The sequence below is a fragment of the Somniosus microcephalus genome, chromosome 4 (genome assembly GCF_052327205.1).
Source record: "Somniosus microcephalus isolate GS21.2 chromosome 4, FLI_Smic_1.0, whole genome shotgun sequence".
Taxonomy (NCBI): domain Eukaryota; kingdom Metazoa; phylum Chordata; class Chondrichthyes; order Squaliformes; family Somniosidae; genus Somniosus; species Somniosus microcephalus.
Genome location: NC_140990.1, coordinates 169,064,238 through 169,352,595, shown reverse-complemented (window position 1 = coordinate 169,352,595; position 288,358 = coordinate 169,064,238). Strand labels below are relative to the sequence as shown.

Genomic DNA, 288,358 nt, shown 5'->3' with positions numbered 1-288,358 from the left:
ATGCAGTGGGTTGGCGGGGGCTCAGGGTGAGATGCAGTGGGTGCGAGGAGGCTCAGGGTGAGATGCAGTAGGTAGGCGGAGGCTCAGGGTGAGATGAAGTGGGTGGGCGGGGGCTCAGGGTGAGATGCAGTGGGTGGGAGGAGGCTCAGGTTGAGCTGAAGTGGGTGGGAGGGGGCTCAGGGTGAGATGCAGTGGGTGGGAGGAGGCTCGGGGTGAGATGCAGTGGGTGGGCGGAGGCTCAGGGTGAGATGCAGTGGGTGCGAGGAGGCTCAGGGTGAGATGCAGTGGGTGGGCGGAGGCTCAGGGTGAGATGCAGTGGATGGGCGGAGGCTCAGGGTGAGATTCAGTGGGTGGGTGGAGGCTCAGGGTGAGATGCAGTGGGTGGGCAGAGGCTCAGGGTGAGAGGCAGTGGGTGGGCGGAGGCTCAGGGTGAGATGCAGTGGGTGGGAGGAGGCTCGGGGTGAGATGCAGTGGGTGGGAGGAGGCTCAGGGTGAGATGCAGTGGGTGGGCAGAGGTTCGGGGTGAGAGGCAGTGGGTGGGCGGAGGCTCAGGGTGAGATGCAGTGGGTGGGTGGAGGCTCAGGGTGAGATGCAGTGGGTGGGCGGGGGCTCAGGGTGAGATGCAGTGGGTGCGAGGAGGCTCAGGGTGAGATGCAGTGGGTGGGAGGAGGCTCAGGGTAAGATGAAGAGGGTGGGTGGGGGCTCAGGGTGAGATGCAGTGGGTGGGAGGAGGCTCGGGGTAAGATGAAGAGGGTGGGTGGGGGCTCAGGGTGAGATGCAGTGGGTGGACGGAGGCTCAGGGTGCGATGCAGTGGGTGGGCGGAGGCTCAGGGTGAGATGCAGTGAATGGGCGGAGGCTCAGGGTGAGATGCAGTGGGTGCGAGGAGGCTCAGGGTGAGATGCAGTGAGTGGGCGGAGGCTCAGGGTGAGATGCAGTGGGTTGGCGGGGGCTCAGGGTGAGATGCAGTGGGTGCGAGGAGGCTCAGGGTGAGATGCAGTAGGTAGGCGGAGGCTCAGGGTGAGATGCAGTGGGTGGGAGGAGGCTCAGGGTGAGATGAAGTGGGTGGGCGGGGGCTCAGGGTGAGATGCAGTGGGTGGGAGGAGGCTCAGGGTGAGATGCAGTGGGTGGGCGGAGGCTCAGGGTGAGATGCAGTGGGTGCGAGGAGGCTCAGGGTGAGATGCAGTGGGTGGGCGGAGGCTCAGGGTGAGATGCAGTGGGTGGGTGGAGGCTCAGGGTGAGATTCAGTGGGTGGGAGGAGGCTCAGGGTGAGATGCAGTGGGTGGGCAGAGGCTCAGGGTGAGAGGCAGTGGGTGGGCGGAGGCTCAGGGTGAGATGCAGTGGGTGGGAGGAGGCTCAGGGTGAGATGCAGTGAGTGGGCAGAGGTTCGGGGTGAGAGGCAGTGGGTGGGCGGAGGCTCAGGGTGAGATGCAGTGGGTGGGTGGAGGCTCAGGGTGAGATGCAGTGGGTGGGCGGGGGCTCAGGGTGAGATGCAGTGGGTGCGAGGAGGCTCAGGGTGAGATGCAGTAGGTAGGCGGAGGCTCAGGGTGAGATGCAGCGGGTGGGAGGAGGCTCAGGGTAAGATGAAGAGGGTGGGTGGGGGCTCAGGGTGAGATGCAGTGGGTGGGAGGAGGCTCGGGGTGAGATGCAGTGGGTGGACGGAGGCTCAGGGTGCGATGCAGTGGGTGGGCGGAGGCTCAGGGTGAGATGCAGTGGATGGGCGGAGGCTCAGGGTGAGATGCAGTGGCTGGGCGGAGGCTCAGGGTGAGATGCAGTGGGTGCGAGGAGGCTCAGGGTGAGATGCAGTAGGGGGGCGGAGGCTCAGGGTGAGATGCAGTGGCTGGGCGGAGGCTCAGGGTGAGATGCAGTGGGTGCGAGGAGGCTCAGGGTGAGATGCAGTGAGTGGGCGGAGGCTCAGGGTGAGATGCAGTGGGCGGGCGGAGGCTCAGGGTGAGATGCAGTGGGTTGGCGGGGGCTCAGGGTGAGATGCAGTTGGTGCGAGGAGGCTCAGGGTGAGATGCAGTAGGTAGGCGGAGGCTCAGGGTGAGATGCAGTGGGTGGGAGGAGGCTCAGGGTGAGATGAAGTGGGTGGGCGGGGGCTCAGGGTGAGATGCAGTGGGTGCGAGGAGGCTCAGGGTGAGATGCAGTAGGTGGGCGGAGGCTCAGGGTGAGATGCAGTGGCTGGGCGGAGGCTCAGGGTGAGATGCAGTGGGTGCGAGGAGGCTCAGGGTGAGATGCAGTAGGTGGGCGGAGGCTCAGGGTGAGATGCAGTGGCTGGGCGGAGGCTCAGGGTGAGATGCAGTGGGTGCGAGGAGGCTCAGGGTGAGATGCAGTGAGTGGGCGGAGGCTCAGGGTGAGATGCAGTGGGTGGGCGGAGGCTCAGGGTGAGATGCAGTGGGTTGGCGGGGGCTCAGGGTGAGATGCAGTGGGTGCGAGGAGGCTCAGGGTGAGATGCAGTAGGTAGGCGGAGGCTCAGGGTGAGATGCAGTGGGTGGGAGGAGGCTCAGGGTGAGATGAAGTGGGTGGGCGGGGGCTCAGGGTGAGATGCAGTGGGTGGGAGGAGGCTTGGGGTGAGATGCAGTGGGTGGGCGGAGGCTCAGGGTGAGATGCAGTGGGTGCGAGGAGGCTCAGGGTGAGATGCAGTGGGTGGGCGGAGGCTCAGGGTGAGATGCAGTGGGTGGGTGGAGGCTCAGGGTGAGATTCAGTGGGTGGGAGGAGGCTCAGGGTGAGATGCAGTGGGTGGGAGGAGGCTCAGGGTGAGATGCAGTGGGTGGGCAGAGGTTCGGGGTGAGAGGCAGTGGGTGGGCGGACGCTCAGGGTGAGATGCAGTGGGTGGGTGGAGGCTCAGGTTGAGATGCAGTGGGTGGGCGGGGGCTCAGGGTGAGATGCAGTGGGTGCGAGGAGGCTCAGGGTGAGATGCAGTAGGTAGGCGGAGGCTCAGGGTGAGATGCAGCGGGTGGGAGGAGGCTCAGGGTAAGATGAAGAGGGTGTGTGGGGGCTCAGGGTGAGATGCAGTGGGTGGGAGGAGGCTCGGGGTGAGATGCAGTGGGTGGACGGAGGCTCAGGGTGCGATGCAGTGGGTGGGCGGAGGCTCAGGGTGAGATGCAGTGGATGGGCGGAGGCTCAGGGTGAGATGCAGTGGCTGGGCGGAGGCTCAGGGTGAGATGCAGTGGGTGCGAGGAGGCTCAGGGTGAGATGCAGTAGGTGGGCGGAGGCTCAGGGTGAGATGCAGTGGCTGGGCGGAGGCTCAGGGTGAGATGCAGTGGGTGCGAGGAGGCTCAGGGTGAGATGCAGTGAGTGGGCGGAGGCTCAGGGTGAGATGCAGTGGGTGGGCGGAGGCTCAGGGTGAGATGCAGTGGGTTGGCGGGGGCTCAGGGTGAGATGCAGTGGGTGCGAGGAGGCTCAGGGTGAGATGCAGTAGGTAGGCGGAGGCTCAGGGTGAGATGCAGTGGGTGGGAGGAGGCTCAGGGTGAGATGAAGTGGGTGGGCGGGGGCTCAGGGTGAGATGCAGTGGGTGGGAGGAGGCTTGGGGTGAGATGCAGTGGGTGGGCGGAGGCTCAGGGTGAGATGCAGAGGGTGGGCGGGGGCTCAGGGTGAGATGCAGTGGGTGGGAGGAGGCTTGGGGTGAGATGCAGTGGGTGGGCGGAGGCTCAGGGTGAGATGCAGTGGGTGGGCGGGGGCTCAGGGTGAGATGCAGTGGGTGGGAGGAGGCTTGGGGTGAGATGCAGTGGGTGGGCGGAGGCTCAGGGTGAGATGCAGTGGGTGCGAGGAGGCTCAGGGTGAGATGCAGTGGGTGGGCGGAGGCTCAGGGTGAGATGCAGTGGGTGGGCGGAGGCTCAGGGTGAGATGCAGTGGCTGGGCGGAGGCTCAGGGTGAGATGCAGTGGGTGGGCGGGGGCTCAGGGTGAGATGCAGTGGGTGGGCGGAGGCTCAGGGTGAGATGCAGTGGCTGGGCGGAGGCTCAGTGTGAGATGCAGTGGGTGCGAGGAGGCTCAGGGTGAGATGCAGTGGGTGGGCGGAGGCTCAGGGTGAGATGTAGTGGCTGGGCGGAGGCTCAGGGTGAGATGCAGTGGGTGGGAGGAGGCTCAGGGTGAGATGCAGTGGGTGCGAGGAGACTCGGTGAGATGCAGTAGGTAGGCGGAGGCTCAGGGTGAGTTGCAGAGGGTGGGAGGTGGCTCAGGGTGAGATGAAGTGGGTGGGCGGGTGCTCCGGGTGAAGTGCAGTGGGTGGGAGGAGGCTCGTGGTGAGATGCTGTGGGTGGGCGGAGGCTCAGGGTGAGATGCAGTGGGTGGGCGGAGGCTCAGGGTGAGATGCAGTGGGTGCGAGGAGGCTCAGGGTGAGATGCAGTGGGTGGGCGGAGGCTCAGGGTGAGACGCAGTGGGTGGGTGGAGGCTCAGGGTGAGATGCAGTGGGTGGGCGGGGGCTCAGGGTGAGATGCAGTGGGTGCGAGGAGGCTCAGGGTGAGATGCAGTAGGTAGGCGGAGGCTCAGGGTGAGATGCAGCGGGTGGGAGGAGGCTCAGGGTGAGATGAAGTGGGTGGGCGGGGGCTCAGGGTCAAATGCAGTGGGTGGGAGGAGGCTCAGGGTGAGATGCAGTGGGTGAGCGGAGGCTCAGGGTGAGATGCAGTGGGTGGAAGGAGGCTCAGGGTGAGATGCAGTGGGTGGAAGGAGGCTCAGGGTGAGATGCAGTGGGTGGGTGGAGGCTCAGGGTGAGATGCAGTGGGTGGGCGGAGGCTCAGGGTGAGATGAAGTGGGTGGGAGGAGGCTCGGGGTGAGATGAAGTTGGTGGGAGGAGGCTCAAGGTGAGATGCAGTGGGTTTGCGGATGCTCAGGGTGAGATGAAGTGTGTGGGCGGAGGCTGAGGGTGAGATGCAGTGGGTGGCCGGGGGCTCAGGGTGAGAGGAGGTGGGTGGGCAGAGGCTCGGGGTGAGAGGCAGTGGGTGGGAGGAGGCTCGGGGTGAGATGCAGTGGGTGGGCGGAGGCTCAGGGTGAGATGCAGTGGGTGTGCGGGGGCTCAGGGTGAGATGCAGTGGGTGCGAGGAGGCTCAGGGTGAGATGCAGTGGGTGGGCGGGGGCTCAGGGTGAGATGCAGTGGGTGGGCGGAGGCTCGGGGTGAGATGCAGTGGGTGGGCGGAGGCTCAGGGTGAGATGCAGTGGGTGGGCGGAGGCTCAGGGTGAGATGCAGTGGGTGGGAGGTGGCTCAGGGTGACATGCAGTGGGTGGTTGGGGGCTCAGGGTGAGATGAAGATGGTGGGCGGAGGCTCAGGGTGAGATGCAGTGGGTGGGAGGAGGCTCAGGGTGAGATGAAGTGGGTTGGCGGAGGCTCAGGGTGAGATGCAGTGGGTGGGAGGAGGATCAGGGTGAGATGCAGAGGGTGGGAGGAGGCTCAGGGTGAGATGCAGTGGGTGGGAGGGGGCTCAGGGTGAGATGCAATGGGTGGGTGGAGGCTCAGGGTGAGATGCAGTGGGTGGGCGGAGGCTCAGGGTGTGATGCAGTGGGTGGGAGGGGGCTCAGGGTGAGATGCAGTGGGTGGGCGGAGGCTCAGGGTGAGATGCAGTAGGTGGGAGGAGGCTCAGGGTGAGATGCAGTAGGTGGGAGGAGGCTCAGGGTGAGATGCAGTGGGTGGGTGGAGGCTCAGGGTGAGATGCAGTGGGTGGGCGGAGGCTCAGTGTGAGATGCAGTGGGTGGGCGGAGGTTCCGGGTGAGGTGCAGTAGGTGGGAGGACGCTCGGGGTGAGATGCAGTGGGTGGGCGGGGGCTCAGGGTGAGATGAAGAGGGTGGGAGGAGGCTCAGGGTGAGATGCAGTGGGTGGGTGGAGGCTCCGGGTGAGATGCAGTGGGTGGGAGGAGGCTCGGGGTGAGATGCAGTGGGTGGGCGGGGGCTCCGGGTGAGATGAAGAGGGTGGGAGGAGGCTCGGGGTGAGATGCAGTGGGTGAGCGGAGGCTCAGGGTGAGATGCAGTGGGTGGGCGGAGGCTCAGGAAGGGATCAAGAGAGTGGGAGGAGGCTCAGGGTGAGATGCAGTGGGTGGGCGGAGGCTCAGGGTGAGATGCAGTTGGTGGGCGGTGGCTCAGGGTGAAATGCAGTGGGTGGGCGGGGGCTCAGGGTGAGATGCAGTGGTTGGGCGGAGGCTCAGGGTGAGATGCAGTGGGTGGGAGGAGGCTCAGGGTGAGATGCACTGGGTGGGAGGAGGCTCAGGGTGAGATGCAGTGGGTGGGTGGAGGCTCAGGGTGAGATGCCGTGCGTGGGCGGAGGCTCAGGGTGAGATGAAGTGGATGGGCGGAGGCTCAGGGTGAGATGCAGTGGGCGGAGGCTCAGGGTGAGATGCAGTAGGTGGGAGGAGGCTCAGGGTGAGATGCAGTAGGTGGGCGGAGGCTCAGGGTGTGATGCAGTGGCTGGGCGGAGGCTCAGGGTGAGATGCCGTGCGTGGGCGGAGGCTCAGGGTGAGATGCAGTGGGCGGAGGCTCAGGGTGAGATGCAGTAGGTGGGAGGAGGCTCAGGGTGAGATGCAGTGGGTGGGTGGAGGCTCAGGGTGTGATGCAGTGGCTGGGCGGAGGCTCAGGGTGAGATGCCGTGCGTGGGCGGAGGCTCAGGGTGAGATGAAGTGGATGGGCGGAGGCTCAGGGTGAGATGCAGTGGGCGGAGGCTCAGGGTGAGATGCAGTAGGTGGGAGGAGGCTCAGGGTGAGATGCAGTAGGTGGGCAGAGGCTCAGGGTGAGATGCAGTTGGTGGGCGGAGGCTCAGGGTGAGATGCAGTGGGTGGGCGGAGGCTCAGGGTGAGATGCAGTGGGTGGGCGGAGGCTCAGGGTGAGATGAAGCGGATGGGCGGAGGCTCAGGGTGAGATGCAGTGGGCGGAGGCTCAGGGTGAGATGCAATAGGTGGGAGGAGGCTCAGGGTGAGATGCAGTGTGTGGCCGGAGGCTCAGGCTGAGATGCAGTGGGTGGGAGTCGGCTCAGCGTGGGATGCAGTGGGTGGTCAGAGGCTCAGCGTGGGATGCAGTGGGTGGGCGGAGGCTCAGGGTGAGATGCAGTAGGTGGGCGGAGGCTCAGGGTGAGATGCAGTAGATGGGCGCAGGCTAAGGTGAGATGCAGTAGGTGGGAGGAGGCTCATTTGGAGCACGGACCTGTTGGGCCGAATGGCCTGAATCTGTGCTGTAAATTTGATCTGACGTAATATTGAACTCTAGGGTTGATTTTGGGTGCCTGAATGTTCTGTTTAGTCATTAAATTGCTCACATAAGGGATTATCCAGCTGGAGAGGTTTGAGCATATGAACATATGAATTAAGAGCAGGAATAGGCCATATGGCCCCTCAAGCCTGCTCCGCCATTCAATAAGATCATGGCTGATCATCGACCACAACTCCACTTTCCTGCCCAATCTCCATATCCCTTGGTTCCCCGAGCGCCCAAAAACCTATTTATCTCAGCCTTGAATTTACTCAACGTCTCAGCATCCACAGACCTTTGGGGTACAGAATTCCAAAGATTCACAACCCTCTGAGTGAAGAAATCCCTCCTCACCTCAGTCTTAAATCACCAACCCCTTATGCTGAACCTATGCCCCCTAGTTCTAGACTCTCCAGCCAGGGGAAACAACCTCCCACCATCTACCCTGTCAATCCCCCTCAGAATCTTATGGGGGAGAAATTCGGCTGGTTGCGCCACCGATTAACGCCTAAAGAGGCCGAGAAGTGGGGCGCTAGCCAATTTCCGGGCGAGCGCAGGGCACCTAGCGCCTTGCCCCATATTGAGCATGCATTTTAGCGCCGGCTTAGCGCCCGCTCACGGGCGCAGGCTGATTATGACGTCATTTGAGTGTGCATCGCGTTTTGGGCGCCCCGGACCGGAAATTCAGTGGCACCCCCCTCCGTAGCGCCTGGCGCTAATAGTGACAGCTTACCTGGAACCTTACCAAGTCGCTCTCGGGCTGGAGGAGCGTTATTTAAAGGGGACTGGTGTGGCTTAAAAGCGGCAGCCATTTTTGGAGCACAACTTCCTCGAGAGCTACAAAGAGTTGCTGAGCTGCACACTGAGAGCCATTTGACCACTGAGCCAGCGCAGGCAGACGATCTTCAGCCTTCTGACCATCACCTTGCTGTTGGTGAGCCTTGACAATGGGGAACATTCCTGTGGGCACTTATTATGGGGGCTGCATTGGAGGGGAACGTCCTGCTGCTGAATCATCTGGAAAGGGCACTGAGATGCTGGGAGAGGGGGGCGATAATGGCCAGACGGAGGAGGGCCAACAGACGTCGTCACAGCAGATCTTACGCTGGCAGGGTTTTCCGACAGCAGTTTTCCTACATGAACATGCCGGAGGAGCAGTGTGTCAGAAGGCTGCGATTTAGAAAGGAGGTGGTGACTGAGCTGTGCCAGCTGCTTCAGCCAGATCTGCAGCCTCAGAAAAGGTGCAGGACATCTCTGTCGGTGGCTGAGAAGATGCCTGCTGGCCTGAACTTCTACGCGAGCGGCTCTTCTCAGGCTGCGCGTCAGAGGCTGATCAGAAGTAGCTTCTAGGCCCCTCTCACGGAATGCTTGCTGCCATTCCAAGAACAGGAATGGAGCCGGTCTGATACCCCCAAGCCTGTGAAGGGAAAGATGCATGTAAATAGCAGGCATGGCCATTGTAAATGAAGAAAGTGTTTCATTACACAAAATATGGTTCCTTCAAACATGAGAAAGCTATAGCAACAGAAAGCAAAACTAATACACTGACATATAACTGCCTCTCACACCCGGGAGACTGTCCAAAACATAAATCACATTCCGACCATCTTCCTTGGCCTTGATTCCACTGCGCCAACCAAAGCATCCAATGCCCCATCAGTGAGGTGATCCACCCTCTGCCTCACCCTTTCCATGTCTTGCTAGGCTGGTGCGCCACATGTAGGCTCCCACCGCTTTGAAGGCCTACAAGGCAGTGAGTGTGTCTGGTGATGCCAATTTGTTATGTTCATTAATAACTAGTCGTTTTCATTATGAATAGCTAGCTTCTAGCTAGTCACTTTATTCATGCCATGTGGACTTCTGTACAGCATCCATCTTGACTACTGCCTTCTGGCAGCCGAGTGCATCATGGATAGCCCCACTCTTATATATACAGCTAAACATACAACAACATACAGCTCCACCTAGTGTACCATTCTAGAATGACAGGTTACTGATCATTACATCCCCCTTTCTTTGAGGTTAAACAAAATCAATATCAATCGACTTTCAAGAAATATGATAAAGATGATATCAGTAACACTTTTGTTAGTGCTCTATAAACATAAACATTTTCACAACAGTCAACACATTTTCAAAGCTTTACTTTATACTCAAAGATTAAGTCTATCAGGCTTCTTTACTTCATGTGTGGATCTTCTCAGCATAGGTAAGTCTGATGTGTTTTCATGAGAGCCTGTATGTGTGTTTGTGTTAGATTGTTCTGGTGGTGAGTGACAAGATTCAGTTGCGGCATTGTCATCAATTTGCTCTTGGATAGTTTTGTGTGTCTTCAGGAGGGAACGACGGTTCCTCCTGAGAATCTGTCCTTCCTCAGTTTTAACATTGTATGACCTTGGTCGTACTTCCTCAAGAACTGTAGCTTTCCTGTTCCATGCATCTGGATCCTCAATCCTGACAACATCATCCCTTGTCAATGGTTTTAGAGTTTTGGATGACTTGTCATAGTATGATTTCTGTTTCAGCTTTAACAGTTGAAGTCTCTGTCTCAGTTCCTTACTCTGCTGTTCTTTTGCACAGCAGGGTAGCGTGGTGCGCAACTTGTGACCCATTAGGAGTTCAGCAGGTGAAGAACCAGAGTCTAAAGGTGAGGCTCGGTAGCTCAGCAGGGCGAGATAAGGATCAGACTTGCTTTCTGTTGCTTTCTTCAGTAGCTGTTTGAGAACTTGAACACCTTTCTCTGCCTTACCATTCGACTGAGCATACAAAGGACGGGATGTGATGTGCTGAAAGTCATACTGTGCTGCAAACTGTTGCCACTCCTTACAGTTGAAGCACGGACCATTGTTGCTAACGGCAATCCTGGGAATACCATGTCTGGCGAAGATGGATTTAGCATGCATTATGACACTGCTTGCTGTGGTGCTTGAGAGCAGCGCCATCTCAGGATAGTTAGAATAGTAGTCAATCACTATTGGATAGTCTTTACCATTCAAATGAAAAAGGTCCATACCAACCTTTTGCCATGGTGCTGTTGGTATGTCAGCTACTATCATTGGTTCCTTTGCTTGTTTGTTTTGGTGTTTCTGACATGTCTCACATTTGCCTATCATGTTCTCAATGTCCTTATTTATGCCAGGCCAATAAACAGTGTCTCTTGCTCTCCTTTTGCATTTTTCAATTCCGAGGTGTCCCTCATGAATCCTTTTGAGCATGTCTTGACGTAGAGCCTGTGGAATGACTATTCTGTTCTGTTTTAGTAATAGTCCACTTGCGACACTCAACTCTGCCCTGATGTGAAAATACTTTGGACAGGAACCTTTTGGCCAACCATTGTGAATGTTCTCTATTACTGTTTGTAATACTGTATCTTTTACTGTTTCTTCTGCTATTTGCTTTGATTTTGTGTCTGACACGGGCAGCGCAGCAGTGACCATACTCACATGAACAGCCACAGCTTCTTCAGTAGAGCTCATATGACTCATTGTGAGTGCTCGGGATAGTGCATCTGCTAACACTATGTGTTTGCCTGGTGTGTAGATCAGTTCAAAGTCATATCTTTGCAGCTTCATCATGAGTCATTGTATCCTTGGAGACATCTCATTCAGGTTTTTTTTATGATGGCAACCAGTGGGCAGTGGTCTGTCTCAACTGTGAAGGTGGGAAGTCCATATATGTAGCCATGGAACTTTCTAGTCTGACTACCAAGCCTAGACATTCCTTTTCAATCTGGGCGTATTGACACTCAGAATCAGTCATAGACCTGGAGGCATAGGCAACAGGCTTCCAATCTTCACCCTCTGCTTGTAGCAAGACCGCGCCTAGGCCATCTTTTGATGCATCCGTTGACACTTTGATTCTCTTTGTTGTGTCAAAGGAGGTGAGTACAGGTGTGGTTGTCAGCACTGTTTTGAGGTTCATCCACTCTTGTTCATGTCTTTCTGTCCATGCGAACTCATTTGTTTTATGTAGCAGGTCTCGCAGACAGGCTGTCTTGGCTGACAAGTTAGGAATGAATTTTCCAATGAAGTTTATCATCCCCATGATGCGTAGCACCCCTTTTTTGTCAGTGGGTCGGGGCATGTTGAGTATGGCGTTTACTTTTTCCATATCTGGCTCTATTCCTTTACCAGATAGATTATCTCCTAGGAAAGTGACTTCCTGGATGCCAAACTGACACTTGGCTTTGTTGAGCTTCAGTCCATTCTGGCGTATGCTCTGTAGCACTTTAGTCAGTCTCTCATTGTGTTCTTTCAGTGTGGAGCCCCAGATGATGATGTCATCAACATTGACCCGAACTCCTTCCAGACCTTCAATTATGTGTTCCATCGCTCTATGAAAGATTTCAGATGCAGATATTATCCCGAAAGGCATTCTGAGGAAACAATACCTGCCAAATGGTGTGTTGAAGGTACAGTATTTGGTGCTCTCTTCATCCAGTTTTAGTTGCCAAAATCCTTGTGAGGCATCGAGCTTTGTGAACCACCTGGCACCTGACATTTCACTGGTGATTTCTTCTCGCTTGGGAATCTGGTAGTGTTCACGTTTTATGTTTGCATTTAAGTCCTTTGGATCCATGCATATTCTTAGATCATTGTTCTTTTTTTTTACACATACCATGGAGTTAACCCAGTCTGTTGGCTCTTCGACTTTCCTGATGACTCCTAGTGTGGTCATTCTGTCCAGTTCTTTCTTGAGCCGGTCATGCAGGGGTGCTGGAACTCTCCGTGGAGCATGTACCACTGGCTTAGCATCCTCCTTTAGCTGGATCTTGTAAGTGAATGGTAGAACTCCAAATCCTTTGAATACATCCTGGAAATTACTCACTACAGAATCCACCGAGTCATCTGGTCTGCTTATGGCACAGTTTATACAGTAGACTCTCTTGACCTGTTCTAAGTCCTCACAAGCTTTGTCACCTAGTAGTGAATCAAGTCCTTCAGCCACAACAGAAAACATGAGATGATGCACTTTGTCTTTGACTGTCACGTTAAGTCTGCATACACCTAAGCTATCTATTTTCTGTCCATTATAGTCCTTCAGTAGTACTGACTTTTTCTGTATTTTGGGCTTTTCTTTCATGTTTTTAATGTCACTCATACTGATTAAGTTTGCTTTTGCCCCAGTGTCTAGTTTCAATGTAAATAATGCTCCATTTACCTGCAGTGGGATCATCCATTTGTCCTCTTTTACTGCATTAACTTTATGTTCAGCATTGTCCATTCCTGAGGGCTGCACATTTTCTGTATCCTTTTTGATATTGTCACATGACACCATTCCTACAAAAAATGACTCACTTAAATCAGTGTCCTCAATCACATTAACTCGTTGCCCTTTCTTAGTTTTTACTTTTGAAAAGCATTGTTTGGTAAAGTGATTCTTTCCATAACATTTTGTGCACATTTTCCCAAACGCAGGGCTTTGTCGTGACTGGTGTTTGTAACCATAGCGTTTACAATTAAAAATTCCTTCCTCCGATTGCTTTTCATTTCTGTTCTGCCCATGTTTCTTCCCCTTGTAGGACACAGCACCGACAGCAGCACTATCACTTACTACAATCGCATTATTATTATTTTCACTGAAAGTCTTCGCGTGCTTTTGAGCTAGCTCACTGGCTTGGCATATTTTTACAGCTTTTTCCAATGTTAGTTCGGTTTCTCTCAACAGACATTCCCTGACCCTTTTATCAGGAATACCAAACACAATCTGGTCACGATTCATGGATAATTTCAGATCAGAAAAATTACATGTCTGTGCTTTAAGTTTTAGATCGGTGATAAAGCTATCAAAAGTCTCATTTTGCTGCTGTGTCCGTGAACGGAACATGTTCCTCTCATAGGTTTCGTTCTTTTTGGGAGAACAATGTGTATCAAATTTCTTTAGCACATCGTCCAATTTTTTTCTGTCCTGCTCTGGATCAAATACAAACATATTAAATACCTCTATCGCCTGCGGGCCTGCAACCATGAGCAGCAACGCTATTTTCCTTGCGTCCGGCATTGTACCGAACCCGATGGCAGCAATGTAGAGTTCAAATTGTTGTTTGAAAGTCCGCCAATTGCAGTCGACATTCCCCGTGAGTTTCAAACCCTCCGGTGGCTTCAAAGACTCCCTGTCACATTTCACAATATTCAGCAGATTTTACCAATCCTGGTACCATGTTATGTTCATTGATAACTAGTCGTTTTCATTATGAACAGCTAGCTTCTAGCTCGTCACTTTATTCATGCCATGTGGACTTCTGTACAGCATCCATCTTGACTACTGCCTTCTGGTAGCTTAGTGCATCATGGGTAGCCCCACTTTTATATATACAGCTAAACATACAGCAACATACAGCTCCACCTAGTGTACCATTCTAGAATGACAGGTTACTGATTATTACACAATTGACCTGCCCCTTTAAGAGCTGGCCAGCACCAGTGTGTCTCAGGGAAAGTGATTATTGACAGCACCTTCGCTGCGCCCCGCCACCGCGAAATTGGGTTGCGCCGCTGGGTTAGCGCCTTCAGAGTAGCGTGCAGCGCCTGATATAGCGCCGCAATCACCTTTAGGGGCGCTGCAACCCAATATCGCGCTAGGTGGTGCTAAATTGCGCCTGGCGCTAAACTTTGCGCATCGCCAGGACTAGCACCCCAAACGCGGCTATACCAAATTTCTAGGCCCATATGTTTCAATGAGATCACCTTTCATTCTTCTAAACTCCAGAGAGTATTGACCCAATCTACTCAATCTTTCCTCATAGGCAACCCTTTCATCCCAGGGATCAATCTAGTGAACCTTCGTTGCACCACCTCTAAGGCAAGTATGTCCTTTCTCAGATAAGGAGACTGAAACTGTGCACAGTACTCCAGATGTGGTCTCACCAGAGCCCTGTACAATTGTAGCAAGACTTCCTTACTCTTGCACTCCAAGCCCCTTGTAATAAAGGCTAACATGCCATTTGCCTTCCTGTACCTGCATGCTAACACTCTTGTCTTTCCCATATGAGGACACCTAAATCTCTCTGAACACCAACATTTAACAGTTTCTTACCATTTAAAAAATATTGGGGGAAAAATTCAGTTGGTTAGCGCCTCCAGTTAGCACCTGGTGGGGGCGCTAATGGGGCACTGATTCAGTAATGCCGGGGCGAGGCGAATCCAGCGACGCATGCCAAATCCACCCCCGTAGTGCCACCACTACAAGTTACCACCAGGGACCTCAGCACCAGGCAGATCGTGACATCAGTGACTCACTGGGCGCCCGATCTACAAAATTGATTGTTGCTCCCTGCTTTAGCGCCTCGCCCTGACAGCAACAGGGAGAGGCGGCGTCAAGCAGGTGGATGCTGGCTCCAGGGGCGCTACTTAAAGGGATCATGAGTAATGAGTCGCAGCTATACTGGTGCCCACCACCTGGTGCCCAATAATCTGCAGCACTCGAGTCTTTAGCTCAGACCGTGGTTGGGTGTCGGCTTGTACTCTGCCTGTGCGCTCCTGCTCCCTTCTGTTGTGAGCCACCTTGGCATGCAAGAGAAAGGAAAGTGTGTGACTGAGTGTGGAGCAATGTGTTTGGGTGATGTGCCTGCTATAGTTGAATAACTGTCATTGTGTGCAAGGTGTGCAATGTGGGTAAGAGTGTTGGTAGGTAGAGATTGTTGGTGGGTGAGCGCTGGGGGTGTGGTGCTTTGGGCAGTGTGTGAAGACTGTGGTTCAGATGGTGGTATGTAGTATTTGTTGAAGCATTCACTCACTCTGATCACCCGAGTGAGGTCATTAAATTTCTTCCTGCACTGTGTGTGGGTCCTGGGGACCACAGTGCTGCCCAAGACCTGCTGGGCTATCTCCCTCCACATGGTGCAGAAGGCTTGCGGCAAGGGGCTCCTGCCACTTGTCAGGCAGAGCACCACCTCCGTCTTCCCACTGCGAACACCAACGCCTCCAATGCATGGTTGCAGAATCTGCGGGCTCTCTCCCTGGGGCATGGATCTGCCATTATTACGGCTGCTCGAGTCGTCCGGCTCCTTCTCCTTGGCCTGCTGCTGCTGGCCGAGACGACTGCACAGATGATGAGAATGAGGTTCTGCAGCATCAATGAACCTCCCCTTTAAGAACCGGAAAGAGCCTATGGCAATGATGACTTCTGATAAGACTGCACCTGATACTGGCCATCACTTTGAGAGTAACACCACTGAGCTAAGTCATTAGCACTTGATTTAGTGCTCCAATCCTTTCTTTGTGCAATGAGACTGAATTTTGCATACAGTCTGAAGCATTAGTACCTGGCACTAAATCTCAAACTTTTCAAAAGTTACCACCCATTCCTGGGCTATAATGAATTTCTCCCCCATTCTGTTTTTCTATTCTTCCAACCAAAATGAATAACCTCACATTTCCCCACATTATGCTCCATCTGCCACCTTATTGCCCACTCACTTAACCTGTCTATATCCCTTTGCAGGCTTTTTGTGTCCTCTTCACAATTTACTGTCCCACCTAGCTTTGCCTCGTCAGCAAACTTGGATACATTGCACTCGGTCCCTTCATCCAAGTCATTAATATAGATTGTAAATAGCTGGGGCCCAAGCACTGATCCTTGCGGAACCCCACTAGTTACAGCCTGCCAACTGGAAAATGACCCGTTTATCTCTACTCTCTGTTTCCTGTACTTTAACCAATCCTCTATACTTGTATTATCCCCAACCCCATGAGCTCTTATCTTGTGAAGCAACCTTTTATGTGGCACTTTATCGAATGCCTTTTGGAAATCCAAACATACTACATCCACTGATTCCCCTTTATCTACCCTGCTAGCTACATCCTCAAAAAACTCGAATAAATTTGTCAAACACGATTTCCCTTTCATAAAACCATGTTGACTCTGCCTAATCATATTATGATTTTCTAAGTACCCTATTACCACTTCCTTAATAATGGATTCCAGCATTTTCCCGACGACTGATGTCAGGGTAACTGGCCTGTAGTTCCCTGTTTTCTCTCTCCCTCCTTTCTTAAATAGAGGGATTAGATTTGCTACCTTCCAGTCCACTGGGACCATTCCTGAATCTAGGGAATTTTGGCAGATCAGAACCAATGCATCCACTATCTCTGCAGCCACCTCTTTTAGAACCCTAGGATGTTGGCCCTCAGGTCCAGGAGATTTGTCGGCTTTCAGTCCGATTAGGTTCTCAAGTACTTTTTCTCTACTGATATTAATTACTTTATTTTTGCAAAATATCGCAGCTCTTGCAATCTAAGAACTAGAAATGAGACCAAGATGTCAGTGTAAGATGCTTTTGATTTGCAAACGATTTTCAGTAAATACTGTACAAGAAAGCAACAGATAAAATGACCTATAATCAAAAGATTGGTGATGACTTGACTTTTATCTTTCTGTTGATAGTCTGTTGCAGTTCACGACCAGCTGCTTCCCATATGTGTTCTGGTGGGAATTTACTGAAACTTGTCTCGATCCCAGGCCCATTTCACAATACTCAGAAGCAGCTGGCGTACAGATCACCCTCCCACCAGTAAAGGGAACACTTCAGAGTGCGCACAAATGCTCGCGCCTCACCCTTCCCCTTCCTCACTCGGGTCACTTCCATCTAGCTCTTCACAGTGCCACTATTTCTGGAGCTAGCAGTAAAGCTAATTTAAACACAAGGGATGAGAATTCCGGTCCGCCTCTCTCTGGCTGGATGTCGAAGATCCCATTGGGAAGAAGAGCGGAGAGTTCTCCTGGGTCCTGGTCAGCATTCCACCCTCAAACGATGTCATCAAAGACAGATAATAAGCTCATTCATTTAGTGGGATCTTTCTGTGTGCAAATGACTGCCGCATTTCCCTGCATTGCTTCGAATGTTGTCCATGTGCATGCAATGTACTTTGAGATATTTCAGCACAACAAAGCATCACAGAAATATTAATTATTAGTCAGGAAACAGAAACTGAGTGACACCAGACATCTGAAAAACAGCAAAGAAACCAAAGGATGACTTCGCTCAATTCTTCTTCTTCTTCTTAGGCAGTCCCTCGGAACCGAGGATGACTTGCTTCCACATTAAAAATGAGTTCGCAGGTGACTGATGAGTCCAATGCTGGAACTACAGTCTCTGTCACAGGTGGGGCAGACGGTGGTTGAAGGGGCGGGTGGGTGGGGTGCTTGGGTTGACATGCGCTCCTTGCACTGCCTGCGCTTGGCTTCCGCTTGCTCCCGGCGAAGAGACTCGAGGTGTTCGGCGCCTTACCGGATGCTTCTCCTCCACTTTGTGTGGTCTTGGGCCAGGGATTCCCAGATGTCGGTGGGGATGTTGCACTTTTTCAAGAAGGCTTTGAGGGTGTCCTTGAAGCGTTTCCTCTGCCCACCTGGTGCTCTCTTGTCGTGTCAGAGCTCCAATGCCAGTAAGATTGCTCACGGTCAACCAATAGTCAATACAAAAAGGTCAAAAAAGGAGGGCCTCCATCCTGAAATAATTCCCATAAGTAAAGCCTGCAAGATATCACAGAGCTGGAAACCATATGACAATAATTCAACAATCTACTCAGCCAATGTAACCACTTACTTTAGAAAGGAAGTGACTATCAAGCACAGCCCTCAGAGGAATTTTCCAGTGGCTTAATGAGACTCAAAGTAACAAAAGATCTGAGACTCGCAACACATCTTGCTTTCAACAAACTTGGTGAATGGCCGCAAGTAAAAATCGTCCTCAAACAAATGGGAAAAATATGAAAGCAAAACGCAAAACTAGTCTGTGAGAATCTGTTATTTGCAAACACTACTAAGTGTGCTGCTTGGCTCACGTTAAGCCAAAGCCTCGTCTGCTCTCTCAGGTGGATACAAAAGATCCCATGGCACTATTCGAAGAAGAGTAGGAGAGTTCGCCCTGGTGTCCTGGCCATTGTCTATCCCTCAATCAACATCACTAAAAACAGATTATCTGCTCATTATCACATTGCTGTTTGTGGGCGCTTGCTGTACGCAAATTGGCTGCTGCGTTTCCTACATTACAACAGTGACTACCCATCAAAAGTATTTTTAATCATAGAATCATAGAAATTTACGGCACAGAGGGAGGCCATTTGGCCCATCGTGTCTGTGCCGGCTGAAAAAGAGCTATCCAGCCTAATCCCACTTTTCAGCTCTTGGTCCGTAGCCCTGTAGTTTATGGCACTTCAAGTGCATATCCAAGTACTTTTTAAATGCGATGAGGGTCTCTGCCTCTACCACCCTTTCAGGCAGTGAGTTCCAGACCTCCACCACCCCCTGGGTGAAAAAAGTTCTCAACTCCCCTCTAGTCCTCCTACCAATTACTTTAGTATCTATGCCGCCCAGTTATTGACCTCTCTGCTAGGAGAAATAGATCCTTCCTATCCACTCTATCTAAGTCCCTCAAAATCTTATACATCTCAATTAAGTCTCCCCTCAGCCTCCTCTGTTCCAAACCAAACAAACCCCAGCCTATCCAATCTTTCCTCATCGCCACATTCGCCAGTCCTGGCAACATCCACGTAAATCCCCTCTGTACCCTCTCTAGTGCAATCACATCCTTCCTGTAATGTGGTGACCAGAGCTGCACGCAGTACTCCAGCTGCGGCCTAATTAGTGTTTTACACATTTCTAGCATAACCTCCCTGTTCTTATACTCAATGCCTCAGCTAATAAAGGCAAGAATCCCGTATGCCTTCTTAACCACCTTATTTACCCATCCTGCTGCCTTCATGCACTCCAAGGTCCCTCTGATCTTCTGCACTTCTCAGTATCCTACCATTTGTTGTGTATGTACCTTTAAGAGAATAACTGGTCTCAGACTGCAATACCGGCAGTGACCACCCCTGTATAAAAGGCGCTAGAGAGCCTCTGTTGGTTAGATTCGTTTATGCCTTCCACCAGTAAAGACTTGTTTGTTTCTCTCCTGCTAGTCCGTGTCTCAATCATTCACGGACTTAACACTGGCGACGAGGTAGAAAGAACTTACCTGCAACTCAGCAGCAGCTCCGACGACGTTGAAGGTAGGAAGAAGAAAAAAAAAATAGAGTCCATTGAAACTCGAGGAACGGGCGTCGACCGTCAATCATCAGGTTCAAGGCTTTGCAGGACTGACTTTCCAGAGCCAGGCTGGGTTCCTCGGTCCGTGGTTTCCCAACTAATCGGGCTGGTGGCAGGTAGTGCTCTGATCCTTCCTGGGCTGCAACGGGGCCGGGCAGCGAGTCGGGAAGCAAGGAGAGAGAGAGAGGGTGGAGCATACAGGGCGCGGCCGGTGTTTCGAAGCTGGGCAGCGTTCGGACCTCAGAAGAGGGAGGGAAGTGTCCCAGAGGGTCCGCTCCACGACGGGAAGATAATAAAAGAAAACGAATTAATATTTAACGCGCAGGAAACCGTGGAAAGCAGCGCTAACAACAGCGGGGAAGAAGGAAAAGCGCGGGAGGTGCCATTTTGTTAAATCAGAGAAGAAGGCAAAGCACGGGAGGTGCCATTTTAGATTTGCAAGATGCCGAAGACTGGCTGCATCACTGCTTTTGATAATACATTAGAGGACTGGACCACGTATGTGGAAAGAGTCGAGGTATATTTCGAGGCAAATGAAATAGCGGAGGGGAAAAAGGCATCAATATTGCTAAACTTAATGGGCGCTAGAACGTACGGCCTATTGCGGGATCTGATTACTCCAGCCAAACCGAAGGCGAAGAGTTTTAACGAAATTGTTGCTGTTCTACAGGAGCACTTAAACCCTGCACCACTGTTGATAGCAGAAAGATTTAAATTCCACAGGAGAACTCAGCACAAAAATGAGAGCAATGCTGAGTATCTTACGGAACTACGCAAGCTATCAAAGCACTGCCAGTTCGGAGCAGGACTGGCAGATACCCTACGGGACAAATTTGTCTGTGGACTCATGAGTAAAGGAACACAGAAGAAGTTACTCGCAGAAAAAGAGCTGACGCTCGATAAGGCTTTCAGCGTGGCAGTATCGTATGAAGCAGCAGCCAGGGAAGCTGCAGAAATGCAACAAAAACCACAGGAATACGGCACCCACGAAATGACACGGGGATTTGCAAAATGTTATCGCTGCGGCAGAACTAACCATGACCAGAAGCACTGCTGGTCCAAAGACAAAATATGCAGACAATGCGGGAAGATTGGACACATTGCACGAGTTTGTAGGTCTGGGAAGGCGACCAGCGACAACAAAAAGGCTGCTAAGGAACCGTACAAGAAAGTACAAAAGATGACGGACAGTAGTTCCGAAGACCAGATCAGCGATAGTGAATCCGAGAACAGGAGATTAAGCTGTCTCAAACTTCACAATGTAATCGCAAAAGAGGATCACCGAACCATTTGGGTCACCCTCACGATAGCAGGGTCCCAAGTTAAAATGGAATTGGATACAGGATCAGCGCTAACCATCATGAATCGACGAGGCTATGAGCGGCTATTTTCACACATACCCTTGAGAGAGACATCCATCATCTTGACGACGTATACGGAGCAAAAAGTATACCCCAGAGGAAAAATAAGGGTGCCTGTCGAATACAATGGCAAGAAAATACGGAAATTGTATCTCTACATACTGCCAAATGGTGGACCACCGTTACTGGGACGGAAATGGATCAGGAAGATAAACTTAGATTGGCATTCCATTCATGCAATGACAGTGGACGGTAAAAAAGATGAAGACGTCACTCCTGGACGATTGTCAACAATCTTAGCCAACGCCAAAGAGGTATTTCAACAAGAACTGGGCACGCTTAAAGGCGTAACCGCCTCGTTAAAAATAGAAGAGAATGCAGTTCCCAAGTTTTTCAAAGCGAGGCCGGTACCATATGCAATTCGTCCAGCCGTCAAGGCAGAGCTGGAGAATCTGGAGAAGGCGGGCGTGTTGTCTAAGGTCGACTGGAGCGAGTGGGTGACACCCATCGTTCCTGTCATGAAGAAAACGTTAAGCAATAAGTCCGGAGAGCCAAGGAAGATTCGCATCTGTGGGGATTTCAAGGTGACGGTGAACCCTGTCCTTCACACAGTACAATATCCTCTTCCAAGGATAGAAGACATCTTCGCCTCACTGTCTGGAGGGAAGCGTTTTACAAAAATTGACCTAGCACAAGCCTATTTGCAGATGGAGGTTGAAGAGTCCTCTAGGAAGTATCTCATGATAAACACTCACAAAGGTCTTTACCAATATCATCGATTGGTATTCGGAGTAGCATCGGCTCCGGCGATATGGCAAAGAGCGATGGAACAAGTCCTGCAAGGGATTCCGGGGACTCAGTGTTACTTGGACGACATCCTTGTAACAGGTGAAGATGACAGTGAACACCTTAACAACCTAGAACAGGTGCTCACTAGACTACGGGAACATGGGCTGCGAGCCAACCGTCCCAAGTGCGAATTTTTTAAGAAACAGATATCGTATTGTGGCCACGTGATTGATGAAGAGGGGTTACATAAGTCCCCTGACAAAATTGAAGCGGTTGTTAAGGCCCCAGCGCCTGAAAATGTGTCGCAACTGAGGTCATTCCTCGGGTTGGTGAATTACTACCATAAGTTTTTGCCGAATTTGTCGACAATTCTGCATCCACTGAACGCCCTGCTACGAACGGGGGTAGCATGGAAATGGAGCGATGATTGTAAACGTGCTTTTCAGAAGAGTAAGGACTTAATCACTTCGAAGGAAGTATTGGCTCACTACAACCCAGCGCTGCCAATCAGGCTGGCGTGTGATGCGTCTCCCTACGGCATTGGGGCGGTACTGTCACATAAATTCCTTAATGGTTTGGAGAGGCCGATAGCTTTTGCGTCACGCTCGTTAACTTCTGCCGAGCGTAACTACGCCCAGATTGACAGAGAGGCCCTCAGCCTAGTGTGGGGGGTGAAGAAGTTCAATCACTATCTGCACGGTCAAAATTTTACTCTACTAACCGATCATCAACCTCTTGTCTCCATTTTCAACCCTCAGAAGGGCATACCGATAATGACAGCACAACGGCTGCAGAGATGGTCCCTTTTCCTAGGGGCACACCAATATGACATCGAGTACAGGGGAACTAAACAGCATGGAAATGCTGATGGATTGTCATGTCTACCATTGCCGACGGTGGAAGAAGAAGACCTTGCAGTGGATCCAATGGAGTTATTCCACTCGACCATAGTCGAATGTCTCCCTGTGACGAATGCAAACATAGAAAAGGAAACACAGAATGACCCGACACTATCACGGGTCTATGATTTAACGGTGAAGGGATGGCCCGCACATGGCGAACCACTGCTGCCAGCATTTTCGTCAAGAAGAGAACAGCTGTCAGTGTGCAGAGGAACCTTGATGTGTGGATCCAGAGTAGTAATTCCACCTAAGTTGACGGATAGAGTGCTCAATGAGCTTCATGAGAGTCATCTGGGTGGGGTAAAAATGAAGAGCTTAGCCAGAGCATTTGTGTGGTGGCTGGGAATCGATAGAGAAATCGAAGAGATGACCAAGAGCTGTGCAGGATGCCAGAAGGTCCAAAACGCCCCACCACAAGCTCCTCTGCATCCATGGGAGTGGCCCTCATCTCCATGGCAAAGGGTGCACATTGATTTTGCTGGTCCCTTCATGGACTCGATGTTTTTAATTGCGGTGGATGCACATTCAAAGTGGCCAGAGGTAATAAAAATGTCCTCAAACACCACGAAAAAAACTATCGCAGTTTTACGAACCATATTCGCCAGGAATGGGCTGCCTGAACAGATTTGCTCTGACAATGGACCACAGTTTGTGTCTGAAGAGTTCCGGAGGTTCTTAAAGAACAATGGTGTTAAGCATTACACATCTGCGCCATATCATCCAGCCACTAATGGATTGGCCGAGAGGTTTGTCCAAACATTCAAGAAGGCTATCAAGGCAATGTGTTATGAAGATATACCCCTACAACACAAGGTGGACAACTTCTTGTTTGCCTACCGGAATGCGACACATGCGGTTACCAACCAAACTCCAGCCATGATGTTCTTCAATCGAAGACTACGATGCTGCTTGGATTTGGTTAAACCAAACGTCCGAAGAGATGTGGAGAACAGGCAGTTTCAGAATATGAATGAAAGGCCGACCAGGAGTTTTAAGATAGGTCAACCAGTTTTGGCCCGGGACTACCGCACTGAGAAATGGCAGCCAGGAACGATTTGTACACGACAAGGACCTCTCATGTATACCGTGGACGTTGGGGAGAGCATTGTAAGATGCCATGCTGACCAGATTCTAGAGTCACTGGAAAACGTCAACTCCACACCACGATCTGATACACCTGGTAATGAAATCGACGTTCCAATTGCAGCTACCGCAGAACCGGTAATGTTGGAAGCAGATGAACCAAACAACGACATTGATTCCGACTCAACATTGCCAGAAGAACCTGATACTCCAAAGAGGCGTTATCCAGACAGAATCAGGACGCCTCCTCAAAGACTTAACTTATAATTGCTTAAACTTAACCAATGTATCTAGCAACAGTAATTGTGATTGTAATTCGTTATCATTAGTGTTAAATGAATGTTATGTACTGTTTATCTAAAAGGGGAGGAATTGTTGTGTATGTACCTTTAAGAGAATAACTGGTCTCTGACTGCAATACCGGCAGTGACCACCCCTGTATAAAAGGCGCTAGAGAGCCTCTGTTGGTTAGATTCGTTTATGCCTTCCACCAGTAAAGACTTGTTTGTTTCTCTGCTGCTAGTCCGTGTCTCAATCATTCACGGACTTAACACCATTTATGGTTTATTCCCTTGCCTTGTTTGCCCTCCCCAAGTGCATTATCTCACACTTCTGCAGATTGAATTCCATTTGACACTTTTCTGTCCATTGACATCTTCCTGCAATCTGCAGCTTTCTTCCTCACTAACCACACAGCCAATTTTTGTATCATCTGCAAACTTCTTAATCATACTTCCTACATTGAAGTCTAAATTATTGATATATACCACAAAAGGAAAGGGACCTAGTACTGAGCCCTGCAGAACACCACTGGAAACAGCTTTCCAGTCAGAGAAACACCAGTTGACCATTACCCTTTGCTTCCTGCCACTGAGCCAATGTTGGATCCAACTTGCCACTTTCCCTTGCATCCTATGGGTTTCTACCTTTTTGACCAGTCTGCCATGTGGGACCTTATCAAAAGCCTTGCTAATATCCATGTAGGCTACATCAAACGGGCTACCCTCGTCTATAAAGGAAATAGCCATATTCCAAGAGATACACCATCCTATGAACGGAATTTTGACTTTATTAAAACATGAAAACTGGGTTTAAAAATCTAAAAGCCTTAAAGATACAGGCTGTAAACAGAATACAGGATTCTGAGATAAGATGAAGGGTTGTTGACACAAAGCTGTAAACACCGTACAAGCTTTTGAAATGGGGATTGGTTGTTAATACTAAAACAATAGCCCTGTTGAAACAGCAGGTTGGAGGTTCCTCTATGTCTGAACATTGGATGAAACACAATAGCAATGCCCAAGTTAAGTGTTATAAACCAACACTTCAGAAAGCATCACATAAATTTAAAAAAACATGTGCCTTTGAAAAAATGACATCAAGTAAAAGAATTACCTGCCGTAAAATAGTTTTATGTTAAACATAGAACAAGCAGACACGACATCTGTGATATAACCATTGAAGTAGCTAAGAAATGCATAGAACACCCGAGTTGAAGTGCTTTTGATTTACATATTGTAAAAGGTACAAACAGAAGACTTTGTAAATATGACTCCAATAGATGCACCAAGCAATCACATTGGGCTCGAATTTCCCAGGGCCGTGGAGGTGGGAATGGAGGCATGTGGGTTGTTAAAATTGCAAAAAGTGGTAGGCGGGCCCAACCCCGCCTCCATCCCACCTCCAAGCAATTTTCAAGAAATCATGTTTACTGCTCCTGTATCCATCCTGCCTCCAAGAGGCGGGATAGGCACTTAAGGCCCTTAACAAGCACTAAATTGCCTCTATTATCCCATTTTGAAAGGCCTTTGTGATTTTAACCCTTTTCCCACGTGAAGCACGCCTGCTCTGAAACACGACGATGAAACCTGGCGGGAGCACAATTGGATTGCTGACTATTAGCTGCAGCTCCACCATTAAATAGGATATTTGATCAGCCATCATTTGCAGGTGGCAGGACTTTGTTGTCTCAGGTCTTGGGGAACTTTTAGAAGGCATAACCACAGCTGTGGAAGTTTGGAGCCTGACACCCATCTCCAGTGTGACCTCCTGGGAAACCCCTCTCGCCACCTTGACTGAGCGCTTCCTCAACTGAGGCATATACCAGAAGCATTGGAGGCATTTATTTCCTTTCCTTCTGGACATCAGATGAGGATGAAGACCAGCCGCGGCACCAGCAGAACCAGGAACAACAGCAGCACATGCCTGAGCAGCAGTGCCAAAGGTGGCTCCTGTTGTGTATGTACCTTTAAGAGAATAACTGGTCTCAGACTGCAGTACCGGCAGTGACCACCCCTGTATAAAAGGCGCTAGTAAGCCTCTGTAGTTTCAGTTTCCCGACTGACTCCTTTCAGTAAAGACTTGTTTTGTTCAACTCCTGCTGTCCGTGTCTCAATCATAAACGGACATAATACTGGCGACGAGCAGATACGAAATTACCTACAGTCTGCACCACCTCCTGGGATCCATTCCTGCAGCGAAGTGAGCAGAGGTCGAGGCCAGAAGGAAGGAAGAAGCAGTAGAGACGGGCGTCGACCGTGGGCATCCACCCTTGTGTTAGCGGAGTTGAAGATTGCTGGAGAAGCTGTCAAAAGCGGGGCCTGGTTCCTGTCGACGGTGCTTCAGCTAATCGGGCTGGTGGCAGGTAGTACACTGATCCTTCCTGGGCTGCGGCGGTCGCGAACTCGAGCGGGTGGCTTGCAACGGGGCTGAGCAGCGTTGTCGGGAAGAGGAGCGAGAGAGGGTGGAGCACACAGGGCGCGGCCGGTGCTACGAAGCCGGGCTGCGTATAGACCCGAGAAGAGGGAGGCAAGAGTCCCAAAGGATTGTTCCATGACGGGAAAATTATTTAAAAAAAAAAAGAAATATTAAACGCGCAGAAAACCGCGAGGAGCTGCAGGTTGCAACGGAAACCGCAGAAAGCAGCGCTAGCAACAGCGGGGAAGAAGGCAAAAGCGCGGGAGGCGCCATCTTAATTAGCGGGGAAGAAGGCAAAGCGCGGGAGGTGCCATTTTGTTAAATTGGGGAAGAAGGCAAAGCGCAGCAGGCGCCATTTTAGATTTGCAAGATGCCGAAGTCTGGCTGTATCACTGTCATTGATAATACAATAGAGGACTGGACCAGGTATGTGGAAAGAGTCGAGGTATATTGCGAGGCAAACGAAATAGCCGATGAGAAAAAGGCATCGTTATTGCTAAACTTAATGGGCGCTAGAACGTACGGCCTATTGCAGGACCTGATTACTCCAGCCAAACCGAAGGCAAAGAGTTTTAACGAAATTGTTGCTGTCCTACAGGAACACCTAAACCCTGCACCGCTGTTGATAGCCGAAAGATTTAAATTCCACAGGAGAACTCAGCATAAAGATGAGAGCAATGCTGAGTGCCTTACGGAACTATGCAAGCTATCAAAGCACTGCCAGTTCGGAGCAGGACTGGCAGATACACTACGGGACAAATTTGTCTGTGGACTCCTGAGTGAAGGAACACAGAAGAAGTTACTCTCAGAGAAAGAGCTGACGCTAGATAAGGCTTTCAGCGTGGCAGTATCATACGAAGCAGCAGCCAGGGGAGCTGCAGAAATTCAACAAAAGCCACAGGAATACGGCACCCACGAAATGACACGGGGATTTGCAAAATGTTATCGCTGCGGCAGAACTAACCATGGCCAGAAGGACTGCTGGTCCAAGGACAAAATATGCAGGCAATGCGGAAAGATGGGACACATTGCACGAGTTTGCAGGTCTGGGAAGAAGACCAGCGACAACAAAAAGGCTACTAAGGAACCGTACAAGAAAGTACAAAAGATGACGGTCAGTAGTTCCGAAGACCAGATGAGCGATAGTGAATCCGGGAACAGGAGACTAAGCTGTCACAAACTTCACAATGTAATCGCAAAAGAGGATCACCGAACCATTTGGGTCACCCTCACGATAGCAGGGTCCCAAGTTAAAATGGAATTGGATACAGGATCAGCGCTAACCGTCATGAATCGACGAGACTACGAGCGGCTATTCTCACACATACCCTTGAGAGAGACATCCATCGTCTTGACGACGTATACAGGGCAAAAAGTACACCCCAGAGGAAAAATAAGGGTGCCTGTCGAATACAACGGCAAGAAAATACGGAAATTGTATCTCTACATACTGCAAAATAGTGGACCACCGTTATTGGGACGTAAATTGATCAGGAAGATAAGCTTAGATTGGCACTCCATTCAAGCAATGACGGTGGACGGTAAAAAAGATGAAGACGTCACTCCTGGACGATTGTCAACAATCTTAGCTAACGCCAAAGATGTATTTCAACAAGAACTGGGCACTCTTAAAGGCGTAACCACCTCGATAAAAATAGAAGAGAATGCAATTCCCAAGTTTTTCAAAGCAAGACTGGTACCATATGCAATTCGCCCAGCCGTCGAGGCAGAGCTGGAGAATCTGGAGAAGGCAGGCATGTTGTCTAAGGTCGACTGGAGCGAGTGGGCGACACCCATCGTTCCTGTCATGAAGAAAACGTTAAGCAATAAATCTGAGGAGCCAAGGAAGGTTCGCATCTGTGGGGATTTCAAGTTGACGGTGAACCCAATCCTTCACACAGTACAATATCCTCTTCCAAGGATAGAAGACATCTTCACCTCACTGTCTGGAGGGAAGCGTTTTACAACCATTGACCTAGCACAAGCATATTTGCAGATGGACATTGAAGAATCCTCTAGGAAGTATCTCACGATAAACACTCACAAAGTTCTTTACCAGTATCATCGATTGGTACTCGGAGTAGCATCGGCTCCGGCGATATGGCAAAGAGCGATGGAACAAGTCCTGCAAGGGATTCCGTGGACTCAGTGTTACTTGGACGACATCCTTGTGACAGGTGAAGATGACAGTGAACACCTTAACAACCTAGAACAGGTGCTCACTAGACTACGGGAACATGGGCTGCGAGCCAACCGCCCCAAGTGCGAGTTTTTTAAGAAACAGATATCGTATTGTGGCCACGTGATTGATGAAGAGGGGTTACATAAGTCCCCTGACAAAATTGAAGCGGTTGTTAAGGCCCCAGCGCCTGAAAATGTGTCGCAACTGAGGTCATTCCTCGGGTTGGTGAATTACTACCATAAGTTTTTGCCGAATTTGTCGACAATCCTGCACCCACTGAACGCCCTGCTACGAACGGGAGTAGCATGGAAATGGAGCAATGACTGTAAGCGGGCCTTTCAGGAGACTAAGGACTTAATCACTTCAAGAGAAGTATTGGCTCACTACAACCCAGCACTGCCGATCAGACTGGCGTGTGATGCGTCTCCCTACGGCATTGGAGCGGTACTGTCCATAAATTCCTTGATGGTTTAGAGAGGCCGATAGCTTTTGCGTCACGCTCGTTAACTTCTGCCGAGCGTAACTACGCCCAGATTGACAGAGAGGCCCTCCGCCTAGTGTGGGGGGTGAAGAAGTTCAATCACTACCTGCACGGTCAAAAATTTACTCTACTAACCGATCATCAACCTCTTGTCTCCATTTTCAACCCTCAGAAGGGCGTACCGATAATGACAGCGCAACAGCTGCAGAGGTGGTCCCTTTTCCTAGGGGCACACCAATTTGACATCGAGTACAAAGGAACTAAACAGCATGGGAATGCTGATGGATTGTCACGCCTACCGTTGCCAACGGTGGAAGAAGTAGACCTTGCAGTGGATCCAATGGAGTTATTCCACTCGACCATAGTCGAATGTCTCCCTGTGACGAATGCAAACATAGAAAAGGAAACACGGAATGACCCGACACTATCACGGGTCTATGATTTAACGATAAGGATGGCCAGCACATGGTGAACCACTGCTGCCAGCATTCTCGCCGAGAAAAGAACAACTGTCAGTGTGCAGAGGAACCTTGATGTGTGGATCCAGAGTAGTAATTCCACCTAAGTTGATGGATAGAGTGCTAAATGAACTTCATGAGGGTCATCTGGGTGGGGTAAAAATGAAGAGCTTAGCCAGAGCTTTTGTGTGGTGGCCGGGAATCGATAGAGAAATCGAAGAGATGACCAAGAGCTGTGCAGGATGCCAGAAGGTCCAAAACGCCCCACCACAAGCTCCTCTGCATCCATGGGAGTGGCCCTCATCTCCATGGCAAAGGGTGCACATTGATTTTGCTGATCCCTTCATGGACTCGATGTTTTTATTTGCGGTGGATGCACATTCAAAGTGGCCAGAGGTAATAAAAATGTCCTCAACCACCACAGAAAAAACTATCACAGTCTTACGAACCATATTCGCCAGGAATGGGCTGCCTGAACAGATTTGCTCTGACAATGGACCACAGTTAGTGTCTGAAGAGTTCCGGAGGTTTTTAAAGAACAATGGTGTTAAGCATTACACATCTGCCCCATATCATCCAGCCACTAATGGATTGGCCGAGAGGTTTGTCCAAACATTCAAGAAGGCTATCAAGGCAATGTGCAATGAAGATATACCCCTACAACACAAGGTGGCCAACTTCTTGTTTGCCTACCGGAATGCGACACATGCGGTTACCAACCAAACTCCAGCCATGATGTTCTTCAATCGAAGACTACGATGCCGCTTGGATTTGGTTAAGCCAAACGTCCGAAGAGATGTGGAGAACAGGCAGTTTCAGAATATGAATGAAAGGCCGACCAGGAGTTTTAAGATAGGTCAACCAGTTTTGGCCCGGGACTACCGCACTGAGAAATGGCAGCCAGGAACGATTTGTTCACGGCAAGGACCTCTCATGTATACCGTGGACGTTGGGGAGAGCATTGTAAGACGCCATGCTGACCAGATTCTAGAGTCACTGGAAAACGTCAACTCCACACCACGATCTGATACACCTGGTAATGAAATCGACGTTCCAATTGCAGCTACCGCAGAACCGGTAATATTGGAAGCAGATGAACCAAACAACGACATTGATCCCGACTCAACATTGCCAGAAGAACCTGATACCCCAAAGAGGCGTTATCCAGACAGAATCAGGAAGCCTCCTCAAAGACTGAACTTATAATTGCTTAAACTTAACCAATGTATCTAGCAACCATAATTGTGATTGTAATTAGTTATCATTTAGTTGTTAAATGAATGTTATGTACTGTTTATCTAAAAGGGGAGGAATTGTTGTGTATGTACCTTTAAGAGAATAACTGGTCTCCGATTGCAGTACCGGCAGTGACCACCCCTGTATAAAAGGCGCTAGTAAGCCTCTGTAGTTTCAGTTTCCCGACTGACTCCTTTCAGTAAAGACTTGTTTTGTTCAACTCCTGCTGTCCGTGTCTCAATCATAAACGGACATAATAGCTCCGACTTTCACGAGAGGTAGTGGGTGACATCTGCGCAATGCTGCAACAAGATCTGCAGGCCAGAGGATCAGGTGGACAACCCTTACCAGTGGCGGTCAAAGTCACCACCGCACTCAACTTTTTGCCTCCGGCTCATTTCAGCGATCAGCAGCAGACATCAGTGGCATCTCCTAGGTGGCTGCACACACTTGCATCACGCAGGTAACTGATGCCCTCTTTGCCATCGTGCACAATCACATCCATTTCACCAAGGATCAAACAAGTGTCACGGCGCATGCGGTTGGATTAGCTAATCTGGCAGGCTTTCCAAGGGTGCAGGGCATCGTTGACTGCACACATGTGGCCCTTAAGGCACCCCATTGCAATCCAGGTATTTTTGTCAACCGCAAGGGCTGCTACTCCCTCAACGTTCAGCTGGTGTGTGACTACAAGAAGGAAATTTTGCATGTTTGTGCCAAATACCCTGGCAGTTGCCATGACTCCTTCATACTGCGCCAGTCTAGTGTGCCTCCGCTATTCAGTCCACCAGACCAATTTAATGGATGGCTACTTGGAGACAAGGGCTATCCCCTGAAGATGTGGCTTAATGACACCGTTGAGGAGCCCATCCAATGAAGCTGAGGAGAGCAACAACTCCAGCCACATTTCCACCAGATTCATAATCGAGCAAACCATCGGTTTGCTGAAGATGCGCTTCAGATGCCTGGATAGATCAGGTGGAGCCCTGCAATACTCAGCAGCCAGGGTCTCCAGAATCATTGTGGTTTGCTGTGCCCTTCACAACATGGCACAGCGTCATGGCTTGCAGATTCCTGAAGACCAAGTGGCTCCTCACATATCCTTCTCAGATGAGGAGGAGGAGGAGGAGGAGGAGGAGGTGGAGGAGGAGCTGGAGGAGGAGGTGGAAGAGGAGGAGGAGGAGAGCGAAAATGAACATCTTGCAGAGGTCCATCAACCAGCGGCAGCAGTACGCGAGAACATTACTGCCCAGGATGCAAGGAACGCACTCATCTTGGCCAGATTTGCTTAGCCTAGCCAACCAAGCATTTTTGCCTCGCAGCTTCTTACCAGAGCTTCGACAATGGCCAAGAACCACTGGATTCCTAACAATTTGATCACCATACTGACAATTGCATGTAATCCTAAGCCCTCAATGTAGAAGTCCCATTAGCGAAATGACACAGGCCACAACTGCAGCAGTAGCCAGCAGATTTTTTATTTACAATAACCATCTGATGGCTTTTTAACATTAAACATCAAATTTCACCCAAGTGACTAACCTTGTCACTATTTGTGCAGTATCTTTCTCTTACGTGTGCTCCTACGTGGTGCTTCCCCTGTGGCTTCAGCAGATGTGGAGGCCCCTTGCTCAGTTTCTTGCTTCTCCTGTCTTGACACCTTTGGCGGACGTCCTCTGGGGTTGCGAACCTGTGAGGGCTTGCCAACAGTCTGCTGCTCCTGCAGCTGTGCAGGGGTTGAGATGCTGATCTCAGTTGGGTGGGGACTCTGGTGGGGCTCTGACCGAGGGCTCTGCAGTGGCATGGAGAGGAGCCCCCACTTCCTTGATGTCTGCCACCAGCTTCCCTCTCATGGGTCAGGTCCCCCTCAGTGCTTGCAAGTGGCTTGAGAGCACCTTGCTGCACCTCAGCGGGGCCATGGGGACCCGTATCTGCACTGGCAGTCCTACTCAGAAGGACTTCCATGAAGGTCTGGTTTCTCTGTTCAATAGATGACCATCGCTCCTCCAGAGATGTCATTCTATTCAGAACACTCACCATGTTTTCTGCACTCTGGCGACTTATCACCTCCATGGAGGTTGCCATCCTTTCCATGGTGATGCGTTCATGCGCCAATGACTCCACAAAGGCTCTGCTCATGTTCAAAATGGACTCCTCCATTTGCTCCACACTCGCAGCGACCCTGGAGACAAAACCTGCCAGAGACTCCTGCATCTGTTCCTGGATTTCCAGCACTGCTGATCTTGTGGATGGACCCAGAGGCAGAGGGTCGACATGCAGCAGAGCCGAGCTGGGAGAGTCCTACACCCTCCAACTAGGACTCTCCACTGCTGTCCCTGTCTGCACAATCTGCTGATGCTCACTTGTGAGCTGCGATACACCAGGTGACAACACTGCACTATCTCGTGAAGGTGCCACCGAGGTGTGAGTGTCTGCGCTGGTGCTGGGTGCGCTGAATTCTGCTGATGCTGCGTCCTCAGAGGTTGCAGCTTCCTCTGAGGAGTCTGGATGCTCAGGCTCTTCCTCCTGGCTAGTGGGGACGGGTGCTTGCGATGGTCCTGTGGGGGAGTAAAGGAAAGAGTCAAAGATGTGATGCCAAGGTTACATGCACATTGCATATTGCAGATAATCATAAGTCCATCTGTTAGAGCTTCAGAATCATTATCAACAACTCATGCAATGTCAATGAGAGAGATGGAAAACGATTCTGTCACCAGCTTGCTGTGATGCACCCGTCTGTCCGTCCCCCACTTGCGCATCATCCTCCACTCCTGCGATCTCCAGGACCGCATCCTCCCAGGGGGTGAGCTGGGCGACTGAGGGTGGCCCTCCTCCTGTCCTCGCTCTTTCCCTCTTATTGTGAGCTCTCTTTTCCGGCAATGAGGGAGACAAGTGGAGTTTGAGTGAAATGAAGGAGTGAATGTAGAGAATCCATAGCATTGATGCTTAGAAGGAGACAAAGATGGAGTGAGGTGGCAAGACCAAGGGCCCTCCCTGTGTGTTGTAAGTTGTTTTCATAGCATCACAGTGATAGGGAGTGTGAGGGCTGCATACTGGAATAGTTAGGTGAATGTGACCATAGAGAGAGAGGGAATGGGTAAGGTTGCATGGATGTCAGTGTCAAGTGGGATGTGGAGGAAGAGATTGCTAAAGCTGAGTGCTGGTGAGGAGAGGCAATGGGGATCAGATTGAGGGTGACGGGAAAGTCATACTCACTTTTCCAGTGCGCAGAAGGTCATGAAACCTCTTCCTGCACTGAAGCCAGGTTCTGCGGGTTATCGACAAAGAGTTGACCTCCTGGGCCACCTGGATCCACACAGCCTTGGTCTGCTGGGGAGGCTTGTTCCTCCCTGATGAAGGGAAGAGCACTTCTTTATTGGCTCTTGCTCCCTCAACTAAAGCTTGCAGGGCAACATCATCAAACCTGGGAGCAGACCTAGGTCTCTCACTGGCCATTCTGCCTCCAGGTCCCTCTAACATGAAAGGCCAAAAGGTTGGCAGTCTGCAGAAGAAGCAAGGCTTGTTGCAGACCTTAAATGCAGCAGCAATGATGACATCATCGGAGGTGAGTTTCAGACTGAAAAAACTAATTGGACCATGGGTTCCCACACGCTGGAACTCAATTGCCCACTTAAGTTAAAATTGCATCATTCTCTCACATCAATTTAGAATCAGGTGGCTAACCCAAAAAGCGGATTACACGACCCCAGCCCGCCCCAGTGACAAAATCCAGCCCATTGTGTTTGTGTTGAAATAGAACAGTTAGGAGACACGACGTCTGCTTATAAACAGTTAAGGTGATTTAAAAATTGAATGGGAGGCCTTCGTAAGAATGGCATCAAATAGATACATCAGTCATAACCATCATTTATGATAAAATTTGAACACCTAAAGATAGAGACAGGATTCTGCAAGTTAACAGCTGAACTGACAGTAAGATTAGAAAAAATCAACAGAAAGAATGTCTAGAGATAATTAGCTTACATCAGCAGAAAACTTCAAAGGATATACCACTGAGAAAGTGTGTAAAATATGGAACTTTCAGATAGAAAGTCAGAAGTCGCTGGAAGGGGCAAGCGATTCTCAACTTCAGAGGCAGGCTCTGTAAGTTTTTAACTCTTTGAGTCTCGGGGATCAAAAGGTGCTTTTATTTGATTTTGGTGGATATCCTGGATTAAGAAAGAAGTAGAAATGTAAAAATATAATGAAGTTAAGATTTGAGAATAAGGATCTCTTAAAATAAGAAATGTAAGCTATTTGTATTTTGAACTGTTAATGTTGCGACTGAAATCACCAACTGTTAACTACATGTCGGTTCTTTAATAAATCTATATATTTTTAGAATTGTCTCATAGAGTAATTCTGTATCAAACTCGCGAACTCAATCTCTGTACACTCTTTGGTGAAGAGTTGCAGAGTTCTGGGGGGGGGGGGGTGGTTTCCAGACCCTCATAATATCCAGAAGGTTACAGTCTAGTTAAACTTATTAAAAGTGCTATCTGGAGGATGGTAACATCTTCAAGTCATTCCGTTCCTTTAGGAAGAAATAGCCTGGACCTTTAGACCCTATTAAGCGTCTTATAGAATTTGGCTATCTCTAACTTTAGTTGAAGGTGAACGCCTGGGGAATATGCCTGATCCGGGGTAGCCCGAAAAGGGCTAGGACCAGTAATTATCCCTTCACGTTGATCCACCTTGTTAGCTCCTCAAAAATTCCAATCAATTTGGTCAGACACGACCTTCCCTTAACAAATCCATGCTGACTGTCTTTGATTAATTCGTGCCTTTGTAAGTGACGATTAATACTGTCCCTCAGAATTTTTTCCAATAATATGCCCACCACTGAGGTTAGGCTGACTGTTCTGTAATTATTCGGTCTGTTCCTTTCTCCCTTTTTAAACAACGATACAACATTAGCAGTTCTCCAGTCTGCCAGCACCACACCTGTAGCCAGGGAAGATTGTAAAATGATGGTCAGAGCCTTCACTATTTCCTCCCTTGCTTCTCTTAACAGTCTGGGATACATTTCATCTGGGCCTGGCGATTTATCTACTTTATTGGCTATAAAGCTCTTTATGACATCCTGAAGTCGTGAAAGATGCTGTATAAACAAATTCTATCATGGGGTTAACAAATGGTGTCACAAATCTGCTTAATACCCGCATAATTGCTATCAAAAGGGTGATCAAACCCTACTTCTGGCCTTGTGCACCACAAAATAAGCTCTCCACCCATATACAATGGGCACTGTGAATGGGTGTTGGGAGCTGAGGAATCATTGGCAGCAGAGGGTTATCCCAGAGTCTTCGCTTCCTGGTATCATAGGATTTATTCATCAAGCATTGACTAATGAAGTGTTGGCCGGTTAGATACAGAGCAACGCTCCCTCTACCTGACTTGTCAATGACTCCCAGATCAAGTATTTCATGTAGATATTGATGTTGCGTGAATCACAAACCAACGCAACTGGCCAGATCAAAAAGGACTCATGCTAGTTTGGACATGCTGTTCTCACGCCTGTTTGTACAATTCCCAAACCTGTCTTCTGCAGTGAACTGCAGTCCGAATATCGTAACAGAGGTGGGCAAATGACACTAAAACGACATGCTCAAGGTCATCTTCATATCTTGCAACATTAACTCCAACACCTGGGAAAGTAACCACCAGCACCGATGGTGTCACATCTGCCAGGTCGGTTTGAATGAATTTGTGGCTGAGAGGTTGTGAGACTGGTCACCAATCCACTGGTTCTCAAAGCAACTTGTCCATCAACCTCATCTGGCTTCCAATATGATATGTGCGGCAGTATAAGAGCGTCCAGAACTAGACTCTTCTCCCTTCAGCGCATCCACTACAACTGAGACTTGATGGGAAGCTTAACAATTCAATTCAATTCAATTCAAATCGCTTTATTGGCATGATGACAAGGTACATCTTATGTTGCCAAAGCATCGAAAAACATTTATGGTTGAACACATAAACACAGATCTATCCATACAGTGTATAAACAGATATATCCCTGAGTGTATAAATATACATTCATATAATTTGTATATACTCTTTTCTTAGATTTAATGGTTGTCCCTCTGTTTATGGCAAGCTGTAACATAGTGTGCCGCTAAGGTTACACAATTTCTCTGTTCCCCTAGTAGGTATGGGAGTTTTTGGTCGTCATTCAAATTTCTGAATTCAGGGCATATTTTTGTGAGTTTGGGTAGAAATTCTCCCTTATGCCCTGATATTTTCCACAAGCTGTGAGGGAGTGCATCTCTGTCTCCACCACTCCCTGACTGCAGTGAGAGCATATCCTGTTCTCTCTTGTCAGCCAGGTCTGTCTGTGTCTGCCTTTTTCGATAGCCAGGCTATGCTCACTAAGTCTGTACATAGTCAAGGTTTTTCTCAATTTGCTATCTTTTACTGTGGTCAGGTATTCAGCCATGTTGTATTGTCTGTTTAGGGCCAAGTAGCAATTGAGTTTGTTTTGGGTTTTTGTTGTTTCTGCCCAATATGACAGATATTTTTCCTTTTGCTTAGTGACAATTGTGTTGGGTCGAATTCTCTGTGCTACGATGTCACTGTCCTGGGGCTGGTTATTGTTACGATAGCAAAATACTGCAGATGTTGGAAATCCGAAATAACAACAGAAAATGCTGGAAAAACTCAGCAAGTCAGGCAACATCCGTGGAGAGAAATTTGAGTTGACGTTTCGGGTTGGACCCTTCTTCAAAACGGGAGAGAAAAGGAACTAGATCGAAGGCAGGGCTGCGATCGGACAAAAGAATAAAAGAACCAAAAGAAGTAAAAGAGATTAGAAGCTAGACGAGATGGTAATAGGCTGTGATTAGGTGTAAAGTGTACTGGCAGGGCAAAAGATAGCTGCCAGGTGTGAGAGAGAAACAAAAGGAAAGGGGGGGGGGAAAAGGAAAGGAGTGGAAAAATATAAGTGAAAATGAAATAGGGGCCGAGGTTATGATCTGAAATTGTTGAACTCGATATTGAGACCGGAAGGCTGCAGACTGCCTAATCGGAAGATGAGGTGCTGTTCCTCGAGTTTACGTTGAGCTTCCGTGGAACAGTACAAGAGGCCAAGGACGGTTATTGTTAGTAGTGTTAGTAGTTACTTCACTGAGCCCCAGGACTAGTTGACTGAGGGTATTCTTCTTTATGATCCTCTCTTGGCATTTCAGGGCTTTGTAATGATAGCACTGGGGGTTGCTCATTTTTAGGTGTTTCCAAAATTTGGTGGCTCTTTTTTGGATAGTAATTATTAATGGATATTGGCCTAGTTCTGCCCTGCATGCATTGTTTACGGTTTTCCTCTGAGTCCGGAGGATGCTTTTACAGAATTCTGCATGTAGGATCTCAATTGGGTGTTTGTCCCATTTTGCAAATTCTTGTTGTGTTAGTGGTCCCCACACCTCACTGCCATAGAGTGCAATTGGTTCAATTACTGATTTGAAAATTTTGAGCCAAATGCTAATTGGGATTTCTATTTGGATTAATTTTTTAATGGCATAGAAAGCCCTTCTTGCTTTCTCTTTCAGTTCATTCACAGCCAGATGAAAATTTCCCGTAGAACTGATTTTTAAGCCCAAGTATGTGTAGTTAGTGGTTTGTTCAATTTTAGTTGTTCCTAGTGTGAAATTTATTCTGGGTCCCTGATGTCTGGATCTTTGCTGGAACACAAGGACTTTGGTTTTTTGGGTGTTTATTGTCAGGGCCCAGGTCTGACAGTATGACTCTAGCAGATCCAGGTTCTGCTGTAGACCCTCCTTAGTTGGTGACAGCAGAACCAGGTCATCTGCATAGAGGAGGAATTTAACCTTGGATTCATATAGGGTGAGGCCGGGTGCTGTAGATTGTTCAAGTAGTTTTGTCAATTCATTTATGTAAATATTAAAGAGTGTCGGTGAGATGGGCGAGCCCTGCATCACACCACACCCCTGTGGGAAGTATTTTGTTTGTTTGTCTCCAATTTTAACTGCACATTTATTGTTTGTATACATTGATTTAATTACATCATATGTTTTTCCCCCTACACCACTTTCAATAAGTTTCAAGAATAGACCGTCGTGCCAGATGGAATCGAAAGCCTTCTGGAAATCTATAAAGCAGGCAAAAAAATTTGTTTTTGTTTTGATGAACATGTTTGTCAATTAGGGTCTGTAGGGTGAAGATATGATCTGATGTTCTATAGTTTGGTAGGAATCCAATTTGGCTTTTATTCAAGACATTGTGCTCCTCAAGGAAGTTTATAAGTCTTTTGTTTATAATATTACAGAATACCTTCCCCAGGTTACTGTTTACACAGATGCCTCGATAGTTATTTGGGTCAACTTTGTCTCCACTTTTGTATATGGGCGTTATGAGTCCTTTGTTCCAGATATCAGGGAAGTGACCGACACTCAGAACCAAGTTGAAGAGTTTTAGGATAGCCAATTTCATTTTATCGTCCGTGTGTTTAATCATCTCGCTTAGGATGCCATCTGCACCGCAAGCTTTTCCTGGTCGCAGGTCCTTGAGTTTTTCAAATAGTTCTTTTTCAGTTATTATGGGTGTAAATTCTGTGGGTTGTTTAGTTAATGAATGCACAGACTCCAAGAGTAACTTAAAACAGGACTTTACTATTCGAAGGTCAGGGCGAATCTGCCCAATAAATCCTGACACAACACTTATATACTGGTGTGGTCACCGTCGGTATTACAGTATACAGAAGCCAAACAAAGTAGTGCCACTCCTAAAATAGTTCTCTTAAAGGTGAACGGTTACATACAATAGTTCTCTTAAAGGTAGACGGGTACATACACTGCAATCCTCCCTTTTTAGCTTACAACATACTTATTCCCCATTAAACATAACATATAATCAACTTCATGTAAAACAATTCACAGATATGGCCTAGAAATTCGGTGGGGTTAGCGCCCAATTAGCGGCGTTAGAGGGCCTTGCGCCGGAATTATAGCCGCGATCAAAATTGCGTTGTGCCCTACCATCGGCGTTAGCCGGTAGCGCTGCGCCGGCGCCGATGACGTCATCGGTGTGCGCAGCGTCCCGGTTGCCATGGTAACACGGCCGGACGCCCAAATTCAGTTGCGGCCGCCTCGCCCGTGGCAGCCGCAACCAACGATTGTTCAACGGGATGTTGCAGCACGTAGCGCCGGCGCATTAAGGTGGAGCGGCGGCCGGCCGCTTTCCCGGCGGCCACCTGCCCGCACCTCCCTCCCCGGACTCCTCCACCACCCCCCCGCGGCACTGATGTGTGTGGCCCGCGAGCCCGGCACTTCTCCGAGGTGCCGGGCTCATTTGTCGGGCGAATCGACCGGTCAGCGGTCGGCTGCAGGCAGCTCCTCCTTAACAGAAGGAGGAGGCCTGCAGTACCCCAGCCTGCCGCACCGCATCGGGTGCCGCAGCGGGGGATTAGCGCCGCAAACCTGCATTCAGCGCCCATAGCGAGGCGCTGAAACCCTCCATTAGCGCTCGCAGCCGTCTGGGCGCGGGGCAGCTGAATTTTTGGCGGGCGCAGCGGCAATTATCGCGGGCGCAAAATTTCGGGCGCAAAAGCCCTGGCGGAGGCAAACCTAATTTCTAGGTCATAGTCTCTGCGGGAAACAGTTCACAGATTCAGGCCTAGAAATTCGGTGGGGTTAGCGCCCAATTAGAGGCGTTAGAGGGCCTTGCGCCGGAATTATAGCCGCAATCGAAATTGCGTTGGGCCCTACCATCGGCGTTAGCCGGTAGCACTGCGCCGGCACCGATGACGTCATCGGTGTGCGCAGCGTCCCGGTTGCCGTGGTAACGTGGCCGGACGCCCAAATTCAGTTGCGGCCGCCTCGCCCGTGGCAGCCGCAACCAACGATTGTTCAACAGGATGTTGCAGCACGTAGCGCCGGCGCATTAAGGTGGAGCGGCGGCCGGCCGCTTTCCCGGCGGCCGCCTGCCCGCACCTCCCTCCCCGGACTCCTCCACCACCCCCCCGTGGCACTGATGTGTGTGGCCCGCGAGCCCGGCACTTCTCCGAGGTGCCGGGCTCATTTGTCGGGCGAATCGACCGGTCAGCGGTCGGCTGCAGGCAGCTCCTCCTTAACAGAAGGAGGAGGCCTGCAGTACCCCAGCCTGCCGCACCGCATCGGGTGCCGCAGCGGGGGATTAGCGCCGCAAACCTGCATTCAGCGCCCATAGCGAGGCGCTGAAACCCTCCATTAGCACCCGCAGCCGTCTGGGCGCGGGGCAGCTGAATTTTTGGCGGGCGCAGCGGCAATTATCGCGGGCGCAAAATTTCGGGCGCAAAAGCCCTGGCGGAGGCAAACCTAATTTCTAGGCCTCAGTCTCTGCGGGAACAGTTCACAGATTCAGTCTCTGGTCTTGACTCGGTCCGAACAACATCTCTGTGGTGTAGCCGGTTCACATTTCTAGCGTGACTCATCCAATAGTCTTTTCCTTGGCTTAACAGCTTGAACTTCCGTCCTGCGGAACCAGCAGTGCTGACTTTTACAAACAGCTGGACTGCCTTGGTAATTTTTCCTACTTTCCAACTGATTTGGCCCCCTTCGTAGGGCCCACGTGCATGATCTGATAGAAGTGATAATGATTTAGATGGTTATCGTCTTCTGCTTTGTCTTTTTCTTTTCTGCTTCTTGGAGACTCTCGGGGCTCCCTTATCCGCTGCCAGCTGTAGCGCCACCATCTCCCTATGTTCCTTAGACTTTAAGTGCTTCATCCTGATTTCTGCACTTTGGGAGTTTTCATCACAAGCTGGGCAGACCAAGTCATCGTAATATTCCGTGTCACTCAACAGGTCATGGTAATATTCGGTGTCGTCCTGAGCTAGTCTAGCGAGAGGGCCTGCTACTTCTTCCTTACCCAACTGGACGTTAGCCGACTGTTGTTCCCTCCCTAGACATCTTTCCTGAAGAGACTTCTTCATGCGTTCATATTCATCCCGCTCTTCCTGGGTTTCTTGCCAATCCTTCACTAATGACCTCATTTGTGATTCCAATACTTCCCCTTCCATCGGGGATTGATTGATCGGGCTATTCAATCCTTCTACCGGAGCAGCTGTTTCAACATTCTGTAGTTCACATTGACGTGATTCAGCGTACTTTCGGCAGCCCCATAAAATCTGTGTTGCAACCTCAAATATTCCCCAAACTTTTGAGAGCTCCGAACCCCTTCCCTTTGAAGATTGAAGCTCGTGTTCAAATGGTTCCCCTTGCAGAGTCTTGTCTCTCAGCATATGAAGGAGTCGGCTGACCGTTAACTCTTCCACGGGGACCCTGTGGATCAGAGTCTTCTCCATTTCATCCACCTTTTCCTCCAATGCTTTCACCTTTTTTTCCTCTTGTACTTTGGCTTTAAGCGCTCGGAGAAGTTGCGCCTTGATGCTCTCTAGCTCATGTTCAGGGGCCATTCTTACAGTCTCTGTGTTTCTTACAGTCGCCTTTTCTTTCACTGAAAGAATTCCCAGTTGAATCTGTTCTTCAAGTTGTTGAACCTCGGTCATTGCCGTCTCATATTTGTCTTGGGTTTCCTTCAATATTTTTATGAGTTCTTGGACATCTTGACTTTCATGTTCTGCCATGTCTTTCACCTCTAATTTCTCATCTATGGATGTAACTTCTACCGACGAGTCTGTCTTGGCCTTGAGCTCATTAAGAATTTCCTGCAGCCTTTGGACTTCTTGTTCATGTTCAACCTTTAGTTGCTCATATGCTTCCACTGAAACTAGCTTTTCGGAGGTTGCCGAGTTAACCCCCTCCAGGATTGTAGCCTGGGCCTGTTCATACTGTTCCTTCAACTTCCCAAACTCTGCTTGTAAGGAGTCGTAGAGAAGAACTGGAATAAAATCCTGGCTTCCTGAAGATTCCTCTTCATTTGCTTCTTTCTGCAAATATTCCAACTCCTGAACATCATAAGGGAGATGTGATCGGTGATTGGTCACGATGGCTCTATGGTCGCTCTCTGCTTGAGCTAGCTGCTTCTGTTGTCTTTCCAGATTCTCCCATTCGGTGTCATAGAACTTTTTCATTGTTTTCATCTCTTGTACGAGACGGTAACTCAATTGTTCTAATTGTTGTCGTGATTTGAAATAAGTTTGAGTCCGAGCTCGGTGTTCTTCCGTCATGGATATGTCCTTAAACCGAACAGACTCAGAATTCTCTGTCAAACTATGTTGTCGTTGTTCGGTGGAGATCGGTTCTGAAACCTTGTTCTTCTCTGAAGCATAAGCCTTTCTGCATGCCTTCGTTTTTCCAACCTTAGTCGGCAAGTCCATTTTAGCCTTGTCTTTCACATTTGGGTTGGTCTTATCGTCATCCGATTCAGAATCTGAGCTGATTGTCTGCACCGAGTCCTCACTCGTTATGGCTTTTAGATAGTGCCATTCCATGTCTATTTTCTTGATCCACTCCTGTCCTAGAAGTGGTGGTCCTCCCTCAGGTAGTACGTATAAGTTCATTCTTGGGTGTTCTTTACCCCTATCTCTCACCTTGACTCTTATCTTTCCCATGGGGTATACTTTATGCCCCGTGTATGTCTGCAATACGAACTTGGTATCCCTTAAGGGTATATGTGAGAATAGCTGGTGGTAATCCCTTCGATTTATGACTGATAGAGCTGATCCAGTGTCCAACTCCATTTTCACTTGGACTCCAGCTATTTTTAGCATGACCCAGATAGTTTGTAGGTCAGCTTCCTTACTCACATTGTGAATTCTCAGACTACCCAGCTCCTGGCCATTTGGGTCTGAGTCCGAATTCTGTTCGTCTGAACTCTTCTCAGCCACCTTGTGTACCTTGTTGTACTTTTCCTGTGATGGCTTCCTTTGGTTGTTGGTCCTTTGGTTGTTGGTCTTCTTCCCTGACCGGCATACCTTAGCTATGTGGCCCAGTTTGCCACATTTCCTACATTCCTGGTTCTTAAACCAGCATTGGTTCTGGTCGTGTGTTGTCTTCCCACAACGATAGCATTTTGTTGTTGTCGAGGTAATTTGATCCATACTGAGTGCCGCTGTCTTTAGCTGCATTTCCGCAGTTCCCTTCGCTGCGGCTTCGCTGCGGCTTCGTGCGATGCTGCAATAAGGACAGCCCTGTTAAGTGTAAGGTCGTTCTCTTCGAGTAGTCGCTTTTGCGTTCCTTCCTTTGCCAATCCGCACACGAACTTGTCTCGCAATGCCTCTGTCAGGTTCCCTCCAAACTGGCAGTATTTCGCTAGTCTACGCAGTTTGACCAAGTATTCTGCGTTGCTTTCGTCTTTCCGTTGCGTTCTCGCATAGAATTTGAATCGTTCCGCCAACATCAATGGTGTGGGGTTCAAGTGATCCTTCAGAACAGTCACAATATCATCGAAAGTCTGATCCGCCGGTTTAGCTGATGCTAGTAGATGCTTCAAGAGCCCGTATGTCTTCGCGCCCATCGAGTTTAGCAAGGTTATAGCTTTGTCATCTTCTTCTATTTTATTGGCCTCACAATAGATCTCAATGCGTTCCACATACGTGGCCCAGTCTTCTACCTCAGAAATAAAATCGTTGATATTACCACGCTTAGGCATCTTCCTCTCTTCCTGATAACACCACGAATTATTTCTTTAAATTTTCTTTTATTTATTTATTTTTTTTTCCAAGATGGCGGTTCCCGCGAAAATGGCGGTTTCCCGCGCTTATCTTCTCTCCCCGCCCACTTCAATGGTGGTTTCCCGCTTCTGTCTTCTTCCCCGCCTAATGGCGGCTTCCCGCGTTTCTTCCCTAGCGGGAGGGGTACACTTTCCCCATGGGCGACGGCCGCTGGCTTTCAGGTTCACAGCCTGCGCGTCGGCTTCAGTGCTTTCCCTTTTCTCGGCAGGGCAACCGGCGCTGGGTACACCCCGTTGACGGCGAACAGTTTCAGCCGCTGGGCTGGCTCTCGCTCAGTTCCCCTTGCTCGGGCTCTGTCTCTCTCCCGCTCGCTCGGCTCTACCGGCGCTGGGTACACCCCGTTGACGGAGAACAGTTTCAGCCGCTGGACTGGCTCTCGCTCAGTCTCCCTTGGTCGGCTCTGCCTCTCCCGCTCGCTCGGCTCCCAAACGCCTCTCCCAGCTGTCTCGCAGTCCGGTGCTTCCCTCCCCGGCTGCGGCTGAGTTTATCTCTTCCCGCGCCTACGCTCCCGGTCGCAGCGCTTCGTGGCTTCGGTCGCTGCCCGGCTTTTCCCGCCGGTCGCGGTCTAGCTGTCTCACGACGCCGTTGCGTCCCCCAGCCTATTAGTACCGCGGCTTCCTTGCTCCACGCTGCCCCAGTCTCAGCGCCTCTGGGCCCGACTTCTGTCCGGCTCCTTTCCCCCTCGACCGTGGTCGAGTGCACCGCCCTTATCCTCCGGTTATTCTTTTTACTTTTCCCTTACTCACAGTCACCGTGGCCGCCTTGCTTCTCGTGCTGATCGGCTCACTCCTCACCGTGGCAGAAGGGACAGTCAGTGCCTGTTGCTGATGGAAGTCTTTGTCTCCAAATTCTTCCTCCTTTCTAGTTCTGCAGCCTCGAGTTTTTTCCCAGCAGAACGACGAGGGCGGTTGCCTCTTCTCGATGCTCGTTAACTGCTTCGGACGTATTGTTGCCGCAGGGTACGATCGGACTCGTCGCCACTGTAAAGTCTGTGGGTTGTTTAGTTAATGAATGCACAGACTCCAAGAGTAACTTAAAACAGGACTTCACTATTCGAAGGTCAGGGCGAATCTGCCCAATAAATCCTGACACAACACTTATATACTGGTGTGGTCACCGTCGGTATTACAGTATACAGAAGCCAAACAAAGTAGTGCCACACCTAAAATAGTTCTCTTAAAGGTGAACGGTTACATACAATAGTTTTCTTAAAGGTAGACGGGTACATACACTACAATGGGGTCTAGCGGGTTTTGGTTATCTTTTATGACCAATTCGAGCTTTTCCAGTTTTTTGCATATTTGGTATTGCTCTGGGCTTAGTGTGTTTTTCTGGTATAATTTTTCAAAATGGTTTTCCCATGTGTCTCCGTTTTGAATGGCCAATTCGTCGTGTTGTTTTTTGTGTAATGTATTCCAGTTGTCCCAGAAACAATTGGAATCAATGGATTCCTCAATGGAGCTGAGTGTATTCTTAATATACTGCTCTTTTTTGGTTCTGAGTGTGTTTTTGTATTGTGTTAGTGCCTGACAATAAGTAAGGTGTAATTCCTCGTTTTCTGGCTGTCTGTGTTTTTGGTTTGATATTTTTCTGAGTTTTTTCCTCATGTTATGGCAATCTGGGTCAAACCATTTTTCATAGTTTTTTGTTTTGGGTTTATTCTTGCAAACTTTCAAGTTTGACATTGTTGCCAAATTATCAAAAATATTATTTAGGTTATTCACTGCCCGGTTTACGCCTTCTTTATTGTGAGTGTATATGTTTTCCAGAAAGGTGTCCAAGAGAGCTTGAGTTGATTGATTGCTAATTGCTTTCTGGTATTTTTCCGTGCTGTTTTTGGCCCATCTGTAGGATTTTTTGATGTTGTACATCTTACTGGGTTGTGTTTCTGTGTTGGTTGTTTCTCTCCTTTTAAGATACACAGTAATTTGACTGTGGTCTGACAGTGTTGTTTGTGGTTTGACTGTGAATGCTCTGAAAGGGGATGGGTCCAAATCCGTAATCATATAGTCTACGGTGCTGCAGCCAAGAGGTGAGCAATAGGTTGATCTTCCTAGGGAGTCTCCCATGAACCTACCACTGACAATGTACAGACCCAGGCTTTGACAGAGCTGCAGGAGCTGTTTTCCGTTAGCATTTGTCTGTTTGTCGCAGTTATGCCTATATCGATGGGAAGGGATATCAAAGTGGTTATTCCCGAATATGTAGTTGTTCCCCTGATTATTGGTGAAGTCTGGTTCTTCGCCAGTTCTTGAATTGAGGTCACCACAGATCAACACGTTCCCCTGGGCCTGGAATTGGATAATCTCCCTCTCAATGTTGGAGAAGGTGTCCTCTTTAAAGTATGGGGAATTCCATTGGGGGGATATAGAGTGCGCAAATGAAAACATCTTGCGTGTTAGAGATGATGCCCCTCTTAATTTTGAGCCATATGTGGTTTTCGCCCTTTTTTATAAATTTGATGCAATTCCTAAGCTCTGTTTTAAACCAAATCAGTATGCCTCCAGAGTCTCTGCCCTGGGTTACTCCTGGCAATTTATTGGAGGGGACCACCAGCTCTGTGTACCCATGGGGACGGCCAGTACGTCCTTCTCCTTTACACCAAGTTTCCTGTAAAAAGATAATATCCAGATCTTTAATTTCATCTAGGAACTCTGGGGTCCTACTCTTCATGCCACGCACAGAAGAGCGTAGACCTTGGATATTCCAGGTTGAGATATATAAGGACTTCATGTTAAGTTTGATCTTTTACTATGATAGGTTAAAATATGATGTATGTTTGTCGTGTCTAAATGGGGAAAAAAAGAACATTTTAATTGTCTATAAATGCTGATACTAATAGATTACAACTCTTTCTAGCAACTAGTCCTTATTTTTTTTCTGATCCATAAGGCGGAAGTAGATGCTGCTGCGCATCTGCATTATGTCTCTTAAATTCTACCCTATCCACCATAAGTCTCTGGAGGGGAACTCGAACACACAGCCTTCTGACTCAGAAGCGAGAGTGCCGCGGATGACACCTAGTATGATATTGGATCTTTAACACCCACCTGAACAGGCAGACAGGGCTTTGGTTTAACATTTCATCTGCAAGGATGGCACCTCCAATAATACAGCACTGCCACAGTACCACACCGGAATAGCAACCTAGGTTGTGAGCTCAAGTTGGGTTTGAACCCACAATTTTCTGACTCACAGGCAAGAACACTGCCGACTGAGCCAAATCAACATCTGGTCTATTTATAGGAGTTTGGAAGCATAGAGTTCTCGATCCAGTTGAGAGTGTATTCACTCGCACTGGAACAGGCCGAATGAATGCAAACTCGTGGTGTCCAGAATTCTTTCTTACTAGACAAAAAAAACCCAGAATTTAATATTTTTCCAGGCCATTTGCCAGTGTTTCCTGGACAGACTCCAGCCCACGTCGTTTTACAGTGATGTAATCTGGTCAGAACCAGCAGCAGCTGTATTCATGCTAATAGTGGGTTAGCAAACGGTAGGCCGAGAGGACATGCCAGACTCCTACAGCAAGGCTTCATTCACATGAGGAGGTGGCACATCCCTCAGATCAGCATGCCAGTCTCACCAACGGCCCTCTTCTCATTGAGCAGTGAGTTCTTGTGGTTTCAAATAAAGACAATTACTGGTGTTCCTTTTATTTTATTTCCTTTTCTATTTTGTACGACCCTAGCACTGCATTCAAAAGCATCATTTTTTTCTTCTCTTTGCTGTTTTTCCTCACCCTCCACTCCTTACTGTTGCAGATTTATGGCACTTATATCAGGGAATGAGGACTGGGTCTGTACCAATTATAAAGAAAGAGCTTGCATTTATATAGCGCCTTTCATGACCTCGGGAGGTCCCAAAGCGCTTTACAGCCAATTAAGTACTTTTGAAGTTTTTTAAGGAAATGCAGCAGCCAATTTGCAAACAGCAAGATCCCACTAACAGCAATGAGATAATGACCAGATAATCTGTTTTACTAATACTAGTTAAAGGATAAATGTTGGCCAGGACATCAGAAGAATTCCCCTGCTCATCTTCAAAGAGTGAAATTGGATCTTGTCAGAGGTGCAGTCCTTTGCAAAAGGACTTGCATTTATATGATGGTGGTAACGTGGGTACATAATTGGCTAAGGGATAGGAGGCGGAGGATAGTGGTGAATGGATGTTTTTCTGGCTGGAGAGAAGTATGCAGTGGGGTCCCCCAGGGGTCAGTATTAGGACCATTGCTTTTCTTGTCATATATAAATGACCTGGACTTGGGTATAGAAAGTACAATTTTGAAGTTTGCAGATGATACAAAACTTGGCAATGTAGTAAATAGTGAACAGGATAGTAACAGGCTTCAGGAGGACATAGACAGACTGGTGAAATGGGCAGACACATGGCAGATGCAATTTAATGCAGATAAGTGTTGAGTGATGCACTTTGGCAGAAACAACATGGAGAGGCAGTATAATCTAAATGGTACTGCTTTGAGGGGGGTGCAAAAGCAGAGGGTCCTGGGGGTACATATTCACAAATCCTTGAAGGTGGCAGGCAAGTTGATAAGGCAGTTAAGAAAATGTATGGGATACTTGGCTTAGAAAATAGGGGCTTTGAATACAGAAACAAGGAAGTCATGCTAAATTTTACAAATCACTGGTTAGGCCCCATTCTGGGAACCACACTTTAGGAAGGATGTCAAGGCCCGAGAGAGCGTACAGTGGAGGTTTACCAGGATGATACCGGGGATGAGAGACTTCAGTTATGTCGAGAGACTGGATAAGCTGGAATTGTTCTCCTCAGAGCAGAGAAGGTTAGGGGGAGATTTAATAGAGTATTCAAAATTATGAGGAATTTTATTAGAGCAAGTAGGGAGAAACTTTTTCCTCTGGCAAGTCGTCGATAACCAGAGGGCATAGATTTAAAACTATAGAGGGAAAATGCGGAGAAATGTTTTCATACAGAGAGTCGCTATGATCTGGAACGCACTACCTGAAAGGGCGATGGAATCAGATTCCATGGGAACTTTCAAAAGGCAATTGGACATGTATTTGAAGAAAACTAATTTGCAGGGTTATGGGGAGAAAGCTGGGGTGTGGGACAAAATTGGACAGCTCTTTCAAAGAGCCAGCAGATCAGAGCGAGCTGAATGGCCTCCTTCTGTGCTGTAAGATTCTATGGTTCCATACTGCGCCTTTCATGAACTCAGGACATGCAAAAGCACTTTGCAACGCTTAAAGTATTTTGAAGTGTGGGTTCAAGTCCCACTCTAGAGATTGAGCTCAAAATCTAGGCTGACACTTCCTGAGGGAGTGCTGCACTGTTGGAGGTGCTGTCTTTCAGATGAGACGTTAAGCCGAGGCCCCGCCTGCTCTCTCAGGTGGGCATAAAAGAGCCCACGGCACTATTTTGAATAACAGCAGGAGAGTTCTCCCTGGTATCCTGGCCAATATTTGTCTCTCAACCAGAATCACTAAAACAGTTTATCTGATCATTATCATATTGCTATTTGTGGGATCTTGCTGTGTGCAAATTGACTGCTTTGTTTCCTTCATAACAACTGTAATGTATGTACCTTTAAGGGGGAGAACTACTTTTTACAGCTCCTGTACCTGTAGTACCGGCAGTGACCACACCTGTATATAAACCCTGAGTAGTGATCTGTACAGTCAGTTGCAGTTTGAACCCTCATTCAGTAAACACCTGCTGATCGTTCCCTGCAGTCTGTTGTCTGATTATTGAAGGACACAACATTGAGATACACGGATATAACATTGGCGACGACGCAGATTTGAACCTACCTGCAACTCTGCATCACCTCCCAGGGATTCGCTCCTGGAGAACAGTGGAAGGAGGTCGAGTCCAGAAGCACGGGCGTCGACCACGGGCAACCGCCCAGTCATCCAGCGGAGATTTGAGCATTGCAGGGGAGGCTGTCGAGTGCCAGGTTTGGCTTTCCAGTCATGGTGGTCCAGCGAAACGGGCTAGCAACAGGTACTGCGCAGACCCTTCCCGGACAGCGGCGGCTAGAGCCGACCGAGTGGCACAGAAAAAGGCCGAGCAGCGTCGACGGGGGAGAGAGAGAGGGCAGAGCGCACAGGGTGCAGCCGGTGTTCAGGACCGAGCGGCGTCAACGGGGAGAGAGACGAGAGAGAGCAGAGCGCAGCCAGTGTTCAAGGGCCGAGCAGCGTCAACGGGGGAGGGAGGCGCGCAGGAAAACGCGAGTAGCTGCCATTGCCACGAGGACCGCAGAGAGCGGCATTGGCAGCAGCGCAGGAGCAGCACACGAAACCCACAGGGCGTCGCCATTTGCCACGAGGACCGCCGAGAGCGGCGTTGGCAGCAGCGCGGGAGACGCCATTTTAAGCCGCAGCGGGGAAGAAAGGAAAGCGCCGGAGACGCCATTTTAAGCCGCAGCGGGAAGAAAGGAAAGCGCGGGAGATGCCATTTTAAGCCAGTCTAACCACACCCAAAAATGCCGAAGAGTGGCAGTATCACAGTGTTCGACAATGAAGTCGAAGATTGGACGACATATGTCGAATGCATAGAAGTATACTGCAAGGCGAAAGAAGTGCCAGATGACAAGAAAGCGATGGTATTGTTGAATTCAATGGGTGCCAAAACGTATGGCTTACTACGAAACCTAGTAACCCCAGAGAAGCCAGTAGAAAAGGATTTTGAAAACATAGTGTCAAACCTACAGGACCACTTAAACCCCACACCGCTGCTGATAGCAGAAAGATTTAAGTTTCACAAAAGGAACCAGCATAAAGATGAAAGTAGTGCTGAGAATTTAACGGAACTGCGCAAGCTATCGAAACACTGCCAGTTTGGAATGGGACTAGCAGATACTTTAAGGGACAAGTTTGTGTGTGGGCTTCAAAGTGAAGGAACCCAGAAACGGCTTCTATCAGAAAAGGATCTTACGCTGGACAAGGCTTTCAGCATTGCAGTATCACATGAAGCAGCAGCACGGGGCACTGCAGAGATACAACGGAGACCACAAGAAATGGCACAAAAGAAATGTCATACGGAACAGTGAAGTGCTATCGCTGCGGCAGAACAACACATGACCATAATGATTGCTGGTTCAAGGACAAAGTGTGCAGACAGTGTGGAAAAGTAGGACACATAGCAAGAGTCTGCAGGTTGGGAAAGAAAACCAGCAGCAAGAAATCTCCACAGGAGAAGTACAAAAAGGTACATAAGGTGACGGAGAGTAGTTCAGACGAACAGAAGAGTGATACAGACTCCGGAAGCAAGGAGCTGGGTTGTCTGAAACTACATAATGTGATCAAAACGGAGGATCACCAAACTATCTGGGTCACGCTCAAGATAGCAGGAGTCCAAGTGAAAATGGAATTGGACACAGGATCAGCCCTAACAGTCATAAACCGAAGGGACTACAAGCGGCTATTCTCACATATACCCTTGAGAGATACAAAGATTGTCTTGAAGATGTACACGGGGCAAAAAGTCTACCCCAAAGGAAAATAAGGGTGAACGTTATATATAACGGCAAGGAAATACCAAAAATGGACCTATATGTATTGCCAGATAGAGGACCACCACTACTAGGACGTGAATGGATCTGGAAGATACAGCTAGATTGGCATTCCATACAAGCACTGACTGTAGATGCCAAAAAGGATGACGACGTCACACCTGGACAACTGTCAAAAATGCTAACTGACGCACAAGAAGTGTTCCAGCAGGGACTTGGAACACTAAAAGGCATAACAGCAACGATCAAAATAGAGGAAAATGCAAGCCCAAAGTTTTTTAAGGCCAGACCTTATGCGATCCGCCCAGCCGTCAAAGCAGAGCTGGAAGGTTTGGAACGTTCAGGAGTACTGTCCAAAGTGGACTGGAGCGAGTGGGCTACACCCATCGTTCATGTAATGAAGAGGTCGTTGAGTAATACGCCTGGGGAACCAAAGAAGGTTCGCATCTGTGGGGCCTTTAAGGTGACAGTGAACCCAATCCTTCGCACTGTACAATATCCGCTTCCGCGGATTGAAGATATTTTCGCCTCGCTATCTGGAGGGAAATGCTTCACTAAGATTGATCTGGCCCAGGCGTACCTGCAAATGGAGGTAGAAGAAGCCTCGAAACAGTACCTCACAATCAACACTCATAAAGGTCTCTACCCAATACAACCGGCTGGTGTTCGGGGTAGCATCAGCTCCGGCTATTTGGCAAAGGGCAATGGAACAAGTCCTGCAAGGGATTCCAGGGACCCAGTGTTATTTGGACGACATCCTGGTCACGGGCGAAAATGACAGTGATCACCTCGCCAACCTGGAGCAGGTGCTCACTAGATTGAAGGAATATGGGCTCCGAGCTAATCGCCACAAATGCGAGTTTTTCCAGAAGCAGATCTCGTATTGTGGCCACGTTATTGATAAAGAGGGGTTACATAAGTCCACTGAAAAGATTGAGGCAGTAGTCAAGGCTCCAGCACCGGAAAATGTGTCACAACTGAGGTCGTTCCTCGGGCTGGTGAACTACTACCATAAGTTCTTGCCGAATTTGTCTACCGTACTACACCCACTGAACACCCTACTGCAAACGGGGGTACCATGGAAGTGGAGTGACGAATGTAAACGAGCTTTCCAGAAGAGCAAAGCATTGATCACATCAAAAGAGGTGTTGGCTCATTTCAACCCAGCACTGCCAATTCGGTTGGCATGTGATGCATCACCCTATGGCATTGGAGCGGTGCTGTCGCACAAATTCCCGGACGGCTCGGAGAGGCCAGTAGCCTTTGCATCTCGGTCACTAACCTCAGCCGAGCGTAACTACGCCCAGATTGACAGGGAGGCCCTCAGCCTAGTGTGGGGAGTGAAAAAGTTCAATCACTATCTGCACGGGCAGAAGTTCACCTTGCTGACTGACCACCAACCACTTGTCTCCATCTTTAATCCAAAGAAGGGCGTTCCGATGATGACTGCACAACGGCTACAAAGATGGTCCCTTTTTCTAGGGGTGCACCAATATGAAATCGAGTATAAGGGCACGAAACAGCATGGAAATGCTGATGGGCTATCACGCCTACCATTGCCTACTGCGGAGGAAGCACCAGCAGTGGATCCTGTCGAAATATTTCATTCGACTATAATTGTATGCTTGCCAGTAACTAACGCTGGTATAGAGAAGGAGACCCGAAATGACCCGACACTGTCTCGGGTATATGATTTGACGGTGAAGGGATGGCCAGCACATGGCGACTCACTGTTGCCAGCATTCTCATCCAGAAGAGAACAGCTGTCAGTATGCCAGGGGACCTTGATGTGTGGATCCCGAGTGGTAATTCCACCCAAGTTAAGGGAGAGAGTGCTCAATGAGCTTCACGAAGGTCATCTGGGAGGGGTGAAAATGAAAAGCCTTGCTAGGGCTTATGTGTGGTGGTCGGGGATCGATCAGAAAATCGAGGACCTGGCAAAGAGCTGCTCTGGATGCCAGAAGGTCCAAAATGCACCACCACATGCCCCTCTACACCCATGGGAGTGGCCCTCATCTCCATGGCAACGGGTGCATATTGATTTTGCTGGTCCATTCATAGACTCAATGTTTTTAATAGCTGTGGATGTGCACTCGAAATGGCCTGAAGTGATCAAAATGTCCTCCACCACCGCGGAGAAAACTATTGCAGTCCTACGGACCATTTTTGCCAGGAACGGCTTGCCAGAGCAGATTTGCTCTGATAACGGACCACAGTTTGTGTCCGAAGAATTTCGAAGATTTATGAAAAGGAATGGGGTAAGGCATTACACATCCGCCCCGTATCATCCAGCCACAAATGGATTGGCTGAGAGGTTCGTACAAACCTTTAAAAAAGCAGTAAAGGCCATGTGCGATGACGACATTCCACTGCAGCATAAGGTGGACAATTTCCTGTTAGCCTACAGAAATGCGACACATGCAGTCACCAACCAGGCCCCGGCCATGATGTTCTTTAACCGAAGGTTGAGATCTCGTCTGGATTTGCTCAGACCAAATGTACGAAGAGATGTTGAGAGTAAGCAATTCCAGCACATCAATGAGAAGCCGACAAGGAGCTTCAATGTAGGGCATCCAGTCTTGGCCCGCGACTACCAAACAGAGAAATGGCAACCAGGAACGATATGCACACGGCAGGGGCCACTAATGTACACAGTGGATGTTGGGGAGAACATTGTGAGGCGCCATGCTGACCAGATCCTAGAGTCACAGGAACGAGTCAACCCCATGTCTCGGCCATACGTACCTGGTGAGGAACCCGACGTACAGGTCGCATCTACCTCAGAAACAATAGCATTGGAAGCTGATGAATCAACTGACGACAGGGTGTTAGAATCGCCGCCGCACCAAGAGCGAGACACTCGGGAAAGGCGTTATCCAGAAAGAATCAGGAGGCCTCCCCAAAGACTGAATTTATAAATGGACTATTTTCAGTTAATGTTGCATGTTAAAAGTGTTAATTGTAATTAGTTTGATATTTAATTGTTAAATGAGTGTTATGGTACTGTTAATCTAAAAGGGGAGGAATTGTAATGTATGTACCTTTAAGGGGGAGAACTACTTTTTACAGCTCCTGTATCCTGTAGTACCGTCAGTGACCACACCTGTATATAAACCCTGAGTAGTGATCTGTACAGTCAGTTGCAGTTTGAACCCTCATTTAGTAAACACCTGTTGATCGTTCCCTGCAGTCTGTTGTCTGATTATTGAAGGACACAACATTAAGATACACGGATATAACAACAACAGCGACTACACTTCAAAAAGTCTGTAATTGGTTAAAAAGTGCTTTGGGATGTCCTGCGGTCTTGAAAGGCGCTATCTAAATGGAAGTCTTCCTTTCTTTTCATTTCTTTCTATGGCGAACACATGAGGTGGAGCATGCTGCCGATCCCCTCCTGACTTGTCTAGGCAGTGAACGTGCTGTTTGAGATTCTGACGGTCCTCTCAATGACCACCCTAGTAGACAAGTGCCCTGCTGTGGCACTCCTCAATGCTAAACATGTCCAGCCAACGCCAAGCAGCAATCGACAGAGACCAATAGGATGTTGAAGCGCAATAGCCCAAACAGTAGAATAAAGGTCAGAGAAGATAATGATCAAATGGTGCAGTGGTCTGCCAAGATATAAGAGAGACATTCAAGTGCTGGAGGCAGTGACCATAAGGCTGATCCGCAGTGTCAGGGGCCTGAGTTATGAGGAAAGACTGGACCCCAATTTAACTTAGGGTTGTCTATGCTGGTTGGACGTGTTCCTGGAGGTTTTGTCACATGTCCCGCTGCCTCCAACTGCCCTTCCCCCACCTGAGAGGGCCTCAGTTTAACACCTCATTTGAAAAATGGCACCACCGACAGTGCAGCACTCCCTCAGCACTGCACTGGAGTGTCAGCCTAGATTTTGTGCTCAAGGCTCTGGAGTGGGACTTGGACCCAGAAGCAAGAGTGCTACCCACTGAGCCATGGATAACATGTGCATAGCTATAACCTGTCGTGCCCTGCACAGCTTAGCCATGCAAAAATGGCCTGGATTTAGACATTCCTGGGGAGATGGCTCTAGCTGTTTTGAAGCCAGAAATGTGAGGAAATCATCAGAATGAACGTCACTGGAGGACTCCTCAGTGACTGCTCCAGAGGGCATTAGAGCACAACTGATCACTTCTGTTTAACAGACTCAACCTTTTGACCACCAGAGCCTTTATCACCTTCAAATAGAGGGCTAATCCTTCAATCCATTACCCATCCTAGAACATGGCGACACATCATCTCTCTTTGGCCCCTACATGGCCATGCCATAGTCATTAGGAAATAAACACTGGGCCTACACTAGCAAGTTATTAGGGAATGAACACTGGGCCTGCACCAACAGGCTGTTAGGGAATGAACACTGGGCCTGCACCAACAGGTTGTTAGGGAATGAACACTGGGCCTACACTAGCAGGCTATTAGGGAATGAGCACGGGGCAATGCCAATGTAATATTACTATTAGTATTGAATACAATGAGAATTGGGCCTATAGATATGGGCCTAGAAATTCAGTTAGGGGCGCCCAGCTCGTCTGGGCGCCGGAATTACCGCTGCGCGCGGAGCCACTTGCACCAGCGGGAAATTCACTTTCAGCGCCCCAAGTGGAAGCCGGCCGCTAAACAAGGGTTTCGGCGCCCCGCTTGGGGCGCTGAAACTGAATATCGGCGTGCAAAGTGCCGCAGCGCCACCCGCTGCGGCACGGCAGCCTGCGGTACTGCAGGCCTTCCTCTCAGTCTTAAGGGGGAGGTGCCTGCAACAGCGCAATCCCCGCTCGCGAGTGCCGGCAAATGAGCCCGGCACCAAGGAGAAGTGCCAGGCTCTCTGGAAACAGCCGGCAATGCCGCGGGGGGGTGGTGAAGGAGGCCGGGGACGGAGGTGCGGGCAGGCGGCCGCCGAAAAAGCGGCCGGCCGCACCTCCACCTTAACTCGCCCCACTACCGGCACAGGTAGGCCCCGTGTACCGGTCGCTGTTTGCGGCCGGCGCGGGGGAGGCGGCAGCAACCAAATATGGCCAGCGGGGCAATAGCGGGGCGCTGCGCACACCAATGACGTCATCGGTGGCGGCGCAGCGCTACTGGCTAACGCCGCCATTAGCGCCCCGCTAAATATCGCGGTAGGTTTGCACAGTGGCGCAAAAGCCCTCTTTGGGCGCAAACTGGTGGCGCAGGCCACTGAATTTCTAGGCCATGATGTTTTAATGGGTTCATTTGGGAGTATTCTAGCCAGTGGCAGACTAATTAGACAGAATTGTTTTTAACAACTTTGAACTTCTACTACAACAGCGCGATCTTCATCTGACTTTCCTGCACTTTCAAGGTGTTCAACTCAAATTTTCCTCATTGCCCTTTCCAAAAGTGACTAATATGTGTAGATTGACAGATTGTTTAGGTTGGCCAGCTCACATCGTGCTTTATAAATCAGTCCATTTCACTGACTCTTGTGTGTAATTGGCCCACATCTGTGGCTATTGCCTAGTTGGGCGGAGGGGAATTCCAACGGTTGATTGTTTATTCACGTCTAGCTTTTCTCCCTGCTTTCCTTCCCCTTTGCTCCTGAGAGCATTGACACTTACTGAGGTACTGCGCCGGGGGAATGCTTAGTACGGACCAAGTGGCCAACCTTCGTATATGAACCTAGGCCGTGAGGACCTCACAGCTGAACCTGTTTAATGTGATACAGAACCAGTTTATGCCCCTTGGCAAAAAAAAAGCTATGGGTGACTAATGAGATAAGGGACAACATAAAACTAATAGAAAAAGCATACAAAAATGCAAAAATTAGCACAGATCCTGGCAACTGGGAGAGATACAAAGAGTAACAAAAGGTGGCAAAACAGTAAACCTAGAAATTGGCCTCCTTAGTGCCTCCCGTTATCACCTCCTGGGGGCAATATCAGGGCGCTCATCACTTACCGACCGGGCACGGCGAGCAGATCAACTCCCGCTATATTCGGCGGGAGGTTTGCGGCGGCGATATGGCGTTGCACCCCGATCTCCTTCGTCCGGAGATCGTGACGTCATCACCGTGCGCATTGCGACTTGAAGACCCGAACTTCGGTTCCGCCCCCTGCAGCATCGCCGGGCGACAACAACGGCAGCTGCAGGAGGCGTTCATCAGGAGGCCGGGCGCTTCGGGGGCGATACTTATTGCGAGGTGACCGAGCTAAGTGGAAAAAATTCTGCAATGCTCTTTCTGTTTTTTTTTCATTCTTCTTCGCCAGTGATCGATCAGCCCGGCACTCTGCTGCAGTGCATCAGGCTGATTGGCCGGATGGCAGCTGCCGTCGGGGACCAGGTAAGTTTTGCCCTTACAGAGCCTGCAGTGATGGCCCTTCTCTTTAAGGGAGGGAAGGAGCCTTCCAAAGCGGCAGCGATGTACAGCCCATTGTACAACGCTGCTCACCTACCGCCCCGCCTGCTGCCTGTTGTGCTCCAGGAATGAAGTGGAGAGCTTGATTTAGCTTCCTTACTGGAGTGCAAAACCCGAATTTTTTAAATGTTGAAAAACATTAGTGCCTGCGAGCACTAAGAATCAACCAAGTGGTGTCAGCCGTGACTCAGTGGGTAACACTCTCGCCTCTGCATCAAAAGGTCAAGTCCCACTCCAGAGACTTGAGCACAAAATCTAGGCTGACACTCCAGTGCAGTACTGAGGGAGTGCTGCACTATCTGAAGTGCTGTCTTTCAGATGAGACGTTAAACCCAGGCCACATCGGCCCTCTCAGGTGGACATAAACAATCCTATGGCACTATTTTGAAAAAGAGCAGGGGAGATCTCCCCGGTATCCTGGCCAACATTTAACCCTCAACCACATCACTAAAACAGATTATCTGGTTATTATCGCATTGCTGTTTGTGGGAGCTTTCTGTGCGTCAATTCGCTGCTGTGTTTCATACATTATAACAGTGACTACACTTCAAAACGGCTGTAAAGCGCTTTGGGACATCCTGAGGATGTGAAAGGTGCTATATAAATGCAAGTTCTTCCTCTGTTTTCTATTTGAACACATGACCTCTGGATTACCATAATCACTAGATTACTGTAATCACAAATATGTCTGTTTAGAATGACAGTGCATAAAGGCACAATGCAATTCTGGACTCTGTGTGCAGATTGTGGTGGACCTGAGGCTGTGGTGGCGATGGAGGAGAGAAAGAGAGCTGGTGGTGAGGGGCGGTAAATGGAAAGATAGACGTACACGGGAGGAAGTGGGATTGGCCATGTGACACGCTTGAATTGTGTTTCTCACTGGCAGTGGCGATGGTCTGTAATAACACACGTGTTGGGCGCTGTAAAAGAGGTAACCTTTGCCTACTCTCCCTCATCTAGATTACAGGCCTTTCTGGAGGGCCAATGAACATTGTATTCCTAACACAGGAATAGCCTCCAGAAATGGACCAAACCTGAGCCTTTTATTGTAATCACCTCCCCCACCCCATCTTCCTCTCGGCCCCCCCTCCCCCACCCCGCCACCCGTGAGTGTGACCACGATGTGGACTGTGCACAAAAATGAGATTGAGTCAGAAAGAGAGAGATCGGCTTAGCATCTGGTGTCCATTAGCCTTCCCTCTGGCATGCAGCCCTGCCGTATTGTCATGTGTACAAAGCCCGCTTGAAATGAATGCTCAGTTTGCTGCTGCTGCCTGACAACTTAGCATGTGTGGTCTCCTCAAGATTGTCAGGTAATATTAGCCTACTAAATGGGCGTCACTTGTTACACGACGGGACTGGAGCGGGCTCTCACTGATTGTACTCTGGATTAGAGAATTCCAGTTCTTAGATGGAGGATTTTCCTGATAGAGTAGTGGAAAATCAGAGGGCAATTCTAAAAAAGAAGAAAGATTTGCATTTCTATAGCACCTTCCACAACCTCAGGGCATCCCAAAGCACTTTACAGCCAATGAAGTACTTTTTGAAGTGTAGTCACTGTTGTAATGTAGGAAACACGGCAACCAATGTGCGCACAGCAAGATCCCACAAACAGCCACGTGATAATGACCAGATGATCTGTTTTTATTTAGTGATGTTGGTTGAGGGATAAATATTAGGCAGGACGCCAGGGAGAACTCCCTTGCTCTTCTTCGAATAGTGCCATGGGATCTATTACATCTTTTACATCCAGATGGGGCCTTGGTTTAACGTCTCATCTGAAAGATGGCACCTCTGACAGTGCAGCACTCCCTCAGTACTGCACTGGGGTGTCATCCTGGATTATGTCCTCCAGTCTTCTGGAGTGGGACTATTAACCCATGACCTTTTGACTCTGTGCTATCAACTGAGCCACGGCTGTCACCTGTAATTCTTGACTGAGTTCCCTACCAGCAGTGACCACAATTTTTCATCCATTCAAATTAAGTTGGCTCAAAGCTTTTTCTCCCCCAATGTGTGAAACCTTTACCTTTAAGTGGCCACAGCCCTTTAAATTTTCTGCGGCAGACTCGCACCCATACGATAAAGTGCTTTACAGCCGATGAAGTAATTTTGAAGTGTAGTCACTGTTGTAATGAAGGAAACATGGCAGCCAATTTGTGCACAGCAAGGTCCCATAAACTGTAAAGTGATAATGACCAGATAATCTGTTTTTAGTGACGTTGGATGAAGGATAAATATTGGCCAGGACACCGGGGAGAAATCCCCTGCTCTTCTTTGGGGCCTCGGTTTACTATCTCATACAAAAGATGGCACCTCCAAAAGTGCAGCACTCCCTCAGTACTGCACTGGAGTGTCAGTCTCTGGAGTAGGACTTAAACCCACGACCCTTTGAATCTGAGATGAGAGTGCTATCCACTGAGTCACGGTGAAGGGCCTGGTGGTCTAGACTGTGGTCACCTTGAAAGCCACTGACAGAGCTGCACCTGTGCTCAAAGTGGTGCCAAAGTCTGCCACAGTAGATGGCACAATTCTCTAATGTAAACCATAATCTCCGCACATGCAGATCCACTCAGGTATGTGGAGGTGTGGATCCCTTGGCAGGAGCACATGGCTAGTGGCATATGGCTGGTTCCCTCTTGACTGCGTAAAATGCAAAGACCTTCCATGGCTCCAGTGATCCTCCCCTCTCTTCTCCAGAGCCTGCAGATAGAGAGGGATGCCCACTGGGCTACACATTCCCGCTGTATAGGCTCAGTAGCGTGGTATGGAAGTGTAGTGGTCATGTTATTGGGCCAGTAATCCACAGAAATTGAGCTCAAATCCCACCATGGCAGGTTAAGAATTTGAATTCAGTTTTAAAAAAACAATCAAAATAAAGCTTAAAAGAAAGCTAAATCAGTAAAATTGATCATGAGGATGTCAGATTGTGATTAAAAACCCATCTGGTTCACTAATGTCCTTTAGGGAAGGAAATCTGTCGTCCTTACCCGGTCTGGCCTATATGTAACTCCAGTCCCACACCCATGTGGTTGACTCTTAACTGCCCTCTGAAATGGCCTGGCAAGCCACTCAGTTGCCACCACCACCTTCTCAGGGCAACTAGGGAATGGGCAATAAATGCCGGCCTTGCCAGCAATGTCCATATCCCAAGAATGAATTTAAAAAATAATTGTGCTTCCCTAATAAATGCAGATGGGAGAGAGGATGCGGCTTTAAAAAGGTTCCGCAGGGAAAAGGAAAAAGAACAACTGCAAAGAAGCAGACAAGTCGCTGCATCGAAACACAGCTATTTGCCGCAATTAACAAACAGGCTTCCCTTTAAGTAAGAGGAGCCAACGTGTCTGACCTTTGGGACCTTTTGCAGTTCTGTTCATTCACCAAGGCCACTTTATGGGGCCTGCATCTCATCAACATTTTTTCCGCTCCTTAATGAGTCCCGGGCCTTCAGCGCCACGGGCTCTTCCCAACCACCTCACTCTGGCCACGTCCGCCCTCCCGCCAGTCTGCGCTCCAGTTGAGTTGGGCAGGGCTCATTTCACGGCCTCGTGCTCAGCCCGCGGAAGCCTTGCCTGCCGAGAGAGCAGGTGTCAGAAATCCCAGCGTGGCAGGACGGATTCCTGGAGGTTTCCTCACGCAACCTCTGACCTTCCACCTCCAACCACCCCGCCCCCACTCTCTCGCCATTGGTGGCCTGACACGTCTATCCTCGCGACGCCCCGCCTTCCCGTCCCGATTGGAAAGCAAACAGGCTCTTAATTATCCGATTGGATGATGCTTGACCGTCAGTCAAACAGCCCTTTTTATCCCGTCTCCAATATTTTTACAACTAACAAATGTTCAAAGAAAATCACACACAATTTTGTTTAATGTCCCTGTTATTTTTCTACCAGGTTGCTCGCATTGTTGCTTAATTGCTTAATGTTTAATTCCTGGAGACACCCAGTCAATCCTGGAGGGTTGGCAATCCTATCTGGCCAGATGTTGTAAAATTCTGCAGTCCTTGAAACCAGCACATCTGGATGCTTGTCCTATATGATCTACAGAACCTCTGTTATGTCACATCACATTAAAGCTTTCAATTCATTTTAAATTAACCATCTGATGAACCGTTCCATTAACCTGTACAAGTGGTGGCTGTGCCATTTACTGTTACATGTTTAAGCATCTTATAAAATTGCCCGCTCTTGCACTTACGTGATGGAAGCCTCCACTCTGCCCGTATCTCTCTCACACACTGTGTAGGGAGACAGCTGTTTCCCGCCTGCATGTTAATCCGTCCAGTGCCTGTCAAAACTTCCGTGTCTTTCATCTGCAAGTATATGGTTGTCATCTAACCAGCTCTGAAGAACATGTTCACTTAAAGAACCCAGCACAGATCTGGTCTCCATATTACAAAATTATATAGAGGCACTGGAGTAGGTGCAAAAAAGATTGACTAAAATCACACCAGAACTGGGAGGGTGTAACTGTCGGGAAAGACTGAACAGGCCGGGGCTCTTTTCTCTAGAAAGAAGGCTGAGACGTGGCCTAATACAGGTCTTTAAAATTTTGAAAGGTCTGATAGGGTAGTCATAGAAAAGATGTTTCTACTTTTGGGGGAGTCTAAAACTAGGGCTCATAAATATAAGATAGTCACTAACAAATTCAATAGGGAATTCAGGAGAATATTCTTTCCCCAGAGAGTGGCTGGAATGTAGAACTCATTACCACAGGGAGTGGTTGAGGCGAATAGCATAGAGGCATTTAACGGGAAGCCAGATAATTACATGAGGGAGAAAGGAATAGAAGGGGATGTAGATGGGTTAAATGAAGTAGTGTGGGAGGAGGCTTGTGTGGAGCATAAACACCAGCACAGGCCTGTTGGGCTGTCTGGCCTTTTCTGTGCTGTACATTCAGTGCTTATGCTACTGGACTAGTCGCCCCTGAGATTGTGAATTCAACTCCTGCTAAGGCAAGTTGTAAAAGTGAATTTAATAAATCTAGTAACTTGAGACCATGAAATCTGCTGCATGTCATAATAAACCAAACTGGTTCACTAAAGTACCTCAGGGAAGGGAACCTGCCAGCCCTACCCAGTGTGGCCTACACGTGACTCCAGTCCCTCACTTGTTTTTTTTTATTAGTCCCTGGGATGTGGGCATCGCTGGCAAAGCCAGCATTTATTGCCCAGCCCTAATTGCCCTTGAGAAGGTGGGGGTGAGCCGCCTTCTTGAACTGCTGCAGTACGTGTGGTGAAGGTACTCCCACAGTGCTGTTAGGGAGGGAGTTCTAGGATATTGACCCAGCGACGATGAAGAATCGGCGATATACTTCCAAGTCAGGATGGTGTGTGACTTGGAGGGGAACTTGGAGGTGGTGGTGTTCCCATGTGCCTGCCGCCCTTGTTCTTCTAGGTGTTAGAGGCCGTGGGTTTGGGAGGTGCTGCCGAAGAAGCCTTGGTGAGTTGCTACAGTGCATCTTATAGATGGTACACACTGCAGCCACGGTACGATGGTGGTGGAGGGAGTGAATGTATAAGGTGGTGGATGGGGTGCCAATCAAGCGGGCTGCTTTGTCCTGGATGGAGTCGAGCTCCTTGAGTGTTGTTGGAGCTGCACTCATCCAGGCAAGTGGTGAGTCTTCCATCACACTCCTGACTTATGCCTTTTAGATGGTGGAAAGGCTTTGGGGAGTCAGGAGGTGAGACACTCGCCGCAGAATACCCAGCCTTCTACTGTAGTCACAGTATTTATGTGGCTGGTTCAGTTGAGTTTCTGGTCAATGGTGACCCCAGGATGTTGATGGTGGGGGATTTCGCGATGGCAATGTCGTTGAATGTCGAGGGGCGGTGGTTAGACTCTCGCTTGTTGGAGATAGTCAATGCCTGGCACTTGTTACTTGCCATTGACTCTTAATATCCTCAGGGGAAAATGTGATGGATAATAAATACTACCTTGCCTACATCCCAGGAACATATAAAACATTTCTAAGGTGTTCTGCACTGTTAACAAGTGGCATTTCAGCAATGTGTCTATAAAGCTGATTCTTGCCCTGAGGCAAGTGTTTTCACAAGTGTAGCCAAGCTCACATTGTTTACAATGGCCCAGAAATTCAGGTCCCAACGCGTGAGTACGGACGGAGTACTCACGCGTGGACCCGATGGAAGTGCCGGAATCTTGCATGCACTACGCATGCGCGGGAAACCGGCATTTCCCATCCTCTGAACCAAGGGGTTCAGAGGTCGAACGCGTGCGCGTTGAACTTCCTTTTTTTTTCCAGGTTTGCCCGTGTGTGAAGGCCTCCACTTTTTACACTTGAAAAAAGCAGACATAAGGACTTAATTTTAAAAGGTAAGTGGTCTAATAATTAGAATTAGAATTTTTTTTCCACAGGTTTATTATTTTTAAAGACTTTACAGTAAGGTAAGTGTATTTTTAGCCCCGATTTAAAAAAAATTATTTTGTTCAAAAATTTAATTTATTGTTTAAAACAGTTATTTAAAGTTATTTATAGTTCATTTACATAGTGTGATTTTTTTTAAATTTTATTTCAAGTTTAAGTACGGTTTTGGGCGCCCGGAGTTTTCATGAGTTTGACAGTTCTTACTGTCAAACTCATGAATGAACTTTTGCATCCTCCGATTGGTTGCCCAGTGCTCACGTGATCCCAGCTGACGCATCGCACTAAGTACGCCGCTGGGTCACGGAAGCACAGCGCGCCGGGAGCTGAACCGGGCCACAGACAGGAAATCCACGCAGGCCCAGGCTTCAACTGTCGGCGCGCTTGGTAAGTGTAGGTCGGGGGCTTGCACCCGCGGGAAGCCCCCGACACAAATTTCTGGGCCAATGTCAAGAATAACAGAACAATGTAATTACTTTTTACCAAACCAAAAAGTCACACACCGTGAAAGTCTAATCTTTAAAATTCTCAACTAATTTGATTGACGACATGAATGTAATGGATGTCCTGAAAAAACACAGTTCACCACAGTTCTTCATCCCTCATAGTGTCAGCCTTGGCTCAGTGGGTAGCACTCTCACCCTCTGAGTCAGAAGGTTCTGGGTTCAAGCTCCCCTACATGAGACTTAAACCTGTAATCTAGGCTGAAACTCCAGGAAAATATTGAGGGAACACTGCACTGTTTCAGATGAGGCATTAAACTGAGGCCCTGTCTGCCCTCTCATGAGAATGCAAAAGACCCTGTGGTACTATTTCAAAGAGCAGGGGAGTTCGTCCTGGCCAATACTTATGCCTCAACCAACATCACTAAAACAGATTATCTGGCCATTATCTCACTGATGTTCCTGGGATCTTGCTGTGTACAAATGGACTTAACTACATTACAACAGTGTCTAGATTATGTGTTCAAGTTCCTATCAGCACGTAAGAAATTATTCTTTCCTTGGAATTCTCGTTATTCTCTATTATGGGCAGATTCACTGCAAGGCCCCCTCCCTTCCTTCTCTCTTATATGCACAGAGCCTTATGGTTAAGTCAAGGTGTTTCAATAAATGAAGTTGAGCAGGATTTGCAGTGGTTAATCTTAATTATCTTGATGCATCTAGCTTGGCTCGGTTGGTAGCACTCTCAGCTCTGACTCAGAAGGTTGTGGGATCAAGTCCCATTACAGAGACACAATTCAGACTGATGTTTGAGTCTTTGGGATGAGATGTTAACCCGAGTCCCCATCTACCAGTTCAGGTGGACGTTAAAGATCCCACCTGTTAAATGCCAGCTCGCGAGTGCCATTGTTATGTTGCCTTGTAAAGAGATTCGTGAGGTAGTGTGATAAATCCATGTAGAGAGACAAGGAACTCGAAGAAGCAAGGTATGAGGATTAAGATGAGTACTTTATTGAACGACTGCGAGACAACCAGGCAGGCCTGCTTCCAGGCATTGCACCTTTGCTGGCCTTGGCAGGAAGCTAACCCCTGACCTTAACAGGAAGCAACCCCTGACCTTAGCAGCAGCATTGGCTACAGCACCACCTGGTGGATAACCTTAATCATAACATCCCAGATTACTATATCCCTCCCTCCTTAAGATTTCAGTATGAATTTCTTAACAAACAACCATTCCTAAGGGTCACATAAGAAGCCTCCATTCACCATGTTCCATACTTGACGAATCTAACAGGTCAGTATCAATCTCTCTGGTGGCTTGCGAGTACTTTGTGAACGTCTGACAGTAAAGTCCCTGCTTGTTTGTGGTGAAGCCACCAGCTGCTCCTGAGCAGTGCTCGGAGTATCTGACTCTGCAACGATGGTTTCCTCTTGATGAATGGGTTCCTGTGGAATTGTCTCTGTCCCTGGTGGTGGCACCACAGATGCACATGGATAACTGGGGGCAACCATCTCATCAGCCATTGCATCTGGAACCTTCATTTCAATTTCCCCTTGTCTGGTAAGTATCTGATCTACATGTCTGCGTACTACCCTACTGATGCGCCATCAATTACTCAAAAGACTGAGGTTAAGCGAGTAACAACCAGGCTTTTATTAACTAAAGAATGAAGGTCTTGTCTCGAGTGGTCGACCCGTCCAGAATACTAAGGGACTGGGAGGTAGTCACTTATATACCTGGAATAGTGGGAGGAGTCAGCCGAGGCATGTCCAGACCTGTACCTAGTGGAATACACATACACATACGGACAGGTATAACAGTGGTTTACCACACCTGCCATCACCCAACATGACCTTGTATGATACGGGACCGGTCATTGAGTCTATGAAGCCAGGAATCCACTTGGGTCCATAACTGAAATTCCTGGTAAGGACCACATCTCCTTCTCCAAAACTTCGGCTCTTTGTTCTTCTGTCATGGTTCTCTTTTTGTTTGTTTTGTCTGTTTTCCATTTTCCTTTTTAGGTCTGGGTGGACAAGGTCAAGAGTGGAGCGTAGTCTACGACCTAATAACATCTCAGCAGGAGAGAGTCCTGTGGTGGATTGAGGTGTTATTCTGTAGCTGAACAGAACCCGTGACACTTTGGCTGCTAAACTCCCTTCTGCACTTTTTTTCATCATCTCTTTAAATGTTTGTACGGCTCTCTCCGCAAGTCCATTTGAGGACGGATGATATGGGGCCGAGGTCACCCGCACTATGCCATTTTTTCTCAAGAACTCTTTTGTCTCTGTACTCACAAAACAAGTGGCATTGTCACTTACCACGATCTCCGGTAGCCCTTGATTACTGAAGCTCCGACGCAGGCAGTCTATCATAGTAGTGGCGGAAGCAGAATTTACAGGATAAACATCCATCCATTTGGAATGTGCATCAATGATTATGAGGAACATCTTCCCCATGAATGGACCCACATAATCTAAGTGCAATCTTCTCCATGGTTTATCCGGCCACTCCCAGGGGTGGAGAGGAGCCGCTGCTGGTGCCTTCCAGTGTTCCTGACAAGTGCTGCATGTCTTGACTAGATTTTCTATCTCCTCATCTAGCTTTGGCCACCACAAGTAACTCCTAGCCAAGGCTTTCATACGCAAGACCCCAGGATAACACTGATGTAGTTGCTCTAGGATAGACTGTCGTGCTGGCTGTGGAATAATCACTCGTGCTCCCCACAACATGCAACCATCCTGCACACTCAGCTCTGTTTTCCTGACACTGTAGGGTGTGAAGTCAGCCCCTTCCAGATGCTGTGGCCATCCCCTCACCACATATTCTCGAACTCTAGACAGTACTGGATCTTTACCTGTCCATGTTCTTACTTGCTCTGCAGTCACAAGTGCTGTGTCAGTGTCCTCCAACATCAACACTCTGTCCTCTGGAGCTGCACGGATAGGTGTGCCTGGCAGTGGAAGACGGCTCAAGGCATCTGCGTTCCCATGGTACTTGTCCGCCTTGTAAACAGTGACATACTCATATGCCCTCAATGTCACGGCCCACCTTTGGATCCGGGGTGACACCATCTGTGGAACTGCTTTCATTTAATTGAAAAGAGAGATAAGAGGTTTATGATCGGTGCATATGGTGAACTTCCTGCCATATATGTACTTGTGGAACATCTGTAACCCAAACATTACTGCTAACCCCTCTTTGTCTAACTGGGAATAGTTTTTTTCCGCTGGTGTTAGAGTTCGGGACATAAAACCTATTGGTCTTTTAGTTCCATCTTCCATGCAGTGTGAAAGAACTGCCCCCACCCCATAAGGTGAAGCGTCACAAGAGAGAATGATTGCTTTCTCTGAATTGTAGTGAACCAGCACATCCGACGACAGCATCAGTTTCTTGGACTGTTCAAATGAAACCCCCTGCTCCTCTCCCCACTGCCACTGTGTCTCCTTGTGCAGTAGTTTGTGAAGAGGTGCTAACACAGTTGACAAGCTTGGTAAAAACCTGTTATAATAGTTCAGCAGTCCCAGGTAAGCTTTTAACTCAGCCACATTTGTAGGAGCAGGGGCGTCCTGCAGTGCTTGTACCTTCTCCTTGAGTGGATGGAGCCCGGTGGCATCCACTCTGTGTCCCAGGAACACTGCCTCATTCCCCAGGAAAGTGCACTTACTCCTCTTGAGCCGGAACCCTGCCCTCTCCAATCTCTGTAGTACCTCTCTCAGAGTGCTCAGATGCTCCTGGTCGGTTCTTCCCGTCACCAGAATGTCATCCAGATAGATGGAAACATGTGGAATCCCTTGCAGTACACCTTCGATTGTCCTCTGGAAGATAGCTGGACTAGATGAGGCACCAAACGGTAAGCGGTTATATGTAAACATGCCCTTGTGTGTATTTATGGTGACATACTTCTTTGATTCGTCATCCAGTGTAATCTGCAAGTAGGCATGACTCATATCCAACTTTGTGAATTTCTTTCCTCCAGCCAGGTTTGCAAAGAGATCCTCTGTTTTGGGAATAGGATACTGCTCTAGTTTGGACACCCGATTGACTGTCAATTTATAGTCTCCACAGAGTCTTAGCGAATTGTCCGGTTTTAAAACAGGTACTATGGGAGCTGCCCATTCCGAACATTTCACTGGCTCCAGTATGCTCTCTCTCAATAGATGGTGAAGCTCAGCCTCTACCTTTGGCTTCATGGCATAAGGCACAGGTCGTTGTTTAAAAAACCTTGGCGGTGCCTCCTTGTCTACATAAATCTTAGCTGGGGGGCCATTAAATGTGCCAAGTTCCTCCTTGAACACATTCATAAGAACATAAGAACATAAGAAATAGGAGCAGGAGTAGGCCAATCGGCCCCTCGAGCCTGCTCCACCATTCAATAAGATCATGGCTGATCTGATCCTAACCTCAAATCTTCTATCACTCTGCATCCACCCGAACCCATGTGATCTCCCGGGAGAGGCGAAAAACCAGATAAAGACCCAATGGCCAATTTGGGAGAAAAAAATCTGGGAAATTCCTCTCCGACCCATCTAGGCGATCGAAATTCTTCCAGGAGATCACTCTGTCCCTATATTTTCTACAGTACTTACCTTCTGTAAAGGCGATCTCCACCCCAGCCAGGAACAGGAATAAAACCATCTCCTGAAATCTAACACAGAATTAGAACACAGTAGGAGCAGAACAAGGCTACACGGCCCCTGGGCCCACTCCACTACCCACAGGGCCATGACCATTCCGAACCTAGACTCATGTCCAATTTCCTGCCCGCTCCCGGTAACCCTTAATTCCCTTTACTTCTAGGAAACTATCTATTTCTGTTTTAAATTTATTTAATGATGTAGCTTCCACAGCTTTCTGGGGCAGCAAATTCCACAAACCTACCACCCTCTGAGTGAAGAAGTTTCTCCTCATCTCAGTTTTGAATGAGCAGCCCCTTATTTTAAGATTATGCCCCCTAGTTCTAGTTTCACCCATCATTGGGAACATCCTCACCGCATCCACCCGATCAAGCCCCTTCACAATCTTATATGTTTCCATAAGATCGCCTCTCATTCTTCTGAACTCCAATGAGTAGAGTCCCAATCTACTCAACCTCTCCTCATATGACCACCACCTCATCCCCGGGATTAACTGAGTGAACCTTCTTTGTACTGACTCATGTTCACTCAACACTTCTTGCAAAGCCAACTGTTTGTCCGCATCTATTTGATGTACTGCTCCCCAGTCTAATTTAAGTTCTTTTATCCAACCCCGACCTAACAGGTTTGGTCCGGCACCCGATACTATAACTACAGGTAGCTGTTCCATTGTGTCCCTGTGTTGCACAGTTACCTTAGCTGTACCTAATGTCGCTACTCATTCACCTGTATATGTTTTAAGATGCAGGGAGCAAGGCTTTAACTCTGGAACTTTTGCACGGTTCCACAATTTTGAGCAATCTGCCTTGTTTATTATGGTCACGCCGCACCCTGTATCCACTTCAAAGTTCACCTTAGAGTCATTTACTGTCAGTTGCAATGTGATAGGAGCCACTTCTGGAATGTTCTCTAACATGCCATACATTATGAACATGTCCTCTTCTTCCTCAGCTTCCCCGCTGATGTGGTGTGCTCCATGTTTTTTCACTTCTCTCCCTTGGTTTTGCTGTCCTCCCCCTTTTGGTTTAGATTCCTCCACAGGTGATTTCGCCCTGCAAGCTCATTTTATGTGTCCTTGTTTCCCACACTTGTAGCACTTTTCCTCCAGAAACTGGCATTCACTCGCCAGGTGATCGCCCTTGCATCTATAACATGCCTTCACATGCTCACGTTGTGGTTTCTGACACATGTTCAACTTGTGCACAACAACCTGCCCTGCAACTTGTGTAGCATTAGCCCTGTCTGAAACCTGTATTTCTTTTACATCTTCGTTCGCTGTCTCTATGGTTTGAGCAAGTTTCAATGCTTTTTCATAAGTAAGCCCAGTCTCGGATAATAATCTGCGCTGCATTCTGTTATGTATTGTGTGTTCTATTGTGTGTTCTCCTCTCACCTGTGGTGGCGCTGTCACAGGAGATAAATGGTTGGGTGTTCTCTGTTAAGTTTAGCTCTCTTTGTTCGGAACTTGCAATAACTTCCTTTCCTTCCAATAAAGCACTTCATGTTTGAATCTCTGAGTTCTGAGTCCTAAATTGTGCCTAGGTAGAAAGGTACCGACACAACAAGTGGCAACGAGGAGCGGACGAATCTGCGTACATTACGGGTGCAGCGAGTAAAGTGTTATAGAGTGGCAGAACTGTACCTACCAGTGCTGTACCCCAGTTTTATACAGGGACAGACCTGTACCCACCAGTACTGTACCCCAGTGTTATACAGTGACATACCTGTACCCAGCATTACTGTACCCCAGTGTTATACAGTGACAGTTCTGCACCCACCGGTACTGTAACCCAGTGTTAGTGACAGACCTGTACCTACCAGTACTGAATCCCAGTGTTATACAGTGACAGACCTGTACCCACCAGTACTTCTCCCCAGTGTTATACAGTGACAGACCTGTATCCAGCAGTACTGTACCCCAGTGTTATACAGTGACAGACCAGTACCCACCAGTACTGTAACCCAGTGTTAGTGACAGACCTGTACCTACCAGTACTGAATCCCAGTGTTATACAGTGACAAACCTGTACCCACCAGTACTTTTCCCCAGAGTTATACAGTGACAGACCTGTACCCACCAGTACTGTACCCCAGTGTTATACAGTGACAGACCTGTACCCACCAGTACTGTACCCCAGTGTTATACAGTGACAGACCTGTACTCACCAGTACTGTACCTCTGTTATACAGTGACAGAACTGTACTTACCAGTACTGTACCCCAGTGTTATACAGGATCAGACCTGTACCCACCAGTACTGTACCCCAGTGCTATAGAGTGACAGACCTGTACCCACCAGTACTGCATCCAGTGTTTTACACTGACAGATCTGTACCCTATAGTACTGTACCCCAGTGTTATACGTGAGAGACCTGTACCCAGCAGTACTGTACCTCAGTATTATACAGTGACAGACCTGTACCCCCCAGTACTGTACCCCAGTGCTTTACAGTGACAGACCTGCACCCACCAGTACTGTAACCCAGTGTTAGTGACAGACCTGTACCTACCAGTACTGAATCCCAGTGTTATACAGGACCAGACCAGTATCCACCAGTACTTTACCCCAGTGTTATACAGTGACAGACCTGTACCCAGCAGTACTGTGCCCCAGAATTATACAGTGACAGACCTGTACCCACCAGTACTGTACCCCAGTGCTATTCAGTGACAGACCTGTACCCACCAGTACTGTAACCCTGTGTTATACAGGGACAGACCTGTACCCACCAGTACTGAATCCCAGTGTTATACAGGGACAGACCTGTACCCACCAGTACAGTAGACCAGTATTAATCAATGACAGACCTGTACCCAACAGTACTGTATCCCAGCATTATACAGTGACAGACCTGTACCCACCAGTAATGTGCCCGTGTTATACAGTGACAGACCTGTAGCCACCAGTACTCTACCCAGTGTTATAAAGTGACAGACCAGTACCCACCTTCACTGCCACCCAATGTTATACAGTGACAGACCTGTAGCCACCAGTACTGTACCCCAGTGCTATACAGTGACAGACCTGTACCCACCAGTAATATAACCCAGTGTTAGTGACTGACCTGAACCTACCAGTACTGTACCCCAGTGTTATACCGGTTCAGGCCTGTACCCTCCAGTACTGTACCCCAGTGTTATACAGTGACAGACCTGTACCTGTTATGTATTGTGTGTTCTATTGTGTGTTGTCCTCCCACCTGTGGTGGCGCTGTCACAGGAGATAAATGGTTGGGTGTTTTCTGTTAAGTTTTAGCTCTCTTTGTTCGGAACTTTCCAGAACTTCCTTTCCTTCCAATAAAGCACTTCATGTTTGAATCTCTGAGTTCTGAGTCCTAAATTGTGTCTAGGCAGAAAGGTACCGACACAACAAGTGGCAACGAGGAGCGGATGAATCTGCGTACGTTACGGGTGCAGTGAGTAAACAGAAAATTTAATTTGAAACGTAAGATGGCTACTATATTAGGAAACATCGGTGATTTTGATGAAAATGTGGAGCAATGGAGCGCATATACGGAACGTTTTGACTATTTTGTATTGGCGAATGCGGTGGCAAATGAAAAATCGTGCCTACCTTTTTGAGTGTAATCGGGCCGAAGACTTTCAATTTACTTCGCAGCCTCGTGCAGCCAGATAAGCCAGGAACTAAAACATATAAGCAACTAGTGGAAATTCTTGGAGCACATTTTTCACCAAAACCTCTGGTTATTGCTGAGAGATTTAGATTTCATAAACGGAATCAAGAGGAGGGGGAATCAGTGATGATGTTTATTGCTGCTTTAAAAAGGTTGTCAGAACACTGCCAGTTCAAGGAGGTGCTGAATGACACCATTAGAGACAGACTTGTGTGTGGTCTGCAAAATGCAGCCACACAGAAGCGCCTTCTTACTAAGGACAACCTTACTCTTGAAAAGGCCATTGAAGTTAGTGTCTCCATGGAGATGGCGGAAAAGGAGGCTCACCAGTTGAGTTCAACAGGGAGAGTTCACAAGGTGTCGTCTGAGCCTAAAGGTGCGCGGAACGGCACATGTTACCATTGTGGGAAAACGGGCCATCACGCTAATGACTGCTGGTGTATGGAGCTGGAATGCCAAAATTGTGGCAAAAAGGGTCACATTGAACGCGCCTGTAGAGGTAAAAAATGAACAGACAGAGCTGGGAAGCATGGAAGCAAAATGTCTGTATTTGGACAAGAGAGGAAAAAGAGTGTTCATTCAGTGCAGTATGATGGAACAAGCAAAACAGAGGGGAGCGACACCTCTGAGGAGGAAGAGGTGCACATACTGACGGTTGCAGGTGATTTAACTGGCTACTGGGTGTCACCACTGTTGATGGGACAATCAGTGCGGATGGAGGTGGACACAGGCGCGGCTGTGTCCCTTGTTTCAGACACTGTCTACAACAAAATGCTAAAGCATCTTACCCTTCAGCCAACAAACATTGTGCTAAAGACGTATACCGGCGAACCTGTGGCCATGAGAGGCGTCATTGAGGTGACAGTTAAATTGAACGGACAGACTGCAAAACTGCCACTATATGTGGTAAAGGGAAATTACCCATCGCTACTGGGACGTGCATGGCTAGAGAAAATCACGCTGGGCTGGCCTGCAGTCCGCATGATGTCAAAAGGGGAGTCAGGTCTGACTGCAGTGTTAAACAAACATGCAGAACTCTTCAATGGGGAACTTGGGAGCATGAAAAAGATCAGCGTGAGACTGGACATTAAACCTGACAGCAAGCCGAAGTTTCACAAAGCCCGACCTGTACCCTATGCAATTAGGCCAAAAGTTGAGGCTAACTTGGAGGCCTTAGTCGAGAATGGAGTCCTGGAGCCTGTGAGCGTGAGCAAATGGGACACACCCATTGTTCCTGTCCTGAAAAAGGATGGATCTGTTCGAATCTGCGGGGATTTTAAAGTGACTATTAACCCGGTGCTGTCTGCGGAATCGTACCCTCTTCCCCTCATTGATGATCTTTTTATGGGCCTGGCCGGAGGGCAAAGTTCAGCAAAATAGACTTATGCCAGGCTTATCTACAAATGTATGTCGATGACAAATCAAAGGAGCTGCTGACAATTGTGACACACAAGGGGCTATACAGGTACTGCCGCCTTCCGTTTGGAATTACGTCGGCCCCTGCTCTATTCCAAAGGGCAATGGATCAGATTTTGAGTGGACTGCCAGGAGTCCAGTGCTACCTGGACGACATCCTTGTCACTGGGACAAATGAGGAGGCTCATCTTCTGAACTTGGATGCGACACTACAACGACTGAAAGAGTACGGACTCAGAGTTCATAAAGACAAATGTGAATTCTTTCAGTCTTCAGTTGAGTACCTGGGGCATGTGATTGACGCTACTGGCCTGCATAAGGCACCGGCAAAGGTCAAGGCGATCGTGGAGGCCCCAGCACCCCAGAATGTGAGCCAGTTATGTTCATTTCTGGGGCTACTTAACTACTATGGGAAGTTTATTCCAGACTTAGCAACATTGCTGAAGCCATTACATCAGTTGCTATGTCAAGGCAAAATATGGAAATGGACTGAACTGTGCAACGAAGCTTTCGCCCAAGCAAAGAAAGCATTGCTGAAATCAGAGGTCCTGACACACTTCGACCCAAAGCTACCCATGCAGCTAGCATGTGATGCATCACCATATGGTATGGGAGCAGTCATATCCCACAGCATGCCTTCGGGTGAAGAGAAACCTATCGCCTTCGCATCACGCACCTTGAACAAGGCCGAGAGTAACTATGCGCAGATCGAGCGCGAGGCCTTGGGAATCGTTTTTGGAATTCGAAAATTTCATCAGTACCTGTTTGGGAGAAGGTTCACACTCCTGACGGACCACCGTCCATTGACTTCAATCTTCGGGCCCCACACCGGAATTCCATCTCTCGCTGCAAGCAGGATGCAAAGGTGGGCTTTACTGTTGTCAGGACACACATACGACATCAAATATCGCAAATCAGACTTGCACGGCAACGCAGACGGTCTCTCGAGGCTACCCTTGCCTGTTACTCCCCCAGAGCCTCATCAGATAGACATCTTCTACTTTAGACAAGTGGAGGGAACACCTGTCACTGCAGTTCAGGTGCGAAGGTACACCCGCAACGATCCAATCCTGTCTGAGGTAATGGACGATGTCATTCGAGGGAGAGCTATAGAAGATTCTCCTAGTTTGAAACCTTACGTTTCAAAAAGAAATGAGCTCTCCGTCCAGGCAGGTTGTCTTCTTTGGGGACGCCGTGTCATCATTCCGCCACCTCTGAGGGAACCTATACTGCAACAACTTCATACAGGCCACAGTGGGATGGTTCGGATGAAGGAAATGGCAAGAAGCTACTTCTGGTGGCCAGGTCTCGATGGGAATATTGAGGAGAAAGCCAAAACATGTTCCCCATGCCACAGCTGGCAACCCTACACCCCTGGGATTGGCCTGCAGAAGTGTGGCAGCGAGTACATGTGGACTTCGCCGGTCCTTTCGAAGAGAAGATATTTATGGTGGTTGTGGACGCTCGTAGCAAGTGGCCGGAGGTCGCTGTGATGAGGTCTACCACGGCAGAGAAAACAATTGAGAAACTTGGTGAGATGTTCAGCCGTTATGGCTCACCGGAACAACTCGTAAGTGACAACGGTCCACAATTTGTATCACAGGAGTTTGCAACCTTCCTGCATGTGAATGGTGTCCAACACATCAGGCCTGCGCCCTATCATCCCTCTACTAACGGCCAGGCAGAAAGGTTTGTGCAAACTTTGAAGCACGCCTTGAAGGCATCGCAAGGTCAGGGCTCAATCCACCAACGTCTGAACAGCTTCCTGTTGTCCTACAGGAACGAGCCGCATGCCACAACCAAAACTTGCCCCGCTTCGCTCATGATGAAGAGGCAGTTGCGGACAAGTTTTGACTTACTCAAACCTCCAAGGGCAGAACAGGTTGTCCATTGTCAACAACAAGCTCAAGTTGAAAAGAGAGAGAAAAGAGCCAAGGAGAGACGGTTTCACCCTGGAGAGCACGTCCTAGCTCGAAACTACAACACTGGACCGAAATGGGTTCCTGCTATGGTGATCGCGCAGACGGGCCCTGTGTCTTACACGGTTGAGACTGCTGAGGATGTCGTCTGGAGAAGACACACAGGTCAACTGTTGCTAGGAGCAGAGACAGCCACAGAGGCTCCAACGGCTGGTTGGCCTGAACTGTTTCCGGATGATACCGCAAACCAGCATCCTTTGCCACAGTGCTCTTCTCCAACACAGGAAGTCAAAGAGACTGTTCCACCTGTGCAAACTCCTGACTTTCGACTGACAGAGGCACCTTCTCCATCCAGGCCTGTGTCAATGCCTACTGCTGTGGAAGCCAGCGATGACCGCCGGTATCCTGTCAGAGAGCAGCGGCCTCCAAGACGCTTGGATCTGTAGGCTTAGTGACTTATCCACAAGGCTGGGGCAGAATAAACCCCAGGGTAAAGTCAGGGGTTGAGGCAGTCTACCTCTACCCTAGGTTCGTTGAGGGCATTGAAAGTAACTTACCTGTTGAGGAATAATGTGGACCTTCCATTTAAGAGGGGAGGAAATGTTATGTATTGTGTGTTCTATTGTGTGTTCTCCTCCCACCTGTGGTGGCGCTGTCACAGGAGATAAATGGTTGGGTGTTCTCTGTTAAGTTTAGCTCTCTTTGTTCGGAACTTGCAAGAACTTCCTTTCCTTCCAATAAAGCACTTCATGTTTGAATCTCTGAGTTCTGAGCCCTAAATTGTGTCTAGGTAGAAAGGTACTGACACAACACATTCGGTCGTCCATTATTCCGCAAACTAGCCTATCTCTCAGCATTTCCTTCAGGTTGTTCCCATAATTGCAATCTTGTGCCAATTTACGCAACACCGCTACATAGTCCATTACACTCTCTTCCTCTTTCCTGTTCCTTGAATTAAACTTGAACCGCTGTACAATCTCACTAGGCTTAGGGTTGAAATGTTCTTTTAGCACAGCCACTAATTCAACAAATGATTTGTCTCCAGGCTTTTCAGGACTGAGCAGGTTCTTCATCAAACTGTAGGTTTGGCTTCCCACTGAACTAAGCAGAATGGCTTTCCTTTTTCCGGCATCATTTATTTCATTTGCTTCGAAAAAATAACCCCACACTTCACAGTATTCCTCCCAAGTTTGTGCTTGAATATCAACAGCGGAGACCGTTCCTACCGTGGCAGCCATGCTCTCTTCCAACTGGTAGCTAACTGCAGCTCATGATTTTGTTGTTTAAACATCCTGGTAGACTTCTCTTATTCAGGGTCCTGTTTTACCTCATCGCCAAATGTGATAAATCCATGTAGAGAGACAAGGAACTCGAAGAGGCGAGGTATGAGGATTAAGACGAGTACTTTATTGAACGACTGTGAGACAACCAGGCAGGCCTGCTTCCAGGCATTGCACCTTTGCTGGCCTTGGCAGGAAGCTAATCCCTGACCTTAACAGGAAGCAACCCCTGACCTTAGCAGCAGCATTGGCTACAGCACCACCTGGTGGATAACCTTAATTATAACATCCCAGATTACTATAGGTAGGAAGATGAAAGAGAAAGGAGGAAAGGACTTGGGTTTACAAAGTGCCTCTCCAGAGACTTGACCACGTAACCTAGGCTGACACTCCCAGTGGAGTACTGAGGGAGTGCTGCATTGTCAGAGGTGACATCCTTTGGTTGAGATGTAAAATCGAGGCCCCGTCTGCCCTCTCAGATGGATGTTGAAGATCTCATTTGAAGAGTAGTAGAGGAGTTCCTAGACAACATTCCTTTCTCAACCAGCAACATCCAGAAAAGAGATCATTCTTCTCATCCTGGCTGAAATTGGTTGTCGCGTTTGCCTACATTTACCATCACTCTTCAAAAATTGTGGGAAGCATTTTGAGACATTTCAATATGAAAGATGTTATGTAAATATAGGGAGTATTATGTTTTAGTCAGAGAGTGATTAGAATGTGCAACTCGCTACCACATGGAGTGGTTGAGGTGAATAGCATAGAGGCATTTAAGGGGAAGCTCAATATGTACACGAGGGAGAAAGGAATAGAAGGTTACATTGATAGGGTGACATGAAGAGGGGTGGGAGGAGGCTCGTGTGGTGCATAAACACTGGCAGAGAGCAGTTGGGCCAAATGGCCTATTTTTGTGGTGTGCATTTTACATAATTCTATGTATGTTACATTAAGAATTATACACGTGTGTTCTTGCTCCACATTTTTAGAAAGCACTGCAAAAGAGGTTTTGGCAAAATATTGTATCTCCATGGTCCTCATGGTAGTTAGATACCCTTATAGATCACTTGTTTCATTTGTTCATGAGCTAAACTCGGGTTGGCTGTACTTTCATAGAATCCAACCTCCTTCCAGATGTTTTGAGAACTGAATGAGGGAGCTGGAAGAATGTGCAAGGGTTTGTTTGGAGAGTGTGCGTGTGTGTATTTTCCCTGACACTTCTGCAATGAGGTGTTGTTGAGAAGGCAGGTGTCCCAGCAGGCCTGGGCAAAGCTTAGCAGCAAGAAACAAATCGTTCTCTATCCTTGGCGCCCAACCCTGACCGTACAGGGAGAGGGGGGCGTAGGGCCTGAATAATAAGAAAGAAAGACTTGCATTTATATCGCGCCTTTCATGACCCCGGGACGTCCCAAAGTGTTTTACAGCCAATGAAGTACTTTTTTGAAGTGTAGTCACTGTTGTAATGTAGGAAATGCGGCAGCCAATTTGCACACAGCAAGCTCCCACAAACAGCAAGGTGATAATGACCAGATCATCTGTTTTTAGTGATGTTGATTGAGGGATAAATATTGGCCAGGACACTGAGGAGAACTCTTCTGCTCTTTTTCAAAATAGTGCCATGGGATCATTTATGTCCACCTGAGAGAGCAGACAGGGACTCAGTTTAATGTCTCACCTGAAAGATGGCACCTCCGACATTGCAGCGCTCCCTCAGCACTGCACTGGGAGTGTCAGCCTAGATCATGTGCTCGAGTCCCTGAAGTGGGACTTGAACCCATGACCTTATGACATGGCACAGCAGCCAATGGGTCAAGCTCTCACAGATCTGCCGTTTGATTCCTTTTTGAAAGTAGGCCGCGAGCTTCAGTAAATCGCTGACATAAGTCACATGCCCAGCTTTCAATTGCGTGCCCCCCCCTCCCCACGTGTTGTAATCGCATTGAAGGGCCCTCATAATGGATTTCCGTACCATTCACGTGACTGTAGTACCACAGACTAATGTTGGATCACTGCCCTGGTTTGAAAATTTCCAAGCTTGCAGGCCATACTGATAGCAAACAGATGAGAGTGTTACATAAGAAGATCACAGGAAATAAAAGGCTCAAAATACTCCAGATTTTCTTTTGGAAGTACCAGCAAAAGTTGACTGATATCTGGCATGGCAATCAGTTCTGAAAGGGAAGGAGGGAACAGCACAAGGTTAGTTCATACCAAGTTGCTTTTATACACCTTCTAAAAGTCAGCTCAAGAGTACCATTGGCTGTGTTATGGGATCAGGTTGCTTCATGCTATCCCCATCTTTACTCTCAGGTGGATGTAAAACTATTTCAAAGAAGAGAAGGGGGGCTCTCCCTGGTGTCCAGGCCAATGTTTATCCCTCAACTAACATCACTAAAACAGATTATCTGGTCATTATCACATTTCTGTTTGTGGGATCTTGCTGTGAGCAGATTAGCTGCCGTGTTTGCCTACAGCCACTTGAATTTATATAGCGCCTTTAATATGGAAAATGTCCCAAGGAGCATACTCAGACAATAATCGATACCGAGCCAAAGAAGAGAATATTAGGAGGGGTGATAGGTAGGTTTTAAGGAGTGTCTTAAAGGAGGCAAGATAGATGGAGAGATGGAGAGGCTTAGGGAAAGAATTCCAGAGCTCAGGGCCTAGGCATCTGAAGACACAGCCGCCAATGGTAGAGCAAAGGAAGTCGGGATGCACAAGAGGCCAGAGTTGGAGGAGCTGAGAAATCTCAGAGGGTTGCAGGGCTGGAGGAGATTACAGAGATAGGGAGGGGTGAGGCCATGGAGGGAGGATTGCAATCCTTGAACACAAGGATTAGAATTTTCAATTTGAGGCATTGGGGGACTGTAATGTATTATCACATGGTCTAGTATGAGCATGCTCAGTTCGCTCTGGCCTAGTAAAGCAAGCACATGGACTAGCAACTCATCGTGTCTCTGTCCTTCATTTGTTCTACCCACATACATTACATTTTGGCAATGAGGATGGGATCCTAAAGCCATTTTTAGGGATCATGGAAGGACACAGTGTTCAACCTTGGAGTGGACAAGTTTAAGGTGAATTTGTGACCTTTTGCACAATGTTATGTTTTGCTATGTTTTACTGTTAATGCTTATGCAAAATTGTCTGTGCTTCGCCTTCGCGTGTATGTATTCACAGCAACAGCGGCATTGATTCTCACAGGTATACAGGTAGCGTGCTGAGTTACTGTTCAACAGGATCAGGACAATCATGGCCGCACCTACGGGATTCATCAGAAGCCTCGGCATGTATGACCGAGCTCGCGAACCATTCGATTCTTACATTGAGCGGATGGGGATGTTTTTTAAGGCCAATAACATTATTGAGACCGAAGGTGCAGATGAGAATGTTCAAACTCCAAATAAAGTAATTTTTGAATGTAAACAAGCATTTTTTCTAACGGAGATCAGGCCAGATGTCTACGGAACTTTGACAAACCTACAATCACCAGGGAAAGTGAAGGACGCGTCGTTTGAAGACATTGTCAAGAAACTCGAGGACCATTTCGACCTAAAACCTTTCGAAATAGCAGAGAGCTATAAGTTTGGTACCAGAAATGAAAAACAAAATGAAACCATCAGTGAGTACATTGTAGCTCTTAAAAACCTCTCTTTGTATTGTAACTTCGGCACATTTTTGGATCGTGCATTGCGAGATAAGTTTGTGTGTGGACTGGTGGATGAGCACACAGTCCAAGTTACTGAACACTCCGAACCCAACGTTTGACACAGCATGCAAAATTGCCCTATCTATGGAGGTGGTGTCTAAGAATGCTAGAGAGCTCCGTCCAACTCAAGTGACTAGTGCAGCTGAGGTCTACAGTCACAAAGCCACCGTCAAACCTAAAGCTGTGAGACCGAGTCAAAAGCATGTCAGTGAGAGCAGTTCAGTGAACTATTATCGCTGCAATGGAAATCACTCACCACAGTCCTGCCAATACAGAAATGTGAAGTGTTTTCACTGCCAGAAGCAAAGCCATATTTCAACAGCTTGCAGAGCTAGATCAAAAGCAGGAAGTAAGAACCATTCTAGTGGCAAAGCAAAGCAGCAACAACAAAAGGAAGGAGTTCACAATATTGAAGTGAACACACCTGATGTTGAAGAACTAGGCATCTACCACTAGCCACTATGCCACTAGCAGCAATGCTAACAGTCATGAGAAAGACTTCCATACAAAACTTTTGATCAACAAGCAATATATTAATATGTGTATCAACATGGCGGCGGACTGCTCTATCATGAGTAAGGACACATATGAGAGTAAGCTTAATCAAATACCACTTACAAAGAATATCATAGAGTTAAAAACCTACTCCAGAGAAATCCTAGAGACATGTGGACAAATGGAATGTACAGTTCAACACAATGGCCAGTCAGTAAAGCTGCCTATTATTAGCGAGCTACAACAACAGGCCAAACCTCATGGGCAAAGACTGTTTGAGAAAATTAAATCTAGACTGGAAAAACATCTTCAGTGTAGATGGTTCAAAGAAGCGACTCGACACAATGCTGAACAAGTACAAAAGCATGTTCACAGACAGTAATGAGGGCATCACTGGGTATGATGTGCATATCCGCATCAAGTCCAATGTGAAACAGAGTGGTGGTACCTACTTCTTTGAGAGATAGAATTCTGACTGAACTTCATACTGAACATCCAGGGGACATCAGTGTGAAATCAATTGCAAGAAGCTTTGTTTACTGGCCTGGATTGGACAGTGATCTTGAATCACTTGTCAGCAAATGCAGTGTTTAACAAAATTGCAGAAACAAACCACTCAAAATACCACTACAATCCTGGTCATGGCCAAGTAGACCTTTTCAAAAATTACATGTAGACCTCTGTGAGAAAGCAAATGATTATTTCCTGATACTTGTAGATAGTCACTCAAAGTGGATTGAAGTGAAACACATAGGTTCAAATGCTACAACTGAATGCACCATGGATGAGTTGAGCTCTATCTTTGCACGTCATGGCTTATCTGAAGAGCTTGATTCTGACAATGGCCCTCAGTTCCGTTCTGTTCTATTCCAACAATTCATGAAACGGAACGGTATCAAACACACTCTCGTTCTACCATATCATCCAGCTTCCAATGGAGCAGCTGAAAGGTCAGTCAGAATAGTAAAAGAAGCTCTCAAAAAGCAAGTATTGCAGGGTTGTTCAAGACTCAGCATGAAGCAACGTTTGACAAATTACTTGCTGAAGTACAGAACTACTCCGCACACTACAACTGGACATACCCCAGCAGAACTCTTGATGAAGAGGAAATTGAGAACACGATTGAGTCTTGTTCAACCAAATTTGGCTTCAAGAGTTGAACAAGAACAGTTGAGTCAGAAATGTTATTATGACAGCAATCAGGAAGAACGCAGTTTCAAATAAAACGAGTGTGTTTTTGTGTTCTCAGTCCCCCTGGCAAGTCGAGTTCACACAAGTGGGATGTAGGAACCATAGTAGAGGTTGGTGGAACCAAGAGATATTTGGTTGAAATTGGTGACAACATCCAAAGTGTTCATGTAGATCAAATGATCTCTGCTAGAGATGAGCCAAGACATGATCGTGAACCATTTGATCATGAACACATACATGAGTTTGAATCAGTTCTGGCTTCAGTAACTGAAGTACCAGGTTCAAACAAGTCTGAGATAGAAACAGAGGGGGGGGGAGAAATTGGGTACCTTTGCGCCTCCCATTATCGCCTCCGGGGGGGGGGGCGATAATGGGGCGCCAACCACTTACTGACCGGGCGTGGTGAGAATATCGCCTCCCGCTAAATTCGGCGGGAGGTTTGCGGTGGCAATATGGTGTTGCACCCCAATCTCCTTCGCCCGGAGATCGTGATGTCATCGCTGTGCGCATCGCCCCGGTAGCGCCCCGAACCTGAACTTCGGTTCCGACCCCTGCAGCATCGCTGGGCGACAATACCAGCAGCTGCAGGAGGCGTTCATCGGGAGGCCGGGCGCTTCAGGGGTGATTCTTAAAATCAGAGGTGGCTGAGGTAGGGAAAAAAATAATCAAATGCTCATTTTCTGTTTTTTTTGCCTTTTTTCCCTAGCGCTCGATCAGCCCGGCACTCTGCTGCAGTACATTGGGCTGATTGGGCCGGATGGCAGCTGTCGTCGGGGACCAGGTAAGTCTTCCCCTTGCAGAGCCTGCAGCGATGGCCCTTTCTGTGGTGTATGTAACCTGTTCCACCTTAAGAGAACTACCTTAAGAGATGTACTACTTTCTCTTGGCTGCTGTATACCGTAATACCGGTGGTGACCACACCGGTATATAAACGTTGTGTAGGGATTTGCTGGGCAGTTCAGCCCTGACCTGTTAAAGTTATTCTTGTGGTCTGTGTCCAGTGATTTATAATAAGCATAACTGGGACACACAGACTTAACAGTGGCGACGAGTCCGATCTTACCCTGCGGCAGTTTTACATCCAAGGCAGCTTCGTCCTCAGAACGGGCGTCGAGAAGAGGCATCCGCCCTCATCATCCTGCTGAGCACCATCGCACGGGAGGCATCGAGAACCCGGGTTAAAAAGAAAAAATTCTGACCACGAAGCCCTCCATCAGCGACAGGCAGTGATCATCCCTTTTACCACGGTGGTGGGTAAGCCGATCAGCGACACGAGCAGAAAGTCGGCCGCGTTGACTCTGGAGTGGGGGAGGGAAAACGGAGGAAAAAGGGCGGAGAACTCGACCACGGCCGGTGAAAAGGGCCGGGCTGCAATCGAGGCCGAGAGGCGCAGCGACTGGGGCAGCTTAAGGCACGAGAGCCGCGGAGAACTCAAACGCAGCCGGTGTAAAGGACCGGGCTGCATGCGGAGCTGAGAGGCGCAACAGCAGGGGAAGCGTGAATGCCCACGGGAACCGCGGGGGAGTAAAAGCAGCGTCGGGGAATTGAGAACCGCTGGGGAGGCGAGAACGGCAGCAGCACGGCAATCGCCATTGCAGCCAGCCGGGGAAGAAGGCAAACGCGGGAATCCGCCATTGTAGCCGGCGGGGGAAGAAGACGAGCGCGGGAAAGACCGCCAAGCGCGGGAAGCCGCCATTTTAGTAGGCGGGGGAAGAAGACAAGCGCGGGAAGCCGCCATTTTGAGAAAAAGAAAAATTTAAAAACTTGCAAGGATGCCTAAACATGGGAACATTAATACCTTTGATAGCGATATCGAAGATTGGACCACGTATGTAGAACGCATGGAAGTTTATTGTAAAGCAAATAAGGTACCAGATGATGAGAAAGCACTAACCTTATTAAGCTCAATGGGTGCGAAGACATACGGGCTATTGAAGCACCTTCTATCACCAGATAAACCGGCGGATCAGACTTTCGCGAATATTGTTACTGTCCTGAAAAATCATTTAAACCCCACGCCGCTGATGATAGCGGAACGATTTAAATTTTACAGAAGAACGCAGCTGAAAGATGAAAGCAACGCTGAATTTTTAATTGAACTGCATAAGCTATCAAAGTACTGTCAGTATGGAACAAGGGTGATTATTCCTCCTAAGTTAAGAGAGAGAGTTCTAAAGGAACTACATGAAGGTCATCTGGGGGGAGTCAAGATGAAAAGCCTTGCTAGGGCTTATGTGTGGTGGCCGGGTATCGACCAACAGATAGAGGATCTGACGAAAAGCTGCTCAGGGTGCCAAAAAGTGCAAAATGCACCTCCGATTGCACCGCTGCATCCATGGGAATGGCCTTCAACCCCATGGCAACATGTACATATTGACTTTGCTGGTCCATTCATGGACTCCATGTTTTTAATTGCGGTGGACGCACATTCTAAATGGCCAGAAGTGATTAAGATGACTACCACTACCTCAGAAAAGACGATCGCGGTGCTAAGAACGATATTTGCAAGAAATGGATTGCCAGAACAAATATGTTCAGACAACGGACCACAGTTCGTGTCAGAAGAATTCCAGAAATTCATGAAGAAGAATGGGGTGAAACATTATACCTCTGCCCCATATCATCCGGCTACAAACGGGTTGGCCGAGAGATTTGTACAAACGTTCAAAAAAGCAATAAAGGCCATGAGCGAAGATCAGATTCCACTACAACACAAGGTGGACAAATTCCTACTGGCAATTTGGAACAATTCGGGCCAGACAAGGACCCCTGATGTACACGGTAGATATTGGTGAAAATGTAATACGGCGTCATGCTGACCAACTGGTAGAATCGAGAACAAGGGTCGAACCCAGGGTTACGGCAGAGACAACCGTGGAAGAAGTTAGTGAACCTGAAGCATCTACCTCAGAAGTGAATGTACCTGAGGATGATGTCCAATCCATAAGAGATCAACTAGATGAGTCACCCCAGCAACGAGAATCAGAGACCCCGGAAAGGCGTTATCCAACTCGAATCAGGAGGCCTCCTCAGAGACTGAATCTTTGAACTGTTTTGCATGAAGTTGTATATATATATATCTATATGTTATTATGTTATGTTAAATGGGGATATAACTGTTAAGCTAAAAAGGGAGGATTATGGTGTATGTAACCTGTTCCACCTTAAGAGAACTACCTTAAGAGATGTACTACTTTCTCTTGGCTGCTGTATACTGTAATACCGGTGGTGACCACACCGGTATATAAACGTTGTGTAGGGATTTGCTGGGCAGTTCAGCCCTGACCTCCGAATAGTAAAGACCTGTTAAAGTTATTCTTGTGGTCTGTGTCCAGTGATTTATAATAAGCATAACTGGGACACACAGACTTAACACTTTCCGTTAAGAGAGGGAAGGAGCCTTCCAATGCGGCAGCACTGCACGGCCCATTGAGCACCTACCGCTCCGCCTGCTGCCTGTTGCGCTCCAGGAAGGAAGTGCACACTTGATTTAGCTTCCTTCCTGGACTGCAAAGCCCGAATTTTGTAAAAGTTGAGAAACATTAGTGCCTGGTGCTAATTTTTTCAACTTTTAAAAGTTAGCGCCCCAAACGGGGCTATAATGAATTTTTCCCCCTAAACTGGATTTGTAGTTCATTTGTAGGATTTGTAGTACATTTAAAAGATAAAAAAACAGAAGAAATTTGGTTGATAGCGGCACCGATTAACGCCTAAAGAGGCCGAGAAGTGGGGTGCTATCCAATTTCCGGGCGGGCGCAAGGCTCGCCCTACATTGAGCATGCATTTAGCGCCGGCGCTAAATCTTAGCGCCCGCTCATGGGCGCAGGCTGATTATGACGTCATTTGAGTGTGCAATGCATTTTGGGTGCCCCGGACCGGAAATTCAGTGGCGCCCCCCTCAGTAGCGCCTGGCGCTAATAGTGACAGCTTACCTGGGCCTTACCAAGTCGCTCTCGGGCTGGAGGAGCGTTATTTAAAGGGGACTGGTGTGGTTTAAAAGCGGCAGCCATTTTTGGATCACAACTTCCTCGAGAGCTACAAAGAGTTGCTGAGCTGCACACTGAGAGCCATTTGACCACTGAGCCAGCGCAGGCAGACGATCTTCAGCCTTCTGACCATCACCTTGCTGTTGGTGAGCCTTGACAACGGGGAACCTTCCTGTGGTCACTTATTATGGGGGCTGCATTGGAGGGGAACGTCCTGCTGCTGAACCATCTGGAAAGGGCACTGAGACGCAGGGAGAGGGGAGCGGGCATGGCCAGACGGAGGAGGGCCAACAGACGTCGCCACAGCAGACCTTACGCTGGCAGGGTTATCCGACAGCAGTTTTCCTACATGAACATGCTGGAGGAGCAGTGTGTCAGAAGGCTGCGATTTAGTAAGGAGGTGGTGACTGAGCTGTGCCAGCTGCTTCAGCCAGATCTGCAGCCTCAGATAAGGTGCAGGACATCTCTCGGCGGCTGAGAAGATGGCTGCTGGCCTGAACTTCAACGCGAGCGGCTCTTCTCAGGCTGCGCATCAGAGGCTGATCAGAAGTAGCTTCTAGGCCCCTCTCACGGAATGCTTGCTGCCATTCCAAGAACAGGAATGGAACCGGTCTGATACCCCCAAGCCTGTGAAGGGCAAGATGCATGTAAATAGCAGGCATGGCCATTGTAAATGAAGAAAGTGCTTCATTACACAAAATGTGGTTCCTTCAAACATGAGAAAGCTATGGCAACAGAAAGCAAAACTAATACACTGACATATAACTGCCTCTCACACCCGGGAGACTGTCCAAAACATAAATCACATTCCGACCATCTTCCTTGGCCATGATTCCACTGTGCCAACCAAAGCATCCAATGCCCCATCAGTGAGGCGTTCCGCCCTCTGCCTCACCATTTCCATGTCTTGCTAGGCTGGTGCGCCACAGGTAGGCTCCTACCGTTTTGAAGGCCTACAAGGCAGTGAGTGTGTCTGGTGATGCCAATTGACCTGCCCCTTTAAGAGCTGGCCGGCGCCACTGTGTCTCAGGGAAAGTGATTATTGACAGCACCCTCACTGCACCCCGCCGCCACGAAATTGGGTTGCGCCGCCGGGTTAGCGCCTTAAGAGTAGCGTGCAGCGCCTGATTTAGCGCCGCAATCACCTTTAGGGGCGCTGCAACCCAATATCGCGCTAGGTGGCGCTAAATTGCGCCTGGCGCTAAACTTTACACATCGCCAGGACTAGCGCCCCAAACGCGACTATACCGAATTTCTAGGCCCAGGAGTTTTTGTTATGTGGTACATGTAATGCTGGGAAAGGCGGGACCATAGTTTTGTCTGTGCACCTGATGTTGCTGGCCCAGGGTGCATCCTCTGGACCAGGATTTACCAATGGAGCCTTCTGGTTGCTCCCTCCAAACCCAACAATGCTTTCTCAGTGGGTAGCACTCTCGCCTGAGTCAGAAGGTCGTGGGTTCAAGTCCCACTCCAGAGAGTTGAGCCCATAATCCAGGCTGACACTCCAGCGCAATACTGAGGGAGTGCTGCACTGTCGAGGTTTCCTTTTTCGGATGAGACATTAAACCGAGGCCTTGTCTGCCTTCTCAGGTGGGCATAAAAGATCCCATGGCACTATTTCGAAGAAGAGCAGGGGAGTTCTCCCCGGTGTCCTGGCCAATGGAGACATGGCTGACACCTTACTCTATGCTGGTCATATCAAACAATGTAATGATTAAAATGGTGACTCATGATATCACTCTATCGTTGGGCCCTCACCTAAATGTCGAAGGCAGGACACTGGGAGGATATTTCTTCTGCTGCACGTCAATTGGGTGAGACAATTATACGCTGTCAAAATTGGGCAGGGCACTTCCTCGAGCCAGTTTCCAACTCAGCCTGGCCAGGGCACTGCTCAATTTTTGTTGTTATCTAGGCCGAGATCATCACCAAAAGGATCTCAGTAGAAACTTTTTTATGCCAAGGATTATTAGGACATGGAATGCCCTACCAGAAACGGTGCTGGAAGCAGAATATTTCTTAAAAGGGAAGTGGGTCAATATTTTGAAAAAGACAAATTTGAAAGTGTTTGGGAAAGGGCAAGGGGAATGGCACTAACAACATTTCCAGAGCGTCTCACAGGCTCGATGGGCTAAATCATCTCCTCCTGTGCTGTGAAATTCTATGATCTTGTTATCCCCCTTTTTCAATAGCTGTCAGTATCTAACACATTTTGATGTCTCTCTTTTGTATAATAATCCCGGTTGAGCAACCTTTAAGAGTTGAAGGAGATCCTTGATCACTGTATGATTCTCCAAAAGAGTGCCATCAATGTTGTGTATGTAATATGTGTGCTACTTTGAACCTATGGACAGGACTGCACTACTTGTTGGGCGTAGTGATACGCAGTACCACTCCTGGCCATAGGGGTATAAATAGTACTGTGGGTACTGATCCCCCTCAGTTCCCGCCTGTGGGCATGAAGTAAAGACCTACGTGTAGTCCCTACCTCCAACCAGTAAAGACCTGTTTGAGTTATATGTTTAAGTCTTTGTGTTAATTGTTCAATACAATACACATACTTAACAATCAACAGTATCACTCACCTTTTTTCTATTTATATCCTTGCTCTCTCTCCTCATCCCTTCACCGTCGCCCCTTTGAGAACAACTGGTTAACATTGACTCACTCACGTTGTGTTGCTGTAGTTTTTGCTGGAACCTCCTGAGAGATGCACTGCTTTGGTTGCTATGGGGGTAACACCAAGGGGCGCGATTTTACACACTCACACACACTTTGTGTGACAGGAGCACTCGTCAGGAATTCTGCGGGAGGAACACAACGCGTTTTTTATTCATTCATTCTCGGGACGTGGGCGTACCTAGCAAAGCCAATATTTACTGGCCATCGCACAACACAGAGACTGGCTAGGCCACTTCAGAGAGCAGTAAAGAGGCAACCATGTTAGTATGAGACCGGTAAGGACAGTAGATCTCTTTCTCTAAATGTTAGTGAATCAGTTGGATTTTTAATGACAGTCCAACAGCTTCATGATCACTTTTACTGATACAAGCTTATATCAAACTGAATTCAGATTCTCAAACTTCCATGGGGGAACTCATGTTCCCTCCACATTATTAGCCCAGGCCTCTGGATTACTAGTCTAGTAACACAACCGCTACGCTAAAGTACCCATTTAGTAGCCCGCAAAGGCAGGATAACAGGTTTGTGGTCGACAGCACCATTAGTTGGCTTTGTGGGGATGAGGAGACTGAATGGAGCCCTAATTAGTTGTCCAACACTTAGCAAGCGAAAACATCTGCTAAACCTCAGACGGAAATTACTTCAGGCTTGACGGTAACAAAATTAGTATGTGTGGATCCAATCTGTGTGAGGTTTTAGTGATTGCTATTCAATTCTAAGTGCTTTGATTGAACCTAAGTGGGTTGGAAAGAAAACATGGAGTAATATTGGCCCAGAACTTGCTGGGTAAATAACGGCGAGTTAAACGCGTGCACCGTTATTCGAATGTAAATAACTCAGCAATTTGTGGCGAGGAAGAGATACCCCAAAATGGACCAATTGAAACTGTGGCATCTCATTCCTACAGGTAGTAAATTGCTCCTAGAGGTTTCTAAAATTTAATTTTTTTAAATTTTTTAATTCTTTTCTTACTTTTCCTTTCTGTCTCGTTTTTCTCTCTCTCTCTTAAACCAATCATTCTTTCCCTCTCTTTATCTCTCTTTCTGCCCCTGGTTTGACTCTAATTCACTCTATTTCCTTCTCAGTCACACCTCTGTTTATTTCTCCACCCTTGAATCTCATTGGTTAAGGAGATAGACTATTGGTCCTGTCATTCACTGTGGTCCCAGATGCCTCATTGCTCTTGCACTTCCTGCAAGTTACAGTGCATAAAGATTTTGCAGCTGAGGGGTGAGGAAAAAACTCCAACTCACGGGGCAGACCGTGAGATGCCCTGCTCCAACACGTGCTGGGCCATTTCACTCTGTAAAAAACGGTACTCCTTTTCTATAACCGGCCCCAAATCAAAAAGTATTATAATCTGAAGCTGTAGCTTATATTGGAAGGGTGGTGTGAGGTTTTTCTTATACGGCAGTACAGACATGGCAATCTGCCAGCAAATACCGAGCCAGCAAACTCTTAGACAGAGGCCTATGTCTGGAAGGATGTCAACTCCCTCCTAAACAGGTCAAATTGTAATGCAGCATTAAAGAGGTTTTCATTTGTTTTAACTCCTTCTGTTATTCCACCCTCAAAACTCACCAGAAATGAGATCTCTGCGCTTCTAGTTCCTCACCGATTCCCTATTGTGCCGTCGCAGTGGGCATGGCGATCAATTGGAACAGGTCCCCAAATGACCCTTATGATTGAATGATCTCTGAATTAGGACAGCTCAACCAAGGGTCTAACTGCCAACTCAAACCTGGCACCATGAGTAGCGCACTAGCTCAACCGTTTGAGGTGCCGGCGATCAGTGTGGTTGAATGTCAATGATGAGTGTTAAAACGGACAATGGTCAAAGCACCCCACCGGCCCTCCCCATTGTACTGCTCAATCTCCCCTTTCCCTTTGGTATCCCTTCAGCATTTGACAACTTTAGCAGAAGCACGATGAAGACAAACGAATTTCACACTGTCGCACCACTGTAGTACCAGGCCAGACTGAGACCAACATCAGAATGTTCCATTACCACAGTCTCACCATTGCCATACTGCTCCAATTTCCTTCCCAGTGGTACACCATTTATTTATAGATATATATGAGTTCAAAATACCTTGAGTTGTAGCCAAGCATAATTGAATGCCTCTTGTGCTTCTTGGTTCACACTGCAGTATATCAGTAATCCCATTGAACATTAGACCAAGGCTTTTGACAAAGTCCCACATGGGAGACTGGTCAAGAAAGTAAGAGCCCATGGGATCCAGGGCAATTTGGCACATTGGATCCAAAATTGGCTTAGTGGCAGGAGGCAGAGGGGGATGGTCAAAGGTTGTTTTTGTGACTGGAAGCCTCTGTCTAGTGGTGTACCGCAGGGATCGGTGCTGGGTCCTTTGCTGTTTGTAGTGTACATTAATGATTTAGATATGAATGTAGGAGGTATGATCAGTAAGTTTGCAGAAGACATGAAAATTGGCGGAGTGGTAAATAGCGAGGAGGGAAGCCTCAGGCTACAGGACGATATAGACGGGTTGGTCAGATGGGCAGAACAGTGGCAAATGGAATTTAATCCTGAAAAGTGTGAGGTGATGCATTTTGGGAGGACTAACAAGGCAAGAGAATACACAATGAATGGTAGGGCCCTAGGAAGGACAGAGGATCAGAGGGACCTTGGTGTGCATGTACATAGGTCCCTGAAGGCAGCAGGACAGGTAGATAAGGTGGTTAAAAAGGCATATGGGATACTTGCCTTCATTAGCCGAGGCATAGAATATAAGCAGGGAGGTTATGATGGAGCTGTACAAAATGCTAGTTAGGCCACAGCTGGAATACTGTGAGCAGTTCTGGTCACCACACTATAGGAAGGATGTGATTGCATTAGAGAGGGTGCAGAGGAGATTCATCAGGATGTTACCTGGGCTAGAGCATTTCAGCTATGAAGATAGACTGGACAGGCTGGGGTTGTTTTCCGTAGAGCAGAGAAGGCTGAGGGGGAACCTGATTGAGGTGTACTAAATTATGTGGGGCATAGATAGGGTAGATAGAAATGAATTTTTCCCCTTAGTAGAGGGGTCAATAACCAGGGGGCATAGTTTCAAGGTAAGGGGCAGGAGGTTTAGAGGGGATTTAAGGAAAAACTTTTTCACCCAGAGGGTGGTTGGAATCTGGAATTCACTGCCTGAAATGGTGGTAGAGGCAGGAACCCTCACAACATTCAAGAAGTATTTAGATGAGCACTTGAAACGCCATAGCATACAAGACTACGGACCAAGTGCTGGAAAATGGGATTAGAATAGACAGGGCTTGATGGCCGCCGCAGACACGATGGGCCGAAGGGCCTCTTTCTGTGCTGTTTAACTCTATGACTCTATTTAATTTTTTTTCTTTATTCCCACCAGTTTTCTCATTAAGAGCTTCTGTTTCCAAGCAACCATGTCCAGTTGGGAGGATGGGTACACAGACCTGCAGATGATATGGCTAGAACTTGCTGATGAAGTTATACTTTCCTACATTTAAGTGATTTTCCTCGGATATGTTGTCAAATGTCCTATCAAGAAGTCTACAAATGACTCAAAATGATTATCCATTGCTCTTACTTTCCCTTTGACAACCCTTAGCTCTCTAAAAAAACTCAGGGCTGTACGAGGCTTGAATACTGGGAGGTCCATCTAACATCTCTCTCACACTCTGGGACAGATTCAAGAAAAAGCTGATAACCAAATGCTCTCTCCCTTCTAGCTTCAACCCTCTCTCTACTTTCCTTGTTGTCTTTCCCTGATTCATTGAAGCTACAATGGTCATTGTACCTCTGAACTTTCTATTCATTCTCCTGCGATCACAAGATAAGTTGGGACAAGCATATATCTCAGCTCATCTCTAGAGAGACCCTAACTGCGTCTTATCTGATTCTGGGGTTTTTGCTTCTACTGCCTTAACAGGAAATCCATTCCATGTATTGACCACTCTTTTGTGAAGAACTTCCTGACATCAGTCCTAAATTTTCCCAAACCTGCGCCCCTTTGCCCTACTGCCCCAGTTTAATTTGAAGTAGTCTTCCAGATTGATCTACTCCATTCCATTTACCATTTTTTAAATTGAATTCATTCGCTGGCAAGGACAGCATTTATTGCCCTGAGAAGGTGGCGATACAACTGAGTGACTTGCTAGGCCACTTCAGAGGACAGTTAGGCATCAACCACTTTGCTACTGGACTAGTCACATATAGGCCAGACCGGGTAAGGATAGCAGGTTTCCATCCGAATCGACAGTTGGGTTTTTCCGACAATAGGACAGCTTCTTGGTCACTTTTAATCTGAATTCAAATCCTCAAACTGCCATGTGGGGATTTGAATTTATATTCCCTGGATTATTAGTCCAGGCCTCTGGATTGACTAGTCCAGTAACTTATGCTAAAGAACCTGTTTAATGTCCCTTAAAGGCAGGGCAACAGGCTAGTGATCAACAGTGCCATTAGTTGGCTTTGTAGGAGATGAATGGAGCCCTAATTGGTTCTCCACCGCTTAACGGGCAAAAGCATCTCCAAAACCTCAGATTGAAACTATCTCAGACTTGACTCTGACAAAATATAATCACGACACCACCGTACTCTATATGACACTCGCCTAGATTTTGCTGGAGCGGGGCATCTCATGGTGTACCCCGTTAGTTAGACTCATTCAAGCACGTCTAAGTTTTTAAAAAAATTGCCCACAAAGTTGCTGGAAGTGCGAGCTGTTAATGGCACAGCGAGGGCAACGGGGCATCTGGGACCTTGGTGAAGGGCAGGATCAACAATCTATCTCCTTAACCAATGAGATTTAAGGATTCAGAAATAAACAGAGGAAAGAGGGTGACTTCGAGTGGATGAATTCGATGTCAAATCAGGTACAGAAAGAGAAATAAAGAGAGGGAAAGAAAGGTTGGATTAAGAGAGAGAGAACAAAGAGACAGAAAGGAAAAGTAAGAAAAAAAATGTAAACATTTTAAAACCTCCTAAAACAATTCACTACCTGAAGGAATGAGTCTCCCCACTTTTAATTGTTCACTTTCTGGGCCAGAAAGGTTCATTGGCAGTCATTAGCAATTAACACAGTTAAAAGGGTAATTATGCTGTTAATTACTAGATTTAAATTTCTGTGGTGAGGTTAACAGGAAATGAATGTGCAAATGCAGCAACTTCAAAAAAAATTACGGGGAGGTTAAGGCCGAGATGCCATTTTTGCAAAGCAAATGGCAGAGCGGCGCAAATCGGTTAGCAACTTGCAGCAATTCGCAATTCACAAGGTTCCCCTTCCTCGCTACAAGTTGCTGGCCAATTTACACATCAATAACGGCGTGCCTCATTCAGAAGTTAATAGTATAACGATTGTCTATGTCGATGGAAGAATCATGGAAAAAAAAATACATTTGATGATTTAATTCTATGACAAATCTGGAAAAAATAATTAAGGTTGTTGGGCCTTGTTGTAATTCTGTCTTAATCCCTTTCAGAACTGCGCAAACCAATGCATCAGTTTGAAGTCAGTTCTTCCACTGCACTTCGTCAGACTGATGTATCCCATCTGTGTGGCTTGGAGACTGTTTTCCAAAATAAATAATAAATAAAAGAACAAACTCCAAAGGAAAAAAAAGGGAAAATCCTACCAGATGCCGGATCTGATTTAAGCTGATGGCACGTGCTAGGGCTACTCATTCCTCGGCTTCTCGAGGGGCCTGCTCACCTTGTTGCTGCATCCACCTGTTAGATGTGAACACTGCAATTCTTAACATCACTGAGCCACCTGTACTTAGTGGGGAGTGTGATACTCTGCCTGAATATTGCTCCCGGCTTGTATTTCACTCCCAATCTTTGGATTGTAACATCCCCCCACACAGAGAAGCTTTAAACAATGTTATCTCCCAGTAAAAAGAAAAAAGAAAGACTTGCATTTCTATAGCGCCTTTCACGGCCATAGGGACATCTCAAAGTGCTTTACAGCCAATGAAGTACTTTTGAAGTGTAGTCACTGTTGTACTGTAGGAAATGCGGCAGCCAATATGCACACAGCAAGGTCCCACAAACAGCAATGAGACAATGACCAAATAATCTGCTTTAATGATGTTGATTGATGGATAAATACTGGCCAGGACACCAGGGAGAACTCCCCTGCTCTTCTTCAAAATAGTGCCATAGGATCTTTTACATCCACCTGAGAGGGCAGACGGGGCCTCGGTTTAACGTCTCATCCTGAACGATCGGACATCCAACAGTGCGGCACTCCCTCAGTACTGCACTGGGAGTGTCTGTCTTGATTTTGTGCTCAAAGTCTCTGGAGTGGGAACTTGAACCCACATCCTTCCGACCCAAATGTAAGGGTGGTACCAACTGAGCCACACAGCTGACAATCAGGCGAACAGAAATTCTACCTAGATATTCATACTCTGGACATCTTGTGTTGGAAGTGAATCCTCTATTACTTTACGCAAAGCTACACGACTGACTTAAGAATGAACATTATTAGATGCAACATGACAGACAGTCTATGACTTGGGGTTATTCAATAGCTAGAATTCCCATCAGACAATGTAGAGCATCTATCTGAATATTGTACTAACTAAAACCATTCGCAACCTGTCTATCAAAGAGAACGGGCTGCCAGACTGCCTCATGTTTCTAATCAAAGTGGCACTTCCCCCCCAGATTAAAGGGGAAGCCTAGCCATATAGGCCTGTGGTTTGGATGGTACTGACAATAAAATCCTCCTTACATTAACCCTTTGCGGCTTGCGCTATCATTCCCGGTGCACGTTCAAATATATTAAAGTGAGAATGGACCATCGCTGTTTTTTCCAGATTGCACTCTGAACTGATTACATTTGCGCACCCCCCTCCCCCCACCCCGTGGGATACTTGGGGGGGAAGCTGTAAATTGTACAGTCTGTTTTATTTTCCTAGCACTGTGTTGAGATTGTTCACTGGTGTTTGACTTGAACGACCATTAAAGAGATGGAAAGTTCCTCCTCTCCCGTCTGGCCTGGATTTCAGCCCACGCTGCAAAAATTACAAGGGCAGTCTTCCCTGGCAGAGCCTACCACCCAGTCTCTCTCTTATGAAGAGAGCTAGCCTTAATCCGCTCTGGATGGGTTGGATTTCAGTCAAAGTCCCACGAACGAAAGAAGTATTCTAATAGGCAGCACCACCCAGCCCACCCACCACAGAAAACAGATCTTCATCCCCTTTGATTGAGTTGGACTTGAACCTGGGACCCACAAATAAAAGGCCGCCTGCATCGCCCAACCTTGCTATCAACTTGTAACAAAGCTTTTTCCTCAGAAAACTAAAACTAGTTTACCAGAATCATCATAGACTCTCACAGCACAGAAGGAGGCCATTCGGCCCATCGTGCCTGTGCCGGCTCTTTTAAAGAGCTTTCCAATTAGTCCCACTCTCTGCTCTTTTCCCTGTAGCCCAGCAATTTTTTCCTTTTCAAGTATTTATCCAATTCCCTTTTGAAAGTTATTATTGAATCTGCCTCCACCACCCTTTCAGGCATTGGATTCCAGATCACAACAACTCGCTGCGTAAAAAAAATTCTCCTCATCTCCCCTCTGGTTCTGTGTTCTCTGGTTACTGACCCTCCTGCAATGGAAACCGTTTCTATCTATCTACTCTATCAAAACCCTTGATAATTTTGAACACCTCTATTAAATCTTCCCTTAACCTTCTCTGTTCTAAGGAGAACAGTCCCAGCTTTTCTAGTCTCTCCACATAACTGAAGTCCCTCATCCCTGGTACCAATCTGGTATATCTAAAGTGATAAAGTTCCACTAGTTACCTGCTGTAATATTTTAAACTGATGCTTATTTCTGGTCTTTCTGCCCCATGCACCGTGACAGTTTATTTAAGCTGGGAGAGTGGTAGAGTTGCAGATAGACCTGTCTGTGCCCCTAGCACCTTTTAGCCCCACATTGTACCAACTTCATAAGTCACTGGTTAGGCCTCAGCTTGTATTCAATTCTGGGCACCACAATTTAGGAAGGATGTCAAGGCCTTGGGGAGAGTGTAGAGTGAGAGTAACAGAATGGTACCAGGGGTGCGTGGAAAGGAAATATTTGCAGGGCTATGGGGAAGTAACGGGTGAATGGGACTAATTGGAGAGCTCTTTCAAAGAGCTGGCACAGACACGATGGGCCAAATGGCCTCCTTCTGTGCTGTGAGATTCTATGATTCTAACTTCCCAACCTCCCACCCATGGGAGATGAACGGTATCGGCCACCTGAAGTGAGCACTAGCTGGAAACTGTCTCATATTAACCCGGGGTGGAATTACTTTGCAACTTTTGCACTGGATTTTTTCTCAAGGCTCTGAAATGATCCAAAGTTAATGAAAAATTGGACTGCAGCTTATTACCATTCATGGAATATTAAGCAGGCTTCCCACGTGTTTGCTGTGTAAATTAAAGAGTGCTGCAGTTGCCTGGACTCTATTAACAGCAACAGTTAAAGTTTATATTGAAACACATGTGCCAGCAAGTGATTACCCATTCAGTAGATACTCAGGATTGGTTGCCGGTTTTGTCATGTCGCCAATCTATGTTTCAACATAATCTGCAGGCCGATTCTCTATATCCTTCAAGAACAAGCATTTGGGGAACCAGAGAATTTGTATTTAACTTCAAAGAAATTATATTTTCAACAACAACAAATCATATTTATATAGCCTCTTTAAAGCAGTAAAACATCACAAGGCAGTTCGCTGAGATATAATCAGAAATAAAAAGAGGTTGAGTCAAAGAAGGAGATATTGGCAAGGATGACCAAAAGCTTGGGTAAAGAGGTGGGTTTTCAGGAGGGTCTTGAAGGAAGAGAGAGAGGCGGAGAGGTTTAGGCAAGGAATTCCAGAGCATTGGGCCTGGACAACTGAAGGCACGGCCGGCCATTGTGGGGCAAAGAGGGGATGCACAAATGTTGAAGTTGGAGGAATGCAGAGTTCTGGGAGAGGGGGTTATAGGGCTGGAGGAGGTTACAGAGATAGGGAGCGGTGAGGCCATGCATGAGCTGAAGATTGTAAATGGCGGTGGAAGGGAGGCCAACCAGGAGAGGATTGGAATAGTTGAGTCAGGAGGTGATGAAGTCATGAATGAGGGTTTCAGCAGCAGATGGGCTGAGTCAGGGGCAGATGTCAGCCATGTTGGAAAAGTTGGTCTTTATAATGGAGATTTTATGATGTTGAATAGGAGGCCAAGGTTGTGAACAGTGTGGTTTATGGGAGACGGTGGCTGGGGCGAGGGTACGGACTCTGTGGCAAGGGCCAAAGATGATGGCTTCAGTTTTCTCAATGTTTAACTGGAGGAAATTGCAGCTCATCCAAGACTGCATGTTGGACAAGCAGCATGACAACACAGAGTCAGTGGGGGGGTTGAGAAAGCTGGTGGCGAGGTAGAGATGGGGGTTGTCAGCATACATGTGGAAGCTGACCCTATGACTATACTCTGCTTGATGGCACATTATTGTCCTATCTAATAACCTGTCCCTTTGACCATGCTTTCAATCACCTTTTCGCTAGCTCTTTCAGCCAAGAACAACCCAGGGTCCGGATTGTTTCTGTCAAGCTCCTTGGGAGTTTCCTAGTTCTGTGCACTATATAAATGTAGGTTGTCGTTGATTGATGTGACGCCATAGAGATATGAGGCCTCTGTTTGCAGGTACACTGCCACTTTTGCCTCAGTGTGCAGTGGTTTCCCTCCAGAAGACCATTTCACTTGTGTCCAGCGCTGGGCGGAGAGTATTTTTTAATCGTTTATGGGATGTGGGCATCGCTGGCAAGGCCAGCATTTATTGCCCATCCCTAATTGCCCTTGAGAAGGTGGTGGCGAGCCACCTTCTTGAACCGCTGCAGTCCGTGTGGTGAAGGTACTCCCACAGTGCTGTTAGGGAGGGAGTTCCAGGATTTTGACCCAGCGACGATGAAGGATCGACAATATACTTCTAAGTCAGGATGGGGTGCGACTTGGAGGGCAACTTGGAGGTGGTGGTGTTCCCATGCGCCTGCTGCCCTTGTCCTTCTAGGTGGAAGAGATCAGGGGTTTGGGAGCTGCTGCCGAAGAAGCCTTGGCGAGTTACTGCAGTGCATCTTGTAGACGGTATACACTGCAGCCACAGTACACCGGTGGTGGAAGGGGTGAATGTTTAAGGTGCTGGATGGGGTGCCAATCAAGCGGGCTGCTTTGTCCTGGATGGTTTTGAGCTTCTTGAGTGTTGTTGGAGCTGCACTCATCCAGGCATGGAGGTGAGACACTCGCCGCAGAATACCCAGCCTCTGACCTGCTCTTGTTGCCACAATATTTATGTGGCTGGCCCAGTTAAGTTTCTGGTCAATGGTGACCCCCAGGATGTTGTTGGTGGGGGATTCAGTGATGGTTGGAGATAGTCATTGCCTGGCACTTCTGTGGCGCGAATGTTACCTGCCACTTATCAGCCCAAGTCTGAATGTCATCCAGGTCTTGTTGCATGAGGGCAAGGATTGTTATCTGTGGAGTTGTGAATGGTGCTGAACACTGTGCAGTCATCAGCGAACATCCCCATTTCTGATCTTATGTTGGAGGGAAGTGTAATGATCAATAACATGTCATTCTATAGTGGACACTAGGTGGAGCCGTAGAGCTGTGTAGAGCTGTATATAGCTGTATGTATATAAGACTACACTACCCAGCTGTATAGATATTAAGACTACATTACCCATAAGGCACTAGGCTACCCACAAGGCAACAGTCAAGATGGCAGCCTGTACACAGGAGCACACATGCTGCATCTCTACAGATACTGTACCAAGAGAACGTGTACTGAATAAATGACTAGCTAGAAGCTAGCTGTGTTCATAATAAGAATGTCTAGTTATTAATGAACATAAGATGGTACCAGGATGGTGAAGATCTGCTGAAAATTGTGAAAAGCGACATGGAGAATTTGAAGCCACCAGAGCGTTTGAAACTCACAGGAAATATCGACTACAATTGGCAGACTCTTAAACAACAATTCGAACTCTACATTGCAGCCATCGGATTCGGTACGAAGCCAGACGCAAGGAAGATAGCGTTGCTGCTTACGGTTGCAGGCCCACAGGCGATAGAGGTATTTAATACATTTGTATTGAATCCGGAGGAGAACAGAGAAAAATTAGAAGATGTGCTAAAAAAATGTGATGCACATTGCTCTCCCAAAAAGAATGAGACCTATGAAAGATACATGTTCCGTTCAAGGACACAGCAGCAAAATGAGACTTTTGATAGCTTTATAACTGATCTGAAACTGAAAGCACAGACATGTAATTTCTCTGAGCTGAAATCATCCATGATTCGTGACCAGATTGTGTTTGGTATTCATGATAAAAAAGTCAGGGAACGTCTGTTGAGAGAAACCAAACTAAATTTGGAAAATGCAGTGAAAATATGCCAAGCCAGCGAGCTAGCTCGAAAGCACGCGAAGACTTTCAGTGAAATCAATAATGATGCGATTGTAATGAGTGATAATGCTGCTGTCGGTGCTGTGTCCTACAAGGGGAAGAAACGTGGGCAGAACAGAAATGAAAAGCAATCGGAGGATGAAATTTTTAATTGTAAACGCTGTGGTTACAAACACCAGTTAAGACAATGCCCAGCGTTTGGAAAAATGTGCACAAAGTGTAATGGAAAGAATCACTTTGCCAAACAATGCTTTTCAAAAGTACAAACTAAGAAAGGGCAACGAGTTAATGTAATTGAGGACACTGATTTAAGTGAGACATTTTTTGTAGGAATGGTGTCATGTGACAATATCAAAAAGGTTATAGAAAATGTGCAGCCCTCAGAAATGGACAATGCTGAACATAAAGTTAATGCAGTAAAAGAGGACAAATGGATGATCCCACTGCAGGTAAATGGAGCATTAGTCACCTTGAAACTAGACACTGGGGCAAAAGCAAACTTAATCAGTATGAGTGACATTAACAATATGAAAGAAAAGCCCAAAATACAGAAAAAGTCAGTACTACTGAAGGACTATAATGGACAGAAAATAGATAGCTTAGGTGTATGCAGACTTAAAGTGACAGTCAAAGACAAAGTGCATCATCTCATGTTTTCTGTTGTGGCTGAAAGACTTGATTCACTGCTGGGTGACAAAGCTTGTGAGTACTTAGAACTGGTCAAGAGAGTCTACCGTATAAACTGTGCCATAAGCAGACCAGATGACTCGGTGGATTCTGTAGTGAATAATTTCCAGGATGTGTTCAAAGGATTTGGAGTTCTACAATTCACTTACAAGATCCAGCTAAAGGAGCATGCTCAGCCAGTGGTACATGCTCCACGGAGAGTTCCAGCACCCCTGCGTGACCGGCTCAAGAATGAACTGGACAGAATGACCACACTAGGAGTCATCAGGAAAGTCGAAGAGCCAACAGACTGGGTTAACTCCATGGTATGTGTAAAGAAAAAGAACAATGATCTAAGAATATGCATGGATCCAAAGGACTTAAATGCAAATATAAAACGTGAACACTACCAGATTCCCAAGCGAGAAGAAATCACCAGTGAAATGTCAGGTGCCAGATACTTTACAAAGCTCGATGCCTCACAAGGATTTTGGCAACTAAAACTGGATGAAGAGAGCACCAAATACTGTACCTTCAACACACCATTTGGCAGGTATTGTTTCCTCAGAATGCCTCTCGGGATAATATCTGCATCTGAAATCTTTCATAGAGCGATGGAACACATAATTGAAGGTCTGGAAGGAGTTCGGGTCTATGTTGATGACATCACCACACTGAAAGAACACAATGAGAGACTGACTAAAGTGCTACAGAGCATACGCCGGAATGGACTGAAGCTCAACAAAGCCAAGTGTCAGTTTGGCATCCAGGAAGTCACTTTCCTAGGAGATAATCTATCTGGTAAAGGAATAGAGCCAGATATGGAAAAAGTAAACGTCATACTCAAAATGCCCCGACCCACTGACAAAAAAGGAGTGCTACGCATCATGGGGATGATAAACTTCATTGGAAAGTTCATTCCTAACTTGTCAGCCAAGACAGCCTGTCTGCGTGACCTGCTACATAAAACAAATGAGTTCGCATGGACAGAAAGACATGAACAAGAGTGGATAAACCTCAAAACAGTGCTGACAACCACACCTGTACTCATCTTCTTTGACCCAACAAAAAGAATCAAAGTGTCAATGGATGCATCAAAAGATGGCCTAGGTGCGGTATTGCTACAAGCAGAGGGTGAAGATTGGAAGCCTGTTGCCTATGCCTCCAGGTCTATGACTGATACTGAGTGTCGATACGCCCAGATTGAAAAGGAATGTCTAGGCTTGATAGTTGGACTAGAAAAGTTTCATGGCTACATATATGGACTTCCCACCTTCACAGTTGAGACAGACCACAGCCCTCTGGTTGCCATCAGAAAAAAGAACCTGAATGAGATGTCTCCAAGGATTCAACGACTCATGATGAAGCTGCAAAGATATGACTTTGAACTGATCTACACACCAGGCAAATACATAGTGTTAGCAGATGCACTATCCCGAGCACCCACAATGAGTCATGTGAGCTCTACTGAAGAAGACGTGGATGGTCACTGCTGCGCTGCCCGTGTCAGACACAAAATCAAAGCAAATAGCAGAAGAAACAGTAAAAGATACAGTGTTACAAACAGTAATAGAGAACATTCATCATGGTTGGCCAAAAGGTTCCTGTCCAAAATATTTTCACATAAGGTCAGAATTGAGTGTCGCAAGTGGACTATTACTAAAACAGAACAGAATAGTCATTCCACAGGCTCTACGTCAAGACATGCTCAAAAGGATTCATGAGGGACACCTCGGAATTGAAAAATGCAAAAGGAGGGGAAGAGACACTGTTTATTGGCCTGGCATAAATAAGGACATTGAGAACATGATAGGCAAATGTGAGACATGTCAGAAACACCAAAACAAACAAGCAAAGGAACCAATGATAGTAGCTGACATACCAACAGCACCATGGCAAAAGGTTGGCATGGACCTTTTTCATTTAAATGGTAAAGACTATCTAATAGTGATTGACTACTATTCTAACTATCCTGAGATGGCGCTGCTCTCAAGCACCACAGCAAGCAGTGTCATAATGCATGTGAAATCCATCTTCGCCAGACATGGAATTCCCAGGATTGCCATTAGCGACAATGGTCCGTGCTTCAACTGTAAGGAGTGGCAACAGTTTGCAGCACATTATGACTTTCAGCACATCACATCCAGTCCTTTGTATGCTCAGTCAAATGGTAAGACAGAGAAAGGTGTTCAAGTTCTCAAGCAGCTACTGAAGAAAGCGACAGAAAGCAAGTCTGATCCTTATCTCGCCTTGCTGAGCTACCGAGCCTCACCTTTAGACTATGGTTCTTCACCTGCTGAACTACTAATGGGTCTCAAGTTGCGCACCATGCTACCCTGCTGTGCAAAAGAACAGCAAAGTGAGGAACTGAGACAGAGACTTCAACTGTTAAAGCTGAAACAGAAATCATACTATGACAAGTCATCCAAAACTCTAAAACCATTGACAAGGGATGATGTTGTCAGGATTGAGGGTCCAGATGCATGGAACAGGAAAGCTACAGTTCTTGAGGAAGTAGGACCAAGGTCATACACTGCTAGAACTGAGGAAGGACAGATTCTCAGGAGGAACCGCCGTTCCCTCCTAAAAACACAAGAGACTATTCAAGACCAGATTGATGACAATGCCGCAACTGCATCTTGTCATTCACCGCCAGAACAATCTCATGAAGACACATCAGACTTACCCACGTTGAGAAGATCCACACGTGAAGTTATAAAGCCTGATAGACTTAATCTTTGAGTACAATGTAAAGCTTCGAAAATGTGTTGACTGTTTTGAAAATGTTTATGTTTATAGAGCACTAACAAAAGTGTTACTGATATTATTTTTATTGTTTTCTTGAAAGTTGATTGATATTGATTTTGTTAAACCTCAAAGAAAGGGGGATGTAATGATCAATAACATGTCATTCTATAGTGGACACTAGGTGGAGCCATAGAGCTGTGTAGAGCTGTATATAGCTGTATGTATATAAGACTACACTACCCAGCTGTATAGATATTAAGACTACATTACCCATGAGGCACTAGGCTACCCACAAGGCAACAGTCAAGATGGCAGCCTGCACACAGGAGCACACATGCTGCATCTCTACAGATACTGTACCTAGAGAACGTGTACTGAACAAATGACTAGCTAGAAGCTAGCTGTGTTCATAATAAGAATGTCTAGTTATTAATGAACATAAGAGGAAGGTCATTGATGAAGCAGCTGAAGATGGTTGGGCCTAGGACACTGCCCTGAGGAACTCGTGCAGCGATGTCCTGGGGCTGTGATGATTAACCTTCAACCACCACAACCATCTTCCTTTGTGATAGGTATGACTCCAGCCAGTGGAGCGTTTTCCCCCTGATTCCCATTAACTTCAGTTTTACTCGGGCTCCTTGATGCCACACTCGGTCAAATGCTGTCTTGATGTCAAGGGCAGTCACTCTCACCTCACCTCTGGAATTCAGCTCCTTTGTCCATGTTTGGACCAAAGCTGGAATGAGGCCAGGAGTAACTCCACTCTGGTGTAAAGTCAGGATTAAAAGTGCTCAAATAACTCATTTGATTTATAAACTTAGTATTGGGGCTTTTAAATATTTTTGGAAAGGGCACACTGCTGACTGTTCTCTAACATTCCAAACAGTCGCAAGCGAGCAGCACTCAGCATGCACAGAGTTCCTTCTTGGCTGGCAGACTGCAAGTCACAACCTCCGGTATAACTCTGGTCTTGCTGACCATGCTTCATACTCTACTGCAGCAAGTAGCACAGCTTAACGGCCACCACTGTGTCACTGTATTTGATGGGCCTCCTGCCCTCTTCCTCGCCACTTTACCAGGGTCATGGTTCAGAATGTTTAACCATTTGTCTGCAGAAAAGAAGCTACTTTTAATGCTAAGTTTTTGAAAGCAGTCGTGACCTCATATATCAGGATGAACATTGGTTGATATGCTAAACGTAAGTTGTTTTTCCCAGAGTCTGAATGATAACTGATTCACGAGCTTGTCTGTGTGATGAGAAAACACCTCTCACCCGTTGTGTCGGAAAGCCTTTGACCTCCACCTGTCTGCGAAGCAGGGGAGAATAAGAGAGATATAGGCACTAAAAAAGTTGCCTAGCTTCTGCAATAGAGTAGCTGCTGAGGCAGAAAGGCCCCAGTAAAGTCAAGCAGGGTGGCCCACAGAAGTGGGGTGCCATAGCGTGTTCATTGTTTTTATGTCATGACATGGGGATAAGTTGTATTGATTGAACGAAGTGAATCTGATCAGAATTATTGCTCTGGCCATTCACCTTACTGTGGAATAAAACAGCTTCATGATTCGATCTGAGCCTTGCCTCAGATAATGTCCACCGTCAGAGAGATTGAAGAAATACATATGAAAAAGACGGAGGGTTTTCCAGTTCGGGTCAGAAGGGGGCTCCACTGTTACAGCCCTGGTTCCCACAAGGGACGTAAGGGAGTATCTGAAGCGCCGAACCTGGGAAAGAATCGACAGCAGACCCAATTCACGACAACCAACAATTTCCAAAAACAATCACGGACCACAGGATTGTTCTACTAAAAGGCCCTACTTGGCAACAGTTTCAGAATTTTTTTCAACTCAACCTCATTTAAATGGAAAAAAAAACTCATAAGCCAGCTCTGAACTGGAACAGAAACTATTGGTGGTAGTTACTCACTGAATGAAATTATTTATCTGCACCCAGATGGTTTCTATTTGTGTATATCATCTCATGAATGTAGCTTATAAACAGATGAGGTTTAACTTTTTATTGTGAAACAAATTTTCCCATGAAATGAGATTTATCAAAGACATCCCCATACCTGGCGGAGTAGGCTCGAGGGGCAGTAAGGAATACTCCTGCTCCTACTTCTTATATAGGAAAGAGGTTTCATTTGGGTCAGATGAATTAATTCTCCTCCTCCCTTCTGCTCTTTCCCATGAATTTCTCTTTTGTTGTCTTCTCTAACATTGACTCCCGGTCCGCCAACGCCTCAATTTAAAAATTCTCATCCTTGTTTTCAAATCCCTCCATAGCCTCGCCTCTCCCTATCTCTGTAACCTCCTCCAGTCCTACAACCCTCTGAGATCTCCGCACTCCTCCAATTCTATCCTCTTCTGTATCCCTGATTTTCATCATCCCACCATTGACGGCCATGAATTCAGCTGCCTGGGCCCTAAGCTCTGGAATTCCCTCTTGAAATCTCTCCACTTCTCTATCTCTCTCTCCTGCTTTAAGACACACCTTAAAACCTAGCTTTCGGTCATCTGTCCTACTATCTCCTTATGTGGTTCAGTGTCAAATTTTGTTTGATTACGCTCCTGTGAAACGCCTTGGGATGTTTTACTACATTAAAGGCACTATATAAATGCAAGTTGTTGTTGTAATTTAATCACTCCACTCCTCTGTTTCCTCCCATTCCATGGCAACCCTATACCACATTCCAACTGAGCCTCAACAGGCCTAGGCCCGCACCCAGGTCTCTGAGTGTGTCATGCAGAGTCGGCTACTGCAAAGTACACAAAAGTGTCCTGGGGATGTCTCTCTTCCAGGCCTTTTTACCTCTTCTTTCCTCTAACAGGAAGTAGCTGGAAGTTGGTGCTGGCCAACTCCCCAGTGTGACACATCAGGATTTGAGAGACTGTTAGTGTGAACCGCAAATGCTTATTCTTGTTCAACCCTTATTTATTTTCTCCACTCCCACTCCCGACTTCCCCCACCCACACCCTCGCAGCCAATGTAACCTACTGGCAGACACAAAAGGACAGAAAATCCAGGGCCAATAAGGGGAAAAAATACATTGCAAAATTCCTCTCTGACCCCCTCAAGTGATCAAAACTAGCACAGGAGATCACATAGATGAAGCGTTATCTATAAAGGGACTTACTTTATATATGATGCAATCTCTGCCACAGTCATGCACCGGTCCAGCTCCCTCTTGAGCCCAATGTAGAGAGTCAACACCCACCACACCAGCTGACAACACATTTCAGAGACTCACTACTCTCTTCCGATACCTTTTCTCAGCTCCTGAAACATCTTCTACATCAGACCACAAGACCAAGCTTCCTTCAAATTTAATCAATGAGTCTATCTCCCACCTTTTCATTTTATAATGGATCAAACAGTTTGGAGAAAGATGATGCGACATGTTGATAATTTCCTTCCAAGTTGCTCGTTGCCATGCCAACGTCAGTAGGATGCCTATTCCCGTGAGGTTCTCCATGCACCCTTTTTCCATTGTATTCCATCATGGTGTGAGCAGATACTGCTGGCCTCTGATATAAATCCTTGTAGTGTGGTGACATTCTTCTCATATGTCCACAAGTTGTCTGCAATTTTCTAGGGTCAATCTAAGACAAAGGCACGTGTTTTACCATTACTTGCAGAGTCACGTTACCCCAGGGATATGGGGATCTAGCATTACCTGTCGAGTCATATTACTCCAAGGATATGGGGATCTACCATTACCTGTCAAGTCATGTTACCCCAAGGATATGGGGATCTACCTTTACCTGTAGAGTCATGTTACTCCAAGGATATGGGGATCTACCATTACCTACAGAGTCATATTAACCCAAGGATATGGGAATCTACCATTACCTGTCGAGTCATGTTACTCCAAGTATATGGGGATCTACGATTACCTGCACAGTCTACTGCCCCAAGGATATGGGGATCGACCATTACCTACAGAGTCATATTACCCCAAGGATATCGGGATCTACCAATACCTGCAGAGTCATATTACCCCAAGGATATGGGGATCTACCATTACCTGTAGAGTCATGTTACCCCAAGGATATGGGGATCTACCATTACCTGCAGAGTCATATTACCCCAAGGACATGGGGATCTACCATTACCTGCAGAGTCATATTACCACAAGGATATGGGGATCTACCATTACCTGTAGAGTCATATTACCCCAAGGATATGGGGATCTACCATTACCTGTAGAGTCATATTACCCCAAGGGTATGGGGATCTACCATTACCTGCAGAATCACATTACCCCAAGGATATGGGGATCTACCATTACCTGCACAGTCATATTACCCCAAGGATATGGGGATCTACCATTACCTGCAGAGTCATATTACCACAAGGATATGGGGATCTACCTTTACCTGTAGAGTCATGTTACCCCAAGGATATGGGGATCTACCATTACCTGCAGAGTCATATTACCCCAAGTATATGGGGATATACCATTACCTGTAGAGTCATATTACCCCAAGGATATGGGGATCTACCATTACCTGTCAAGTCATTTTACCCCAAGGATATGGGGATCTACCATTACCTGTAGAGTCATGTTACCCCAAGGATATGGGGATCTACCATTACCTGTAGAGTCATATTAGCCCAAGGATATGGGGATCTACCATTACCTGCAGAGTCATATTACCCCAAGGATATGGGGATCTACCATTACCTGCAGAGTCATATTACCCCAAGGATATGGGGATCTACCATTACCTGCAGAGTCATATTAACCCAAGGATATGGGGATCTACCATTACCTGTTGAGTCATGTTACCCCAAGGATATGGGGATCTACCATTACCTGCAGAGTCATGTTACCCCAAGTATATGGGGATCTACCATTACCTGTCAAGTCATGTTACCCCAGGAATATGGGGATCTACCATTACCTGCAGAGTCATATTACCCCAAGGATATGGGGATCTACCATTACCTGTCGAGTCATATTACCCCAAGGATATGGGGATCTACCAATACCTGTAGAGTCATGTTACCCCAAGGATAAGGGGAGCTACCATTACCTGCACAGTCTATTACCCCAAGGATAAGGGGATATACCATTATCTGCAGAGTCATATTACTCCAAGGATATGGGGAACTACCATTACTTGCAGAGTCATGTTACCCAAGGATATGGGGATCTACCATTACCTGCACAGTCTATTACCCCAAGGATATGGGGATCTACCATTACCTGTAGAGTCATGTTACCACAAGGGTATGGGGATCTACCATTACCTGCAGAGTCCTATTTACACAAGGATATGGGGATCTACCATTATCTGTCGAGTCATGTTACCTCAAGGATATGGGGATCTACCATTACCTGCAGAGTCATATTACCCCAAGGACATGGGGATCTACCATTACCTGCAGAGTCATATTACCACAAGGGTATGGGGATCTAGCATTACCTGTAGAGTCATATTACCCCAAGGATATGGGGATCTACCATTACCTGTAGAGTCATATTACCCCAAGGGTATGGGGATCTATCATTACCTGCAGAGTCACATTACCCCAAGGATATGGGGATCTACCATTACCTGCACAGTCATATCACCCCAAGGATATGGGGATCTACCATTACCTGCACAGTCTATTACCCCAAGGATATGGGGATCTACCATTACCTGTAGAGTCATGTTACCACAAGGATATGGGGATCTACCATTACCTGTAGAGTTATATTACCCCAAGGGTATGGGGATCTACCATTACCTGCAGAGTCCTATTTACGCAAGGATATGGGGATCTACCATTATCTGTCGAGTCATGTTACCCCAAGGATATGGGGATCTACCATTACCTGCAGAGTCATATTACCCCAAGGACATGGGGATCTACCATTACCTGCAGAGTCATATTACCACAAGGGTATGGGGATCTACCATTACCTGTAGAGTCATATTACCCCAAGGATATGGGGATCTACCATTACCTGTAGAGTCATATTACCCCAAGGGTATGGGGATCTATCATTACCTGCAGAGTCACATTACCCCAAGGATATGGGGATCTACCATTACCTGCACAGTCATATTACCTCAAGGATATGGGGATCTACCATTACCTGCAGAGTCATATTACCACAAGGATATGGGGATCTACCTTTACCTGTAGAGTCATGTTACCCCAAGGATATGGGGATCTACCATTACCTGCAGAGTCATATTACCCCCAGAATATGGGGATATACCATTACCTGTAGAGTCATATTACCCCAAAGATATGGGGATCTACCATTACCTGTCGAGTCATATTACCCCAAGGATATGGGGATCTACCATTACCTGTAGAGTCATGTTACCCCCAGGATATGGGGATCTACCATTACCTGTAGAGTCATATTAACCCAAGGATATGGGGATCTACCATTACCTGTAGAGTCATATTACCCCAAGGTTATGGGGATCTACCATTACCTGTCGAGTCATATTACCCCAAGGATATGGGGATCTACCATTACCTGTAGAGTCATGTTACCCCAAGGATATGGGGATCTACCATTACCTGTAGAGTCATATTAGCCCAAGGATATGGGGATCTACCATTACCTGCAGAGTCATATTACCCCAAGGATATGGGGATCTACCATTACCTGCAGAGTCATATTACCCCAAGGATATGGGGATCTACCATTACCTGCAGAGTCATATTAACCCAAGGATATGGGGATCTACCATTACCTGTCGAGTCATGTTACCCCAAGGTTATGGGGATCTACCATTACCTGCAGAGTCATGTTACCCCAAGTATATGGGGATCTACCATTACCTGTCGAGTCAAGTTACACCAAGAATATGGGGATCTACCATTACCTGCAGAGTCATATTACCCCAAGGATATGGGGATCTACCATTACCTGTCGAGTCATATTACCCCAAGGATATGGGGATCTACCATTACCTGTAGAGTCATGTTACCCCAAGGATATGGGGATCTACCATTACCTGTAGAGTCATATTACCCCAAGGATATGGGGATCTACCATTACCTGTAGAGTCATATTACCCCAAGGCTATGGGGATCTATCATTACCTGCAGAGTCACATTACCCCAAGGATATGGGGATCTACCATTAGCTGCACAGTCATATTACCTCAAGGATATGGGGATCTACCATTACCTGCAGAGTCATATTAACCCAAGGATATGGGGATCTACCTTTACCTGTAGAGTCATGTTACCCTAAGGATATGGGGATCTACCATTACCTGCAGAGTCATATTACCCCCAGAATATGGGGATATACCATTACCTGTAGAGTCATATTACCCCAAAGATATGGGGATCTACCATTACCTGTCGAGTCATATTACCCCAAGGATATGGGGATCTACCATTACCTGTAGAGTCATGTTACCCCCAGGATATGGGGATCTACCATTACCTGTAGAGTCATATTAACCCAAGGATATGGGGATCTACCATTACCTGTAGAGTCATATTACCCCAAGGTTATGGGGATCTACCATTACCTGTCGAGTCACATTACCCCAACGATAAGGGGATCTACCATTACCTGTAGAGTCATGTTACCCCAAGGATATGGGGATCTACCATTACCTGTAGAGTCATATTAGCCCATGGATATGGGGATCTACCATGACCTGCAGAGTCATATTACCCCAAGGATATGGGGATCTACCATTACCTGCAGAGTCATATTACCCCAAGGATATGGGGGTCTACCATTACCTGCAGAGTCATATTAACCCAAGGATATGGGGATCTACCATGACCTGTCGAGTCATGTTACCCCAAGGATATGGGGATCTACCATTACCTGCAGAGTCATGTTACCCCAAGTATATGGGGATCTACCATTACCTGTCGAGTCAAGTTACACCAAGAATATGGGGATCTACCATTACCTGCAGAGTCAAATTACCCCAAGGATATGGGGATCTACCATTACCTGTCGAGTCATATTACCCCAAGGATATGGGGATCTACCAATACCTGTAGAGTCATGTTACCCCAAGGATATGGGGAGCTACCATTACCTGCACAGTCTATTACCCCAAGGATATGGGGATATACCATTATCTGCAGAGTCATATTACTCCAAGGATATGGGGATCTACCATTACCTGCAGAGTCATGTTACCTGAAAGATATGGGGAACTACCATTACTTGCAGAATCATGTTACCATAAGGATACGGGGATCTACCATTACCTGCACAGTCTATTACCCCAAGGATATGGGGATCGACCATTACCTGTAGAGTCATGTTACCACAAGGATATGGGGATCTACCATTACCTGTAGAGTCATGTTACCCCAAGGGTATGGGGATCTACCATTACCTGCAGAGTCCTATTTACGCAAGGATATGGGGATCTACCATTATCTGTCGAGTCATGTTACCCCAAGGATATGGGGATCTACCATTACCTGTAGAGTCATGTTACCCCAAGGATATGGGGATCTACCATTACCTGCAGAGTCATATTACCCCAAGGACATGGGGATCTACCATTACCTGCAGAGTAATATTACCACAAGGATATGGGGATCTACCATTACCTGTAGATTCATATTACCCCAAGGATATGGGGATCTACCATTAACTGTAGAGTCATATTACCCCAAGGGTATGGGGATCTACCATTACCTGCAGAGTCACATTACCCCAAGGATATGGGGATCTACCATTACCTGTGGAGTCATGTTACCACAAGGATATGGGGATCTACCATTACCTGCAGAGTCATATTACCCCAAGGACATGGGGATCTACCATTACCTGCAGAGTCATATTACCACAAGGGTATGGGGATCTACCATTACCTGTAGAGTCATATTACCCCAAGGATATGGGGATCTACCATTACCTGTAGAGTCATATTACCCCAAGGGTATGGGGATCTATCATTACCTGCAGAGTCACATTACCCCAAGGATATGGGGATCTACCATTACCTGCACAGTCATATTACCCCAAGGATATGGGGATCTACCATTACCTGCAGAGTCATGTTACCACAAGGATATGGGGATCTACCTTTACCTGTAGAGTCATGTTACCCCAAGGATATGGGGATCTACCATTACCTGCAGAGTCATATTACCCCCAGAATATGGGGATATACCATTACCTGTAGAGTCATATTACCCCAAAGATATGGGGATCTACCATTACCTGTCGAGTCATATTACCCCAAGGATATGGGGATCTACCATTACCTGTAGAGTCATGTTACCCCCAGGATATGGGGATCTACCATTACCTGTAGAGTCATATTAACCCAAGGATATGGGGATCTACCATTACCTGTAGAGTCATATTACCCCAAGGTTATGGGGATCTACCATTACCTGTCGAGTCATATAACCCCAAGGATATGGGGATCTACCATTACCTGTAGAGTCATGTTACCCCAAGGATATGGGGATCTACCATTACCTGTAGAGTCATATTAGCCCAAGAATATGGGGATCTGCCATTACCTGCAGAGTCATATTACCCCAAGGATACGGGGATCTACCATTACCTGCAGAGTCATATTACCCCAAGGATATGGGGATCTACCATTACCTGCAGAGTCCTATATATGCAAGGATATGGGGATCTACCATTATCTGTCGAGTCATGTTACCCCAAGGATATGGGGATCTACCATTACCTGTAGAGTCATGTTACCCCAAGGATATGGGGATCGACCATTACCTGCAGAGTCATATTACCCCAAGAACATGGGGATCTGCCATTACCTGCAGAGTCATATTACCACAAGGATATGGGGATCTACCATTACCTGTAGAGTCATATTACCCCAAGGATATGGGGATCTACCATTACCTGTAGAGTCATATTACCCCAAGGGTATGGGGATCTACCATTACCTACAGAGTCACATTACCCCAAGGATATGGGGATCTACCATTACCTGCACAGTCATATTACCCCAAGGATATGGGGATCTACCATTACCTGCAGAGTCATATTACCACAAGGATATGGGGATCTACCTTTACCTGTAGAGTCATGTTACCCCAGGGATATGGGGATCTACCATTACCTGTAGAGTCATATTAACCCAAGGATATGGGGATCTACCATTACCTGCAGAGTCATATTACCCCAAGGATATGGGGATCTACCATTACCTGTAGATTCATGTTACCCCAAGGATATGGGGATCTACCATTACCTGTAGAGTCATATTAACCCAAGGATATGGGGATCTACCATTACCTGCAGAGTCATATTACCCCAAGGATATGGGGATCTACCATTACCTGCAGAGTCATATTACCCCAAGGATATGGGGATCTAGGATTACCTGCAGAATCATATTAACCCAAGGATATGGGGATCTACCATTACCTGTCGAGTCATGTTACCCCAAGGATATGGGGATCTACCAATACCTGTAGAGTCATGTTACCCCAAGGATATGGGGAGCTACCATTACCTGCACAGTCTATTACCCCAAGGATATGGGGATCTACCATTATCTGCAGAGTCATATTACTCCAAGGATATGGGGATTTACCATTACCTGCAGTCATGTTACCTCAAGGATATGGGGAACTACCATTACTTGCAGAGTCATGTTACCCCAAGGATATGTGGATCTACCATTCCCTGCACAGTCTATTACCCCAAGGATATGGGAATCTACCATTACCTGTGGAGTCATGTTACCACAAGGATATGGGGATCTACCATTTCCTGCAGAGTCCTATTAACCCAAGGATATGGGGATCTACCATTACCTGCAGAGTCATATTACCCCAAGGACATGGGGATCTACCATTACCTGCAGAGTCATATTACCACAAGGGTATGGGGATCTACCATTACCTGTAGAGTCATATTACCCCAAGGATATGGGGATCTACCATTACCTGTAGAGTCATATTACCCCAAGGCTATGGGGATCTATCATTACCTGCAGAGTCACATTACCCCAAGGATATGGGGATCTACCATTAGCTGCACAGTCATATTACCTCAAGGATATGGGGATCTACCATTACCTGCAGAGTCATATTAACCCAAGGATATGGGGATCTACCTTTACCTGTAGAGTCATGTTACCCTAAGGATATGGGGATCTACCATTACCTGCAGAGTCATATTACCCCCAGAATATGGGGATATACCATTACCTGTAGAGTCATATTACCCCAAAGATATGGGGATCTACCATTACCTGTCGAGTCATATTACCCCAAGGATATGGGGATCTACCATTACCTGTAGAGTCATGTTACCCCCAGGATATGGGGATCTACCATTACCTGTAGAGTCATATTAACCCAAGGATATGGGGATCTACCATTACCTGTAGAGTCATATTACCCCAAGGTTATGGGGATCTACCATTACCTGTCGAGTCACATTACCCCAACGATATGGGGATCTACCATTACCTGTAGAGTCATGTTACCCCAAGGATATGGGGATCTACCATTACCTGTAGAGTCATATTAGCCCATGGATATGGGGATCTACCATGACCTGCAGAGTCATATTACCCCAAGGATATGGGGATCTACCATTACCTGCAGAGTCATATTACCCCAAGGATATGGGGGTCTACCATTACCTGCAGAGTCATATTAACCCAAGGATATGGGGATCTACCATGACCTGTCGAGTCATGTTACCCCAAGGATATGGGGACCTACCATTACCTGCAGAGTCATGTTACCCCAAGTATATGGGGATCTACCATTACCTGTCGAGTCAAGTTACACCAAGAATATGGGGATCTACCATTACCTGCAGAGTCAAATTACCCCAAGGATATGGGGATCTACCATTACCTGTCGAGTCATATTACCCCAAGGATATGGGGATCTACCAATACCTGTAGAGTCATGCTACCCCAAGGATATGGGGAGCTACCATTACCTGCACAGTCTATTACCCCAAGGATATGGGGATATACCATTATCTGCAGAGTCATATTACTCCAAGGATATGGGGATCTACCATTACCTGCAGAGTCATGTTACCTGAAAGATATGGGGAACTACCATTACTTGCAGAATCATGTTACCATAAGGATACGGGGATCTACCATTACCTGCACAGTCTATTACCCCAAGGATATGGGGATCGACCATTACCTGTAGAGTCATGTTACCACAAGGATATGGGGATCTACCATTACCTGTAGAGTCATGATACCCCAAGGGTATGGGGATCTACCATTACCTGCAGAGTCCTATTTACGCAAGGATATGGGGATCTACCATTATCTGTCGAGTCATGTTACCCCAAGGATATGGGGATCTACCATTACCTGTAGAGTCATGTTACCCCAAGGATATGGGGATCTACCATTACCTGCAGAGTCATATTACCCCAAGGACATGGGATCTACCATTACCTGCAGAGTAATATTACCACAAGGATATGGGGATCTACCATTACCTGTAGATTCATATTACCCCAAGGATATGGGGATCTACCATTAACTGTAGAGTCATATTACCCCAAGGGTATGGGGATCTACCATTACCTGCAGAGTCACATTACCCCAAGGATATGGGGATCTACCATTACCTGTGGAGTCATGTTACCACAAGGATATGGGGATCTACCATTACCTGCAGAGTCATAATACCCCAAGGACATGGGGATCTACCATTACCTGCAGAGTCATATTACCACAAGGGTATGGGGATCTACCATTACCTGTAGAGTCATATTACCCCAAGGATATGGGGATCTACCATTACCTGTAGAGTCATATTACCCCAAGGGTATGGGGATCTATCATTACCTGCAGAGTCACATTACCCCAAGGATATGGGGATCTACCATTACCTGCACAGTCATATTACCCCAAGGATATGGGGATCTACCATTACCTGCAGAGTCATGTTACCACAAGGATATGGGGATCTACCTTTACCTGTAGAGTCATGTTACCCCAAGGATATGGGGATCTACCATTACCTGCAGAGTCATATTACCCCCAGAATATGGGGATATACCATTACCTGTAGAGTCATATTACCCCAAAGATATGGGGATCTACCATTACCTGTCGAGTCATATTACCCCAAGGATATGGGGATCTACCATTACCTGTAGAGTCATGTTACCCCCAGGATATGGGGATCTACCATTACCTGTAGAGTCATATTAACCCAAGGATATGGGGATCTACCATTACTTGTAGAGTCATATTACCCCAAGGTTATGGGGATCTACCATTACCTGTCGAGTCATATAACCCCAAGGATATGGGGATCTACCATTACCTGTAGAGTCATGTTACCCCAAGGATATGGGGATCTACCATTACCTGTAGAGTCATATTAGCCCAAGGATATGGGGATCTGCCATTACCTGCAGAGTCATATTACCCCAAGGATACGGGGATCTACCATTACCTGCAGAGTCATATTACCCCAAGGATATGGGGATCTACCATTACCTGCAGAGTCATATTAACCCAAGGATATGGGGATCTACCATTACCTGTCGAGTCATGTTACCCCAAGGATATGGGGATCTACCATTACCTGCAGAGTCATGTTACCCCAAGTATATGGGGATCTACCATTACCTGTCGAGTCAAGTTACACCAAGAATATGGGGATCTGCCATTACCTGCAGAGTCATATTACCCCAAGGATATGGGGATCTACCATTACCTGCAGAGTCATGTTACCTGAAGGATATGGGGAACTACCATTACTTGCAGAGTCATGTTACCCCAAGGATATGGGGATCTACCATTACCTGCACAGTCTGTTACCCCAAGGATATGGGGATCTACCATTAGCTGTAGAGTCATGTTACCACAAGGATATGGGGATCTACCATTACCTGTAGAGTCATATTACCCCAAGGGTATGGGGATCTACCATTACCTGCAGAGTCCTATTTACGCAAGGATATGGGGATCTACCATTATCTGTTGAGTCATGTTACCCCAAGGATATGGGGATCTACCATTACCTGTAGAGTCATGTCACCCCAAGGAAATGGGGATCTACCATTACCTGTAGAGTCATATTACCCCAAGGATATGGGGATCTACCATTACCTGCAGAGTCATATTACCCCAAGGACATGGGGATCTACCATTACCTGCAGAGTCATGTTACCACAAGGATATGGGGATCTACCATTACCTGTAGAGTCATATTACCCCAAGGATATGGGGATCTACCATTACCTGTAGAGTCATATTACCCCAAGGGTATGGGGATCTACCATTACCTGCAGAGTCACATTACCCCAAGGATATGGGGATCTACCATTACCTGCACAGTCATATTACCCCAAGGATATGGGGATCTACCATTACCTGCAGAGTCATTTTACCACAAGGATATGGGGATCTACCTTTACCTGTAGAGTCATGTTACCCCAAGGATATGGGGATCTACCATTACCTGCAGAGTCATATTACCCCCAGAATATGGGGATATACCATTACCTGTAGAGTCATATTTCCCCAAGGATATGGGGATCTACCATTACCTGTCGAGTCATATTACCCCAAGGATATGGGGATCTACCATTACCTGTAGAGTCATGTTACCCCAAGGATATGGGGATCTACCATTACCTGTAGAGTCATATTAACCCAAGGATATGGGGATCTACCATTACCTGCAGAGTCATATTACCCCAAGGATATGGGGATCTACCATTACCTGCAGAGTCATATTACCCCAAGGATATGGGGATCTGCGATTACCTGCAGAATCATGTTAACCCAAGGATATGGGGATCTACCATTACCTGTCGAGTCATGTTACCCCAAGGATAAGGGGATCTACCAATACCTGTAGAGTCATGTTACCCCAAGGATTAGGGGAGCTACCATTACCTGCACAGTCTATTACCCCAAGGATATGGGGATCTACCATTATCTGCAGAGTCATATTACTCCAAGGATATGGGGATCTACCATTACCTGCAGTCATGTTACCTCAAGGATATGGGGAACTACCATTACTTGCAGAGTCATGTTACCCCAAGGATATGTGGATCTACCATTCCCTGCACAGTCTTTTACCCCAAGGATATGGGGATCTACCATTACCTGTGGAGTCATGTTACCACAAGGATATGGGGATCTACCATTACCTGCAGAGTCCTATTAACCCAAGGATATGGGGATCTACCATTATCTGTCGAGTCATGTTACCCCAAGGATATGGGGATCTACCATTACCTGTAGAGTCATGTTACCCCAAGGATATGGGGATCTACCAATACCTGTAGAGTCATGTTACCCCAAGGATATGGGGATCTACCATTACATGTACAATCATGTTACCCCAAGGATATGGGCATCTAACCTCACCTGTAGAGTCATGCTACCTCAAGGATATGGGGATCTACCATTACCTGCAGAGTCATATTACCCCAAGGATATGGGGATCTACCATTAACTGTAGTGTCATTTTACCCCAAGGATATGGGGATCTACCATTACCTGTAGAGTCATGTTACACCAAGGATATGGGGATCTACAATTACCTGTAGAGTCATGTTACCCCAAGGATATGGGGATCCACCATTACCTGTAGAGTCATGTTACCCCAAGGATATGGGGATCTACCATTACCTGCAGAGTCATGTTACCCCAAGGATATGAGGATCTACCATTACCTGTAGAGTCATGTTACCCCAAGGATATGGGGATCTACCATTACCTGTAGAGTCATATTACCCCAAGGATATGGGGATCTACCATTACCTGTAGTGTCATATTACCCCAAGGGTATGGGGATCTACCATTACCTGCAGAGTCACATTACCCAAGGATATGGGGATCTACCATTACCTGCACAGTCATATTACCCCAAGGATATGGGGATCTACCATTACCTGCTGTGACGGGTGTGGGAGCCACGGGGCCGTGAAGATACGGGGCCGTGCTCTCCAGGCAAGGTAGGTTCTGGACCCAAGTGCAGAAACCAGGCTAGAGGCAGGTATACAATCTTTAAGGTACTTTACTAAATTCACACATAACTAGATTCATACAAGGAACACAACAATATACATAGAACTCGAGAAAAGTTACAAAACGGCTAGTCAAGATAGGAACTCAGGACAGCTTCCATGAGGCAACCTACTTGTCCATACTGAGCTGGGATAAGCTTACAACAAGCGCAACCAGCTTGCCGAGACGAGACTCGAGACAAGCTATCACGAGGGGCTGCCACAGGGGTAACAGGCTTATCAATACAGAGCTCAAGACAAGCGCCAACATGGCAACACGCTAGTCCAGCCCAGCACCTTATCAAGACTAAGAACAACAAGAACACAGACTTAAATACATCTTAAATACAGAGCTCGAGAACCATGGCAGCCAGCTAGTCAAAGCCAGCAGCCACAGAGCGAAGGCTAGTCCCCGGTTACCCGGTTAGGACTGAGCAGGCTAGTCCCCGGTTACCCGGTTAGGACTGAGCACAGAGGAAACAAACCACAGAACGTATATACCAAGAAAACCAGGTGAAACCTATGAACAGCTAACAGGCCGTTAAGAATTAACACAGGAGGCTAGGAACAATTAACAAAGGGCTAGAAACAAACAAGTGAAGGTGCCATCTAGAGGTTACAGAAGGAACTGACTGGCACCCTCACAGGACCCCCTCCCCTAGGAACGGCTCCCGACGTTCCCTCTGGACAATCAGGATGGCGATAGCGAAAATCCCTGAGGAGTTTAGGGGCTCGAATACACAGGGCTCGAATACACAGGGCTCGAATACACAGGGCTAGAATCTTCTTAGCTTTTCAAGCAATGATATTCCCCATTCCAACTGTTCACAAACTGCAGATGTTCAGAAATCTCAAGACAGAATCATCCTCCTCATCCACTAGCGGCAAGGACATGTCGTAGCAATCATATGACCAAAATCTTTGTAAGCAACGAAGCCATCGTTTTCCAAAGTTAGCACGCTCAATGGATTATATTTGTCCAGGAGAACTCGAAGGTATCCAATCCAGGAGAGCTCAAAAGTTGTCTTGTCCAGGACAGCTCGAAAATTCAACTTGTCCAGGAGAACTCGAGAGTCTATACGATCCAGAAGAACTCGAAAGTTTAACCTGTCCAGGAGAGCTTGAGAGTTTAATTTGTCCAGGAGAGCTTGAAAACTTAATTTGCCCAGAAGAACTTGAAAGTCTCTCTTTTGTAGGAGAATTTGAAAGCTTAACACAATAAAGGTCCAAAAGACTTGAAAGTTCACTTGAATTTAACATAGGAGACTTGAAAATTTACTCAAAAAATCTAACACAGTAGAGGCCCAGGAAGCTTGAGAATTTACTTGGGGTTTAACACAGTAGAGGCCCAGGAAGCTTGAGAATTTACTTGGGGTTTAACACAGTAGAGGCCCAGGAAGCTTGAGAATTTACTTGGGGTTTAACACAGTAGAGGCCCAGGAAGCTTGAGAATTTACTTGGGGTTTAACACAGTAGAGGCCCAGGAAGCTTGAGAATTTACTTGGGGTTTAACACAGTAGAGGCCCAGGAAGCTTGAGAATTTACTTGGGGTTTAACACAGTAGAGGCCCAGGAAGCTTGAGAATTTACTTGGGGTTTAACACAGTAGAGGCCCAGGAAGCTTGAGAATTTACTTGGGGTTTAACACAGTAGAGGCTCCAGGAAGCTTGAGAGTTTACTTGGGGTCTAACACAGTAAAGGCCCAGGAAGCTTGAAAGTTCACTTGAAAATTTAACACAGAAGACTTGAAAATTCACTTGAAAATTTAACACAGAAGACTTGAAAATTTACTCAAAAAATCTAACACAGTAGAGGCCCAGGAAGCTTGAGAATTTACTTGGGGTTCAACACAGCAGAGGCCCAGGAAGCTTGAGAATTTACTTGGGGTTTAACACAGTAGAGGCCCAGGAAGCTTGAGAGTTCACTTGGGGTCTAACACAGTAAAGGCCCAGGAAGCTTGAAAGTTAACTAGAAAGTAAACACAATGAAGGCCCAGGAAACTTGAAAGTTCACTTGAAAACTTAACACAGAAGACTAGAAAGTTCACTAGAAAATTTAACACGGAAGACTAGAAAATTCACTTGAAAACTTAACACAAGACTTGAAAGTTCACTTGAAAATTTAAACACAGAAGACTTGAAAATTTAACACAACGAAGGCCCAGGAAACTTGAAGATTGACTCAAAAGTTTAACACCATGAAGGCCAAACAGGAGGCCTGAAAGTTCACTTGAACATTTAACACAGTGGGGGTCCTCTTCCTAGGAGACTCAAAAATTAAACACAAAGACACAGCGGGGAGTCTTCGTCCTAGGAGACCAAATATTTGCCCAAAAGAGCTCAAAAAATTAACTCGAGAGCTTCAAACCTTAGCTGGTTGGTTTCTACTGGGTCCATGTATGGCTCAGTCCTACTGTGACGGGTGTGGGAGCCACGGGGCCGTGAAGATACGGGGCCGTGCTCTCCAGGCAAGGTAGGTTCTGGACCCAAGTGCAGAAACCAGGCTAGAGGCAGGTATACAATCTTTAAGGTACTTTACTAGATTCACACATAACTAGATTCATACAAGGAACACAACAATATACATAGAACTCGAGACAAGTTACAAAATGGCAAGTCAAGATAGGAACTCAGGACAGCTTCCATGAGGCAACCTACTTGTCCATACTGAGCTGGGATAAGCTTACCACAAGCGCAACCAGCTTGCCGAGACGAGACTCGAGACAAGCTATCACGAGGGGCTGCCACAGGGGTAACAGGCTTATCAATACAGAGCTCAAGACAAGCGCCAACATGGCAACACGCTAGTCCAGCCCAGCACCTTATCAAGACTAAGAACAACAAGAACACAGACTTAAATTCATCTTAAATACAGAGCTCGAGAACCATGGCAGCCAGCTAGTCAAAGCCAGCAGCCACAGAGCGAAGGCTAGTCCCCGGTTACCCGGTTAGGACTGAGCAGGCTAGTCCCCGGTTACCCGGTTAGGACTGAGCACAGAAGAAACAAACCACAGAACTTATATACCAAGAAAACCAGGTGAAACCTATGAACAGCTAACAGGCCGTTAAGAATTAACACAGGAGGCTAGGAACAATTAACAAAGGGCTAGAAACAAACAAGTGAAGGTGCCATCAAGAGGTTACAGAAGGAACTGACTGGCACCCTCACACCTGCAGAGTCATATTACCACAAGGATATGGGGATCTACCTTTACCTGTAGAGTCATGTTACCCCAAGGATATGGGGATCTACCATTACCTGCAGAGTCATATTACCCCAAGAATATGGGGATCTACCATTACCTGTAGAGTCATATTACCCCAAGGATATGGGGATCTACCATTACCTGTCGAGTCATATTACCCCAAGGATATGGGGATCTACCATTACCTGCAGAGTCATGTTACCCCAAGGATATGGGGATCTACCATAACCTGTAGAGTCATGTTACCCCAAGGATATGGGGATCTACCATTATCTGCAGAGTCATATTACCCCAAGGATATGGGGATCTACCATTACCTGTAGAGTCATGTTACCCCAAGGATATGGGGATCTACCATTACCTGTAGAGTCATATTAACCCAAGGATATGGGGATCTACCATTACCTGCAGAGTCATATTACCCCAAGGATATGGGGATCTACCATTACCTGCAGAGTCATATTACCCCAAGGATATGGGGATCTACCATTACCTGCAGAGTCCTATTAACCCAAGGATATGGGGAACTACCATTATCTGTCGAGCCATGTTAACCCAAGGATATGGGGATCTACCATTACCTGTAGAGTCATGTTACCCCAAGGATATGGGGATCTACCAATACCTGTAGAGTCATGTTACCCCAAGGATATGCGGATCTACCATTACCTGTACAATCATGTTACCCCAATGATATGGGGATCCATCATTACCTGTAGAGTCATGTGAGCTCAAGGATATGGGGATCTACCATTACCTGCAGAGTCATATTACCCCAAGGATATGGGGGTGTACCATTAACTGTAGAGTCATATTACCCCAAGGATATGGGGATCTACCATTACCTGTAGAGTCAAGTTACCCCAAGGATATGGGGATCTACCATTACCTGTAGAGTCATGTTACCCCAAGGATATGGCGATCCACCATTACCTGTAGAGTCATGTTACCCCAAGGATATGGGGATCTACCATTACCTGCACAGTCTATTACCCCAAGGATATAGGGATCTACCATTACCTCTAGAGTCATGTTACCCCAAGGATATGGGGATCTACCATTACCTGCAGAGTCATATTACCCCAAGGATATGGGGATCTACCATTACCTGCAGAGTCTTATTACCCCAAGGATATGGGGATCTACCATTACCTGTCGAGTCATGTTCCCCCAAGGATATGGGGATCTACCATTACCTGCAGAGTCATATTACCCAAGGATATGGGGATCTACCATTACCTGCAGAGTCAGGTTCCCCCAAGGATATGGGGATCTACCATTACCTGCAGGGTCATATTAACCCAAGGATATGGGGATCTACCATTACCTGCAGAGTCATATTAACACAAGGATGTGGGGATCTACCATTACCTGTCGAGTCATATTACCCCAAGGATATGGGGAACTACCATTACCTGCAGTCACATTACCCCAAGGATATGGGGATCTACCATTACCTGTCGAGTCATGTTACCCCAAGGATATGGTGATCTACCATTACCTGCAGAGTCATGTTACCCCAAGGATATGGGGATCTACCATTACTTGTCGAGTCATATTACCCCAAGGATATGGGGATCTACCATTACCTGCACAGTCATGTTACCCCAAGGATATGGGGATCTACCATTACCTGCAGAGTCATGTTACCTCAAGCATATGGGGAACTACCATTACTTGCAGAGTCATGTTACCCCAAGGATATGGGGATCTACCATTACCTGCACAGTCTATTACCCCAAGGATATAGGGATCTACCATTACCTGTAGAGTCCTGTTACCACAAGGATATGGGGATCTACCATTACCTGTAGAGTCATATTACCCCAAGGATATGGGGATGTACCATTAACTGTAGAGTCATATTACCCCAAGGATATGGGGATCTACCATTACCTGCACAGTCTATTACCCCAAGGATATAGGGATCTACCATTACCTCTAGAGTCATGTTACCCCAAGGATATGGGGATCTACCATTACCTGCAGAGTCATATTACCCCAAGGATATGGGGATCTACCATTACCTGCAGAGTCTTATTACCCCAAGGATAAGGGGATCTACCATTACCTGTCGAGTCATGTTCCCCCAAGGATATGGGGATCTACCATTACCTGCAGAGTCATATTACCCAAGGATATGGGGATCTACCATTACCTGCAGAGTCAGGTTCCCCCAAGGATATGGGGATCTACCATTACCTGCAGGGTCATATTAACCCAAGGATATGGGGATCTACCATTACCTGCAGAGTCATATTAACCCAAGGATGTGGGGATCTACCATTACCTGTCGAGTCATATTACCCCAAGGATATGGGGAACTACCATTACCTGCAGTCACATTACCCCAAGGATATGGGGATCTACCAGTACCTGTCGAGTCATGTTACCCCAAGGATATGGTGATCTACCATTACCTGCAGAGTCATGTTACCCCAAGGATATGGGGATCTACCATTACTTGTCGAGTCATATTACCCCAAGGATATGGGGATCTACCATTACCTGCACACTCATGTTACCCCAAGGATATGGGGATCTACCATTACCTGCAGAGTCATGTTACCTCAAGCATATGGGGATCTACCATTACTTGCAGAGTCATGTTACCCCAAGGATATGGGGATCTACCATTACCTGCACAGTCTATTACCCCAAGGATATAGGGATCAACCATTACCTGTAGAGTCATGTTACCACAAGGATATGGGGATCTACCATTACCTGTAGAGTCATATTAACCCAAGGATATGGGGATCTACCATTACCTGCAGAGTCATATTACCCCAAGGTTATGGTGATCTACCATTACCTGCAGAGTCCTATTAACCCAAGGATATGGGGATCTACCATTATCTGTCGAGTCATGTTACCACAAGGATATGGGGATCTACCATTACCTGTAGAGTCATGTTACCCCAAGGATATGGGGATCTACCAATACCTGTAGAGTCATGTTACCCCAAGGATATGCGGATCTACCATTACCTGTACAATCATGTTACCCCAATGATATGGGGATCTACCATTACCTGTAGAGTCATGTTAGCTCAAGGATATGGGGATCTACCATTACCTGCAGAGTCATATTACCCCAAGGATATGGGGATCTACCATTAACTGTCGAGTCATGTTACCCCAAGGATATGGGGATCTACCATTACCTGTAGAGTCATGTTACCCCAAGGATATGGGGATCTACCATTACCTGTAGAGTCATGTTACCCCAAGGATATGGGGATCCACCATTACCTGTAGAGTCATGTTACCCCAAGGATATGGGGATCTACCAATACTTGCACAGTCTATTACCCCAAGGATATAGGGATATACCATTACCTCTTGAGTCATGTTACCTCAAGGATATGGGGATCTACCATTACCTGCAGAGTCATATTACCCAAGGATATGGGGATCTACCATTACCTGCAGAGTCATATTACCCCAAGGATATGGGGATCTACCATTACCTGTCGAGTCATGTTCCCCCAAGGATATGGGGATCTACCATTACCTGCAGAGTCATATTACCCAATGATATGGGGATCTACCATTACCTGCAGAGTCAGGTTACCCCAAGGATATGGGGATCTACCATTACCTACAGGGTCATATTAACCCAAGAATATGGGGATCTACCATTACCTGCAGAGCCATATTAACCCAAGGATGTGGGGATCTACCATTACCTGTAGAGTCATATTAACCCAAGGATATGGGGATCTACCATTATCTACAGAGTCATATTACCCCAAGGATATGGGGATCTACCATTACCTGCAGAGTCATATTACCCCAAGGATATGGGGATCTACCATTACCTGCAGAGTCATATTACCCCAAGGATATGGGGATCTACCATTACCTGCAGAGTCCTATTAACCCAAGGATATGGGGATCTACCATTATCTGTCGAGCAATGTTACCCCAAGGATATGGGGATCTACCATTACCTGTAGAGTCATGTTACCCCAAGGATATGGGGATCTACCAATACCTGTAGAGTCATGTTACCCCAAGGATATGCGGATCTACCATTACCTGTACAATCATATTACCCCAATGATATGGGGATCCACCATTACCTGTAGAGTCATGTTAGCTCAAGGATATGGGGATCTACCATTACCTGCAGAGTCATATTACCCCAAGGATATGGGGATGTACCATTAACTGTAGATTCATATTACCCCAAGGATATGGGGATCTACCATTACCTGTAGAGTCAAGTTACCCCAAGGATATGGGGATCTACCATTACCTGTAGAGTCATGTTACCCCAAGGATATGGGGATCCACCATTACCTGTAGAGTCATGTTACCCCAAGGATATGGGGATCTACCATTACCTGCACAGTCTATTACCCCAAGGATATAGGGATCTACCATTACCTCTAGAGTCATGTTACCCCAAAGATATGGGGATCTACCATTACCTGCAGAGTCATATTACCACAAGGATATGGGGATCTACCATTACCTGCAGAGTCTTATTACCCCAAGGATATGGGGATCTACCATTACCTGTCGAGTCATGTTCCCCCAAGGATATGGGGATCTACCATTACCTGCAGAGTCATATTACCCAAGGATATGGGGATCTACCATTACCTGCAGAGTCAGGTTCCCCCAAGGATATGGGGATCTACCATTACCTGCAGGGTCATATTAACCCAAGGATATGGGGATCTACCATTACCTGCAGAGTCATATTAACCCAAGGATGTGGGGATCTACCATTACCTGTTGAGTCATATTACCCCAAGGATATGGGGAACTACCATTACCTGAAGTCACATTACCCCAAGGATATGGGGATCGACCATTACCTGTCGAGTCATGTTACCCCAAGGATATGGTGATCTACCATTACCTGCAGAGTCATGTTACCCCAAGGATATGGGGATCTACCATTACTTGTCGAGTCATATTACCCCAAGGATATGGGGATCTACCATTACCTGCACAGTCATGTTACCCCAAGGATATGGGGATCTACCATTACCTGCAGAGTCATGTTACCTCAAGCATATGGGGATCTACCATTAATTGCAGAGTCATGTTACCCCAAGGATATGGGGATCTACCATTACCTGCACAGTCTATTACCCCAAGGATATAGGGATCTACCATTACCTGTAGAGTCATGTTACTACAAGGATATGGGGATCTACCATTACCTGTAGAGTCATATTAACCCAAGGATATGGGGATCTACCATTACCTGCAGAGTCATATTACCCCAAGGGTATGGGGATCTACCATTACCTGCAGAGTCCTATTAACCCAAGGATATGGGGATCTACCATTATCTGTCGAGTCATGTTACCCCAAGGATATGGGGATCTACCAATACCTGTAGAGTCATGTTACCCCAAGGATATGGGGATCTACCAATACCTGTAGAGTCATGTTACCCCAAGGATATGCGGATCTACCATTACCTGTACAATCATGTTACCCCAATGATATGGGGATCTACCATTACCTGTTGAGTCATGTTAGCTCAAGGATATGGGGATCTACCATTACCTGCAGGGTCATATTAACCCAAGGATATGGGGATCTACCATTACCTGCAGAGTCATATTAACCCAAGGATGTGGGGATCTACCATTACCTGTCGAGTCATATTACCCCAAGGATATGGGGAACTACCATTACCTGCAGTCACATTACCCCAAGGATATGGGGATCTACCATTACCTGTCGAGTCATGTTACCCCAAGGATATGGGGATCTACCATTACCTGTAGAGTAATGTTACCCCAAGGATATGGGGATCCACCATTACCTGTAGAGTCATGTTAGCTCAAGGATATGGGGATCTACCATTACCTGCAGAGTCATATTACCCCAAGGATATGGGGATGTACCATTAACTGTAGATTCATATTACCCCAAGGATATGGGGATCTACCATTACCTGTAGAGTCAAGTTACCCCAAGGATATGGGGATCTACCATTACCTGTAGAGTCATGTTACCCCAAGGATATGGGGATCCACCATTACCTGTAGAGTCATGTTACCCCAAGGATATGGGGATCTACCATTACCTGCACAGTCTATTACCCCAAGGATATAGGGATCTACCATTACCTCTAGAGTCATGTTACCCCAAAGATATGGGGATCTACCATTACCTGCAGAGTCATATTACCACAAGGATATGGGGATCTACCATTACCTGCAGAGTCTTATTACCCCAAGGATATGGGGATCTACCATTACCTGTCGAGTCATGTTCCCCCAAGGATATGGGGATCTACCATTACCTGCAGAGTCATATTACCCAAGGATATGGGGATCTACCATTACCTGCAGAGTCAGGTTCCCCCAAGGATATGGGGATCTACCATTACCTGCAGGGTCATATTAACCCAAGGATATGGGGATCTACCATTACCTGCAGAGTCATATTAACCCAAGGATGTGGGGATCTACCATTACCTGTCGAGTCATATTACCCCAAGGATATGGGGAACTACCATTACCTGCAGTCACATCACCCCAAGGATATGGGGATCGACCATTACCTGTCGAGTCATGTTAACCCAAGGATATGGTGATCTACCATTACCTGCAGAGTCATGTTACCCCAAGGATATGGGGATCTACCATTACTTGTCGAGTCATATTACCCCAAGGATATGGGGATCTACCATTACCTGCACAGTCATGTTACCCCAAGGATATGGGGATCTACCATTACCTGCAGAGTCATGTTACCTCAAGCATATGGGGATCTACCATTACTTGCAGAGTCATGTTACCCCAAGGATATGGGGATCTACCATTACCTGCACAGTCTATTACCCCAAGGATATAGGGATCTACCATTACCTGTAGAGTCATGTTACCACAAGGATATGGGGATCTACCATTACCTGTAGAGTCATATTAACCCAAGGATATGGGGATCTACCATTACCTGCAGAGTCATATTACCCCAAGGGTATGGGGATCTACCATTACCTGCAGAGTCCTATTAACCCAAGGATATGGGGATCTACCATTATCTGTCGAGTCATGTTACCCCAAGGATATGGGGATCTACCATTACCTGTAGAGTCATGTTACCCCAAGGATATGGGGATCTACCAATACCTGTAGAGTCATGTTACCCCAAGGATATGCGGATCTACCATTACCTGTACAATCATGTTACCCCAATGATATGGGGATCTACCATTACCTGTAGAGTCATGTTAGCTCAAGGATATGGTGATCTACCATTACCTGCAGAGTCATATTACCCCAAGGATATGGGGATCTACCATTAACTGTCGAGTCATGTTACCCCAAGGATATGGGGATCTACCATTACCTGTAGAGTCATGTTACCCCAAGGATATGGGGATCTACCATTACCTGTAGAGTCATGTTACCCCAAGGATATGGGGATCCACCATTACCTGTAGAGTCATGTTACCCCAAGGATATGGGGATCTAGCAATACTTGCACAGTCTATCACCCCAAGGATATAGGGATCTACCATTACCTCTAGAGTCATGTTACCCCAAGGATATGGGGATCTACCATTACCTGCAGAGTCATATTACCCCAAGGATATGGTGATCTACCATTACCTGCAGAGTCTTATTACCCCAAGGATATGGGGATCTACCATTAGCTGTCGAGCCATGTTCCCCCAAGAATATGGGGATCTACCATTACCTGCAGAGTCATATTACCCAAGGATATGGGGATCTACCATTACCTGCAGAGTCAGGTTCCCCCAAGGATATGGGGATCTACCATTACCTGCAGGGTCATATTAACCCAAGGATATGGGGATCTACCATTACCTGCAGAGTCAAATTAACCCAAGGATGTGGGGATCTACCATTACCTGTCGTGTCATATTACCCCAAGGATATGGGGAACTACCATTACCTGCAGTCACATTACCCCAAGGATATGGGGATCTACCATTACCTGTCGAGTCATGTTACCACAAGGATATGGGGATCTACCATTACCTGTAGAGTCATGTTACCCCAAGGATATGGGGATCCACCATTACCTGTAGAGTCATGTTACCCCAAGGATATGGGGATCTACCAATACTTGCACAGTCTATTACCCCAAGGATATAGGGATCTACCATTACCTCTAGAGTCATGTTACCCCAAGGATATGGGGATCTACCATTACCTGCAGAGTCATATTACCCCAAGGATATGGTGATCTACCATTACCTGCAGAGTCTTATTACCCCAAGGATATGGGGATCTACCATTAGCTGTCGAGCCATGTTCCCCCAAGGATATGGGGATCTACCATTACCTGCAGAGTCATATTACCCAAGGATATGGGGATCTACCATTACCTGCAGAGTCAGGTTCCCCCAAGGATATGGGGATCTACCATTACCTGCAGGGTCATATTAACCCAAGGATATGGGGATCTACCATTACCTGCAGAGTCAAATTAACCCAAGGATGTGGGGATCTACCATTACCTGTCGTGTCATATTACCCCAAGGATATGGGGAACTACCATTACCTGCAGTCACATTACCCCAAGGATATGGGGATCTACCATTACCTGTCGAGTCATGTTACCCCAAGGATATGGGGATCTACCATTACCTGTAGAGTCATGTTACCCCAAGGATATGGGGATCCACCATTACCTGTAGAGTCATGTTACCCCAAGGATATGGGGATCTACCAATACTTGCACAGTCTATTACCCCAAGGATATAGGGATCTACCATTACCTCTTGAGTCATGTTACCCCAAGGATATGGGGATCTACCATTACCTGCAGAGTCATAGTAGCCCAAGGATATGGGGATCTACCATTACCTGCAGAGTCATATTACCCCAAGGATATGGGGATCTACCATTACCTGTCGAGTCATGTTCCCCCAAGGATATGGGGATCTACCATTACCTGCAGAGTCATATTACCCAAGGATATGGGGATCTACCATTACCTGCAGAGTCAGGTTCCCCCAAGGATATGGGGATCTACCATTACCTGTCGAGTCATGTTACCCCAAGGATATGGGGATCTACCATTACCTGTAGAGTCATGTTACCCCAAGGATATGGGGATCCACCATTACCTGTAGAGTCATGTTAGCTCAAGGATATGGGGATCTACCATTACCTGCAGAGTCATATTACCCCAAGGATATGGGGATGTACCATTAACTGTAGATTCAAGTTACCCCAAGGATATGGGGATCTACCATTACCTGTAGAGTCATGTTACCCCAAGGATATGGGGATCTACCATTACCTGTAGAGTCAAGTTACCCCAAGGACATGGGGATCTACCATTACCTGTAGAGTCATGTTACCCCAAGGATATGGGGATTTACCATTACCTGTAGAGTCATGTTACCCCAAGGATATGGGGATCCAACATTACCTGTAGAGTCATGTTACCCCAAGGATATGGGGATCTACCATTACCTGCACAGTCTATTACCCCAAGGATATAGGGACCTACCATTACCTCTAGAGTCATGTTACCCCAAAGATATGGGGATCTACCATTACCTGCAGAGTCATATTACCACAAGGATATGGGGATCTACCATTACCTGCAGAGTCTTATTACCCCAAGGATATGGGGATCTACCATTACCTGTCGAGTCATGTTCCCCCAAGGATATGGGGATCTACCATTACCTGCAGAGTCATATTACCCAAGGATATGGGGATCTACCATTACCTGCAGAGTCAGGTTCCCCCAAGGATATGGGGATCTACCATTACCTGCAGGGTCATATTAACCCAAGGATATGGGGATCTACCATTACCTGCAGAGTCATATTAACTCAAGGATATGGGGATCTACCATTACCTGTCGAGTCATATTACCCCAAGGATATGGGGAACTACCATTACCTGCAGTCACATTACCCCAAGGATATGGGGATCGACCATTACCTGTCGAGTCATGTTACCCCAAGGATATGGTGATCTACCATTACCTGCAGAGTCATGTTACCCCAAGGATATGGGGATCTTTCATTAGTTGTCGTGTCATATTACCCCAAGGATATGGGGGTCTACCATTACCTGCACAGTCATGTTACCCCAAGGATATGGGGATCTACCATTACCTGCAGAGTCATGTTACCTCAAGCATATGGGGATCTACCATTACTTGCAGAGTCATGTTACCCCAAGGATATGGGGATCTACCATTACCTGCACAGTCTATTACCCCAAGGATATAGGGATCTACCATTACCTGTAGAGTCATGTTACCACAAGGATATGGGGATCTACCATTACCTGTAGAGTCATATTAACCCAAGGATATGGGGATCTACCATTACCTGCAGAGTCATATTACCCCAAGGGTATGGGGATCTACCATTACCTGTACAATCATGTTACCCCAATGATATGGGGATCTACCATTACCTGCAGAGTCATGTTACCCCAAGGATATGGGGATCTTTCATTAGTTGTCGTGTCATATTACCCCAAGGGTATGGGGATCTACCATTACCTGTACAATCATGTTACCCCAATGATATGGGGGTCTACCATTACCTGCACAGTCATGTTACCCCAAGGATATGGGGATCTACCATTACCTGCAGAGTCATGTTACCTCAAGCATATGGGGATCTACCATTACCTGCACAGTCTATTACCCCAAGGATATAGGGATCTACCATTACCTGTAGAGTCATGTTACCACAAGGATATGGGGATCTACCATTACCTGTAGAGTCATATTAACCCAAGGATATGGGGATCTACCATTACCTGCAGAGTCATATTACCCCAAGGGTATGGGGATCTACCATTACCTGTACAATCATGTTACCCCAATGATATGGGGATCTACCATTACCTGTAGAGTCATGTTAGCTCAAGGATATGGGGATCTACCATTACCTGCAGAGTCATATTACCCCAAGGATATGGGGATCTACCATTAACTGTCGAGTCATGTTACCCCAAGGATATGGGGATCTACCATTACCTGTAGAGTCATGTTACCCCAAGGATATGGGGATCTAGCATTACCTGTAGAGTCATGTTACCCCAAGGATATGGGGATCCACCATTACCTGTAGAGTCATGTTACCCCAAGGATATGGGGATCTACCAATACTTGCACAGTCTATTACCCCAAGGATATAGGGATCTACCATTACCTCTTGAGTCATGTTACCCCAAGGATATGGGGATCTACCATTACCTGCAGAGTCATAGTACCCCAAGGATATGGGGATCTACCATTACCTGCAGAGTCATATTACCCCAAGGATATGGGGATCTCACCATTACCTGTCGAGTCATGTTCCCCCAAGGATATGGGGATCTACCATTACCTGCAGAGTCATATTAACCAAGGATATGGGGATCTACCATTACCCGCAGAGTCAGGTTCCCCCAAGGATATGGGGATCTACCATTACCTGCAGGGTCATATTAACCCAAGGATATGGGGATCTACCATTACCTGTAGAGTCATGTTACCCCAAGGATATGGGGATCCACCATTACCTGTAGAGTCATGTTAGCTCAAGGATATGGGGATCTACCATTACCTGCAGAGTCATATTACCCCAAGGATATGGGGATGTACCATTAACTGTAGATTCATATTACCCCAAGGATATGGGGATCTACCATTACCTGTAGAGTCAAGTTACCCCAAGGATATGGGGATCTACCATTACCTGTAGAGTCATGTTACCCCAAGGATATGGGGATCCACCATTACCTGCACAGTCTATTACCCCAAGGATATAGGGATCTACCATTACCTGTAGAGTCATGTTACCCCAAGGATATGGGGATCTACCATTACCTGCACATTCTATTACCCCAAGGATATAGGGATCTACCATTACCTCTAGAGTCATGTTACCCCAAAGATATGGGGATCTACCATTACCTGCAGAGTCATATTACCACAAGGATATGGGGATCTACCATTACCTGCAGAGTCTTATTACCCCAAGGATATGGGGATCTACCATTACCTGTCGAGTCATGTTCCCCCAAGGATATGGGGATCTACCATTACCTGCAGAGTCATATTACCCAAGGATATGGGGATCTACCATTACCTGCAGAGTCAGGTTCCCCCAAGGATATGGGGATCTACCATTACCTGCAGGGTCATATTAACCCAAGGATATGGGGATCTACCATTACCTGCAGAGTCATATTAACCCAAGGATGTGGGGATCTACCATTACCTGTCGAGTCATATTACCCCAAGGATATGGGGAACTACCATTACCTGCAGTCACATTACCCAAGGATATGGGGATCGACCATTACCTGTCGAGTCATGTTACCCCAAGGATATGGTGATCTACCATTACCTGCAGAGTCATGTTACCCCAAGGATATGGGGATCTACCATTACTTGTCGAGTCATATTACCCCAAGGATATGGGGATCTACCATTACCTGCACAGTCATGTTACCCCAAGGATATGGGGATCTACCATTACCTGCAGAGTCATGTTACCTCAAGCATATGGGGATCTACCATTACTTGCAGAGTCATGTTACCCCAAGGATATGGGGATCTACCATTACCTGCACAGTCTATTACCCCAAGGATATAGGGATCTACCATTACCTGTAGAGTCATGTTACCACAAGGATATGGGGATCTACCATTACCTGTAGAGTCATATGAACCCAAGGATATGGGGATCTACCATTACCTGCAGAGTCATATTACCCCAAGGGTATGGGGATCTACCATTACCTGCAGAGTCCTATTAACCCAAGGATATGGGGATCTACCATTATCTGTCGAGTCATGTTACCCCAAGGATATGGGGATCTACCATTACCTGTAGAGTCATGTTACCCCAAGGATATGGGGATCTACCAATACCTGTAGAGTCATGTTACCCCAAGGATATGCGGATCTACCATTACCTGTACAATCATGTTACCCCAATGATATGGGGATCTACCATTACCTGTAGAGTCATGTTAGCTCAAGGATATGGGGATCTACCATTACCTGCAGAGTCATATTACCCCAAGGATATGGGGATCTACCATTATCTGTCGAGTCATGTTACCCCAAGGATATGGGGATCCACCATTACCTGTAGAGTCATGTTACCCCAAGGATATGGGGATCTACCAATACTTGCACAGTCTATTACCCCAAGGATATAGGGATCTACCATTACCTCTAGAGTCATGTTACCCCAAGGATATGGGGATCTACCATTACCTGCAGAGTCATATTACCCCAAGGATATGGGGATCTACCATTACCTGCAGAGTCTTATTACCCCAAGGATATGGGGATCTACCATTACATGTCGAGCCATGTTCCCCCAAGGATATGGGGATCTACCATTACCTGCAGAGTCATATTACCCAAGGATATGGGGATCTACCATTACCTGCAGAGTCAGGTTCCCCCAAGGATATGGGGATCTACCATTACCTGCAGGGTCATATTAACCCAAGGATATGGGGATCTACCATTACCTGCAGAGTCATATTAACCCAAGGATGTGGGGATCTACCATTACCTGTCGAGTCATATTACCCCAAGGATATGGGGAACTACCATTACCTGCAGTCACATTACCCCAAGGATATGGGGATCTACCATTACCTGTCGAGTCATGTTACCCCAAGGATATGGGGATCTACCATTACCTGTAGAGTCATGTTACCCCAAGGATATGGGGATCCACCATTACCTGTAGAGTCATGTTACCCCAAGGATATGGGGATCTACCAATACTTGCACAGTCTATTACCCCAAGGATATAGGGATCTACCATTACCTCTTGAGTCATGTTACCCCAAGGATATGGGGATCTCCCATTACCTGCAGAGTCATCGTACCCCAAGGATATGGGGATCTACCATTACCTGCAGAGTCATATTACCCCAAGGATATGGGGATCTACCATTACCTGTCGAGTCATGTTCCCCCAAGGATATGGGGATCTACTATTACCTGCAGAGTCATATTACCCAATGATATGGGGATCTACCATTACCTGCAGAGTCAGGTTACCCCAAGGATATGGGGATCTACCATTACCTACAGGGTCATATTAACCCAAGGATATGGGGATCTACCATTACCTGCAGAGCCATATTAACCCAAGGATGTGGGGATCTACCATTACCTGTCGAGTCATATTACCCCAAGGATATGGGGAACTACCATTACCTGCAGTCACATTACCCCAAGGATATGGCGATCTACCATTGCCTGTAGAGTCATGTTACCCCAAGGATATGGGGATCTACCATTACCTGCAGAGTCATGTTACCCCAAGGATATGGGGATCTACCAATACTTGCACAGTCTATTACCCCAAGGATATAGGGATCTACCATTACCTGCAGAGTCATGTTACCCCAAGGATATGGGGATCTACCATTACTTGTCGAGTCATATTACCCCAAGGATATGGGGATCTGCCATTACCTGCACAGTCAGGTTACCCCAAGGACATGGGGATCTACCATTACCTGCAGAGTCAGGTTACCCCAAGGATATGGGGAAGGCAGGACATCTTAAAGTTATTCAAGCACTGTTGCTCACTCCCAACTTCAATACTCTATAAGGAGCTATTTCTACTAACTTGCACATGCCACTTAAGTCATTTATGGTGATCAATGGAGGCCATTGATCCAACAACCTTAACACCCAATAAACTTCTATTTAAGATATTTATTTAAAAACAGACCATAATCTGGCAAGCAGTGCTGTCTATAGATGATGCATGGTAGGGAGTGGTTTACGGAAATAGTATACTGATCCATTTATTGCCCTTTGTGAAGTCTGTTTCTTTAGTTCCTTGTGTAACACTTAAAGATTCATTTGAGAAAATGTTCTGGCTTCACGTCGGGAGAATTTGTTTTTACAGGTTACTCAACTGCAGTGCGTTGACCAATCGTCAAGTGTGAGTTCATGTTTTTGGCCCATAGGGAGTGTTCATTACTGATAATAAATCACTGCCTGCCTCTTCAACAGATGTAGGGAGAAGCAGAGGATTCACAGCTGGCCAGTGTACTTCGTGACCTCTATAGTACTCACAAGGTAAACTGCGGAACCAACCGAGCTCCCCATTGCCACAGTCAATAATGACAAAGCTGATCACAAGGTTGCATTGATGGATTCCTTCACTGAGTGAAGCCGCAGAGGTGAAAATAGAAATTTCATACACAAGGGTTTTTAAAGAGAGATCTTATATTTCTATAACATCTTTCATGACCTCAGGATGTCCCAAAGCACTTAACAGCCAATGAAATACTTTTGAAGTGTAGTCAGTGTTGTCATGTAGGAAACGCAGCAACCAATTTGCGCACAGCAAACTCACACAAATAGCAATGTGGTCAAGACCAGATAATCTGTTTTAGTGATGTTGGTTGAGGGATAAATATTGGCAAAGACAGCGGGGAGAACTCCCCTACTCTTCTTCAAAATATTATCTTTTACTTCCACCTGAGAAGGCAGATGGAGCTTTGGTTCAACATTTCATCCGAAAGACGACACCGCCGACAGTGCAGCATTCCCTCAGTACTGCACTGGTATGCCAACCTAGCTTTGTGAGCTCAAGTCTCTGGAGTGGGACTTGAACCCACAACTATTCTGACTCAGAGGCAAAGAGTGCTTCCCACTTAGCCACAGCTATCATGGCTGACACCAGCTTCAGACATATAATACATGACACCCTGCTGAGTCACACAGCAGATGTAGTTCTATTGAACAATGAACAGAAATACAAGTTAGTTATCGGTGGGCAATCTGTTGGAGATGACTGGTCAGATTCAGCCCTGTGCCTCCACTCATCAGTTCTTGGTCCAAGTGACCAATGGAACATATCACTTTGAAGAGGAAAGCCTGATACAGAGTTGGCAGTGCAGTCACCTTTGGCCAGAGGCTACTGCTGCCACTCTCCGAGTGCGGGGCACCGGCTAGCTACATGCAGCCACTGGCAGTTCTTGACCAACTGCAGCTCAGCTACTTGCCCAGATTCGGCTCCTGGAGACAATTGAGGTGCAAGCTTTTTAGGAGATTAGGGAAAAACATACTGAGAGAAAGGAAAGATAGTTGTGTCCCTTTGGGAATATTCCACCCACACCAAGCTATAATGACAATTTCAACCATATGAAGGTAGTCTTATGATGGTAGTGACTGCTCAACTTAAGTGAATACTCTATGTGCCAGCTGCTCCACTTAAGAACATGTCTACTAACAGCTACCTTTGGCTAAGATTGCTCTGTGTGGTGAATTCTTACCATGCTTTGCAACTAAGAAAAAGAGAACATGGGGGAAAAGTTCAGTTGCTTTGTGCCACCCGTTAGCGCCCCAGAGGCGACGCCGTCATCACCGTATGCAGCACCCCGCTCATGCCCCAGCCGCAAACTTGGCTCGCACCCACTGACCTACCGCCGGACGCTATGTCCGACAGGGTCAGGGTGGCGTTTTTGCGGCTGGGGCGGGCGGCCATTTTTTTGGGGGGCCACCTGCTGGCACCTGCCCCGTCTGGCCTCCTCAGGCAGGGTGCCGGCCGTGTTCGGTCAGCCCGACACTGCCCTTGACTGCCTTGCTCTTTTGCCGACAACCTGCTCCCTGGTGGTCCAGTAGGGCCCCAGTGCGCGCTGTGCTAGGCCCCGCCCCTTTAATCAGGGGAGGGAGGCCTGCCGTACTGCGGCACTACGTGCTTCACGTAGCACTGCAATATTCCATGGGAGCACCCCAAGTGGGAGGGGGAGCACTTCCAGTAGCGCCCCCTCTCCTGCTTAGGGCGCTAGCATTGTATTTCGGGCGTGGGGGCGTTAACTTTTTCAGGACGCTAAAAGTAGCTCCCTGGTGAAGTTATCGCCCCAAAGGGGGCGCGACCCAATTTTCCCACCCTTGAATTTCTATCACACCATTCATGACCTCAGGACGTCCCAAAGCAACTTACAGCCAATGAAGTACTTTTGAAGTGTAGTCACTGTTGTAATGTAGGAAAAACGGCAGCCAAGTTGTGCACAAACAGCAATCTGATAATGACCAGATAATCCGTTTTTAATGGTATTGATTGAGGGATAAATGTTGGTCAGGACACCAGTGAGAACTCCTCTGCTCTTCTTCAAATAGACCCATGGGATCCCAAACGTTCACCTGAGAAAGCAGATAGGACCTCGGTTTAACGCCTCATCAGCAAGACAGCACCTCCGACAGTGTAGCACTCCCTCAATACAGCACATCCGACAGTGCAGCACTCCCTCAATATAGCACATCCGACAGTGCAGCACTCCCTCAATATAGCACCTCCGACAGTGCAGCACTCCCTCAATACACCACCTCAGACAGTGCAGCACTCCCTCAATACACCACCTCCGACAGTGCAGCACTCCCTCAATACAGTACCTCCGACAATGCAGCACTCCCTCAATACAGCACCTCCGACAGTGCAGCACTCCCTCATTACAGCACCTCCGACAGTGCAGCACTCCCTCAATACAGCACCTCCAACAGTGCAGCACTCCCTCAATACAGCACCTCCGACAGTGCAGCACTCCCTCAATACAGCACCTCCAACAGTGCAGCAGTCCCTCAATACAGTACCTCCGACAGTGCAGCACTCCCTCAATACACCACCTCCGACAGTGCAGCACTCCCTCAATACAGTACCTCCGACAGTGCAGCACTCCCTCAATACAGCACCTCCGACAGTGCAGCACTCCCTTATTACAGCACCTCCGACAGTGCAGCACTCCCTCAATACAGCACCTCCGACAGTGCAGCACTCCCTCATTACAGCACCTCCGACAGTGCAGCACTCCCTCAATACAGCACCTCCAACAGTGCAGCACTCCCTCAATACAGCACCTCCGACGGTGCAGCACACCCTCAATACAGCACCTCCGACGGTGCAGCACTCCCTCAATACAGCACCTCCGACAGTGCAGCACTCCCTCAATAAAGCACCTCCGACAGTGCAGCACTCCCTCAATACAGCACCTCCTACAGTGCAGCAATCCCTCAATACAGCACCTCTGACAGTGCAGCACTCCCTCATTACAGCAGCTCCGACAGTGCAGCACTCCCTCAATACAGCACCTCCAACAGTGCAGCACTCCCTCAATACAGCACCTCCGACGGTGCAGCACTCCCTCAATACAGCACCTCCGACAGTGCAGCACTCCCTCAATAAAGCACCTCCGACAGTGCAGCACTCCCTCAATACAGCACCTCCGACAGTGCAGCACTCCCTCAATACAGCAACTCCGACAGTGCAGCACACCCTCAATACAGCACCTATGACAGTGCAGCACTCCCTCAATACAGCACCTCCGACAATGCAGCACTCCCTCAATGCAGCACCTCCGACAGTGCAGCACTCCCTCAATACAGCACCTCCTGCAGTGCAGCACTCCCTCAATACAGCACCTCCGACAGTGCAGCACTCCTTCAATACAGCACCTCCGACAATGCAGCACTCCCAAAATACAGCACCTCCGACAGTGCAACACACCCTCAATACAGCACCTCCGACAATGCAGCACTCCCTCAATATAGCACCTCCGACAGTGCAGCACTCCCTCAATACAGCACCTCCGACAATGCAGCACTCCCTCAATACAGCACCTCCGACAGTGCAGCACTCCCTCAATACAGCACCTCCGACAATGAAGCACTCCCTCAGTACAGCACCTCCAACAGTGCAGCACTCCCTCAATACAGCACCTCCGACAGTGCAGCACTCTCTCAATACAGCAACTCCAACAGTGCAGCACTCCCTCAATACAGCACCTCCGACAGTGCAGCACTCCCTCAATACAGCACCTCCGACAGTGCAGCACTCCCTCAATACAGCACCTCCGACAGTGCAGCACTCCCTCAATACAGCACCTCCGACAGTGCAGCACATCCTCAATACAGCACCTCCGACAGTGCAGCACTCCCTCAATACAGCACCGCCGACAGTGCAGCACTCCCTCAATACAGCACCTCCGACAATGCAGCACTCCCTCAATACAGCACCTCCGACAGTGCAGCACTCCCTCAATACAGCACCCCCGACAGTGCAGCACTCCCTCAATACAGCACCTCCGACAGTGCAGCACTCCCTCAATACAGCACCTCCGACAGAGCAGCACTCCCTCAATACAGCACCTCCGACAGTGCAGCACTCCCTCAATACAGCACCTGCGACAGTGCAGCACTCCCTCAATACAGCACCTCCGACAGTGCAGCACTCCCTCAATACAACACCTCTGACAGTGCAGCACTCCCTCAATACAGCACTTCCGACAATGCAGCACTCCCTCAATACAGCACCTCCAACAGTGCAGCACTCCCTCAATAAAGCACCTCCGACAATGCAGCACTCCCTCAATACAGCACCTCCGACAGTGCAGCACTCCCTCAATACAGCACCTCCGACAGTGCAGCACTCCCTCAATACAGCACCTCCGACAGTGCAGCACTCCCTCAATACAGCACCTCCGACAGTGCAGCACTCCCTCAATACAGCACCAAAGTGTCAGCCTAGATGATGTACTCAGTCCTGGAGTGGCGCTTGAACACACGGTCATTCTGATTCAGAGGTGAGAGTGCTGCCAGCTGAGCCAAGGCTGACTGCAAGCATGGTCCTGGAGGCTCACATTGATGGTCTGACAGGAATCGGAATAGGGGCACGGATTCTAGTTGAACCGATGCATCAGGCATCCTTCCCATTTTATAATATCATTCTGGTTCTGTATTTATATCTGGAACATCTGCCTTAAACTTGCTGCCAAACTGATGTTCAGGTGTCAGTGAAATCTCATGATCAGGTTTGATCTACAGCATAGATTACCAGGAAACCTGAGGGAAATTTTGACTTGGTGTCAGGAGGTTCTTCATACACAGGGAGTGATCAGCACAGTGAATGGAGATTTAGTCAGCGTCATGGACTCAGAAACCCTGGATTAATTTAAGAGATATTTGGCTGCCAAGGTGGCAGTGTGGCGGTACCACCGGTTGTCCCTTACACTGAGATACATAATTCCCTTTAACTTACCTTACTGTATGTGTCTGTTACTATACTCAGGCTTCTCTCCTGTACTCTGATTCATGACATCAGAGCTCGGAACCTTCCAACAGTTGAGCTCGGAACCTGCTGGCAGTTGAGCTCGGAACCTGCTGGCAGTTGAGCTCGGAACCTGCTGGCAGTTGAGCTGGGAAACTTCTAGTTAGTCCTCGTGGAGTCCCCGCTGGGACAAGACCTATACCACGGTGCTCCTACAGTCAGCCATCTTACCTGCTATCTTACCTGATGTAATTAGTCTGTTCCTGTAAATAAACAACTTGTTAATAGTTCGTCGAAGTCAAACTCTCTTATTTAGTGGCGATCTACACGAACCGCTACAGAAGCTTTTTAAATAGATATCTACGTTGTGAGTGACTGAGTTGGGTCGCCAACTCTGGTTGGATGTATTCTGGGAGGTTTCATTACATGACCTCCCGCCTCCGGTTGCCCCGCCTCTAGTCCCACCATTGGTCGCCCGACATGTCCATCCTTACAGCTCACCACTTTCCCACACCGATTGGGAAAGCGCACAGACTCTTCGTTACCCGATTAGATGATTCTTGACTGTCAGTCAAACAGCCTTCCCCCCCCCCCACCACCCCCCATCGCCAATATTTTTATAACTAATACACAAAAATGAAAAACAACACACGATGTTTTAACACCCCGATCACCCTGGATCACTCGCAGTAGTGTGCAGGAGATTCATCTTGAATTCCTAGAGACTCCAGGACAATCCTAGAGGGTCATCAACTTTACTGATAGGTCTAATGTCTTGATCAGGCCTTGCTACTGTTTTAAGAGCATGACTTATTGGTGTATCCACTCATTAAAGCTCAGGGGCAGTGCCTGGGACCTCAGTGAGATGCTGGGAAGGTGAATTCCTCAAATCAGTACATTTTGTTTTCGGCAAATATTCTGCCAATTCTACTGATCCATAGTTTGCACCCACAAAGGAAGGAATCATGGTGTTCACAAGACACCAAGAAATATCTCAGAATCCAACGTAATAAAAATGGACTTTCTGACGAAGGATCATCGACCTGAAACATTAACTCTGTTTCTCTCTCCACAGATGCTGCCTGACCTGCTGAGCACTCCCAGCATTTTCTGTTTTTATTTCTGATTTCCAGCATCTGCAGTATTTTGCTTTTGTAATAAAAATGGAATTTGACTTGGGGCTATCAGAAGGAAGGAATCAGCTGTACTTTACAGAATGCTAATCTGCTGATAGAGGTGCTTAAAATGATGAGGGGTTTTGATAGAGTAAATGGGGAGAAACTGTTTCCACTGGCAGGAGGGTCAGTATCCAGAGGTCACGGATTGAAGGTAATTAGCAAAAGAACTAGTGGGAGATGAAGAGAGAATTTATTTACTCAGCGGGTTGTTGTGATCTGGAATGTGCTGCCTGAAAGGGCGGTGGAAGCTGATTCAATAATAACTTTCCAAAGGGAATTGGATAAACACTCGAAAAGGAAACATGTTCAGGAAACATGGGGAAAGAACAGGAGAGTGGGATTAATTGGATAGCTCTTTCAAAGAGCCGGCACAGACACGATGGGCCAAATGGCCTCCTTCTGTGCTTTAGGATTCTCTATGATAGTAGGCCAGGATATTCCAGGACCATTTACAGGTGACACTTTAGTTAGTACTTAATTTTAAAAAAAATCAGAAATTTCAATAAAAGTGACTGTCTAATCAAGCTGGCCAAACAGATTTGGGTCTTTTGCTGTTTTGCATACCCCACTGTAAGGAACTGAACACTGACACTACACGAGTCGGAGAAATTGCAGAAGGCATTCGCTAACAACATATCTCATCGTATCCATTTGAAAAAAAACCCTGAAAGACAATGTTCAGGAGGTTGTTGAAGCCCATTATAGAGTGGGGTGGGGGAGTCGGAGTTGACAGTGGGCGAATGCCTGGAGAAACAGCACCGCCTGGTGAGCGGAAACGGGAGCGCCAAGAAGAGATTGGGACCCTAAAGAGGGGGGTTCGAGAGGAGGATCAGTGATGGAACTTGGAAGGCAGTTTGGGAACGTAGAGAGTTCCTCTTTGCAAGTGAGTTGGGCTGAGTTTTATTTTCTAAGGTCCTCCCAGTCTAGAGACGCCCAACTCTAAGCTGGATGCATTCCTCCTCGCTTGCAAAAAATCCCCCCAAAAATTGTCCTCTTCCCATTTCTCTTTCTAGCTGTTGGTGGACTATGTAAAAAAAGCCAAGGACGAACTTCTAAACGAACATTTGCTTTTTGAAGGTCTCATCGCCTTTTGAGAGAGGGAGGTACAGGCCGTTGGCAGGTAATAAAACTTGTTCTGTGTGTGTGAAGTTCCGAAACTTAAAAGTTACAAAAAGTTTTTTTTAAGTAAGTTTTCAAAACCTGTAACCGTTTGTGGGTATTTTTACAGAAGTAGTGAGGAAGATTTATAAGGTGGCGAAATGAGGTTGGAGCTGTTAAATACATCAGGATAATTCTTTCTCTCCAATTGATCACTTCGACCATCATTTGAACTCATTTCTCCATACCAATCGCTGGGGCCAACGCTGGTTTTCCCCAATTTTTTAAACTCGAAATGTTGACAGTTTGCCGGATTTTTGTCCTGTTAAATACTGTAATTTTATTTTTTTGGATTTGCATTTTTTTTGCCGATTACTTATTTGCCTTTATCAGTCCCGTTAACCCTTTAAGGGCCATCGGAAGATGCCAGTTACAATGCCCCTCCCTCAAAGCGGCACCGTAACTCTGTCCTTTAATAATTGGCATGATTATTAATTGCACAAAACGCTCCAATTCCTTTGGGTTGAATGTAAACTGCATATGCCCTGTTGAGGTAAGTCACACAAAAGTGCCAATTTTATACCCCTAAAGCGCACTTAGGGTTTTGCCAATGCCTTTAATTTGTTCTTTCAATTCTTAAATACAATACTAGAAAAGTAAATAAACAATCTTTCACAATGTGAAGCCTCTCTGGAATTAATATGACAAACGGTTATTGCCTTAGCTTCGGGACCATTTACATTTTGCTTGTTAAAGTGCTTTTTAAAAAAACAACTGTGTCTGAATGGGGTTAATTAATACCACAGTGAAGGGGCAGACTCGTGATGCGTGATTCCAACGAACCACTCTTTTTAGTTTTAGGTTTATATTAAAATAAGTTGTGCTGCTGAAGGGACATTTCCTGGCGATCTCCGCCCCCTGGTGTTTCCACTGTGCACTGCCGCTCTAAGTGTACTTTATTAACTCACTATAAACTGTGAGGACCAAAGTACAAGTGCTGTTAGTTTAATATTCTATTGATTATTGACATTTTCTATTGATTATTATAAATCTCTGTGATACAATTTTTGCAGCATTGTGTTATTACGAATGTCACTGAAGCTCTCTTGATAAATGTCAGTTTCCCATTTTAACTCAGTCGGTTGGTGGTTGCCAGATGGGAGAGTTGTGGGTACCAGGGCTCCTTCCCTGTCAGTTTTGGGCCTAGGTTGCTAGGAGACACTGTGCCAGTGTGACTGAGTCTCTTGCCTCTGACCTTGGCCCAGCACGCCTACGCCTCCCCCCCCCCCCGCCCCCCCACCAAGCTGCTGCTGTTGTCCAGTGGTCCACCCACAAAAGCAGACTGGGGCACATTTAGAAGACAAGGTGGAGTCAGTGACTCCCTGGGAAGCAGTGCGTTCTGCGTTCAGTTGACTCAGAACCGTAGCACCCAGTCTTCCTTGTGGGTAAGAACACAGGAAATAGGAGCAGGAGTAGGCCATATGGCCCCTCGAGCCTGCTCCACCATTCAATAAGATCATGGCTGATCCTCTACCTCATCTCCATTTTCCCACACTATCCCCATATCCCTTGATTCCCTTAATATCCAAAAATCTATCGACCTCTGTCTTGAATATACTCAACGACTGAGTCTCCACAGCCCTCTGGGGCAGAGAATTCCAAAGATTCACCACCCTCTGAGTGAATACATTTCTCCTCATCACAGCCTTAAATGGCCAACCCCTTCTCCTGAGACTATAACCCCTAATTCTAGACTCCCCAGCCAGGAGAAACAACTTCTCAGCATCTACCCTGTCAAGCCCTGTAAGAATTTTGTATGTTTCAATGAGATTACCTCCCATTCTTCTAAACTCGAGAGAATATAGACCCATTGCACTCAATCTCTCCTCATAGGACAGCCCTCTCATCCCTTCGTTGCACTCCCTCTAAGGCAAGTATATCCTTCCTTAGGTAAGGAGACCAAAACTGTACACAGTGCTCCAGGTGTGGTCTCACCAAATCCCTATATAATTGCAGCAAGTCCTCCTTACTCTTATACTGCAAGCTCCTTGCAATTAAGGCTAGCATACCATTTGCCTTCCACTTGCTGTAAGAACAGTGGGCAATGCCTGGGGGTTGCAACAAACTCAAACAAGTGCCAATGGGCAACATGGTCATTAGTAGTTAATTGGCCTTTTTTGTACCTGTAGTGTATGTAACCGTCTACCTTTAAGAGAACTATTGTATGTAACCGTCCACCTTTAAGAGAACTATTTTAGGATTGCACTACTTTATTTGGCTTCTGTATACTGTAATACCGGTGGTGACCACACCGGTATATAAGTGCTGTGTAAGGATTTATTGGGCAGATTCGCCCTGACCTTCGAATAGTAAAGTCCTGTTAAAGTACTCTTGTAGTCTGTGTATTATTTCGCTATACAACCCGCAGACTTTACAGTGGCGATGAGTTCGATCTTACCCTGCGTGCAGCAATACTTCCGAAGCAGTTAACGAAGCGTCAAGAAGAGGCAACCGCCCTCGTCGTTCTGCTGAGAGAAAACTCGAGTCTGCACAGCAAGAAAGAAGGAAGACTTCAGACACGAAGCCTTCCATCAGCAACAGGCACGGATTGTCCCTTCTGCCACGGTGGTGCTTGAGCCGAGCAGCACGAGAAGCAAGTCGGCCACGGTGACTGTGAGTAAAGGGAAAATAAATAAAATCAACGAAGGAGAAGGGCGGTGAACTCGACCACGGTCGGGGGGGAAAGGAGCCGGACAGAAGTCGGGCCCAGAGGCGCTGAGACGGGGGCAGTGTGGAGCACAGAAGCCGCGGTACAAGCGGGCTGGGAGACGCAACGACGTCGTGAGACAGCTAGACCGCGACCGGTGAAAAAGGCTGGGCAGCAACCGAGGCCACGAAGCGCTGCGACCGGGACCGTAAGGCGCGGGAAGATATAAAAACAAATAATCCGCGGAGAACTCAGCTGCAGCCGGGGAGGAAAGCACCGGACTGCGAGAGGCTGGGAGGCGAGTACAAATAAAAAAAAAGGGCTGGGCAACGACCGAGGCCACGAAGCGCTGCGACCGGGATCGTAAGGCGCGGGAAGATATAAAAATAAATAAATCAGGGAGAACTTAGCCGCAGCCGGGGAGGGAAGCACCGGGCTGCGAGAGGGCTGGGAGGCGTGATTGGGAGCCCGAGAGAGCGGGAGAGAGAGCCCGAGCGAGGAAGACTGAGCGAGATCCAGCCCAGCGGCTGAAACTGTTCACCATCAACGGGGTGTACCCAGGCGCGATTGGGAGCCCGAGAGAGCGGGAGAGACAGAGCCCGAGCGAGGAAGACTGAGCGAGATCCAGCCCAGTGGCTGAAACTGTTCGCCGTCAACGGGGTGTACCCAGCGCCGGTTGCCCTGCCGAGAGAAGGGAACAAGGAACGCGCTGAAGCCGACGCGCAGGCTGCGAACCCCGAAAGCCAGCGGCCGTCGCCCGAGGGAAAAGCTTACCCCTCCCGCCAGGGGAAGAAACGCGGGAAGCCGCCAGTAAGCGGAGAAGAAGACAGAAGCGGGAACCGCCATTTTGAAAGTGGGCGGGGAAAGAAGATAAGCGCGGGAAACCGCGGGAAGCCACCAGTAGGCGGAGAAGAAGACAGAAGCGGGAACCGCCATTTTGAAAAGGGGCGGGGAAAGAAGATAAGCGCGGGAAACCGCCATCTTGAAAAAAATAGTTAAAGAAATATTTCGTTGTTGTTTATCAGGGAGTGTGAAGATGCCTAAACGTGGCAACATCAACGATTTCGATTCCGAGGTAGAAGATTGGGCCACGTATGTAGAACGCATTGAGACATATTGTGAGGCCAATAAAATAGAAGATGATGATAAAGCTATAACCTTGCTAAACTCGATGGGGGCGAAGACATACGGGCTATTGAAGCATCTTCTAGCACCAGCTAAACCGGCGGATCAAACTTTCGATAATATTGTTGCTGTTCTGAAGGATCACTTGAACCCCACACCGCTGATGTTGGCGGAACGATTCAAATTTTATGCGAGAACGCAACGGAAAGAGGAAAGCAACGCGGAATACTTGGTCGAAATGCGTAGACTAGCAAAATACTGCCAGTTTGGAGGAAATCTGACAGAGGCATTGCGAGACAAGTTCGTGTGCGGGTTGTCGAAGGAAGGAACGCAAAAGCGACTGCTCGAAGAGAACGACCTCACACTTGATAGGGCTGTCCTTATTGCAGCATCGCACGAAGCCGCCGCGAAAGGAACTGCGGAAATGCAGCTAAAGGCAGCGGTACTCAGTGTGGATCAAATTACTTCGGGTACAACGAAATGTTATCGTTGTGGGAAGACAACACACGACCAGAACCAATGCTGATTTAAAAACCAGGAATGTAGAAAATGTGGCAAACTGGGTCACATCGCTAAAGTATGCCGGTCAGGGAAGAAGACCAACAACCAAAAAAAACCATCACAGGAAAAGTACAACAAAGTACACAAGGGGGCTGAGAAGAGTTCAGATGAACATAATTCAGATTCAGACCCAAACGGCCAGGAACTGGGTAGTCTGAGAATTCACAATGTGAGTAAGGAAGCTGACCTACAAACCATCTGGGTCATGCTAAAAATAGCCGGAGTCCAAGTGAAAATGGAATTGGACACTGGATCAGCCCTATCAGTCATAAATCGAAGGGATTACAACCGGCTATTCTCACATATACCCTTGAGAGATACCAAGTTCGTATTGCAGACATACACGGGGCATAAAGTATACCCCATGGGAAAGATAAGAGTCAAGGTGAGAGACAGGGGCAAAGAACACCCAGGAATGGACTTATATGTACTACCTGAGGGAGGACCACCACTTCTAGGACGGGAGTGGATCAAGAAAATAGACATGGAATGGCACTACCTAAAGGCAATAACGAGTGAGGACTCGGGGCAGACAATCAGCTCAGAATCTGAAACGGATGACGATAAGACCAGCCCAAGTATGAAAGACAAGTCTAAAATGGACTTGCTGACTAAGGTTGGAAAAACGAAGGCGTGCATAAAGGCTTATGCTCCAGAGGAGAACAAAAGTTCAGAACAGAATTCCACTGAACAACAACAACATAGTTTGACAGAGAATTCTGGGTCTGTTCAGTTTACAGACATATACATTACTGAGGAACACCGAGCTCGAACTCAACTTTATGTCAGATTACGACAGCAATTAGAACAATTGAGTTGCCATCTCGAGCAAGAGATGAAAGCCATGAAAAAGTTCTATGACACCGAATGGGAGAATCTGGAAAGACAACAGAAGCAGCTGAGGGAGAAAAGGGAGCAGGAACACACAAACCGTCTGCGCGAGGGGGCCAAACGAATCAAAGCTGATTCGGCTTCTGAAGGTGCGTGCTCTAATCTGGTGGAACAAGATGTGCAGCAACTGAAGACGATTGTTAGCAGGTTGCAGGCAGAAAAGGCTGATTTGGTCGACATGACTTCCGAGCTCCTACTGAAGTTGGGTGCAGCATCACCGGACGATTCATTTGTGGAAATTCGAATGGTGGGGGCTGCGGATGATGGCGAAGTAGAAACAGCAAAGGAGCCCCAGGACAAGGTTATAAACAGCCCTGCAGCTAATGGGAAAGGGATGATGGCAGAAGAGTCAACAGTCAGCCAACTCCTTCATATGCTGAGGGATAAGACTCTACAATGGAAAAAACATAAACACGAGCCTCAATCGTCAAAGGGAAGGAGTTCGGAGCTCTCAAAAGTTATTGGAAGAGCTGAGGTGGCAACACAGACTGAGAAGACTGCAGCAGAACAGCCTTTGGATGCCGAAAGTACGCTGACGCACGTCAAGGTAGAACAACAGAATGCTGAAACAGCTACTTCAGTAGAGGGATTGAATAGGCCGATCAATCAATCTCCGAATGAAGTTGAAGTATTGAAATCACAAATGAGGTCATTAGTAAAAGACTTGCAGGAAGCCCAGAAAAAGCGGGATGAATCTGAACGCATGATGAAGTCTCTTCAGGACAGATGTCGGGATGTGGAACAAAAGCCGGCTAACGTCCAGCTGGGTAAGGAGGAAATAGAAGACCCTCTCGCTGGCCTACCTCAGGACGACACCGAATATTACCAGGACCTGTTGAGTGACACTGAATATTACGAGGACCTGGTCTGCCCAGCTTGTGCTGAAAACTCCCAAAGTGCAGAAATCAGGATGAATCACTTAAAGTCTAAGGAACATAGGGAGATGGTGGCGCTACAGCTGGCAGCTGACAAGGGAGCCCAGAGAGTCTCCAAGAAGCAGAAAAGGAAAAGACGAAGCAGAAGATGATAACCATCTGAACCAGTATCACCTCTAACAGTTCACGCACGTGGTCCCTCCGAACGGAGCCAAATCAGTTGGGAAGGAGGAAAAATTCCCAAGGCAATCCAGCTGTTTTTAAAAGTCAGCGATGCTGGTTCGGAAGTGACGGAAGTTAAAGCTGTTAAGTCTAGGGAAGGACGATTGGATGAGTCACTCTAGCAATGTGAACCGACTACATCACGGAGGCGTGTCCGGACTGAGTCAAGACCAGAGACTGAATCTGTGAACTGTTTTCCGCAGAGACTATATCTGTGAACTGTTTTACATGAAGTTGAATATATGTTATGTTAATGGGGAATAAGTATGTTGTAAGCTAAAAAAGGAGGATTGTAGTGTATGTAACCGTCTACCTTTAAGAGAACTATTGTATGTAACCGTCCACCTTTAAGAGAACTATTTTAGGATTGCACTACTTTATTTGGCTTCTGTATACTGTAATACCGGTGGTGACCACACCGGTATATAAGTGCTGTGTAAGGATTTATTGGGCAGATTCGCCCTGACCTTCGAATAGTATCCTGTTAAAGTACTCTTGTAGTCTGTGTATTATTTCGCTATACAACCCACAGACTTTACAGTACCCACAGTCCTCTGGGCGCTGAGTGAGTGAGTGGGGCCTGGTTCTGTCGGAACTCCACTGGAATCTGCGGTCAGGTTGACCCCTTCTAACCTCACCTGGTTAGCCCTGCTGGCATGAAAGAAAGACCTTGCATTTATGTAGCACCTTTCATGATCTCAGAATGTCCCAAAGTGCTTTACAGCCAATGAAGTACTTTTTGAAGTGTAGTCACTGTTGTAATGTAGGAAATGCAGCAGCCAATTTGTGCACAGCAAGCTCCCACAAACAGCAATGTGTTGATGACCAGATAATCTGTTTGGTGATGATGATGGTTGAGGGGTAAATATTGGCCCTGGACACCAGGGAGAACTCCCCTGCTCATTTTCGAAATAGTGCCATGGGATCTTTTACGTTCACATGAGAGGGCAGCCTTGGCTTGATGTCTCACCCGAAAGACGGCACCTCTGACAGTGCAGCACTCCCTCAGCACTGCATTGGAGTGTCGGCCTAAATTTTAGGCTCAAGTCTCTGGAGTGGGGACTTGAACCACAACCTTCTGACTCAGGGCGAGAGTGTTACCAGTGAGCCACAGCTGACGTGCCCATGATGGGTACCCGTTTATCAGACACCCTTCCAATTTCTAGCTTGCACCTTTGCTCCCAATTTCTTCCCGCACCACCCCCCCCCAATTGGGTGTGAAGGGAACATCTGCCCTTCTGTCTCCAGGTAGAAGTGGAACCAAACACAGTTTGGCTAGCAGGGAGCCTTTTTGGACATTGGTGCAATCTATGTTACTCAGATACATGGCCCCTTGTACACATTCATGAGAATCCAGGAGGATTCCCAGGAGTAATGCTCCCTGTATTGCCATTGACTCAATAAAGCCTAGGCAGTCAGACTCTTCTGAATCGGGGCTTAAAGGGTTACATTTTGAGGACAGGTTGTATAGACTAGGCTTGTCTTCCCTCAGGTATAGAAGATTCAGGGGTGACCTAATCGAGGTGTTTAAGATGATTAAAAGATTTGATGGGGTAGATAGAGAGGTGGGGACAAACATCTGTCAGAACCATCTGATTCTGCAGGGCTGTCCAGCAATACAAAGGGGTGGAAGTTAAGCTCCAGCTGTCCAGAGCTCTGGTTAGACCCCACCTGGAGTAGTGTTCTGTTCTGGGCACTGGACCTCAGGAAGGATATATTGGCCTTGGAGGGGCTGCAGCACAGATTCACCAGAATGGTACTGGAGCTAAATGAGTTAAATAATGAGGACAGGTTACATAGACTAGGCTTGTATTCCCTTGAATATAGAAGTTTAAGGGGTGATCTAATCGAGGTGTTTAAGATGATTAAAGGAGTTGATCGGGTAAATAGAGAGAAACTATTTCCTGTGGTGGGAGAGCCCAGAACAAGGGGGCAGAACCTTAAAATTGGAGCTAGGCTGTTCAGGGGTGATGTCAGGAAGCACTTCTTCACACAAAGGGTCGTGGAAATCTGGAACTCTCTCCCCCAAAAAGCTGTTGAGGCTGGGGGTCAATTGGAAATTTCACAACTGAGATTGAAAGATTTTTGTTAAGTAAGAGTATTAAGGGATATGGAACCAAGGCGGGTAAATGGAGTTAGGATACAGATCAGCCGTGGTCTAATTAAATTGCGGAACAGACTCGAGGGGCTGAATGGCCTCCTCCTGTTCATATGTGATCTCTGTCCTTGCAGAGATGGTCAGTATTCCCCTATTATTGGCCCTCATGTAACCAACTTGACCCACTGCCATACCTTATCAGGCTCATCAGTGAACAATATTGAGAGCTTGCCCCAGGTGTCTCGCACTCAATCTCCTGGGTGGTGCTTATGAGGTGCATTCTTGCTGTTTAAAAAAGCAGATGCCTTCATTGCTGGGCTTCATCCTTCCTAAGAATAACCTTGAGCCACCTGGTGTCCATTTCTCACAATCGGCATCAACCAGCTGGAGGAGATCTTCAGTCTCCCAGTCAGACTGTGGCTTGATGTAGGTTTATGACAGGGACCTAGCGTAAAGGATGTGCTCAAGATATGTCGCACATTCAAACTGTTATCCTGAGGGGACTCCAATAAATCCATTCTCTGCTGCACTCTGGCCCTCTCCTAGGTTGTTAATAAGTTGTTATCTAACTGGCGACGGGTTGGCAGTTTGAGTCTGTTGTTGTGGGGTGGGATCTCATCTGGCCTCTTCCAGTACCTGCACCTGCTCCCAAGTAATGCTCTTCTTGGTCTACCTTTCAGGCCTTGGCCAATTCTGGTGAATAGTGGGATCAGTTTTTGGAACCAGGTGGGAGATTCATTGCCTCTTCTTCCATGACCCCTGGGGGGTGGGGGGAATGCAAGGGGTCTGTTTCTCAGGAAGGCCGCCTTTGGTTCTTCGCAAAGCATCCCACTGTCGACTGTTGTAAGGGTGGGATGGAATTGTACGCTGTCTTGTTCTAACACCATGGCTGGGTATAGATGCTTTTTGCCCGCGTTGGGGCCTGGTGGTGTGGTTGGTCTCCCAATTCCTTGGTGATGGGTAGGATTTCTCCTCTTTTCTCTGCTAACCTTGATTGGTGTGGGGGCTGGAGGAGAGAGGAAGGACTTGTGTTCGATGGGGCTTCCTTCAGTTCTTGGTCACGCCCAACCAGTGAGAGCTGGTGGCCTTAAGATTAATTCCAGCCTGTGCTTGCACTGTACTGGCGCACAGTGCACCCAGGCCTCCGGCAGCGGCTGCACCCAGGCCTCCGGCAGCGGCTGCACCCAGGCCTCCGGCAGCGGCTGCACCCAGGCCTCCGGCAGCGGCTGCACCCAGGCCTCCGGCAGCGGCTGCACCCAGGCCTCCGGCAGCGGCTGCACCCAGGCCTCCGGCAGCGGCTGCAGACAGGCGTGTTTGTGTCAAGAAATCCATAGCAGAACATTTCCAGTTCTGCTCCGTGGTGGTCTGTCTTTGTCCCAGTCTGTCCGAATCCATGGCTCCTCCCAGATGGTAGCCTTACGTGCTGAACCTCAATTCCTCAATGCAGTCCTCAAGGCTTACACGGATCCTGTTTTCCAAAGGAGCCCATCGTCTCTCTCAGCTCCTGGTGAATGTGCCAGAGTTCCATTTCCTGGAGAGTTCGTGTCACAAATTTATATCGGGATACTTTTTGGTAGGGAGCCTTATCATTCCTGCCAGCTGGCTGCTTGCTGCTGCACCCTTATTGATCTCCACATTACAAAAAGGATATAAAGGCACTGGAGAAGCTAAAAAAAAGATTTACAAGGATGATACCAGAACTGAGCAATTATAACTGAGGAAAGACTGAACAGGCGGGGGCTTGTTTCTCTAGAAAAGAGAAGGCCGAGGGGTGACCTGATACAGGTCATTAAAATTAAGAAGGGGTTCGATAGGGTAGACATAGAGAAAGTGTTTCCACTTGTAGAGGAATCCAAAACTAGGGGCCATAAATATAAGATCGTCACCTAATAAATCCAGTAAGGAATTCAGGAGAAACTTCTTTACTCGAGAGTGGTTAGAACGTGGAACTCGCTACCACAGGGAGTGGTTGAGGCGAACAGCACAGAGGCATTTAAGGGGAAGCTAAATAAACACATGAGGGAGAAAGGAATAGAAGGTTATGCTGATAGGGTGAGTTGAAGTAAGGTGGGAGGAGGTTCATGTGAAGCATAAACACCAGTTGGGCTGAATGGCCTGTTTTTGTGCTGTAAGCCCTAATGTAACCCCAACTCATTCTGGGCCCGAGGACTGGGGACCTCACTGAGCTTTGCACTGGCTGCCCTGCTTATTTCCTTCTCTTTGGCTTATCTTCAGGTCATAACAAGTTGCCAACTTGTGAAGACCATGGAGGAGCTCTTGAGAACACTTCAGTCAGTACCGACTCTGGCACAAGCCAGGCATTTACGTGATACAACAGCTCTGCAGTCCCAAAGATTGGGGCACGCTACGAACCCCTGGGAGCCCTGTAACCAAGGGAGTCTATTCAGAGCATTGCAGTCCAAACCTTGTCGCAGTTTAAATCTTCAAACAAAAGTAGCACTTGTTCCTTTCCTCTTGAGGGAGGTGTCAGCCGTGGCTCAGTGGATAGCACTCTTGCCTCTGAGTCAGAAGGTTGTGGGTTCAAGGCCCACTCCAGAGACTTGAGCACAAATATCTAGGCTGACACTCCAGTGCAGTACTGAGGGAGTGCTGCACTGTTGGAGATGCCGTCTTTCGGATGAGACGTTAAACCGAGGCCCGTGGACTTAAAAGATCCCACGGCACTATTTCAGAGAAGAGCAGGTAAGTTCACCCCGGTGTCATGTGCCAATATTTATCCCTCAACCAACATCACTAAAACAGATTATCTGGTCATTATCACATTGCTGTTTGTGGGACCTTGCTGTGCACGAATTGGCTGACGTGTTTTCTACATTACGACAGTGACAACACTTCAAAAATACTTAATTGGCAGTAAAGCGCTTTGGGATGCCCTGAGGTGCTATAGAAATGCAAGTCTTTCATTCTTTGTATCATTTGCTTGGCCTTCAAGCTCTGCCACCACCCAATGTCTGCCTGTATTGGGCAGTGGGAACTCACCAGGGCTTTGTTATCTTCAGCCGCTCTTTATAAACCCATTTCCCTGGTTTACAGTGGACGGCACTGCCCTTGGGGGGGACCAGAAGGAGTTGGACATTTGGTCACCGACCCTGGTTAGGTCCTGATGGCCGAGCACACCCCATCCATCTCCTCTGACCTAGGCTTCCTGTTGAGGGTTGTGGCCTTTCCCGTCTTCCGTTACTCAGCAACTTCTGCTGGCTCCTAATCCTGTCAACCACACCAAAAAAGAGATAAGCCGGCATCACCAGCAAGCAACCAATGAGCAACAGTCAACAAGCAGTTGTTTGTACAGTTTGGGATCTTCATTAATGCTGTGTCACAGATTGTCTTTTGGCCACCAGGCTCAACCAGCTGTCTGGCATTAGCCTGAACGTTACTTGGGACTTTGCAAACAATATTATCACAATACATGACCGTCCGTCTGCTCCCTTTTGTATATTCGTTCATGGGATGTGGGTGTTGCCGACAAGGCCAGCATTTATTGCCCATCCCTAATTGCTCTTGAGAAGGTGGTGGTGAGCTGCCTTCTTGAACCGCTGCAGTCCGTATGGTGAAGGGGCTCCCACAGTGCGGTTAGGGAGAGAGTTCCAGGTTTTTGACCCAGCGATGATGAAGGAACTGTGATATACTTCCAAGTCACTGTGTGACTTGGAGGTGGTGCTCCCATATGCCTGCTGTCCTTCTAGGTGGTAGAGGTGGTTTGGGAGGTGCTGCTGAAGAAGCCTTGGCGAGTTGCTGCAGTGCATCTTGTGGATGGTACACACTGCAGCCACGGTGCACCGGTGATGGAGGGAGTGAATGTTTAAGGTGGTGGATGGGGTGCGAATCAAGCGAGCTGCTTTGTCCTGGATGGTATCGAGCTTCTTGTGTTGTTGGAGCTGCATTCTTCCAGGCAAGTGGAGAGTATTCCATCACACTCCTGACTTATGCCTTGTAGATGGTGGAAAGGCTTTGGGGAGTTGGGAGGTGAGACACTCGCCGCAGAATACCCAGCCTTTGACCTGCTCTTGTAGCCACAGTATTTATGTGACTGGTCCTGTTAAGTTTCTGGTCAATGGTGACCCCCAGGATGTAGATGGTAGGGGATTCGGCAATGGTAATGCCGTTGAATGTCAAGGGGCGGTGGTTAGACTCTCTCTTGTTGGAGATAGACCTTGCCTGGAACTTGTGTGGCGCGAATGTTACTTGCCACTTATCAGCCCAAGCCTGAATGTCATCCAGGCCTAGCTGCATGTGGGTATGGACTGCTTCATTATCTGAGGAGCTACGAATGGAACTGAGCTCTGTGCAAACATCAGCGAACATACCCACTTCTGACCTTTTGTGATATAGGGAATGTCATTGATGAAGCAGTTGAAGATGGTTGGACCTAGGACACTGCCCTGAGGAACTCCTGCAGTGATGTCCTGGGGCTGTGGTGATTGGTCTCTAACAACCACAGCCATCTTCCTTTGTGCTAGATATGACTCCAGCCAGTGGGGAGTTTTCCCCCTGATTCCCATTGACTTCAGTTTTATTTGGGCTCCTTGATGCCACACTCTGTTAAATGCTGCCTTGATGTCAAGGGCAGTCACTCTCATCTCACCTCTGGAATTCAGCTCTTTTGTCCATGTTTGGACCAAGGCTATAATGAGGTCTGGAGCTGAGTGGTCCTGGCGGAACCTAAACTAAGCATTGACGAGCAGGTTATTGGTGAGTAAGTGCCATTTGATAGCACTGTTGACAACACCTTCCATCACTTTGCTGATTATTGATTATTGAGAGTAGACTGATGGGGCAGTAATTGGCCAGATTGGATTTGTCCTGCTTTTTGACGACAAGACATACCTGGGCAGTTTTCCACATTGTCTGGTAGGTGCCAGTGTTGTAGCTGTACTGGAACAGCTTGGCTAGAGGTGCGGCTAGTTCTGGAGCACAAGTCTTCAGCACAATCGCCGGGATGTTGTCGGGGCCGATAGCCTTTGTATCCAGTGCGTTCAGCCGTTTCTTGATATCACGTGGAGTGAATCGAATTGGCTGAAGACTGGCTTCTGTGATGGTGGGAACCTCAGGAGGAGGCCGATATGGATCATCCACTCGGGACTTCTGGCTGAAGATGGTTGCTAATGCTTCAGTCTTGTCTTTTGCACTCGTGCTGGGCTCCGCCATCATTGAGGATGGGGATGTTCATGGAGCCTTCTCCTCCCGTTAGTTGTTTAATTGTCCAACACCATTCACGACTTGATGTGGCAGGACTGCAGAGCTTTGATCTGACCCGTTGATAGTGGGATTGCTTAGCTCTGTCTTTAGCATGCTGCTTCTGCTTTTTAGCATGCATGTAGTCCTGTGTTGCAGCTTCCCCAGGTTGGCACCTCATTTTTAGGTATGCCTGGCGTGCTCTTCTACACTCATTATTGAACCCCTGGCTTGATGGTAATGGTAGAGTGAGGGATATGCCGGGCCCTGAGGTTACAGATTGTGATGGAATCCAATTCTGCTACTGCTGCTGATGGCCCACAGTGCCTCATGGATTCCCAGTTTTGAGCTGCTAGATCTGTTCTGAATCTATCCCATTTAGCATGGTGGTAGTGCTACACAGTACGATGGAGGGTGTCCTCAGTGTGAAGACGGGATTTCGTCTCCACAAGGACTGTGTGGTGGTCACCGCTACCATTACTATCATGGACAGATGCAACTGCGACAGGTAGATTGGTGAGGATGAGGTCAAGTAGGTTTTTACCTCGTGTTGTGTTGGTTCTCTCACCAACACGCACATCCTGTTTTTGAGTAAGCTAGGCTGTCGGTGTGTTGCTCCCATGGACTGTGCACAGATCAGGAGACCTGCCCTCTCTTCTTGGCCTGAGCGGAAACTGGCTTCCCCTGGGCCATGATCGGACCCCTAATCGTGCTTAGTGAGTCTCTCTCTGTTAAAATCTAGAAATTACATCAAAGAGCTCAGATGGATCCCCTTCCTGGAGCCTCTCCAGTGGCAGCTCTTCCCATAATGGGCAGCAAGGGATCCTGGCTGCAAACTTGTAAGAAGCATGGAAGTCAGGGAGTGATGTGTCTAGCAGATAGGATACACTTGGGATCCAGGCCTAGCTAGTCAGGCCAACAAGCAGAGCAGACATGGGCTGAGCAAAGACCATGAAATGCAACAATGCTTTGCCTCCGCCTCCGTAACATCACCCGACTCCGCCCCTGCCTCAGCTCATTTGCTGCTGAAAACCTCATCCATGCCTTTGTTACCTCTAGACTCGACCATTCCCATGCTGTCCTGGCCGGCCTCCCACCTTGCACCCTCTGTAAACTTGAGCTCATCGAAAACCCTGCTGCCCGTCTCCTAACTCACAACAAGTCCCATTCGCCCATCACCCCTTGTGCGCGCCAACCTACATTGGCTCCTGGTCTGGCAACGCCTCGATTTTAAAACTCTCATCCTTGTTTTCAAATCCTTCCATGACCTCGCCCCTCCCTATCTCTGTAACTTCCTCCAGCCCTACAACCCTCCGAGATCTCTGTAACTTCCTCCAGCCCAACAACCCTCCGAGATCTCTGTAACCTCCTCCAGCCCTACAACCCTCCGAGATCTCTGTAACCTCCTCCAGCCCTACAACCCTCCGAGATCTCTGTAACCTCCTCCAGCCCTACAACCCTCCGAGATCTCTGTAACCTCCTCCAGCCCTACAACTCTCCGAGATCTCTGTAACCTCCTCCAGCCCTACTACCCTCCGAGATCTCTGTAACCTCCTCCAGCCCTACAACCCTCCGAGATCTCTGTAACTTCCTCCAGCCCAACAACCCTCCGAGATCTCTGTAACCTCCTCCAGCCCTACAACCCTCCGAGATCTCTGTAACCACCTCCAGCCCTACTACCCTCCGAGATCTCTGTAACCTCCTCCAGCCCTACAACCCTCCGAGATCTCTGTAACCTCCTCCAGCCCTACAACCCTCCGAGATCTCTGTAACCTCCTCCAGCCCTACAACTCTCCGAGATCTCTGTAACCTCCTCCAGCCCTACTACCCTCCGAGATCTCTGTAACCTCCTCCAGCCCTACTACCCTCCGAGATCTCTGTAACCTCCTCCAGCCCTACAACCCTCCGAGATCTCTGTAACCTCCTCCAGCCCTACAACCCTCCGAGATCTCTGTTACCTCCTCCAGCCCTACTACCCTCCGAGATCTCTGTAACCTCCTCCAGCCCTACTACCCTCCGTGATCTCTGTAACCTCCTCCAGCCTTACAACCCTCTGAGATCTCTGTAAACTCCTCCAGCCCTACTACCTTCCGAGATCTCTGTAACTTCCTCCAGCCCTACAACCCTCTGAGTTCTCTGTAACCTCCTCCAGCCCTACAACCCTCCGAGATCTCTGTAACCTCCTCCAGCCCTACTACCCTCCGAGATCTCTGTTACCTCCTCCAGCCCTACTACCCTCCTAGCTCTCTGTAACCTCCTCCAGCCCTACTACCCTCCGTGATCTCTGTAACCTCCTCCAGCCTTACAACCCTCTGAGATCTCTGTAAACTCCTCCAGCCCTACTACCCTCCGAGATCTCTGTAACTTCCTCCAGCCCTACAACCCTCCGAGTTCTCTGTAACCTCCTCCAGCCCTACAACCCTCCGAGATCTCTGTAACCTCCTCCAGCCCTACAACCCTCCGAGATCTCTCCACCTCTCCCTCCTCCTTTAAGACGCTACTTGAAACCCACCTCTTGGACCAAACATTTTGGTCACCTGTCCCAATATCTCCTCCTTTGGATCGGCATCTATTTATTTCTGCTCATGCCTCCCTGAAGCATTATGCCTTGGGGCAATTGCTTCTGCGTTAGAGGTGCTGAATAAATACAAACGGTTGTTGTTGCATTGTGCGGCGTTCCAGGCTCTGATGCTCCTTGGTTTATTTTGCTGTGTTCACCAGGCGTTGTTGCTGAACTGCCGATAGAAAATGCTTCCAACATTTCTCACGTTGCTCCTGATCGCTTGGGGACTGGTTGACCCGGTGAGAGGACAGTCCCAGGATTTCAGGCCGGCAGACCCTACTTCAAATCCAGAAGGTTGTACAGGTAGGAGATCTTCGAGTTTTGTCGCTCTCAGTCTATTGCGTTGAATTTGATAACTCGGGAGTTTCTCCCCCCCAGTCCTGAGCACTTCAACCGTGCGGGGTGAAGGCAATGCCCAGTGTGCTGCTAAGGCTGACTGACCAGGAGGTGCTGGGTTTGATTCCCAGCACAGCCGATCCCGACCAGAGCAGCAATCTGTTGTGGTGCTAAATTTGTCCTCTGCATCCCAATGGCTGTCCCGTGACTCCTTATGGAAAGTAAGTGTGTATGTGGATGTCAGTTAAACAGCACAGGCATGAGCTTAACTGTGATGCCCTCGGTGGGTGAATAGCTCCCTGACACTCTTGAGATGTGGGCGTCGCTGGCAAGGCTGGCATTTATTGCGGATCAAGTGTAATGTATCCAAGTTTGCTGATGATACAAAGCTAGGTGGGAAAGTAAGTTGTGAGGAGGACACAGAGTCTGCAAAGGGATGTAGCCAGGCTCAGTGAGAGCGCAGGAGGGTGGTAGATGGGACTATAATGTGGGGAAATGTGAAATTATTCACTTTGGTAGGATGTATAGAAAAACAAAATATTTTTTAATTGGAAACTATGAAATGTTAGCGTTCAAAGGGATTTGGGTGTCCTTATATAGGAAACACAGAAGGTTAACATGCAGGTAAAACAAGCAATAATGAAGGCAAATGGCATGTTGGCCTTTATTGCAAGGGGTTTGGAGAACAAGAGTAACGAAGTCTTGCTGCAATTGTACAGGGCCTTGGTGAGACCACACCTGGAGTACTGTGCACAGTTTTGGTCTCCCTACCGAAGAAAGGATATTCTTGCCTTAGATGGGGTGCAACAAAGATTCACTAGATTGATTCCTGGGATGAGAGGATTGTCCTATGATGAGAGATTGTGTAGAATGGGCCTTTACTCTCTGGAGTTTAGAAGAATGAGAGGTGATCTTATCTACAGATATAAAACGGTATGTCTCTCTGTCTGTCTTTCTGTCCGGCTATACAATCAAAAGTTATAGAGCATACCTACTACACGTGTGTTACATCAAAAGAAAGCTTACGATTCCAGAACGGTCGTAAGCGTATTTACGTTTCGGTGAGACAAGAATTGTGCCCGCGGTATCCAAAAAACGTTCAAAATTCCGCTCATTATCTGCTCATTAGCATTGAGTGACGTTGAGGTCGACCAATCGTACGGTCGAGCGACCCGACGGTCGACCAATCGCTGCGTGGCGGGGGCGGGTTCCTGGCGCGTGCGGGCGGGCCCTCCTAGAGTCGAGTGACGGGACGATTGACCAACCCTACGCTTCGGTGACCTGACGGTCGACCAATCGGTGCGTGTGTGGGCGGGCCTTATCGTTCTGAACCGAGGTGAGTTGCCGCCATCTTGATTCCAAACTTTTCATTTCTTTTTCCCGCTTTCTGCGTCTTTAAAAAAAAGTTGTTTTTAAAACACATATTGTTTTTTAAAAAAGTTAATTACTTTCTAAATCTTTTATCTAATCTCATTAATTTTCCTACCTTTCCCCGTTTTTGCAGGTAGGCCTCGAAGCCTGGGCGTCTGTTGCCAGCCATGCTGGACCCTAGGCAATTGTTTTGTGGCAAGCTCCTCCCACCCCTCACCCCAAACCCCCCACCCCCCCGCTGGGCCCGATTCCGAACCAGCGGCCAGCCATCTTGGTAAAGGCTGGCTGGGCTCACTGCAAGCTCCTCGCGCTGCACGGCGCACGCGCACCTCCACACAGAGCGCGGCCAGAGGGAAGCGAGCAGGTTAGTGGAGAGGGTTACCCCGGCAACCGGGCTCGCCAGCCGCAATCGGCCATCTCAAGCCGCTCAGGCCCAGGCCCGGTCCCGGAGATCGGGAGGCGGAGAGGGGAGGAGGGTTACCAAGGCAACCGGGCCCGGCCAGCCGCAATCGGCCGTCTCAAGCCGCCTCAGGCCTGGCCTCGGGAGGGCGGGGCTCGGGCTGACCGGGGCGCAGTGGGGCTCGGGCTGACCGGGGCGCTGCGCTCAGCATGTCAGTGCGTGGGGTGGCACGGAGCTCAGCGGAGCCATCGCTGGCAGAGGGGAGAGGGTCTGCTGGCTCCCCCCTCCCTTTCTCCCCCCCTCCTTCCCCCACCTCCCCCACCCCTTCCCTCCTCTCCCCCCTCTCCCCCTCCTCCCCCCCTCCCCCTCCCTTCCCCTCCCCCTCCCCTCCCCTCCCCCCTCCCCTCCCCCCCTCCCTCTCCCCTCCCCCCTCTCCCCTCCCCTCTCCCTCCCCTCTCCCCCATCCCCTTCCCCCCTCCCCTCTCCCCCTCCCCTTCCCCCCTCCCCTTCCCCTTCCCTTCCTCCCCCTCCCCTCCTCCCCCTCCCCTCCTCCCCCTCCTCTCCCCCTTCCCCCTCCCCTTCCCCCTCCCCTCCCCCTCCCCTCCCCTTTCCCCCCTCTCCCACTCCCCTCTCCTTTCCCCCCTTCCCCCTCCCCTTTCCCCACCCTCCCCCTCCCCTTTCCCTCCTCGCCTTTCCCCCCTCCCCTTTCCCCCTCCCCTTTCCCCCTCCCCTTTCCCTCCTCCCCTTTCCCTCCTCCCCTTTCCCCCCTCCCCTTTCCCCCTCCCCTTTCCCCCCTCCCCTTTCCCCCTCCCCTTTCCCCCCTCCCCTTTCCCCCCTCCCCTTTCCCCCCTCCCCTTTCCCCCTCCACTTTCCCTCCTCCCCTTTCCCCCCTCCCCTTTCCCCCCTCCACTTTCCACCCTCCCCTTTCCCCCCTCCCCTTTCCCCCCTCCCCTTTCCCCTCTCCCCTTTCCCCCCTCCCCTTTCCCCCTCCCCTTTCCCCCCTCCCCTTCCCCCCCTCCCCTTCCCCCCTCCCCTTCCCCCCTCCCCTCCCCCCTCCCCTCCCCCCTCCCCTTCCCCCCTCCCCTTCCCCCCCTCCCCTTCCCCCCTCCCCTTCCCCCCTCCCCTTCCCCCCCTCCCCTTCCCCCCCTTTCTCCCCCCCTCCTTCCCCCACCTCCCCCACCCCTTCCCTCCTCTCCCCCTCCTCCCCCCTCTCCCCCTCCCTTCCCCTTCCCTCCCCTCCCCCTCCCCTCTCCCTCCCCTCTCCCCGTCCCCTTCCCTCCTCCCCTCTTCCCCCTCCCCTTTCCCCCTCCCCTTCCCCCTCCCCTTCCCCTTCCCCCCTCCTCCCTCTCCCCTCCCCCCCTCTCCCTCCCCTCTCCCCCCTCCCCTTCCCCCCTCCCCTTCCCCCTCCCCTCCCCCCTCCCCTCCCCCATCCCCTCCCCCCCACCCCTTCCCCCTCCCCTCCCTCCCCTTCCCCCCTCCTGCCCTCCCCCCTCCCCTTCCCCCGTCCCCTTCCCCCCCTCCCCTTTCCCCCCTCCCCTTTCCCCCCTCCCCTTCCCCCCTCCCCTTCCCCCCTCCCCTTTCCCCCTCCCCTTCCCCCTCCCCTTTCCCCCACTCCCCTTCCCCCCCTCCCCTTCCCCCCCTTCCCCCTTCCCCCTTCCCTTCCCTCCCCTTTCCCCCACTTCCCCCTCCCCTTCCCTTTCCCCCCTTCCCCTCCCCTTCCCCCCTTTTACCCCCCACCTTCCCCCCTTCCCCCCAGTCGCGCTCTCTTTTCCCCCATCGCTTTCTCTCTTCCCCCCACTCGCTCTCTCTCTTCCCTCCAGTCGCTCTCTCTCTTCCCCCCACTCGCGCTCTCTCTTCCCCCCAGTCGCGCTCTCTCTTCCCCCCAGTTGCACTCTCTCTTCCCCCAGTCGCTCTCTCTCTTCCCCCCAGTCGCTCTCTCTCTTCCCCCCAGTCGCTCTCTCTCTTCCCCCCAGTCGCTCTCTCTCTTCCCCCCAGTCGCTCTCTCTCTTCCCCCCAGTCGCTCTCTCTCTTCCCCCCAGTCGCTCTCTCTCTTCCCCCCAGTCGCTCTCTCTCTTCCCCCCAGTCGCTCTCTCTCTTCCCCCCAGTCGCTCTCTCTCTCTCCCCAGTCGCTCTCTCTCTTCCCCCCAGCCGCTCTCTCTCTTCCCCCCAGTCGCTCTCTCTCTTCCCCCCAGTCGCTCTCTCTCTTCCCCCCAGTCGCTCTCTCTCTTCCCCCCAGTCGCTCTCTCTCTTCCCCCCAGTCGCTCTCTCCCTTCCCCCCAGTCGCTCTCTCTCTTCCCCCCAGTCGCTCTCTCTGTTCCCCCCAGTCGCTCTCTCTCTTCCCCCCAGTCGCACTCTCTCTTCCCCCCAGTCGCTCTCTCTCTTCCCCCCAGTCGCTCTCTCTCTTCCCCCCAGTCGCTCTCTCTCTTCCCCCCAGTCGCTCTCTCTCTTCCCCCCCAGTCGCTCTCTCTCTTCCCCCCAGTCGCTCTCCCTCTTCCCCCCAGTCGCTCTCTCTCTTCCCCCCAGTCGCTCTCTCTCTTCCCCCAGTCGCTCTCTCTCTTCCCCCCCAGTCGCTCTCTCTCTTCCCCCCAGTCGCTCTCTCTCTTCCCCCCAGGCGCTCTCTCTCTTCCCCCAGTCGCGCTCTCTCTTCCCCCCAGTCGCTCTCTCTCTTCCCCCCCAGTCGCGCTCTCTCTTCCCCCCAGCCGCTCTCTCTCTTCCCCCCCAGCCGCTCTCTCTCTTCCCCCCAGTCGCTCTCTCTCTTCCCCCCAGTCGCGCTCTCTCTTCCCCCCAGTCGCTCTCTCTCTCTCTCTTCCAACAACAACATACCCTCAAAAATCCCTCGGCACCGCCGGGCACTTTAGCTAGTTGAAACATATAAGATCCTGAGGGGGATTGACAGGGTAGATGCTGAGAGGTTGTTTCCCCTGGCTGGAGAGTTAAGACCTAGGGAGCATAGTCTCAGGATAAGGGGTTGGCCATTTAGGACTGCAGTGAGGAGGAATTTCTTCACTCAGAGTGTTGTGAATCTTTGGAATTCTCTACCCCAAAGGGCTGTGGATGCTGAGTCGTTGAGTATGTTCAAGTCTGAGATAGATAGATTTTTGGACTCTAAGGGATATGGGGATCAGGCGGGAAAGTGGAGTTGAGGCCGATGAGCCATGAACTTATGGCTTACTCCTGCTCCTATTTCTTATGTTCTTGTGTTCTTATGATCCCTAGTTGCCCCTGAGAAAGTGGTGGTGGGCCTTATTCTTGAACTGCTGCAGTCCATGTGGGGAAGGTGCTCCCACAGTGCTGTTAGGTGGGGTGTGCCAGGATTTTGACCCAGTGCCAATGAAGGAGCAGTGATATATATCCAAGTTGGGATGGTCTGTAACTTGATGGGGAACTTGGAGGTGATGGTCGTCCCATACGCCTGCTGCCCTGGTCTTTGTAGGTGGTGGAGGTCACAGGTTTGGGAGCTGCTGTGGAAAATCCTCAGCAAGTTGCTGCAGCGCAGCCTGTAGATTCTGGTTAGTGATGGAGCACAGGTCTTCAGCACTGCAGCCGGGATATTGCCTGGACCTGGTAGCCTTTGATGTGCGCAGTCCACTCAGCCGTTTCTTGATGATGTGAATCGAATTGGTTGAAGACTGGCACGTATGATGGTAGCAAAATAAATAACCATTTGGATAAGGGCTGCTGCGGATTGTACACTAGGGTTGTCCACTCTGATTGGACGTATTCCTGGCGGTTTCATCACATGATGTCCTGCATCGAACAGCCCCTCCCCAGGCTCCCGTCATTGGTCACCCAACATATCCAAGCTCGCAACACATCGCATTCCCAGGTCAATTGGAAAGCAAGTAGGCTCTTCATTACCCAATTGGATGATGCACAAACTTTTTATCCCTTTTCCAATATTTTTATAACTAATAAATTAAAGCATTCAAAGAAAATGGGGGAAAAAAAACACTTTTTTTATGCCCCTATGATTTTTCTCCCATGGCTTGCGCACAGCAGTGTTCTGGAGATTAATCTTTAATTCCTGGAGAGTCCAAGGCAATGGAAGGTTGCCAACCCTACTGAACCCCAGCAAGAGTCTGTGGGGACAATGTTTAAGTTGCCGGCCAGGTATGAAACTTGCGCTGTGGATCAACTGCCCCTCACGAACACCACCACCTTTCATTTCTATTAAAACCAAATCAAAATTAAAATGAAAGTTACTGTAATGACTGGGTGATCTACAGTCCCAGTTTTGCACCTGGGCAGCAAGTTGAAAATCCAACCCAGTGCCTTCAGAAAAGTGAAGAGGCGGAGGGAAGACATTTTAAATAAAGTGGTTCGGAATTGGGCAGTCACACTCAGTCATTTCCGATTGGCTCATACACAGACACCCAGGGGTAGCTACAAATTCTAGTTGTTCTGGTGATGTGTGCTGCACTCCCAACCAAAAGGACCTTGGTTTAAAAAGCAAAGCCCAGGCTGACACCAGCTAATATTGACCTTCATTGGATGGGTTGTTCCAGTTCTTCTCCAGACCCCTAGCCGGTGCACTTGGTAGCGTTGACGGCAGAAAGGGAAATCCTGTCAGGTCAATCTCGTGCAACCAAAGGAGGGCACCGTCTCATCCAAAGCCCATCCTCACAGGGTTTTCTCTAGGGAATCTCTCAAGGTGCTTTTTACCTTTAGAAACTGCAGCCGACAGTTGACAGACCTGGGCTGTAGTTAGTCGTGTGTTATAAATTTGCTGCCTTTTCTTCTTCAGGTTGGGTCGGGTTGCCAACTCTGGTTGTATGTATTCCTGGAGGCTTCATCACATGACCTTCATCACATGACCTCCAACCGCCGCAACCAATCAAACAGCTGTTTTTTTTAAAACACATCTCCAATATTTTTTTAACTGATAAACAAATGTGTTAAAAGAAAATGGCGGGGGGGGTGGTGGCGGAAACCACCATCACCGCCAAGTTCCCCTCAAAGTTACACACCATCCTGACTTGGAAGTATATCGCCGATCCTTTATCGTCACTGGGTCAAAATCCTGGAACTCCCTACCTAACAGCACTGTGGGAGTACCTTCACTACATGGACTGCAGCGGTTCAAGAAGGCGGCTCACCACCACCTTCTCAGGAGTAACTAGGGACGGGCAATGAATGCTGGCCTTGCCAGTGATGCCCAGGTCCCATGAATGGATAAAAATACTCGCGTATTAAGTGAGATTGTGATTTGTCTTGTGATTTTTCTTCTGATTGTACTCTCACTCCTAACCTCTCTCTTATGCTGACTCTTCTGCATCGCGGAGGAAAGCTGTGGGGTAGATTACGGAACCTCACCCACCCTCTGGCCACGGTTCGTGTGCGGCCCAATGGGTCTACAAACCCCACTACCTATGCCGTCCATGCTTATCACGGGCAGCCACCTATATTGGGCAAAAGGCGCTAAGCATTTGCCTGTGCCATTCGAGTCAATTACAAAGGCGGTGCGGATAACGTATTAAACGCGCCGCTACTGACAGCCGGTTCTTCGCACCTTGTGAACCCCCATCTGGTATTTACCGATGCGCGGTGCTCAGTTTTTACATCCGGGAAGTGTCGGTGCTGCCATTTGTCTCTCCCGTGGTACTCCCTTGGCTGGCAGACTGGCATTTTGTGTTGGTGGTTCTCTAGGTCGGAACAGGAACTGAGTGGGAGCTGCGTCCACGCCCAACCCGTATCTCAGCGAGCAGTACAGCCCGCAAGGGATTGCAGCATCGGCGATTGGTTTTAACGCCCACCACTTGCGTCAGGCAAATCGCATTAACGCCCACACGCCCCTTGTTAAGCGGTAGGGGAGGACTGCGCTCTTAAATATTTCTTCAGCCTACAAGACCTTTTCTGAACTTTTTATTTTATTTTTGTTTTTGGTTGTTTTCAGGGAAGCAGGAATGTCCGGTGAGCATATACTTTGTCCTCGACACTTCGGAGAGCGTTGCCCTGCAGACCCGTATCCATGGCGACCTGGTCACCAACATCAAAACCTTCACCAAGGACTTTGTAGATAAAGTGGTGAATGGAGCGTTCAAGGACCGGGTAAAAATCATCTATGAGTTCGGGGGCTTGCACTTCTCTGACCGGGTGATCGAATTCAGCCGCATAACCTCCGATAAAAATGACTTCCTCGTTGCCCTGAGAAACATTGATTACATAGGCCGTGGCACTTTCACGGACTGCGCCCTGAAAGAGATGACAGACAATATAAAGCAGCAGGCCCGGCAGGATTCCCGGATCCATTTTGCCATCGTCATCACCGATGGTCATGTGACGGGAAGCCCTTGTGGCGGCATGCAGCTCATGGCTGAAAAGGCCAGGGATGCTGGCATCCGGGTGTTTGCTGTGTCTACTGATGACCTCAGGTACGAGCAGGACCTCCGATACGAGCAGGGCCTCAAGACCATTGCCAACTTCCCGCATGAGCTCTACCGAAACAGCTACGCAGCAACATCCGCAGTCGATAACGTACTACCAACCAAGACAATTGATCGAATCATTCAAGTTATGGTAAGTGCTCCTTATTTTAAAGCATCTATTCTTGGGATCATTTTTGTTTTCGCCATACATTAAGTTTTATCTATGAAGAACTGTCTAGTTCTCAGGTGTATGTGTGTGTGTGTCAGCTGGGCCTCAAGATCAACAGACATCTTACGTTATGGGTATAGTGCAGGAAACTGAGATCAACAGACATCTTAGGATATGTGCATAGTGCAAAAAGCTGAGATCAACACGTGTCTTACGTTATAGCATAGTAGTGGGCCGTGAGATCAACAGACATTTAAAGTTATGGGTATAGTGCTGTCTTAAGCTGCAAGTATTTTTGGGACGTTTTGCTACGTTAAAGGCGTTATATAAATGCAAGATCTTGTTGTATACTGCTCGATCAGTCTGAGGGTAGTAGCTGCGGTGAGCTGGTAGCACCAGAGTTATACTGTGTGCTGCCAATCTGCATTCCCGCACATGGGCAGAGCTTTGTTCCCAGCCAATAAATGTTACAAGTTTTGAGACTGAGGGTGGGTTTCTCTCTCAAAAGCTTTTCTTTTAAAAAAAGCTCTGTTGTTCACACTTTTTTTAAGTGCCCAGGGGGTGCAACCCCTTTAGACAAGTGTCCAGCCCAAGCTGTTCGAGATAGTCACATCACTGTGCTCCGCATCAAGTGTCAGCGGTGTCTCAGTGGGTAGCACTCTCACCCCAAGTCAGAAGGTTGTGGGTTCAAGTCCCACTCCAGAGACTTGAGCACAAAATCTAGGTTGATACTGCAGTGCAGTGCTGAGGGAGTGCTGCACTGTCGGAGATGCCATCTTTCGGATGTGACGTTAAACTGAGGCTCCGTTTGCTCTCTCAGATGGACGTAAAAGATATCTATTAGAAGATTCAAAGAAGAGCAGGGGAGTTCTCCCCGGTGTCCTGGCCAATATTTATCCCTCAACCAACATCACTAAAACAGGTTATCTGGTCATTATCACATTGCTGTTTGTACTCCGCACAAATTGACTGCCACGTGCCTATATTACAACAGTGACTACACTGCAAAAGTACTTCATTGGCTGTGAAGTGCTTTGGGATGTCCTGAGGTCGTGAAAGGCGCGATATAATCCTTTCCTTTTATCAAAATGGAACCAAACTCCAGCAATATGAGTAGGTGTTCTGGGTCCATGCCTGCCGAAAAGTATCTTGCCCGCTGTGGTCGCGCAATGAAAATTGCCAGCACGGACTCCACGTATTTTTGACGGATGAGGTATCTCGCTCTGTGCGCACATGTGAGCACAGCTTTCTCCTGGTAGTGGGAATGCAGATTCACAACCAACAGTATAACTCTGGTGCTGCCTGCTGCTCTCTGTGGATACTACTTTCAGACTGAGAGCGCAGACTTAGCAAATATCCCCACACTTTTACGGAGTGGAGATGGCTCACGGTGATATAAAAATGATACTGTAACTGCACTCAAAGGCCCAAGTGATAGGTAAAAGATGAAGAGATCCACAGAGTTAAGCATTGACAGTTCTATAGCGTTAAGGATTGAAAAGTCTATAAAGTTAAGGATTAATATTTTTACAGGGTCAGTGATTGACAGTCCTACAGGGTCAGTGATTGACAGGCCTACAGGGTCAGTGATTGACAGGCCTACAGGGTCAGTGATTGACAGGCCTACAGGGTCAGTGATTGACAGGCCTACAGGGTCAGTGATTGACAGGCCTACAGGGTCAGTGATTGACAGGCCTACAGGGTCAGTGATTGACAATCATACAGGGTCAGTGATTGACAGGCCTACAGGGTCAGTGATTGACAATCATACAGGGTCAGTGATTGACAGGCCTACAGGGTCAGTGATTGACAGGCCTACAGGGTCAGTGATTGACAGTCCTACAAGGTCAGTGATTGACAGGCATACAGGGTCAGTGATTGACAGTCCTACAGGGTCAGTGATTGACAGGCCTACAGGGTCAGTGATTGACAGGCCTACAGGGTCAGTGATTGACAGGCCTACAGGGTCAGTGATTGACAGGCCTACAGGGTCAGTGATTGACAGTCCTACAGGGTCAGTGATTGACAGGCCTACAGGGTCAGTGATTGACAGGCCTACAGGGTCAGTGATTGACAGTCCTACAGGGTCAGTGATTGACAATCATACAGGGTCAGTGATTGACAGGCCTACAGGGTCAGTGATTGACAGGCCTACAGGGTCAGTGATTGACAGGCCTACAGGGTCAGTGATTGACAATCATACAGGGTCAGTGATTGACAGGCCTACAGGGTCAGTGATTGACAATCATACAGGGTCAGTGATTGACAGGCCTACAGGGTCAGTGATTGACAGTCCTACAGGGTCAGTGATTGACAATCATACAGGGTCAGTGATTGACAGGCCTACAGGGTCAGTGATTGACAGGCCTACAGGGTCAGTGATTGACAGTCCTACAAGGTCAGTGATTGACAGGCATACAGGGTCAGTGATTGACAGTCCTACAGGGTCAGTGATTGACAGGCCTACAGGGTCAGTGATTGACAGGCCTACAGGGTCAGTGATTGACAGGCCTACAGGGTCAGTGATTGACAGGCCTACAGGGTCAGTGATTGACAGTCCTACAGGGTCAGTGATTGACAGGCCTACAGGGTCAGTGATTGACAGGCCTACAGGGTCAGTGATTGACAGTCCTACAGGGTCAGTGATTGACAATCATACAGGGTCAGTGATTGACAGGCCTACAGGGTCAGTGATTGACAGGCCTACAGGGTCAGTGATTGACAGTCCTACAAGGTCAGTGATTGACAGGCATACAGGGTCAGTGATTGACAGTCCTACAGGGTCAGTGATTGACAGGCCTACAGGGTCAGTGATTGACAATCATACAGGGTCAGTGATTGACAGGCCTACAGGGTCAGTGATTGACAGGCCTACAGGGTCAGTGATTGACAGTCCTACAAGGTCAGTGATTGACAGGCCTACAGGGTCAGTGATTGACAGGCCTACAGGGTCAGTGATTGACAGTCCTACAGGGTCAGTGATTGACAATCATACAGGGTCAGTGATTGACAGGCCTACAGGGTCAGTGATTGACAGGCCTACAGGGTCAGTGATTGACAGTCCTACAAGGTCAGTGATTGACAGGCATACAGGGTCAGTGATTGACAGTCCTACAGGGTCAGTGATTGACAGGCCTACAGGGTCAGTGATTGACAGGCCTACAGGGTCAGTGATTGACAGGCCTACAGGGTCAGTGATTGACAGGCCTACAGGGTCAGTGATTGACAGTCCTACAGGGTCAGTGATTGACAGGCCTACAGGGTCAGTGATTGACAGGCCTACAGGGTCAGTGATTGACAGTCCTACAGGGTCAGTGATTGACAGGCCTACAGGGTCAGTGATTGACAGGCCTACAGGGTCAGTGATTGACAATCATACAGGGTCAGTGATTGACAGGCCTACAGGGTCAGTGATTGACAGGCCTACAGGGTCAGTGATTGACAGTCCTACAGGGTCAGTGATTGACAGGCCTACAGGGTCAGTGATTGACAATCATACAGGGTCAGTGATTGACAGGCCTACAGGGTCAGTGATTGACAGTCCTACAGGGTCAGTGATTGACAATCATACAGGGTCAGTGATTGACAGGCCTACAGGGTCAGTGATTGACAGTCCTACAGGGTCAGTGATTGACAGGCCTACAGGGTCAGTGATTGACAGGCCTACAGGGTCAGTGATTGACAGGCCTACAGGGTCAGTGATTGACAGGCCTACAGGGTCAGTGATTGACAGGCCTACAGGGTCAGTGATTGACAGGCCTACAGGGTCAGTGATTGACAGGCCTACAGGGTCAGTGATTGACAGGCCTACAGGGTCAGTGATAGACAGGCCTACAGGGTCAGTGATTGACAGTCCTACAAGGTCAGTGATTGACAGGCATACAGGGTCAGTGATTGACAGTCCTACAGGGTCAGTGATTGACAGGCCTACAGGGTCAGTGATTGACAGGCCTGCAGGGTCAGTGATTGACAGGCCTACAGGGTCAGTGATTGACAGGCCTACAGGGTCAGTGATTGACAGGCCTACAGGGTCAGTGATTGACAGGCCTACAGGGTCAGTGATTGACAGGCCTACACGGTCAGTGATTGACAGGCCAACAGGGTCAGTGATTGACAGGCCTACAGGGTCAGTGATTGACAGGCCTACAGGGTCAGTGATTGACAGGCCTACAGGGTCAGTGATTGACAGGCCTACAGGGTCAATGATTGACAGGCCTACACGGTCAGTGATTGACAGGCCTACACGGTCAGTGATTGACAGGCCAACAGGGTCAGTGATTGACAGGCCTACAGGGTCAGTGATTGACAGGCCGACAGGGTCAGTGATTGACAGGCCTACAGGGTCAATGATTGACAGGCCTACAGGGTCAATGATTGACAATTCTACAGGGTCAGTGATTGACAGGCCTACAGGGTCAATGATTGACAGTCCTACAAGGTCAGTGACTGACGGTCCTACAGGGTCAATGATTGACAGATTACAGGGTCAATGATTGACAGTCCTACAGGGTAGTCAGTGTGGCGGGCACTGTTTATAAACCAGGGCCCTTAATGATACTATTTAACAGTAGTGTGATTGGTGGGCTTGATTTGATTTAATTTTGGGATTGATTTGATTTAATTTAATTGCAATTAATTAAAGGGTAAGTCATGGCAGGAGAGCCCGGCCCCGTTGTATGCTCCTCCTGCGCTATGTGGGAACTCAAGGACACTTCCTGTGTCTCTGACAACCATGTGTGCAGGAAGTGTGTCCAGCTGCAGCTACTGGGAGACCGCATTGCAGCGCTGGAGCTGCGATTGGATTCATTTCTGGACCATTCGCGAGGCTGAGGATGTCGTGAATAGCATGTTTGATCAGTTGATCACACCGCAGGCAAAGGTTGGACAGGCAGAAAGGAAATGGGTGACCAGCAGACAGAGTACTAGGCATAGGCCGGTAGTGCAGGGGTCCCCTGTGGACATCCCCCCTCTCAAACAGATACACCACTTTGAGTACTGTTGGGGGGGATGGCTTACCAGAGGAAGGCAGCAGCAGCCAACTTCCTGGCACCAGGGGTGGCTCTGCAGCACAGGACGGGAGGAAAAAGAGGAGTAGAGCTATAGTAATAGGGGATTCTATTGTAAGGGGAATAGATAGGCATTTCTGCGGCCGCAAACGAGACTCCAGGATGGTGTGTTGCCTCCCTGGTGCAAGGGTCAAGGATGTCTCAGAGCGGCTGTAGAACATCTTGGAAGGGGAGGGTGAACAGCCAGCTGTCGTGGTACATATAGGTACCAACGATGTAGGTAAAAAACGGGATGAGGTCCTAAAAGCGGAATATAGGGAGTTAGGAGGTAAATTAAAAAATAGGACCTCAAAGGTAGTAATCTCAGGATTGCTACCAGTGCCACGTGCTAGTCAGAGTAGAAATAGAAGGATATTTCAGATGAATACGTGGCTAGAAGAATGGTGCAAGGGGGAGGGATTCAAATTCCTGGGACATTGGAACTGGTTCTGGGGGAGGCGGGACCAGTTCAAACCGGACGGTTTGCACCTGGGCAGGACCGGGAACGATGTCCTGGGGGGAGTGTTTGCTAGTGCTCTGGGGGAGGGTTTAAACTAAGATGGCAGGTGGTTGGGAACCTGAGCAAGGGGACAGAGGAAAGGGAAACAAGGATAAAAGCAAAAGATAGGAAGGAGAAAAACAAAAGTGGCAGTCAGAGAAATCAACGGTTTAAATCAAACATGGCCACAGTAAATAATAATTCTAATAGGTGTAAGAACATTAAAAAAACAAGCCTGAAGGCTTTGTGTCTTAATGCGAGGAGCATTCGTAATAAGGTGTATGAATTAGCTGCGCAAATAGAGGTAAACGAATATGATTTGATTGGGATTACGGAAACATGGCTCCAGGGTGGCCAAGGCTGGGAATTCAACATCCAGGGGTATTCAATATTCAGGAAAGATAGGCAAAAAGGAAAGGGAGGTGAGGTAGCATTGCTGGTTAAAGAAGGGATTAACACAATTGTAAGGAAGGCTATTAGCTCTGATGATGTGGAATCTGTATGGGTAGAACTGAGAAATGCCAAGGGGCAGAAAACGTTAGTGGGAGTGATATATAGACCTCCAAACAGTAATGCGGAGGCTGGGGACGGCATTAAAAGGGAAATTAGAGAAACGTGCAATAAGGGCACAGCAGTCATCATGGGTGACTTTAAGCTACATATAGATTGGGCTAACCAAATTAGTAACAATACTGTGGAGGAGGAATTCCTGGAGTGTTTACGGGATGGTTTCCTGGACCAATATGTCGAGGAACCAACCAGAGAACAGGCCATCTTAGACTGGGTATTATGTAGTGAGAAAGGATTAATTAGCAATCTTGTTGTACGAGGCCCCTTGGGTCGGAGCAATCATAATATGATCGAATTCTTCATTAAGGTGGAGAATGAAGGAGTCGACTCAGAGACCCTAAATTTAAATAAAGGAAACTACGATGGTCTGAGGCATGAGTTGGGTAGGATTGATTGGGGAATGTCACTAAAAGGGTTGACGGTGGATAGGCAATGGCAAACATTCAAAGACCGAATGGATGAACTACAGAATTTGTTCATCCCAGTTTGGCATAAAAATAAAACAAAAAAGGTGACTCAACCATGGCTAACAAGGGAAATTAGGGATAGCATAAGATCCAAGGAGAGGACATATAAATTGGCCAGAAAAAGCAGTAAACCTGAGGATTGGGAGCAGTTTAGGATTCAACAAAGGAGGACAAAGAGATTAATTAAGAAAGGGAAAATAGAATGTGAGAGTAAGTTTCCAGGGAACATAAAAACTGACTGTAAAAGCTTCTATAGATATGTGAAGAGAAAAAGATTGGTGAAGTCAAGCATAGGTCCCTTGCAATCAGAATCAGGGGAATTTATAATGGGGAACAAAGAAATGGCAGACCAATTAAATACATACTTTGGCTCTGTCTTCACAAAGGAGGACACAAATAACCTCTCAGAGATGTCGGGGGAACATAGGGTCTGATGAAAGGGAGGAACTAAAAGAAATCAGTATTTGTAGGGAAATGGTGTTAGGGAAATTGATGGGATTGAAGGCCGATAAATCCCCAGGACCTGATAATCTACATCCCAGGGTACTTAAGGAAGTGGCCCTAGAAATAGTTAATGCATTACTGATCATCTTCCAGCATTCAATGGAATCTGGAACAGTACCCATGGATTGGCGGGTAGCTAATGTTACCCCACTATTCAAAAAAGGTGGTAGAGAGAAAACGAGGAATTACAGACCAGTCAGCCTGACATCGGTAATGGGAAAAATGCTAGAGTCTATTATAAAAGATGTAATAGCAGAGCACTTGGAAAGCAGTGACAGGATCAGACAAAGTCAACATGGATTTACAAAAGGTAAATCGTGCTTGACTAATCTACTGGAATTTTTTGAGGATGTAACTGGTAAAATAGATAAGGGAGAACCAGTGGATGTGGTGTATTTGGACTTTCAGAAGGCTTTCGATAAGGTCCCGCATAAGAGATTAGCATGTAAAGTTAAGGCACATGGGATTGGGGGCAAGGTATTGACTTGGATAGAGAACAGGTTGGCAGACAGGAAGCAAAGAGTTGGAATAAACGGGTCTTTTTCCGAGTGGCAAGCAGTGACTAGTGGGGTACTGCAGGGATCAGTTCTTGGGCCCCAGCTATTCACAATATATATTAATGATCTAGACAAGGGAACTAGATGTAATATCTCCAAATTTGCAGATGACACAAAGCTGGGTGGGCGTGTGTGCTGTGAGGAGGATGCCCAAAACTCCAGGATGATTTGGACAGGTTGGGTGATTGGGCAAAAGCATGGCAGATGCAATATAACGTGGAAAAATGCGAGGTTATCCACTTTAGTGGCAAAAACAGGAAGGCAGGCTATTATCTGAATGGCAATAGATTGGGAGAAGGGGAAGTGCAACGAGACCTGGGTGTCCTTGTGCACCAGTTGCTGAAGATAAGCATGCAGGTGCAGCAGGTGGTTAAGAAGGCAAATGGTATGTTGGCCTTCATAGCGAGAGGGTTTGAGTACAGGAACAAGGATGTCTTGCTGCAGTTGTACAGGGCCGTGGTGAGACCACATCTTGAGTATTGTGTGCAGTTTTCGTCGCCTTATCTGAGGAAGGATGTTCTTGCCATGGAAGGAGTTCAGTGAAGATTCACCAGGCTGATACCTGGGATGGCAGGAATGACGTATGAGGAGAGATTGGGTCGATTGGGCTTGTACTCGCTGGAGTTTAGAAGAATGAGATGGGAGCTCATTGAAACTTATAAAATTCTGACAGGACTGGACAGACTAGATGCAGGGAGGATGTTCCTGATGGTTGGGGAGTCCAGAACCAGGGGTCACAGTCTAAGGATAAGGGGTAAGACATTTAGGACAGAAATGAGGAGGAATTTCTTCACCCAGAGAGTGGTGAACCTGTGGAATTCTCTACCACAGAAGGCAGTAGAGGCCAATACATTAAATATATTCAAGAAGGAGTTGGATATATTTCTTAAGGCTAAAGGGATCAAGGGGTATGGGGAGAAAGCAGGGACCGGGTACTGAATTTGGATGATCAGCCATGATCGCATTGAATGGCGCAGCAGGCTCGAGGGGCCGAATGGCTTACTCCTGCTCCTATCTTCTATGTTTCTATGTTTGACAGTCCTACAGGGTCAATGATTGACAGGCCTACAGGATCAATGATTGACAGTCCTACAGGGTCAGTGATTGACAGGCCTACAATGTCATTGATTGACAGGTCTGCAGGGTCAGTGATTGACAGGCCTACAGGGTCAATGATTGACAGTCCCACAGGGTCAGTGATTGACAGGCCCACAGGGTCAGTGATTGACAGGCCTACAGGGTCAGTGATTGACAGTTCTACAGGGTCAGTGATTGACAGGCCTACAGGGACAATGATTGACAGGCCCACAGGGTCAGTGATTGACAGGCCTACAGGGTCAGTGATTGACAGGTCTACAGGGTCAGTGATTGACAGGCCCACAGGGTCAGTGATTGACAGGCCTACAGGGACAATGATTGACAGGTCTACAGGGTCAGTGATTGACAGGCCTACAGGGTCAGTGATTGACAGGCCCACAGGGTCAGTGATTGACAGGCCTACAGGGTCAGTGATTGACAGGCCTACAGGGTCAGTGATTGACAGGCCTACAGGGTCAGTGATTGACAGGCCCACAGGGTCAATGATTGACAGTCCCACAGGGTCAGTGATTGACAGGCCCACAGGGTCAGTGATTGACAGTCCTACAGGGTCAGTGATTGACAGGCCTACAGGGTCAGTGATTGACAGGCCTACAGGGTCAGTGATTGACAGTTCTACAGGGTCAGTGATTGACAGGCCTACAGGGACAATGATTGACAGGTCTACAGGGTCAGTGATTGACAGGCCCACAGGGTCAGTGATTGACAGGCCTACAGGGTCAATGATTGACAGTCCCACAGGGTCAGTGATTGACAGGCCTACAGGGTCAGTGATTGACAGGCCCACAGGGTCAGCGATTGCTAAGCCTACAGGGTCAATGATTGACAGTCCCACAGGGTCAGTGATTGACAGGCCTACAGGGTCAGTGATTGACAGGCCCACAGGGTCAGTGATTGACAGGCCTTCAGGGTCAGTGATTGACAGGCCTACAGGGTCAGTGATTGACAGGCCTACAGGGTCAGTGATTGACAGGCCTACAGGGTCAGTGATCAACAGTCCTACAGGGTCAGTGATTGATAGGCCTACAGGGTCAATGATCAACAGTCCTACAGGGTCAGTGATTGATAGGCCTACAGGGTCAATGATCGACAGGCCTACAGGGTCAGTGATCAACAGTCCTACAGGGTCAGTGATTGACAGGCCTTCAGGGTCAGTGATCAACAGTCCTACAGGGTCAGTGATTGATAGGCCTACAGGGTCAATGATCGACAGGTCTACAGCGTCAGTGATTGACAGTCCTACAGGGTCAATGTTTGACAGTGCCACAATTTTAAGCATGGACAGTTCTACAGAGTTAAGGAATAACAACTGTACAGGGTCAAGGATTATTATCTACTCCCATCATGCCAATCAGAGATAAGGCCATCTCTGATCAGTTCCCTGTAATACTCTGCACCCACATCCCCCTTCTCCCCTGGCACCCCCCCCAAAAGAAAACTCTACTTCCTTCTGTGTCCGCCTCTGGAGAAACCTCTCTCCCAAGTCACTTACATCTGCATTTTCAAAATCCCAACTCTCTAGCCTGTGGCCCTCCATTCATCAATACATTTCTGCAGCTACCGATCTGCTCAAGCACACCCCTACCTCCACCTTTGATGCCTGACTCCTCATTAAAACCATTACTCTCTCTCACCCTGGTCATTCCCCCTGCTCCCTTAAGTCCAAGGGACGCAGACTTGAATGTATATAGCGGACAACTGGCTTAACCATTCATCACCAGATCTGGCTGGACCACACAAAGCACTAACGGGTCCTGCTCTCCTCTGCCAAGACTGCTCACTATTCCAGCATCATCCTGGAATGCAAAGATAACCCCCGGCTTCTTTTTTCTACTACAAAATGTTTTTCTTAAAACCCTCTACCCTGCCTCCTCCATTCTTACCTCCAACAATTGCGAGGAGCTCATGGATTTCTTTGTCATTAAGATCGGGACCATCCATTCAGCTGCCTCTCCTGCTTCCCTTCCTTCCCCTAGCCCACCAGGCCAAACTTCCTCTAAGGTTCCCCCCTGCCCTAGCCCTAAACTTGCATGTTTCTCCAGTTTCTCTCCTATCTCCCCTTAAGCTGTTTTCGAGCTCATCTTGTCCATGACCCATCTCCTGCTCCCTCAACCCTATTCCCACTGCACTGCTGACCACCCAACTTCTCTTCCTGGCTCCCATGTTAGCTGACATTGTTAATGGTTCGCTTTCTTCGGGTACTGTGCCCCTCCCCTTCAAATCTGCCATCATCACCCCTCTCCTCAAATAACCCACCCTTGACCCCACTGCCCTTGCAAACTACCGTCCCATCTCCAACCTCCCTTTCCTCGCAAGTCCTTGAACGTGTTGTCACCTCCCAAATCCATGCCCGTCTTTTCCGGACCACCATGTTTGAATCCCTTCAATCAGTTTTCCACCCCTGCCACAGTACTGAAATGGCCCTTATCAAAGTCACAAATGACATCCTTTGTGACTGTGACAAAGGTAAACTATCCCTCCTCATCCTTCTTGACTTGTCTGCAGTCTTGGACACAGTTGCCCACTCCTTCCTTCTCCAACGCCTCTCCACCGTCATCCAGCTGGGAGGGACTGCACTCGCCTGGTTCCATTCTTATCTATCTAATCGTAACCAGAGAATCACCTGCAATGGCTTCTCTTTCCGCTCCAGTATTGTTAACTCTGGAGTCCCCCAAGGATCTACTCTTGGCCCCCTCCTATTTCTCATCTACATGCTGCCCCTCATCGACATCATCCAAAAACATGTCAGGTTCCACATGTACGCTGACGACACCCAGCTCTACCTCACCATCACCTCTCTCGACCCCTCCAATGTATCTAAATTGTCAGACTGCTTGTCCGACATCCAGTACTGGATGAGCAGAAATATTGGTAAGACTGAAGCTATTGTTTTCAGTCCCCGCCACAAACTCTGTTCCCTAGCCATCGACTCCATCCCTCTCCCTAACATCTATCTGAGGCTGAACCACACTGTCCGCCACCTTGACCCTGAGATGAGCTTCCAACCGCATATTTGCGGCATAACTAAGACCGCCTACTTGCACCTCCATACTTACCTCTAGATTTGACTTAACTATTCCAACACACTCCTGGCCGGACCCCCATCTTCCACCCTCCCTGCCCGTGTCCTAACTCGCAGCAAGTCCCGTTCACCTATCAGCCCTGTGCTTGCTGACCTACATTGGCTCCCGGTTGAGCAACGCCATGATTTTAAAATTCTCATCCTTGTTTTCAAATCGCTCCGTGGCCTCACCCCTCCATACCTCTGTAACCTCCCCCAGCCCTACAACCCTCCGAGATCTCTGCGATCCTCCAATTCTGGCCTCTTGTGCATCCTCCATTTTAATCGCTCCACCATTGGCGGCCGTGCCTTAAAACCTACCTCTTTGACCAAGCTTTTGGTCATCTGCCCTAATATCTCCTTATGTGGCTCGATGTCAAATTTTGTTCGATAATGTTCCTGTGAAGCACCTCGGGATGTTTTACTACATTAAAGGCGCTATCTGAATGTAAGTGGTTGTTGTTACAGTGAGACCGATTGACAGTTCTACAGGATTAATGATCAAAAATTGCACTGGGTTAAGGATGGAATCCTGTTGTAGAGTAAGGATGAACACGTCTTCAGGGTGTTCCTGCTCCCCAGGAACAAGGATTTTCCACACTTGTTCCTTTGAAGCTAGTGTCCCTTTTAATATTATTTTAAATTGAATCTTTTCAGCACATGGGCTGAATTTATTTCTGGGGGATATTGTCAAGCCTGGGACCAAAGCTGAGTGAAATTCATGGCTTTGACCAAACATGAAGGTCAATACTCAAATGTTGAAAGCACTGTTTAGGATAACCATCTCACACCGCACTCCCTCACACTGGCCGGCCATTGCCCTCCCTCACGCTGACCGGCCATTGCCCTCCCTCACGCTGACCGGCCATTGCCCTCCCTCACGCTGACCGGCCATTGCCCTCCCTCACACTGACCGGCCATTGCCCTCCCTCACGCTGACCGGCCATTGCCCTCCCTCACGCCGACCGGCCATTGCCCTCCCTCACGCTGACCGGCCATTGCCCTCCCTCACACTGACCGGCCATTGCCCTCCCTCACACTGACTGGCCACCGTACTCCCTCACGCCGCCCTCCCTCACGGCAACCTATCTTGCAATATTGTCACCTTAGAACCAATACGGTACATAGAAATTGAAATACGGAAACAGGCCATTCCTCCCAAGCAGTCTGCCTGTGATTACTCTTTACGCGAGCAAATCATTCTAATCACGTTTACCTGGCCTGTTCCAATTTCCCTTCATCCCCTTTCCCTCCATCAACCTTTCAATCTAATCTTGAATATTGACACCGTTTCTGCCTCAACCACTAACGCTGGGAGTGAATTCCACAGCCTGACAACTCTCCCTGTGAAGAGGTTTCTGCTGCCCTCTGATCCATGACCTTTAATCCTGTATCAATGGCCCCTTGATCGCGAGCCTTCAAATATAGGATTCAGCTTCTCTATACCCTGCCCCTTCCTTTCACCATTTTAAACACTTCTATTATACCTCCCTTTTAATCTGTGTTGTTGTAATGGGGGAAAAAAAGCCCCATTAATATTGCACTGTGTATCGTTGAGGCAGAGCAGAGGGAACTTTGCTCTGCATGTGGACTATTATTACACCCAGCGTTGCCAACACTGGTTTGAGGTATTCCTGGAACTTCCATCATATGACATCCCGCCTCCAACTGCCCAATCCAGGAAAAGGACGTTTTATGAAATCTCCAATATTTTTATAATTAATAAACAAAAGTGTTCAAAACAAATGACAAAAACATACCATTTTTTAACACCCCTGTGATTTGTCTCCCGGGTTTGCTCAAGATTAATTTTTAATTCCTGGAGACTCCAGGGCAATGCCGGAGGGTTGGCAACAATGTTCTACCTGCTCTGGGACTCCTTAACGCTGAGTGAAGGCTGGTGAAGTACTAAAGCATGGCGGCATGAAGGTCCCAAGCTCGATTGCCAGCCTGAACTGAGTTAGCTGAGGTCACCCGGGCTGGTGGTATGGTGCTGCAGTAATCCTCAGTATTCCTGGGCTAGAGAGTGGAACTGTAACCCAGTGATGGTCTGCCACCTTCAGGAGATGATGGGAGAAAATGTGCTGTAAGGGAGTAATATTGTGTCATGTGACCCGCATTCACGCATCTGGATTTCTAATCTAATATGTAACCACTAAAGAGAGGGTTACTAAAAAAGTAGTACATTTTTTCAATGTAATACATGCCCCTTCATGGCCCTCACGTTCAATGTAACACCCGCCATTTCATATCCCTCACATTCAGTGCCACACATGCCTCTTTATATCTCTCACGTTCAATGTAACGCACGCCCCTTTATATCTCTCATAGAATCATTGAATCATAGAATGTTACAGCATAGAAGGAGGACATTCGGCCCATCGTGCCTGTACTGGCTCTCTGAAAGACCTTACAATTAGTCCCACTCCCCTGCTCTTTCCCCATAGCCTTACAAATTTTCCCCCTTCAAGAACTTATCCAATTTCCTTTTGAAAGATTTTATTGAATCTGCTTCCCCATCCTTTCAGGCAGTGCATTCCAGATCATTATAACTCACTGCGTAAAAAAATGTTTCCTCATGATGCACCTGGTTCTTTTTCCAATCACCTTAAGTCTGTCTTCTGGTGACCGACCCTTCTGCCACTGGAAACAGTTTCTCCTATTTACTCTATCAAACCCGTAATGATTTTGAACATCTCTATCAAATCTCCCCTTAACCTTCTCTGCTCTAAGGAGAACAACCCCAGTTGCTCTAAGTCTCTCCACGTGACTGAAGTCTTTCATCCCTGGAGGAGAACTCTCCACTGGCTGGAGTCATACCTAGCACAAAGGAAGATGGCTGTGGTTGTTGGAGGCCAATCATCTCAGCCCCAGGACATCGCTGCAGGAGTGCCTCAGGAAAGTGTCCTAAGCCCAACCATCTTCAGCTGCTTCATCAATGAACTTCCCTGCATCATAAGGTCAGAAGTGGTGATGTACGCTGATGATTGCACAGTGTTCAGTTCCATTCGCAACTCCTGAGATAATGAAGTAGTCCATGCCTGCATGCAGCAAGACCTGAGCAACATCCAGGCTTGGGCTGATAAGTAGCAAGTAACATTTGTGCCACACAAGTGCCAGGCAATGACAATCTCCAACAAGAAAGAGTCTAAGCACCTCCCCTTGACATTCAATGGAAATCCCCACCATCAACATCCTGGGGGGGTTGGGGGGGCCACCATTGACCGGAAACGTAACTGGACCAGCTACATAATTTGGAAAATCCATATATATAACTTCAACCGCACTACCCTCATCCACCCTCTCCATTACTTCCATAACAACTCAATCAAGTTAGTCAAATATGATTTGCCCTTAACAATGATGTGCTTGCTTTCATTTATTGACCCATAATATTGTTCGAAGTGTCAATTAAATTTGCCTCTGATTATTGTCTCTAAAAGTTTCCCCACTGACTGACTGGCCTGTAGTTGTCGGGTTTATCCCTCTCCCCTTTTTTGAATAGGGGTGTAACAATTGCAATCCTCAAGTCCTCTGGCACCACTTCCATATCTAAAGAGGATTGGAAGATTGTGGCCAGAGCCTCTGCAATTTCCACCCTTACTTCCCTCAGTAACCGAGGATGCATCCCATCCAGACTGGGTGACTTTGCTACTTTGAGCACTGCCAACCTTTTAAGTACCTCCTTTTTATCTATTTTTATCCTATTCAATTCCTCCCTCCTCCTTTACTGTGACATTGGAAGCATTTTATTTTTTAGTGAAAACAGATGCAAGGTACTCATTTAGTTCCTCAGCCAAGCCCTCTGCCTCCACAAGGAGATCTCATTTTTTATAGAATGGTTACAGCACAGAAGGAGGCCATTCGGCCCGTCGAGTCCGTGCCGGCTCTCTGCAAGAGCACTTCAGCTAGTCCCACTCCTCCGCACTTTGCCCGCAGCCCTGCAAATGTTTTTCCTTCAGATACTTATCCAACTCCCTTTTGAAAGCCTCGATTGAATCTGCCTCCACCACCCTTTCAGGCAGTGAATTCCAGATCATAACCACTTGCTGCGTAAAACAATTTTTCCTCATGTCGCCTTTGGTTCTTCTGCCAATCACCTTAAATCTGTGTCCTCTGGTTCTCAACCCTTCTGCCAATGGGAACAGTTTCTCAATTCAATTCAATTCAATTCAATTCAAATGCTTTATTGGCATGAAAGTTTACAGAGAACCATATTGCCAAAGCTTACATTGCAAAAAGGTACAGTTTTCTAACATTCTGTAGGTGTCAATCGATTTGACATTTGTTGGGTACATACAATATTACTTTTAAACAATATTAATTTTAAACAGTCTTTGTACTTCATTTGGTATGTTCAATATTAATTTTAAACAGTCTTAATTTTAAACAGTCCTCAGGTTGTGACATGTTGTTACATATTTGGCCCCAAGGTATGGTCTGTCTCCTTCTCCTAGGACTAATCTCAATTTTGACAGATCATCCAATTCCTTGAAATCTGGGGTTGTTTGGCTTAGCTTGTTGAATAATATGTTTCTTGATGTGTTGAATTTTTCGCATTTTAGGAGGAAATGCATTTCTGTTTCAACCTCGCCAGCCAGACATTGATCGCATATTCTATTCTCTCTAGGCTGCCAGGATTTCTTGTATCTGCCTTTTTCAATTTCCAGTTGGTGGTCGCTTAGTCTGTACCTGGTGAGGGTCTGTCTCTGTTTTGTGTCTCTGATGGTCGTGAGGTAGTCTGCCAGTTTATATTCTCTTTGTAGGGCCCGGTAACATTCTAATCTGCTTTGGCTTTCGGTTATTTTGTTCCAATGTTCCAGGTAGGTTTCTTTGCATTTTTTAATGATTTGGTTCACTCGGATTGGTGTTTGGACGGCTGTGTTGGTCTGGGGCTGGTCAGGGTCCGGCTGAGTACTTAGTTTCAGTAGCAGCTGACTCAGGGGACTCTTTTCTGGGTTTAGCTCTTGGGTCTGAAAGGCTTTGAAATGAAGGGTGTCTGGGGAGCTAGATTTGAGGTGATTTAGGAAGTTTAGTGCTCGTTTTTGGATGTTTATTATCAGTGGGTATCTGCCTAGTTCGGCTCTGCATGCATTTGTTGGCGTTTTTCTTTGGGTGCGAAGGATGCTTCGGCAGAATTCTGCATGTAGGGCTTCTATTGTGTGTTTTTCCCATTTAGTGTAGCTTTGGTGATTTAGCGGGCCCCATACTTCACTACCGTACAGTGCAATGGGCAGGATTATGCTGTCAAATATTTTGAGCCAGATTTTGATTGGGATTTGGATGTTGTAGAATTTTCTTTTTATTGCATATAGGGCTCTTCGGGCTTTTTCTTTTAGTGCATTCACTGCTATGCTGAAGCTCCCTGATGCTGTAATAGTTAGACCAAGGTAGGTGTAGCTCATAGTGTGTCCTATAGTGGTATCACTGAGGGTAAACTGGTATTTGTTTTCCTGACATCTGGGCCTTTTTTGAAAAATCATGATGTTGGTTTTCTTTAGATTTACTGTTAGAGCCCAATTTTGGCAGTATTTGTCGAGTAGGTCTAGTTGTTGCTGTAATCCCTGTTCTGTGGGAGACAGCAGAACCAGGTCGTCCGCATAGAACAGGGATTTCACTTCTCCATCCAGGAGACGGAGACCTGGTGACTCGCTTTGCTCCAGCATGTCTGCTAATTCATTTATGTATATGTTGAACAGGGTCGGGCTCAAATTGCAGCCCTGCCGGACGCCTCTTCTCTGGGTGAAGAAATCGGTGCGTTTGTCTCCAATTTTGACCCCGCATTTGTTTTTCAGATACATTGATTTAATAAGGTCATAGACTTTGCCCCCTATTCCACACTGAAGAAGTTTATAATAGAGCCCTTCGTGCCATATAGAGTCAAAGGCTTTCTTGAAGTCGATGAAACAGGCGAATATTTTCCCATTTTTTGTTTGGTGTATATGTTTTCCAATGAGGGTGTGAAGGGTATAGATATGGTCGGCTGTGCGGTGTTTTGGAAGAAAGCCTATTTGTTTTTTTCTGAGGATATTATGTTTGTTAAGAAAATCAAGTAATCTACTATTTAGAATACTGCAGAATAACTTCCCTAGACAACTGTTGACACAGATGCCGCGGTAGTTATTTGGGTCTGATTTGTTTCCACTTTTATATATGGGGGAGATTAGTCCTTGGCACCAGATATCGGGAAAACAGCCTGAGCGTAATATGATGTTGAATAGTTTGAGTATCGCACCCTGCATCTCCATATTGCTGAACTTGAGCATTTCATTTTTGATGTTGTCTGGGCCACAGGCTTTCTTTAGGTGGAGAGATTTTGTTTTTATGGCCAGTTCTTTCCATGTGATTGGGGAGTCTAGAGGGTTTTGGTTGTCTTTAATTGTTGCTTCTAATGTGTGGAGTTTTTCTGTGACCTGATGTTGACTTGGGTTTGTTTCGTTTATTGGGATGTCTTTGTAGAGGTTTTCAAAATGTGTTCTCCAGATGTCTCCATCTTGGATTGGTAATGCTTGCAATTGTGTTGTACTCAGGTTATTCCACATTTCCCAGAATTGTTTTGGATTGGTGGAGTTTTCAATTTCTTCGAGTATTTTGTGGGTATAGTTTTGTGTTTTGTTCCTAATGGTGTGTTTATATCTTTTGAGGGTTTCATTGTATCTAATACGTAGGTCTGGATTGTTTGGTTGGTGATGCTTTTGGTTTGATATTTTTCTCAGGTCTTTTCTGGCATTTTTGCATTCGTGGTCAAACCATTTCTTATTTTTATTTTGTCTTTTGTGACGCTTCCTCTTCTGTTTCACAAGGTCGGCTTTTACAGCTGCCTCATGGAAGATCATATTTATATCCTCTATGGCCATGTTTACACCATCTCTGGTGATCTCGTATGGGTTTTCTTTAAATTTTGATATTTTACTTGTGAGATCAGGTGACTTTAGTGCTGTGATGAATTTTTCTCCACTGTCTGGGGCCCATTTGTATGTCTGGTTTATTTTATGGAGCTTACTGGGTTCCTTTTTTGTGTCTGTAGTTTGGGCAGAAAGTTTAAGGTACATATTTATTTGGTTATGGTCTGAGAGGGGGGATTGCTGCCTGACAGTAAATGAGTTGATATCGCAGGGGTCCAGGTCAGTGATTGTATAGTCCACCACACTAGACCCAAGAGTTGAGGAGTATGTGAGTCTCCCTAGGGAGTCCCCTCTGAACCTACCGTTAACTATGTACAGGCCTAAGGCTCGGCAGAGTTGCACTACCTCCCTACCGCTTTTATTTATTTCACGATCAAGGTTGTTCCGATTTGCGATGGCTGGTGTGACATCTAAAGACCCCTCATGATTTTGAACACCTCTATCAAATCTCCTCTGCTCTAAGGAGAACAACCCCAGCTTCTCCAGTCTGCCCACGTAACTGAAGTCCCTCATCCCTGGAATCATTCTCGTAAATCTTTTCTGCACCCTCTCTAAGGCCTTCACATCCTTCCTAAAATGCGGTGCCCAGAATTGGACACAATACTCCAGTTGAGGCCGGACCAGTGTTTTATACAGGTTCATCATAATTTCCACACTATACCTCTATTCATGAAGCCCAGAATGCCGTAAGCTTTTTTAACTGCTTTCTCAACCTGCCCTGCCACCTTCAATGATTTGTGCACATATACCCCCAGGTTTCTCTGTGCATGCACCCCCTTTAAGATTGTACCCTTTAGTTTATATTTCCTCTCTTCATTCTACCAGAATGTATCACTTCGCACTTTTCTGCGTTAAATTTCATCTGCCACGTGTCCACCCATTCCACTAGCCTGTCTATGTCCTCTTGAAGTCTATCACTATCCTCCTCACTGTTCACTATACTTCCAAGTTTTGTGTCATCTGCGAATTTTGAAATTGTGCCCCATACACCCAAGTCTAAGTCATTAATATATATCAGGAAAAGCAGTGGTCCTAGTACTGACCCCTGGGGAACACCACTGTATACCTTCCACCAGTCCGAAGAACAACCGTTCACCACTACTCTTTGTTTCCTGTCACTTTGCCAATTTCGTATCCACGCTGACATTGTCCCTTTTATTCCATCGGCTTCAACTTTGCTGGCCGGCCTATTATGTGGCACTTTATCAAACGCCTTTTGGAAACCCATGTACACCACGTCAACCGCATTGCCCTCATTAACCCTCTCTGTTACCTCATCAAAAAACTCGATCAAGTTGATTAAACACGATTTGCCTTTAACAAATCTGTGCTGGCTTTCCTTAATTAATTCGCACTTGTCTAAGTGACTGTTAATTTTATCCCTGATTATTGTTTCTAAAAGCTTCCCCACTACCGGGTTAAACTGACTGGCCTGTAGTTGCTGGGTTTATCCTTGCACCCTTTTTTGAACAATGGTATAACATTTGCAATTCTCCAGTCCAGTACCTCAGCAATTTCTTCCTTCACTTCCCTCAGCATCCTAGGATGCATCCCATCTAGTCCTGCTGACTTATCTACTTTAAGTACAGCCAGCCTTTCTAGTACCTCCTCTTTATCAATTTTTATCCCATCCAGTATTTCCTCTACCTCCTCCTTCACTATGTCTATGGCAGCATCTTCTTCCTTGGTGAAGACAGATGCAAAGTATTCATTTAGCACCTCAGCTATACCCTCAGCCTCCATGCGTAGGTCTCCTTTTTGGTCCCTAATCAGCCCCACCCCTTCTCTTACTATTTATATGCCTATAGAAGACTTTTGGATTACCATTTATGTTAGCTGCCAATCTATTCTCATACCCTCTCTTTGCCCCTCTTATTTTCTTTTTCACTTCTCCTCTGAACTTTCTATATTTAGCTTGATTCTCAGATGTATTCGCGACCTGACATCTGTCATACGCTCTCTTTTTCTGCTTCATCTTACTCTCTATCTCTTTTGTCATCTGACTTTAGTTGCCCTACCTTTTCCCCCTAGTGGGAATGTACCTCAACTGTACCCAAACTATTTCCTCTTTAAAGGCAGTCCATTGTTCCATTACAGTTTTGCCTGCCAATCTTTGATTCCAATTTACCCGGGCCAGATCTGTTCTCATCCCACTGAAATTAGCCTTCCTCCAATTAACTATTTTTACTCTAGATTGCTCCCTGTCCTTTTCCATAGCTAATCTAAACCTTATGATACTGTGATCACTGTTTCCTAAATGTTCACGTACTGACACTTGCTCCACTTGACCTACCTCATTCCCCAGAACCAGATCCAGCAATGCCTCCTTCCTCATTGGGCCAGAAACATACTGATCAAGAACGTTTTCCTGAACACACTTCAAAAATTCTTCCCCCTCTCTGCCCGTTACACTATTACTATCCCAGTCTATATTAGGATAGTTGAAGTCTTCCCATTATCACTACATTTTTGGTCCCCAATTGGCCCCATCCTTCCTTTGACTACCCTTTTACTATTTATATGTTTATAAAATACTTTTGGGTTTCCTTTTATGTTACCCGCTCATCTATTCTCATACACTCTTTTTGCCCCTTATTCACTTTTTCAGTTCTCCTCTGTACTTTTCAATGTTCAATGTAATACACCCCTCTTCATATGATTGGAGGCTATACTTCCTAACTATTTGATTAATGCAGCACCTCTGAGGTGTAACACGCTCCCTCGGGAAATGGTGGAAGCAATTAGTATTGATTCATTCAAATCCAAATTAGATAGATTTCTTTTGGAAATTTTGGGATACATTATACGAGTAATTTGAGACATGACATGGTGACTTTGAAACTATGTTCTTTTTCTTTCTCTCCTTTCTATCTTTCTTTATCTCTCTTTCCCTCTCTCTCTCTCTTATTTCTCTCTCTCTCTCTCTCTCTCTTTCTTTCCAAAATGGCCTTCCCTTATCTCCTTTACACTTGGAGTCACTCCTGTTTCTCTTTTCTTCAACAGTTACCAACTCTGGAGGTTCCATCGCATGACCTCCTCCCTCCAGCTGCCGCTCCCTCCATTGGTTGCCAAAATGTTCCTCCTCACGCCACCCCGCCTACCCAGCCAATTGGGAAGCTAACAGAATTCTTGCTAGCCGATTGGATGATTTTTAACTGTCAGTCAAACAGCCTTTTCTTTCCCAGCTCCCACATTTTAATAACTGATGAGCATGGAATGAAAATGATTTGTTTCTTAATGCCCCTGGGTTGTCCTGGAGATTGAGCTTCTATTCCTGGAGACTTCAGGACAATCCTGGAGGGTTGGTGACCCCGCTCTCCAGCCTTTGCACATCCTTTTTTTTAGTGACGTGGCGATTTGAGACTGTACACAGCAGCCCCAAGAGTGGTCTGACTGACTGCACTCAACACAACTTTAGAACCGTCAGCCCTTCAACACTGGGGCTCAGTGAGCACCACATTGGCCATGTCCATTCTCTTAAAGGTACACTGCTAACCAATTTTAAAGCCACACTTTAGTCCAAGAAAGTCCAATGTGACCTCAAGATCACAACAGTGTGTAAGAGAGTGGGGGGGGGGGGTGGAGCAAACCCCCTTTTAATGTGGTGTGGCTGCATTCCCAGGTGCAACTAAACATTAATTAGGAGCACAGGCCTCCATGTGGCTCTCAAATGGTAATGAGGCAGTGGATTAAATCCTCCAGAATGATTGGCAAGAATTAAAGCTGATCAGAAAAATCTAGGCCTACATTTCTAGCTCTTTCAGTGCTTGGACCAAAAGCAAATAATACTCCCCTCACAGAAAAAGAGCCCGTTTCCAGAGAAACAACAGGCTCTTAAAAAATATCCCAGTTTTGGTGCATCAGGTGTCGCACTCATACCTTTTCTGTTGGGGTTCAGGGAGGAGAGATGCTGGGACTTTACACTGTCTTAGCTCCAGAACTGTAGTGTATCCTAACTATTGTGCTGACCCTTTGCTTCAATGCTGCGGTGTTTAACTCTGATCCGTGTGTCTGCGGTACTGTATTACTGTGAGCTCCTCTGACTGGGTTTTCATCTGATTTATGTTTTACAGCAAACAGAGGCCTTCAACGAGGTGAGTGTGACTACATTTCGCTTTAATGCTCTTTTACGCAAGTTAAACCATATTTTTGGTTAATCTGTAAGCACTGGTAAATTCTTGTGCATTCAGTGAGAAAAGTTGCTCTTAAAGCCATGTTACCTCACGGTTTATTGGGCGGAACTTCCAACTTTGACGGGGGTGGGGTGGGGTTGTAAAGTGGGCCGTACTGGTTTGGCCGGCCGTTTACACCCTCTTTCCCCCCCGCCCTGATTTTTCCTTGCCGTTTCAACAAAATTACGTTGATGATACAAGCATGGGATTGGTTTTGACGACCTCACTTCCTGGTTTCATTGCAAAACCAGGTGGTCATCGGGGCAGGGGCCCTGGGAGGGAGATTGTCCACCTCTTCAGGCACTTTTTCATTGGCCACTGGGGAGTCGGGAAAGCCACACTACCAACCATCCCGGCACTGTCCTCCTTAGTTTGCATTGCCACCAGGTGACAGTTCACCAGATTCTTTCCCTTTCCCAAACCACACCCCCCCCCCACCCCACAAAGAAAAGTGCAACTCCACAACCGTCGGATCAAGGTAGGTTGGGCCTTTAAGAGTTCCAAGTACAGCTGCTGCTGCCAGTTGCAGTTTTGCACTATGAATTGTTCTGCGCAAGGAAGTGGCTATTGAACTCACGTGAATCACAAAGGGGATTGGATAAACACCGATAGGAAGAAATATTGAAGGGAAGGAGCAAGAAAGAGTGGCAATGGGATTAGCGCGGATTGCTCTGATGTGGAGCTGGCACCGGACCAGGGGCAGTGGGCCAAATGGCTTCCTGCTGTAGCAAAGTGAGCTGAGGAACAGAATGGGTGAGCGCTGCCGATGGGACCTGGAGTGGAGGGAAGAAAGTGATATGGAGGGGGAGAAAGAAGGGAGTGAGAGAGAGAACAGCAAGAAGGACCTGGTCGATTTTAGTATGCCGGGATCATTGTGACGGTATGTTTTGGCGCTGTTTTAAAATGTTATTCCTCGTAATATTGGACAATACTCAACCATATTGAGGTGTTTTGCTGTTTAACCTAATTTGGGAGTTTCGGTTTAAATGCTACGTTGGGAGAGTGAGAGTTTTTGTAAATTGATATTCAAAAAATGCATACATTTTTTAAAATAAAGACTAGTGTGGGGCCAGGATGGGTAGGTGTTCTGGGGTCACGATGGCACCAAGATCCAGTCCAGTGCAGATCACCTCCATTGTTGATCTTTTAATGGAAATCAAGGGGAGAGGGGGGCGGGGCATTTTAACCTAACCCGCTCAGTGGGAGACTAGCAGGATCGGATTGGCTGCCCGTTTTGAACCCTGTCCTTCCATTGTAGAAAGTAAACTGGACGGCCAATCCCGTCACATCTATTTACACACAACCACCACCCCCCCCACCCCGCCAAATCTCAAGCAACTCTCCATGGTTATTTGCCCACAACATAAACCTACCCATAATAACCCACCAACAGCCACTAGTTTGGCAATCTCATTCACTGAGACCTCAGCAGGTAAATGCATAAGGGCAAATTTCCCTGCTTTCCACCCCCACACGCAATGCTCGACTCCAACCCAGGCCCAGATGCAGGGATTTCCTGCCCAGGCCACTAACCTTGCCTGGGACCACTCTCAGTACAGGGCTGCCCCCAAGGCAGTGCCCAGCGCCAGCAGAAGAGGCAGAAAAATGAGGGTGTGTGTGCTTGCTAGGGGTGGGGGGGGGGAGGGATTGGGAGCTTCTGACGGTCGATGGAGATCAGCAGCTGCAAGAGACTGGTAAGGCTTCAACATTCTAGGGGGAAGGGAGATGTTCCAACTTGCTAACGCCCGTCTCCTGTCGGCCCCCACGACCCCCCGTGAACTCTCCAGGTCCATGGGTGCAGGCAGCACAGCCGTGTGTTTTGGATGCCCAGCTTTGGCTTGCCAACTCAGGTTGGGCGCATTCCTGGAGGTTTCATCACATGACCCCTCCCCTTGAACCAACCCAACCGCACACTCCCGCCATTGGTCCATCCTCCGGGTACACTGCCTTCTCACAGCCAATTGGAAAGGGAACAGACTCTTTGTTACCCGATTGGATTAATCTTGACCATCAGTCAAACACCTATTTTCCCTATTTCCAATATTTTTACAACCAATAAATTAAAGTGTTCAAAAAAAATGTAACCTCCCCCCCCTAATTTTGTTTAATGCCCCTATGATTTTTCTCTCGGGTTGCTCACAGCCGTGTCCTGGAGATTAGTCTTCAATTGCTGGAGACTCCAGGGCACTCCTGGAGGGTTGACGATCCTAGTCCAGCTAGCTGTCAAAATGGAGAATGAGGTGGGGGAGCAGGGAGGCCTCTCTGTCCCATTAGCAGGCCTCTGAAGGGTGCCAGCCAAGCTCAGCCCCCTTAACCCCGTCTCCCTCGGGAAATCCCAGGGCAACACAAAAGTGGTGGAGATGCCGTCCCTGTTTCCTGAAGTTTGTGCCTGGGGATCTGAATGTTGCTGCCACGTGAGATCCTATAGTGCTTTTTAGGAGAAAATTAACTGTCAATGTTTATATTGAAAGAGAGGTGCGTTAGACTCAAGTCTTTTACCTAAGCTTTCCTTCACCTGCTATGACTATTAAATAATGACTATTAAATAAGAATTTAGACCTCGTTTGAACACTGATATGTGATGAAACATTTCCTTCATTAACCATTACATTCTTTGACTTTCAGTGCTATAAAATGAAGTGTTTGGAATATCCAGGTGGCAGTGGTTTAAAGGGATTCAAAGGACGGAAGGTGAGTAAAATCGAACACTGTTTTATGTCATTCGGGAGCAACGCAGGAACCTTAGACTCCAGACTGAGAGACTTACGCTTTCTTCGTCTCAGTGGACATTTATACGTTGACCCCCTTGGTCATCAAGGAAGGGTGGGACTCGAGCGATTCTGGGTTAACCTCTCCTCAACATTGGTGATATCTGTGGAGATGGGTGAGGTCATTTTCGAGCCGACCAGGTCCAACTGTCTTGACTGGCCTCTTAACCTTGGTTTGAAGAGTTTTTCCTGCTCCAGAAGAACAGTTATAAGGTGGCACAGTGCACTGCAGGGAATGCACTTCCTGCCCATCGACTCCCAGTTCCTGTTGAGTGAACCCTGCAGGAGCGTAGTCAGCAGGAACAACGAGGCTGGGGGAGGGATGGAGAATGTGTCCCTCTCACTTGCCCCTGCCTGTTTGTGCCTGGTATTGATAAGATTGTCTAGGGACAAGGCAGGTCAAGGAAAAACTACAAATGCTGGAAGTAGCCAGTAGGCCCTCCAGCATCTGGTAGTGAAATGATAGGCTGTTACTTTGGGTGGGAAAACTTCACCAGAACACATGATAGTTGACTGGTTAAGCATTTTAGAAAGGATCAGTTAGCTCCCCGGTGCTGGGAGCCCCCTCCTCCCCCCCCAAGTGCTGGGTCTTCCCCAGTCTGTGCTGCTGATCCATACGAGCCAGGAATGACTCGGATCCATGCTGGATTAACTGATCTCGGCCGGGCCAGCAAGAGGGCACTCGAGTTTGCCTTGAATGTAACTGTTGGGCGAGGACAAGTTTGGGCTGAGCTGTGATGCCCTTATGGATTAATAGCCTGCAGATCTCTTTCATAGCTCACACATACTAAATGGCCAGTTGGACAAGGTCCCAGAGGGTGGTACCTTGGACCATGCCACAGCGAGAGTCAGTGCTTCAGAAGAGAAGGAGAAGCACATGATTAGTGGGGGTCTAGTCGCAAGCAGTTGCCAGGTTAGTTCCATTGGGTGGCGCACTCCTCTCCTAAATCAGAAAGTCTCGGGCTCAGGCTCAACGAGTCTTGGAGTTGGACTTATGTTCTTGGATGACACTTAACTGGTTATTAATCATTGAAGATTGCAGGACATTGCTAATGCAAAATGACCATCTTTTTTGCCTATCTGACAACAATCACTGTACTTCAAAGTAATTTACTCTATGTGAAGCACTCTGGGGCATGTCTAAGAAGCATTATAAGTTGCCATAAGTCTGTCTTTCTAAAGTAGAAACACGTGAAACAATATAACATCTAATCTTTGTCTTTATAGGGAGAGAAGGGAAGAACTGGTGACTCTGGTGAACCAGGCTCAATTGGGCGGCATGTAAGTGTCATTTTATCGAAAGTTTTTTTTAAAACAATAGCTCTAACTTTTTTTTCACATTTGTGAATATAATTCCCTTTTTTCTTCCTGCGTAGGGTGATCCTGGTATCGAAGGTCCCATTGGATTCCCTGGTCCTAAGGTAAGAGGCACATCTGCTCCTTGACTCCTTTGCTGGCTGGCCGGGCCTCCCAAGGTTCCAACAACTTGCTTCCCAACCTGAAAAGTCCAGGCAGGACCCGAGGAGAGCCGAATCCTTTTATCCCCTCTGCTTCTGGGGTCATGAGCTTTTCCATCTGTTAATTTTCCTCAACTGTAAAAACACACGTCCGAACTGGAGGCGTCCTCTGCCCCAGCCCTATCCTGCTTCCTGGCTGGATTTGGACTTGTGGCGAGGTGGGAGGAGGGGAGGGGGAGGGGGAGGAAGAAATGGTGATTCCAATTAGGGCAGTCTTAAGTGGTTGAAGACCGTGTGCATTGGACATTAAATAGATGAAATATATGACTAATTTTGAGGTTGAAGTCACACTGGGAGATGTTGGTGATGGCCGTGTGAGCATTAATGAAATTTTATGGAGGTTTTGGCCTGTTTTTTTCTTTAAATGTGTTTAAATAGCGCATAAAGGAGCTCCATACATATTAATGTGTTTCACCGATATCACACACCATGGTAAGACCAGCATTTATTGCCCATCCCTAGTTGCCCTGAGTAGGCAGTGCTGAGCCAGTTTGATACTACTGGAGCAGTTAAGAGTTAACCACATTTATGTGGGCTATATACAGGCCAGACCGGGTAAGGACGGCAGGTTTCCTTCCCTAAAAGACATTAGAGAACTAGTTGGGTTTTTCCGACAATCTGACAGTTTCATGGTCGCTGTTACTGATACCAGCCTTTTATTTCCATTTTTTACATTAAACTATTTTTATTTTTAAACTGAATTCAAATTCACAAATTGCCATGGTGGGATTTGAGCTCGTGGTCTCTGGATTTCTAGTCCAGTAACATAACCACTACACCATGGAATATGTAAATAAGAATCTGTCTCCGCCCAGTGGATGTGAGCCCACAGCGCAAAAACTTCCCCCTAATCCAACCTAAACTGGCAATCTCACTCAGAGCTTGTGTGGGAGGTAGCCAAAATTCACGTGGGTAATGTAGGGAGTGCTCTTCAGAGGTGGGGCTGCTGAGGCACATTGCTAGGCAGAGTAGAGGGGAGCTGTCCTCCTTGATGCGTACTGGGGAATGCTCAGTTCCCTGAATACAGTAAAGAGGCACCGGGTGGGCTGAACGGAAAGCCAACACGAAGGGTCTGCACCCCTACTACACTGCCCCCTGCAGCTCTTTCCATAGAATTACTGTTCATTCTGCCCAACAGGTCTATGCTGGTGTTTATGTTCCATACGAGCTTCCTCCCACCCTACTTCATCTCACCCTATTAGCATATCCTTCTATTACATTCCCCCTCATGTGGTTATCTAGCTTCCCCTTCAGCTTTTAAGTTCTCTGAGCTTTCCCGGAACAATGCAACTGAGTTTGGACCTGGAGTAGGAGTATGCCCAGTGTCAGAGTGATAATACGGTTGCCCTGCTTGGCGCCCAAGTGGCAGGACTGGATGGTCCTGAGAGCAGCCTGACGATCAAAGAAGACTAAGGTATTGTAAGTTTGGACAGTATTAACCTGGGTGTTAATCTGGTGGAATGGATCACCCGCTTGTTGAAGAGCTTGCCCGATTTTCGTTCTGTTGATTTGAATGGCGTGAAAATTGGGCAGGTTCTACAATGGGTGGGAGATTCGCTCTGCCAGATTCTACAATGGGTGATTCGCTCTGCCAGGTTCTACAATGGGTGATTCGCTCTGTCAGGTTCTACAATGGGTGGGTGATTCGCTCTGCCTAGGTTCTACAATGGGTGATTCACTCTGTCAGGTTCTACAATGGGTGGGTGATTCGCTCTGCCAGGTTCTACAATGGGTGGGAGATTCGCTCTGCCAGGTTCTACAATGGGTGATTCGCTCTGCCAGATTCTATAATGGGTGGGTGATTCGCTCTGCCAGGTTCTACGGGTGGGAGATTCGCTCTGCCAGGTTCTACAATGGGTGATTCGCTCTGCCAGGTTCTACAGTGGGTGGGAGATTCGCTCTGCCAGGTTCTACAATGGGTGATTCGCTCTGCCAGGTTCTACAATGGGTGATTCGCTCTGCCAGGTTCTACAATGGGTGATTCGCTCTGCCAGATTCTACAATGGGTGGATGATTCGCTCTGCCAGGTTCTACAATGGGTGGGAGATTCGCTCTGTCAGGTTCTACAATGGGTGGGTGATTCGCTCTGCCAGGTTCTACAATGGGCGGGCGATTCGCTCTGCCAGGTTCTACAATGGGTGGGAGATTCACTCTGCCAGGTTCTACAATGGGTGGGCGATTCGCTCTGCCAGGTTCTACAAAGGGCGGGCGATTCGCTCTGCCAGGTTCTACAATGGGCGGGAGATTCGCTCTGCCAGGTTCTACAATGGGTGGGAGATTCGCTCTGTCAGGTCCTACAATGGGTTGGCGATTCACTCTGCCAGGTTCTACAATGGGTGATTCGCTCTGTCAGGTTCTACAATGGGTGGGTGATTCACTCTGCCAGGTTCTACAATGGGTGGGAGATTCGCTCTGCCAGGTTCTACAATGGGTGGGAGATTTGCTCTGCTAGGTTCTACAATGGCTGGGTGATTGGCTCTGCCAGGTTGGTGCCCAGGCGGCGAAGGTGAAATTCTACCCTGGGCATCTCAATGGAGAATGTTCCATTCCCCAACACAATGTCTGTCAACTCAATAAGCACATTATTCTTTAAATCACACTGACATCTGCGTACAAACTGCTTACAGGTTATCATACAAGGCTTAGGCAATTCATGCTCACTCGGTTGAAACATGCCAGTAACCTGTGCTTTGGTTGTGTTAATGTCATTTCTTTTTTTCTCCCTTTCCCAGGGTTTTCCAGGTTTGCAGGGTGGAAAGGTGAGGCATCTTCTAAATCTCCATCTCTATGTTTAAATACAAGGGTTGACGTGATGAAGGCCGCATTAGAAGCTGGGTTGACATTGTTGATGTGTTTTGAAGGGGTTTTGCTCAGTTCGGTGACCGAAACCTGGGCGGGGAAATTGGACCTGTGCCCGAGTCAGAGACACTCGCTGTGCCGTGCTGTGCTGGCACGAGGCCTGTGCCAAATTTTGCACTGTGTCGCATCTGCATTTCACGGGTGAACCAACGGGCGCCACCTGGACATCCGGAAGCAGCTCGCCGGCCCCAATGGCAGTGGGTTGGACCTGTTATGGGCGCCAAGCGCCAGCAGCGGCTCTCGGGTGGGTGCTGTGTTGGGGGGGTGGGGGAAGAGATAATGGTGAGAGGGGGTGAGACCGGGGCCGCCAGTGGCCCTCAGGACCAGCTGGTTAAGCCAATCTAGAACCAGTGCAACTGTCCAATGCCCAGTGTAGGACCCTGATTTGCATAACCAAATCAGCCTGGTTCAGCTGGGCGCCCATGGTGACTAAAAGGTGTCCGATTCAGTTTTGCGTGTGGCGCACTTCCGTGGTCATGCTGGCGTGGGAGATCATGACCCTAATCTTTCTACTCCATGTCATCTATTTCACGCCTGACAAACAGGCACATCAGCACCCAATATTCCTCCTCTTCCTCCCCCCCGCCCCCCCACAACCCAGTGTTTGTAACTGGCAACGATTGGTTTAAAGTTTTGACAGCGGGTAAATATTGTGCCGGCACTTACAGAAACCTATGGCTAGATTTCGGGTGGCTGACTGCCGGAGCATGCTGGCATGCCGCCCATTCCAGTGGCAGAAAAGGCCACCGCCATTTTGAGGCCCTGCCCTCGCTTGGATCCGACCGGCAAGCTGCGGAGGCCAAACGGTCGATGGTTTTGGGCCATGGGGCATACCGGCTGGCTTGGCACCGGCAACAGATGGCAGGACCTGGGGGCGGGGGGGGGGAGGGAGCCAGAGAGGCGAGGGGAGCCTGTGGTATTTTTGTGGAACCGGGGTGGGGGGGGGAGCTCCTGCTTATTCTGGCTCCATATATCTGCAAATGTCAAAAAAATGTTTGCAGCCATTGCAGCAGCGGCCCTTTAAGAGCTACTACTTAGGCTGCTCAAGGCCAATACACACGGGCCCCGCCAACACATCCTGTAAAATTGCAATGGGGTCCTATCGCATTACTCGCACCCCGATTAGTGCAGTTAAGATCCCTACTCCCCGGTTCATGCGGGTGCAGTGGTCGCCCAGGCCAATACAAAATGGTGGCGGCCTGACGGTCGCTGTTAATGGAGTGTCAAGTTGACCGTCTCCATTTTGAGGCCCTTGCCATCCCGTTAGCACTGATTCCAGTCCCATTTCGAACTTGCGCGGAGGAATCGGAACACGGGGGGTGGGGGGTGAAACAAACCCTGTCACAAAGCTGAATTCTGACCAGTAAACAGTTTTTTGTTCCGAAGTTGCGGAAGTCACATGAATGAATTTGGGGGAACATTTCAGCTTTAAAGAGTTTCTTCTCCGTGTCGTGTTGTTCACACTTGCCTGTATTGGCCTAAGATCTTTCATTGGATAAAAAGTGCCTTAATAACACTGCAGAATGGATGCTTGCAACTGGAAATGATGGGCAGCATCATTTCAAATCTTACTATCCGTCTTACTGAAATTTTTGTGACTTAAATTTAAATATATTTAAAATATTGTCATTAACATGTTGTTTCTAATTACAGGGTGAAATCGGAGCTGAAGGAAAGAAGGTGAGATCTCTCTCTTTCTCTTTCTCTCCCTATCTCCTCTCTCCTTAGTTCAGTTTAATATATTTCCTGTTTTAATTCGTGGCACTGTCTACATATCCCTAACACTATTCCATTTTTTCTCTTGTATCCTTCAGGGTATTGCTGGATTGCCAGGCCGAGATGGGATTAGCGGACAGAAGGTAAGCTCTTCGGTCCCATGTGGGGTGAAGTGAATCGAACGGCCGTGTATTAGGAATGTGTAGCTTCTGGTACAGTATGAAACAGTACTGTTGAGGACTGGGTGTGGGAGGGTAACCTTCACCGCTGGGAGCTAGGTTCAAATGCAGCCAAGACTGATAAGTTGAAAAGCTCTCTTGATAGGGTAGATAGAGCGAAACTTTTTTCTGCTGTTGGTTGGGGGAGTCTAGGACAAGGGGACATAATATTAAAATCAGAGACAGGCCATTCAGGAGAGAAGTTAGGAAACACTTCTTCACACAAAGGGTGATAGAAGTGTGGAACTCACTCCCACAAAAAGCAGTAGATGCTAGCTCAATTCATAATTTTAAATCTGAAATCGATAAATTTTTGCTAGCCAAGAGTATAAAAGGATATGGAGACAAGGCGGGTGGATGGAGTTAGGTCACAGATCAGCCAAGGGGCTGAATGGCCTCCTCCAGTTCCTATGTTGTTGATGGTTGTACGGGTGATGTGTGAAATGAGTCTCGTCAGGTTCAGCCTAGTTCCTAACGGGCCTCCAATTCACCACGAAAGACCTCCCAGGATGGTTGGTGGGGTGTAGGAAATGGATAAGTGACATGTTTAACTGCCACATTAGTACCTGAGGGGCTCTCTTCAGAGGTCTGGCCTATTGGGGTAGAGTATTTGGAGCTATAATGTGTATCTAAGTGAGCTACACCTTCGGAGAGCTTGAGATGATGCCATAAAGGGACATGGTCCATCCCCAAGCACTAACACCTCTCACCTCGAAGGGCGCAGTAAGATTTGTTTCTGATCACCTGTAGAGAGAATTGTTTCCTGTATGCAAATGGTGTTTGTGAAGCTAGAGTTCTGATTGGTTGAAAATTGTACATCTAGGCAAGATCACCTAAATGCCCTTTTGGGAGGCCGTCCCACGCGTCAACCAATCACACCGACGTGTCAAAAACTCTCCCCACCATGTTTAACAATTTAAAAAGGAGGATAGCAATAACCCAAATAAATACAATGGACCGGAATTTGCGGTCCCGATGACCGCGAACTGGCGGCGTTCGCCGTCATCCAGCCTTTGAAACTGTCCGCAACTTCAGGATTTGGCACGTGCTAGTACGAAAACACTGAAGTTGGAGTCTGTCATTCACTGCTCAGGCACAGGCTGCACTGTGCCCCCCGCCGCCTCCTCACAGAACTGGCAATCAGTGTAATCACCCAAATCAGGAAAACTGCCGCAAACTTCGGCTCTGCCGCAGTAATTACACTGTTAAATTCCCCACTAAAAGTTTGACCCAAAGGGAATTGGTTTAACTGGGGTTCTAACAGCGTATTGACTGCTAAACAAAGGTTATGGCCCTGAAAAACTAATTTTAATTTTGTGCAGTGTCAAATTTATCCATTTTAATAAAAATTAAAATGTTTAATCTTTATTTCAGGTTTGCTTTTTCCCCACACGAGCCCCAATCTGTGTTTTGCTCTCTCAACGTTTTAAAAAAATTAGAATTTCAAGAGCTTACCCACTTGTTTGCTGTCTGTGAGAATTCTACGTTTTGATTGGCTGCTTAGACAGCTTCTTGACGTCACAGCAGCTCGCACGAGGGGATTCCCACTATACTCTGTCGATTTGAATTACATATCGGAAAACCTGAACTTCTCAATACAGAGATCGCGAGATCTTTGTGCGAAGTTTACTTTGGGGCCAGCGGCAAATGCCATTGCTTTACCGCTGACCACAAATTATGGGCCAATGTACCCATGCATTATAACTGTGCTGTACAGTATATGGCGCAGTGCATACAACATACCCATGCATTATAACTGTGCTATACAGTATATGGCGCAGTGCATACAATATACCCATGCATTATAACTGTGACACATTGCATGCTGTACACCCATACAATATACCCAGTTTTTACACCTTTACAGTGCTGTCCAAAATGTTGATTGTGTATATAATAGATGATATAAGTTTGGATCCACTAACACAGTAAATGTGGGTGCTGGTGCCAAGCTCCGATCATTTCGAGGAATGGGAATAAGCATTGTGTTTTTGTGTTGGTGAATTCAGGGAAAGTTGGGACGTATTGGACCTCCAGGATGCAAAGGAGACCCTGGTGACGTGGTAATTTATTTTTTATCATTAATTGTTCTTCGGAGAATTGTACAGTTAGATAAGCGTGTTGATGGTCATTACCCTCAGTAATTCGGAACATTACAATGGGGGATTACCTTTTGTTCCTCATTCAAGAAGATCTCTTTTGAGCCTGTCTATGAATAGCTTTGGAAAATTGAAAAGCACCATGCAATATGGACCTCCATTTTAAATATAGAATCTAAAATCACGCACTGCCTCTACTGCCCTTCCCAGCATTATAGAACAGATGACCACCTCACAGCCTCCCAAGTTTGCCCTTCCTTTCCCTTCTTTCTTTCTGTGTCTCTGACCTCATTTGCCCATTGTCTGTCCCTGCCAAGTCTTTCTGTTGATTCAAGTTTACATTCATCAACTTCTCTCAGACCATATTCCTTTAACGCACCATTCCTCAGAGTTGCGATGCCTTCATTTCCGTCCTGCTATAACTTCTCCGAGATCATATTCCCTCAGTGCAGAGAAAGCTGCATCCTTCGGATCCCTCTGATTCCAGTGGCTGCATCTTAATCTCCCTCATGCCATTCGATGGAACAATGAAAATCTTATTTCTTTCAATTCTTCAAATTACATTTCCTTCATGTCTCGCCAGTGTAACCACCAACCACCAGCTCTTCTCTTCCAGTCCTCCTTCACCTATTGATGTTCTTGGCTAAAATATCTTCTCTGACATCAAGTGGGACTCCCATGTGTCTTCTATTACTAAATCTGCCTCCTAGGAGCTTGGTTTCTGCTTCCATGCCGAATGCTTCTTGCCAACTCTTAGATTTCTCTAAAGCCCAACTCTGTCCAAGTTCAGGACACTTCATTAATATCTGGCACCTTTCTCACATTCCAGGACAGAATACAAAAGAAGCTTGTCAAATCCTCAAGCCTTTGAACTCTTTCTCTTCCATCTCAACCTTACTGATTCCCGTCTATTCTTCCAATACTACTTTGGCCAGTGCTTCTCTGTAAGTTCCCCTCATGTGTCTCTTAAATGGCAAATAAACCATTCCACAGATGCTTCCTCCTCACTGCATTCTTACTGTGTTGGAATCAAGACTCATCACACAGTGTCCCACTTCTTCCCCAAGGCCTCCTCCCTTGTGCAGTTATGTGGCTTTATAAACTAATCGTTATTCCCTGATTTACTTCCTCTTCTTTTTTACTGTTTTCAACATTGTTGGTGTCCAATGACAACAGCTTGCATTTATATAGTGCCTTTAACATAATGTCCCCAGGCGCTTAGTCCAGCACTAATAGGCCTTGGCCCTTCACCTTAATGTCTCAAAAAATATATATATCTTAAAGAACCACAACTCTATTCATTATAGGTAAGATAGATCATCTTTATATATTAAAAGTGAGCAAGTGAGCCAAAAGACAGAACTTCTTGGGGCAGGGAATGAGCGAGTATGTATTGCAGTTATAGTACACTGTGAGGGAGAGATGTGTGTATGAACTGAGGTACAGAGCAGGGATATTATTAGCTCATGCCTCTGATTTTATTTGCTATATTGTAGGAGTATTAAAGGGAAAGGACTTGCAATGCATACAATATGCCCATCTATATGCTGCCCCTTGACGACATGATCTGAACACATGATGGCAAGTTCCAAATGTACGCCGATGGCACCCAGCTCTACCTCCCCTCCACCTCTCCCAATCCCTCCACACCCTCTGTGTTGTCAGGTTGCTTGTCTGATATCCAGAGACTTGAATGCAAAAATCGAGGCTGACACTCCTCAGTGCAGTACTGAGGGAGTGGTGCACCTTAAACATCCACTCCCTCCACCACCGGCGCACCGTGGCTGCAGGGTGCACCATCTACAAGATGCACTGCAGCAATTCGCCAAGGCTTCTTTAGCAGCAACTCCCAAACCCATGGGCCTAGAAATTCGGTAGGCTTAGCGCCGCATTTGAGGCGCTAGAGGGCCTAGCGCCGGAGTTATGGCCAGTTGAGAAATTCCCTGGGGCCCTAAATCGGCGTTGCACCGGTAGCGCTGCGTCGGCACCGATGACGTCATCGGTGTGCGCAGCGTCCTGGTTGCCGTGGTAACCCGGCCCCAAGCCGAAATTCAGTTGCGCCCGCCTCGCCCGTGGCAGGCGCAACTAAGACTCTGGCAACAGAGTCTTCCCCCAGTGTGCGCCGGCGCATAAAGGTGGAGCGGCGGCCGGCCGCGTTCCCGGCGGCCGCCTGCCCGCACCTCCCTTCCCGGACTCCTGCATTCCCCCCCCGCGGCCCTGATCAGTGTCTCGTGAGCCCGGCACTTCCCCGAGGTGCCGGGCTCAGATGTCGGGTCAATCCGCCGGACAGTTGTCGGCTTCAGGCAGCTCCTCCTTAACAGGAGGAGGAGGCCTGCAGTTCCCCCGCCTGCCGCAGCGCATCGGGTGCCGCAGCGGGGGATTAGCGCCGGGAAACCCAAGTTCACGCCCGTTTTGAGGCGCTAAAGGAGGGTTTTAGCGCCCGCCGCCGTCTGGGCCCGGCGCACCCGAATTTTCGTCGCGCGCTGCCGCATTACCGCTGGCGCAAACTTTCTGGCGCTACAGCCCTGGCAAGACCAGAACCCAATTTCTAGGCCATGACCTCTACCACCTGGAAGAACAAGGGCAGCAGGTGCATGGGGACACCACCACCTGCAAGTTCCCCTCCAAGTCACACACCATCCTGACTTGGAAATATATCGCTGTTCCTTCATCGTCACTGGGTCAAAATCCTGGAACTCCCTCCCTAACAGCACTGTGGGTGTACCTTCATCACACGGACTGCAGCGGTTCAAGAAGGCGACTCACCACCATATTTTTAAGGGCAATTAGGGATGGGCAATAAATGCTGGCCTTGCCAGCGATACCCACATCTCGTGAATGAATTTTAAAAAAAACTGTTAGAGGTGTCGTCTTTCGGGTGAGACGGTAACCCGAGGCCCCATCTGCCCTCTCAGGTGGACGCAAAAGATTCCATGACACTATTTCAAACTGGGGAGTTCTACCCTGGTATCCTGGCCAATATTTATCCCTCAACCAACATCACTGAAAAACAGATTATCTGGTCATTATCTCAATGCTGTTTGTCTTTCTTTCAGCACACATCTAGCATGTGGCTCTGGGCTCAGAATCTCACGGCCTCAATACTGATCTAGTTTAGTAATCATGTTTAATAAAAGATGTGGCTGGAAGACCTCCTACCACTTCAAGATGTAGGCCAGCTGACTGGTAACTGATGATTTACCAAACAGCTGTGAATTTCTAAACACTGATGCACGGTGCTCCTCAAAGAGCGATGGGAAATTTAGCACCAAAAGGGTTGATGCTTCTAATTCATTATCCTGTGTGTTGTGTACTAATGAAGCTGTGATTCAATTGCTCATAGGGAGCCCCTGGTTATTCTGGAGAAGCTGGTGACAGAGGATTTCCTGGTGATCCTGGGCCTAAGGTTTGTGTGTGATTATGTTTAAAATCTACTTTTTTTTAATAAACTTATCTAACAACCATTCACACAAGAAGAGGTGCCTGATCCATCGACAACTGATGCTCAACCTGCAGCTAATACATTAGTTGGCCATCTAACATCAAAGTCAAAGGTCGGCTGCTGTTGGTAATAGAAAGATTCCCACTGGGGCAGTTGAGGTTAGAGGTTAGAATTAAGATACAGTGATGATGGAGTCCCACTCTATGTCTAACTATGCTACAAGTACCTCACAAAGATAATCTCAGATGAGAAAGGATGGCTCACCTAGCTCATCCTTCAATTGAAACCTACAGTCACCTCACTGCTGTATCTAGAGTTTTTGCCTCAACTACCCTGAAACCAGGGGGAAATTGATGCTGATGTTCGATGCAGAACGTGAAAACATATTGGAGTGTAAATCCATCTGGGTCTGTTTTCGGGCCTAAGACTCCGCACTTCACAAGCACCATGTATCCCAAGTGGGAGGATCGAGGCTGGCCTGAAATTGGACCTGGGGCCATTTTTCCCCGTGAGCTGCTGGCGCCTGTCACTCTTCCCACGGGGCAACTTGCACATTGAAGATGTCGAATGTCAGGCCATTCGCCTCACTGGCAGCTGCCCGAACATAAGTCCCGAAGAGGGGGTTGGAGCGGGCAATGGAGCAGGGGGAACCGATTGCAACGACTGTGGAATCTGAGGAGCAATCCTTCTTCTCAGGCCGCAATGGCCACTGAAAAGTCGTGAGCGGAGCAGGCCTCGCGTCTGCCCCGCTCAGCGCTGACCAATCTCTAAGGGGACCTAAAACGAGTGTTAGGCTCCTCATTTACATGTAAGGGACCTAATGCCTGATTTAGTTGGCCTGCAGGTACACCCGATAAATGGCTCGACCCAATTTTGGGTCGGACATTTTTCAGGTGGCCTTGGGGCGGAGGACTTTGATCTCCAAAATTGGGTCTCGTTGCACCCGTTTTTCACCCATAAGACAGACTTAATTCTTTCTCAGCAAAGCTATTCCTTTATCCTAATGAGCACCAAAAAAAGATCTAAAGATGGAATTGAGCTTTCTGGCAGTGTCTTTGGGTATCCTGCCCAACACTGCTTAAACTTTGGTGTCTTTAGGGTGTAAATACGTCTGGGTCTGTTTTTGGGCCCAGACTCCGTTCTGCACAGGCCCAACCAGGAGACCCTAGAAGGATATGCAGAAAGGGTGAGATGAAGTAGGGTGGTAGGAGGCTCGTGTGGAGCATAAACACCAACACAGGCCAGTTGGGCCAAATGGCCTGTTTCTGTGCTGTATACAACCTATGTAATTCTACCTAATTTCATGCCTCTTTTACACTGGAATCCCCATTAACTGTTTATATGCAAACTGTTGGGCCAATCCAGTCTTCTAGCCATGTAACAGTAGCTATTATATCAGGTCCAGTGGGTGACACAGTGGAAGAATTATTGAGTAATGTTGTGTTTTCTTTCAGGGAGATGTTGGTCGACCAGGAAGAAGTGGACCTCCCGGCTCACAAGGAGATGGAGGTCCTCAGGTGCGTGTGATAGAATTCATTACACATTGGATGGCTATGCTAGATGCTGAGGGCAGGATTGTACAAGTATTGGCTAAAGATACAGGAGAAGAGGCATTGGGATAGCTCTTTAGGTTCTTTAATCCACCAGGCTTTCTTCTGTAAAGTGCTTGCTTATTGCCCCTAGAGGACAGGTTTCAGGACAGTAGTTGCAACTCTTTAACTCATTAAGGATATTTTTGGGGAAATTGCAGGGGTTGGCTATGTGATGACGAAGAAAACATGCAGCAAAAAAGGCCATTCGGCACATTTAATGTCACTTGCAAGGTTGTGTGCTTTCCCTCATTTATAGCTAATCTCCTGGTCAACACCATCAGGGGAATCTCCAAGAGCAGCAGCCCCTTGAATGAGCTGGGCTGGGATCTGGGTTCAAGTATACCCCTTACTGATAGAGTACATGTTTTCTCTCAGTAGGTCCTATGGTGAGTTGAGTTTGAAGAACCTCATCCTAGCTCCTAATGGTTCTGAATTAACGGCATAAAGCTATCCTTAATAGAGTAAATTGGCACTGTACTTTGTGATGTCACTCAAGCTGTGATACATAGCCGGTGTGGGAGGTGAAGAATTGACACTCTTACTGCAGAGGGAGCTCCATTGGGTTGGGGCAGCGGAAACGGAGCTTCAGCTTGGCATCTGGCATTTCTGTACCTGACCTGGGAGTGATCGGTGGAAGTTCGGCAGAAACCTCATTTCCGTTTGTAAACGGGTCTTCTGTCGAAGTTACGATGGTGGAGCGGGAGACCCTGCAAGGAAATTCCCATCCCTGCATTCCAAAGTGTAAAAACGATCCATTCTCCGCTATTGATATCTGTCACTTTAATGATCACAAGAAGCAGAAGTAAACTGCTCGCAAAGTTCTTCCTGATGCTTAAGGTTTATTGCATAGATAAGAAGACATTCCCATAGTCCAACAGAACTGCAGACATACTATTCCACAAAGCATTTGATGGTCCACCTCCTTCATTATATAAACCTTCAGTCGCTTTCTGGTGGACTGCCCAGTTACACTTTAAAGGCTTAGAATAGGATTGGCTAACGTCACTAGGAGTCTATTCCACATATCTTCTGCTCTGTAGGGAAGTAGCATCGCCTGCGGCAATAGCTGCATACAGCAAATAATTTGTGATGGTTTAGGGTGCAATATGTAGCTCCTGTAATCCAACTGAGTTAGTTAGTCTAATGCTGGATAAAGAGGACCTGTTACCCAAGGTTCAATTGGACTACATCAAATAATCTGATTATTCCATGTCATTTCTGCATCACTCTGTACTAACCTAGTTGATCGCCCCTTTTATCAGGTACGGGTATTAAGGGATATGGATCAAAGGAGAGTAAATGGAGTTGAGCAGATCAGCCATGATCTAGTTGAATGGCAGAATGGGCTCGAGGAGCTGAATGACCTCCTCCTATTGCTATGTTCCCCTGATGTTGCCCATCATGCTTTGTACCATAGGTCCACCAACGCTTCAAGGCAACCTGCCCTCCAGCTCCCATTCAGAGCTGCTGAACTTGAGCACAAAGGAGAGTGTTATCTGGGCTCTGCTGCTGGTAGTCAGAGTGGGATATCAGAGCTGCGGTTTAGTCAAGGGCCAAAGCATTAACCGGCTGCTGTGTGTAAAGTATCTGGGTGTAACACGATTGGTCATTTTTTTTGTTGCAGAATGTGTCAACCAATCAGAAAACAACAGGATGACCCTAAAGACAGAGGGGGTCATTTTCTGCTTTGCTGCCTGAGTAGTAACCAGAGCGAGTGGATTGCCCACCGTTATATAACCTGCCAGAGTTTCACCTGTTTCAAATCGATGGAATGAAAATCGGGCAGATTCTACAATGTGTGGGCAATCTGCTTTGCCAGGGAACCACGAGTTAAAACTTACTCCCAGAATTTTTTAATATTATGTGGTTTTTGCTGCCCATTTTGTACCATGGTGGTGATAGGGTAGAGTGCCAGCTGACACTTGAAGCTCCTAGCCACAATTTGCCAAATATTATTCAGGCTCAAGGGGTAGTACTCTCGCCTGCGAGTCAGAAAGTCGTGGGTTCAAGTCCCACTCCAGGGACTTGAGCGCACAATCTAGGCTGACACTCCAGTGCAGTACTGAAGGCGTGCTGCACTGTTGGAGGTGCCGTCTTTTCAACTGAAACCCCGTATGCTCTCTCAGCTGGATGTAAAAGATCCCATGGCACAATTCGAAGAAGAGCGGGAGAGTTCTCCACGGTGTCCTGTCCAATATTTATCCCTCAATCAACGTCACTAAAGCAGATTATCTGGTCATTATCACATTGCTGTTTGTGGGACCTTCTGTGCACAAATTGGCTGCCACGTGTCCCACATTACAACAGTGACTACACTTCAAAAGTACTTCATTGGCTGTAAAGCTCTTTGGGACGTCCTGAGGACGTGAAAGGCGTTATTTAAATACAAGCCTTTCTTTCTTAAATGGAACAGCTCACTGGAGTGCTGTGTTGTCTCTGAAAAAATGTGCTCCTCTCTGACAGTAATAGTGGACTACATCCTGAGGAGGAGGCTGAGGAGCAATCTATTGAGTCAGCATATTATTGCAAACAGTTACATTGTTGTACTGTCCCTTCACTTTCCTTTTATTAACGGCTTTTCTTTTTTCTTAGGGAGCGTTGGGACCTGCTGGACGTCCAGGGCTAATGGGTCAGAAGGGTGCAAGGGTAATTTTATACATTTCATACCAAAAATAGCTCACTGGCATCTGGGGTATGCACTGTCTTCCAACACTGGTGGTTGAACCTTAGGCCCTGGGTTCAGTGTAGTCCAGATAGGTAGGAGGAAGCTATCCCTAGTCCCAATAACAACTGTTAGAGGATCTCTCCACAAACATCTTGTTGAATGTTCATGACTTTTTCTTCTCTGTTCTTTAATTTAACTCAATTCTCTTCTATTCTCAGAAACTGACCCTGGCTCTCCCTTACTGCTCTTTTATTTTCTTGTTTCTTTCTCTTCTAACTTCACTCTGTAACTGAATGTAGCTGTAGGCTTCTATCCTTTCCTCTTTCTGATTCTTTCATTGTCTTGGCTTTCTGTTTTCATTGTTTCTTCCTTTTCCTTTCTATTTCATTCCTCTTTCCCCCTCTCTCGCTACATCTCTATCTTCCTCTCTCCCCCTATCTTTCTGTCTCTCTTATATATCTCTCTATCTCCACTCTCCTCTTTCTGTACCACCTTCAATCTTTCTCTATCTCCACTCTTTTTCCCCCTCTATTTTTTGTACCTCGTTTTCTCTTCCCCCCCATTTGCCTCTCTATTTTCTTTTTCTCCAATATCTCGTGTCTTTTATTTTCTCTGCTGTTACTGTTTATTTTTAAATGTTACCGCAAGTTGAATTTCAGAATCTATTGATTAAGGAAAAAGCCATGAATAAAAATGAACATTTATTTTTTGCACTCCTTGTTTCCATGCCACCTCATAAGACTTGAAAATGAGTACATTTAACAATAGCATATTTCAAAGGAAACATCAGTGGTTTGATCACAACGTGTTACCTTTAACCTTTACAGCCTCTGGGCCTAACTTTGGCAGGGACCAAAAACTAGGAGTGTCGGATCGGCCGCCCGTTATACATTCCAGCCCAGTCTCCCATTCTTTTGAACCCATGTGGCCATTCTTCATGTATTGAGCCTAAGCAGGGAGAGCCCTTGGGGAATATTTACCCAAATGGTCACAAAATTCCAGATTGGGCCAGAACTCAACTGGAGCAGATCTCTGGCCAATGAGCCAGAAGCCAAGGAGGAACCAGGAAATACGCCAATTTTTTTTTTTAGTTCCATCCATTTTGCCTTGTGGTGGGTCATGGGCGGGCCTTCTGCCTGCGTCCACTGCAACAACAAAGGTATGGCGGGGATTTCCCAAACTACTCCAGGAATTCCTCCCTTTACGTCCTTTAAAGGACCTTAGCAGAGCTCACGCCAGCTAGGAGCTGGTGCAACTATCACTGAGGCGCCATAAAAGCCCCAGACCTTGCCAGAAATAAGGTAATTGATCACGGACGGCTTCTCATCTTAGTGTGTACCAGAGTTATCCCTCCCTTTGGAGCCAATGACCTTTTGGTGTCACTTTTACTTCCATCCAGGTGCTTCTAGCGGGGTGGTTATGTGCTGTTTCCCCCCTTTAACTGGCTGGTTGGGGGCTGGTGTCGCTGGAGTGTCTTTTATAGGCGCAAAATAGGCTCACTCCAGACACGTTACTGACCCTGTCCGTGGGATTGGCATTCATGGCTTTGGCCTGGAGTGGTGCTCTGCCACTTTTCTGGCAGTGAAAAAGAACTTTGAATCCCAATCTTCAGAGCAGAAGTCTGCACAGTGCTCAGGAGGAAGGTGAGATACTGTTCCTGAAGGTTTGTGCCGAATCTGGTTGGAGCAATGTAGCAGGCCAAAGATGGAAAGGCAGTACTGGGAATGGAAGAGAGTCGGACAAATGGAGGTGCTCGACAAATGGGTCGCCCAATCTGCGTTTAGTTTTCCCAATATAGAAGAGATTGCATCGTGAGCAGGGAATACAATGGCCCAGAAATTCGGGTCGAGGGCTTCCCGTGGGTATAAGCCCCCGACCTGCATTTACGCGCCGGCCGTTGAGCTGTGGGCCCCCGTGGTATTCCGATCCTGGGCCTGCTCCAACTGCCGGCGCGCAGTGCTTGCGTATCCCAGGGGCGCAGTTAGTTCGATGCGTCCCCTGCGATCACGTGGGCCATGGGGAGCCAATCGGAGCAGGGAATGTTTCATTCATAAGTTTGACAGGAAGGGCTGTCAAACTTATAAATACTACAAGCCCCAAAACATCACTAAATCTTCAAATAATTTTTTTTTTAATCCCGATTTTTAAATAAACTATACATTACATGAAATAACTATTTTAAACAATAATTTAAATTTTTGAAAAAAATAATGTTATTTTCTATCGGGGCTAAAAATACACTTACCTTTCTTTAAAGTATTTAAAAATAATAAACCTGTGGAAAAAATGTTTTAATTTTAATTAATTCACCACTTACCTTGTAAAAAGCAGGCCTTGCGACTGCTTTTTATAAGTGTAACTTCTGGAGACTTACCCTCCCGGGAAAACCTGCAAAAATAACGTAAGTTCGATGCGCACGCGCAGCCTCTCCTGCGCATGCGTTCGAACTCTGAACCCCTTCGTTCAGGGGAACGGAAGTGCCGGTTTCCCACGCATGCGCAGTACATGCACGAAACCGGCACTTCCATTGGGCCTACGGGTGAGTACCCCGTGCGTACTCACCCATGAAGACCCGAATTTCTGGGCCAATATAGTAGATTGGATAGAATAAATAGGAATCGCTTTCTTTCGGTGGCTTCTTATTAACTGATGTTGCTTTGTTTATTTTACTCCTCAGGGAACCAAAGGAGGTCCTGGACCCAAAGGAGATGTGGTAATTTTTATTCTCTTCCTCAAATGTATATTGTTTACTTACAGCCAGTGTCATAAACTCACAGATACCCTTTAGAAATGGAGCCGAAAGCTAAGAGCTCTTCTAGAACATCACCCAAATCTGTTTACTTACACAGGGATGCAGCAGAAACATAAATGCATAAAATGCCACACGTCTGTGTGCATAAGTACAGAGTACAGTCAACAACAACAACAACAACTTGTATTTATATAGTGCCTTTGACGTAGTAAAACATCCCAAGGTGTTTGTAAGACAAAAAATTTGACACTGAGCCACATAAGGAGAAATTAGGGCAGGTGACCAAAAGCTTGGTCAAAGAGGTAGATTTTAAGGAGTGTCTTAAAGGAGGAAAGAGAGGTAGCGAGGCGGACAGGTTTAGGCAGGGAATTCCAGAGCTTAGGGCCTAGGCAACAGAAGCCATGGCCACCAATGGTTGAGCGATTATAATCGGGGATGCTTAAGAGGGTAGAATTGGAGGAGCGCAGGTATCTCTGGGGGTTGTGGGGCTGAAGGAGATTACAGAGATAGGGAGGGGCGAGGCCATGGAGGGGTTTGAAAACAAGGATGAGAATTTTGAAATCGAGGGGCTGCTTAACTGGGAGCCAGTGTAGGTCAGCGAGCACAGGGGAGATGGGCGAACGGGACTTGGTGCGAGTTAGGACACAGGCAGCCGAGTTTTGGATCACCTCAAGTTTACGTAGGTTGGAATGTGGGAGGCCAGCCAGGAGTGTATTGGAATAGTCAAGTCTTACATAAATGAGAGATCTTCTGCTCGCTCGCACACGCGCAGATATGCGCACCCAGACATAGACACGCAGACACACATGCAGACACGCAGACGCACAGACAAGCAGAATCAAACAGGCACATACATAGACACAGACACATACAGATATTGGTGGTTGTTGCTAGAATTCAAAGGAACACAGACAGCAATGTCTTGTCAGCAATGCAATAGGTAGTTCTAAGCTATATTTATTTTTCTGCCAATCTTATTAGGGCCGCAGAGGTGACCTCGGATCCAAAGGCAATCCTGGGCCCAAAGGAAGTCCAGGAGAAAAGGTGAGTGTAGATTTTTTTCCTTATCAATGCACAAGTGAAATGTACAGAGGAGCTGAAGGAACAGGGCAGCCAAAATTGCACGGGGTTTTTCTGCGAGAGGGTCAGAGTTCAGCAGTCACGCCCCCTTTAAATTCCGGAACCAGTTTGAAGTAAATACCACCCTGTAATTGGTTCCAGCCCCCGATGCTCCATTTACGTTGTGTATCCATAGTTGGTTTGAAGGCTGCAATTTGCCATTTACTTTGAGGGAGCTGGAGCTGGTCCCGGGAGCTTGGAAACTTCCAGTGGCAAAAATCACCAGATCACTCAGCGTGGCTGTACCAGAATAATTGTCACCTGTTGCCATTGGCAGCAATCTTTCTATTTGCCAGCTGGTGGTATTGCCCCCCTCTAAAAGGGTACAACAACCTCTCCCTCAACATCAGCAAAACAAAGGAGATGATTGTGGACTACAGGAAGCGGCAGGGGAGGGACACACCCCAATCTACATCGAAGGGGCGGAGGTGGAGAGGGTCAGCAGCTTCAAATTCCTGGGTGTATTCATTACGGAGGACTTAACGTGGTCCCATCACATCGACGTAACCAAGAAGGCATGCCAACGCCTGTTCTTCCTCAGGAGACTGAAGAAATTTGGAATGGCCCCCCAGATTCTCACCAACTTCTACCGGTGCACCATCGAGAGTATCCTGTCCGGCTGCATCACTACCTGGTATGGCAACTGCACCGCCATAGACCGCAAGGCTCTACAGATGGTGGTGAAAGCTGCACAACATACTATAGGAATTAAGCTACCTGCTGTGCAGGATATCTACCCCGAGAGGTGCCGGGGGAAGGCCCTGAGAATCATCAAAGACGCGAGCCACTCCAGCCACAACCTCTTCGCCCTGCTCCCGTACCGTAAGAGATACTGAAGCATACGGTCTCGTACCAGCAGGTTTCGAAACAGCTTCTACCCTCAGGCCATAAGACTCATGAACGACTAATTTATTATTTATTACTGTTGTTTTATTTATTATTACTGTATTCTATTAGTATTTTTATCATTGCTATTCCATATTTATTCCAATGTTGGGAGGACTCGTAAAAATCAACATTTCATTGTGCAGTACACACGTCTGCTGCATATATGACAAATAAAATTGAATTGAATTGAATTGATTCTTGGAAGCAGGCAGTGCTTCCTCATTTACATTGCAGCACTGCACCCCCCCCCCCACCCAAGAAATAGTGCTACAATACAGTGGGTCTGATGGGCATTATATCAAGCAAGGTTATTGTAGGGTTGCCAACCCTCCAGGATTGCCCTGGAGACTCCAGGAATTGAAGATTAATCTCCAGGACACTGCTGCCAGCAACCCGGGAGAAAAATCATAGAGGCCTGAAAACAAATCATTTTTTTCCATTTCATTTTCTTTGATTACTTTATTATTTATAGAAATATGGGAAAAAAGGGGCTGTTGGACAGGGGGTGGAGGCAAGAGACTTCCAGGAATATGTCCAACCAGCGTTGGCAACCCTAGGTTGTAAGCAAGACTTAGAGGGGTTGAAGCCATTCTGTTTTGCTATTCTTAGCACATAAATGGGCACAAATGAGCAGCCAAGGAGGGGGGTGAAATCAGGATGCTAAGGGTGTAGAATTTCTGGCAAGAACTGTACAGGGTGGCTTTGGTCTTGCAGGTGTCTGATTCGGGAGTAGCTCTCTGCCCCATCCGTGACAGTATAGCTGCAATTATGGAAAGCGCTGCTCAAACCTGGAATGATAATGTCTTGACTTATTTAACATGTTCTTGTCCCATTAAAGGGAGACGTTGGAATTGAAGGTGTGCGAGGATTGGCAGGTGAAGCCGGATTGAAAGGCGAGAAGGTAACCGGCCACCGTGTGATGTCCGAACATGAGTGCAATGATAATCTAATAACTAATCTAATAAATATTTTCTAAATGGTGAGAAGCTAGGAACTGTGGAGGAGCAGAGAGATTTAGGGGTCAAAGTACGTTAAAAGCTAGTGGACAGGTACAAAAAATAATTTAAAAGGCTAACGGAATGTTGGCCTTTATCTCAAAAGGGCTGAAATACCAAGGGGTGGAAGTGATGTTACAGGCGTCCAGAGCTCTGGCTAGACCCCATCTGGAGCACTGCATTCAATTCTGGGCATTGCACCTCAGGAAGGATATATTGGCCTTGGAGGGGGTGCAGCGGAGATTCTAAAGAATAATACAAGGGCTAAAAGGGTTAAATTATGGGGACAGGCTGTATAGACGAGGTGTGTTCCCTTGAGTATAAAAGATTAAGTGGTGATCTAATTGAGGTGTTTCAGATTTGATAGTGTAGAAAAGGAGAAATTATTTTCTCTGGTGGGGGAGTTCAGAACAAGGGGGTATAACCTTAAAATTAGAGCTAGGCCGTTCAGGGGTGATGTCAGGAAGCACTTCTTCACACAAAGGGTAGTAGAAACCTGGAACTCTCTCTTCCAAAAAGCTGTTGAGGCTGGGGGTCAATTGAAAATTTCAAAACTGAGATTGATAAATGTTTGTTAGGTGAGGGTATTAAGGGATAGGAACCAAGGCGGGTAAATGGAGTTAAGAAACAGATCAGCCATGATCTAATTGAATGGCAGAACTAGCTCAAGGGGACTAATGGAAACTGCTCCTGATATCACTGAAATATTAGAGGTTTGTCTCAGGGTTAAAGTGGGAGAGCTGAAATATTTTTTTAAATGGCCAGCCCAGGGAGATGGGAATACCCTTGGTGGTGTTGCTAGGCCAAGCTGAAGATCGGTCACAGAGACCGTGCCCTCCTCTCCCTTCGGCCAACACTGGCAGGTTTGTCACTGCACTGTCAGTCCTGGGTTTTGAGTTGAGATGTCAGTGCGGGAGGCCCTTCCATTTCCAGCTCACTCATTGAAATCTTCACTTTGTTCACAGGGAGATATCGGCCTCCCAGGACCAAGAGGAGTCCCTGGCTCGCCTGGAGGTCCGGGCTTGAATGTAAGTTGCAATTTCTGACCCTATAAGTACCGAGCACTGTACGACTCAAACACAAAAAGAAAATAATGCAGATGCTGGAAATCTGAAATAAAAACAGAAAATGCTGGAGATACTCAGCAGGTCAGGCAGCATCTGTGAAGAGAGAAACAGAGTTAATGCTTCAGGTCGATAACCTTTTGTCAGAACTGGAAAGAAGCAGAAAATGGAACATATTTTTAAGCAAGTGTAGGGGCTGGGAAATAGGGGAGGGGAGGAAAGAACTAAAGGGAAGGTCTGTGATAGGATAGAAGGCAGGAGAAGTTGAGAGACATTAAGAGATATTCAAGGCAAAAGGAGATGGTAATGGGACAGGATAAGAAACAAAGGATGGCTCTAGATGAAGTGTAAATTGCGCTGGCAGAATGAAAGACAGCTGCCATGTGGGAGAGAAGAACAGAAGGCACAAACAAAAAGTGTGGATAAAAATATATATATGATGGGGGCCAGGTTATGATCTGAAATTGTTTAACTCTATGTTGAGTCCAGAGGGCTGTAAAGTGCCTAATCGAAAGATGAGATGCTGTTCCTCGAGCTCACGCTGAGCTTCATTGGAACAGTGCAAGAGGCCGAGGACAGTGAGGTCTGAGTGGGCGTGGAGCGGTGAATTAAAGTGACAGGCCACCGGGAGCTCGGGGTCCCCCTTACGGACTGAACGGTGATGTTCCGCAAAGCGGTCACCCAATCTGCGTTTGGTCTCCCCAATGTAGAGGAGACCACATTGTGAGCAGTGAATACAGTATACTAAATTGCAGGAAGTACAAGTAAATCGCTGTTTCACCTGGAAGGGGTGTTTAGGGCCCTGGACAGTGGGAAGTGGGGAGGTATAAGGGCATGTGTTGCATCTCCTGCGCTTGCACGGGAAGGTGCCGGGTGAAGGGGAAGGGGTGCTGGGGGTGATAGAGGAGTGGACTAGGGTGTCGCGGAGGGAGCGGTCCCTACGGAATGCTGAAAGGGGAGGTGAGGGGAAGATGTGTTTGGTGGTGGGATCACGTTGGAGGTGGCAGAAATGGCGGAGGATGATCCGTTGAATGTGGAGGCTGGTGGGGTGAAAGATGAGGACAAGGGGAACTCTATCGTGGTTCCGAGAGGGAGGGGCAGGGTTGAGGGCAGAAGTGCGGGAGATAGAACAGACACGGTCAAGGGCCGTGTCAACCACTGTAGAGGGGAATCCTCAGTTGAGGAAAAAGGAAGACATGTCGGAAGCACTGGTATGGAAGGTGGCATCGTCAGAGCAGATGCGGCCGAGACGGAGAAACTGGGAGAATAGAATAGAGTCCTTACAGAAGGCGGGGTGGGAGGAAGTGTAGTCCAGGTAGCTGTGGGAGTCAGTTGTAGTGAATGTTTGTCAATAACTTATCCCCAGAGATGGAGACGGAGAAGTCGAGGAAGGGAAGGGAAGAGTCAGAGATGGACTATGTGAAGGTGAGGGAAGGGTGGAAATTGGAAGCAAAGTGAATGAAATTATCTAGTTCAGGGCGAGGGCAGGAAACGGCACTGATACAGTCATCAATGTACCGGAAAAAGAGGTGAGGGAGGGGACTCGAGTAGGACTGGAACAAAGAGTGTTCCACATATCCCACGAAAAGGCAGGCATAGCTAGGACCCATGCGGGTTCCCATAGCAACACCTTTGATTTGGAGGAAGTGAGTGGAGTCAAAGGAGAAGTTGTTCAATGTGAGAACAAGTTCTGCCAGGCCGAGTAGGGTGGTGGTGGATAGGTACTGGTTGGGCCTCTGTTCAAGGAAGAAGCAGAGCGCCCTCAGGCCATCCTGGTGGGGGATGGAGGTGTAGAGGGATTGTACGTCCAAAGTGAAAAGGAGGCGGTTGGGGCCAGGAAACTGGAAACTGTTAGTGGCAGAGGGCATCGGAAGAGTCGCGGATGTACGTGGGAAGAGACTGGACAAGGGGAGAAAAAATAGAGTTGAGATAGGAAGAGATAAGTTCCATGGGGCAAGAACAGGCTGAAACGATGGGTCTACCAGGGCAGTCCTGTTGTGGATCTTGGGAAGGAGTTCGAAGCGGGTTGTGCGGGCTTGGGGAACTATGAGGTTGGCGGCCGTGGGGGGAAGATCTCCAGAGGAGATAAGGTCAGTGACAGTCTTGGAAATGATGGCTTGATGTTCGGTAGTGGGGTCATGGTCCAGGCGGAGGTAGGAGGAGGTGTCAGAGAGTTGGCGTTCAGCTTCCGCTAGGTAGAGGTCGGTTCGCCAAACAACAACAGCACCACCCTTGTCAGCAGGTTTAATGACAATGTCGGGGTTGGATCTGAGAGAATGGAGTGCTGCAAGTTCAGAGGGAGGTAGGTTGGAGTGAGTGAGGGGAGCAGAGAAATGGAGACAGCCGATGTCACGCCGGCAGTTTGCAATGAAAAGATCTAGAGAGGGTAAGAGGCCAAGGGAGGGTCCAGTTAGAACGAGAATTCTGAAAGCGGGAGAAAGGGTCAGCCATGCAGGGGGAAGACTCCTGGCCAAAGAAGTGGGCACGGAGATGAAGACGGCGGAAAAAGAGCCCAGCATCATGCCGAGCTCGAAATTCATTGAGGTGGGGACGTAAGGGGATGAAGCTCAGGCCTTTGCTAAGGACTGATTGTTCGGGGTCAGAGGGGAAGGTCAGAGGGGATAGTGAAAACGCGGCAGGGGGTGAGACTGGGAGAAGGGTTGGGGTCAGAGGAAAGTGAAGGGGAAGAAGTTTCCAGAGGGGCGTTGGTGTCCAAGAGTTGTTGAAGCTTGCGATCCTTGACACCTGAAAGGAAGAAAAAAGTTTTTTGTTAAAGCGCCGGGTGAGGCGAAGGATGAAATGGAACTGCGGACCAGAACAGCTTTGAGATAGAGTGAGTCGGTGCTGCTGAAGAGAGAGGTCGAGAGTGTTCATGTGGCGGTGCATGGCATTCAGCGTGGATCTCAGGATACGGCGAGAGCAGTGGTTCGAGGAACGCTGAATATCTTGGAGATATCTGTAGTCCTGGATGGATCCAAAACACGACTCAACTTAGGCTTGCCAACTCTGATGTGATGAACCTCCCGGATTACGTCCAATGACCTCTCACCTCCATCTGACCTGCCCACTCCCAGCTTTTGGTTTCCCCCCATCGCTTATATTTTTACAACTAATAAACTAAAGTGTTTAAAGAAAATTAAAAAAGAAAACGTACATTTTGAAATGCCCCTGTGGTTTTTCTCTTGGGTCGCTCGCAACATAGTCCAGGAAATCAATCATTCAATTCATGGCGACTGAGGACAAGCCTGGCGGGTTGCCAACCCTAACCCAACTTATTACTAATGCACAAAGCGAGCAGTGGGCCTGACACGAGACCTATCACTCAGGGGTCCTTTTTGGCATGTTTAACAAGCGCGGGCATTGCAAGTGGGGTTTGGGAGTACTTGTTTTACAAGGTATCTAGGCCTAGAAATTCACTTGCGTTTGCGCCCAATTAGGGGCGAAAGAGTGGGTTGCGCCGGAAGTTGCGTCGCGCCCGAAATTAGGTGGGCCCTAACATCGGCGTTAGCCGGTAGCGCTGCGCCGGCACCGATGACGTCATCGGTGTGCGCAGTGCCCCGGTACCGCCCGAAACCACGCCGATCCCCATCTTCAGTAGCGGCCGCCTCATCCGTGGCGGCCGCTAACAACATCGGGAGACCGGGTCCTTACAGCAGCCTTAGCGGGGCGCTTTAAGGTGGAGGTGCGGCCGGCCGCTTTTTCGGCGGCCGCCTGCCCGCACCTCCTTCCCCGGCCTCCTCCACCCCCCACCCCCCCGCGGCATTGCCGGCTGGTTTCCGTGGAGCCCGGCACTTCTCCATTGTGCCGGGCTCTTTTGCCGGCACTTGCAATCGGGGCTCCGGCCGTTGCAGGCACCTCCCCCTTGAGAAGGGGGAGGCCTGCAGTACAGCAGCCTGCCGCACCGCATCGGGTGGCGCAGCGGGACCGGCAGCGCTGAAATTCACTTTCAGCGCCCCAAGCGGGGCGGCCAAACCCTGGAACAGCGCCCGGTTCCGCTTTGGGCCGCTGAAAGTGAATATGGGGCGGGCACAACTGGCTCCGCGGCGGGCGCAAAATTTACGGCGCAAACGAGCTGGCGGGGCTATACCCAATTTCTAGGCCCTAATCTTTTTACATTTACAGTGCTGGTTTTCAGGGAGCTGAAGTTCAAAGAGGCCACAGTATTTGTGGTTCGCTCAGCGATGTACCTTAGTTCTGAAATAGAACTATTCTCGAGGGCTCCTGTTTCCGTTCGGTAACATTCTATGGCCTAGAAATTCGGTATAGCCGCATTTGGGGCACTAGTCCTGGCGATGCGCAAAGTTTAGCGCCAGGCGCAATTTAGCGCCACCTAGCGCGATATTGGGTTGCAGCACCCCTAAAGGTGATTGCGGCGCTAAATCAGGCGCTGCACGCTACTCTTAAGGCGCTAACCCGGCGGCGCAACCCAATTTCGCGGCGGCGGGGTGCAGTGAGGGTGCTGTCAATAATCACTTTCCCTGAGACACAGTGGCGCCGGCCAGCTCTTAAAGGGGCAGGTCAATTGGCATCACCAGACACACTCACTGCCTTGTAGGCCTTCAAAACGGTAGGAGCCTACCTGTGGCGCAACAGCCTAGCAAGACATGGAAAGGGTGGGGCAGAGGGCGGAACGCCTCACTGATGGGGCATTGGATGCTTTGGTTGGTGCAGTGGAATCAAGGCCAAGGAAGATGGTCGGAATGTGATTTATGTTTTGGACAGTCTCCCGGGTGTGAGAGGCAGTTATGTGTCAGTGTATTAGTTTTGCTTTCTGTTGCCATAGCTTTCTCATGTTTGAAGGAACCACATTTTGTGTAATGAAGCACTTTCTTCATTTACAATGGCCATGCCTGCTATTTACATGCATCTTGCCCTTCACAGGCTTGGGGGTATCAGACCGGTTCCATTCCTGTTCTTGGAATGGCAGCAAGCATTCCGTGAGAGGGGTCTAGAAGCTACTTCTGATCAGCCTCTGACACGCAGCCTGAGAAGAGCCGCTCGCGTAGAAGTTCAGGCCAGCAGGCATCTTCTCAGCCATCGACAGAGATGTCCTGCACCTTATCTGAGGCTGCAGATCTGGCTGAAGCAGTTGGCACAGCTCAGTCGCCACCTCCTTTCTAAATCGCAGCCTTCTGACACACTGCTCCTCCGGCATGTTAGAACATAAGAACATAAGAAATAGGAGCAGGAGTAGGCCAATCGGCCCCTCGAGCCTGCTCCACCATTCAATAAGATCATGGCTGATCTGATCCTAACCTCAAATCTTCTATCACTCTGCATCCACCCGAACCCATGTGATCTCCCGGGAGAGGCGAAAAACCAGATAAAGACCCAATGGCCAATTTGGGAGAAAAAAATCTGGGAAATTCCTCTCCGACCCATCTAGGCGATCGAAATTCTTCCAGGAGATCACTCTGTCCCTATATTTTCTACAGTACTTACCTTCTGTAAAGGCGATCTCCACCCCAGCCAGGAACAGGAATAAAACCATCTCCTGAAATCTAACAGAATTAGAACACGGTAGGAGCAGAACAAGGCTACACGGCCCCTGGGCCCGCTCCACTACCCACAGGGCCATGACCATTCCGAACCCAGACTCATGTCCAATTTCCTGCCCGCTCCCCGTAACCCTTTATTCCCTTTACTTCTAGGAAACTATCTATTTCTGTTTTAAATTTATTTAATGATGTAGCTTCCACAGCTTTCTGGGGCAGCAAATTCCACAAACCTACCACCCTCTGAGTGAAGAAGTTTCTCCTCATCTCAGTTTTGAATGAGCAGCCCCTTATTTTAAGATTATGCCCCCTAGTTCTAGTTTCACCCATCATTGGGAACATCCTCACCGCATCCACCCGATCAAGCCCCTTCACAATCTTATATGTTTCAATAAGATCGCCTCTCATTCTTCTGAACTCCAATGAGTAGAGTCCCAATCTACTCAACCTCTCCTCATATGACCACCCCCTCATCCCCGGGATTAACCGAGTGAACCTTCTTTGTACTGACTCGAGAGCAAGTATGTCTTTTCTTAAGTATGGACACCAAAACTGTATGCAGTATTCCAGGTGCGGCCTCACCAATACCTTGTACAACTGCAGCAATACCTCCCTGTTTTTATATTCCAAACCCCTAGCAATAAAAGCCAACATTCCATTGGCCTTCTTGATCACTTGCTGCACCTGCATACTAACTTTTTGAGTTTCGTGCACCAGGACCCCCAGATCCCTTTGTACTACAGTACTTTCCAGTTTCTTGCCATTAAGATAATAACTTGCTCTCTGATTTTTCCTGCCAAAGTGCATAACTTCACACTTTCCAGTATTGTATTCCATCTGCCAAATCTCTGCCCACTTACTTAGCCTGTCTATGTCCCTTTGCAGGTTTTTTATGTCCTCCTCACTCACTACTTTCCGTCCCATCTTTGTATCATCTGCAAACTTTGATATGTTACACTCGGTCCCTTCCTCCAAATCGTTAATATAGATTGTAAAGAGTTGGGGACCCAGCACTGACCCCTGCGGAACACCACTAGTTACTGGTTGCCAATCTGAGAACGAACCATTTATCCCAACTCTCTGCTTTCTGTTAGAGAGCCAATCCTCCACCCATGCCAGAATATTACCCCCAATCCCGTGATTTTTTATCTTGAGCAATAATCTTTTGTGTGGCACCTTATCAAATGCCTTTTGGAAGTCTAAATACACTACGTCCACTGGTTCCCCTTTATCCACCCTGTATGTTACTTCCTCAAAAAACTCAAGCAAATTTGTTAAACATGACTTCCCCTTCATGAAACCATGCTGAGTTTGCCCTATTAAATTGTGTTTATCCAAATGTCCCGTTACTGTCTCCTTAATAATGGACTCTAACATTTTACCAACCACAGATGTTAGGCTAACAGGTCTATAGTTTCCAGCCTTCTGCCTACTACCCTTTTTAAATAATGGTGTTACATTAGCAGTTTTCCAATCTGCCGGGACCTTTGCTGAGTCCAGTGAGTTTTGGAAAATTATTACCAATGCATCCACAATCCCTACCGCTACTTCCCTCAAGACCCTGGGATGCAAGCCATCAGGTCCAGGGGATTTATCCGCCTTGAGTCCCATTATTTTACCAAGTACCACTTCCTTAGTGATTTTAATTGTATTTAGTTCCTCCCCCCCTAGAGCCCCCTGTTTGTCCAGTGTTGGGATATTCTTAGTGTCCTCTACTGTAAAGACTGATACAAAGTAATTGTTCAGTGTTTTTGCCATCTCCATGTTTCCCACCATTAATTTCCCGGTCTCATCCTCTAAGGGACCAACATTTACTTTAGCCACCCTTTTTCTTTTTATATAACTATAGAAACTTTTACTGTCTGTTTTTATATATTTTGCTAATTTACTTTCATAATCTATCTTCCCTTTCTTAATCAATCTTTTTGTTATTTTTTGCTGTCTTTTAAAGACTTCCCAATCTTCCATCCTCCCACTAGATTTGGCTACCTTATATGCCCTTGTTTTTAGTCGGATACTATCCTTAATTACTTTACTTAGCCACGGATGGCTATCTTTTCTTTTACACCCTTTTTTCCTCAGTGGAATATATTTTTTTTGGAAGTTGTAAAATAACTCCTTAAATGTACACCACTGGTCATGTACCGTCTTACCCTTTAATCTATTTTCCCAGTCTACTCTCATTAATTCCGCTCTCATACCTTCATAGTCTCCTTTATTCAAGCTCAGCACGCTTGTTTGAGATCCAACCTTCTCACCCTCTAATTGAATATGGAACTCAACCATGTTATGGTCACTCATTCCAAGGGGATCCTTTACTAGGACATTTTTAATTAATCCTGTCTCATTACACAGGACCAAATCTAAGGTTGCTTGCCCCCTGGTCGGTTCAGTTACATACTGCTCAAGAAACCCATCCCTAATACACTCAATGAACTCTTCCTCAAGGCTGCTCTGCCCAATTTGATTTGTCCAGTTAATATGATAATTAAAATCCCCCATAATTATAGCTGTTCCCTTATTACAAGCCTCAACTATTTCCTGATTAATACTCCGTCCAACAGAGTTGCAACTGTTCGGAGGCCTATAGACTACACCCACTAGTGTTTTTTTCCCCTTATTATTCCTTACCTCCACCCAAACTGTTTCACTATCGTGCTCCTTTGACCCAATATCATTTCTCTGTATTATAGTGATTCCTTCCTTTATTAGCATAGCCACCCCACCTCCTCTCCCTTCCTGCCTGTCCTTCCTGATTGTTAAATAACCTGGTATGTTTAATTCCCAGTCATGGTCACCCTGCAGCCATGTTTCTGTAATGGCCACAAGATCATACCCATATGTCATTATTTGTGCCGTTAACTCATTCATTTTGTTACGAATGCTACGTGCATTCAGATAAAGAACTTTCAAATATGTTTTGTAACACTTAGTTCCTGTTTTTTCCCTTTTTAGTACTTTACTTTTTACTCCATACCTTCTGTCCCTTCCTGACACATTCTGTTTTTTAATTCCCCCACTGCTACCTAAGTCTATGACCTTCTCTGTTGTCATTTCTATGATTTGCTCTCTAGAAACCTCCCCCCCACTAATTAGTTTAAAGCCCTCTCTACAGCCCTAGTTATATGATTCGCCAGGACTCTAGTCCCAGCACTGGCCAAGTGGAGTCCGTCCCAACAGAACAGCTCCCTCCTGTCCCAGTACTGGTGCCAGTGTCCCAAGAAGCAAAACCCATTTCTCCCACACCAGTCTTTGAGCCACGCATTTAACTCTTTAATTTTATTTATCCTAGCCAAATTCGCTCGTGGCTCAGGTAATAACCCAGAGATTATTACCCTTGAGGTTCTGTTTTTTAATTTGACCCCTAGCTGCTCATACTCCTTTAACAGAACCGTCTTCCTTGTCCTATCTACGTCGTTTGTACCAACATGGACCACGACAACTGGATCCTCCCCCTCCCACTGCAAGTTTCTTTCCAGCCCAGAAGAGATGTCCTTAACCCTGGCACCAGGCAGGCAACACAGCCTTCGGGACTCCCGCTCTTGACTGCAGAGAACCCTATCTATCCCCCTAATGATACTATCCCCTACCACTACAACATTTCTTTTTACTCCCTCCACTTGAATGGCCCCCTGTACCACGGTGCTGTGGCCAGGTTGCTCATCCTCCCTGCAGTCCCCGCTCCCGCCCTCACAGGGAGTAAGAACCTCGATCCTGCTGGACAAGAACAAGGGCTGCGTCTTCTTCAACACTACATCCTGGATCCCTGTACCTTCCTCATTCGTAGTCACACCGTCCTGTCCCTGACCACGGACTACATCTGCAGTAATTAACTTCATAGGTGTGACCATCTCCTGAAACATAGAGTCCAGGAACTTCTCCCCCTCCCTGATGTGTCGCAGTGTCCGAAGCTCGGTCTCAAGCTCCATAACATGGAACTTGAGTTCCTCTAGCAGCAAACACTTGTCGCAGATGTAATCACCGTTAGCCTCAATGGGGTTCACCGGCTCCCACATCTCGCAACAGTAACACATCACCTGCTCCATTCTATATAATTAATTTAATTTCTTATTATTAGTTATGAAGACCCTGCCCGGATATATATGATAATATCACACCACTATTCAATAGGACTTACCAACTTAAAGGTATGAAAAAGAGAAGGAAGAAAACCAACCAACCAGCTGATCACCAACCTCCTCCTTGAATACTGTCTGTGGAGCCTGTTTGGTTGACTCGTCTCGCTGCTCCGCCTCCGCAGTGATGTCTAAGCCTGGGAGTGGGGAACAAAACAGAGCAAAAAACACACCCTCACCTCCCACTTATCCGAACTCTCCCACTTAGCAAAACTCCAGCAGCACTCAATGCACAAAGCACTCCGTGCACCGCACTAGCCCCTCCCCTTTTATACCCGGATTCTACTTCCTGTTTAAACTGCCCAAGAGTTTAAAAAACCCTTAAAAAATTAAACTTACTTCAAATAATTGACTTCTTAACACACATGTAGGAAAACTGCTGTCGGAAAACCCTGCCAGCATAACGTCTGCTGTGGTGATGTCTGTTGGCCCTCCTCCGTCTGGCCATGCCCGCCCCCCTCTCCCAGCGTCTCAGTGCCCTTTCCAGATGATTCAGCAGCAGGACGTTCCCCTCCAATGCAGCCCCCATAATAAGTGCCCACAGGAAGGTTCCTCATTGTCAAGGCTCACCAACAACAAGGTGATGGTCAGAAGGCTGAAGATCGTCTGCCTGCGCTGGCTCAGTGGTCAAATGGCTCTCAGTGTGCAGCTCAGTAACTCTTTGTAGCTCTCAAGGAAGTTGTGCTCCAAAAATGGCTGCCGCTTTTAAACCACACCAGTCCCCTTTAAATAACGCTCCTCCAGCCCAAGAGCAACTTGGTAAGGTCCAGGTAAGCTGTCACTATTAGCGCCAGGCGCTACGGCGGGGGGCGTCACTGAATTTCCTGTCCGGGGCGCCCAAAAGGCGTTGCACACTCAAATGATGTCATAATCAGCCTGCGCCCATGAGCGTGTGCTAAGATTTAGCGCCGGCGCTAAATGCATGCTCAATATGGGGCGAGGCGCTAGGCGCCTTGCGCCCGCCTGGAAATTGGCTAGCACCCCACTTCTCGGCCTCTTTAGGCGTTAATCGGTGGCGCTAACAACCGAATTTCTCCCCCTATGATTCTATATGTCAAAGGCGCACACCCGCATACTCATTCACTCACTTTGGATCAAGTACTTTATTGGGTTGTGGGGGGGAAAGGTTGTATAACCCAGCAAATTACATAGAAGCGGCTGGAATGGATTCCAGGTGTGCGCATGTGTTTTGGGCCTGTATGTATCAGTAATACGGCCGTAAGTGCACTAAAAAAGGCCCTAAACCAAACCACAAGCCTCTCAATATAGACATGCATAATTCATCCATTTGCCAGCTGTGGTATTTGCACTGTACATCCGAAGTACTCCCCTCCCCACCTCCCCCTTGTTCTTATCTTGCACAAATAGCCAGAGTGTGTCTCTTCCATGGCTACATTCGCGCCTGGGTGTCCCTGGAGATGGAGCACGTTTGAGGACTTCGACGACCAGTGGGCACTGGACGGACTAGAGTGCTTCATCACCCTCAAAAACATAATTTTGATTTAATTCATTCAATTTTCCTTTAAATTTTGTTTAAGCTACAGTTTTATTGGTGTGCCCCCTTTAAAAGGGGGCACCTGCTGTCTCCTAATTGGTGATGGCACCAGCCATCAATTAAGTTTTTAAACCAAAAAGAGGTTGCACAAATAGCCAGAAACAGTTTGGGATAAGCAGACTGTCCGGGTGCAATGTATGCATAATATCACAGGGCTACATCTGAGAGAAACACTCCGCATTGCTCTGTACTTTGGTTTGGAGACTATTTCAACGTGCTGATTTGTTTCATTTGTGCATCAGTTACCCAGCTGGTCAAAGCAAAAAAGGCCAGTACTCATCACGAAATTCTCTCACAAGCTGTAACAATAGAGGGCCAGCAAGGAGATGGGTAGGATAATGGAGTTGGAAAAGTGGAGAAACAGTAAATTGCCTCAGAAAAATGTCATCAAAAGTAGAGGTGAGAGAGGGATAGGAATGAAGAGATGGCTTCAGCTACTACATCAGGAAATCGAGGTCATCGGGTCCTGATGACATGCATTCTAGCCCATTGAAGGAAGCCAAAGATGAGAGAACAGAAGAGATAGACCTCCTTAGATATGCAAAATGTACCGAGAGACTGGAAACTAGCCAATGTAACACCTCTTTTCAAGAACGGACAGAAGAATAAACTGGGTAATTATTAAATCAGTAACATCACTTGTGAGCAAACTCTTAGATAATTCAAAATAAAATTAGTTGGCATTTAGAAATGTGTGGCATAATGTAAGACAGCCAGAATGGATTTGCTAAAGACAAAGCATGTTTGATAAACTAAAGGAGTTTTTTTTGAAAAAATGACATTGAATAGATAAAAGGAATGCAGTAGATGTAGTGTCTATGGATTTTCAGCAGGCATTTGATAGGGTGTCTCACAAGAGGCTTGTTACAAAAATTCAGGCATGTGGTATAAGAGATAAACAGCAGCATAGATAGAATGTTGGTTGACAGACAGGAAATAAAGGGTTAGGGTTAATTGGAAAGGGGATAGGGAAAGAATAAAGAAAGATTGTTCCCTCTGGTTAGGGAGTCAATAACAACAGGATATCAATTTAAAATTTGTCACTAAAAGAGTGAGGAGAGAGGTTTGGAGAAACTTCTTTACACAGAGAGTTGTGGGAGCATCGAATGCTTGGCCACAAGGAGTAGTTGAGGCAGGGATCATTACATCTTTAATGAGAATAACTATTTGAAGCATTGGAAGATACAAGGCTGTGGGGAGAGGGCGGGGAACTGGGACTAGTTTTGGATTACTGTAGCAGAGAGTCGTCACGGACACGATGGGCTAAACAGCCTCCCTCTGCACTGTAAGCTTCTACGGTTCTGTCATTCCCAGTGAATGTTACTATCACAATGAAAAGCTGTTCCCAGGTTTCCACACCTTCAGAAATGTTACTTAGAAGGGCCACCTGAACATTGATTGAGAAATGAAAATGTTACATTGACCGGGGTGGGGGGGGTAGTTACTGTCCTGACGGTGAGGCACATAGTGAGACAGTGAAGGTATCTGCATCACACTAGTGTCCTGCCTTAACTGACACAGCTTGCCACTGACAACAAAGGAAAACCTTCTCAGTCCGCCGTTCGCATGCATATGTTGTCTCATCTCGGCTGCAGTCTGGCTTACGCTGAAGGGATAATTACTAGTCCTAGCCCCTTTAGGGCTACCCCGGATCAGGCATATTCCCCATACATTCAGGAACAACCTGAAGATGTTACCATCCTCCAGATAGCACCTTTAATAAGTTTAGCTAGACTGTAACGTTCCGGATATTATGAGGGTCCGTAAAACTCCCCTAGAATTCTGCAACTCCTCACCAAAGTGTGTACAGAGATTGAGTTCGCGAGTTTGATACAGAAGTCTTATGTGAGACAATTATAAAAATATATAGATTTATTAAAGAACCGAAATGTAATTTACAGTTGGTGAGTCAATCGCAACATTAACAGTTCCAAAAAGAGAGAGCTTACAATTCTATTATCAGAGAACCATACTCTCAAATCTTCGCTATAGTTTTACAGTTCTTAGTTTTCTACAGGATATCTACCAAAATCAAATATCTTTGATCCCCGAGGTACAAAGAGTTAGAGACTTACAGAACCGCATCTGAAGCTGAGAATCGCTTTGCCCGATTACAGCGAGTCTGTTATCCCATTTGAGAGTTCAATATTTATACCCTTTTCCAGTGGTATTTCCTTTAAGGTTTTCTGCTGATGTAAGCTAATTATCTCTAGTCATTTTTCTGCTGACCCCTGCAATTCTTACAGTCACCTCAGCTGGTAGCATTACAGAATTATGTCTCTTCAGGTGTTCTAAGTTTACCATTAAAAAAACGGTGTAACGGCAGGTGTGTTTTACTTGATGTCATTTTTACGAAGGCAGATGTTTCTTACTCTCATGTGCTTCTTTACGAAGTGTAAATTAGAACACCTTAACCAGAGTGAACCATTGTTTTGTTCCCAAAGGTCAGCCTTTTGGGAGCCTTTAACCTTCTGTTTCAATAAGGTTATTGATTCAGTGTCAACAACTATCTTATCTCTATAGCCAGAATGCTTTCACAGCTTTTTCATCGTTAGGTTTCTAGATTTCCAGACCCAGTTTGTCCTGTTTTAATAAGGCCAGAATTCTTTCATAGAATAGTGTATTTTTCTGAATAGCTTATATGGCTTCTTCCTTCACAAAGCCTCCCGACTCCCCAAAGCCTTTCCACCATCTACAAGGCACAAGTAAGGAGTGTGATGGAATACTCTCCACTTGCCTGTATGAGTACAGCCCCAACAACACTCAAAAGGCTTGACACCATCCAGGACAAAGCAGCCCGCTTGATTGGCACCCCATCCACCACCTTAAACATTCACTCCCTCCACCACCAGTGTACTGTGGCTGCAGTGTGTACCATCTACAAGATGCACTGCAGCAACTCGCCAAGGCTTCTTCGTCAGCACCTCCCAAACCCGCGACCTCTACTACCTAGAAGGACAAGGGAAGCAGGCACATGGGAACACCACCACCTCCAAGTTTCCCTCCAAGTCACACACCAACCTGACTTGGAAGTATATCACTGTTCCTTCATCATCGCTGGGTCAAAATCCTGGAACTCCCTCCCTAACAGCACTGTGGGAGTACCTTCACCACACGGACTGCAGCGGTTCCAGAAGACGGCTCACCACCACCTTCTCAAGGGCAACTAGGGATGGGCAATAAATGCTGGCCTTGCCAGCGACGTCCACATCCCATAAAAACGAATTTTTAACAAAATGAGATAACTCACCCAGCAAATGAGTATCAGATGGGCGTGCTGTAGTTAGTGAGCTGTGTGGCTCAGTCAACTTTACAACCTGTTTAAACCCTACTTTTTATCATCTTCAGGGATCGCGAGGAGACGGGGGCGAGGTTGGACCAAGGGGTGACACGGGGCCACCAGGCCCGAAGGTAGGCATCCGGATAGCTGGCACCATTCATTTGCAGATAGGTACTCAAATTAACTAAAGGCAGGGAAGCATGGAAGCATGAATATTAACATTGTGCAGGGCGCTATGCTCAATGTCATGACTGATTGAAAAGTAAGAAGGATATCAAGAGACTCTGCATGTGGCCAACTTTAGCAATATTTTATTTGGCACAAGCACAAAGCGGGAGGATAGGAGTCCTCTACATTTACATTACACAAGGCAAAGAAGCCCATTTTTTTAGGGTATCAATACCTTTTTTTTCCCATTATATTTCTCCCCACCAGTCTCTTGGTTTCATGTACCATCTGGGCATGTATTACAGAGGAGAGCAGCAAGACTAATCCCAATTGTCAAAGAGATGAGGAAAGATTAGTGAAATTCTCAGGCCAGCGAGACAAGAAGGCACAAATTAAATTGGGGAAAACAAATTGCAGAAATACTTCTCTTCTCAAAGGGTGATGAATGTTAGGACTGATCTACCAGGTTGTGGAGTCTAAGGTTAGGGGAGTTCAAGATGCCATTGGATGTGAGGCTAGTAGGAGAACAAGCACGATAGACCACTGGCCTTTTCTCCTCCATGATGTTATAACGTCTGCCTAGAAATTGGCTCGCACCAAGAGACCGACGTAAATTGGGCACAAGGAACGATCCCTGCACCGGAACAGGTAGTACCAAAGCTCACCTAATATTGGGCCACGGGCCTCATTTAGATGAGGCAAGCGAGATGCAGATGTCCACTGGGTCTTCACCAGGCAGCTCGCTGATGAAGAGGATTTCAATTTAGGGCAGCGGCCCTCCGGTAGGTCCTGGGAGAGGGGAGGATGTGATCAGAAAGGACAGGCGAGATTGGGAGGTGGGTGGGGGGATGCTTCGGGAGAGAGGGGGCGATCAGGAGACGGGGAAGCGACCAGGAGGGAAGGGCGATCGGGAAAGAGGGGGAAGCGATTGGGGGTGGGGGGGCGGGTGGAAGCAATGGGAGGGGGCTGAGTCGGACCAGTATTTGGTGTTCGGCTCCACAGTGGCGCTGGAAGATCCTGCCAGCTTTGCATTCAGGTAAATATATTTTTTTAAAACATACCTTTTTTGGTGGCGGCCTCCAGTGGTCCCTTTACAGTTAGACCTCATGTACTCCATGTATTCCTGGAGTGACTACACTTCAAAAGTATTTCATCTGCCTGCGATCATGAAAGGTGCTACATAAATGCAGCTCTGTCTTTCCTTTCAAGTGTATCGGTTTGTGCTGTCAATGTAACTTTCTTCTTCAATTTATTTTAAGGGTGACAAAGGAAGGCAAGGATTCAGCTTCCCTGGACCCAGAGGAGAACAGGTACATGGGTTTATTTCCTCATTCCTTTTATTTTCATCTCCTTCGTATCTCAGTCGTGTTATTCTGCACATTTTTACAAACAGGAACCCCCCATGGCCTCACCCCTCCCTACCTCTGTAATCTCCTCTGTTAAGTCTGTGAGTTGTTCAAGTAATTAATACTCAGACTTAATCAGTAACAATAAAACAGGTCTTTACTGGTTGGAGGTAGGGACTACACTGAATATAAGATTACTGCACAGTGCTTATATACCGGTGTGTTCACCCCCGGTATTACGTCTACAGCAGCCTGAGAAAGTAGTACATCTCTTAAGGTGGAACAGGCTTAAGCTCTCTTAAGGTGGAACAGGTTACATACACAACACTCCTCCCTTCTTAGCTTTATAGTCATCCCCCCCATTTAACATAACGTAATAACATATATACATATATAACTTCATGTTTAACGTAACATATCACAGATTCAGTCTCTGCGGAAAACAGTTCACAGATTCAATCTCTGTGGTGTAGTCGGTTCACGTTACTCATTCAATAGTCCTTTCATGGATTTAACAGCTTGAACTTCCGAACTGATTTGGCTCCGTTCGGAGGGACCACGTGTGTGATCTGGTCGAGGTGATAATGGTTCAGATGGGTCATCTTCTGTTTTTACTTTTCCTTTTCTGCTTCTTGGAGACTCTCTGGGCTCCATTGTCAGCTGCCACAGCTGCCAGCTGCATGCGCAGTTCCTCCTTCTCTTCCTCCTTTTTTCGTAGTAGAGCCACCTTCTCCCGATGTTCCGTAGACTTTCGGTGCTCCTCCATGATTTCTGTATGGTGGGAGTCGAAGTTACAAGTTGGGCAGGACAGGACATAGTAATATTCGGAGTCGTCCGACAGGTCAGCGAGAGGGTCGTCTATTTCCTCCATACCCAGCTGGACGTTAGCCAGCTCTTGTTCCAAATCCAGACATCGTTCCTGAAGAGACTTCTTCATGTGTACCTCTGCATCCAGCTTTTTCTGGGCTTTCAGCAAGTCATTTACTAGTGACCTCATTTGTGATTTTAATACTTCAACTTCCTTTGGAGATTGATTGATCGGACTATGCAATCCCTCTACCGGAGCAGCTGTTTCAGCGGTCTGTTGTTCTACATTGACGTGAGTCAGCGTACTTTTGGCATCCAATGGCTGCTCTGTTGCAGTCGTTTCAGTCTGTGTCGTCACATCAGCCATCTCAATGACTTTTGAGAGCTCCGAACCCTTTTCCTTTGAAGATCGCAGCTCGTGTTCAAGTTTTTCCCATTTCAGAGTCTTGTCCCTCAGCATATGAAGGAGTTGGCTGACCGTTAACTCTTCTGACACCAGATTATGGCACGCACCTTCAGAACCTGAATCAGCTTTGATTCGTTCGGCCTCCTCGCGCAGATGGTTGGTGTGCTCCTGCTCCATTTTCTCCATCAGTTGCTTCTGTTGCCTTTCCAGATTCTCCCACTCTGTAACAAAGAACTTTTTTATTTCATTCATCTCTTGCTCAAAATGGCGAATCATTTGTTCTAATTGCTGTTGTAGTTTGAAATGGAGTTGAGTTCGAGCCCAGTGTCCCTCAAAAATGTGCATATCAGTAGACTTGACAGACTCAGAATTCTCTGTTAAACTATGTTGTTGTTGCTCAGTGGAATTCTGTGCTGAAACTTTGTCTTTTGCACATGGGTTGGTCTTACCATCATCAGTTCTAGAGTCTGGGCTGATTATCTGCACCGAGTTCTCACTCTTTATGGCTTTTAGCGAATGCCAGTCCATATTTATGTTTCTAAACCACTCCCGGCCTAGTAGTGGTGGACCTCCCTCCGGTAGCACATATAAGTCCATTATTTGACTTCCTTCGCCCTTGTTGGCCACTGCAACCTTTATTGTCCCGATGGGGTACACTCTCTGCCCCGTGTAGGTTGTCAATATAATCTCCGTATCCTGTAGGGGAATATGTTGGAATAACCTTCTGTAATCTTTCTTATTCATGACCGACAATGCCGATCCAGTGTCCAATTCCATTTTTACTTGGACTCCTTCTATCTGAAGAGTAACCCAAATTGTCTGGAGGTCTGCACCCTTACCAACGTTGAGTACCCTTAAGCTAGCCAGTTCAGTACTGCTTAAGCCAGCCAGTTCATTACTGCTAGCGTCTCAATCGGACTCCTGTTCGGCCACCTTGTGTACTTTTGCATATTTTCCTTGCGGTGACTTCTTGTTGCTGGTCTTCTTCCCTGACCTGCATACTCCAGCTATATGTCCAAGCCTACCACAAGTTCTACATTCTTGGTTTTTAAACCAACACTGGTTCTGATCATGCGTTGTCTTTCCACAACGATAACATTTGCCAGAACTCACACCCAATTTGTGTGCACTGAGCTCCGGTGACCGTAGCTGCATTACTGCCGTGCCTCTCGCTGCGGCTTCGTGTGCTGCTGCCATAGTGACCGCCTTCTCAAGCGTCAGCTCATTCTCCTCGAGCAGTCGCTTTTGTGTATCCTGTTTAAATAAACCACACACAAATTTGTCTCGTAGTGCATCTGTCAGTCCCGTTCCAAACTGGCAATATTTCGCTAATTTACGCAATTCCAGCAAATATTCAGCATTGCTTTCATGCTGTAGCTGCCTTCTGTCGTAAAATTTAAATCGTTCCGCTAGCATCAGCGGCGTGGGGTTTAGATGATCTTTCAGGACAGTAACAATCTCATCTAACGTCTTATCCGCCGGTTCATCTGGTGATAACAGGTGTTTCAATTGCCCGTATGTCTTCGCACCCATTAAATTTAATAATGTTAGAGCTTTATCTTGGTCACGAATTTTATTGGCCTTACAATAATTTTTTACTCTTTCAACATATATGGCCCAATCTTCGAGGTCACTATCAAAGGTGCTAATATTCCCGTGTTTAGGCATTGTAGATTTGCAATTTCTCAGATTTTCTTTTCTTTACTTGTTATCAAAGATGGCGGCTTCCCGCTCTTGCCGTCGTCCTCCGCCCACAAAATGGCGGTTTTCCCACGCTTGGCGGTCTTCACCCGTCCCCCGACGCCGTCTCCCTTCAGCCCCCGAGTGCGGCCCTTATCTTCGCCGCGATCGCCCGAGTGCGGCCCTTATCAGCGGATGCGATCGCTGGATCGCGAAGTGGCTCCCGACCGAAGCGGCTCTCGGCCCTTATCTTCTGTGCGATCGATAGCCCGCGCTGTGCACCGCGGCTCTCGCACCTTGAGCTTCTGCAGCCACCGCGCCTTTCAGTCCGAGTGCGGCCCTTATCTCCTCCAACTTCCCCAGCCCTGTCTTTGCAGCCAACGCTGCTCGGCTTACCCACCACCGAGGTTTAAAAAGAAGCTGCAGGATGTCTTCTGTCCTCCAGTTTTCAGTCGCTGATGGAGGCTTCAGGGTCCTAATGCCTGTCGCTTCCAGTGGGGTGGTGAGATTTGAAACCTCTCTTCAACGTCCTGTCTGTGGACGAAGCCGCCGTGGAATAACTGCCGCAGGGTAAGAATCTGACTCGTCGCCAGTGTTAAGTCTGTGAGTTGTTCAAGTAATTAATACTCAGACTTAATCAGTAACAATAAAACAGGTCTTTACTGGTTGGAGGTAGGGACTACACTGAATACAAGATTACTGCACAGTGCTTATATACCGGTGTGTTCACCCCCGGTATTACGTCTACAGCAGCCTGAGAAAGTAGTACATCTCTTAAGGTGGAACAGGCATAAGCTCTCTTAAGGTGGAACAGGTTACATACACAACATCCTCCAGCCCCACAACGCCCCCCCCACCCACCCCAAGATATCTGCGCTCCTCTAATTCTGCCCTCTTGAGCATCCCTGATTTTAATCGCTCAACCATTGGTGGCTGATGTAAAAAGGAGTCTCACACATCAAGGAACTTTAAAGTAAGCTTTAAGCAACTTATAATTATACTATATACAAGAGCGGTCTTCACCATGCCTCTAGGAGAAGCCCTTTTACCATACTGAGCAGTTCAGTATTTATACTAGTCTAAACACAGGAAGTGACGTATGCACAGGAAGTGATGTATGCACAGAGTTCACAGTTCACAGTTCACAGGAAGTGATGTGCACATAACTTCATCCGGAAGTTATTATTATTACATTCTTCCCTCCTGCGAGATTAGAAGGCTGTGGTCTTCCTTTTATTCCGCAGCCGCCGAACGAGGAAGAGTCACACCCGTTTGGGTTCCCGTCGTAGAGGGTCTCTGGTCCGCTTACATGCTGTTGGCCATTGGTCAGAGTCTGTGTGGCCTGGATTACCCTGTGAAGGGTCGGGGAGATCATGGCTTCGTGTACGAGCCCCAATAGGTGCAGAGTTGGTCTGTCTCTGTTCAGAGGGAGGTGCAGAGCTGGTCTGTGGCGGATCAGTACTTTGGTGCGCGGTACTGGGAGGGTCGCAACTTTGCGTACGGGGTTCTACCGGCACCAAGCTAGTTGGTGTCAGATCAGGATCCTGGAGAGGGGTACCCGGTAGGTTCCAAGAGGCTCCTGGTAAAATACCATCACTCGATGTCCCACTAGGTCCTGGTGGGCAGGGAGCCAGATCCCGTAATGATACGGTAGATTCTCGGCCGTCGGGATATCATATGTATGCATAAGTGGGGTTGGCATCGGTTAGTTCGACCTCGTCTACGAGAGGGTCATTTTTAGACGTCCGAACGTATCTTCGGAGTAGTACAGGTCCAGGAGTAGTTAGCCATGACGGGAGGGATGTCCCATAAGATGAGCGATGCTGGAATCCAAAGAACCGCTCATGAGGTGTAGTATTTGTGGCTGTAGAAAGAAGGGACCGTATAGAGTGCAATGCATCCGGAAGCACTGCTTCCCATTGCTGGTTTGGTAGGCCCCGAGATCTTAAAGCAAGATGTACGGAATTCCAGATGATACCGTTATACCTCTCTACCTGCCCATTTCTGATGGGATGATATGGCGTCGTTTTGCTTGTAGCAATTCCCCGTTCTGAGAGGTAGTCCTTGAGTTCCCTTGACATAAAGGATGGACCCCGATCCGAGTGAATGTAAGCCGCCATGCCACAGAGAGAAAATACCTGCTCAAGGCAGCAGATTACTGTGGACGCCAGCATATTGGAGCAGGGGAAGGCAAACGGAAAACGTGAATATTCATCAATCATGGTGAGCAAATATGTGTTCCGAGTTGAAGAGGGCACTGGGCCCTTAAAATCGATGCTAAGTCGTTGCATCGGTTGGGTTGCGTGCATGAGCATACCATCTGAGGGGCGGAAGAACTGAGGTTTTAATTCTGCACAAAGCCAGCATTCTGAGCACATTTTCTATACATCTCCAGTAGAAAAAGGGAGATTCCGTGATCGTACGAAATGTAGCATGCGCATAACGCCAGGATGACACAATCCATTATGGACATCTATGAGAGTAGAGGACGACATAGTGGAGCAGAATGCTCGTGTGAGGGTATCCGGGGCCACATTCTCCTTGCCAGGTCGATAGTGAATGGTGTAACCAAAAGAGGCCAGTTCCATCCTCCAAAGCTGTATTTTATTATTCTTAATTTTGGTTCGTTTTCGATTATCGAGCATGAAGGCGACTGATCGCTGGTCCGTGATTAATGTAAAGTGCTGGCGAGCTAGGAAATGGTTCCACTTCCGTACCGCCTCTATGATGGCTGTGGCTTCCTTCTCAACCGGAGGATAATGTAGCTCGGCACCTTGTAAGGTCCTGGACATAAATGCTACAGGACGACCTTCCTGATTTAGAGTAGCCGAGATCGCCACCTCCGAGGCATCACATTCGACTATGAAAGGGAGATTCTCATCGATGGAGTGAAGAGCCGCTTTCTCCAACTGTTTTTTGAGAAGGTTAAAGGCTGCAACAGCCGCTGTTTCCAATGGAAATGATCTAGCATGCAGCAAGGGTTGGATTTTGTCTGAAAAATGAGGAATCCATTTAGCGTAGTATGCAAACAGACCGAGAGCCCGACGTAAAGAAGCCGGATTCTTAGGTGACGGGAGCTCTAGGAGCGGGCGAAGTCTTTCTGGGTCTGGCTTAATGATACCATTGCCTACGCAGTAGCCAAGGATGTTGATGGTCGGTTGCGACTCAACAGATTTAGATTCATTCAAAGTTAAGTTACGGTGATGGAGGGCATCCTGAAATTTTTGGAGGTTGGCGTCGTGTTCCTGTTGATCATGACCTGCAATAGTAATGTTATCAAGATAGGGAAAAGTGTCCCTTAAGTTTTCCTGCTTAACCAGGCCATCCATTGCCCATTGGAAGACAGCCACTCCATTAGTAACCCCGAATGGGAGGCGACAAAATTGGTACAGCCGTCCATTAGCCTCAAAGGCCGTGTACTGCTTATCTGAGACCTTCAAGGGTAACTGATGATAGGCACTTTTTAAATCGTAAGTTGAGAACACTTTGTATTCGGCCAGTTTATTAACCATATATCATCAATGCATGGCAATGGGTAGGCGTCCAAGTCAGTATATTGATTGATGGTTTGCGAATAATCAATGCATAGTCGTTGTTTGTGAGGTTTTAGAGGGTTCTTGACGATGACGACTTGAGCCCGCTAGGGCGACGAACATGGTTCGATGATATCCTCTGCTAAAAGTCGAGAGATTTCAGCCTCAATAAAAGATTGGTCTTCCTGACTAAAGCGCCGCGATTTCGTTATTATTGGTTTGCATCGAGGAGGAATATTGGCAAATAATGAGGGTTCATCAAGTGAAGCTGCTGATAATGCACAAAATGGTAATTTAGACAGTATATTAGAAATAGTAAGTCCAGGTTTGGATCCGCCGAACTCAATGGTGAGTTTCTTATTCTGTTTTTGAAAATCCAGCCCTAAGATGAGATCACTACATAAGTCCTTGAGCACCGAAAGTCGGGTGGAGGGATACATGCGACCATTAAGTGTCATATCAATAATACAAAAGCCGGAGATTCTGGTATTAAGTGATGACTGAGCCATCGCAATTGCCTGGTCCGATGGGAAGATATGTAGTTTCAATTTCGCAACAATCTGTTCTCTAATGAAACTATCAGTACTTCCTGAGTCAATTAAGGCATCTAAGGTATGCCCATTAATTGAAACTTTTGTAGCTGCATGAAACAGGTTCTGTGGGCAAGCAGCTGTAATTGGTGTGGTTGCACAGAGAGTGGCTGAAACTCTAGGTGTGCTTCTTCGGGAGAGAGCTCGAGAGGAAGCTTGATAGGTCCTAGCCGGAGCATCTTGATAGGCCCTAATTGGGGCAGTTCGGTAGGCCTTAGCTGGATAGGCCCGCAGAGGCTCTTGATGGGACACTTTGCAAAAGTTTGCCATTTTTATCGCAATGACTGCAGATCGCATTGCGAGCAGGGCAGAATTTCCTAGGGTGAAAAGAATCTCCACAAAAGAAGCATTCCTTCCTAGATTGCCAAGAGGCTGCTAAAGTGGGGTCATCCTCCTCTTCTTCATCAGAATTATCATCAGGATTAGATTCCTCCATGATAGGGTTCACCTGAGGCCACTTGAATCGTCTGGTTGCAGTTACAGCAGCAGATCGAGATCTGGGCAGCTGATAGAGGTCTGCATTTTTCTTTGCCAAATCCAGAGAACAAGCCAGGTCAAAAGCCTTTTGTAGCTCAAGTGTTTTACTTTCTAGTAGACGCTGGCGTATAAATGGAGAGGCAATCCCGCAGATGAAAGCATCACGAATCATTTCTTCGCGGTACAGCTCAGCCGAGGCTGCCTGAAAGCTACAATCTATGCTGAGCCTGCGAAGTTCTTGAAGGAATTCGTTAATCGATTCCCCGGCCCTTGTCGGGCTGTGGCCAGTAGATGTCTAGCATAGACCTCATTTGCGGTCTTGGCATATAGTTTTTTAAGTGCCCGGATCACCTCATCGTAATTATCCCATTCATCAACATATTCAAACACTGTTGGGGTCACATAGTTTATAAGTATCCTCAGTTTAGTAGAAGCATTCGCTTTACATTCATCAAGAAAATTCTCAAAAGTACGGTACCAATGCTTCCATACCCTGCCAGCTGCTGGTGCGTTTGGGTCCAAGTCCAGACGAGTAGGTTTAAGGATGTTTTCCATGATGGGTGGTTCCCTGGATCCTTAACTCCGAGTTTGTCCGAAGGTCTAGTATTTGTGAGTGTAAATACTAAGTTGCTTAAATTGATGTAAAAAAGGAGTCTCACACATCAAGGAACTTTAAAGTAAGCTTTAAGCAACTTATAATTATACTATATACAAGAGCGGTCTTCACCATGCCTCTAGGAGAAGCCCTTTTACCATACTGAGCAGTTCAGTATTTATACTAGTCCAAACACAGGAAGTGACGTATGCACAGGAAGTGATGTATGCACAGAGTTCACAGTTCACAGGAAGTGATGTGCACATAACTTCATCCGGAAGTTATTTATTATTATTACAGTGGCCATGCCTTCAGCTGCCTAGGCCCCAAGCTCTGGATTTCCCTCCCTAAACCTCTCCTCTCTACCTCTCTTTCCTCCTTTAAGACACTTCTAAAAACCTACCTCTTCTGACCAAGCTTTTGGTCACCTGTCCTAATATCTCCTTATGTGGCTCGATGTCAATTTGTGTTTGATAACGCTCCTGTGAAGAGCCTTGGGACGTTTTACTATGTTAAAAGCGCTATATAAATACATGTTGTTGTTGTTGATGTTGGGGCTGGAGTACTCAAACCATTTGTAACAAAATCATTCTAACAGAAAACCCTTTGACAAGATCTGCAAACTGTAAAGGGGGGGAAACCCCTTCAAACAAAATGTGGCCAATTACAGAATAAGTGACGTAAGCCAATGGCATTTTAACAACATGTACAACGCACATTTAAAGATTGGAAATTCTGCCATGTAATGGTGTAAGAACACAAGTCTCATTCATCCCAAGTGTGATAACTTTTAATCCTTTCATTGCAAATGGATTAGTGCCTCTGCTGTGACAAAGCCAACAATCGCACAATGTGTCTCCCTTCTTGATCATAGAATCATAGAATCATACAGCACAGAAGGAGGCCATTCAGCCCATCATGCCTGTGCCAGCTCTTCGAAGGAGCTATCCGATTAGTCCCACTCCCCTGCCCTTATATTTTTTTGGAGGCAGGGGATTCTCGATTGAGGCCAGCTAACTCAGCACAGACTGAGGCTTGAACCCGGGTTTGTCTTGATCTGCACGTTTAGAATTGGCACAAAACCGGGCAATCGAGCCATCAGCTGCTTCCCTTGTTAAATAAATCCCTTCAGACCCTATGAAGATCCTTTAGCAGTCCTTCACTGTTGAGTAACCAGTCTCTGAATGGAACCTGGCTTGAAGGGCAGCTAGTGACCCTTGCCTCATCAGTGGAGTGATGAAGACCTGCTCTGTGATATTAATAACAACCATGTCGACTGATCTCTTTGAAATTGCTAGTTTAACAAAGGCATTTATGGCTTCCATTGAAATAGGAGCTTCATACAAGCATGTTGATCGCTTGAAACTAATATCACACAGCAAGACTTCAACCCAGTTGACATCAAATACCATGAGGATTTGAGTTAGATCCACTTTAACATTCCCCTTCCTGTTTCAATAATATTAGAATTCTGTGCACAGTACTTTTTGTTAAAATGGTCACAAATCCGTTGCTCAGCTTGCTCCTAACCAATCAAATCCATTTCTTCCTTATTCCTAACCAGCCAGATTCATCGCTTTTCTCATTGTTAACCAGTCGTGACGCCCAATCAATCAAATCCACTTCTATTCTTAAGTGACCGAATCTATTACCCTTCACTTCCCAGTGCGTTTCTTCACTCTGTGATCTCTGGTAGGACTACGGCCGAACAGAAAGGCATTACTGTATGTCTCTTTGCTTTTCAGGGTGATGAGGGAGTGGAAGGACCAATTGGATATATGGTGAGTGAGGCCTCTGTTGGTTCGAAGCAGTGTGTGAGATAATATGTAATGTGATAGATCGTGCCGTTCAGTGTGAAACATGGCAAGCAAAGGATTGAGGAAACTACTGTGGTCATGACAAATGTTCTAGTAGATCTTGCTTTGGAACAGAAGGCTAGGTATTATAATCCAGTAAAGGCCTGATACACTAGCCTAAAATACAGTGTAAGTTCACTGGAACCATTAATAAACAGGGCAGAGTTCAAACTCATTCTTAAGAGCTTGCTGGGACTAATGCTTCTGATCTGCTGCACTCAGATTGAAGATTTTACCACCCATTCAAACACTTTGGCCTAGAAATTGGGCAGTGTAGGTCGTATGACGAAGGCCCCAATATGGTGGGCAGGGCGTCTATGCATATTTCCCTCTGGAGGTGTACTGCCCACCATGTTGGGTAAGGACAAACGAGAACTGTCCTTAACCCACGCCTGAAGCTGGTGTTAGGCCCTAACGTCAGTCTGAGGCCCCTTTCTGTAAGGTTGGTTTGGCCTCAGCAGCCAGCGACAAAGAAGGCAAGCAATTTACCTGAACGTTGAGCCAGGAGGAGCAGGTGTGGTCCTCCTGACCCCAGATTAAACGACCCAAACGCCGCTCCTGACACCCGTCCCGTAGCTCCCAGCCAGAACCCTAATCCTTGGCCCCAATCTCCCCTCTGTACTACAAAAAATATTAGGGCTTTAAAGGAAGTAGGTGAGAAAATTGCAGATGCTTTAGCCATAATCTTCCAAAGTGTTCTCGATTCAGGAATTGTCCCTTTTTTTTAGACTTTTCTTCTAATTCGTTCATGGGATGTGGGCATCACTGGCAAGCCCAAGGCCCAATATTTAGATAGACAACCTGCATGAATGTTCTTTGTAGTTTATTAACATCCTAAAGTTGTGGACAATCTAGAGCCGGTTGAAGAACAGGGTAGTAGGGAAGCCTATGACCAGGATAAAGATGGCACTTTGTCTTTATTTGGTGCAATGTGTACCTCCTAAGTGTATTCCTTATTTAATTTAAAGTTTTCAAGGTTATGAAAGGCAATTCACAAAACTTGATGTGGGTAAATTGTTCATTAGTGAAGCGTTCAAATCCCCGGTGGAACAAGTCAGAAATTAGGAATAAGAATTCAAGCAGAACATTTTCAGGTAAAAGGACGGGGATTGAGGGGTATGCCAAGAAGGTGAATAGATGGTTTGATCTGTGAAAAAGGAACAGGCTAGCTGGGCCTAGAGGGGATAATTTGTTCCTAACTGTTCTTATACCAGAAGCAAAATACCACGGATGCTGGAAATCTGAAATAAGATCAGAAAATGCTGGAAATGCTCAGCAGGTCGGGCAGCATCTGTGGAGAGAGAAACAGCGTCAATGTTTTAGGTCGGTGAGCCCTCATCAGAGTTTTGATTTATGAACAGTTCTGGCTGTTCTTTGAGTATTGTTCTTGAGCACCTCAGCTAGGCTGACACTTCGGTGCAGTACTGAGGGAGCGCTGCACTGTCGGAGGTGCCGTCTTTCAGATGAGACGTTAAACTGAGGCCCCGTCTGCCTGTTCAGGTGGCTGTAAAAGATCCCACAGCACTATTTCAAAGAAGAGTTGGGGAGTTTTTCCAGTATCCTGGCCAACGTTTATCTTTCAGCCAACATCACTAAAACTGGTTATTTATTTCATTGCTTTTGTGGGACCTTGCTGTGTGCAGTTTATCTGCTGAATTTACCTATATACCAGCGGATACACGTCAAAAGTAATCAATTGGCTGTGAAACTCTTTGGGATGTCTCGATCCCGTGAAAAGTTGCAATACAAATACAAGTTTTTTCTTTATTCAGCTGTTGAGTGATTTATTACCAACATCAGTGATGCCAAACCTAAATACAGCATCACCTTTCAGGTTTCCAAGGCAATGCCTGACTGTTAGCAGCAGAATAATTAGATAGCAGTTCATCCCATAATGGGTCACTTCACTGGGAAGAATGGAAATATGCAATGTATTGTAACTACAACATTCAGCCCTCTCCTGAAAGGCGTTTATGGGTGGACAGTGACATGAGTCAATATTTACTCAATACTTTGCAAGTTTGTTAGGAACATAGGAACAGGAGGAGGCCATTCAGCCCCTCGAGCCTGTTCCACCTTTCAATCAGATCATGGCTGATCTGAATCTTAACTCCATTTACCCACCTTAGTTCTATATCCCTTAATACCCTTATCTAACAAAAAAGTATCTCAGTTTTGAAATTTTCAATTGACCCCCAGCCTCAGCAGCTTTTTGGGGGAGAGTTTTCCAGATTTCCACTACCCTTTGTGTGAAGAAGTGCTTCCTGACATCACCCCTGAGCAGCCTGGCTCTAATTTTAAGGTTATACCCCCTTGTTCAGTACTACTCCACCAGAGGAAATAGTTTCTATCTTTAATCTTCTTAAACACCTCAATTAGATCACTCCTTGTATTCCTTTGCATATAGAAGATTAAGTCTATGCAACTGAAGTGCAGTCACTGTTGTAATGTAGGAAACGCGGCAGCCAATTTGCACGCAGCAAGCTCCCACACACAGCAATGTGATAATGAGCAGATTGTTGGAATGGTTTTGCTTGGATAAGACCCCTAAGGTTGTTTGGAGCCTTTTGTGTTGGAAGATGGGATGAAGAGTAGCCATTTAATAAAGAGCAAAGTTCAAACAGTTCAACATTAAGATTGTCCTTTTTTTCTTCAGGGTACCAAAGGAGAAATGGGACACAAAGGAGAACAGGGTGGAAAGGGACCCCCTGGTGAAGAAGTAAGTATTCTCCTTTTTCTTCCTATTACTTGATCTCGTTTCTCAGAATCCAGTCAACTGATCACTAGAGTTTCAACAAACTTCCTTCCAGACACTTGGTCAGTTGCAATGTTTAGCAACTTTTCCAATAATCAGTAGCAATACGTCACCAGTTCTTGGCCAAGTCATCGGTTAGGTACCTTTCCGTTGATAGTTCAATATTTCCATGTTGAAGCAATTACAAGTATAAATCATATGTACATATTTTTAATGTAAAAAAAGTCACTGTGATGCTCCTTTGCTTGTCGCCAGGGTGATCCTGGAGCAGAAGGTGAACCAGGAAACAGAGGGCCCTCAGGAGACCCAGGTCTGCAGGTAAGTGCGACTTGTCAGACACCTAACTAGGGGCTGAAAGTTGGAAGTGCTCAAGACCAATGTTCCTGTTAATTTTTTTTTTGGGTGCGCAGCCCATTCAAAATAACATGCGTGCACAGTTTTCCCAATTGAAAAGCTGGTGAGCCGGCTGTGTGGGAGGTCGAGAGCGCTGTGCAGCCGCACAGTTTAAAGGGAACATTGCTCAACATTTTGCAGAATACCGTGTGTTGTGTCACTGATTTTTATAAGCAGCAAACTGGCTGCAACGCAAGCTAAGGTGGGACATTTCAGATCAGGCACATTGCAGTTCAGCATTAACAGTGTGGCATTTTGGTTGTCATTGCCTGGTCATTCCCGAACATGGTTCTCTTCCCCTTGCCAATGTTTGTGCCTCTTCTCCTTTTGCCTTGGGCTGGGTTGTGCATGTCTGGACATAGAAACATAGAAGATAGGAGCAGGAGTAGGCCATTCGGCCCCTCGAGCCTGCTCCGCCATTTAATGAGATCATGGCTGATCATCCAAATTCAGTACCCGGTCCCTGCTTTCTCCCCATACCCCTTGATCCCTTTAGCCTTAAGAAATATATCTAACTCCTTCTTGAATATATTTAATGAATTGGCCTCAACTGCCTTTTGTGGTAGAGAATTCCACAGGTTCACCACTCTCTGGATGAAGAAATTCCTCCTCATCTCTGTCATAAATGGCTTTCCCCTTATCCTTAGACTGTGACCCCTGGTTCCGGACTCCCCTGCCATCGGGAACATCCTTCCTGCATCTAGTCTGTCTAGTCCTGTTAGAATTTTATGGGGGAAAAATTCAGTTGGTTTGCGCATTCCACTAGCGCCTTAAGAGGGTGCTAATGGGGCGCAAAGCTACCAGCGCCCATGCATGGCGATGTTTGCGCCGCTAACGAAATTAACCAGACATTTTTCAGCAGCGCTAAATACTACCGCCGCAATCTCCTGCGCTGGCAGATCGTGACGTCAGTCGAGTGTGCAACGCCCTGGTAGCACCCCAGACTGGATATTGAGTGGCACCCCCTGCTTTACCGCCTGCCGCTAGCAATGACAGGTTGAGGGTGTAAAGTCCGCGCCTCAATAATACACGGACTTCGGGAGAACAGTTTAACAGGTACTTTACTGAACAAGAGGCAGCTTGAAACTGAAACTACAGAAGCCTGCTAGGGCCTTTTATACAGGGGTGGTCACTGCCGGTACTGCAGTCTAAGACCAGTTATTCCCTTAAAGGGACATACACAACAATTCCTCCCCTTTTAGATAAACAGTACATAACATTCATTTAACAACTAAATAATAACTAATTACAATTACAATTTTCTCAGTAATATATACATCAACTGGAATAGTCATTTATAAGTTCAGTCTTTGAGGAGGCTTCCTGATCCGGACTGGATAGCGCCTTTCTCGAGTATCCTGTTCTGGCGGTGGAGTCATTTCTGGCTCATTGTCATTGGTTGGTTCGTCAACTTCCAATACCCCTGCTTCTGAGGTAGACGCAATCTGTACTTCGGGCTCATTACCAGGTGCACATGCTTGTGGTACAGGTTTGGCTTGTTCCTGTGACTCTAGAATCTGGTCAGCATGGCGTCTCACGATGCTCTCTCCAACGTCCACTGTGTACATTAGTGGTCCCTGCTGTGTGCATATCATGCCTGGCTGCCATTTTTCTGTTCGGTAGTCGCGGGCCAAGGCTGGTTGCCTGATCTTGAAGCTCCTGGTTGGCTTCTCATTTATGTGCTGGAACTGCTTATCCTCAACATCTCGTCTTATGTTTGGTTTGAGCAAATCCAAGCGACATCTTAGTCTCTGGTTGAAAAACAGTACGGCTGGAGTTTGGTTGGTTACTGCATGTGTCGCATTCCGGTAAGCAAACAGGAAGTTATCCACCTTGTGTTGCAGTGGTATGTCGTCATTATACATTGCCTTTATGGCCTTTTTAAAGGTCTGAACAAACCTCTCAGCCAATCCATTTGTGGCTGGATGATATGGGGCAGATGTGTAATGTTTCACCCCATTATTCTTCAGGAACCTCCGGAAATCCTCAGACACAAACTGTGGGCCATTGTCGGACCAGATCTGTTCTGGCAACCCATTCCTGGCGAAGATGGTCCTTAGGACTGCAATAGTTTTCTCCGTGGTGGTGGAGGACATTTTAATGACCTCTGGCCATTTTGAATGGGCGTCCACAGAGTCCATAAATGGACCAGCGAAATCAATGTGTACCCGTTGCCATGGAGATGAGGGCCACTCCCATGGATGTAGCGGGGCCTGTGGTGGAGCGTTTTGGAACTTCTGGCATCCTGTGCATCTCTTGGTCATATCCTCGATTTCTTTATCGATTCCCGGCCACCACACAAACGCCCTGGCTAGGCTCTTCATTTTTACCCCTCCCAGATGACCTTCGTGAAGCTCATTGAGTACTCTATCTCTCAACTTGGGTGGAATTACCACTCGGGATCCACACATCAAGGTTCCCCGGCACACTGACAGCTGTTCCCTCCTTGGCGAGAATGCTGGCAACAGTGAGTCGCCACATGCTGGCCATCCCTTCACCATCAAATCATAGACCCGAGAGAGTGTCGGGTCATTTCGGGTTTCCTTCTCAATACTTGCGTTTGTAACAGGCAAACATTCGACTATGGTCGCATGGAATATCTCCACCGGGTCCACTGCAGGTTCTTCTTCCGCCGTAGGCAACGGGAGGCGCGACAGCCCATCAGCATTTCCATGTTGTTTCGTACCTTTGTACTCCATGTCATACTGATGTGCCCCTAGAAAAAGTGACCATCTTTGCAGCCGTTGCGCCGTCATCACCGGAACGCCCTTCTTTGGGTTAAAAATTGAGACCAGGGGTTGATGATCAGTCAGTAGGGTAAATTTCTGCCCGTGCAGATAGTGATTGAACTTCTTCACCCCCCACACCAGGCTGAAGGCCTCCCTGTCAATCTGGGCATAGCTACGCTCGGCTGAGGTTAGCGAGCGCGATGCAAAGGCTATTGGCCTCTCTGAACCGTCACGGAATTTGTGTGACAGCACCGCTCCAATGCCGTAAGGTGACGCATCACATGCCAACCGAATCGGTAGTGTTGGGTTGTAGTGGGCCAATACTTCTTTTGAAGTGATTTGGCATTTACATTCCTGAAAGGCACGCTTACACTCATCACTCTATTTCCATGTTACACCAGTTTGAAGGAGGGCGTTCAGTAGGTGCAGAATTGTAGATAAATTCGGCAAGAACTTATGGTAGTAGTTCACCAGCCCGAGGAACGACCAGTTGTGACACATTTTCTTGTGCTGGAGTCTTGACTACAGCCTCAATCTTGTGCGGCGACTTATGCAACCCTTCCTCATCAATCATGTGGCCACAATACGAGATTTGTCTCCTGAAGAACTCGCATTTGGGGCGGTTGGCTCGTAGCCCATATTCCTGCAATCTCGTGAGCACCTGTTCCAGGTTGGCAAGGTGTTCATTGTCATTTTCGCCCGTAACCAGGATGTCGTCCAAATAACACTGGGTCCCCGGGATCCCTTGCAGGACTTGTTACATTGCCCTCTACCACATAGCCGGGGCCGATTCTACCCCAAATACCAGTCGATTGTACTGGTAAAGGCCTTTGTGAGTGTTTATCGTGAGGTATTTCCTAGATGCTTCTTCCACCTCCATTTGTAGATACGCTTGAGCCAGGTCAATCTTTGTAAAACGTTTCCCTCCAGATAGTGAGGCGAAAATATCTTCTATCCGCGGAAGCGGATACTGTACTGTGTGCAGGACTGGGTTCACAGTCACCTTGAAGTCCCCACAGATGCGAACCTTCCTTGGCTCCCCAGGCGTGCTGCTCAATGCTTTCTTCATTACAGGAACGATGGGTGTGGCCCACTCGCTCCAGTCCACCTTAGACAGCACCCCCGAATGCTCCAGACTCTCCAGTTCAGCTTCCACAGCTGGGCGTATCGCGTATGGCACCGGTCTGGCCTTGAAAAATTTTGGGGTTGCGTTATCCTCAATCTTTATGGTTGCCTTTACTCCTTTTAGTGGCCCAAGTCCTTGTTGGAACACCTCTTCCGCGTCAGATAGAATTTTTGACAGACGTCCAGGTGCGACGTCATCATCTTTTTTGTCAGTCACAGTTAGTGCCAGAATGGAATGCCAATCCAATTGTAGTCTTCGGATCCATTCACGTCCCAATAATGGTGGTCCTCCATCTCGTAGTATATACAAGTATTGTTTCTGTGTTTCCTTTCCGTTATATTCAACTGGCACCCTTATTTTTCCTCTGGGGTAGACCTCTTGCCCCGTGTATGTCTTCAATACAATGGACATGTCCTTTAAGGGTATGTGTGAGAATAGCCACTCATAGTCTCGTCGATTCATGACAGTTCGGGCTGATCCTGTATCCAATTCCATCTTCACTGGGGACCCTGCTATCATGAGGGTGACCCAAATGGTTTGGTGATCTTTTACGATCACGTTGTGTAACTTCAAACAAATTAGTCGCCTGCTCCCAGAGTCCTTATCACTCTCCTGATCTTCTGAACTACTATCTGTCAGTTTCTTTACTTTCCTGTACTGTTCCTTAGTAGTTCTTGTCGTGTTGGTCTTCTTTCCCGACCTGCAGACTCTTGCTAAATGTCCCATTTTCCCACATTGCCTGCATATTTTGTCTTTAAACCAGCAGCCCTTCTGCTCATGGGTTGTTCTGCCGCAGCAATAGCACTTTTCGGCTCCATACGCCATTTCGTTAGCGCTGTATTCTTGTGGTTTCTGTTGTATTTCAGCAGCTCCCCATGCTGCTGCTTCATAGGATACTGCCACGCTGAAAGCCTGTTCTAGCGTCAGGTCCTTTTTTGAAAGTAGTCGTTTCTGGGTTCCTTCACTCTGGAGCCCGCAGACAAACTTATCCCATAAGGTGTCTGCCAGTCCTGGTCCAAACTGGCAGTGCTTCGATAACTTGCGTAGTTCCGTAAGATAGTCAGCATTGCTCTCATCTTTGTGCTGGTTTCTTTTATGGAACTTGAATCTTTCTGCTATCAGCAGTGGCGTAGGGCTTAGATGTTCCTGTAAGATATGAACAATCTCCTCAAAACGTTTCTCCATTGGTTTAGCTGGGGTAATTAAATTCCGCAATAGGCCGTACGTACTCGCACCCATCAGATTTAATAATACCGACGCCCTCTTTCCATCAGCCACCTCATTTGCCTTGCAGTACACTTCAATTCTTTCCACATACGTGATCCAGTCTTCTACCTCGTTGTCGAAAGCAGTGATACTGCCACTTTTCGGCATCTTGGGCGATTTAAAATGGCGCCTCCCGCGCTTTTGCTTCTTCCCCAATGGAATAAAATGGCGCCTCCCACGCTTTTGCTTCTTCCCCTTACTGCCACGCTGCTCCTAGCATTCTACAGGGTAATGGCAGCGACCCGCAGCTTTGGCGCATCTCACTTTCCTTCCCCCCCGTTTAGTTTCTCTCCGCTGTCCTGTTCTCGAGCACCGACCGCGCCCTGTGCGCTCCACCCTCTCTCTTGTTTTCTTTTCCCGGCGATGCTGCGCGGCTCGATTTGTAGAGCCGCTCGATAGAGCTTGAGCCCGCCGCAGTCCGGAAGGGTCAGCGCGCTACCTGCTACCAGCACGATTCGCTGCAACCACAGACTCTCCCGCAATTCTCCAAACACCGATGGATTCTTCGGGCGGTTGCCCTCGGTCGACGTCCGTTGCTCAGACTACGACCTTCAAGGACCTTCCTTTCAGGCGAGATCCCCGTGAGATGATGCCACACTGCAGTTGAGTTCGAACTTACTCGTCGCCACTGTAAAGTCCGCGCCTCAATAATACACGGACTTCGGGAGAACAGTTTAACAGGTACTTTACTGAACAAGACGCAGCTTGAAACTGAAACTACAGAAGCCTGCTAGGGCCTTTTATACAGGGGTGGTCACTGCCGGCACTGCAGTCTAAGACCAGTTATTCCCTTAAAGGGACATACACAACAGAGGGGAGCGTTTTGCAGTCAGTAAGGGACTGGGGGAGAGCTATTTAAAGGCGGCCGCTTCCTGCATTTTTTTGTTGGTGACATTTTTGCACCACGCATTCAGAGAGAGAGAGAGAGAGAGTCTTCTGGAGAGATTCAACGCTGCGTGAAGGAGCATTGGTTGCTGAGCAGCACTTTGCAGGTTCATTTTGATTTGCCCTTGTATCGATTTAGAAGAGACTGTGGGGGCTGCACTCTGAGCTCTTTCCCTGGGCCTCTCCATTGTTCTTTCCAGCAGATTTGATGTACAGGTCTCTCCAGGCCGAGATTCAAGGCTGCAATGAGCAGGGTGTGGATGGAGAGCAAGATCGACCCTCCCCTTTAAGAACTGGTCGCCGCCAGTGTGTCTGTGTTCCATTGCTGGCTGACATCACATGAGCTTCGCCAGCGCTCTGAGGTAGCGCCTTGCTCCTCAGCCTTTGCACCTTAAGACAGTTGTGCAGCGCCTGATTTAGCGCTCCAATCACCTCCAGGAGTGATAAAAGCCAAGTTTGCAGTCGGAGGCGATAATTAGCGCCAGGCACTAATTTTTGCGCCCGGCCGATAATTGCGCCCCAAACGGGGCGATACTGAATTTTTCCCCCTATAAGTTTCAATGAGATCCCCTCGCATTCTTCTAAACTCCAACGAATATAAGCCCAATCGACCCAATCTCTCCTCATACGTCATTCCTGCAATCCCAGGTATCAGTCTGGTGAATCTTTGCTGCACTCCCTCCATGGCAAGAACATCCTTCCTCAGATAAGGTGACCAAAACTGCACACAATACTCAAGGTGTGGTCTCACCAAGGCCCTGTACAACTGCAGCAGGACATCCTTGCTCCTGTACTCGAATCTTCTCGCTATGAAGGCCAACATACCATTTGCCTTCTTAACCGCCTGCTGCACCTGCATGCTTACCTTCAGTGACTGGTGCACAAGGACATCCGGGTCTCGTTGCACTTCCCCTTCTCCCAATCTATTGCCGTTCAGATAATAATCTGCCTTCCTGTTTTTGTCACCAAAGTGGATAACCTCACATTTATCCACATTATACTGCATCTGCCATGCATCTGCCCAATCACCCAACCTATCCAAATCATACTGGAGTTTCTCGGCATCCTCCTCACAGCACACACACCCACCCAGCTTTGTGTCGTCTGCAATCTTGGAGATATTACATCTAGTTCCCTCGTCTAGATCATTAACATATATTGTGAATAGCTGGGGTCCTAGCACTGATCCCTGCGGTACCCCACTAGTCACTGCCTGCCACTCAGAAAAAGACCCGTTTATTCCAACTCTTTGCTTCCTGTCTGCCAACCAGTTCTCTATCCAAGTCAGTACCTTACCCCCAATCCCATGTGCTTTAACTTTACACACTAATCTCTTTTGCGGGACCTTATCGAAAGCCTTCTGAAAGTCCAAATACACCACATCCACTTGTTCTCCCTTATCTATTCTACGAGTTACATCCTCAAAAAATTCCAGTAGATTAGTCAAGCACAATTTACCTTTTGTAAATCCATGTTGACTTTGTCCGATCCTGTCACTGTTTTCCAAGTGCTCTGTTATTACATCTTTTATAATGGACTCTAGCATTTTCCCCATTACCGATGTCAGGCTTACCAGTCTATAATTCCCCATTTTCTCTCGACCACCTTTTTTGAATAGTGGGGTTACATTAGCTACCCTCCAATCCATGGGAACTGTGCCCGAGTCTATAGAATTTTGGAAGATGACCAGCAATGCATCTACTATTTCTAGGGCCACTTCCTTAAGTACCCTAGGATGTAGATTATCAGGCCCTGGGCTACCTCAACCTTTGTTCAGTTGTCAGCCTGGACAGTGAGTGCTTGATTTTAACTCCCGGCCGGGATCATGGTAAAGCTAAGAGGCGAGAGAACACTGCCCCTGAGCCAGTGGTCTCTCCGTCTGGACTCGGCTACCCTGCTGGATGTCAACCCAGTATTTAGAGACCATATTCTGGTCTCCACTTGCTGGGACTGTCTGGAGTGGGACTTGAACCCTTCACCTTCTGACTCAGAGGTGGGAATGCTACCACTATACCAAAGGCTCACGATACCCCAGAAGAACTAAGGCCTCATTTGATGCCCCTACCACCACACCAGCTGAGGTCAGCTACCTCACCACAGGCCAGGGATCAAGCCTGGCACTTTGCTGGCCTATAAAGCTCCACGTACTCCCCAGATAAGCTTGCTGATCCATCAGAAGAGCTTGTTGCTCATTTGAGTTGAAGGTATGGGATCTTCTCTCGAGGTCCTGTTTCGTGACTCAAATTGTTGACCCACAGCCTGGAAAAATGTAACCACTGTATCCTGAATGTTTGCAGGAAATGGTTGCTGCAATCTGCAGTGCAAATGTGAAACATTCGGCAAATGGAAATCGTAACTATAGTTACACGAAATATGCTTTTGCTCCCGCCCCCATCTATCAAAACAAAGATCTTAGCCTGCAGATGTCTGAGGGTCAGTTCCATGGTCCTCACTCCCAGCAGGGTAATCGCGTTCGCAGGAAGTGCAGGTTCAAAAATCTGGGCCACATTCCCAACTACCAGTGGATAATGGGGAATAAGACTTCCCCAAAGGTGCGGGGTAGGAGGAGGAAGATGTGACAAGTTTGTGAGTGAACATTGTCAGACTCCGAATACACAGAGGCATTTCATGTAAGTTGGCCAAAGCCTCAGTGTACTAGCTCCAGGGATTTCCCGATTCCAGAGTGAAACCCTTCCTCCGGATCTCACACAGACCTCCAGGTGGTTCTCCTAGGATTCTTCAGGCCTGGATCCCTATGGATTATGGTCATAAAGGGGCTGGAGCTACATATGAAAATTCTCAACCTCTAACCCTAGGCTGGTTACCGAAGCACAGTGGAACCCTTGTTTAGTACGCCAGGCGCAGGCCAGAAGGTTGCACTTCAGGTCCTCTCTCCAAATCCACCATGAAGGAGATGGCCGGTCACACCCCTTCCCCGAGTGTGAGCAAAAATGGATGGACTCACTTAAGCACCGAATTTACCACAGCTGTAATCAAGTTTTCTACCAAACCCCATTGGGCAACTTTGGTTTACAGCACCAGGTCATCGCTAAAATCAGATTTTGGGGGGATGGGGGTGGCATTTTGCAAGGTCAATTGGACCAGTCAGATTGCAGCAATAGGAGAGTACATATTAACGGAAAAATGAGGAGCAATCTATCGGGTCGGTAATCTATCTCTTTATTTGGAACTAATTGTGTTTCTTCTTGTTCTTTTGCAGGGTCCTCACGGGCCTCAAGGAGATGCTGGCCTAACGGTAAGCACCGTCTGTCGAGCGCGCTTCGTGTGTGCAGGGTCGAGGGAGCTATCCCTGCACTAGGATCGCCAACTCTGGTCGTACGTATTCCAGGAGGTTTCAGCACATGATCTCCTGCCTCCAATGAACCCCCCCCCCCGCCCATCCTCCCGCCATTGTTCACCCAACACGCCCATCCTCGCTGTGCCCCGCCTTCCCATGCCGATTGGAAAACAAATAGACTCTTCGCATATTCTTGACTGTCACTCAAACTGCCATTTTCCCCAACTCCAAAACTTTTACAACTAGTAAACAATATTGTTCAAAGGAAATGGGAAACAAAAACACTTTTTTAATGCCCCTGTGATCTTTCTCCTGGGTTTTGCTCTTAGCAGTGTCCATGAGATTGATCTTCAATTCCTGGAGACTCCAGGACAATCTGAGAGGGCTGGTAATCTTACCTGTGACTGAATGAGAAGGCTCGAAGCGCACCCGATTTTGGGCCTTGGGCCTCACTACCATCGAGCCGGCGAGCTGCCTGCTACTGTCCGCCGCTCGATGGTAGTGAGGCGAGGTAGGATGGAAGAGCGAGCCTCTGCGGCGCTGGATTGTCCTAGAGTCTCCTTCAGGAGTTGAAGATTAATCTCCAGGACACTGCTGCGAGCAACCCAGGAAAAAAATCATAGGGGCATTGAACAAAATTGTTTTTTTTTCATTTTCTTTGAACACTTTGATTTATTAGCTATCAATATATTGGAGATGGGTGGGGGGGGAGGCTGTTTCAATAACAGCCAAGATTAATCCAATTGGATATCAAAAAGTCCCTTTCCAATTGGCCGTGGGAAGGCATTGTACCTGGAGGATGGACCAATGGCGGGAGTGTGGGGTCGGTGGTTCGTGGTGGGAGGTCATGTGATGAAGCCTCCAGGAATACGGCCAACCAGAGTTGGCAACCTTAGAGTGAGCACCTTCAGGGAAAAGCAACAACAGGTGTCAATAAATCATCTTCACGGTCTCCATTTAACCAGATCATGTGCGCAAAAATTCTTCCTCTTCTGCAAGTTTTCACAGTTTGCTCCCTCGGCTCGGTTCTTTGTCGAGTTTCTGAGTAAGGCTCGGGGTTAGGGTGATGTCTCCCTCTATTATTTTTCCTGACCTTCTCTTCATTTCCTAGGACTGCGATGTGATGACTTATGTCAGGGAGACGTGTGGATGTTGTGGTGAGTCCATTTATTTATGTCAAAGCACTCCATACACGATTGGAACTCCAGAGGCCTTGTTGACTACAAAGTGAAAATATCTGATGGCCAGTGCAGTTGCCATGACAACTAGTAACCAACATGCTGATTGAAGTCACTTATAAAGGACTGGTTTACGGCTGGGTGCTTTGTCAGTTGCAAGGTTCAAGCCTCAAAATACATTTAATTGAAACCCGACCGCCAGTATAAGGCCCGATTTTTGCAAAAGCCACTCCCAGCAGGGAGCCTTGCCCGATGGGAGCGTATATCAGCAAATCGCGAGGAGTGTGCCCGGCAGTTTCTCGTAGGGTTTGCCTGGTTTGGAGTGCACTTTCTTTTCCTGGAACCACACACCCACTAACCTAAGACCAGGCAGCCAAGGATTAGGATCCTCAAATTAGGTATCCCGAGGCACCACTAAATGTAACCACCTAGAACCATGTGCCTAACTAGCATGGAGTACTGGTTAGCTTCTCGTCTGCTTATCCAGTCGGAGCATTGGCTTGCAGCTTTTCCCGGAGCCAATTGGGAAGAATCCCAGCTGCCAATGGCAGATGTAGCCTCCCGGATCCCGCGGATGTAGCCTCCCGGATCCCACGGATGAACCCGCCAGGTGGTCAATCATCAACAGCACTCTCGAGAACCTTGGAAACAGGTATTGGGTTACCAAGCCAGTCACAGATTGCCCACTCTTTTCCAGTCTCCCACCATCAGGTGTGTCCGCTTGCAGCCAATGCAACCCCAAGGAGATCCCTTCTAGCCTTCCCTGCCTCCCAAGAGGAGAGTCATGATATAGTGCAAGTGCAGCAAGCTTTGAAGGAACAGATGACTTTGGACTTGTGGTTCCCAAAGCTCTCCACCACTAAGGGTTTTCCTCACCTCATGTCTGGGTCTGTTGTAGACTTATTGATAGAGATTGATTGCTATGATTAGCAGCTCCATTATTATTGTATCTTCCGACTACTAGGATGGTAGAAGGCCAACTAGATAGATCTTAGTCTTTTACCATCCAGCAAATGCTGTGTACCTATGTTCCTGTTTTTCACTAGTTGGTCCGTTAGTTAAAGGGTCAATAGAGTGGATTCATTGACCTTGGATCAGTCTGGATTTTGGATCATCTGACATTCTCAAAGTCTATCAAAATGCTCTGCAGAATTCCTCATTTGGTGTCTAAAAGTAAAAAGCATTGAGCACAATTTAAACTCCCTCTTTTTATTTTCCATTCCTCTCCCTTTCCTTTTTCCCCAATATGTTTCAGACTGTGAGAAGCGGTGTGGGCCACTGGATATCGTATTCGTGATTGACAGCTCAGAGAGTATTGGGCTGACCAACTTTACCCTGGAAAAGAATTTTGTCATCAACACTGTCAGCCGATTGGGCACGTTAGCCAAAGATCCTAAATCTAATACAGGTCAGCAATTCAGGGAAAGGTCACCCTCTATATAACCCTACTTCCTGTTCAGGGTTATGGGAAACTTTCTTCACTAGACCATACAAATGTTTGTAATCTTTTAAAGGAACCCCTTGTCCCCACCCCCCATAATTTGGATGCAAGTGGACTTGTTGAAAAATAGTCACCATTTTATTTTTATTTATGTATCTTGAATACATGCAGCTGGAACTTTCTTCTTTTAAAATTCAACATGATGTACTATTGAACTGATTAGGCCTATTAGGGTAACAGTTGCCTGGCAACCCTGGATCTGAGACTGGTAGCCACAAGTACTCTCAGATTCAAGATGGCGACCCAGATTCAGAAGCACACTGTGCGCAGTTCAGTTTATTTATTTGACATAGTTCATGTTTACAATTTGTTTTGTGATTTTTGGAATTACTGTCCTTTCTCTGCACCCTGCACCAAGCAGGTATGCTGCCATAGCACAGCCTAGAACCTATCAACAGTCACACCACAACAGCCTATCATAAGCCGACACTCACTTTAAACATGCTCAAACAAACAATTGCACCTTACAACTTGTTCTTGGTCGCGTGTGCACTCAGATGCTACAGTGGCACGCTACACACAACAGCCTGCAACACATTCATGTACACACTCTGACCCTCCTCCGAGCTCGCGCCGGAAACCATTGTGGACCCTCGTACTCCAGTCCGACCTCGTGTTGATTTCACATCCTACAACTTGCTCACACTCGGAGCCCATCACCAGCTCACACTCCCTCCAGTTACAGGTGTCAACCTACACGGTCTGCCCTCCTTCCATGATTGGTCAGTCTGAAACAATCCTTTTGTGTGCCATACCATCTTGTCTATCTCCTTCATTTGTGAGCTATTAGCCTCCTAGCCTTCCTTTCTGTGCACCCCCCCCCCGAATGTGAGTATTAAACGGGGTTTGATCAGCCCCTGCAGGTAGAATACGAATACCCCTCATACCTTTTACCCTGTACCTCCCCAGTTCTACATGTGTGGTATCTGTTACTCTGTTTAGCCCCCAGTGATCTGTGGAACTTCCAAAGGTCTGTTTTACATTTAACTCATGAAGAATGTTGAATTGCAGGAGCCCGTGTTGGCGTTGTCCAGTACAGTCACGAGGGAACATTTGAAACCGTGCCACTGAATGATCCAAAAATCAACTCGCTCTCAGCTTTCAAAGATGCCGTTAAGAAGCTGGAGTGGATAGCAGGCGGGACGTGGACCCCCTCTGCCCTCAAATTTGCGTATGACACGCTGATTAAGGCCAACAAGCGCGAGAAGGCAAAGGTCTTCGCCGTGGTGATTACAGACGGCCGGCACGACCCGCGGGACGATGACACGCTGCTCACTTCCCTGTGCAAGGGCGATGTAATTGTGAATGCCATCGGCATCGGGGACATGTTTGCCAGGCAACAGGACGACGAAACGCTGAGGTCGATCTCCTGCAAACAGGACGGGCGGGTGCAGAAGATGAACCTCTTTGCGGACCTGGTGGCTGAAGAGTTCATTGACCAGATGGAAGAGCTGTTGTGCCCCGGTAGGTCCAGCTAACGGGAAATGGCCTCCATTCCCAAAGCTATCCTCAAGAAGCTTGACTTCCTCCTTTGTACCAAATGCTCCTTTTCCCTTCAGCAACTCTTGTATCTCTATCAAGTTCAAGTTTCTCCATGAGTAGACCATTACTGCAAATTCTAGACCAGCTCTTCCTCATTCTTTACCCAGAGAGTCATTAGAATGTGCAACTCGCTACCACAAGGAGTAGTTGAGGCGAATCGCATAGATGCATCTAAGGGGAAGCAAGATAGACACATGAGGGAGAAAGAATAGTAGGATATGTTGGTAGGGTGGGAGGAGGCGCGTGTGTGCAGCATAAAAACCAGCAGAGACTAGTTGGGCCGAATGGCCTGTTTCTGTGCTGTAAATTGTATGTAATTCTTCTCAACAGGATGTAAGAAAAGGCTGGTCATCTGGTAGATGACAACTCCCTCACTGCTTGCTTCTCCCTAACGCCCCTCTCTTGTCTTGGTTGATACCAGCACTCCTCACAGTCTCCAACTTGAACTCCTCTCACATCAGCCGGTAACTGAGGAACTCCTTACCTCCCTCACTCTTCCCTTCCTTCAACATGCTGCAGGCTTTTAAAACTCCTATGCTTGGTGCCACCGATCAAAGCTTCCTAACTTACCTCACTTTCTCTCCGTTTCGGTAGCCTTCACGGTGTCCTGCGACATACGTCTTGGCCTTTTACCTGTACATATGTCCTGGAATGGATGAGCTAGGATGGGGGTCATAAGACCATCCTTCTTCGTATCTACTTTGTATAGCCAGGATCTGCTCTTAAAGCTGTACTACAAAACATTGCGCAAAGCTAGAAGGGTTTTTTATATATATAAAAGGCCAGCTATCTTGGTATCAGCCCAAATTCTCTGCCAAGGCATATTCATAAAGCATGGGGCCTGGGAGCAGGTCGTCACTGTGGGGTTTCCTAGTTAGGAAATGGTGCATACACCATGCCAGGGGGAGCCTGAAGCAGGCATCAAATGACTTTAATTCAGGATATGTTATTTTTTTAAATTTGTTTTTAGATCCTTACTACAAGTGTAACATTTTTCATGTCTTGCTTTTTCTTTCAGACCCTGAGATTATCTGCCCTGATCTCCCATGTAAAGCAGGTAGGTTTCAAATACATCAAAACACATTGAACAGCAGGATCTCTCGGAGAGCTGTTTCATTATATGGAGACTGGAGGGAGACCATGCGTAAACTGTATATAGACCATGCAGAGATGGTATTTAGACTGTATATAGACCATATGTAGATTGTATGTAGAGTTTTAAGACTTGTTAAAAGTAACAGGATGTCTTTCTCTCCGCACCCCCCCCCCCCCCACACTCCTCTCTCTACCGTGCCGAGTCCTGAAGGAACTATTTGAAATCATTTTGGCCGAATAATAACAGCAGAGTACTCTAGAAATATAAATATTAAGGCCCCTTCCCGACAGGGGATTGTAGAGAAACTTAGCCTGAGATTCCTTATTTTGAATAAGGAGGAGAGAATGCTCGTGTCTCTCTGTGTAATGAAGAAGTCGCTAATGGAAGTGCTGGAGCCCAGAGTTGTCAAACCCACCAATTCCAAGTGGGGGACCGTCAGTTATGGTGCAACGCTGTTGATCTCCTGTTTTTCGTGGCCAGTAAAATTTTACCCCAATTAGTCAGTCGGGGCAAATTAATGAAATCTCCAGGTGGTACAAGCCAGACAGAGTGATGTAAATGAGGTAGGAGTGGGGCGTTCACAGATCCCACCTCCATTTTTCTGGACACCTATTCACAGAGGCGCCCGGAAAAAGTTGGCGCTGCATCCTTCCCCTGAACTCTGCTGACTAGAAGGTCCTAAAGGGGCCCTCGGGACAGGCTGAAGATCTTCAGGTAGGCCACAATTTTTAATTTGTGCCTCCCCACAGGATATCAGCACTTCAATTGGGGCCTTCTTTCTGACTTCCTTCCTTTTGGTCGGTTTTGACTTTTGAGTGACCGAAAATGCACAAGTGACGGGCACAATGTTTAACACAACTTTCTGGCTGTGCATAGCCCACAACAGAATTTATTTTGAAATTGCTAGTCTGTGGAGTGCACAGACCGGCCGCCCATTCCCAATGGCGAAGGGGGGGGTCCCCATCCCACAATTTTTTTAGGGCCCAGGCTTGCTTAAATTAGGCCGGCAGTCTGCGGGGTGCCAAGCAGGCATCCTGACGCAGTTCTTCAGATTGAGGCCTCAAGGTCATGCCAGGGCAGCCGTTGGCAAGGTGAGTTACAGATGGGGTGAGGGGGTTTGGGCCAGGGGGGTTGGGGGGGGGGTGGGGGTGGTGGGAATGGTTTTCAAACCAGCAGTGGCTCAAATTATTTTTGTGTGCCCCAGAGGAACACTCCTGCTGTTCCGGAGCCCACAAAAATAATTCAACACTTGCCTTTGCTGGGCCTCTGCTCTTCCATCGCTCATGGGACTGGTCAGAGGGCGCACATCGCAGGCTCCAACCAGTTCCAACCTAAAATGGCAATCTGAGTGCCACTTGCGTCATAGGACCCCGGTTTCCTATATTAAAAGGGGCCGATCGCCTGAAACAGGCGGGTGCTTTACGACACCTGGCAGTAGGCCCCTTTCAAAATGGAGCTGGCCACGTTACCGGTGTTGATGGGGAGGTAGGAGCCCAACCCCTTTCTGAGGCTGTTACCACCCCATTAACACCAGATGAGGGAAGTGAAAATTAACCCCAAGTAGCCATCACTTGTTACTAGCTGTCGAAATACTGGCTGGCTCAGACCAAACCCATGTTATACAATGGTATCAGAAAACACTGGAAAAACTCAGCAGGCCAGGCAGCATTCATGGAGAGAGAAACAGAGTTAACATTTCAGGTCGAAGACCTTTCATCAGAACGACGAAAGGTCTTCGACCTGAAACGTTAACTCTGTTTCTCTTTCCACGGATACTGCCTGGCCTGCTGAGTTTTTCCAGCATTTTCTGTTGTTATTTCAGATTTCCAGCATCCGCAGTATTTTGCTATTATACAATGGTATATTTGTCCTGCCATAGCAGAATTGGGAGCTATGCTTGGCTACCATGATAAGTCCAAATTGCTGAAGTCGGCTGGCCACAGGCTGTAGAAAACCGCTAGCTGCCTTCATTGTCCTGCAATTATTGTTTCTTTTGTTGGGTTGGAGGCCAAAATGCCACCTCTTTTGAATTGCCTCTATCGCTGGAAGGTGTTGCTCGTCGGATGTGTACTTGCAATAGTTGGGAGATAGTGATCGAGGTCACAAAGTTCCCACTCCTGTTTTCCCTCAGACACCAAGTGGGAGGATGGAGGGGGACTGATGTTCACTCCCTTCAGTGGAATGGACAGCGTGGATAGATATAGCCCCTTGGACCATCAGTGGAATGGACAACATGGATAGATATAGCCCCTTGGACCATCAGTGGAATGGACACCATGGATAGATATAGCCCCTTGGACCATCAGCGGAATGGACACCATGGATCGATATAGCCCCTTGGACCATCAGTGGAATGGACACCGTGGATAGATATAGCTCCTTGGACCATCAGTGGAATGGACACTGTGGATAGATATAGCCCCTTGGACCATCAGTGGAATGGACACCATGGATAGATATAGCCCCTTGGACCATCAGTGGAATGGACACCATGGATAGATATAGCCCCTTGGACCATCAGTGGAATGGACACTGTGGATAGATATAGCCCCTTGGACCATCAGTGGAATGGACACTGTGGATAGATATAGCCCCTTGGACCATCAGTGGAATGGACACCGTGGATAGATATAACCCCTTGGACCATCAGTGGAATGGACACTGTGGGTGGATATAGCCCCTTGGACCATCAGTGGAATGGACACTGTGGATACATATAACCCCTTGGACCATCAGTGGAATGGACACTGTGGATAGATATAGCCCCTTGGACCATCAGTGGAATGGATACTGTGGATAGATATAGCCCCTTGGACCATCAGTGGAATGGACACCGTGGATAGATATAGCCCCTTGGACCATCAGTGGAATGGACACCATGGATAGATATAGCCCCTTGGACCATCAGTGGAATGGACACCATGGATAGATATAGCCCCTTGGACCATCAGTGGAATGGACACTGTGGATAGATATAGCCCCTTGGACCATCAGTGGAATGGACACTGTGGATAGATATAGCCCCTTGGACCATCAGTAGAATGGACACCAAGGATAGATATAGCCACTTGGACCATCAGTGGAATGGACACTGTGGATAGATATAGCCCCTTGGACCATCAGTGGATTGGACACCGTGGGTAGATATAGCTCCTTGGACCATCAGTGGAATGGACACTGTGGATAGATATAGCCCCTTGGACCATCAGTGGAATGGATACTGTGGATAGATATAGCCCCTTGGACCATCAGTGGAATGGACACCATGGATAGATATAGCCCCTTGGACCATCAGTAGAATGGACACCAAGGATAGATATAGCCACTTGGACCATCAGTGGAATGGACACTGTGGATAGATATAGCCCCTTGGACCATCAGTGGATTGGACACCGTGGGTAGATATAGCTCCTTGGACCATCAGTGGAATGGACACTGTGGATAGATATAGCCCCTTGGACCATCAGTGGAATGGATACTGTGGATAGATATAGCCCCTTGGACCATCAGTGGAATGGACACCGTGGATAGATATAGCCCCTTGGACCATCAGTGGAATGGACACCATGGATAGATATAGCCCCTTGGACCATCAGTGGAATGGACACCATGGATAGATATAGCCCCTTGGACCATCAGTGGAATGGACACTGTGGATAGATATAGCCCCTTGGACCATCAGTGGAATGGACACTGTGGATAGATATAGCCACTTGGACCATCAGTGGAATGGACACCGTGGATAGATATAGCCCCTTGGACCATCAGTGGAATGGACACCATGGATAGATATAGCCCCTTGGACCATCAGTGGAATGGACACTGTGGATAGATATAGCCCCTTGGACCATCAGTGGAATGGACACTGTGGATAGATATAGCCCCTTGGACCATCAGTAGAATGGACACCAAGGATAGATATAGCCACTTGGACCATCAGTGGAATGGACACTGTGGATAGATATAGCCCCTTGGACCATCAGTGGATTGGACACCGTGGGTAGATATAGCTCCTTGGACCATCAGTGGAATGGACACTGTGGATAGATATAGCCCCTTGGACCTTCAGTGGAATGGACACTGTGGATAGATATAGCTCCTTGGACCATCAGTGGAATGGACACTGTGGATAGATATAGCCCCTTGGACCATCAGTGGAATGGACACCGTGGATAGATATAGCCCCTTGGACCATCAGTGGAATGGACACTGTGGATAGATATAGCCCCTTGGACCATCAGTGGAATGGACACCGTGGATAGATATAGCCCCTTGGACCATCAGTGGAATGGACACCATGGATAGATATAGCCCCTTGGACCATCAGTGGAATGGACACTGTGGATAGATATAGCCCCTTGGACCATCAGTGGAATGGACACTGTGGATAGATATAGCCCCTTGGACCATCAGTGGAATGGACACTGTGGATAGATATAGCCCCTTAGCCCATCAGTGGAATGGACACCATGGATAGCTATAGCCCCTTGGACCATCAGTGGAATGGACACTGTGGATAGATATAGCCCCTTGGACCATCAGTGGAATGGACACCGTGGATAGATATAGCCCTTGGACCATCAGTGGAATGGACAACGTGGATAGATATAGCCCCTTGGACCATCAGTGGAATGGACACTGTGGATAGATATAGCCCCTTGGACCATCAGTGGAATGGACACTGTGGATAGATATAGCCCCTTGGACCATCAGTGGAATGGACACTGTGGATAGATATAGCCCCTTGGACCATCAGTGGAATGGACACCGTGGATAGATATAGCCCTTGGACCATCAGTGGAATGGACAACGTGGATAGATATAGCCCCTTGGACCATCAGTGGAATGGACACTGTGGATAGATATAGCCCCTTGGACCATCAGTGGAATGGACACCATGGATAGATACAGCTTTAGGAACATTGTTGGAATGGACAGCACAGATGGATACTACCATGGTGTTGGGTGAGACTGATGAATCACTCCACCACTATCCCCCAAGCAAACAGAAGCACTCAACAAGCTGAGACCACTGTGGAAATGGAAAGATGGATTGAACTGTGTATGAAAGGAGAGTTTATACATAGAGCTAACTAGGCATTCTGCAAAAGAGGAGTGCTGCATGGACTCAACCATTCTTTATATGAAGGAGAAGGATGCAATGGCACAAGCATGCATTATAAGAAGGGGAAGGTCTGTATAGACTGAATCAAGCCTAACATAAAGGGGGAAGAGATGTATGAACAAAAGCATAGATTCCATAAAGTAGGAGGGGGTATATGGACCAAACCACAGATTGCATGAAGTGGGAGACAAGATATGCACTGAACTATGTCGAAGAACCTTTTCTGCCTGGCACCCAGTTTATATTACAGAACCATTCCCAATGGACTGGGTTCTGTGGTTGAGCCAAATTTGTTCGTACCATGGGGGTAGATCTGGCAAGATAGGAACAACTGTACGTGCACAAGAACTGAGTGTGTAAAGTTACTCAGAAGCAGTTAGTGTGGCGTTACAGGAATATTGTGCATGCACAGTTACTGCAAAGCCACGATCACACTTTTTATTTCTGACTGCAGCCCGAACCCACCTGACTCTCTCCAGTGACAATTTTAAACTGATGACCCTTTGTCACTGACTCCCTAACCAGAGGAAATAGGCTTTCCCTCTTCAATCTATTAAAACCCTTTGTAATTTTAAAAACCTCAATTAAATCTCCTTGTAGCCTTCTCTGCTTCAGTGAAAATGCAGTGTCAGCTGTGGGTTAGTGGTAGCACTCTCTCCTCTGAGTCAGAAGGTTGTGGGTTCAAGTCTTTCTTTTTCTTCCCTTCTCTCCTTTCTCCTTCTCTTTCTCTCTCTTCCTCTCCCGTCTCTCTTTCTCTCCTGTCACTCTTTCTCTTCTCTTTCTCTTTCTCTCCCTTCTCTCTTTCTCTCCCTTTTCTCTTTCTCTCCCTTCTCTCTTTCTCTCCCTTCTCTCTCTTTCTCTCCCTTCTCTCTTTCTCGTTCTCTCCCTTCTCTCTCTTTCTCTCCCTTCTCTCTTTCTCTTTCTCTCCCTTCTTTCTCTTTCTCTCCTGTCTCTTTCTCTTTCTCCCCCTTCTCTCTTTCTCCGCCACTTTCTTCTCTCTTTCTCTTTCTCTCCCTTCTCTCTTTCTCTTTCTTTCTCTTTCTCTCCCTTTCGCTCCCTTTTCTCTTTCTCTCTTTCTCTCTCCCTTCCTTCTCTCTCGCTCTCTCCCTTCTCTTTCTCCCCTTCTCTCTCTCTCCCCCTCTCTCTTTCTCTCTCTCTCTTTATCTCCCTTCTGTCTCTCTCTCTCTCTCTCCCCCTCTCTCTCTCTCTCTTTCTCTCTCCCTTCTCTTTGTCTTTTTCTCTCTCTCTATTTCTCTCTTTCTCTCCCTTTTCTCTTTCTCTCTCTTCTCTTTCTTTCCCTTCTCTCTCTCTCTTTCTCTTTCTCTCTTTCTCTCCCTTCTCTCTCACTCTCTTTCTCTCCCTTCCCCCTCTCTCTCTCGCTCTCTCCTCTCTTTCTCTCCCTTCTTTCTCTCCTGTCTTTCTCCCCCTTCTCTCTTTCTCTTTCCCTCCCTTCTCCCTTTCTCTTTCTTTCTCTTTCTCTCTTTCTCTCTCTCTCCCTTCCTTCTCTCTCTCTCCCCCCCTCTCTCTCTCTCTTTCTTTCTCTATCTCCCTTCTGTCTCTCTTTCTATTTCTCTCCCTTCTCTCTCTCTTTCTCTCTTTCTCTCCCTTCTCTTTCTCTCTTTCTGTCTTTTTCTTTCTCTCTTTCTCCTCTATTTCTCTCTTCCTCTCTCTCTCTCTTTCTCTCCCTTCTCTCTCTTTCTCTCCCTTCTCTCTCTTTCTCTCCCTTCTCTCTCTTTCTCTCCCTTCTCTCTCTCTTTCTCCCTTCTCTCTTTCTCCCTTCTCTTTCTCCCTTCCTTCTCTCCCTTCACTCTCTCTCCCTTCCCTCTCTCTCCCTTCCCTCTCTCTCCCTTCTCTCTTTCTCTTTCTCTTTCTCTCTTTCTCTCTCTCTCCCTTCTCTTTCTCTCTTTCTGTCTTTCTCTTTCTCTCTCTCTTTCTCTCTTCCTCTCTCTGTCTCTCTCTCTCTCCCTTCTCTTTCTCTCCCTTCTCTCTCTTTCTCCCTTCTCTCTTTCTCCCTTCTCTTTCTCCCTTCCCTCTCTCCCTTCCCTCTCTCTCCCTTCTCTCTTTCTCTTTCTCTCCCTTCTCTCTCTCTCTTTCTCTCTCTCTCTCGCTCTCTCTCTCTCCCCTTTCTCTTTCTCTTTCTTTCTTTCTCTTTCTGTCTTTCTCTTTCGCTCTCTCTTTCTCTCTTCCTCTCCCATCTCTCTCTTTCTCTTTCTCTCCTCTTTCTCTCTTTCTGTCTCTCCCTTCCCCCCTTCTCTCTCTCTCTCTCCTCTCTCTCCCTTCTCTTTCTCTCCCTTCTCTTTCTCTTTCTCTCCATTCTCTCTCTTTCTCTCCCTTCTCGCTTTCTCTTTCTCTCCCTTCTCTCTCTTTTTCACTCTCTTTCCCTCCTTCTCTCTTTCTCTCCTCTTTCTCTTTCTCTTTCTCTCCTCTCTCTCTTTCTCTCCCTTCTCTCCCCTTCTCTCCTCTCTCTTTCTTTTCCTTCTCTCTTTCTCTCCTCTCTTTCTCTTTCTTTTCCTTCTCTCTTTCTCTCCTCTCTCTTTCTCTTCCTTCTCTTTCCTTCCCTTCTCTCTTTCTCTCCTCTGTTTCTCTTTCTTTTCCTTCTCTCTCTCTCCCTTCTTGTCCTTTCTATAATGGAGCCACCTCTGCTATTCTGTGCTGCTATTTATAAAAGCCACAATGCTCTTGCTGTACAGATGCTGTTTTATCCGCAAACTGTGACCAGAAGCATTTTGAGGGTAGCTGGGCGAGTTAACTAGTTACTGAGTGAATGGTACAGTCTGTCAGCCAGTGCCAGCGAGCTTAAACTCTTCTTTTTAATCGTTTTCAGATACCTTAAACAGTAACGATGTACCATACCCAGTTATCCCGTTCTGCCCTGACATTGAGACCTGCACTGATAAGTGGTTTCCCACAATCCAGGAATTTAAATCAGCCATGCAAACTGCTCAGCACCCAGACATCTACACCAAGCTGGTAGCGACTATGGCCTACACCGCAGGGATGGCCAAATTCGCCAGCGGAGAGGAACGAAAAAATTGGACAGATTTATTCATAGATTCTTTTAAAATGGTTTACAGTGATATAACGGGGAATGTTGACAAAGCGATGGGACTGTGCTAGGAGAACTGGCTGTGTGATTCTTCCGTGGCAGTTAATGCTTCACGGAACACACTGATTCCTACCGGCCCAGTGCTATTGAAGGGCAATGAAAAGCCAGCTTGTCTCCCAGTTTCTCATTCTGAGCCTTGCATCGTGTCACTAGGAGCTGTTTGCAGCTGGCCAATGCGGTAGGCTAGAGGGTATAAAAGGGTCGGAAAAGGCCATTCGGGTGTAATCAAGCCCAGGTTTGTACAGCTGCTTTTAGACTGTCGCTTGCTTAGGTCGGAAGCCAGGACACGTTCCCGGGGCTGTTTGCACCCCTGACTCTGGCTCGCTTATCCCAACAATGGAATCATGATGACACATAACAAAAAAAACTGGATAAATTAATCTGCTGCTGGGATAGGGGAATGGGATTTAGCAGTGTAAAGGCCACAGGAACTGTTTCATGGATCTCCTGGAATCCAGATCAAACAACGGTCCATTTAACTGAAATCCGAGAGTTGGGGTGGTGGGGGAACTGAAATCTATGCTTGCCTAGACTTGCTGTGAAGCAAAGCCTGGTCCTAAAAGCAGAAATTGGTGGAAGTGCAGATAAGGACGATCAGCATCTGAAGAGCCTGAGTGGGGACCCTCCAAATGGACATTAGGGTTGCCAACTCTGGTTGGGCCTATTTCTGGAGGATCCATCACATGACCTCCCGCATCCACCTGCCCCGCCCTCAGGCTCCTGCCATTGGTCGCCCGACACGTCCATCCTCGCAGCGAGTGGAAAGCAAGCAGGCTCTTAATTACCCGATTGGATGATGCTTGACTCTCAGTCAAACAGCCTTTTTTTTTATCCCGTCTCCAATATTTTTATAACTAATATCCAGAGAGAATTTTTTTTTTAAATGACAGACAAATTTTTTTAAGACCCCCAATGATTTTCCTCCCGGGTCGCTCAGGTCCTGGAGATTAGTCTTTCATTTCTGGACACTCCAGGGCAATCCTGGAGGCTTGGCAACCCTAATGGAGGATGAAGGGGACCTCCCCCCCCAGGAATGTTCACCTGCCTTGCCTCGTCCCCGGATGCCGATGGTTCGTGTTGTGTTCCCAGCACTTTCTGATTTAGTTTCAGATTTCCTGATTTTCCCCGCCCCCCACTCTCTCCTCCCACACAAGCTGCTGTTAAGTGGAGGAGCCTGCACCTGCTGCTGGTGACGCACACTTCTGCCTTTCTAATGCGGTTTTCAACATGTACATGTATCATTTAATAAACGTTTCATTCTATTCTCGGTTGCTGGCTGATGTTTTAATAGAAAAGAAGAAATATTTTTTTTTGTATAGCGCCTTTCATGACCGCAGGACACCCCAAAGCGCTGTACAGCCAATGAAGTACTGTTTAAAGTGTAGGCACTGTTGTAATGCAGGAAGCACGGCAGCCAATTTACGCACAGCAAACTCCCACAAACGGTAATGTGATAAATGACCAGATAATCTTTTTTTAGTGATGTTGATTGAGGGTTAAATATTGGCCAGGATACCAGGGAGAACTCTCCTGCTCTTCTTTGAAATAATGCCATGGGCTCTTTTCCGTCCACCTGAGAGAGCAGACGGAGCCTCGGTTTAACGTCTTATCCAAAAGACGGCACCTTCGACAGTGCAGCGCTCCCTCAGCACTGCACTGGAGTATCAGCCTGGATTTTGTGCTCAAGTTTCTGGAGTAGGAGTTGAACCCACAACCTTCTGACTCGGAGACAAGAGTGCTGCCCACTGAGCCACGGCTTCAGAGTTGGAGGGTTTAGGTTTGGTTTTGGTTTTGGGGCGGGCCGCTTGGTAGACCACCCATTTGAAAACCTGGGTAACAAGTTTTTGAACATAGCCCTTCACAGACACTAGTGAGCCCATGTGCACCTGCACAGTTAGGAAACACTTTCATTCAAAGACCTCGGTGGTCGAGACCCCCAACCCCCAAAAGTTGGTGCGGTGACATCACGTGTGCAAACCCCGCCCTTGTTCTGCACTGGATGTGGCTGATCTAATGGGCCCTTGTGAATATTACAAAAACTATTTGTTACTCTGCACAGTACAACACTGTAAACGTAAAACAAAATGTGCTGGAAATACATGGGGCGGGTCAGTTAGCACCTGTAATGGGGAATGAGTGGTTAACGTTTGGGGTACAGTGTTTTGCCAGGATTAATCGGAACTGTTCTGACAAAGGGTACAAACCCAAAATGTTAACCTGTCTTCCCTCTTGCACCTTAGACCTGCCCTGTATTTCCAGCATTTTCGAGGTGTTTTTTTGTTTCACGTTGTACTGGACTCTAGTTGCACCTTTGTCTGTTGTACACTGTGGGGGTGGGGGCCCAGGCTTTTTCTATAGGTGGAGGGAAAGGCCCGTATATAAAGCTTAAATCCAATTTCCCATTAATGTGCAGATATCTGAAGTTACTGATATTAACCAATCTTGGTGTTCTGATCTAGGATCGATCCATCAGTGCGACTACAGTGCTAAGAAGAACCCTTTCCCAAACCTCCAAGCCCACAGAATTCTAACTGGACAAACCAGTGGACAAGAGAGAGAAGCGCAAATAGGAATGAGTTGTTTGAGCTTCATGGGCCTGAACACTCTGTCACTGGGGGTGGGGGGCTGTGTGGCACTCCACTGTGTGGTATGCTAAACATGGTAAACATGGATGCCCCAGATTCACCAGCCATACGAATCAAGTGGGGTAACTTTCCACCAATGGCATCCCTGCCCTGCCCGCTTCACCCGACAGCGGGAGGGAGCTGAAACCTGCGCCTCCGACAACAGCCCTCCATTTTATCATCTCTTCAATGGGCCTAATAAAGGGCTGGTGGCACACTGCAAGCAGAAAGGGGGAGGGTGGTGGTCGGTCAAAGATCTCCATTTCAGCAACGCTATGACAGAACTACTAACCAATAACACATAACTCGAGCCTCAGAAGGATGCCTCTGAAATGGGTCAAGTTGTATTAAATAGAAAATCAGAAAAATTAGTGAGTGGGCATGATTCTCTGACGTCAAATGGGGAGATGATCCTGTCCGGGATTGCTTCCAATGCTGTTGGATCTGTTTATTGGATTCAACTGGGACTTTCTTGGTTTTGTCCATTCAATTTCTCTTTTTTTTAAATGAGGGCAACAAGCAAGAAATTACCAGGAGCAAAGAAAGCTCCTCTTTGGTTATTAGATCAACTGAAATTGAAACGGAGCCCAACTGTGAACGTCCTGTAGTCGGAGCAAAGTGGCCGTTGTTGAAAGGTCGCTGAGCGGTTTGAAGATAAATTCAGAGCCGAATGCCAAATAGGGCGATTCCATGATCTCTTGTTATCCGAGATTAAATCTGCTGTCACTGGGCATAAGTGGATTATGTCAACTGAGGTACAGATGCCTAGAGAGGACATGTGTCTCTTCTAGATCCTGGGAACCGTGGCCTAGTGTGTACAAGTTACTAAGTAGAAATGTCTTCTCCCCTGAGTGTACGGCATGTAACGTAATCCACTTGAAGTCAATGCCCATTTTACAGATGTTCCCAAGACTGCATGTTTGGCCCATGTTGGCATCCATACCTGCCATCCCATTGCTTCATTGTGGATCCCAGAGTCATAATACAGTATAATCTGTAGGCTTTTCCTTACCTGATCAGCACCAGGATTTTAAAGGAAGTAGGTGAGGAAATTGCAGATGCTTTAGCCATAATCATCCAAAGCGCTTTCGATTCAGGAATTGTCCCTTTAGTTTGGAAAATTGCAAATGTAACTCCATTATTTAAGAAAGGTGAGAGAGATAGAAATCAGGAAACTGTAGACCTGTTAGTCTAACATCTGTTGTGGGTAAGTTTTTGGAATCTATATAATTAAGGACAAAATGACAGAGAAATTTGAGCTGATCAGAGAGAGCCGACATGGATTTATAAAGGGTAGGTCATGTCTAGCAAAACTAATTGAATTTTTTGAGGAAGTAACTAAAGTAGTAGGCAGGGGAACGTCGATGGATGTAGTTTATATGGACTTCTAGAAGACGGTCAATAAGGTTCTACATAAGAGCCTGTTAGGTAAAATTAAAGCTCATGGAATTGAAGGCAAATTATTGACCTGGTTAGGAGATTGGTTCGCGATAGAAGACCGAGAGTAGGGATAATGGGTATGTACTCAAATTGGAAGTTACTGACTAGTGGTGTCCCACAGGATCTGTGCTGTGGCATCAACTATTCACTATATTTATTAATGACTTTGATAACATAATAGAGAGCCATATATCCAAGTTTGCCGATGATGCAAAGATTGGTGGCATATTAAGTAGTGTAGACGGGAGCATAAAATTACATAGAGACACTGATAAATGAAGTGAGTGGGCAAAACTGTGGCAGATGGATTTAAACGGAGGTAAGTGTGAGGCCATCCATTTTGGACCAAAAAAGAATAGATCCGAGTATTATTTAAGTGGAGAAAAGCTAGGCACAGTGGAGGTCCAAAGAGATTCAGGAGTCCATGTAAACAGATCACTAAAATGTAGCAGTCCGGTGCAAAATAAATCAAAAAGGCGAATGGAATGTTAGCCTTTATAACTAGAGGGCTAGAATATAAAGGGGAGGAAGTGTTGCTACAGCTAAACAAAGCCCTGGTTAGACCACACCTGGAGTTCTGGGCACCACACCTTAGAAAGGATATATTGGCCTTGGAAGGAGTGCGGTGCAGATCCACCAGAATGTTACCGGGCTCCAAGGGTTACATCATGAGGAGAGATTACATAAACTAGGTTTGTATTCCCTGGAATATAGAAGGTTAAGTGGTGATTTGATTGAGTTTTATAGGATTTTGAAAGGATTTGCTAGGATAGAGAGAAACTATTTCCTCTGGTGGAGGAGTCTAGGACAAGGGGGAATAACCTTAAAAGTTGAGCTAGGCTGTTCAGGAATTATGTCAGGAAGCACTTCTTCACACAAAGGGTGGTAGAAATCTGGAAAACTCTCCCCCATAAAAACTGTTATGAGGCTGGGGGTCAATTGAAAATTTCAAAACTGAGATAGATAGATTTTTGTCCGCCCGGGAAACAAGGCCGGACCACGGCAAGCTGACAGAAGGAGCAGAATTCCTTTTGGCACGTACAGAAACTTTGGGATCAGTGGCTCACACGTTGGCCCAGTAATTCCTGTCACAACGCGTGAGTACGGACGGGGTACTCACGCGTGTGCCAGGAGGAATTGCCGGTTTTCAGCATGCACAGCGCATGCGCTGAAAACCGGCATTTCCTGTCCTCTGACCCAAGGGGTTAAGAGGCTGAACGCATGCGCGGTATTGGGCAGCGCATGCGACTTGGATTTCCTGTATTTTTACAGATTTGCGCATGTGTAAAGGGCTCCGGTTTTTACGCATTGAAAAACCACACGTAAGTACTTAGTTTTACAGGTAAGTGGTCTTTTAGTACAATTTAGAATTTTTTTTCCACAGGTTTATTATTTTTAAAGAATCTACAGTAAGGTAAGTTTAGTTTTAGACCCTATTTTTAAAAAATTTATTTTTTTCAAAAATTTGATTAATTGTTTAAAATAGTTTTTTAAAGTTATTCATAGTTAATTTAATTATTGGGATGCTTTTTAAAATTTTATTTAAAGTTTAAGTAGTGTTTTGGGGTGCCGTACTTTTCATGAGTTTGACAGTCTTTACTATCAAACTTATGAATGAAGTTTCCCCTCCCCTGATTGGCTGAACAGTGCTCACCTGATCCCAGCCGGCACATCGCACTAACTACGCCGCTGGGTCAGGTTAGCACAGCACGCCGAGATCAGAACCGGGCCACTTACAGGAAATCCACTGCAGGCCAGGTTTCAGATGTCGGCGCGCCGGGTAAGTGCACATCGGGGGCTTGCACGCGCGGCAAGCCCCCGACAGGAATTACTGGGCCGTTATATCTTTGTTGGATTTGATCGTGTAGATATGGAGATAGCGTAGATATGGAGAAACTATTTCCTCTGGTGAGGGAATTAAGAACAAGGAAACATCTTCTTAAAGTTAGAGCCAGGCCACCAAATCAGATTATCTGGTCATTATCTCATTGCTGTTTGTGGGAGCTTGCAGTGCGCAAATTGGCTGCTGCGTTCCTTACATTACAACAGTGACTATACTTCAAAAGTACCTCATTGGCTGTAAAGCGCTTTGGGACGTCCTGAGGCCATGAAAGGCGCTATAGAAATGCAATTTATTTCTTTCTTATCTACTAGGGCCTTTGAGAGCTCATTTCGAATTTTTTTGTTGTTTTTACTTAAGGTAGTTGCTCCATTTTCTGTCACTGTTTCTCCCCGAGGGGGAGGAGGCCAGACAGATAGACCGTGTCGAATAAAACTTACTTTTTCTCTTTTCCAGAACTTGCCGTGGCACCGTGCACGCGGCGCCCGGTGGACCTGGTCTTCATGGTCGATGGCTCGGAGCGGATGGGTGAGACCAACTTCCGGCACATGCGGGAGTTCGTCCAGAAGGTGGCGACCACACTGCCGCTGGCCGAGAGCAACAGCGACGCCACAGGGGCCCGCATTGCCCTCCTGCAGTACGGCAGCGAGGACGAGCAGCAGCTAGTCTTCGGCTTCAGCCGTAACCGGACCGACATCCTGGACTCGCTGGCCAGCATGCAGTACCTGGACTCGGCCTCCAATGTGGGCTCCGCCATCATCTACGGCATCCACAACCTGGTCCAGAGGCCGGGCTCCACACCCCAGGCTACCCGACGGGGGGCCGAGCTCTCCTTCGTCTTCATCACCGACGGCACCAGCGGCAACAAGAGCCTCGGCGAGGCGGTGGACACCATGCGCAAGCATGACGTCGTGCCCACGGTGATCGCCGTTGGGCCGGACATAGACATGGACATCCTGCTGCAAATCGGGTTAGGGGAGAGGGCGGCCATCTATCGAGCCAATGAATACTCCCACATCCTGCAGCCCAGCTTCTTCGACAGATTGTACAGGTGGATCTGTTAAGGACTTCCAATCCGGCTCCCTTCTCTCCTCCGGAAGGTTCACATAAAGTCGACCCCCGAATACCTTTTTTTTTAGTTTTATGTTATTCAGGAAAAGGTAAAACAAGGTGCTTTTTAAAAAATATATCTAATTATTTTTTATCTTTTTTTTCTGTCTTTGTACATTTCTAGCTTGCTAGGCTTCGAGAGAAAACTTGCTGGGGGTTGCCAACTCTGGTTGGACGTGTCCCTGGAGGTTTCGTTACATGACCTCCCACCTCCAACCCACCCCATTGCTCGCCTAACATGCCCAGCCTCGCGGGGCACCACCTTGCCCGTGCCATTTGGGAATAGTGAACAGGCAGCTCAAGACCCAATTGGACGATACTTGATTGTCACTCAAACATCCTTTTAATTTTTTTTCCCCATCTTCCAATAATAACAAAGTGTTCAGAGATTCAAAGCTAGAAGTTTTTTCCCCCAGGTGGCTTGCATAAGTGTCCTGGAGATTAAATCTAGCGTTCCTGGAGACGCCAGGACAATCCTGGGGGGTTTGGCAACCCTACAGCTTGCTAGGCAACCAACCATTTTCTTTCCCTTGTGCTTAGGCCAGCGCTGCCTCGGCCATTTTGTTTTTCGTAATGTTTTGTAAGCTCCATCGTTTCAAAGTGTGCACTGATCATTTTTTTTGCACGCCACGAAGCTCGGACTTCCCTGGAAGATCCGAGAAGAGTCGCTTGAGGCCGAGTGCTGGGATGGAGGCTGGCTCCTCGGATTAAAGCTTCCTGCTTCGCCCTCCACCCCTTCCCCCACCGCCAAGCGGGAATGCGGTAAAGGACTAAAACTATAGGTAGGTACCAGCATCTCGCTGCTGCCCCTCCTCCTTCCCCTCAACCCCCTTACAGAACACACATGGACCATGCGACATCAAACCTCAGTGCCTTATGCCCACCCCACCCCCCCACACCCCCAAGAAAGGACTTTGGCTCTGTTACTAGGTAACACTGCCCACGTGCACGCTATAGAGGCCTCAGTGTCTTATCAACACGTGTTAAGCGGGCAGTCGCTTATATTGAGCAAGAAGTGATGACCATTAACCAGATGCATTAACGTCAATGTCACAGTTGCCGGTAGTAGCGTCTTAGAGCTCCGTTTATTTCGGGCAGAGACATCTGTGCTTACTGACCAGTTCCCACCTTGTTAAGGCGCACTGAATGCAAGAGCTAAAATAAGTAATTAGCCCCTCGTTAAGGTGCAATTCCCCCCAATTCCCTTTTATGTACGTAAGCCCTCTTCACCCCCCTCTGTGGGTTACAGTTTGTACTGAGCACGGACTGCAGTTTAAATAAAGCTAGTTGCATAGCATGCAGTCTTGTTTAGTTTATTTGTGATCTACAACATTCTTGTTATATAGTAGAGTACTGTAACAGCGCTACTAGGTTATACCGGCCATCGCGTATAGCGGGCAAATCATGTTTGCACAAAGGTTCCCCGCTATAAGCGGTGGGGACTGTATGGGTCAAACGAGTAAAAAATGGAAAGCGACCCCTAAACTTTTCAGTTGGTCGACTCAAGTCCCCGTGTTGACCATTTCTATGGGCGGCATAAGTCGAGGTATTTTTGGGGGGTGGAGGATGCTGCGACATCTTCTCCTCTTGCCAGCAGGTGGTGCTGTTGCAAAGTGTGTGACGACAGGCGAATCTCACCCGCTTTATCCAGACCGTCAATGAACTTTTAAGTTCTGTTAAAGATTCAAACAAATGTTTTTTTTTAAAAACAGCTTGTGAATGTTTGAAATCTCAAGTAAAAGTAGGAAAGTCACAGCAGGTCAGCCAGAGTTTGAAAGGGGTTAAAGTTCCAGCTGTGATTCCGCCCCACCCCCAACCGCTTCAGGGCGTCCGTTTCACTGAAAAATTGTAGCTAAATCATTTGCCCTTTCAGACACTGGCAGATCTGCCCCAGGCCTGTTAGTGTTTTATTTTTACTTTTAGCACACACCGAGTTTAGTATCGGTGTTCAGCGACTTTGCAGTGACTTTGCCCGTACTTGCCGAGTGTAAATCGGGGTGTGACAGCCCACACTGGCTCTGAAGTAAAGCACAACGAGCCACTGTCTCCATGCCAGCCTCACTTGGTTGTCCGGTCAGGCACTAATCCATGTGCGGGCCGCGTTGCCGTGCCATCAGCTTGGAGCGACCACAGCTTTCCAGCCAACGTTTACAGTCATTGGCTGCAGGTTCACACACTTCCCGCCGCCTGCCCGCCCACCCTCTGTAACGTGAGTCGACAGCGCCAGTATCCAAGGTCAGCGGGCCAGTTCCCTGCCCTGGTGCTGGACTCCATGAGGTTCCTGTCGGCACGCTGAGGCTCATCCGGTCTTCCGAGAGCAAACACAGTCACGGTTCGGCACCAAGTTCGAGTGAGTTGTGCCTATTCTGTATTGGAAAGCCGCAAGGATTTGTAATAGATATTTCTAGTGAGTGTTCTTGCGATGAAATAGTCCATGTCAGTTGTCCCAAAAATGTATTTTCATGCGGTCTGCTGCATCCAAATTTGAATCGTTCTGTACTGAATACAAAACCAATAAATGGATTTCCCAAAACCTTTGCAGATCTACTTTGCATAATTTATGCAGTTGCCTCCTGAATATTTGTGGGTGGATTATTGTCTCGGAGTGTTTCTGTCCATTGTACGGGAGGCCTTGTCACAAGCTGTTCAATGCTTGGGGGCGGCGGCGGTGGGGTGTGGGGGGGTGGTGGTATTTATGTTTAATTGTTCAGTAAACTCCCCCACTGCCTGAGTGAGTGCACTGCGCTGTGCCCCACTCACTTAACAATTGCACGTTCGAGCTCCCCACCTGCCTGCTGCAGCTGTCATTCTGCTCAACCACTTCCTGTGTCCCTGACGACCATGTGTGCGGGAAGTGTGTCCAGCCCCTTGGGGAGCAGTGATCATAATATGATAGAATTCTTCATTAAGATAGAGAGTGAAGTAGTTGACTCAGAGACCAGGGTCCTGAATTTAAATAAAGGAAACTACGATGGTATGAGGCGCGAGTTGGCCAGGATGGATTGGGGAACGTTACTTAAAGGGTTGATGGTGGATAGGCAATGGCAAACATTTAAAGATCACATGGATGAATTACAGAATTTGTTCATCCCTGTTTGGCATTAAAATAAATCAAAAAAGGTGACTCAACCGTGGCTAACAAGGGAAATTAGGGGTAGTATAAGATCCAAGGAGAGGACATATAAATTGGCCAGCAAAAGCAGCAAACCTTAGGATTGGGAGCAGTTTAGGATTCAGCAAAGGAGGACAAAGGGATTAATTAAGAGGGGGAAAATAGAAAATGAGAGTAAGCTTGCAGGGAACATAAAAACTGACTATAAAAGCTTCTATAGATATGTGAAGAGAAAAAGATTGGTGAAGTCAAGCGTAGGTCCCTTGCAGTCAGAATCAGGGGAATTTATAAAGGGGAACAAAGAAATGGCAGACCAATTAAGTATATACTTTGGTTCTGTCTTCACAAAGGAGGACACAAATAACCTTCCAGAGATGTCGGGGAAAATAGGGTCTAATGAGAGAGGAATTGCATGAAATCAGTATTTGTAGGGAAATGGTGTTAGGGAAATTGATGGGATTGAAGGTGGATAAATCCCCAGGGCCTGACAATCTACATCCTAGGGTACTTAAGGAAGTGGCCCTAGAAATAGTAGATGCATTGCTGGTCATCTTCCAAAATTCTATAGACTCTGGAATACTTCCCATGGATTGGAGGGTAGCTAATGTAACCCCACTATTTAAAAAAGGTGGTAGAGAGAATATGGGGAATTATAGACCGGTAAGCCTGACATCGGTAGTGGGGGAAATGCTAGAGTCCATTATAAAAGATGTAATAGCAGAGCACTTGGAAAACAGTGACAGGATTGGACAAAGTCAACATGGATTTACAAAAGGTAAATCATGCTTGACTAATCTCGAATTTTTGTGAGGATGTAACTGGTAGATTAGATAAGGGAGAACCAGTGGATGTGGTGTATTTGGACTTTCAGAAGGCTTTCAATAAGGTCCCGTATAAGAGATTGGCGTGCAAAGTTAATGCACATGGGACTGGGGGTAAGGTACTGACTTGGATACAGAACTGGTTGGCAGACAGGAAGCAAAGAGTTGGAATAAATGGGTCTTTTGCCGAGTGGCAGGCAGTGACTAGTGGGGTACCGCAGGGATCGGTGCTAGGACCCTGGCTATTCACAATATAAATTAATGATCTAGATGTAATATCTCCAAGTTTGCAGATGACACAAAGCTGGGTGGGCATGTGTGCTGTGAGGAGGATGCCGAGAAACTACAGGATGATTTGGACAGGTTGGGTGATTGGGCAGAAGCATGGCAGATGCAATATAATGTGGATAAATGTGAGGTTATCCACTTTGGTGTCAAAAACAGGAAGGCAGATTATTCTCTGAATGGCAATAGATTGGGAGAAGGGGAAGTGCAACGAGACCTGGGTGCCCTTGTGCACCAGTCGCTGAAGGTAAGCATGCAGGTGCAGCAGGCGGTTAAGAAGGCAAATGGTATATTGGCCTTCGTAGCGAGAGGATTTGAGTACAGGAACAAGGATGTCTTGCTGCAATTGTACAGGGCCTTGGTGAGACCACATCTTGAGTATTGTGTGCAGTTTTGGTCGCCTTATCTGAGGAAGGATGTTCTTGCCATGGAAGGAGTTCAGCGAAGATTCACCAGGCTGATACCTGGGATGGCAGGAATGACGTATGAGGAGAGATTGGGTCGATTGGGCTCATTGAAACTTATAAAATTCTGACAGGACTGGACAGACTAGATGCAGGAAGGATGTTCCCGATGGTCGGGGAGTCCAGAACCAGGGGTCACAGTCTAAGGATAAGGGGTAAGCCATTTAGGACAGAAATTAGGAATTTCTTCACCCAGAGAGTGGTGAACCTGTGGAATTCTCTACCACAGAAGGCAGTAGAGGCCAATACATTAAATATATTCAAGAAGGAGTTGGATATATTTCTTAAGGCTAAAGGGATCAAGGGGTATGGGGAGAAAGCAGGGACCGGGTACTGAATTTGGATGATCAGCCATGATCGCATTGAATGGCGGAGCAGGCTCGAGGGGCCGAATGGCCTACTCCTGCTCCTATCTTCTATGTTTCTATGAATGCCGGAGCAGGCTCGTGGGGCCGTATGGCCTACTCCTGCTCCTATTTCTTATGTTCTTACATGTGAGGGCTTCGCTAGATGATAAACTAATATAGACACGCAGTAAAATGGGCAAAACAAACTGCAAGCGGACCTGAACTGCTAATGGTGATTCTTCGCCATTGCAATTCTTGTTGAGGTAAAGGAGGAATGTTTACTGCCACAGTGCTACAGATATTAGGATGTTGTCCTTCTCTAACTTACAGCTGCCACTGTTGAATCTTTCAGGTCAGCCAAGTGTCTGACAGGCACATAAACCCATCGCCATGTTTAAGAGTCTCCCAAACAAGCTTCTGGGAGACCTGCGCCCATTTGTAGAGCTCCTGTTTGCCCAATAAAGAGTGCGCACACTCTTCCCCCATCTCCATACATCCAGGAATGGTTTCCACTTGTGGGTGAGTCCAGAGCAAGAGGGTAGAAAAATCTAAGTGCCACTAACAGATCAAATAAGGAATTTCAGATGAATTTCTTTACACAGAGAGTGCTGAGAATGTAGAGTGCACTGCCAGGTGAAGCAGCTAGCATTGATGCATTTAAGGGGAGGCTTGATACCTACTCGAAGGAGAAGGGACTTAAGGAGATATGGGGGATGAGTGAGAAAAGGTCATTAGAGTGGGAGGAGGCTCATGTGGAGTAGAAACAGGAGCATAGACCAGTTGGGCCGAAGGGCCTGTTTCAGAGCTGTGTTGCTTCCCTTTGCCCACAGAGCTATGGCACAGGTTGGCAGAGCCAAAACATAAGCCAGCCCACCCACCCCCCAACCAGCTACAGCCGAGAGTTGCCAACCCTCCGGATTGTCCGCGAGTCTCCCGCAACTGAAGCTTGATTCCCCCCAGGCTCTGCTCCGCACGACCTGGGAGAAAAAATGTCACGCTCGTTTGGTGGCCACTGCAGCTTGTTCCTTCCCATTTCTTTCCAACTCAGTGCAGCTAATGCAACCGGCACCCTACCGTGCACCTGGGCACGAGCGGCCTCTTCACTCACAATTGAGTGGTTTCAGCAGTGCAAGGCATTGTGGATATCCGACAGCACCATTATGGCCTCCAAGTTTTGGATATCAGAAAGCCTTCCCTATGGCTGCAACCTCAGAAGCACAGGTGACCTAGAAAGTGGCCACTTACATACGCAATGGTAGTGTAGAAATTCCTGCAAATGCTCTTTCAGTTCCATACACAGGTCACAAAGAGTTTGCTTGTTAACTCAAAATGCCTTATTTTTAGACCGATGAGTTCTGAGGAGGTGTGCAATTACTTCTGATTTGATTAATTGCTTTATCTAGCTCCATCCCTGCTATTTGTTTCTTTTCAGTTTGCCCGTAGCTAGGGTTGCCAATTCTTGTTGGGGGCGATCAGTCGAATGTGGGAAGAAAGAGAGAAAGAACTTGCAATTCTATAGCGCCTCTCACGACCTTAGTACGTCCCAAATCACTTTACAGCCAATGAAGAACTTAAGCTGTTTAGTCACTGTTGTAATGTAGGAAATGTGGCAGCCAATTTGCTTACAGCAAGATCCCACAAACAGCAATGAGATAATGACCAGATAATCTGCATTAGTGAATAGCTCTAATTTTAAGATTATGCTCCCTTGTTATTAATTCCACACCAGAGGAAATAGTTTCTGCCAATCTACACTGCCAAATCCTTTTAACATTTTAAATACTTCAATCATATCTCCCCTCAGTCTCCTAAACTCAAGGGAATTCACGCCCAGTCTAGGCAACCTTTGCTCATAATTGAACACTCTGATTCTGGTGAATCTATCCTTCCTGAGGTGCGGTGTCCAGAACTGAAGGCAGTGCTCCAGGATGGGGTGGGAACAATGCTCTGTACAACTGAAGCATATCTCCTGTCCCCTTGTAATCCAGCTCCAGATAAAGGCGAAGAGTCTAGTAGCCTAGTTGATTGCTTTGTGTACCGGCCTACTGGCTTCTAAAGATGTGTATACAGGGACTCCCAAATGTCTTTGCTGCTCTGCAGTTCCTAGTTCCTCATCGTTTACAGGTACAGATCTGTCAATGTATAACATTGGGGTACAGTACTGGTGGGTACAAGTCTGTCACTGTATAATACTGGTGTACAGTACTGGTGAGTACAGGTCTGTCAATGTATAACACTGGGGTACAGTACTGGTGGGTACAGGCCTGTCACTGTATAACACTGGGGTTCAGTACTGGTAGGTACAGGTCTGTCACTAACACTGGGTTACAGTACTGGTGAGTACAGGTCTGTCACTGTATAACACTGGTGTACAGTACTGTTGGGTACAGGTCTGTCACTGTATAACACGGGTACAGTACTGCTGGGTACAGGTCTGTTAATGTATAACACTGGGTTACAGTAATGGTGGGTACAGGTCTGTTAATGTATAACACTGGGGTACAGTACCGGTGGGTACAGGTCTGTTAATATATAACACGGATAAAGTACTGGTGGGTGCAGGACTGCTTATGTATAACATTGGGGTACAGTACTAGTGGGTACAGGCCTGTCACTGTATAATATTGGGGTACAGTAGTGGTGGGTACATGTCTGTCACTGTATAACACTGGGCTACAGTACTGGCGGGTACAGATCTGTCCCTGTATAACACTGGGGTACAGTACTGGTAGGTACAGTTCTGTCACTGTATAACGGGTACAGTACTGGTGGGTATAGGTCTGTCACTGTATAAAACTGGCCTACAGTACTGGTGGGTACAGGTCTGTCACTGCATAACACTGGCGTACAGTATTGATGGGAACAGGTCTGTCACTGTATAACACTGTGATTCAGTACTGGTAGGTACAGTTTTGTCACTATAACACTGGGGGACAGTACTGGTGGGTACAGGTCTGTCACTGCATAACACTGGGGTACAGTATTGGTGGGTACAGGTCTGTCACTGTATAACACTGGGATTCAATACTGGTAGGTACAGTTCTGTCACTGTATAACATGGGTACAGTACTGGTGGGTAAAGGTCTGTCACTGTATAACACTGGAGTACATTACTGGTGGGTACAGGTCTGTCACTGTATAACACTTGGGTACAATTCTGTCACTGTATAGCACAGGGGTACAGTACTGGCGGGTATAGGTCTGTCATTATATAACAGTGGGGTACAGTACTGCTGGGTACAGGTCTGTCACTGTATAACACTGGGGTACAGTACTAGTGGGTACAGGTCTGAACCGGTATAACACTGGGGTACAGTACAGGTAAGTACAGTTCAGTCGCAGTATAACAATGGTACAGTACTGGTGGGTACAGGTCTGTCACTGTATAACACTGGGGGACAGTACTGGTGGGTACAGGTCTGTCACAGTATAACACGGATACAGTACTGGTGGGTACAGGTCTGTCACTGTATAACATGGGTACAGTAGTGGTGGGTACAGGTCGGTTACTGTATAACATGGGTTCAGTACCGGTGGGTACAAGTTTGTCACTGTATAACACGGGTACAGTACTGGTGGGTACAGGTCGGTCAGTTTAAAACAATTGGGTACAATTCTTTCACTGTATAATACTGGGGTTCAGTACTCGTGGGTACAGGTCTGTCACTGTATAACACTGGTACAGTAATGGTGGGTACACTTCTGTCGCTGTATAACACTGGGGTACAGTACTGGTGGGTACAGGTCTGTCACTGAATAACACTGGGGTACAGTGCTGGTGGGTACAGGTCTGAACCAGTATAACACTGGGGTACAGTACTGGTAAGTACAGTTCAGTCACAGTATAACACGGGTACAGTACTGGTGGGTACAGGTCTGTCACTGTATAACACTGGGGTAAAGTACTGGTGGGTACAAGTCTGTCCCTGTATAACACAGGGATTCAGTACTGGTAGGTACAGGTTTGTCACTAAGACTCGGTTACAGTATTGGTGGGAACAGGTCTGTCACTGTATAACACTGGGGTACAGTACTAGGGGGTACAGGTCTGTCACTGTAAAACACGAGTACAGTACTGGTGAGTACAGGCCTGTCACTGTATAACATGGGTACAGTAGTGGTGGGTAGAGGTCAGTTACTGTATAACACGGGTTCAGTACCGGTGGGTACAGGTTTGTCACTGTATAACACGGGTACAGTACTGGTTGGCACAGGTCGGTCAGTGTAAAACAATTGGGTACAATTCTTTCACTGTATAATACAGGGGTTCAGTACTCGTGGGTACAGGTCTGTCACTGTATAACACTGGGGTACAGTACTGGTGGGTACAGGTCTGAACCGGTATAACACTGGGGTACAGTACTGGTAAGTACAGTTCAGTCACAGTATAACACGGGTACATTACTGGGGTACAGTACTGGTAGGTACAGGTCTGTCACTAACACTGGGTTATATTACTGGTGGGTACAGGTCTGTCACTGTATAGCACTGGGGTACAGTACTGGTGGGTACAGGTCTATCACTGTATAACATTGGGTGGCAGTGATGGTGGGTACTGGTCTGTCACTGTATAACACTGGGTACAGTACAGGTGGGTAATTGTCTGTCACTGTATATCACGAGCAGATTACTGTTGGGTACAGGTCTGTCATTGATTAATACTTCTGTATTGTACTGGTGGGTACAGGACTGTCACTGTAAAACATCGGGGTACAGTACTGGTGGGTACAGGTCAGTCAGTGTAAAATTCTGGGGCACAGTACTGCTGGGTACAGGTCTGTCAGTGTAAAACACTGGGGTAAGGTACTGGTGGATACTGGTCTGGTCCTGTATAATACTGGGAATCAGTACTGGTGGGTACTGGTCTGTCACTGTATAACACTGGGGTACAGTACTGCTGGATACAGGTCTGTCACTGTATAACACTGGGGAAAAGTACTGGTGGGTACATGTCTGTCACTGTATAACACTGGGATTCAGTACTGGTAAGTACAGGTCTGTCACTA

General features: G+C 47.4%; 1 protein-coding gene across 2 annotated transcripts; it reads left to right on the top strand.

Annotated features, from left to right (window-relative positions):
* Positions 1-145,700: 145,700 nt before the first annotated feature.
* Positions 145,701-280,856, top strand: col6a2 (collagen, type VI, alpha 2). 2 transcript variants are annotated; one of them, XM_085985444.1, is made up of 29 exons: positions 145,701-145,956; positions 162,331-162,475; positions 170,173-170,795; positions 193,593-193,613; positions 196,317-196,382; positions 197,687-197,740; positions 197,836-197,880; positions 200,709-200,735; positions 202,489-202,515; positions 202,650-202,694; positions 204,779-204,832; positions 208,212-208,274; positions 209,765-209,827; positions 212,495-212,548; positions 215,245-215,280; positions 216,301-216,363; positions 218,165-218,227; positions 219,287-219,349; positions 233,920-233,982; positions 235,279-235,329; positions 245,199-245,234; positions 247,966-248,028; positions 248,320-248,382; positions 257,684-257,719; positions 258,873-258,918; positions 260,195-260,347; positions 261,452-261,904; positions 263,001-263,039; positions 271,028-272,571. In XM_085985444.1, exons 2-29 carry the CDS (start codon positions 162,358-162,360, stop codon positions 271,318-271,320), a joined length of 2,781 nt encoding a protein of 926 aa, XP_085841570.1. In that variant the 5' UTR covers positions 145,701-145,956; positions 162,331-162,357; the 3' UTR covers positions 271,321-272,571. The 2 variants fall into 2 exon arrangements, with proteins under 2 accessions (XP_085841570.1, XP_085841569.1); XM_085985443.1 differs by lacking the exon at positions 271,028-272,571 and adding an exon at positions 277,670-280,856 and having other exon boundaries at positions 145,707-145,956.
* Positions 280,857-288,358: the final 7,502 nt, after the last annotated feature.

What these genes read in the sequence shown, in the direction of transcription:
- col6a2 (XM_085985443.1), top strand. Translation starts at nt 162,358, where the DNA reads ATGCTTCCAACATTTCTCACGTTGCTCCTGATCGCTTGGGGACTGGTT. An exon ending in ATCGAATCATTCAAGTTATG is followed by an intron (nt 170,796 to 193,592) that starts GTAAGTGCTCCT and finishes TATGTTTTACAG; the next exon opens with CAAACAGAGGCCTTCAACGA. An exon ending in GGAAGAGCTGTTGTGCCCCG is followed by an intron (nt 261,905 to 263,000) that starts GTAGGTCCAGCT and finishes TTTTTCTTTCAG; the next exon opens with ACCCTGAGATTATCTGCCCT.